Genomic DNA, 263,689 nt, shown 5'->3' on the forward strand with positions numbered 1-263,689 from the left:
ACGTACCTAGTCAACATGGAGTCCCCGAGGAACCCCCTCCGGGTCCTGCACGCCAACCGACTCAAGCCCCACTTTGCCCGAACTGAACTAAGCCTGCTGCTGGCTACCGACGATGGGGGCGAAAGTGACTCCGAGCCCCTACCAGACCTCCTGGGGTCCTCGGGCCAAGACGGCTCCTTGGAGGGAGTCCGCCTCTCCGCCACCCTGACACCAGAACAGCGCCATGACTGCCAGAAGCTGCTGCAACCCTTCGCTGCCCTCTTCTCTCTCACGCCCGGGGTGACCCCCTGGTGCGTCCACGACGTGGATACTGGGGACAGCCCCCCTGTGCGACACCGCGCTTACAGAGTACCTGACCGAGTCCGAGTCTGCATACAGACCGAGGTCACCAAGATGCTCGCCCTCGGAGTCATCGAGCCGTCCGACAGCCCGTGGGCCAGCCCGGTGGTCTTGGTGCCGAAGGCCGCCGCCCCCGGCACTGCCCCGGAACTCAGGTTTTGTGTCGACTACCGGGGCCTGAACGCAGTCACCAAGACCGATGCCCACCCCTTGCCACGAGCAGACGAGCTGATCGATCGCTTAGGGGCCGCCCGCTACCTAAGCACCTTTGATCTCACCGCTGGATACTGGCAGATCAAGCTCACTCCCGGCGCCCAGGAACGATCCGCCTTTTCCACCCCCGATGGGCACTACCACTTTCGGGTAATGCCCTTCGGTATGAAGAACGCCCCAGCGACCTTTCAGAGGCTAGTGAACAAGGTCCTGGCCGGACTAGAAGCCTTCAGTGTGGCCTACCTCGACGACATTGCCGTCTTCAGCGACCACTGGGCCGCGCACCTAGGACACCTCGGGGAAGTCCTGGCCGCTCTCCAAAGAGCCGGACTCACCATTAAGGCCAGTAAATGCCAGATCGGTCAAGGATCTGTGACCTATCTGGGCCACCGGGTGGGGAGTGGCCAGGTGGCGCCCCTCCAGTTAAAGGTCGACGCCATCCAGGCATGGGAGCCCCCCGCAACCCAAACCGCTGTCCGGGCCTTCCTAGGCCTCACAGGCTACTACCGACGATTCATCAAGGATTATGGCAGCATTGTGGGCCCCCTTACGGAGCTCACTTCTAAGAAACAGCCCAAGGCGGTGCACTGGACGCCCCTCTGTCAGACCGCTTTTGAGGCCCTCAAGGCGGCCATGTGCGCTGCCCCTGTGCTACAGGCCCCTGACTACAGCAAGGAATTCGTAGTCCAGACCGATGCCTCGGAGTACGGGGTCGGGCGGTCCTCTCCCAGCTGGACGCCAAGGGCCTCGACCGACCTGTGGCCTTTATCAGCCGCCGACTGCTGCCGCGAGAACAGAGGTGGAGCACCATCGAGCAGGAGGCCTTCGCCGTGGTATGGGCTCTCAAGAAGCTCCGGCCCTACCTTTTCGGCACCCACTTCAGGGTCCAAACTGACCACCGGCCCTTGCGGTGGCTCATGCAAATGCGGGGCGAGAACCCCAAGTTGTTGCGATGGTCCATCTCGCTGCAAGGGATGAACTTCACTGTGGAACACCGGCCCGGCAACGACCACGCCAACGCTGACGGCCTGTCCAGATTCTTCCGCCTCGGCGAGGAGAACCCCCAAGGAGATGGGTGACTCTCCCTGCCTTCAGCTGGGGGGGACGCGTGTGGGAGCCGGCCTCGTGACGTGGTCCTGTTCCCCCTCGCTAAGCCGCACGAGGTCCCATGCACCTCGGGGCTCCTCCATTTTGGATTATACGTCACTCCACGTGACCACCTGCGTGACCCCGCTTCACCCGGCCTCTGTCCCAGCGAGGCCCGACATCAAGGCGCCAACCCCTGGCTCGGGGCATACCACGTGAACCCTTCCCACTCCCGGCGGAGGGCAGTATCGATGGGACCCCCAACCGTCCTTCCACACCTAGGTACGATCGCCCCACAGCTCTCTTGGGCCTGGGGCCTCTCCTGCCCCCTCCAGCGTCTGGCCGCTCCCTACCCGGCCTCTCCGCCCCCTCCGGGCACAAGGGTCCGGACATCAAAGGGCTCCAGTCCTATATCTGGGGCGACCCGACAACAGGACAGCAGTTGTATCCTGGAGTCAAGAGCCCTGCTGATCGGATCGCGGCTGACCCTACGGAAGAAGACTCATCCTGAACCCACCCTCTGAGCCCTGCTGACGACGTCGCGGCCCCACCGTGTTAAAGACCTACACGAACCTTTGGGGCCCTGCTGACGCTGTCGCGGCCCGACCTTGTTGAACCTTACCACCAGAGCCCAGCTGACCTCGTCGCGGCTCGACCGAAGCGGACCTACCACCGGAGCCCTGCTGACTGTGTCGCGGCTCGACCCAAGCGGAACTACCACCCGAGCCCTGCAGACGCCGTCGCGGCTCCCCACGTCCGAGCCGCTCTGAGACCAGCACTCAAGGTCTGGCGCAGAGCCCTCCCGTACCTGGTTGGTACTAAGACTGTCCCGCTACCCTATCCCCCTGAAAGACATTGAGACTCTTACTGGATCCCTCGATCCCACTGTAAATATTGAACGTACTACTGCTGATAAAGAACCAAGTCAAGCAACTGATATTGAGTCCTGTGTGGTGGTATTACTGGGCCTAGTACGATCATAGGAGAAAGACCTCCCCGAGGGGGCTTCTCAGCGGCGCTCGGCTATAACTTTGCGGTAGGAAGGTCCCCGGAGTAGTCTCACCGACTCCCCGGTGGTCCTCCCTCTAACACTTCATAAAATATTAAGACATCATTGGCTTAATTGGAATTGGAGAAAAACAGAGACTCAGTGTTTCATTTAAGTATTTTTCTTCACTTAGAATTGTTCCCCTCCCATTTAAAAGTGACTGTATTTTTCAGTTATAAATATGACACAGAGTGTTTACTGGCCATTGGAAGCAAGAGGCCTGATGTTTGTAAATGTGAATCTTTGAAATGGGAGAAAACTAAAAGGAAGAGTTATCTTAATCATTAGGGTAACTTTTCACTTTAATGTTCTCCCATTTGAATTATTTGTTCTCACCCTCCAATATTGAGTTGAAAAGGATATTTATTTAAGATTTACACACCTCAGTGCTTCAGTTTTTCACCTCTGTGCCCTGGGTCATAAATCTGACTCCAACACTACTCCTTATCAGTACCTGCTATCTGCAGCCTGGAAAATAAGCACATCCTTACCTTAACTTTAAAATGAAAATGTGACCCAGTGTTTATTTAAATTATTAACTCAAGGCTGTGAGCTACTCTGAAGGAGTCAATGAGCTACAGGTAGCTTGGGAGCGACTGGTTGGAGACAGCTCCTAGAAGACAAAGCCAGTACCTTTATTAATAGCCAGGTCCATACCTCGAGCCAAAGATTGTGCCTTCAACCAACAATGAACCAATCATGGTGTACATCATGACATATATAGGGTATCAATTCTATCTTACTCTTGTCGCTCCTTTTTTAAAATTATGCATTCCCTTTAAAAGCCAGCACAAACATGTTCGGAAAGTTTCCAGACCAAGTGAAACTCTGACCAAGTGCTCATGAAGTGAGGAGAACAGTGTGTTGTGTTACCTAGCAACCACTATTCCATGCTGGCATCCTCTGACATTGACGTGCTAGGGCATCATCTCATCATGCTTTGGCCGGGCTGTGTGAATACCGACGGTGCTTTGCAAGGAAGTACGGCATGCACCACACTATATGGATAAAAAAAGTCTAGCTATTGCATTAAAAAGGTTCAATTCTGTTAAGGACACGGAGGTGATGATTATGCTTCTCTTCCTTTACTGCACAAACATATCAGCCAATGAATGTTCACAAAGCACACATTTTCATTTCCCTTCATTATGCGTCCAGCAATGACAGCAATCCAAGCCTTATAAATAGGGCAGACAGTTTCTTGCTGTCTCTTTCTTTGAGAAAACAGTCTTCCTTTAAGTCCAATTCTCCAAATATAAACACTGTAACTGCGAAGAAAGACATTTCCAACATAGTTCAACATCAACGAAATGTAATGTCTGTGATTCATCACCAACCAGCAGACTCCATAAGCATGATCTGTTGGTAGGTCACAAGTAAGCCAGGGCGGAGCTGGCGTAGTACCTCTACGCAGAGTTCAATGGAGTTGGAAAAAAACTCAGTGGAACTCCGCTCTGCTCCCTCCACACTCCCTAATTCATTATAATAAAAACAAATAGGCACTTACCTGCTGTGGCTGCCTCCTCCTCGCCATGGCCTCTCTCTTTCCTCGTCCTAGCCGTCCTTGTCTATTGGAATCCCCTACGTTGTACATCTTGCGCGTTCCCAATAGGAACAGACAGTGAGGACGAGGAAGGAGAGGGGCCATGGCGAGGAGGAGGCAGCCACCGTAGGTAAGTGCCTTTAAAAAAATATATAATTAATTAGGGAGGGTAGAGGGGCCGGCTAACTCCGCTCCGCCACGGAGTCGGAGTTTTGCCTAAACTCTGCGTTCGCAACAGAGCGCGGAGTAGGCAAAACTCCGTAAACTCCACTGGTGGAGCGGAGTTACGCGCTTGGGGTTAGTCACAAGGAGGAAAACTGTGCCAACAGCAATTGTCTCATCATTAGATGCAGAAGGATTGCTTCTCCACGTTTTTTTCTGGTTGCTTTCTGGAAGAGACATTTACAGAGGCTTCTATTTCATAAGTACAAGACAACAGGGAGAGCCGGTCATATCTGAATACCTGATTGTGTACAACAACAAAACAGTCATGGTGGGATAACCTTCGCCTCCGCTTCCTTAATAGAAAATTCTTGATAAAAAGCTAAAAGAGTTTTTATTCTATGGAAGACCCAATGGCCAAATGATGCTAGTTTAAAGCTGTCCCACAGCAAAGGAAACACAATTAGCAATTAGCTTATGCTAAACAGTCTTAAATGTAAATTCACTAGACCAATCTGCTGCTCTCATTATGTCCCTTAATTGGGAGCCTTGAAAATAAGCCTGTAAGGCAATGCACTCCTTGCACAATGCACTCCAAACTTGAAAGCATCAGTATCTGCTTCCTCTTATAGCCATCTATCCATCTGCCTAGCAGTGCAGATGTAACCGGTCTAAAAGGTTTCTGCAAAGCAATAGGCAATTGACCTATGGCATCCTGTCTAAACTCTCTGCTACTATTCTCATACACTCTTAAACAATGTACCACTCACAATTTAGGATTTTTAGGAAAAGAAGGATAAAAAATACATTTATAATGTGTTTTCGTAATTTAGTTACATGAAAAGATACTCCCTCAAGAAAAAAACCTCTACCTGTTAGGTCTAGAGCACGAACATCCAAGACTCGTCTGCTTGAGATCAAACACAAAAGCATTGCCAGTTTTTCAGATAACTGCTTTATTGGTAGATTAAAATTGTCTATCCAGTACTCAAGGAAACATTGCACACATTTACATCCCACAGTACTGAATACCTAGGTTTGGGTGGGTTAGAGAGATGTATACCCCCATAAAATTTGCTTGGATCAAGGACTCCACAATCCTGGCTAACAACCTCAGTGAAAGTCTGACTAGTGAATGCTGACTTCAATTCCTTCTTGATGGATTTTATTTTCTGCACTGGAAGTTGCAATTGTTCTTTCACTGAATTCACTTGAAACCCTGGGAAGCCTATGCATTGAGAAGGGACTAATACTGATTATGAGGTATTGATTAAGTGTGGGCAGCAAACTCCGCTCCGCCGGCGGAGTTTGCGGAGCTTTGTGCACTCCGCACTCCACTTTGAGCATTAAGTTTAGAATAAAAACTCCTTCATTCACTGTCGGAGTGGAGTTTTCCGGTTCACGCAGCTATCCTGACCTTGACACCTCTGCTTCATTCCTTCCCCGGCTTGGGCATGACATCCTGGTACAGGAACAACACCCTCCCCCCCCCCCCCCCCCCCCCGCCCCAGGACAAGGCTCCGCCTCTCACCCTACCTGCTTCTCGCCTACCAAGAGCACCACTACGTCTGCCGGTTAGGCCTGTGTGCTCGGCCTCGCCTCTCATTCAGCTCTCTGGCTACGTTGCAGATGCAGTATCAGGTAGCGGAGATTCTTGTTCTCGCCCCACAACAGCTCCAGTCCAGGGCTGCTGGCCGCTTCTTCCTGCCGTGTCAGTGGATCGCCTCCTCCTGAGCGGCCAGATGGGAGGCAATGTGGGCTGACATGGTGTCCAGGCCATGAAGGCCTCGAGAGCAGCAGCCTGGAGTCTGGCCAAACATGATGGAGGCGAGGATCTGGTGTGAGGGGGAACTGAGAGGCGTGGAGAGCAAAGGCTGTGGTACAGAGGCCGGACTGCAGCTCTCATGGGAACCAACAGTGCATGAGTGCTGAATGAACTCACTCTTCTGATTTGCTCTTAGCTCTTCACCTTCACAAGCAGTCAAATCATACAATTCCCAGAAATCCCAGGTGCACCACCCGGAAGTGCATACTGTGGAGACCCCGAGAGCAATGAGGTCTACCGTGTACCAGTCACGGTGGTCAAGGGAGGGAGGGAGATACTAAGGAGTGCAGTGGACTCGCCGGATTTTGTTTTACTTTGAGAGGCATGCTCTTGCACGGGCTGTGCGCAGTCACAGAGTGGATGTCACGTTGGCAAACTTCTGACAGGTAAGACCCACGATCGGGATCCTTCAGCTGTCTTTGGGAGGGTTCTGTACAGTTGTCCTGGAGAAACATGCTTGTTTACAATGTCTTTTTTCTCCCTTTACATGTTTGTCCTCATTAAACTGTCTATAGGAATGGTAGAGCAGTCTAATAATATACTCCGCGGAATTCCACTGAGTTTTTCTGTAACTCCGTGGAATTCTGCGGAGTGGAACTTCACGAACTACACCCAGCCTTAGTATTGATTACAAACCCCGGTTCTTGCAACAAATGGCTCTCCCATGTCAAGTGTAACCTTACTATTGTCTGGCTGGTAAGAGGCAGGAATTATGAGATTTTCTATGTAAACAATGATCCAAACCCCTAGCCCCCCCAAACACACCCCCGCCTTCAGGATCTCTAGTCTCTACCACAGGTTTCATCAACTTAGTGAAACACCAAGGCTCTGATGACAGGTTGAAAAGAAGAACGATGAATTCATAACATTAGGTTGTCCACTGAAACTTAAGTAAGCATCTCTAAGAAGCAAATATTGGGATCGCGAGGAAAGAATCTTTCGGGTCCAGTTGGACCTTCCAGTTTTGTTTCTTTCTCCAGATCACTTAGAAAATGGATACCCTACATCTTGAAGTGCCTTTACAAAAGTCAGCCATTTAATTCTTTCAGGTTCAATACCAAACTGCAACCTCGTACACTCTTTGCCAACAAAAACACAGTGCTGGGAAAACGCTGGGATGATGTTCCGAGATACATATGGCCAATTTTTCCTACAAGCTTTTCATTTATGCTTTTATAAACTTTGTTCTAGATGGGAAAAATTCAAGTGCCTGGGAATGGTGTGCTGCACTATGGTGTCGGAAAACTCTAGCTTCAATTGCTAAACCGTCTTGAGAACCCAAGAATCCTGGGTAATCAACTTCCAATTGTGAAGGAACAAACCCTGGCCTCCAAAATCACACTTGAAATTGGAACAACTCATACCTTGAAAACCAGTACTGAATCCGCCTGATCATGTTCCCCTGAAGCCACCCCCTTGAAATCAGTCGTGGCATCTATGGTTCTAGAGGGGAAAAATGCACCACATCTGCGACAGGAGAATCCTCTCTGGGAACTTTGCGTGAGGAAACAGGAAAAAAAAGCAGGCTCTTCCAAAAAGACCAGGATGAAATAATTTTAAAGGACAATTGAGCTTTTTTCAAAGCAGTAAACGTGGTGACAATTCTTCTGAGGTCTTTCGCAAATGGATCAACAAATAACATGCCTCCCACCATGGATCTTGCCTCTGAGGAAGCTTGATCCGACAACTTCAAATCACTCCCCATCAAAATGGACCAGCACCTCTCTGCTGAGATGGCGAAATTTGCATTTCCCAAATTGGCACACTGCGTGCTGACGCAGCCAGCCAATATGTCCGAATCAATGGGAGCGCCACTGTCCATAGTTTGACATGCCATCTCAATGATCTTGTTAAATGGATCAGACAAATCAAGTAATTTATCCTGGAATGCCCGCCAGTTCCTGCCAATACCTTTTTTTGGATCCTTTGAAGTATTTTCACAGAACCATATTGGGGCTCACCTCTGAGGTTTGTGCGACCTTACTCGGTAAGACAGGTTTCAAACATTCAGCTCATAAACAGCACACAGTTCTTTTTCAAAACCCTTGTGTAACCTAGTTTGAATATTTTCTGCAACTTCATGAGTCGGGACCCATACGCCGACCTTGGGTGGATGATGTCATCAGGATCAAACGTTAAGATGCCTGCCTGCCCTACTGAAGCAGCAAGCACAGGTTAGTTGTGTATTTTGAATTTACTCTTTCCAAAGGTAAAAAAAAAAGAAAAAAATCTTGGGAGGAAACAAAGTGATCTGAATCCAAATCTGCACCCACTGGGAGTTTGAAACAGAAGTGCCTTGTGGTGATACTGTAGCATTACAACCATGATCAGTCAGGTAAGTTTGAGATAATATGCCAATGCCTCAGAATGAGGCTATTTAGTTAATGTGTCACTAGCCCTGGCAGAGTTATCGTCCGCTGCAATCCAGAGGTCTAGGCTTTCATATCCCCTTCTTGGTGATGCGCATAGTACTTCAATGCCTTGTAAATGGTTTAAACTCCTCTGCCAATGCTCGATTTACAAACTGTTGGATGGAGTTGTCTAGAGCGTCCACCATTCTTCATCACAAATGTCTCAGAGGGATCTATCTATCTCTCTGTTAGTGTTCATGATACCCCTTGATAGGGCTGTGATTCATTCACGGAGTAATATGGCCAATAAAGGGAGTGCTAACCTTATGAGGTCACGGGGAGAGGGGTGAGGGTAGCCCCAACAAGAAGGCTTGTAAAGGAAAGTCTTTACAAATGACAGTGAGCTTTGGAGGGAGCGCACCTTCAACCCCTAAGGCCAAGCCTCACAATACTGTTCCACCCCAGAGATCCAGTCTTGTTGGCAATTCAGGACACATCTTTAATTATAAGCATTTCTGATTTCTTGAAAATATTAATGAGAGTAAGAGAAATACCAGTAAGCCTGCTTTTGTGGAGAAATACATAGTTTGCCCCAAGCACTGCATCTAGGTGCGAGCCTGTGAACGACTAACGAGGGTCTGTGAGGGTCTGTGATGCGTGCATGTGCATTACGGACTTGGGCATAAAAAAAGGACTGCGGTCACCGGTCACAGAGAACTTCAGGCACAGACCTTATCCCGGCTCCTGCTCCACTGAAGACCACGCTTACGGCCACAAGGCGACAGGAAACAAAAGCATGCAAAATAAAATGAACATGAAACTTGCCACCAGAGGGAAAAGAAACAGTACATGTTTGCCCGCTTTAGAGCATTCTGAAGTAAAAATGGGTGAAGCCGACAAGGTATATGTCAAGAAATAAATCACACTAAATAAGAAAATACAACTAAACCCTTGTAACTATAAGGATATAATTTGAAATACAAAGAAATGCCCCATAAACATATTAGCAATGTAGGATGACACTTATCTTGACTGCCAAGCAGCAAAGAAAGAGGCATCATAATAGTGTCTGTTCTAGTTAGAGGGCTTGGGTTGGTGTAATTGGCGGACACATAAAGTTGGGAAATGTAGTTTTGTGTTTTGTGAGCCTTCATGGGCTGCTGTGTGTGTACAATAAAGTAGGAGAAGCATAATCTAAGTCTTTGGTCCTGACATAGAATTCCTTTGAAGTGCGGTGTGCGCAGCATGGAAGCAGGGCCGGCTCCTCCATTAGGGCGGAGGAGCGTCACCCGACTGCTTTCTCGCAGAAAGCAAAAGGGTTTGGTTGGGGGGGCGGGTGGGTGGATCTGCTGGAGGGCAGGGGAGGAGTTGCTTGCCCAATGCTGCAGGCCCTGACTGTTTGATTGGCCCTCTGGGGCCGAGCAAACCAGTCATGCGCACTCTACCTTTTCTCCATGTAGGCTGCATGTAGCCTTCATGGAGAAAATGGCCTCCTCATAGGCGCCTGGCTAGTCGCCGTCCCCACCAATCACAACGCTGCCATTGCAGCGTTGTGATTGGTTTAGGGGAAGGGAGGTAGGCTGCCTGTTTCCTGTTCCACAGGTCCCGGCCTGGAGCTGAGATGGCGGTGGGACCCAGGGAGGTACGTTTTCTTTTAAATTAAATCCCCCCGCAATAACCCAAGTGCGACCACCCCACCCGTGAGTCATGCTGGCCGCGACTGCATGGAAGTAGCTGCTGCAGTGAGGCATGAGCACATGGCAGCAGGAGCCAGCTTCGTGGTGAATTTCAAGGTTCGGTTTATGCATCTTACATGCTATTTCATAATTCAGCATGTGATTTGTACAGATTATTGATTAATGGATCCTTTTAGGCGTTTTTCACTTTTATTATTCATGCCAACAGAAGAAAACCAAGCCAGATTGCCCACAGGTTTCCACATGACATTAGGGAGCAACGGATATGTAGGCAGTGGTCCACTGACCCACAGGGCCCAGTGATCAGGCTCCAAATGGTACAGCTCTATCCGGCAACTCCTTCTGTGTAGGTGAGACCATAGACTACTGGAAGGAACCGAGGAGTACAGTATGCAAAGAGGGCCCCAGGGAAGGGGCACCCATTCTACAGATCTCTAAACCAGGTCAGGGATCCAGAAAAGTATCTCCCTCATTGTTCCCAGAAAGGCCAGAAATAGGCACAATGGGGAGTCCTGCTGAATATTATTTTACCCAATGCATAAAACATAGAGGGAGGTAAGAGACACCTCACTGGACATGGGTGGTGTAAAGGTAATAGGGGAACAGTGCTGTGGTTCTATCCAGTAAGCACTGCAAGGTCCTTCACTAGCAGAGATACCTGACACATGGTTGTGGGAGGGGAGGCGTTTGGTGTGCTGGTCTGCTCCCTGCCTTTACTGTCTTGCAGATGTGTGCCCGTTGTGCCTGTTTTAGTATATGCTTCTAGTAAGGTAGAATTCTAACTGAGAGGTGTTGTCCAGATTTAAGCTGAGCCTTGGTAGGAGTTATAATACAATAGGGAATGCGCTGTTATGATTAACAAGGCACTGGTCGTAGGTTCTGTTTGGTCAAGGACACCATGACAATGTTGCAGCGTCAGCTAATACAGAGAGCAGAACATCCTAACTCACCTCTGCCATTCACTGATTTACTGGCTTTGTTTATTTGGCCAGAAGGATAGATAAGAGCCCCCTGAGTGACTCAATGCCTGATTGAAATGTCACCCCTCGGGCCCTGGCCTTAAACAAGGTGCACTTTAGCAAAAGGAGTGAATATGAGAGATTCTGCTGGCTATTTGCTCCTCTTCAAAAGTTAAAAGCCATAGCAAGATAATGTCAACTCCTAATCTGTGTTCACATCACCTGGCTGCATCATTGATTTCGCCCACCCTGCTGCTGCAGTTGACCAGACACTGTATTTCTATTTTGATTGTAATGAGTAAATGAAAATGTTTACTCAAAATCTGACCATCCACTCTGGTCCTTGACATTGAACTGGTAAGAAAGAGTAAGCATCACTTTGTAACCACAGGTTTCAAGTTATCCTGGCTGATGAGGGGTGATACCCCCAAAACGGTCCCATTATGCTTGTTTTCTGGCCCAGGTAGGACCTTGCATGGAAGTTCGGGTTGGACTGTTCCCAATGGGAGCAGGGTCAAGACGAGCTGATTTGCATATGGCTGGGTCCAAACTGAAATGAAATGGCAAGCAAAATGATGATGGATTAAACCCAGATCTGTAACTGGAGGTGAATGTTTGATAATGTTCAGCATTCCGTGCATCATCGTTTTGGGTTGCACTTTTAGAAAGCTGGCATTTTCTTGTCCTAACCATTTGCACCTATAGCCTGTTCCAGGGTCACATGAGTAGGTGTAGTTGGCAATTGGCCTTTGTATAGTCCTCAGACATAGCATCACAATACAGGATCTGGGTGTTGGAAATATGTGCCAGCGCTGACTAAATGGGGGGGCAAAACTGTCAACTACCACACTTGCACCTCAAAGGGTCTACTCCAGTACGCTCACAAAGGATTTCACACTAGTCTATTGTGACCCCATACAATCTGGGACCAGGGCAGGGAGGGAGGAAGGAAATTCCAGACACCCCTTTAGGGGGAAAACTCTAGAGGTTTCTCCCATTTTTAAAGCTGGCACCAGATATAAATATTGGATTCTCAGACCCAACTCTTCAGATCACTTTTGCTACCCTGCAGTTGTGCTGCAAAAAGAACTGCTCGGCTGCTCTGCTGTCCTGCTGCTCTGCCTGCAAAAAGGACTGTTCTGCTGCCTGGGGAAGAAGAGCTGGACCTGCATCTTGAAACAAGGACCACCAGAGTAAATCTAAAGGCTCCAACCATCTTGACACATACCTGGACTCAGCCTGCTGCCAGTACTGAACCCTTGGAAGAGGGGATAAAGGTACTCTGCCAACCCAGCTGTGGTCTCCAGCAGAACTGATGCAGAGAGATGCAACCCAATGCAACCTGACAGCTCTTACAGCTCCTCATCAGAACCATTGAATTTAACGCAACTTGATGTGTATGCAGCCTTCGCTGCTCCTGTATAACAGCTTTTGCAGCTCCCCATCAGACCTTAGGCAGCACGATACATCTCAATGCATGGCCGCTTATCGCAGTAGACCCTCATCAGAACCGACATAGTGCAATGCAGTTCGAAGCAGACCTCACATCTCAGCCATCGCAACTCCTCATCGGAATAGACACAGCATGACACATCTCAATGCAGGATCCTGCATCGCTCCTTGGATCTCCAGCTGTGTGGCACAATGCCCCACAATAAGGACATAATGTAGAATTCTTGGAGGGCGTAACATGGTCCCTGTATCCAGTCCATGCTCTATCATGGTCAGACTGAACTAGTGACTTTGTCATAGTGACTTTGCCTGGGTCCGGCTAGACCAGATTACCACAGTTGGCACTTTGTGCTTTTAAGCACTATTTTTACTTAAACCTTTTAAATTGCATATCTGCAGTTCTACTAGTTAGATGTTAGTTTTAGTGTTAAATAATGTTTTTTAATTTTACTCTATTTTTCTAAATTGCTGTGGGATTTTTCTTGTGTTGTACTTTCCTTTTTTATTGTTGTAGTGCTGCATAAATACTTTACACATTGCCTCTAAGTTAAGCCTGACTGCTTTTGTGCCAAGCTGCTAGAGGATTAAGCACAGGTTGGTTTAGTGACTTGTTGTGGTTGACCCTGCCAAGGATTGTGGCTGTCGCTTGAAAAGGGCTCACACCCCCCTCAACCAACAACTCAATTTCTCACGTTCCCCATTTCTCATGGTTTCATTTGTAACAATGTGGTAATACTGCACCAATGCACCCTGCGGTATTGAGATTTCTGGGTGCAGTATTCCTGCATATGGACAACTGCGGATTGTGCAGTCCCTGTCACTACTAGGATGTGCTATGAACCACTGTACTATGGCATGCTTTTGGTAAACTTTAATACACAATGCTATAGTGTGTAGTTTGGTGGTTTGTAGTGATGTTATTTTTGTTAAGTTGGATAATAAAACCACCACACTGAGAAAGGTTCTGTATTGCCTTTATTAGGAAGATGACGGTAGAATAGCAGGTGCAAATCTCCCGGCTTCCATCCCCTCAGTAAACATTCTGAACCCTTAACAGTGTTCTTCTGTCAGTCATATCAAACTATCAAAACACTTTATCTGCTATCACTTTAATATTCTTCCATTACAGCAGATGCCCTACAATGCATATTCCTCTCTCTGAAGAAAAGAAAAATAACTTTTTAACAAACATAATACCATAAAGGACCAACGCAAATACAAATAGAGAAGCGAATATAAGAAGTATGGATCAACAGTAATTCAAAAGTATTGCAAAATGTAGTCATACACTTTAATAGGAGGCTGCTTTGTGTTGCTTTCTACATAAAGTGTCTGGAATTTCCAATGCTGGGATGTGACGAGGAGCAAGACCCTCCTCATCAGAGCCTTCTACTTCTGATTCCTACTCATCTAAGAATATCTTACCATTTACCTACTCAAATGTCTTTTCCTTGTGTTTCAATCCTGTCACAGCAGGAGGAATACATTCTTTATTGTTGATTAATATAAATCATTACAAATAGAAATAAAGAAAAAATCATTTGGTTTACGACAAAAGCTTAAATATGCCAATTTGATCTAGCTAAAAGCATGTCTTTACATATCGCAGCCTATATAATGCATTAAATTAAGATAATAACAAGGTACATTATATTTTGGTTCCATATTTCATGCTAATTACATAAGACATCACGTAATTTACCCCCTAATTTAAAATCCAGATTTAAAATACCATGATTAAAATGAAAATTGTTACAATGAACATGTGTATAACACACGAAACACAGGGGTCTAACAGCCAAATTTGAGAGGCTACACTGTCGATACTGAGTCAACAAGATCTCAAAATATCTTTATCGCACACACATAACGTATTAATAAAGATAAAGAAGGAAAAAAGGCTAACACTACATGCATAGAGGAGACCGATACATCATCGATTATTCGTAAAATGGCTGATTAATCCACAACAGATTGTAAAGGGTTTCCATCAAATTAGACTCAATGATCAGTCCTATCATTTGGCCAGATGTCTTGCGTGTCCTTCCAGAAATTGATTATGATATTGAAAGAGACCTCCTGGTCTCTTTTGATGTAGAATCACTGTATACTTCTATCCCTCAGGATGAGACTTTGGAAGTCGTAACATCCATCCTGAGGGACAGTATATGTGAAACTATCACCCCTGTACCATTTATAATGGCTTTGGCAACTATAGCCATGAAAATGAATTTCTTCAAGTATGAGGACAAGCTGTTTCTCCAGATCTCGGGTACGAGTATGGGCAGCATTTTCGCGCCGAGTCTGGCGAATTTATACGTGCACCAGTTCGAACAACAACACGTACTGACACCCACCAACCCCTTCCACACCTCTATTAGGTGGTGGAAGCGTTATATTGACAACGTGTTGGTGGTGTGGAGAGGCACGGTGGATTCCGTTAATGAATTCCACCAATGGCTAAACAGTAGAAACCAGTTTCTTAAATTCACCATGGAAACAAATAAGGAACGAATTGCATTCCTAGATCTGTCGATCTATGTCACTACTGCAGGATTGCAGAGTGAACTGTACAAGAAACCTATGGCGCGGAACTCACTTCTCCTTTACGAGAGCTACCACCCGAAGTCCCTGCGCCAGAATCTACCATATGGCCAGTTCCTACGGGTTCGCAGGAACTGCTCCAATAGAGAGGACTTTGAGGTGCATGCTAGGAGTCTTTGTGGACAATTACGGGACAGACACTATCCTAATTCACTCATAAAAAGATAAAAAAAGAGAGCGGTTAACAACAATAGGGAGGCCCTCCTGGAAGCTCCAATCCCTAAACCACCTCTGACTAGACTCACTTTCGTGAGCACCTTCAATACTAGAAGCAATGCCATCCAGAAGATTGTCAAAAGACACTGGCGCCTTCTGAACCATGGGAGAGAGAAAATTGCGCAACCCTTGTTTGCGTTCAAAAGGGCAAGCAGCATTCGGGATCGACTTGTTCACACACACCAAGAGTGTCTCTTTTTAACAAACTCATTTTATCCAAAAGAATCAATTAGAAATTAGCTGAGATATTTATTGTCTGTTTAAACACCACTTTACTCCTGGTTTCATCTTCAAAGGGCGGAGACTTAAAATTATTTTACCTCTCAGTTAAATAAGCTCTCCAACACGTAGCATACTCGTACCTCATTATCTCCTGCAAGCATTGGTTTGCCAAAGAGCCCTTGTCTGAACAGGAAAAATAATGTAATGACTTTAAAAAGGCAGATTGTCTTGTCAGAGTTTGTCTTTTAAGACCAAATTCCGATCTGACATTAGCATGTACAATATACTTTGGGACCCTAAAAACAGATTTAAAAACTTTTATTTGTAGGTTCTCAAGCATTTTTGAGTCTTTACCTCGAAAATTCACTGAGCCATAAGTCAAAGAAGGAATTAACTTTGCTTTCATAATCTTAAGTAAATGCTCATGATTTGGACATGCCAAAGTATCTCGCAGCTTTCTAAAAGCATAGGACAAGGCACTAGCTTTTGCTTTTTGATTGATAAAATGTTGTTTAAAAGACAATCAAATGTAATCCCCAAATATTTGAAAATTTCACAGTTTCAATATGTAACCCATTGATCTTCCATGCACTCTTGTCTAGTTTTGTACCACTAATAGTCATTATTTTAGTCTTCTTAGTATTCATTTGTAAACCGTTAACAGATATTTAGGTATTAAATGAATCAACTAATCTTCTAAGACCTATAGCAGTGTGACTTAACAGTATAGTATCATCTGCATACTGTAGGTATTTAATTTCTTGACCTGAGAACATAGGTGAATGGGCATTGACATCTTTAAGATGTGACAGTAAGTCGGCCATAAAAAGATTAAAAAGACATGGTGCCAAAACGCAACTCTGTTTGGGACCACTACTAGTTTCAAGTCGGCGGGTTGTACATCTACCGTCTTCTACTTTAACCTGGGCCCATGTATCAGTATACAGCAATTTAATCATGTCAAGCAGCTGATTCGGAATACCCCATGCAGATAACTTAGCCTACAGTAAATTACAGGGGACAGAATCAAAAGCAGCCTTATGGTCAATGTAACAAATATATAACTTTTGATTTTTATACTTTCCTCTTTCAGCAAGTAAGGTTAATACAGTCAGATTCGTGGTCATTGACTCGCCCCTTTGAAACCCAGTTTGAAATGTTGGGATAAGATCTTCTTTTGTGGCCCATTCTTCCATGTCGTTCAACAGACAGCTAGAGAAGACTTTTGCCTCCACATCTGTTAAGGTGATCGGCCTATAGTTCTCTGGATTTTCCTGAGGACCACTTTTGTAAATAGACTGTATTATGCTTCTCTGCCATGACTCAGGGACCTTTTTAGTTTTAATGACATCATTGAACAAGTGTGTTAAAATCTCTGTCACAGCATTCTTATACAGTTTAATCACCTACACTGCAACTGACCAAAGAAAAGTCCCTTTCCCCAGATCTGGTGACTGTTTAGTTCTAACCAGATCTACAATTCTTATGTTTATTATGCTGTACCTCCCGCTTTTATTATATGTGTATTTTTTATTCTGTTTTTGTATGCTTCACATACCTTCCTTATTTCTTAACAGTTAATCACTGACCCCTTCCAAAACTTACTTTTCAGCTACCATTGAACTAACAGGGTCAAGGTAATCCACGTTTACAACTAAACTTTTTTACCCGGACTTTGACCCCCCCATACCATTACTCCGTGAGGACTTTGACCCCACATACCATCACTCTGCAGTTTTTTACAACGCGTGTGCATTTACCACGCATGCCTTTACAACAAATTACGTTGTAAAGGCATGTATGGTAAATGCACACGCGTTGTGAAAAAAACACTATGACGTGCAGCGCCCCTCAGAGACAGACGACAGACTTCGTGAAGAAGGAACCAGGAGGAGAGTGGAACCACGAGGAGAGAGAGGTAAGGGGGATTGGGTTAATTTTTTAGGGGTGGGGGGTCGTGCTGGGGTAGTGTTTTAGGGTTTAGGGTAGTGTTTGTGTAGTGTAGGGTAGTGTTTTAGGGTTTAGGGTAGTGTTGTGATGTTTGTGTAGTGTAGGGTCGTGCTGGGGGTAGTGTTTTAGGGTTTAGGGTAGTGTTGTTGTGTTTGTGTAGTGTAGGGTTGTGTTTTAGAGTTTAGGGTAGTGTTGGGGGGTCATGCAGGGTAGTGTTTTAGGGTTTAGGGTAGTGTTGTGGTGTTTGTGTAGTGTAGGGTCGTGCTGGGGGTAGTGTTTTAGGGTTTAGGGTAGTGTTGTGGTGATTGTGTAGTGTAGGGTAGTGTTTTAGGGTTTAAGGTAGTGTCGGGGGGTCGTGCAGGGTAGGGTTTTAGGGTTTAGGGTAGTGTTGTGGTGTTTGTGTAGTGTAGGGTCGTGCTGGGGGTAGTGTTTTAGGGTTTAGGGTAGTGTTGTGGTGTTTGTGTAGTGTAGGGTACTGTTTTAGGGTTTAGGGTAGTGTTGTGGTGTTTGTGTAGTGTAGGGTCGTGCTGGGGGTAGTGTTTTAGGGTTTAGGGTAGTATTGTGGTGTTTGTGTAGTCTAGGGTACTGTTTTAGGGTTTAGGGTAGTGTCGGGGTCGTGCAGGGTAGTGTTTGAGTATAGGGACCGGACTGGGGGTCAGGGGGGTCGTGCTGGGGGTAGTGTTTTAGGGTTTAGGGTACTGTTTGTGTAGTGTAGGGTAGTGTTGTGGTGTTTGTGTAGTGTAGGGTCGTGCTGGGGGTAGTGTTTTAGGGTTTAGGGTAGTGTTGTGGTGATTGTGTAGTGTAGGGTAGTGTTTTAGGGTTTAAGGTAGTGTCGGGGGGTCGTGCAGGGTAGGGTTTTAGGGTTTAGGGTAGTGTTGTGGTGTTTGTGTAGTGTAGGGTCGTGCCGGGGGTAGTGTTTTAGGGTTTAGGGTAGTGTTGTGGTGTTTGTGTAGTGTAGGGTACTGTTTTAGGGTTTAGGGTAGTGTTGTGGTGTTTGTGTAGTGTAGGGTCGTGCTGGGGGTTGTGTTTTAGGGTTTAGGGTAGTGTTGTGGTGATTGTGTAGTGTAGGGTAGTGTTTTAGGGTTTAAGGTAGTGTCGGGGGGTCGTGCAGGGTAGGGTTTTAGGGTTTAGGGTAGTGTTGTGGTGTTTGTGTAGTGTAGGGTCGTGCTGGGGGTAGTGTTTTAGGGTTTAGGGTAGTGTTGTGGTGTTTGTGTAGTGTAGGGTACTGTTTTAGGGTTTAGGGTAGTGTTGTGGTGTTTGTGTAGTGTAGGGTCGTGCTGGGGGTAGTGTTTTAGGGTTTAGGGTAGTATTGTGGTGTTTGTGTAGTCTAGGGTACTGTTTTAGGGTTTAGGGTAGTGTCGGGGTCGTGCAGGGTAGTGTTTGAGTATAGGGACCGGACTGGGGGTCAGGGGGGTCGTGCTGGGGGTAGTGTTTTAGGGTTTAGGGTACTGTTTGTGTAGTGTAGGGTAGTGTTGTGGTGTTTGTGTAGAGTAGGATCATGCTGGGGTAGTGTTCTAGGATACTGTTGTAGTGTTTGTGTAGTGCAGAGTAGTGGTTTATGGTAGTGTTGGGGGGTCGTGCTGGGTAGTGTAAATGAAGGAAAAGGACTGGGTGTCGAGTGAGGGTTGTGCAGGGGTACTACATTAGGGTGTAGGGTAGGGTACTCGCACTTACCTTTAAAACTTTTACAATGAGTATACCTTTACCATGCATGCCTTTGCATTGTAATGGCATGTGTGGTACAGGTATAGTCAATGTAAAAGTTTGCGTTGTGATAATTTACGGGGTCATTGTAATTGAGTTATAAAAAATGCGGGGTGATGTATGCGGGGTAATTGATTGCGGGATAACATCACATATTTCCTCTTAAAGGTTCAAAAAGAGGTACACTTAATACCACTTTGGGAGATGTTCTGTAAGTATAACAGCTTGCAGCAATTTTATCTTTTCAATGCCTCACTTTGTCACTAATTGTCTTTAATCCAACATTTAGAAGAAACCCTTCTGTCTTTCAATTCACAAACTGTGGGCCATTATCAGTTATTATTTTCTCTTGACTTGAAGTCTTTCTGTGCAAAACACCTAATGCAAGAATTCTACCTCAGTGTACATCATTTTGATCTCTGCCCATTTTGAAAAGTAATCTACCAGAACAATTACCAATGCCTACTCTCTAGCTGGGAATTGTTCGGACCTGTACAGCTTCAAAGAGGAGGGGGAGAAACTCGCTATGAAACTCAGGAAATACATACCCAGAAAGAATCATAGAACAGGCACAGAAACGAGCCCGGAACACTCCCTGGTCGATGTTACTTGAAACCAATGTGAAGGAGGAACCCAACTCACTCATATGTGTCACCACGTACAACTCGTCTTCAAATATCATAAAGAACATCATAAATAGAAAATGGCACATCCTCACCTCCAACCAACTGCCCTACAATAAACCTTTGTTCTCTTTTAAACTAAATAGGAGCATTCGGGACATGCTAGTACACAGCAACAGCTGGAAAGGCTAACATGAGACACACATGACCCTATGGGACCAACCACAAGCAAAAGGACACTACCCTTGTGGCTCCAGCTCAGTAGGTCCTTTTACAGCACAAACAAACTTTATTGACTTAGGCCTCCCCTCTCCATGGGAGCAAAGACATCACACTAACTGTAACACTAATAACGCCATCTACATAATCATGTCCATATAACTAACGATATATTGGGATGGCCACCAGGAAGGTAAAAATACGTATAAGTGAGCATAGAAGCACTATACGACATGCAAGAACATCGACCAGACTTACAGCGCACTATGTAGAAATGGGACACACAGATCGGTATCTTAAATGGACAGTGATAAAAAAAATCAAATGTGGCATGGGACTGTCCCAGAGATTACTGGAAAATGAACAATGTTGGGACTATGAGCTCAACACGTGATCCCCTGGGGCCAGCTGATCCGCATTTAAAGATTATTCTGAGTTTCCTTTACATTACATCATATGAACCGCCACTCACAGAATATAAATACAGACATGTGAGCAGTATATAAAAATGATGTATAGGCACCCAAGATAAACCACTACTCAATGATAACTATCACACCTATGGGCCAGTTACACTTCATCCACCTCACTGGCACAAAGATGGTATATGACCAAACAGCCACACCTCAGTTCCCTTATAAACAAGAACGTTGAAACATTAAGTGGAACTTGTATGCTGATAATATATCATTAGTAAAAAGTGTCAATGACCCACCAATAGGTAATTTTTACTGACCTAAATAGTGAATATACCATCCTGAAAATCATACAAATCACCGGATATCTAAATTTTAGATCCAGTATAAACATAGGTGTCTCCATACATTTTTCTCAGAGTATTCAAATGTCAGAAACAAACTACATAAAAAACAACTAGCCCCATGATTCCCTGGACTTTCAGTAGTTCCATACAATCAAACCAAATAGATGGGCTCTACGTTATCTGACGTTCTCACAGCCGAGAGTTGCGGTACCAAATAGGTGAACCGGAGGGGTAGGACCCTTGAGGAAGAAAGTAAAATACGAACATGCGGTTGTATGACCGAAGACAGATGGGTACGGCCAGTACACTGACCGGCCATTAATTAACGAGTGCAATGTGATTCCTTCCCCTGAACCTCTCTCCCATTTGTTAACGTAAGAGTGTGACTACGGGGTGACCCCCCCTGCCGCGAACACTTGAGGAACAAGAGTCCCAAAACCAACGGGTGAGTGCCTTCACACTACGATAATGAGTGAGTTGCAGTATTCTTATGACATGCACGGCTGTACAATTGAAACAGGATACAGTTTTTAATGGGTTACATATCTCATGTGAGTGATGTAAATATGTTAAATATACAACATGGACTACCTATAATACATGTGATAGGTCCGCTAAGTTGATAGAAAAACCCTATGGGGGGGGGGGGGCAGCCGTGCACTTTGTCAGGGCCGGTTTTGGTTCCCAGTCCGGCCCTGGATACCTTGGAGTAGTTTGGAGGACTTTTAATCTTTATGCCCCTGGTCAACTGCTCTTAAGTGCTCCCTGAAATACGGTCGAGCCCACCCTGGCCTTTAGGAGTCAGGGTGAACCCTATAATGAAGCATAACACTATTAGAGTGTGTGAGGGTTATATAAAGAAAAGGAATTCTTTCCTTTCCTGCCTTTGAACAGACGGTGTACCAGCTGAAGAGATTAGTGCCTCTCGTGTTAGACATATAGAGGGTGGGATACTCTTTGGTTATAGGTACTCTAGCTAATACAGCAAAGGACCGACAGTATCAATGGGTATCTCTCCTATAACTCCACTGGTTATGCTTCCATTATGCTTGCTTTTGTAGATTTCTCACTACTTATGCACCAGTTAAACCTCCTACCCCACTTGTCTACATGGCTACTTCACTCTCTTGTATTTGTTTCTCATTATTGTTCTCCCTCTCCACAAGTAATCTGGTCATGCAATTGGCAATCATGGCTTTCTTCATAGTAATGTATTCTATTTTATACTGATAGGTCAGTAATCTAGCTGCTAGCATAGACAACTTCATAGTTATTGTTCTTCTTCTACCTGGTGATAACTTATGAACTAGTGGTTATGTTTTGTCATTAGAAAACTTAGTAAACCTGCCACCCAAAGAAACATTCTATATTGTTCCATAATCCACACACACATGCAAGCAGTTCTGCTTCTACAACAAAATTGTTCCTATCCAATCATAAGATTCTATCCACTCTTCATTGCCATCATGTTGCATCAGGACGTATTCCATAGTTAATAGCACCCACTCATACAATTCATTCCTTGCCAGTACAAAGGACTGTAAGCATGATGCACTAATTATTTAACTGTTGAGAAATGTGAAGGCCTTATCTCAGTCATGATCCCAAATAAACTTAGCATTTTTCGTGAAAATAGACCTAAATGGTTCCATTTTTGTAACATAGCAACTGACAAATTGTGAATAAAAGGGTATAACAAAAGAGTATCCCTTCCTAAGTCTTTTGAACACGTGCTTTCAAAATGTCTGATTGACATGATTGGTCTCGGTCTTTATCTCTAAGTTGCTGATAAAGTGTTCAAGTTTTCTACTTAGTGGCATTGGAATTTGCATTTGTTTAATTTAATGCTAGACTCTTTCATGTATGTGGTCATGTTACCCCTGAGTTTTGCAAAACATTGGAATATCATCATGAAAAGCTACAGCTCTAGAATTACCCTCTTTCATCGAACACTAGAACTCTCTGATACTGGAACATGCCCTCTAGAATGAACAAGCACATTAGATGAGTCATCATCTAATACACTCTGATGGTATTGCTCAGATGTTAAAAAGACAGTGGTGCTCTGTAATGTGAACACCATCTCATGTAGATTTGGCCAAGGACGACAGCCAATCCAAATGGCCTCATTCAAACTGAGAGGGTCGATGAAAAATCTTAGGTTTCCTGGATTTTTTAAGATAGTACTACTGGTGATACCCTCGGTGGTGATTCAGTTGCCTGTATAAGTTTTCTTTTTTATAGATTTTCCAACCACAACTTCAATTGAGCCCAATGAGGACGAGAAACATTCCTTATCCTTTGTTTTGTGGGTGCAGTATTTACTTTTAGAATTATGCAGTGTTTGAAACCTAACATTTGAGGTCTTCATTAAACAGAGCTTTATGCTTGTTCTGTAATTTCAACAAATACTATTCAACACAGCATTATTTACTCTTTTCTGCCCTAACTCTTTGTTCACTACATAATCTGGTGGATTAGCTCTGGGTTTAGCTAAATTCACATCTCTTCTTGATGTGGTCATCCAAGCAATGATTGCCCCTTTTCCACTACATAAACCTTTCCCTTAGTACACCTTCACTGGAAATGTAAATCTGCATAAAATAACCTAGTAGAATAACCTTGTGTCGTGTATAGTCTCCTAGAGGTACTTCTGTGAGTTGTAATTTCCTACGATTCCACAATTTCTCTTCTATATCTTTCCCTAAAACCATGTACCAAGCACAGTAATAAAAAAATACTGTGATTGATTCTGCCATCAGTGTCAAGTCTGCATGAGGAAATCCATTCTGTTTGCTACTCATATCTCCTATACCAAGAAGTACCTTAGGGTTGTGTGCTTGCGTACCCTTCTCCACTTTTGTGGTGAGTAAATGTACTTCATACACTGCACAAACCCTGTTAAAATGTCCCTTCTTTCTATATTTATTGCAAGCTCTGTCCATTTTAGGACAGCCTTTTAAATTACCCAAATGGGGTTCACTGCCACATCTATAACACAGAAAGGTATTTTTCCTATCACTTCATTTCCATACCTTTTTCCTGCTCTTTCACCACAGTTTATCTTAGTTGTGGTATGACCCTCATTACTGGAGTCGTCCCTTATTTCCTGTGCAAATCATTCTGATTGTTCTACTCCTTTTAACTATGTAGTTAGTACCACTATGTGAAAAACTCCAAATCAATTGACATATGTTACTAAGGTTTCATGCTGAATGTTTTCATGAGGATTTAGTCACATAATACAAGTAATTTACAGTTTATAGCTAGTGACCTCAAAGCTGCAACTTAGTTTCATGTTCACCTTGCTTTCTTGAGTAAAGCAGACACCTTTACTTATGAGCGTTTGCTTTTTTGTCCTATCATAATTCATCTTCTTTAGTGGCATACTGAAATACATCCAAAGAACCTGGTCTCTACACCGGTGGTAGAATTCTGAACTTAACGTTTTAAGAGAGAAAGTTTCCTCTGTGGTGTACAGAAAGAGAAAAGTAGTCTCTGCTGTCCATGTAAAATGAAAAATGAATAAACAAAACAAAGTAGTCACAGTTGTCCCTTCTTCTTTAAATAACTGTATTTTCAGGTTGTGTCCAGTGTGTGTGTATATATCACAGTCCCTAAGATTCACACTTTGGTGTTGGATGAGAACTTCTCCCTTAAGGAAATAATCAGAAAGACTATAAGGCAATGCAGTGCTGAAACTGAGAAAAACAAATCCCCTTAAATGCAAGAGCAGGCGCGTAAGCCACGTTTACAATGTGCTAATAAAAGATAATTTTTCTGTTTCTTGAGCTAATTGTAATGTTCTAGTGATCAAGCTCTGACTGGCATTGATAAATTAACAGATACCAGGCAAGAATATACAGTTTAAGGTGACAACATACAAGTTTGATTAGCATGGGTGGGTGATGATGTTCCCTGTAGAGGCCAAGAGCTTACTGATGGCCAAGCCTCACTCAATATGATGGTGTGTACATTGCTTCCAGTGCACCATCGGCTTGTAATCAAGGGATACGGGTTGGTTTACAGACCATGCAGCAATACATCTAGGCAGTGAGGTTGTGGTGAGTTTGCCATGTCTGTTGGGTTTCCTTTGTTTCCTGCCTTGCTGCTTGCCCTCGTGACTTCTACCCTTTTGCTGCCTGCTGCCCTTCCCGTGGTGGTTGGAGGCGCCCTGGTGGGACGCGGTCCCAGGGCTGACATATCCTTGCTGGAAGCATCTGCTGACATCGGCACCACTCTGGGAGAGGACTCTGTCTCCCAGAAAGCAACCTTCCTGATTCAGCTGCCGCGAGTGAGGGGGAGGTGTGGCCACCGCGCTTAAAGCGCTGCCTCTCCCCCCGCGGCTAGGGTTCCTTTGTTTCCTGCCTTGCTGCCAGCCCTCGTGACTTCTGCCCTTTTGTTGCCTGCTGCCCTTCCCGTGGTGGTTGGAGGCGTCCTGGTGGGACGCGGTCCCAGGGCTGACATATCCTTGCTGGAAGCATCTGCTGACATCGGCACCACTCTGTGAGAGGACTCTGTCTCCCAGAGTGCAACCTTCCTGATTCAGTTGCCGCGAGTGAGGGGGAGGCATGCCCACCACGCTTAAAGCACTGCCTCTCCACCCGCGGCATGGGACGCGCGCGGGACGAAGCCCGGAACAAGGGCGGGCCCGTCTGAGCCCGTCAGGGGCCATTAGAGGCCGGGCAGGGACACCCCGCTGACATTTGACTTCCAATATATTTCACCGGTGAGACACTGTTGTGCTTATCTACGTTTTGTTTTTCCCAAGCGTATTATTAAGTGGCTGGGACATTAAAGCTGTTAGTTTCAGCAGACTGGTATTATCTTACTTGTGTATAATTGGGAGTTGCACATCATGGCCAAAAGAAAGTCACTCACAGGGAATGGGGTGGTGGGCACTTTGGATGCCTTTCTGAATCGGGCAGAGTCAGCTTTAATGCATGAAATAGCATTAACAGAACATAGGCTGTCTCTTGATCCCACAGGAGTAGGGCCACATCCGCACATACACGCTCAGGAAGTTAATATGTCCGTCACAACTTCCCTTACGATATCTTCCGCACCTGCATCTCCGCCACCGGTGGCAATTCCCCCGCATGATTCTCAGGCAATAAATAAGGAGGGTGCGAGACCTAAAGTTGTCACAAGGGCCCAGAAAGCCAAAATCATCCAACCTTCCCGACTGAAACCTCCCGGGAAGAAAAGGAAAACAATGGCTAATACCAGGCAATCCAACAATAGCAGATCTAGCACCATGGAAACCTTAACTAATGCTGTGCCACAAATGCCGCTTCCGGAGTTTACTTCCCCTGCAGAGACGGTCAGTGCCGTTCCTGCAGGTGTAGGTATGAGAGAGTTCTGGCAAAAATTAGGGGCAACATTAATGGCGGTTGTATCCCCCTTAAAAGCCGCACTCACTCAAATTGCGAACAGACTAGTCACTCTGGAAAGTCTTGTTAACCTTAACACTGTATCAACCCAAGGCCCTAGTCAATATGCTCCTAGGGTTCCATTCAGTGTCTCAGAGGCCTTTGTATGTACATCTTCCCAGACCAGAGCACCCAATCAGTTTCTTCCTCCCACAGGGGGTCCTACTAGCGCCAGCCTGCAACTTAATACAGTTTTCACTGTTACTGAAGGTGTTCCCCCTAATCCCCTGGCAGGTCACCTGGTTTCTATTCATCCTAACTGGCAAAAGGGCCAGTTGAGTCCTGTAAATTCAACATCTAATTCCTATCAGCAGCCGGTACACAAGGTGACCACGGAATAGGGGTCTCGCATGGACCCAGGACCCCAGAGGGCAGCAAGGGGGGGAGCCATGGGTTGAAAGGTACTTCATCTCCCATCCGAAGCTACTCCACTCACAGTGGTCCTGGTGAATGTTCCCATGCTCCCTCAGGGGGAGTCTGAACACGGGTCTACTCTGCGTAATAGAACCTTACATCACTTAACTGGGAAAACAGGTTTGACAAGTGAGCTTTTTCGAGATTTTAAAATGGCCCGCAGGAAAGGGTGGGTGGGTCACTCCGAAAAGTCCCTTGAGGGAGACTGTGTGGTCCTTTCCATTGCATCTCCTGCACTTGTCCGCACAATTTTGAGCAGGGTGGGTCTTTGGCCAGTTAGAAGTCAGGGGGTCAATATTGTGCCATTGGGTTTCTTTTACCATCCTGCAAAACCCTCCCAACGTCGTCCAGAGGGCTTTGGTGGCGGCCTACCTTATCTCAGCTACCCGATTCCTGTCAGTAATTCTTAACTCCACTTTATAATCTAGACGAGGTTGACTGACTGGCAACTCCTATGCAGTGTGACAAAATAGCTGAGGGGGGTCCTGGCAACCCTGCGGCCTCTCCTGAGGTTCAGCGTAGTAGAATAGCGAGCCCCAGTATTGGTACTAATTTACTTCCTACTACCACTGTGTGCAATTCCACGGGGACTATTTGTGGTAATTCCCATACACATGATTTGCGTAATGACGTTAGCGCTCCACTTACCACAGAAGGGTTGCCCTCCAGTGCAAGTCAACACCTATCTATTTACCCAGCGAACCACACCTCCAAGAAACTATTGTCTGAAACTAGTATCACCTCTTGGAATATTGCTGGGCTGCGTGCAAAGATTTCAAATCCCGTATGGGCTGAGTTTATAGATAGTATCGACATCTTATGCCTACAAGAAACGTGGGAGCTGGAGCCAGTCCATATTTCTGGTTATATGGTCTTTAATACCCTGGCGGTGAAGGGCCTGGGAGGAAGGCCTAAGGGAGGCTTATGTATGTATATATCTAACATGTTAATGGTGGATAAAATTGTTTTTTCCTCATGGAATTGCTACTACCAGATCATTCAATTGTATGTAAAACCTTCTAAGAGAGTGATTGTGGTAAATTTTTACAACAATCTACCTGCAGGAGAGTTGGGGATGGAGCTTTTTAGGATTGGCGAGGCCTTGGATGTTATTTGTAATTCGAGCTCCATGGATACTGTGATTATTCTGCTGGGGGATTTAAACTGTGCACTGTGTAATTCAGCTAACCCGAAAATTTGTGGCACTGATACGGAAGAGGGGGTACTCAATAACCATTTCTCACACTAAGGCTGGGGATCATCTCAACGACTTAATGTCTCGTTATGATTTGGGATTTGCAAATGAACTTGTTCCCACCCCTGTGACTATGTTCCCGACTTTTATTGGTAGAGGCTTCGTCTCCACCATCGATTTTATGCTGGTTTCACACACCCTTGCCCCGAGTTTGTTGTCCTTTATGATAGGGACTATCGTGTTGAGTGACCATTATCCACTTTGTCTTAAATTACAACTACAAGCTCAAAACATTGTGAGGAAGTATCATGTGAACCAGGTGATGGGATCCTTTGAGCTGAATAAAACGAATAGGTATGCTCTTCGTTGGTCCAAAGTAGACCCCGAGGTATTAACTAAGCAGCTTATCGTATCCTGTAAAACTGCGTTCGACATCTGCTTTAATGTGCTTTCTACTGCAGATGACTTAACTCGTTCTTTCCTTGAGATAACTAAAGAGGTTAGGAAGTTACTGACTGCTCAATGCCGTACTGGTCCGAAAACCACTGGCTGGTTCAATAGCGCATGCACTTAGGCATATTCCAGCCTGAAGGTAGAGCTCCATAGGCAGCCTAGAGGGATAAGGAGGGCTAGAGCTTCTTATAGGAGGACAATTGCTGCTAGAAAGTGGTCACTGAGGGAAAAAGCCTGGGAGTCGCTACATGCCGCAGCCCAAAAAATGGACTCTGCGGCCTTCTGGAAGATCTTAAGGACCCCGCCTCTGTGTGGGGGTGGAAGACCTTCCATTGAGATTGCAATCCCAGAAAAGGATTGCATAACCCACTTTTCTGCATTATATAATGGCCCAGACACCGATGAGCTCCCATCTCAGGGTCCTCTCTGCGTATACAATGGCAACCTCCATGTAACGCTGGATGAAATGGTACTGGCTCTTGCCCGTAGCAAGGGGGTCAAGGCTCCGGGCCCTGACGGCGTGCCACTTGACTTGTTCAAGTCAAGTGTCCCGCTCTGGGCCCCACTACTAACCCAGATGGTCAACGCCAGTGATTGTACCACCTTCCCGAAGACTTGGACGGAGTCCATCATTGTCCCAATATTCAAGAAGGGAAATCGCCAAGATCCTGGTTGTTATAGACCAATTTCCCTTCTTGACTCCATGGTGAAGGTGGCAGGCCGAGTTGTCCTGCACCGACTACAGGACTGGGCAATAGAAAATAATGTTTTGTCCGATCTCCAGTATGGGTTTCGGGAGGGCTTGGGAACCCTGGAACAGAGTCTAAACCTGGCAATGATCGTCAGGAAATACACAAGAGCCAAAAAAGGGAGACTATACTTAGTCTTCGTCGATTTGACTGCAGCATTTGACTCTGTAATCCATGCAAGGTTATGGGGGATTCTTGCCGACCTTGTTGTGAATTCTAATATTATTGCCTTCCTACACCGTTTTTACGAGGGAGCTTCAGCCAGTGTAAGATACGGGGTGGACGGCCAGTGCACAGCGGGATTCTCTGTTAGAAGAGGGGTCAGGCAGGGCTGCGTCCTGGCCCCTTTTCTTTTTAATTTATACATCAATGGCCTGGCTGAGGCACTCCTTAAGAGTGGGCATGATTTTCCCCAAGTAGGTGGGAGACCTATACTGGCCTTCCTCTACGCAGATGATGCCGTTTTAATGGCGCGTACAGGTAATGGGTTACAAAGGGTCCTGGCCAGTTTTAACACCTTTATGCTTGATTCGGCCTTAAAGATTAATCTTTCCAAAACTTTTATAATGAATGGTCGGGATTGTAGGAAGCTAGCAACTACAACTAGTTTTTCGTATCTATGGGTCCTCTTCAGACATAATGACACATGGACCCGAGCAATTGAGCAGAAAAATGGGTTTTAGTAGATCAACCTGGCTACTTTTGCAAAGAGACTGGGAAGGAAGCCGGCCGGTGAACTCTTGCAAATTTACATGGCCCAGTGTACTTCAGCAGCTATATACGGGGCAGGGGTATGGGGTGTTGCCAATTCCCTCCCCTTACAAACTGTGGAATACGCTTTCCTCCGGTATATCCTCTCTGTCCCTCCTGGCACGTCCTCTTTTGTGTGCCATGAGGAGTTGGGCCTTCCGTATTTAGCAGATCTTATCAAACTTGAGCCAATTCTCCTATGGCATAGGATCTGGATCAGTGAGCAGACCCACTTAAATAGAGACATCCTGCTTGACTGTATTAAGTTGGATGGGGCGCTGAAGATACCCTGGCTTAGGTTTATTTATAGGTTTATGAACGATCTTGGACACCCAGAGTTTTACTCAAATCCCAGCTCTATGGCTCGAGTATCGAAGAAAACCCTGAAGAAAGAGTGCCTCGAAATGTTGGGTTCTGTTAGAATAGCAGTTGAGGCATTTAAACCTACAGTTATCTAACACCAGCTAAGGCTTAGTTCTCTGGGTATGGAACCTTACTTAAATTTTGTCCCAAGTGGACATGATAGGATGCTGTTGATAAAATTCAGACTGGGTGTGGTACACAGATTAGTGACTACACCCAAAATGAATGATTGGTCAAGAGTGTTACTTCCGTGTCTGTGTGACACCTTCTCAGAGCAGTCCACCATCCAACTAGTCTTTTTTTGCAAGTTTTTAAAAGAATTAAGGAAAGTCTGGTTACTTCCCCTTTTAAGACAGCAGGGCCTTAGGCAATGCCGTCCAGCACTTGTTCGTTTACAACTTTTAGAGAATGAACACGTGGCCTGGAGGGTATCTACTTTTTTGAAAAAGGCCCTGCGGTTGAGGAAAAGCATGTCATTCGAACTTTGGGAGGCTGCCTTTTAGGTGAATTATTGGGACTTGAATTATGTTTGGATTTTATGTAAACTAAATTTTTAATGTAAGGTGATTTTGCTATTTAATCCTCTTTTTTTAAATTGGATATTTTAACTATGAACTTTTATTTTAAATATTTAATGATTGTGATATGTGCTTTTATGATTGTAATTTTCATGGTCGAATAAAGCATAATTGACTTGAAATGACTTGACTCACTGATTGAACACGGGTACAGGATCTCCAATGCAGTATAGCATCCTCTCTTCAGAAATGTATCTCTTTAATCCCTCCACACTGAAGAATTCCCTCTTGTCTGCTGCCTTTGTCATTGTTAGGTTGGGGAATGAAAGCACCACTGTGAAGTAGACTTTATGTTCTTTTAATTAGAAAGTTGTGGGTACAGTAACAGGCGACACAATCAGCACATTCTCATGCTTTCAACTCCTCTGCCAATTACCACACCCTTCACAGTGTTCTCCTTTTAATCAGATCAAAACACATTCCACAATCTACCACTTCAATCATAGCATTCTACCATCAAGCATACAACCACAGTTTAATTGTGCTGTGTTACAATAAATTGTGTTGCTATGTTGTTTCGCTGTGATGTGGTATAGTGTTGTGTTATTTATTTTTAAACTAAGATGATAAAATAAAATAACTCATTGCCTAAAAACATCTAATACACAACCACTAAATCCTGCAAATGGGAACTTAATACCTAATGAAGTCATCGAACTTTTCTGAATCGTCAAGTAGCCTCCTCTCTCATGCCAGGAAGACCTAAACCAGACCCATTAAAACCTGGAGCATTCATCCGTTCCACTTCTTCCAACCCTCTATCTGTCACAGTCTTACTCCCCTTAGACTGCAACCAATGTGCCCAATCCTGATCCTTCAAACCACACCTCTTCTGCTTTATAATATCAGCTTGTTCCGATATCACCTTCACCAGCTATCTCCTGTTCCATCAACCTCTACCGACAACAAATACTGCTCCTTTACTAACTTTACTGACTTGTACTGGGCCCGAAAACTTAGGCTCCCCTTTTCTTACCTTAGTTAAGAGGTTTCTTAATTAAAACCCAGTCACCCACTAACACGTCCTTGCCCACAAAGTAACACCCACTGACACGTCCTTGCCCACAAAGCAACACTTCTTGTCAAAATTTATTTTTATAGTGATTTGCTTCGCAACCACCTTAGAAGATGCATTTTCAGACCTTGACTTATTTACATTCCGCTTTTTCATTTCACTCAGCCATGATGGGAATAAAGATGTGTGTACATCCCTGCCCCTTAATAGAGCAAACAGAGTAACCCCTGTGATGCAGTGTGGCGACGTGTTATAATTCCACAACTTTTGTTCAATGTACTCTCCCACATCCAAACAAGACACGATGGCAGTTTGTAAACACCCTTTCATTACTTTATTGCCTTGATCTACCAAGCCATCTGAACTGCCACTTTGAGATGTTTTATATCTCGAATACTCATGAATTGACACATCTTTTCTGACACAAAATGTGTTCCGTTATCAGTGACTATAACCTTAGGCGCAACCACCGTTAAAAATATTTTTTTCAGGAGCTCAATAGTATTATTCGTACCTGGTGACTGGACAAACCTATAATACATCCATTTTGAGAAATAATATTCAGCTAATATTAAGTATTTTATCTCTGGTGGTAAAACTGTATATGGCCCAGAGAAATCCTAACCAATTTCCTCCCATGCTGCACTCGGAAATTGAGTTAGGTGCAAAGGCGTCTGTATTGTACTCCAGTGTTCCATAAGCTTATCAATCAACATTTTCATTTGACTATTGATGGAGGGGCTCCAATAGTGCTGCTTCACCTTCATACTAGTCTTTGCAGCCCCAGGTGGCCCTTGATGTGCTTCCCTTATGATTGCCTCACGTAAATCAGAAGAAGGAATGAACCTATCACCCACCATTACCAAATCACTTCTCACAGATAACTCCTCAACAATCTGTGCCAACATTTTTAAATCCCTGCTTAAACATCTCAACTCTGGCCACTTATGGGTAGTGTATTCAATCGCTTTCATCAGTGTAGGATCTTTTCTGTCAACCTCCCTCCAATCATTTCTCGATATAACAGACCCACATTCCGCTACTGCACCTACAATTGCCACACATTCCACGTCATCCTCTAGAGGATCTTCTTCATCATCCTTCTCCATTAGCATTCTGGACAAACAATCAGCTCGGAAATTCTTTCCTCCCACAATGTGCTTGTTCTCGAAATTATATTCTTGTAACCTAGACTCTAATCTGGTGAGCCTGGCTGACATGGTATTGTTCTTCCCTCTATTAAAAATATAAACTATTGGCTTGTGACTTGTGGTCATTTTATAGCTCGTACCTGCGACCCCCAAATATACATTTTAAACTTTTGCACTGCACTTCTCATTTCGGAAGCAACTAAAAAGATGGCTCTTTCAGAACTTGCCGTGAGAACTCTCTTCTTCACTTGCTGCCGCTAGCGCTGGGATGCCTAAGGGTATCCATGCGCTTTATCAAATATGAATTAAGAATAATTAATAATACCCACACACAAGCAAGTGCCTCCCGCTCTATTGTACTATACTGGCATTCAAACTGCTTCAGTGACCTTGACGCAAACTCCACGGTCTGTTCTCGACCTTCCACCCTCTGACTGTGCACTACCCCCACTCCTTGCACACTGACATTCACAGTTATAATTGACATGCAGTAGAGCTTGAGCTGATATGATTAACTTCTTCACCTTCTCAAACACAATCTCTAGCTCCTCAGACCACTTAAACTTTTGACCTTTCCTTAGTAATGTACGCAATGGCTCCATCGTTTGTGCATAGTTGGCAACAAATCTGGCATAGTACTCTGCAAACCCAGAAATGTGCGGAGAGTAACCATATCCTAGGGTGCCTTAGCATCACTGATTGTTCTAATCACTGAGAACTTCAGTTTTATACCAGCCTCCGATACAGTGTGCCCCAAATATCCCAGCTCTCTCACATAAAAGTTATATTTATCAGCCCTTACAGTCATTTCTCATTCTTTTAAATGGATAGCACTATCCTTAAAGTCATATTATGCTCTTCCAAGCTCTGTGCATAAATCAAAATATCATCCAAATATGCTTGTACCCCTTTGGTGCCTTGAGATAATGTATCCATAAGTTTCTGAAACACGCTAGCTGCTGAAGCGAGACAAATGGCAGTCTCAGAAACTTATAAGCACCAAAAGGGGTTACAAAAGTCGTCAACTCAAGTCCTTCTTCAAAGATACCTGGTGATAAACCTACAATAAGTCGATCAGAGAAAACCACTTATCCCACCCAAGGTTTGCCAATAACTTTTGCATTCTAGGCAGTGGTTGGCAGTCCACGACAATATTCCTGTTTAGGCCGCATAAATCTGCACAAAGCCTGATCTCTCCTGACTTTTTCTGTGCCACGACTATGGATGCCACCCACTGCGACTAATCTGTGGCCTGTATAATTCCCTGAGAACACAATCCTTCTAGTGTTTTCTTCAATTCTTCCCTGACACTCATAGTCACCGCACGCACTTTGTGAGTTACCGGTTGAGCATCAGGCAACAATCTAATATGATGTTCTACACCTTTAACCAACCCCACCTGATCTCTGAACACTGCCTTATAATCAGCTAACAATTCCTTAATAGAATCCTCCGCCCCATCCACACTGTAAACAGAAACATCCCAAACACTTATTGAGTTCCTATCCCCAGGAACCAGATACAGGCCCATGCGTGCCAGGTCTTTCCACCCAATTATATTTTTTCCTTTGATAGCTACATACACCTTTGTGTTAGGCTTTCTGCCCAGACATTGTACGTTGGCCAAAAAATACCCAATTATTTTGATATCCTTTCCCCCAAATGCTTTGGGGTTCACATCCCCTTGACACAAAGTAAAGTCTTTTCCCCAATTTTCATGTAAGGTAGTATCCCTGAGAATCGTTATAGTTGATCCCGAATCCACCATGACCTGTAACACAGTGTTATCAATAGTAGCAGAACATAATGGGCCTTTAACCACTGTGGACCCAACGTCACAATACAGTGTTAAAACCATGTTGTTGAGTGAATCTGAACATATGTCAACATCTACATCCACGCTGCCTACTCTTACTGTTTTCTTATTACTCCTGCAAACCTTTTGAAAATGACCCAATATCTTACAACCCAAACAACTTTTGTTTGTGCCCGGGTACCCTGTATAATTACCCGGATGACTCTTTGACCCACATCTGTAACAAAAGCTGGATCCTTTTATTTTTGTGTAAACGTTGACGGTTTATCTTTTGTGCCAACCATACATAGCCGTTCTTCCTGATCCACGTCATGCGAAGAAACCACATTGATACCTGAGACGGTATCCATTTGCATGGCTTTCGTCAAGATTGCCGACCTTTCAGTATTTAATGCCAAGTCAATGACTTCAGTTAGTGATGGATTTTTGCAGTTTAATAATCTTTCTTTGCACAGTTAAATACGAACTGGTTCCTAATGTAATAATCCAACAAAGGGCCAAAACCACATGTAGTTGCCAAAACCCTTAACGCTGAAATGTACTCCTCAACCTTTTCATACTCCATTTGTCTGTGTTTATAGAAGTTATGACGTTCCAGCACTATGTTAGGAGTGTCTGAAAACGGCTTCTTTAGCCTGGCAATCACCTCCATATACACATTCCACTGTCTATCACCAGACTGTCCCTGAGGAGGAGGTATCGGTGGAAGACTATCAAGAATGCGCTGAGCTGCTTGACCTAGACTCCCAAACAGCATGGCAAATTTACCAAATGGCTCTCAAACAGCCTGAGCCATTCTGGCCACGCCATAGCCGGTTTACCTGGTTTATTAAAGAATGGTGGTGGTTGAGTGATTTGGTGTGATGTTGCCAAAGCCTCTGTAAGTTATGGAAAAAATACAGGGCCACCAAAATACCAAACAAAAAATTTGATACCAGGAACCTTTTTAAATTCAACGTTATTGCAAGCTATGAGATAGAAAGAACACTTGAAGTAGACCCAAATTCGTGGTATAGACCAATCAATAAAGTTACTTTCTTCTAACCAGCTGACACTGTTGTCAACCTTGTTTAAACAATGTCTCCATAGCACTCACCGTTGATTAAACAATGCCTTTTGTTGTGTAGTTCCAATAAGCCTATATAGTATCTGTGCGTTTAGACAACATACACTGTAGGATTGGTGTCCGGACTGATTCTAGACACCCCCACCTGGTATGTTAGACTGATGTACCAGCTAGCTTACAGTGCCACTTGAAACCCCTCTTACTAAGGAGAGAATAGTTCTTGGCAACTATTGAACATGACAACCCTGATCCCTCAGGATCATGGAAACAGTGCAAAACCTTTCGCTCAGTCACTCGTGCTCACTTTGTCTCGGAGTTATACACAGAATGAACAGTGGGGACGTTTTTCAATAAGCATTTATTGAACCAGCATCATTCTAGTGTAAAATAGGTGTGCTGAAATAACCATTAGACAGAAACAGATATAAATGATTAGAAGCACTAACAGAGTAAAAGGATGGTAGATTTCTACCATCGTTCTAAAACAACGAATACAGGCAAGTATATAAAACACATGACAGTAATAAATGCGTACTCCTACGATGCGACCCTAACTAGATTTACCTAAGTGTACCTAGCATGTATGTAGGTGTAAAGCCAAGAATCCCTCTAGGATAAAGTCAGCCCCATTACCTGAAGTGAGAGACTGTGGGACCCTGTCTTGGTCTCGAGATGGACACCCCACAAGGGATGTCAGATCACTTCAAGCTGACGTGTCTGCGTGCAGGAATCTCAACGTCTCGCGTCAGTGTGTCGGCATGGAAGTCCTTTACTCCTCCGATTACCTCAGCAAGATATGGTGTTTATATACCCAAAGAGGTTCTACCTTTCTGTGTCATGTTGGATTTAGAATGACGGAATGATTGACCCTTATACATAGTTATGGTAGTCCGGCTGAGTCTCCAAGAATCCTCATGCACAATGTATGAGGCCAGTTTTCAGGGAAAACCCTACATCCTGTAAGCAGTAACGTAACTAGGTAAAAGGTCAGTCTCAAGAACCGTTATGTAGTGTAATGGTAGGGGAGAATATAGGTGAAAGGTTAGGTGACTACCTGAGCCTATATTGGGGGTACCTATATGAAACATAACACTATGTAGCACTCATCGCTCCCTTAGTGCTGTGCTTTTTTGCCCGTAACTAATGGCCGACACACCCTACGAGAGGATGTCACTAGGACTGGGCGTGTCTGCCTGACCGAGACAAACAGGACAGGTGAGCAGTAACGTGGTGTGCCTATGCCTACGCTTGCGCGTACCACGCAGCATCCCTTCGCTGACGTGCTGCACAAGCCGTGACACCGAATGATCCTTTCCAGTCCACTGAATGACCTGGTGTGTGCCACACAGCATCTTTGTGTTGACGCACTAGCACACAGCGTCTCCGTGCTCACCCTCGGGTTATCCGACACACGCAGATACTCGAGCGGAGCCGCGCTCCTTCGATGTCTTTCAGCCGACCACCAAAAGCAGTCCTCGAACAGTACTTCTCACCAAAAGTGTGAGGCTGAATGTGTCCAAATCCTTTCGCCCCCTGAAGTGCGATAGCACCTGCCCTCCTGTGCCTCTCCCCAGCTCACCAGCAATCACCACAGACACAGGGGCCCAATTGTGTGGGATCAGCTGGTGGGTGATGTTCCCGGTCATCGCCAAATGAAGTAAGTTGAGTTCACATAGAATACGTTTTCCAAATGTAATTTATTCTTCTTCAGAATTCACCCACGGCATGTAGCGACTCACTGGAATGAAGGTCGAACCGCAACTGACACTTGCTATTCGAACCTTCCTCCAGCGTTCGGCCCATGCGAGAGTCTGTAATCAAGTCATAACAATAGAATAAACAAACATCAGGATTTCCCAAATACATTCCCCATGTACATTCACATACTACATTGTTGTGGTTTTGTGTTGTCATATTATATTACATTTTGAGGGTTTTAATATGAATGTCACCAGACATGCCAACAAAACAAGTTGTTGTGACCTTCTCCACCAGCCTTGGATTCTGATTGGCTCAGGACCATGATGACATTATGTCGCACAACTGCTGGATCGAGGAGTTCATGACTTTTTGGAAGTTAAACCACATTTACACATTTTGTATATTGTCTTCAGCATGACAGTGTGTTGTTTCAGAGCTCAATGGCAAATGTACATCCAGACGATATTTCTAGTGCTGCCCTCTTTTGAAATACATAACATCAGCCCAACAGTGATAGACTGTTAATTGTGAATGTTTACAATTCTGTCTCGAATAGAGGTGATTATGATGTCATTGTGGATCTTAAAAAGTTTTTTGATGACTATTTTTCTGGATTGTCTAAATTTATGATGGTTTTGTTAGTGGGAGATGCTAATTGGCATCCTTGTATGTCTTGTAACAACATCGGTGTGTTTGTAACTAATTTCTTTCCTCAGATCATGTTAATATTTAACACACAAGACAGGGGGAAGTGTTAAATTATTGGATTTCTGATTACAATTGAGTCAACCTGTTGGCTAGGGAGGAATATAGATCCGCCAACCCGGTACCCACATTCAAGGGTAGGGACTATAGCTCAACCATAGATTATATCTTTGCCTCAGCTTGTCTTTTTTCCTCCCTTATACATTTCCAGGTGGTATGGGATGTTTGGAGTGATCATAACCCTCTCACAGCCACTTTCTACTGGGAAGAATTATGAGCGGTTAGGCCATGCACATATAATTAGCTGGTAGCAACTATAGACCAGGGCCCTAGGATTAGGTGGTCAAAGGTTGTACCCTCTAACTTTTTATTGAGTTTGGTAATTTTAAGGCATTCTGACTTTTTAATTTGTCTTAATGAGGATGTCCTGATACTTGCATCTTGGCATCTTTTTCCAATATCTGCGGTGCAGCTAAGCTGGCCTTCTCCAGGTTAGGTTTGATATGAGATGCTCGAGGGTTTGATATGAGATGCTCGAGGGCTCACAACAATTTGTTGGCTGCATTGCAAAAAAAAGCAGTTGATTCAAGAAGAGGTGAGGAAGGCCAGAGTCTCCTACAGTAAGGAGTGAAAAAATTAACTTATGAGTGAGGCCTGGGAAAACATACTTGCTGCTTGTACCTTGAAGGACAGTGGGGAGAACCTTTCTAATCTGGCATTGGCACCACAGAACATGCCTGGACTAGGCACTTCGAGGCCATCTATAACGTTGATGGGCCAACTACCCTCGTCCCTAGTACTCGGGGGAAGGATAGGCACATCTTTTGCTCGGAATAGGTGAAATCTGCCATTTTAGCCCTTTCCTCAGGGAAAGCCCCAGACCCTGATGGGATACCCATGTATTTATACAAATCTTGTATTGAGCTTTAGGCCCCTATGTTGAATTTGCATTTAAATTCTGCTGTGCATGGCCCTATCCCACCGCCCTGGCAAAAATCAGTGATAGTGGTAATTTTTTAAAAAGGGAATAGAGCTGACCCAACTTGTTATAGACCAATTTGCCTGGTGGATGCTGTGGTGAAAATTGATCGGGTTTTGTTGGATCGCTCACCGGCTTGGGCTAACGAGCATAATGTCATGTTGGACCTGCAATATGGGTTCACCTAGGTTGTGGAACCATAGAATAGACCCTGAACCTATATCTGCTCATCAGCAAGTACACTAGAGCAAAGAAGGGAGCCATCGATCTGCCCTTTATGGACCTCAGCACAGCGTTTGATACAGTTAACAGAAATAAGCTCTGGGCAGTGCTAGAGTCCATTATGGTCGAGCCTGCACTCATCACTTTTTGTGTAACTTGCGCGCAGGACTAATGGCTTCCGTAAGATGTGGTACCAACGAGAAACGCACGCACTTTAAGCTAAAGTGAGGGGTCCATCAAGGATGTATCTTGGCGCCCTTTCTTTTTATTCTATACATCAATCGTTTGGAATCCTTTTTAACTGAGGAGTGCCACGATGTCCCTAGGGATGGGGACAGTCCAGTGCCTGCCCTGCTATATGCTGATGACACAGTCCTGGCTGCACGCACTGCAAAAGGACTGCAGCAACTTTTAGACCTTTTTATTAACTTCATGGACTGTTTGGACCTTAATACCAGTTTTTCTAAATCTTACACTATGGTGGTTGGACCCAAGAACTCTAAATCCAAGAACTTTAGGGCTATAGTCATATCAGCAGGGTTGAAAATGTCCACTGCCTATGCATTTTGCAGGATTCCAAACGTAATTGGCAATCACTGCTTAAAAATTATTTAACGTCTTCTAATAGGGTCACACATAGCATCAGGGATTTCTCACGGAGTCTTGGGCGTACTCATATTAAGATGATCACTGATATCTTTAAGGCCAAATGCATTCCTACAGTTAGTTTTGGGTGTGAGATTTGAGGGTACACACTCATCTCTTTTAGTCAGAGTGCAGAAAAGAAGTTCCTGAGAAGCCTTATAAAGGTCTCACAATGTAATCCCTATGAGACTGTCCATGAACAAGTAGGTCTAGGACATGTCTCAGAATTTATTCGTTTCTGCCCCGTACTCCTGTGGCTTTTGGTCTGGCTGGAAGAAGAGCTCAAATTCAATAAAAAGATTCTGTGGGACTTTCTGGGCCTGAACCTCATGTTCCATGTCCCCTGGCTGCAATACATCATGAGTAATATGAGAGACCTTGGCAGATCTGATCTTTTCTTTGACCCAGATCGCATTATTTAAGCAGACATTGAATGGGTCATAGAGGCCTCTACTATTAAGGTGGGTGCAGAGAGGGAGGCTCTTGCGTTGACTTACCGTTCAATGACCCATTTTTATTTGGTCAGGTCGTTGAGTGGTTTGGAACCTTGATATGTCTTCTCATCACTGAAGACTGTCGACCTTTTGAAGACTGAATGTGATTCCCCAGTTTATGTTTTCTGATGGCGGTTGGCTTAAAGCCTCTGAGTTACCTGTGTGTAATAGTGATAATGTTTCCATCCCTGATACACTGCATATTGTTCTTTTGTGCCCTAGGTTCAATCCATTGTGCTACAAATACATCCGGTCTCTCTTGTTACCATTGAATTTTAGACAAGCTCATCCAGCATTATTGTTTTTACAACTTTTAACTCTACTTCCAATGTGTGTTTTCCTTTTTGATCGGAATGCTGAGCTGTAATAACCTTTTATGCATTGTATTACTATGTTGAATTTTCATGTGATTATGTGATGTATTTATGAATTTGCACTTTTATGATTTGCTTTGGTCAAATCGAATAAAGTTTATTGACTGATTGACATAACCCCAGACACACAGAAATACCTAGCTGTATACAAAATACGTTCGTGAAACATTTAAAAAAGAGATACTTGAGCCTTGAGTAATTGTATGCATATTTATATGTGTTTTTCATAATCTAGGGCACTTTACAAGACTTTTGACATCACATAGGAATTCCGGCTGTATAAGAGGTTTGCTCCCAAGAACTTCTGACATCTTCCCAGACTTAATTTTCATGGCTGCAAAATAAGCAATCATATGAAAAAAGGTATGATATGGTAACTTTTTAATGCGTAGATAATAAAACTGATTACAAATGAATACATTTAAAACGTTAGTTAATCATAACACCACTGCAGTCGTTCAGAACAGTACAATGACATTGTTAAAAAAAAAAGCAAAACTTACATTTAAATGGTGAAATAGAGCAGACCAAAATCGTATTACAATTTACCCACTAACAATAACATTTAAGTTGGGTTTAACTATTATTAAGGAGACAGCCTGGATGCAGTGCTCCACTACAATTAGTGATGACGATATTTGCAACAAATAGCTCCTCAAGGAGCTCTCCCCTTCACCTCTGCTGTACATCCTTCCTCAAATGTAAAACGCCTGAGGAAAGTTAGAGTTTAACTTGACTTCTAAAGCCTTCCAGTATTTAGTCAGAGCTCCTCCATCAAATAGTTTCCCTCAAAGGTTTTACCCACTGCTTGCATTATAGATCTTATTTCAAACTTAACAAAATGTAGAATATGTAATCTCCTCCTCTCAACTACCGTTCCTTCGATGATAAACCTCATATAAGAAATAGTTTTTGGGGAGTTGCCACAAAGCCAGCAGCAGTTGCAGCACTTTGCCCTGTCACATAAAAAAAAGATTTTTTTGTCAATGCTGAACTGCATCAGCAAAACAAAACGTGCCATGGTGTGCTTTCACATATGCATTATAATGCTACGGTGGCCCAGATGGATGAAGTATAAGCACACATGCATCACCGCACATGTATAAGGCATGATGCAGCTGTCATTTTTGTTTTACATTTACCATTACAGAATGGTAGACATCTGTTTTGGAGCAAATTGCAGTTACAGGGCGCTCCCAAAAGACAAAAGTGGCAAGAAAGGGGAGCAACACAGAGAGAGTGGCGGATTTAAGGAACTAAGCTGCACATAAGGGAGAAAGCACTTGCACTCCCATGGAGTGCTGGAAGAAAAAGAAAAACGTACTTCCCTGAATGCAAGCAGTGGAATGACACAAGTCATCCAATGAGAATACAGCAAAGATGAAACACCTTTCACCCCACTGGAAGTTTCTAACCGGTTTAATATCCTTAGTGGTTTGGATACCTGCGATTGAAGTTTACAGCCACCCGGGGAGGAGCCAGTGGGCATGGCTGAGACTTTGGATAGGACTTCATCCACTGATTTAGCCATATCCAATAGTGGTTTCATCCTGGCTGGTGTTACTATTAATGTACCAACTAATTTTGCTCGTAGTATACAACTAACTACTCAAGGAGACTGTATTGACGAAACATTTAATCATGGCTTAATTAATTATGAGATTCATGCTGGGGCTACAGGCTCTTCCATGCCAAGCAATCAGAATGATGATGGTTGTAAAATGAGTTTAGTTTCTTGGAACATTGCAGGCTTGGCAGACAAGATATGTGACCCTGCCTGGCTTGCTTTTGTTAAAAAATATACGATTATATGTCTCCAAGAAACATGGTTAGAAGAAAATACTGCCTTCATCGAAGGGTACCAAAGCTTCCTTAGGCCAGCATCCCCCTCTACTAGTGGCAGAGCAAAAGGGGGCTTGGCCATTTTTATAAACTTGGCCTTGTCCTGTGATATAACCATTCACCAACATGCAAATAGTAACCTTCAAGTGCTTATATTGAAGAGAGGCAAAAATGCTTTGACTTTAATCAATTTTTATAACGCCACATCTAGCCAAGGGGAGTGTAACATTCTATTATTGAAGGAAATGTTGAAAGAAGGAACAGACCTATTACCTTGTAAAATATTGATTGCAGGTGACTTTAACGCACATCCGTGCGGTAACCCAAGAGATACCCCAATGGGATCCCTTGGGTGTAACAACATGGATGGTTTTCACTTTGACCACACTAGACGCGGTTCCCTCCTTAATGATTTACTCAATGAATATAACTTGTTTGTAGCCATGTCTTTGGTGTCAGAATCCAAAGTTTTTGATGTTCCGACTTTTAAAGGGTCACGTTATGGGTCTTTTATTGACCATATATTATTATCTGCTGACCTTGCAAACCAGATCTCCTGCTTTACTATTCACATGAATATTTACAGTGATCATAACCCCATTTCTATCAATTTGAATGGTGGTATATTTGAATTACGTAAACAATGTAAAGACAGGGGAATTCTACAATGTATAAACGGTAAACGTCGTTTGAAATGGCATAGGGTAAATCAAGAAAACTTTTATAATGATATTAATAAGTTATGTGGTGAGGAATTAGCGACCTGTGCCTTAACTTCTATGTCTCCAAAGGAAACTTTAGTCACTTTTGAAGGTGTAGCGTTAATAGTAAGCTCTATGTTACTGGTTCCAGCAAATGGGCAAGTTGATAGTCACCCTAAATGGTTTGATCATGCATGCTCTGTCGCAAATAGAAATTTAAGGATGGCGTTAAAAAACGAACCTAGAGATCTAGGCGAAATTAGGATCCTCCGCTATACCTATAAAAAAGCATTAGATAAGCGGAAAAAGGAAATTAAGGTCAGTACTTGGGAGTCCCTACTTGACCCAGCTGTCCTGGGAAATAGCAGCAAATTCTGGGAGATTGTCAACAAACCTTTGTTTGACAACCCAAATGATACTGCAATAGGCACAAATATCCCAGAGGCAGATTGGGTGTCTCATTTCAGTGCAATTTTTAAAAGTCATGATCAACTCTCAGATCATGAACTCTTAATTTTAGAGGAGAAGCCACCCTGTTTCTCAATTAACGAAGTAGAAAAGGCAATCCAAGGTTTAACTAGCAATAAGGCACCTGGTCCGGATGGCCTCCCTCCGGATCTTTTTAAATCTAGTATTCAGTTATGGGCTCCTATCCTTACAAATGTAATAAATGCAGCTGTAATATCTGGGTGCCCAAAATCCTGGGGACAATCAACTATTGTCCCCGTGTTTAAAAAGGGTGATCGTGGCAGCCCGACATGCTACAGACCAATATCCTTAATCAACTCTGTAGCAAAAGTGGTAGGGGGTGTACTTTTGAACAGACTTACAACATGGGCAAAAGAGAAAAATATTCTATCTTCAATACAATATGGTTTCAGACCAGGCCACTCAACAGTGACCCAGTGTCTGAACCTGTATTTAATTGTAAGTAAATACACTTTGGCCCGCCAGGGAACCATACACATGGCCTTTATGGACCTATCGTCCGCATTTGACTGTGTGGACAGAGGTAAATTATGGGACATTATGTTGAAAATGGGCATTGATCAGAACTTAGTTTATGTTCTGATCGATTTGCACTCAGACACAAGAGCCAACGTCCGTTACTCACAAGACCTGAAGGTGCCAGGGGACATTAGAATTAATAGGGGCGTCCGTCAAGGATGTATTCTAGCACCATTTCTCTTCAATTTGTACATAAATGAGCTGGAGGACTGTCTGTTGAGAACAGGTGCAGATTACCCCTACGTAGGCAAAAAAGGTATCCCAGTCTTACTCTATGCGGATGATGCTGTCCTTATTTCAAGGACCGCAATTGGTCTCCAGAAACTTCTAAATTCTTTTTATGAATTTATGGAGTCCAGAGGCTTAAGTATCAATAATTCAAAGTCCTACACTATGAAAATGGGCCAGGGGTCAGGTAAACACAACTCTTTTCATACAAATGGGGAAAGAATTCCAAACTCCAAAACCTTCTCATACCTCGGGGTCCTTCTCGACGACCAACTAGAGTGGGGCCCAGCTATTGCTAAAAAAAAGGGCGAAGTAATACGTGTCAATGCAGCAATACTTGGCTTTGCTAGAAAAATGGGCAACAGTCCGGTGGCCGCTTTGCTCAAACTATATCAAGCCAAAAGTGTCGCCATCGCCTGCTATGGCAGTGAGATATGGGGTTACTGCCAGACACGAGCCCTGGAGGTTACAGAAAACAACTTCTTAAAGAAGGTATTGAGGCTGCCAAGGGGCACCGGAAATTTCTCGGTACACGAGGAATTAGGCGTACCATTCCTGAGTGACAGAATAGCAGCAAATCCCCTGTTATGTTGGCTGAACTCCTGGCTAAATGATGATATACCTCTCACTCATGCTATACTAGAAGAAGCTCTAATCTGGGACGGTAGGTTTAAGGTTCCATGGCTAAGGTATATTAACGACCGCCTCACTGAAATGGGGCGACCGGATTTGTTCTCATCCCCAAATTTTATAACTAAAGCTGATATAATTTTTGTGAAAAAGACATTCATGTCCACTAGGTATCTCGCCCGGGAGGAGGGCGAGTTGACGAAAGATAGTGTAAGGAAACACGCCCTACTTAAGACATGTTTTCAAATGGAACCATACCTATCCTGGCCTATGTCAGGGTATGAACGCTATCTCTTGATAAGGTTCCGTTTTGATTTATTTCATCTCCTGTTGGCAGTACCAAAAGGAGCCCATCGAGGCCAAGTGTTACCTGCTTGCGGCTGCGACGGGAAGTCTCCGCAAGATTTGGCACACTTTTTATTTGTTTGTCCTTATTACCTAGTACCTCGGAGATTGTATTTGAAGCCTTGCTTAAAGGATTTACAATTTACCCAAATTAAACCAGCACTTTATTACCTCCAACTCCTGAATTGTGATTATACTTTGTTTATATGCAGTTTTCTGAAACTTGCTATCACCTTCAGGAAGAGTATGGAAGGTTAATTATGCTGCTACTATTGCTGTATTTTTATCCCTTTTTAACTCTGTATAATTATTTATATTTTTAACTTATTGTATCATATGTGTTATCCTGGTTTTAGAATACTCTTGGATATTATCTTGCGTTTTATTGATGAAATGGATGGTTTCTCTTTATATGAAAGGAATATGTTATGTCTGTATGTTTTAAAATGTACTTTTATGGATGTATTGTATTACATTCGAATAAAGATATAAACAACAACACTCCAGAAGTGAAACAAACAAAGACTAGGGAAGAAGGCCATCAAATAAGAAGGCTGGAAATGAGATTGAAAAGGAAACCATCCAATCAACAGCAAGGGGCTGGCCAAAGCCCACTCTATGTATATAGTGTTCTGTAATAGAGACAATATGTATTCAACTATTTTCAATCATGAGAAAATCATTGTTTACTTAAGTCTCTCTCTCTTTCTCCCTCTCTCTCCCTTTCCCTCTCTCTCTCTTGTGCACCCCCCATAGTAATTCAAACTATTTAGGTGCCAGTGCAGTCACAGAGAATCATTTGTCCAAAGCTAAATATCTATTTTCAGGAAAATATCCGCCGAAACTGAAGTTCGGGTCTGCTCATCTTTCGTGATACATTTAAAGACAGAAGCCATAAGCTGGTAACAATGGAGATCTCATCACTGGGTACATTCCCCTTCCAGATATCTTGGAGAGAGAGATTCCTCTAGATCTAACAACGAACCACAGAGACGAGGAGTGCGATGGACTGAACTCCACACGACTACCCCAGGTGACAGAGGTAAGGGAGAAGTCTCTCCAGGGAGACTAGGGTAGAGCACCTCAAAGCCCTGGACCTGGTGAATTGGCCAAACAGGGTGAGCACACTGAACCAAAATTAGGGAAAGTCTAACTGCAGTTACAGTATTACGCTTGATTGCGTGGCTAATATTTTGTGTGTTGGTAAACAGTTTGTTTCAAAGGTACAAACAAGTGTCCTCTGATTAGGAGACAATGGGAAAATAAGCTGGTTGGGTAGGAAGGAATGGGAGGAGTCCAGAGAACTGAAAGTGTGTGTGTGACTCCCTGGTTTAGAGTAAACAGGCTCTAGAAGAAGTGTGGAAATGGGGAGCATAGACAGGAGCTTGAAAAACAGATCCGTAAAGAATGAAAGTGTGAGAGAAAGCAGCCCTTTGGTCCAGCTGCCCCCAGCACATTTGTGATCCCCTCTGGGTGTCTGACCAAAGGAAAAGCCAAACGCAAAGGGATCTTTGGGTGCAAGAGTACAATATGTTCTCTCTCCCATGAGATCAGTTAGAAAAATAACTGTGGGCAGCCTTATGCTGCTTTCCATTTCCTTTCCATCCTCCCTCCACAAGATGAGCTTGTGTGCACTAGGCCGGTAGACCCTCTTCCTTGTTACTCCAGAGAACAGTGATGGGGTCTGAAAAGTCCCTCCAAAACGGACTCCTGCCCACTCTATCTGGCTCCAGTATAGTAAAGGCATGTGCAACTATCTAAAAGAGTGGGTGGGACTCACTAACGTGGATGGGAAGAAGTTTTTTTCTTGAACATGGTACCTTTGATATGGAAGGATTAGGGAATTTGCACATGAAACCAAAGCATCCTAAGAACAAGATACATGACGAAAAGTAGCCTATTTGCTTGCAGTGTCATGAAGAGGCACATACACCTAAACACGAATACCAAATCCATGGTATGAAAACACCCAGGAGAAGATTGAGTACTAAATCAGTCACCTTGGGGACAGACTCAGGGATTGTACTCTGACTGCTCCTCCTCCGTCCCTATCTATTCCCAGAGATCACTGAACTGCGGGGTGCAGCTGCAGTTGCACGTGGAAACACAGCAGGGCCTGCGAGTCTGCAGGCAACCATCGTACATGGAGGTAACGCACAAGTGAGTGCTGCCATGTGACTGATAGTAAAGTACCTGGTAGAGGGATGCAAGGGACCAAACAAGAAGCCAATTCCACTACTGTGTTTTGTGAGAGTGTTGTGTTCCCACGGAATGCAGACGCCGCTAAGAGCGAGCCCCATTATCACCAGAGCAAGCTTAAGATTGACAGAAGATTGAGTAGCTAGGAGGTGTTTTACTTCTCCCCATTCTAGCAATGCTGATGATGAGATTCCCTCTCCGCCAACACCAGGCACCCTCTATCCTTTGAGGCACTGCCCTGCAGCCAAGGGTACAATTATGGACCATGTTCCTTGGACCCCCTCTAGTTTAGCACCAGCAAATAACTTAGGCAGAGTTCAGGATGTGGTAGAATTGTACTCGGGCATAGCCCGTCCAACAGAAATGGCTCAAGAGGCTGCTGGTGCTGCTTTTGTACAGGGATTGCTACCAAATGTAAGATGCTCGTTAATGACCATACTCATAAGGTGACAGACTGAGAAGTTAACTGAATTAATAACAGATGATACCCACTGTGTGGCTTCAGAAGCAATAGAATGTTGCTAAAACTCGAGAGCATGCAGCAAACAGTGAACGGGAGAGGCAGTGGCGCTTCTCAAAGAGGAGAGCAGAGAAGGGAGGGAAGGGGAGGACAAGGTGGTGGGAGAGCAGATGAGGAAACAGAAGGGACAGAGGAGAAGCACTGGAAAATGGCGGGTCTTCTTTTGGCTGAGGTCAGCAAGGACATTCGAAGCAAGATTGTCCCAACAAAGTTTCTAATGCGCCTGGTCGTTATGACCAGCCTAAGTTTCATCAGATGACACACAACTCCTATCCTGAATTTTAGGACAGACTGAGAGGCTTAGACTGTGCCATGAATACACTAGTTCCTGTAGACAAGAAGGGTCCCTATGAATATTGCCTTATTAATGGTAAACATACCATGTGCCTCATTAACACTGGTCTCTCTGCTTTAAACACGTGTAAATATACCTCATTACCTCTCTCAGGAATGTTCATTGATGCAGATGACATTTCTAACCAACGAGCCCCTCACCATATTTCTAACCCATAGCCATCTCCCTCGTACCTTTTAGCTCAGTCCAACTTCTCTTGCATATTTGGTAGGTAAGGACATTATGTGCAAGTTTAATTACACTGTGGTTTGTACCCCAGATGGTGTTGGCTTAAACACACCCCAACAGTACGAGAATCAGGTACTCACTCTCCTATGTAAAAATACTAATTGCCGACCAAGGCAAAATACGACTGTTATGTCTCCAGATTTAACTGATTTGCTTTGTCAAGGCTATCCACATTCACATCCACACTCACATTACACTTGGAGTAGGGAACAGTGGGCCAGAGCCAAAAAGCCTAGGGCAAACAATGTAAAAAGAAAAAATAATTTGAAGTGGTAGCTCAAGAAGAGAACAGATGCGCCCTTAGATGGCAATTCAGAGAGGCACCTTCCTACCCCCTAAGGAGACTACTGCACCCCACTACACCAGAGCTGAGAGTTCAAAGTGCCCCCCAGTGGTAGGGAAGCAGATAATAGTGATACCAAGGAAGTTAAAAAGAGACACAGACAATGCTCAATATATTGACTGTCTACTTGGTCATGATTTAACTATTTCTGGCAATCTATTTACCCAGCAGCAGCTTCAGATAATGGTGTTTGGATTTGAGATGTTGAGACTTGCATCAATCTGAACACAGGGTGTTGGTCTTCAGGAGTAACAATGGCAGGCCGTATTCAGGAATCAACTTATATGTGAGCAGAGGACAGGGTAAACAGTGGGGCCCAGTGAATGTTTTCCGATTCATGTGGAAGATGGGTAGCCAGGAAGCCAGGAAAGTGACAAGATAGTGACTAATTATCTAACAGGTGAGTAGTCAGAGAGCACAGCAAGATTTACAGACTCCCACTGCAGCAGAGGTCTTAACTGCTTCCCTTTAGAGGTAGTTTGAGAATATTTTGGATGTCAGGAAGTCAAGAGTATTTGATTTGCCACAGTAGCAAAAGATGATGAACCATTTGGTGACCCAACAGTGGTTGGCAGCCCTGGAGCCTTGTCCTGGGTCCTTGTCTGGAACAGAGAGACCCAGTGGTTACACTGCAAACCAAGAGAGACCGCCATGAAAGAACAAAGACTATCACAAAGCAGACTGTTGAGCTGGTTGGGGTGAATTTGAATTTAGGATCAGGGATATCCTTGCTGGTGTTTTGCAGTAGGATGGAAGAGCTCAGTTTTCTCTCTGTGAGATGTAGATTGTTACTACTTGCATACAGGCTTATAACATGAGAGGATATAGGAGTCATTTCCTTTCACCAGCTTCTATTCTCTCCTAAACCCCGGCAGCTCTGCTTCAGCTCTGTGACAGAGAGGACAGGAGATTGAGGAAATACTTTCAAGGATGCACAGATGGGGTACAATTATAAAAGGGCCTGAGTGAGAGGTGGCTGGCAATACTCCACCAGAATTACCACTGCAACAAGGATAGAAAGGCCATGATAATTCTGCTGGAGGATTCTCCACCGATGGATCCTCCAACTGAGGGTTAACCAAGTCCTCCACAAATCAGAGGGTTGTCCCTTGCCTCTAAAGGAGGCTGGTTCACTGGGTGTTTCAGGATACCGCCCCAAGACATCAGTGTTTTACTTCTATGAGATTGTTGAGGTCATAGCTGAGCAGTCATATGTCCCTTTGCCATGCTCCAAAGACTGAAGGAAAAACAAGAGGGACAGTGTTAGGCCGTGGCACGTTCATGCCTCGATAGTTACACTGTGGCTAGCGGACTATGAGAGTTCCTTCATCCTCATTTAGCAATAGACCATTGACGGTCGTTTCTTATGCTCCATTTTATGTTCCAGATGCTCACCAAATAAACAATTACAAATATAGTCATTGTGGTGTTCACTTTTGCTTTTGCCTGAGTTGCAGATTGCTTGAGACTAACAAAAAAGTAACTTTCTGCCAGAAAACTCTGCAAACATAGATCCCTGCCCTTCCTGAAATCCGGCAGTGTATGCTCAACGGGTGCACGTCGCCTAGGATTACTAAAGCAGTTTTCAGAGCTATTCTGCCGGCTCAATGAAATTGCGCTTCAATTCCTCCCGGAGCCTGCACATACAATGCTCACACTGTCCATTCGGGCGTAAGCTTCTTTTCATAAAAGGCTTTACGTATTCACGGGATGCTGTCCAGCCTCTAACATCATCAAAAGCACTTGTATTGTCATAATCCGTGGCCAAATCTCTGGTAGATTATAACATCGCAGGGCTCTCGGGAGAGGCAGACCTGGGAAAAAGCCAGTGAGGCGGTCCGAGAGGCAGGTGGTCCTGCAAGGGTGGGGGCCAGGCAGAGTCTGTCGCAGGTCAGGCAAAGTACGCAACAGGCTGACTCTGAACAGCCAGTCCTGCGTTCCAGTGGCAGTGATTAGCAGGAAATAAGGAAGTTTCCCAAATCCAACTCTGATTCACAGTGTTGCTTGCGGAAGTTGGTCGTCCGATTTCTAATCCCGATTTACCCACATTATGCGATCCTACGGAAATAAATGTTCTTTCTATGCCTCTGTTCCGCTGCCAGTCAAAATGGAGCCACGTAATAGGTCCAAGTTCACGGCAGTATTAATTCCTGTGCAAAAGAGTGTTATTTACATTGAGCTGTGGCGAAAAACGGAAATCATAACAGCCATAAATATGCCCGATTGATACACCTTTCTAAAGATCCATACAGCTGCATTTTTATCCTGCTTCGCCTTCCTTCCTTCTTCCTCCATCGGTAACTAGGGAATTTCCAGGTCTGTGGTGATCTCAAATAACTTAAAAATATTTTTGACATTTTAAAGTACTTTTGTAAAAGTGCTAGTTCTTCACCACCTTTTTTGCTGATGGCAGACTAAACTGGCAGTCAGGTTTTCATTCAAGTGACCATTAGTTTTGATTAAAATACACTTTGGACAAAGACCTTTGACGCATCTTAAATTATGTATAACACACACATCGATATTAAGCACACAGCTACAAGAAAAATGTTAAAAGGCATGGAAGTGGGTTTCAGCACCTATGGGAAGAAATTACAATTGGGTAAGTGAATTTTAAAACTTGTGAAAAATTTCTAGTGAAGGCAGACAAGCCCTGGGAAGAAGAAGGGGAACTGGGTGCCATCTTTGTTTCTGAGGTTTGAACATTAACAAATAGCAATAAGATAAAAATACAAGGGCTTATTTATGAGCCCTTGCGTCACTTTTGCGCTGCTGGTGCATCACTTTTTGTGACGCACCAGCAGCGTAAAAAATGTGCCATGTTGCGTCATAATTACAAAGTGACGCATCTAGGTAAATGCGTCACTTTGTAAACCCCTGTGCCACATTATACCTGCCCCAGGTATAATGTATGCAGGGTGGGCGTTCTGACGCAAGTAAGCCTCGTAAAAGTGACGCATTGAAATCTGTGAGATTTCACTGTGCCACTTCTAGGATGCAAATGCGTCAATATCTTACACCTGCCTCACAGCAGGCGTAAGACTGACGCAGGCACATTTGAAATGGGACTTGCCCATGTGAAATGACCCATTGCTGGAGTTGCGTCACTTTTGTGACACACTCCAGCAATGCGTCATTTTTGCACCTACAGATACGTCAGAAATACTGACGTATCTGTAACTCCTTGCGACATGATGGGTCATACTGTAAATATGACGCATCCAGCATGTCGCAAGGAGGGTGCGATGAAAAGTGACGCATCGCTGTTTTCACGTAGCGAAGTGTCACTTTTCATAAATGAGGCCCACAATATTTAGTATAGCTCGGCAAACGCCCATTTAGGATTAGGGGAGAAAAAAAGTTAAGGATGCAGTTAGAGGGAGAGATAGCGTTAGGCAGTGCAAGAGTTTTAACCACTAAGGTCCCTATTACAGAGAGCGCAAGGGCATTTGTGTCTGCTTCTTGCGTCCCTGCGGCTCTTTGGTATTATAAAAGGGGCTGCAAATGCATCTATGCTAATAGGGATAGTAGGGATTATGCAAGTGCACATTTTGCGACTGCGTGATCACAATGGGGCATTCACTAATTTGCATGGGGCTACTGCCACGTCATATTGGACATGGATGTCGCAGAGTTAAAGAAGATGTTGGGAAGTGCACTGACTGTGCTTCACCAAAAGAGGTGATGTGGAGTCCGTGCACCAGACGAAAGCAGAGCACCCTGCAACGCCAGCACTGGGGGCGTCGGAGGAAGGTAGGACACCCTAGATGGCAACCACCTGAAACAACTTTTCAAAACAAAGCTTGATTGGCAGATTTAAAGGATTATCAAGCCTCAAAACGTAGGGAATTGGCATACCTGACTTGTCTTGGAAATAAAAGCAACAGTACCCAAAGAAGATCTCACCCAAATCATAGATACCCACAGAGATCGAAACACCCTGGCACACCCTAAGGAGGGCTAAATGCAGTGCTTAATTTGTAAACAAATAAGTGCCTGGCCCTCCCGAAGAGGCCACTGCAGCTAGCACTGGACATTGCTCCTGCCTGTCAGCGCTGCCCATGACAGTGCCAAAACAACCATTACCATCACACTTCTAAAAGTGTGACTATTCAGACTATTCCAGTCCCTCACCGTTATAAAAATAGCTTGAGCGCTGGTAACAGTAATTTTTTATGTATTTGTATTTGTATCTGGGTTTTGTATCGCGCCAACTCACCGACAGGTCTCAAAGCGCTACTGACCAAGTACAGAACAAAAATGGTAGAGATAGAGGGTGGCGGGTCTAGCAGTTCAGTTATTGAAGTGGGAACGCGATCTTGAAGAGTAGAGTCTTCAAAGACTTCCGAAAGCGGAGGAGATTGGGCTCTCTACGAAGTGCCTCTGGCAGCTTATTCCAGTTGATAGGGGCCTGCACTGAGAACGATCTGCCTCCTTTGGTTGTTAGCTTAAAGCGTGGTTGAGACAGTAAGAAGGAACCTGACGATCGCAAGATACGTTTAGGTTCGTGGAGCTCGAGCCTTTCCTTTATATAGGCTGGCGCCTGTCCGTGTAATGCTTTGTGGCAAATACACATGCTTTTGAACTCCACTCTCTGCAGCATGGGTAGCCAATGTAATCGATGGAGCAGGGGGGAGGCATGAGTCCTCCTCGGCACTCCAAAGATCAGGCGTGCTGCGTCGTTTAGAATGACCTGGAGACGGCTGATGGAGTACTTCGGAAGGCCGAGGTACAGCACATTTCCATAGTCAATTCTAGACACTATTGTGGCTGACACAATAGTTTGCAGCATATTTCTCGAGAGCAGGGGGGCGAGTTTGCGTAGTTGCCTGATTAAGTTAGTGCAGCAGCCAACTACAGCAGAAACTTGATTAGCCATTGAGAGATCTTGATCGATTTTCATCCCAAGACTCTTGACATTGGGGCATGATTTTGGGGCAGGGCCTAGCTCTTGGGGCCAGTATAGATCGCTCCAAGGGGACGCAGCAGTTGAAACAACCAGGACTTCCGTTTTATCCGGATTGATTTTCAACAGATTAGATGACATCCAGTTCACTGTGAAACGTAGGATGTCTCTTGAATTAATAAGCATCTGTTGTTGTGCTCATCTCTAAATTAGACAGTCAGGGCCACCATGTTGCAGACTTTCATAAGTACCGGTTTTGACAATTCAGTGCCAGTGCTGAGTACCGGAAACCACCGGCTCAAATTGAGCACTGACTAAATGCCTTGTAACCAAGAAACTGAAGCCCCATAATATACCTGAGGACACAGGAGAGCACCTAGGCAGGGGACCGCCCCTAAAAAAGAGGGACTTTCTTCCCCAAGACAACGACTTTGCTTGAACAATTGTGGGAATTAGTCAGGAATTGAGAATGGAAGATATGTGTCCAAGTCTAAAACTTTAATTTCACTTAACATGTGCAATCACTGTTTGTGTATGCACCTTGCACTGTCATTTAATGAGATGTTTTGTTGTCTTGTTTAATTATGAATGTCAAATGCTAATTATTGTGCTGAATACCATGTATAAATCCTGCCACTGTCTAACTGACATTATTTCACTGTGGAAACCTGGTGCGTAGTTCGCATTTCCGAATTAAGCTTAAAAAATACTAACAGGGACATGTTGAAAAAAGTCCGGATGTCGCGTATATTTAAAGGAAACTATGATAATCCATGGTTAATGAGGGAAACCTTGTTCCTTTATTGATGTTTAAACCTTTAGCACTTTTTCCCGCGATGACAGACCTCCAAAGTGGTTTGAGGAGCATCTCTTTACCTGACCTAGAAGGACAGGACCTCAATTTCAGTGGAAAGGTCCTCGAGAGGATGGAAAGCGTATGATGCTGTTCATGTCAAGTGACAAGGCTCAGACATCTCTAAGGCATGTTTTCAGTCTAGAGTTTTCAATCGGCCGGCCGGGTAAATAATGGGGACTGCGGTGCTGGGCTCTTCTACAAAGAGCAGTCACAGGTCCCAGTTTTGAGGCAGAGGAAATTCTTAACTTCATACCAAATTCAAAGCTGTGTTATTCAGACTGAGGTGTCCCAGACATAGAAACAGTAGCAAAAGAGACAAAGCAACTGGAACCTCAGGTGGGCATCCCCCTTCATTACCCACTTTGAGGGGCACAATAAACATCACACTAGTACGTAATATTAAAAATATTAAATCTATGGGTGCTACAGAACTCTTCAGGGCCTTTCAGATTTGTGAAAGCATCTCTCACGACACAAGAGAGACTCCTCAGTTTTTAGGTCTCGCGAGCCAAAGGCTCAAAGAGACATTTTATATGTGGGATTTTCAAAGTGCTACCCACACTCTTTTGGCTGGCCTAAACCTTGAGTGCACGATCATCACATGCACGTGCACAGCTGCTCCTCTGCTCATTGCATTCCCCCCTCCCTTCTCACCCAGCCCTTTGATGCTCTGCTTGATTACTTTCACTTTAGCCTCTTTGACCCTTGCATTTCCCCCTCCCTTCTCACCCAGCCCTTTGATGCTCTGCTCTATTACTTTCACTTTCGCTGCTTTGATGTTTGATCGCAAACGCAATGTTTTTAATTACTTTAGTTTACTTCAATTGCAGGAAATGTTCTCATTTTGTGTTATGTAAAAGCGGGTAACAGGTCTGTCAGCACCAGGCCCTCTACCAGCCGAGTTCTTTGATATGCGTTAAACATACCGACATTAATGTGTGGAATACTTCCTGTTTACACAACTGCATTCCCCCCCCCCCTATGTCCTCTAGCCATTCTCTCCTCCCTTTCCTGCTCGTTCTCCCTCTTGTATGTCCTTTGGTCCTTCTCTCCTCCCTTTCCTGCTGTTCTTCCTTCCCCGCTGTCCTACTGTCTACGCTTTCATACTCTCCTGTGTAGTGTCTTCTGTACAGTTTCCTGAGGATTGCCTAGTCCCTTCTAGTCTCTATTCTTTTACCTTTCCCCTATGATCTGTCACCCCCTATGTTCGTCGCTTGCTGCTCTGTTCCTCTCCCGTCACTCCTTTCTCTTTCAGTTGCAGCAACACCCTAGTGCCCGAAGTTACATATTACATAGCATAGCCTAATCCTTACACATGGCACTTTTGCACAGCGTTGGATACACAACTTGCCGTCAGCCAGCTTTGCCTTTGACATAATAAAACATAGCCTAGCGTTGCATACCATTGCATAGCATACCATAACTTAACAAAACATAACATAACATAACAAAACATAGCCTAGCCTAACATAACATAACAAATCATAACATAGCATAACAAAACATAACATAGTATAGCATAATATAACATAGTATAGCATAACAAAACAAAGCATAGCATAACAAAACAAAGCATAGCATAACAAAACACAACAAAACATAGCATAGCATCACAAAACATAGCATAGCATAACAAAACACAGCATAGCAAAACACAACCAAACATAGCAGAGCATAACAAAACATAGCATAGCATAACAAAACACAACAAAACATAGCATAGCATAACAAAACAAAGCATAGCATAACAAAACATAGCATAGCATAACAAAAAATAGCATAACATAGCATAGCATAACAAAATAAAACATAGCATAGCATAAGAAAACACAAAACATAGCATAACAAAACATAGCATAGCATAACAAAGCATAACAAAACAAAACATAGCATAACATAACAAAACATAGCATAACAAAAAATAGCATAGCATAGCATAACAAAATAAAACATAGCATAGCATAAGAAAACACAAAACATAGCATAACAAAACATAGTATAGCATAACAAAACACAACAAAACATACCATAGCATAACAAAGCATAGCATAGCAAAACAAAACATAGCATAACAAAACATAGCATACCAAAACACAACAAAACATAGCATAGCATAACAAAACAAAACATAGCATAGCATAACAAAACACAACAAAACATAGCATAACAAAACAAAGCACAGCATTGCAAAACACAACAAAACAGCATAGCATAAGAAAACATAGCATAACAAAATACAACAAAACAAAACATCATAGCATAACATAACAAACCACAGCATAGCAAAACACAACAAAACTTAGCATAGCATAGCATAACAAAACATAGCATAGCATAACAAAACAAAGCATAGCGAAACATAGCATAACATAACAAAATGTAGCATAACATGACAAAACACAAAACATAGCATAGCATAACAAAACAAAACATAGCATAACAAAACATAGCATAGCATAACAAAACACAACAAACAATAGCATAGCAACAAAAAATATCAAAACAAAACATAGCATAGCATAACAAAGCATAGCATAGCATAACAAAACATAGCATAGCATAGCAAAAAATAGCATAACATAGCATAGCATAACAAAATAAAACATAGCATAGCATAAGAAAACACAAAATATAGCATAACAAAACATAGTATAGCATAACAAAACACAACAAAACATACCATAGCATAACAAAGCATAGCATAGCAAAACAAAACATAGCAAAACAAAATATAGCATACCAAAACACAACAAAACATAGCATAGCATAACAAAACAAAACATAGCATAGCATAACAAAACACAACAAAACATAGCATAACAAAACAAAGCACAGCATAGCAAAACACAACAAAACAGCATAGCATAAGAAAACATAGCATAGCATAACAAAACACAACATAGCATAGCATAACAAAACATAGCATAGCATAACAAAACACAACAAAACATAGCATAGCATAACAAAGCATAGCATAACAAAACACAACAAAACAAAACATCATAGCATAACATAACAAAACATAGCATAGCATAACAAAACACAACAAAACATAGCATAGCATAACAAAACATAGCATAGCATAACAAAACAAAGCATAGCATAGCATAACAAAACGTAGCATAACATGACAAAACACAAAACATAGCATAGCATAACAAAACAAAACATAGCATAACAAAACATAGTATAGCATAACAAAACACAACAAAACATAGCAAAACAAAACATAGCATAGCATAACAAAACACAACCTAGCATAGCATAACAAAACATAGCATAACATAACAAAACATAGTATAGCATAACAAAACACAACAAAAAATAGCATAGCAACAAAAAATATCAAAACAAAACATAGCATAGCATAACAAAGCATAACAAAACAAAACATAGCATAGCATAACAAAAAATAGCATAACATAGCATAGCATAAGAAAATAAAACATAGCATAGCATAAGAAAACACAAAACATAGCATAACAAAACATAGTATAGCATAACAAAACACAACAAAACATACCATAGCATAACAAAGCATAGCATAGCAAAACAAAACATAGCATAACAAAACATAGCATACCAAAACACAACAAACATAGCATAGCATAACAAAACAAAACATAGCATAGCATAACAAAACACAACAAAACATAGCATAACAAAACAAAGCACAGCATTGCAAAACACAACAAAACATAGCATAGCATAACAAAGCATAACAAAACACAACAAAACAAAACATCATAGCATAACATAACAAAACACAGCATAGCAAAACACAACAAAACATAGCAGAGCATAACAAAACATAGCATAGCATAACAAAACACAACAAAACATAGCATAGCATAACAAAACATAGCATAGCATAACAAAACAAAGCATAGCATAGCAAAACATAGCATAGCATAACAAAACGTAGCATAACATGACAAAACACAAAACAGCATAGCATAACAAAACAAAACATAGCATAACAAAACATAGTATAGCATAACAAAACACAACAAAACATAGCATAACAAAACAAAACATAGCATAACTAAACATAACATAGTATAGCATAACAAAACAAAGCATAGCATAACAAAACAAAGCATAGCATAACAAAACACAACAAAACATAGCATAGCATCACAAAACATAGCATAGCATAACAAAACACAACAAAACATAGCATAACAAAACAAAGCACAGCATTGCAAAACACAACAAAACAGCATAGCATAAGAAAACATAGCATAACAAAACACAACAAAACAAAACATCATAGCATAACATAACAAACCACAGCATAGCAAAACACAACAAAACATAGCATAGCATAACAAAACATAGCATAGCATAACAAAACAAAGCATAGCAAAACATAGCATAGCATAACAAAACGTAGCATAACATGACAAAACACAAAACATAGCATAGCATAACAAAACAAAACATAGCATAACAAAACATAGCATAGCATAACAAAACACAACAAACAATAGCATAGCAACAAAAAATATCAAAACAAAACATAACATAGCCTAACAAAGCATAGCATAGCATAACAAAACATAGCATAGCATCACAAAAAATAGCATAACATAGCATAGCATAACAAAATAAAACATAGCATAGCATAAGAAAACACAAAACATAGCATAACAAAACATAGTATAGCATAACAAAACACAACAAAACATACCATAGCATAACAAAGCATAGCATAGCAAAACAAAACATATCAAAACAAAACATAGCATACCAAAACACAACAAAACATAGCATAGCATAACAAAACAAAACTTAGCATAACAAAACATAGTATAGCATAACAAAACACAACAAAACATAGCAAAACAAAACATAGCATAGCATAACAAAACAAAACTTAGCATAACAAAACATAGTATAGCATAACAAAACACAACAAAACATAGCAAAACAAAACATAGCATAGCATAACAAAACACAACGTAGCATAGCATAACAAAACATAGCATAACATAACAAAACATAGTATAGCATAACAAAACACAACAAAAAATAGCATAGCAACAAAAAATATCAAAACAAAACATAGCATAACATAACAAAGCATAACAAAACAAAGCATAGCATAACAAAAAATAGCATAACATAGCATAGCATAACAAAATAAAACATAGCATAACAAAACATAGTATAGCATAACAAAACACAACAAAGCATACCATAGCATAACAAAGCATAGCATAGCATAACAAAACACAACAAAACATACCATAGCATAACAAAGCATAGCATAGCAAAACAAAACATCGCATAACAAAACATAGTATACCAAAACACAACAAAACATAGCATAGCATAACAAAACAAAACATAGCATAGCATAACAAAACACAACAGAACATAGCATAACAAAACAAAACATAGCATAGCATAACAAAACAAAACATAGCATAGCATAACAAAACACAACGTAGCATAGCATAACAAAACATAGCATAACATAACAAAACACAACAAAACATAGCATAGCATAACTAAACAAAATATAGCATAGCATAACAAAACAAACATAGCCTAGCCTAACATAACATAACAAATCATAACATAGCATAACAAAACAAAACATAGTATAGCATATATAACATAGTATAGCATAACAAAACAAAGCATAGCATAACAAAACACAACAAAACATAGCATAGCATCACAAAACATAGCATAGCATAACAAAACAAAGCATAGCATAGCAAAACACAACAAAGCATAGCATAACAAAACATAGTGTAGCATAACAAAACACAACAAAAAATAGCATAGCAACAAAAAATATCAAAACAAAACATAGCATAGCATAACAAAGCATAACAAAACAAAACATAGCATAGCATAACAAAACATAGCATAACAAAAAGCACAGCATAGCAAAACACAACAAAACAGCATAGCATAAGAAAACATAGCATAGCATAACAAAACACAACATAGCATAGCATAACAAAACATAGCATAGCATAACAAAACACAACAAAACATAGCATAGCATAACAAAGCATAGCATAACAAAACACAACAAAACATAGCATAGCATAACAAAGCATAGCATAACAAAACACAACAAAACAAAACATCATAGCATAACATAACAAAACACAGCATAGCAAAACACAACCAAACATAGCAGAGCATAACAAAACATAGCATAGCATAACAAAACACAACAAAACATAGCATAGCATAACAAAACATAGCATAGCATAACAAAACAAAGCATAGCATAGCAAAACATAGCATAGCATAACAAAACGTAGCATAACATGACAAAACACAAAACATAGCATAGCATAACAAAACAAAACATAGCATAACAAAACATAGTATAGCATAACAAAACACAACAAAACATAGCATAACAAAACAAAACATAGCATAGTATAACAAAACGTAGCATAGCATAACAAAACATAGCATAACATAACAAAACATAGTATAGCATAACAAAACACAACAAAAAATAGCATAGCATCAAAAAATATCAAAACAAAACATAGCATAGCATAACAAAGCATAACAAAACATAGCATAGCATAACAAAACATAGCATAGCATAACAAAAAATAGCATAACATAGCATAACAAAATAAAACATAGCATAGCATAAGAAAACACAAAACATAGCATAACAAAACATAGTATAGCATAACAAAACACAACAAAACATACCATAGCATAACAAAGCATAGCATAGCAAAACAAAACATAGCATAACAAAACATAGCATACCAAAACACAACAAAACATAGCATAGCATAACAAAACAAAACATAGCATATCAAAACACAACAAAACATAGCATAACAAAACAAAGCACAGCATAGCAAAACACAACAAAACAGCATAGCATAAGAAAACATAGCATAGCATAACAAAACACAACATAGCATAGCATAACAAAACATAGCATAGCATAACAAAACACAACAAAACATAGCATAGCATAACAAAGCATAGCATAACAAAACACAACAAAACAAAACATCATAGCATAACATAACAAAACACAGCATAGCAAAACACAACAAAACATAGCAGAGCATAATAAAACATAGCATAGCATAACAAAACACAATAAAACATAGCATAGCATAACAAAGCATAGCATAGCATAACAAAACAAAGCATAGCATAGCAAAACATAGCATAGCATAACAAAACGTAGCATAACATGACAAAACACAAAACATAGCATAGCATAACAAAACAAAACATAGCATAACAAAACATAGTATAGCATAACAAAACACAACGTAGCATAGCAGAACAAAACATAACATAACATAACAAAACACAAGAAAACATAGCATAGCATAACTAAACAAAATATAGCATAGCATAACAAAACAAACATAGCATAACAAAACACAAGAAAACATAGCATAACAAAACATATCATAGCATAACATAACAAAACATAGCATAGCAACACACAACAAAACATAGCATAGCATAACAAAACACAACAAAACAAAGCATAGCATAGCATAACAAAACATAGCATAGCATAACAAAACAAAACAGCATAGCAAAACACAACAAAACATAGCATAGCATAACAAAACAAAACATAGCATAGCATAACAAAACATAGCATAGCATAACAAAACAAAACATAGCATAACAAAACATAGCATAACATACACAAAACATAGCATAGCATAACAAAACATAGCATTGCATAGCATAACATAACATAAGAAAACATAGCATTAAGTTTGATAAACTCATAGTAGCGGGCTAGCTAGCTTTAACGGTCAGTGAGTGTAAGCAACTCCATCAACCCAGAAGCAGTCACTCGGTCACCTTTGCTCTTGTATTGCAGTGGCTTTGTTTATTAAACAGTGCCCATATTTATACTGTTAGCACTTTACTTGTGCAAATTTTAGGGCTCACAAAACTTTAATGAATCGAAATTCACAACTGAGGCTGTTAAGTTCGTGCTATATTAAACCCTAAGGATAAATTAAAAACATTGCCATTTACAATGTGAATAGCTCCAACAAACACAAGACCTTTTTCAAAGTACAAAACATTGCCATTTACAATACCAATAGCTCCAGCTCCAACAAATGCGAGACCTATTGCATTTCCAATGCTTGTTTATCAAGAGTACAGTACAGTTTCAGTCCAGAGATTCAAGATATGTGCCTTCTGCAAGCGATATGAAGGGTGAAGTTGGAATTTTTGTGATCTTTAAGAAATATTTTTCTAGGTCAGAATAAAACCAACAAACTTTGTCCGGGCATACACCTAGGCCACTTTGCTATCACCCTTTTAAGATGAAACGATCTGTTCATTTGTGGATAACTTGAGCAGGGAGACTGTATGGTTCATCTAGGAGAGAATACACCCAACTCGCTGTTCCAAATTTCCCTCCACACAGTAATCTTTCAACATCAGTGTGAAGAGCAGGTGGGGCAGTTTGCAAGCCTTTCCTTTGACATTTCTTCTACCCCCTGTTGATTTAAAATACACCTCAAGCCTTTTCCCATGCCATAAAATGTTAGGAGTATATTGATCTGGAGTAGCGACAAGCTCTCCGTGACCAGGATCCTACACCTACTTGTGTTGCCATTTGCAATTTCTGCTAAGCTTGAATTTGTCAATAGCTTTCAAAAATCTGGAATGATTTCTAAGCAGCAAATGCAATAGTGTTCGGTTGATATGTATCAGTGAAATTCCGATTCAGAGGGAGAAGGTGTTCAACTTGAAAAGGGAATTGGCTTTCTCATCTTCCCACATTTCCCGTCAGTTAATTATAATGGCGGCCCTTTTGGCCTTTTCCTGTCAGGATTTTTTATTTGGCGCCTTCAAAGCTTGATTATTCTTTGTCTATGAAAGAACCTTTCTTTATGCAAATTTGGTTGCGTTGACTCAACATGCCTAGAGGCAGTATTGGAGATTGGCTGAGAACTTGATCGCTTTGACAGGGAGACGACCAGTGCCACTTTAAATCATTCCAGATCAAGTGTAACAGTACAATGTTAGATGTCCAACTTGGAAGTGCACTGCAGCCATCACTTGACTGGCCTTGTGAAGAGTCACTATCGTGCTTGTAGTGTTTAGATCTTTTTGCACATTCCTTCACTACCTACCACTATACCAAAAGATAGAGCCCCACTGTTGGTTCTTTTTCAACTGGGCACATTCTTTGGGGACCAAAACGTCAGTCATCTTGTGGAAGACACAACTGGAGCCTCAGGCAGAGTTGGCTAAGAGGGGTTGGAACTTTTACTTTCAGAACTGTAGAGGCATACAATCAAGAATACTAAGTAACACATTTGTGCTGAAATAGCGAATCAGAAATATTCTTTTGAAATACAAAACTCTACAACATTTTTCACAAGGAAACTTTAAAGTGACGTAGTTTCCAAGATGTACAGATAAATGTACAGCCAATCTTTGGAGAAAGGTGTAGAATATAACAAGAAACCAAATGTTTGCAAACAGTGCACAGGAAAGCCCATCCTTAGATGCAGGCATCAAGAAATGATACTGAAGGTTTATGGAGGCTTCACAGAAGCACTAGAAAACATGTTTAAGTGTAAGAGACAGGGTAGGCAGGCAACAGCCTCCCAGGAGAAGCGGTGTAAACAAAAACAGAAAGATCCATAATGGACTCAGTGGCACAGTAGTACTGAGAAACATTTGTGGCCAGCATTAATCGCGAGCGGGGGGGTCAACTGTGGGGGTAAATGTAATAATGAATTTTTTAAAAACGTACCTGTCCGCGGGCCGGGCTGGGTACCCCGTTTTCAGAGCTCCTGCTCTCCTCTCCTGCCTCTGGCAGGAACAGGAAGCAGGCACCCTCCGTCACCCTTCCCTAAGCCAATTCCAACATTGCAATGGCAGCGTTATGATTCGTGGGGACGCTGCCCAGGCAGGCTCCTATGGGGAGGCCATTTTCTCCATGTAGGCTGCATTGCAGCCTGTATGGAGAAAGGGCAGAGTGCGCATGACTGGTTTGGGCGGCTCCAGAGGGCCGACCAAACCAGTCATACTCAGTCAGGAGTGGGTACACCACTCCTCCCCTTCCCAGCCTTGCTCGTAGAGCAGCATCAAACCAAACACTTCTGCTTTCTCGCAGTTTGAGAAGCAGAAACATAAAATGGTAGTTTTACCATTTTATGTTTCTGCATTTCGCACTGCGAGAAAGCAGTGGGGCGGAGCTCTTCCGCCCTAGAGGAGGAGCCGCCCCTGCTGAGAAAACAAAAGTTAAATCAGTGAACATGCAGAATGAATCAGGGGTGCTAAGTTGTTAGAGGGACATGGATAAACTAAGTAGGACCAACAGGTTCTTATCAGCTGTCACACTACCTGTTTTGATGTGGGGGTGTTCAATTTACCTTGGAGTCCCAGATGACCAATGCTCCATCTATTCCCACGCTGCTGAATTTGGAAACACCAGAATCTCCTCCCTCGAAGATGCGCAGCTGACTGTAGAAATGAAAGAGTGAAAAAAGTGTTGGAAATGCTTCTTTCAGAGATGAATAAACCCCATCTAATGTTGTTAGTTAGTTACTTAATAAATTAGTATTCCTTCAAAAGCTAGCATAACTTCAATGTCGCTCACTTTTCTTCTCTGCATGAGTCTTACAAGATGAGGCAGTCCGCAGCAAAGTAAACAAGATACTTGTTCTTCCAACTTTTATGGATGACACTCAGTTGGTCATGTTAAATCAACCACAAAATATGGATCTCACTTTGGAAAAAATTGGAGTTTCAACAACTGGAGATTAGCGCATATTAAAGATTTCACTGACACTACTAATTGGGTATACCGATTGATTATACTTTTATAAATGTTGGAATTAATCAAGAAATTCCCTCGACAATATCTGGACTTTCAAAAGAGATACTGAATTATTTTATTAATACCCTAAGTGGTAAACCAAATCATGAATCAAATGTATCTGCTAACCCAGAACTTCATTTAGTCAGCTTCTTTAAACTCCCTTGTTACTATGTCAAACTTTAAGAAGCTTTTCTAGCTTTAAATAGAGCATTGAGTTCTATTCTTTCTTTGTTAAAAAAAACTTTCTTCCAACTCTGATCATGTGCTCAAAATGCTGTTTCATCTTTCATTGTCTTTATCCGGGGGCAGACACATTGAGTTAAAAATTACAAATAAAATCAAAAACTCACAAGCTGGTTCTGCTTGTGGAATGCCTAAGCCAGTTCAGAGTAAATTTATAAAAAAGGAGCTCAAATAAGCCCATTACTACATATAGGGAAAATATTTGTGCCATTTAACAAATCATTGTTACTCATACGTTTTAATTGTTAAAAAATTGTTTCAGAAAGATTCCATAACTGCGCCACTGGTAGAACACTTTAGTAAAATAGCTTGTTATTCAGTTTTTACAAAATAAGCAAAGGTAGTTTGATTTGACTTTAATAGATCATCTTTCCTTTTTATTTGAATTTAATTCAACTTTTGTTTCCTGTATTATTTTGGATTCTAGTATTTTTTACGTTTACCCCATACAACATTCATCATCTAACAAATTCACAGATACTCCCCTACGTGCATGCTAAGATCCATGTACAAGAATCTACTGGTGGTACCGGGTTTCAGACGTAAACGCATGGTTGGATCGTACTTTTCCTTTCAATGACCCAAGTTCTGGAACGCCCTGCCCATATCATTGAGATAAGAAACTGACCATCTGCGTTTCAGGAGAAAGCTGAAGACCTGGCTTTTTTCGCAAGCTCACTGTTAGACCTGGCTTTCTCGTGCATTGTCTCCAAGGATGGAATAAGGCATCATTCAGCGCCACGAAACCTGTTGGTGAACGTGCGCTCTACAAATTCTCATTAACATAACATAACAGAACATAACCATTTTAAAACCGCAGTGTCAAACAAGAAATCCACTTGTCTATTTCTAAATGTTTACTTTCAACAGATAATAAGAATAATGAAAGTCTCTGAAACTTCTTTGACTCCATTTCTGCACTTATTCATTTAAGTCCTGGAGACTGGGTCATAATTATAGGGTACATTAATGAAAAATTTCAAATGTTTTTGGAAGTATCTGCTAATAAGGACCTCAAAGAAATTCTTGCCCCAATTGGGGGACCTCTAGCTGCTCGCTTATAAATTATATTGTAACTACGCCCTTTTTGATTTACTTACTGAAGGGCAGATAATCAGGAAATCTTAAAGTGATCATTTGATTCTTTCCGTCAAAATGGCACTTTCATCAAACAAGATCTATTCCTGGAATCTAAGGGGTGGGACAACAGAGATCATCAATACAAGCTGCTGGGTGATCTAGAACTCTAAAGCTGTACTTAAAGTAAATGACTGCTTAACCACTTTTAAAGATCAATTACAGCAAGCCACTGAGGATAATATTATTTTTGGCATTTAAACATTGCCTTTTGGTTACTGCTTCCCAAGTATGGAGACAGAGAGTCAAAGTAAAAATAATTAAACCTTAGTCTAGAGATATAATAGATCTTGCCTTTTGTATGGAGTTGAACAAAGACAATATAAAGATCCTTCAGCTTGTAGAGCAAGTAAATTAACCCCTTGTGTGCCCATGACGAGCTGGATTCGTCATGGGCCGCGGTTGCGCTGTGCCCATGACGAGTCCAGCTCGTCATAAACCCCGCCCGCTAATGTAACGGCCGGCACAGTGCGGGGAAAGGGCGTGGCACACAAGGGGTTAAAACAATTAGGAAGGACCTGAAAGAAACATAGACTTAAAATGCAGCAAAAGCAATCTCATCACCTTTGGTGTGATTTAACAGTTGCATCCAAGAATAAAAACTCTAGATCCATCTGGCAAATTACTGCTAGAGATTGTTCTGCAGTGAAAAATATCCCAGCGACTACCATCTCACAGCAGGTTTGGCTATTCTTCATTTCAACACTACACAGAGAGCTGTTTTTTTAGAGACGTGTTTTGCATCACTGAGTTCACTAAATTTAAATTTGGACATTTTCCTTACCTCATGACATTCCAATGTAATGCCATAGATCAGATACAGGTCACAGTGTTAAAGGCTCAGGGCCTTATTTTGAGTTTCGGCGGTCCTGGAGCGGGCAGCACACTAATCCTCCACTCCTGGGCCACCAAAACTCACCACCGCCTGCCAGATTACAAGTAATTTTGTGGTCTGGCGAGCGGGCAGTGGGGCGGTCCCGCGGAGGTGCTGTTTAAAGGCTTATTGTTAACCTTAAACAGCACTGCCGCTGAACTGCCAGTGCACATTCCTGCAAGGGAAGGAATGCACCATGTTGTGCATTCCTTCAAGTGCAGGAACTGGGGGTGCATAACTACAGTGGGGCAAAACAGGTGCCCCCGCGTGCACTCAAGTGCACAGAGGCCCTGTAGGGCCCCCTTTGTTGCCTCACCGCCACCCTTTTCATGGCGGTACGACCGCCAAGAAAAAGGTGGCGGTGAGGCAACTCAAAATATGCTCGGCAGTGCCGCTGGGCACTGCCAGCATATTTTGGCCTCAAACAGGGGCCAGACCGCCACAGGATCCTTGATCCGTGCTGGTAGGTGCTGTTCAGTGGCAGTACAACCAGCACACATATATAACTGCGAGTGGTCCTGCAGTGTGGCGGTGGTCGGACCACCACCATGATTACGGCGGTCCCATGGACCGCCGTACTCGTTATAAGTCCCTAAGTAGAATTCTTGGGAAAACTATTGTCCCTGTGCTTCAACTTTTGCTATACAAACGGCTCAATTTCAAGATCTTGAATTGGTAGTGTAATTCCTCCACTTTACAAAAAAGGCATAAGGAGCAACCCTACTCTACTCGGTACAGTGGGGAAAATATTTGCAAAGAACATTTCTAGAAAAGCTGGAAGATTGGGTCTGAGAAAAGAATATAATATTTATGAAGAATCTGGTGTTAAACCTTAGCTTTCCACTGCTGACAAAACAGCCTTTCTTCAATCTAATTAAGATGAATATGTGCAATTCAATAAGCAATCTGGCTACTCTGCTTTTATTGACTTCTCAATGGCTTTTGGTCATGTCCACTGCACACTCTTGTGGAAGAAGCGTATGAATTTTGGTATTCCTCCAATGTCATTAAGATTGCTGATAGCTTTCCACTCTTCCACCTGGTGTAGCATGTTGTTAGGAGGTGATAGAGGGCTTTCCATTAAGACAAATAAACAAAATGATTTAAAGCAGGATGTCTTTTCGCTCCTTTGCTTTCGTCATTATATTTATCTGATATTGACATTCTTTCTGATGCATTAATTGTTTTCCTTCACATGTAGTTTCTTTCCATAGTCACTATATTTTATACGCTCACGGTCTAATTTTATTTGCTCTTACACCCATTGATTTACAGTGCATCCTAAATACATTACTGTCCTATAAGATCTCCTCTAATTGAACAGGTATGTTACTGAATGTTATACATCTTTTTAGAAGTTTGTTAATTTGTTATATTGTTAATATTTATTGAAGATTGTATTTATCTTGTGTGGGCTTTTTTCCTCTTCTTTAGTTTGTCCTCCCCAAAGCTCTCTGGATTATAGCTTTATTACTTATGTACTTCAGCTGCTTACTTATCAAAAACTATTTTTTCTTTTTGATTAATTAAGCCAATGGAGGCTAATTTTGTCAATATTTTGTCAGTGTTTGTGTACATATGCATCTCCTGTTCCCTGTCTACATCTGGAACCCTTGTGAATATCTCCTTTCTGTATGTGTCATCCTTCAGTATATCTTGATTCTAATGAAGAATAAGTGGTCGCAAAGGCCTTTGATTCACTTTCAATAATAATGCTTTCTTTGGGCCTCTTACAAGGTATTGGATTTTTGTATGAAGCTTATTCAAGCATTTGGTTTTCTTTATCAACGATGAAATGTCAGCATTGAGTACTATGTTTTCCTTTCAACTTCAACTGCTTTTGAAGGGGCTTCAGTCTCGCTCACTTGTGAAGCTTTAAGCTTAACTTTGGTGTCCATAATTCCTCTGCACGCCATACTTCACAGTTGAGTTAATTGCTTTAGGCTATTCCTTGCTGGTATTTTTGGACTTTGACCCTGAAGAATGAGCTTGACCTGAGTTCCTCTACAGGCTTCTGCAACCAGTTGCTCCAGAGCTACTGGTAGCTCTCCAGCTACCTTTAAGTAGCTCTCCTGTGTGCAGTCCAACCTAGTGAATCAGAAACTTTTGCTTAGTCCAATTAAAATATGTCTACCAAATTTGAAAAGAGTGTATTTGAGGCAAAAATGGGTGTATTGTTAATACTTATAGGCTATTGATTAATATATAATTTGGCATTAGGGAGACTTATTACTAACATTATTACCTTGGTGCCAGGAACACTGCAGCTATGGCTATTATGTATTTCAGGCTTCCCAAATTGGCAATGCCTTTTTTTACACTACTGCTGGCAACCTTTCCTGATGCATAAACATGTTTACTGCTTGTAAACGTGCATAGTGTGGTCACTAATGTAATGTGGTTTGATGTGTTCACTGTACTAAATATTAGTAGCTCAGGATGATTTCCATTGAACATAAGTAGTTCTTTTTGGCAATAAGGTTGGAGTCTTGCCTGACCTTTTTAACATCAATGGTTTCTCCTTATCCAACTTTTCTTTGACTGTCGAGTCTTTCAAATTTGAGGATTGTACAGTATATTTGAATGTATTTATTTTTGGCTCCAACAAACAACAAGGTGATGGATGGAATGCTTGAATTAGTTTCAGCCAATGCCAATGATGATCACTCAGTGCGCATCCCAGTCTATTATTTGTTATCCACCATACCACAATAGGCATAAGTCCGCCTTATGCAAAATAATAGTGACACTGTTCACCATGGGAACAGGCAATTCCAAACTGCAACAAACAAAAAGGTGATGGATGGAATTCTTTAATTAATATCAGCCACTCACTGTCACGGGCCCAACTCAGTCCATAATTTTTGACCCACTATGCCATCCTATACAGAGGCCCACCTTATGCAAATCGGTAGTGTCTCTGATTCTCATGGGAATAATCCATTTCAAACTGTTCCAAACTGTTATTAGCATCCTCCTAAGAATGTTTACTGGGTCCAGCTATGAAATCTGAACATGAAAAGAGAAAATCTCCTTATCTTCGAAGTGAGTGTCTTTTCCCACATGATCCTTCTATCACCCTTCTTGATAAGACCCATCTCTCATATTTGTGGTTCTTTTAAAGGACTGAATCTTCGAATAAAATGTATCAAAGCATATAACATTCCTTGCCTACCACCGCTTGTCAGTGAGGCAGGGCAAATGCCATGCTAAGTAGTAATCAAATACAAGGTTTCAGATCAACATACAGAAAAACTCCCTCCCACCCTACTTCCTCCTTTCCATTGGTGTTATAAAACCTGGATAATGATGTAGTAGTATCCCAGGAACAGGCGCCTGCTCTGACTAGAGAGTCTCCCGTGTCTCTCCCCAAGTTACTACTTTGTTGCAGTACAGATACAGTCGGTCTAAAGATGTACTCTTCATAACGCTCAGATATCTAGGGCACGTTAACCCCCCAAACTTAGATGAGTCCTAGGACCAAAAGGGCACACAATCCATGTCAGATGCTTCAGATTTCTGTTCTATTGCCGCAGATAGTTTTTACATCTCCAGATCGACAAACAAGCTGTGTTGATTTTGCTCCTGATCTGGGTGCCATGCCACTTGCAGTAATTCCTGGTTCAGACACTGTCCCACCCGCCATTCGACTGAAAGTGTGCCTCAGGTGGACGAGACACCTTTCTTTTCCCACACAGCAGGTCGCCTCATTTTCATTTATGATGTACCTGCCAGCAGCAGAGACACCCGTGCACTTAATCTTTGCGTCATTCTTCTCTAATTGGGCCGTCTTGCAGACAACAGATAATATGCCATGGGCCTGCTTGGTTTTCTCCTCCCCAGGGTTCCTTGGTGAAGTTGCCAGAGAACGTAATATCTGTCAAAGTCTAAGATAGCCATTGCCCTGCAAGTTACGGAAAGTCTTTCCCAAATCAAAATGAAGACAACATGCTGTCCTATCTTTTGACTTATACAAGAAAGTGACTTTGTCTACTCTTTGCCTCGTGATACTTCAAGTAGTTGTTCGTCTGGTTCTTTGCTTCTGGATTTCTTACTGAACCTTTGCCTGCTTTCCTTGCCCGCATTCCTCTGCACTTCAGTCGTTTTCTATCAGCCTTGCCATTTCTGTATCATTGTTCAAGGTGGTCACTCCAGCTTCCATTGGCCAAGCTTATCTCCAGCTCACCGCTTGGCTTTTTCTGGAGTTCAAGTCATCCCAGCCTTCCGGAGCCTTTGTGGATTCTTTTTCGAGGTTTTTGCCCCTTTGGCTGTTTTTCTCCTTGGGGATCCTTTTGGTATGCACTATGTGCTAGGCACCTTTCTGTATTCACTGAATCGTGGTTACTGGAAGAAGTCTACCTTATAACTGGAACACTAATTCTGTAACGTCTACTCGGTTGAGACTGAGAAATAAATAGGAAACCTAACCAGGCATCAAGACCAAGACACTGGGGTCCTCAATATTCCCTACAATGCAGTTGTATCTTGTCTAGCAGTGCATAATGTAGGTGATATCTGTATGCATAAGACAATAATGGACAAGTGTGTCTGTTGGGCATATTTACTAGTGTCTATTTTGGTAGTCTGAGAATGGATGTGTTAGATTTGCAACCAGTGGGCTCTAGCCCACTTTCCATGGAGTTTGGTGCTTCTGTGCCCACATCCCTGACAACAATATTCTGATCGGTTTCTGCTCCATTTGTTTAGTCTGTCTGGAGCATAGTACCAACATATTATTACATTTGAGAATATTTCTCTACCAGTAGGTCTTTTGGCAGTTATGTGTATCTTCCCACTGCTTGTCTGTGAGCGTGTTCTCTAATTCAGCCTCCCATATGCTCTGCTCAGGGGGTTTCACTTGCTTGCTGCTATTTACTATGAGTTTGTACATTTCTGATGTAATTTCCTTGTCTCATTCATTCATTCATGAGTATGCACTTAACAAATGTAATCATGTGTCTGGCTGCAAAGTGTCTAATAGAGCACGCAAGATCCAATGTCATATTTGACAGTACTTTTATTGTTCAGTCTCTGGTGAGCTATATTCCTTTACGCACATCTCAAAAGGCTTGGTGTCGTTTTCTTTAAAGAGATCTCATACTCTGAAGCATCATCTTCACTTCCATTCGTTAAAGAGTTCCTCAGTCATGCCCGGTTTAAGTCTAGGTTATCCACAGTGAACCAAAAAGCTGATCGAAATGCAGTTGAGCCCAGTTTGCTGGCTAACATACCCAAAGTGATATGTCGGTGCTGGCAACAAGGAAGAAATATCTCCCCCAATTGTGGTACTTCATTTCAGGCCCTGGTATTTTTCAGGTATGTTTAAGCACTCTGATTTTGTCAACAATCACACATGTTTCTTCTCCATTTCCAGTCTTTGCCACTCCACCATGTATCGTCGTTGGGATGTCTATTAGGATTAAACCCATTAGAGGTGCCCAACCTGCTGTTCCTCTGCAAGATTTACAGATCACCTATCTATCCACTGCTTTTACTCCCTCATGCAAAATTGTCAATTGCCTTTTGAAGCCTCATAAGCAGAGTCACAGGGATAGAAAATGGAAATGCTTGGAATAGGAATAAGCCCCTCAGTGTGTAGATCCTTCAACTCCTGAAAAAGGGGGAGATAGGTAAGAGAATGTGTAGCCAACTGAAACAAGCCTGAAGGTGTGTAGTTTGTTACCATCAGACGGAGATGTTAAATATTTGTGATTTTAGCAGATCGACTTAAATGCCAGAAACCTTGACATATTCTTGAAGTTCGTTCATGAAAGGAGGGATAGAGCAAGTAGTGTTCCTCAGTGAGAGCCATCATCAGTGCACATCGTCCACTTGTATGTGTTTTTCCCAATTCTCATCCCAGTAATATTATTGTTTCTTACTATTCATTCTGCAGTGATTCTATGGGCAGAGCAAAGAGCAAGGGAGTGAGTGGATAGCCCTGCCTTGTTCCCCTGCGTATGGCAAATGTAAGGAAGGAATGCCTATTCCCCCTTACCATTGCCTTTGGGTCTCCGTATCCTGCTGGCATTCAGCTTCGGACTTTTGGCCCAAAGTCAAATGTTTCCACGGTCTGACCAAGGGATTGACAGTTCACCTGTTCAAATTGTTTCATAGAATCAAGTGATGGGGTTCTTAAGCATTAAATCTATCTATCTATCTATCTATCTATCTATCTATCTATCTATCTATCTATCTATCTATCTATAGATATATATGTACATAGATGCACATATATGTACATATATATAATATGTAATACCTTTTAAGTATTATCCATGCTGGTTCTCCTTTGTTGAACCTCAATTGATCTGAATTTATTGGACCAAGCAAGAGGGGACCCTGGTTAGCTGCTAATGTCCGTGCACATTTTTTCACCACATTTAGTAGTAATACTAACTGCTCATGATAATATCCTTACCCATTTTTGCATATCTGAGACTGTGACTGAGTGGTCCATAGTTCGGTCTCAGCAAAATAATTGAATACTCCTGCTAGACTAGGCGCAGGTGCCCTAATTATTTTGTTTTATAAAATAGGGATGAGTAGCCATCTGGGTCAGGATATTTACAGTTCTTCAACCTTGCTCTCGCCCCAATTGCTGTTTCCACCATAATAGTCAGTCAGTCAAAATAACTTTATTCGGTTTCAGAAGAAAACCATGAAAGTGCAAAAGATCAACAGTAACATTTGTGATTGTGATGACCTATTTACAAAACAGCATGAAAGACAATTTAATTATTAAAAAAGGGAATACAAGTAAGTTTAAAAGAATACATGCCTTAAAATTCAGTCTTACGATTTAGAACACTTTTAGAAGATAAAACACTTAAGATGTGCGGTGATAAATCTAACCAATCCAGTACAACTACATCTACTAGTACTGTTTCCTAATAGCCATGGCATTTTTAATAAAGTTAGAGACCCCAATGCATATATCAAGAGTGGCCAGAGAATGCAGAAAGTTAAAACTATCGATATAAGAACAAGGCCTAAAATTTTTTTTTAATTGGGACTACATTTTTCTCCGAGGCTCTTTATATTAAGTGCAAAATAGCATAAAGTGCCTTTTGCTTTGGGCTACCAAATTATCACAAGGGTAGGGCACTAAATTGTCTGCCCAGCCAGTGTGCTTTGGAAATGCCACTAGGAAATGCAAAGTAAGAAGACTAAATCTTGTTAGAAAAAAACGTGTCTGGGTATTTGTGGAGAACGTTCAATAAAATTGCTGCTGAGCCATATTAGTCAATTTCGGACATTCTCTTCGATTTGGTAGCAGGTTTGGTAACCTTGATTGCTGCAAGATGTCACTTGGTCTGAGGAGGTGTCATCTGCTTCATAATAGTAATTATAGATTACATGCAATGTTATATGTAATTCTACATTGTTGCTTTTTAAGGGATCATGGCTTCTTTCACTCTCTTAATTCCTTCTCTTGTTATCTTGGCCATCAGGTTACAGGGCAGTAGTCTCACTACTTTCATGTCCCAACTGCAGTAACTTTGTTTGATTCAAAGAAGCATGCATTCTGCCCTGTCTGTATCATGTGTTCTTACTTGGGCCCTGAGTGTCCTGAAACAAGGACACACATTTGTGGTTCTCCTATGAATCTCTTCCAGTTCTCTTAAATGGGATTCTAGACAGTTACATAAATCTGCTCTACTCGTATTCAGCCAGGAAGAGCCTGAGATGAGACACCCCCAGGGTACTGCTTTCATTGGATCCGAAGAATGCCTACGTCTACTCCTCCTAGGGCGTTAGTCACTGGGCATGTCTAAAAACATTTGTAATTTTCTTCTCTTTTAGTCCTGTCCTGCATGGAACCTTTGTTTATTCTCCACCTCTTGTCCAAAGGAGGAGGCTGAGCATGCTGCAGCAGTCAAGTAAATTACAGCATTGTCCAAAAGAGTGATAATGCCCACGCCTGCATTTTGTGTTATAGGAACTGAGAAAGAACTCACAATAACGGGGTCTAGCCTGGCATAAGTCTAAGTGCATCTGGATAAAAAGAGACTTCTATTTAATTTGGGCGTTGAAGCTACAATACATCTACCAGGCCCAAGCGTTCCAACCAATCATGCCCCCTTCTGGTATACAGCTTGCCTGTACTGATTTAAGTGTGGGTGTATCATTGAGCTTCTCCATAACAAGGTTAAGTTCACCCCTAAGAATGATGCAGCCTTCAGCTTTATATGTCTGCTTTAATACATTTCAGAAAATTCTGTAGCTGGGAGTTAGCTGAGAGGTAGCAGGGTACATATGAGCGATAGAGTACATTACTGATCCTGTTGAAATCTTTAGTGTCGGAACTCATCCCCCCTCATCTAGGGTGACCGAAAGAACCTCACAGGCTAGCTTCTACTGTAACAGCAGGATCACAATCCCTGCCATACTGTTAGGGCCTGTAGCAAAATATTGTCAGAGGAACCATTTATGCATGAGCCTTCACCAGTCTTTGTTGAGCAAGCGTGTTCCAAAACAAAATAGATGTCACACTGCGTAATGTATTCAGAACTGCCAGGCCTTTTGTTTGTGGTGTTACACCCTTTGTGTTGAAGCTAAGGAAATTCACCACTGAAAGAGAGAAGTAGAGAGGTATGGGCCCCTTATCTTGTGTGTGATATCTTGTCTTGAAGGTGATTGCTATATTACCTTGTTCTCTGTGTATGTTACTTATCTCTACAATCTAATGTGCCTCAACTCCTTAACAAATAGTACAAATACATATTATTAAACATAACAGTAAATAAAGACATACACCTTGTACCTAGATCACAATAGTCCCCTCAGCCTTCTGTGGAATTCCCAATCCTAAAGTGTTGAGGTCATGTGTCCCAACATCTCAGACTCTTCTCACTTGTTCAGTTAGTCCAGAAACTTAGAGAAAACAAGCACTATAATGTTTTATGAGTCTTTTCCTTTGTCACATGTTTATGAGTACAGGGCTAAGTCACTGGTGATTATCAGATCATCTGGCAGGCAACCAACTTGGGTGATGGTCTTTCTTATCTTTTGCATGGTTTCACCATTCTCAAACTCTTCCTCTCTGGTTTCTATTTTTGTGGTCCTCATCTGGGTGAAGGTTTATATCGTTTTTGAGGCCCAGATTTCTTTTAGCTTCCATGAGATATTCAATAATCCTGTTTTTCTCATGGCATGAAAAGATGATGCAGAAGTGATGCCCCCATTGAGATTGGATTTTCCGTTGAAGGAGACGGTTTAGTACTGCTCTGAAATCGCGTCTCTTTTTAAGTGTAGATGAGCCCAAATGCTGGAAAAGCTGGAATCCCTGACATTAAAACAGCAGATGTATCTGGCCCCCTCCAGAGCCATCATTTCTTCCCTTTCTTCAAAGAAGTGGCCATGCAAGCGGATATGATTTGTTTTGGGCCTCCTATTTCCATGCAGCGAGTTCTGTCCATCAACAAATGAAGTTTACTAGTCTACTCCTGATGGCATGTAGCAACCCATGTATGTCACCTAAGATATTGTGTCTCTCCACCCCCATACAAGACTTCCAATTCAGATGTGGTCTTTTCATTACCTGTTTTTCAGATCTTTATACTTGAGTTGTGGCTCCCCATTCTGTTCCCAGACGTGGTGTTGCCCCACTTCTGATGCTGCTCCTCTGATCACTTTTTCATGAAGTCACCCACTCTGGCTCCCAATGAAACCAGATTTCCTTTTAGTTCCTTGGAGCAGACCTTGAAGTAATTTTTAAAGTGTGGCCACTTTGTTTTGTATTTCCTTGTGAATGTACAGGAGGAAGCTGTGCATGATTCCAACTCTGTCTGAGTCTGCTTGTGGTCAAAAAACAAGGGAGTTACCCCAATGTGACACTCACAGAGGGACGGGGTACTAGAATACAGCAAAACACAGATGTCCCTAAAACAAGAAGGCCTAAGGGATTGTCCTAAGCCAAGTGTCTAATATTCATCGATACTTCTCTCAAAAATAAAATACCCTTCGATCTGTAAGCAATAGATAGTATATGCACTAATAAAAGTCTATTAACAACACTTATTCATAAAAATCAGATTTCTTTATTATTAATAAACATAAAAAATTGAATCATTTTGGAATATCTTTCCCTCCCGTATTGGGTTACAATCTTAAATGAATTTCATTAATCGCAATTTAAAATTTGATCAATATGAGCAAAAATCATAACAATATAAAATTTGATCAATACAAGTAAAAGTCGACGCAGCGTTTCGGTGATTTCACCTTCTTCAGGACTAAAAGCGATTTAAAGCGATTTCATCAAATCTAAAAAGAGGGAAAAGGTTTTATCTTAAAACCAAAATTGACTATACAGTGCATATACAGTCCTACAGATCATTATATCAACATCCATAGTAATTTTTTCGATTATGTTTCATTACTGACCAAACCTTAAGTTTCCACAGTATTAAAGACACTTGACGTTACAAAGAAATAATCATTATTAACTCGTTTTTTAGTGCAAGAAACAAGGACTACATTTATCATAGTTTTCTAATTCACTAAACATTCTTCAATATCCCAGAGTAAACATACCTCATATGTTTGAGAAATTAATGATGGATATTTTCATGGGCTATCCAGATAGAATCACCCTTCTAAACAGAGGTATTTTCCTGCTGATAAATGAATCTATAATGAAAAGGAGGTATAAACATTTAACATTTCTTCTATTTCTATTCTTATATGTTAAACATTATTTGAACTAAATTGCCATACCTTCTTAGTGGTAAAACTCAGTTAATTGTGTCCACAAGAGCCACCGTAAATGTGTCCATATGTCGAGGTAAATGCCTTTAAAACTTTGGCGATTGTTTTCTCTAAAAAGACAAAGATTAGAGAAATTGCTCATTCGAACACTAAATTTTTCTCTCGCTATATTGGACTCTTGGGTTTAATGGATTCTAGCGTTATAAGGCTTGTGCTCACCGTATTAATCAGATGCATATGAATCCTTTCTTCAATTATTTCCATATGATAAGGAAATTATATCAGACAGATCTGAAGTAGTGATTGTTTTCAATTTTCCACTTATTCACTTTCTTCTAGTCAGTCTTCTATGTGGAAAGATCGGAATTCATTATTACTATATTTATTCCACTATATTAGACAACCATTCAAATAGCACGACAATATTTCAGTAATTAGGCATCATTTTGTTACTATTCAGTATTCATGATGCAATTTCCTAGACCGGAATATTTTATATTGCTTCATTTGCTCTCATCATAGTTATTAATACATCCTTCTCGTTTTCTCTTCCTTTTTATATTAAGTTTGTGCCGTATTTACATGCCTATTTAGTTCTGTATTGCTTAGAAAAACAACAGTGGCGGTTTTCGCTAGTAATTAGGCATCAATTTATCATTATTCAGTATTCTCACTTCACTTCCCTGGGTCGCAATATACTAGATTACTTAGTTTGGGTACACCATTTTTAATACTACAATCTTTTCGTTTTCTTTTCTTTTTTTCTATTAAGTTTATGCCGTATTTATATGCTTATTTAGTTCTGTATTGCTTAGGAGAACTACAAGGGCGATTTGCGCTGATAATGGAGACGGGGGTTACTCTCTATTGAACTATAAAGGTACTGCTCCCGGAGTAGTCAGAATCTTTTAGCAAATCTGTACTATCGTTACTTAAATGGAGCTTTAAGCTGGAGCTGATATCGGGCTAAGAAGTAAATAGACTTTACATTCCCGCTTACCTTAGTAGATCAGATCGGCCTCCCTGCTCTTGTGGACCCTTCGATATTGGCATATCAAAGGTTTGTCCCTTTGGTCTCGTTATAAATCTTACACGACCGGAAATTGCCGATTACGCAATTGCGTCATTTCCTATTTGGGCTCGTATGTGAATCGAGCTGTCCACTAGTATAACCGTGGTAGCCATCTTGGAAAGGTGTAAAGATTAAAGATTAAAGTTTTTCATCATATATTCTTACCGTATCTACATATCTTTATAACTAACAAATAGTTTTTGTTTTTTATTATTCTTATTAGAGGTTGTTCAAAGCTATAAATGTTATCAGAGGTGGTATTCTCGATAAACATATACATTATTCTTTTGGACAAAAACATTTATAGCTTTGAACAACCTCTAATAAGAATAATAAAAAACAAAAACTATTTGTTAGTTATAAAGATATGTAGATACGGTAAGAATATATGATGAAAAACTTTAATCTTTACACCTTTCCAAGATGGCTACCACGGTTATACTAGTGGACAGCTCGATTCACATACGAGCCCAAATAGGAAATGACGCAATTGCGTAATCGGCAATTTCCGGTCGTGTAAGATTTATAACGAGACCAAAGGGACAAACCTTTGATATGCCGATATCGAAGGGTCCACAAGAGCAGGGAGGCCGATCTGATCTACTAAGGTAAGCGGGAATGTAAAGTCTATTTACTTCTTAGCCCGATATCAGCTCCAGCTTAAAGCTCCATTTAAGTAACGATAGTACAGATTTGCTAAAAGATTCTGACTACTCCGGGAGCAGTACCTTTATAGTTCAATAGAGAGTAACCCCCGTCTCCATTATCAGCGCAAATCGCCCTTGTAGTTCTTCTAAGCAATACAGAACTAAATAAGCATATAAATACGGCATAAACTTAATAGAAAAAAAGAAAAGAAAACGAAAAGATTGTAGTATTAAAAATGGTGTACCCAAACTAAGTAATCTAGTATATTGCGACCCAGGGAAGTGAAGTGAGAATACTGAATAATGATAAATTGATGCCTAATTACTAGCGAAAACCGCCACTGTTGTTTTTCTAAGCAATACAGAACTAAATAGGCATGTAAATACGGCACAAACTTAATATAAAAAGGAAGAGAAAACGAGAAGGATGTATTAATAACTATGATGAGAGCAAATGAAGCAATATAAAATATTCCGGTCTAGGAAATTGCATCATGAATACTGAATAGTAACAAAATGATGCCTAATTACTGAAATATTGTCGTGCTATTTGAATGGTTGTCTAATATAGTGGAATAAATATAGTAATAATGAATTCCGATCTTTCCACATAGAAGACTGACTAGAAGAAAGTGAATAAGTGGAAAATTGAAAACAATCACTACTTCAGATCTGTCTGATATAATTTCCTTATCATATGGAAATAATTGAAGAAAGGATTCATATGCATCTGATTAATACGGTGAGCACAAGCCTTATAACGCTAGAATCCATTAAACCCAAGAGTCCAATATAGCGAGAGAAAAATTTAGTGTTCGAATGAGCAATTTCTCTAATCTTTGTCTTTTTAGAGAAAACAATCGCCAAAGTTTTAAAGGCATTTACCTCGACATATGGACACATTTACGGTGGCTCTTGTGGACACAATTAACTGAGTTTTACCACTAAGAAGGTATGGCAATTTAGTTCAAATAATGTTTAACATATAAGAATAGAAATAGAAGAAATGTTAAATGTTTATACCTCCTTTTCATTATAGATTCATTTATCAGCAGGAAAATACCTCTGTTTAGAAGGGTGATTCTATCTGGATAGCCCATGAAAATATCCATCATTAATTTCTCAAACATATGAGGTATGTTTACTCTGGGATATTGAAGAATGTTTAGTGAATTAGAAAACTATGATAAATGTAGTCCTTGTTTCTTGCACTAAAAAACGAGTTAATAATGATTATTTCTTTGTAACGTCAAGTGTCTTTAATACTGTGGAAACTTAAGGTTTGGTCAGTAATGAAACATAATCGAAAAAATTACTATGGATGTTGATATAATGATCTGTAGGACTGTATATGCACTGTATAGTCAATTTTGGTTTTAAGATAAAACCTTTTCCCTCTTTTTAGATTTGATGAAATCGCTTTAAATCGCTTTTAGTCCTGAAGAAGGTGAAATCACCGAAACGCTGCGTCGACTTTTACTTGTATTGATCAAATTTTATATTGTTATGATTTTTGCTCATATTGATCAAATTTTAAATTGCGATTAATGAAATTCATTTAAGATTGTAACCCAATACGGGAGGGAAAGATATTCCAAAATGATTCAATTTTTTATGTTTATTAATAATAAAGAAATCTGATTTTTATGAATAAGTGTTGTTAATAGACTTTTATTAGTGCATATACTATCTATTGCTTACAGATCGAAGGGTATTTTATTTTTGAGAGAAGTATCGATGAATATTAGACACTTGGCTTAGGACAATCCCTTAGGCCTTCTTGTTTTAGGGACATCTGTGTTTTGCTGAGTCTGCTTGTGGTCAGCCTGGCAAGACGTTTGTTGGGGATTTTTTCTGTATTCCTTTACCTTTATTTGCTTGTTTATGTTGCAGGCGCTGTCTAAGTGATGGTTCACTTTTGCTCCAATTGCCAACAATTCCATTCCAATAGGGTGTGCAGCTGCTTTCTCTGAACAGCTCTGTAGGAGGGCCCATAGACTTTAGCTTGTTCCAAGTCTGATGCAGGGGCTCCAATCTCCATGTCCCATTGTCATCATGGCATTCTCTTCCATCTAATCAGGCTCTAATTTTATGCACCCTTACTTCACAGTCCCAGGCCGTGAGTGGATCAAAGGTATAGTAGTCCGGTCAGTTAATTGCCTGATTTGGGCAATTGGGAGAAACCCTGAAGATGACGAGGATGATGAGGTCTTCACAGTGTCCTTGACAGGCAGGCAGAACCACTGCAGAAGTCCACTACCCATGTGCTAAATACACATTGGAGGAACAAAAATTACTGCTCTCATAGACACGGGTTCATCTATGTTTGTCATGGACGATACCCAATTCCGCAAGCTGTCGCCACGCCTGAAACTGCCACCTACCCAAGCCAGGTTCTATACGTATGGAGGAATTAAACCCCTGCCCTTGAGGGGAGTAGTGGATATGAAGATAGAAAGTGAAGGTCAGACAACGAAGCCAGGTGCCACGTAACTAACCCTGGGCGAGACACTACGCTTCGCCCACGTAGTGTACGTAGCGCTGCCTGCTTCGCAGTTTTCGAAGTAGGCGAAGCAGGCAGCGCTACGCACACGCCAAGGCGAAGCGTAGCTGCCTGCCACCCACCACCCACCTCCCGCCCGCCCTCCTTTTTAAAACATACCCTAATTGTAAATTAAATAAAAGTAAAGACTATTACCTGAAGCGTGGAGTCTCCGGGGCTCCCTCTTCCTGGTTTCCAACTTCTTCTGACAAATGCGCATGCGCGGGTGTCCGCGCATGCGCATTTGTCAGAAGAAGTTGGAAACCAGGAAGAGGGAGCCCCGGAGACGCCGCGCTTCAGGTAAGTGTCTTTACTATTATTTAATTTACAATTAGGGTATGTTTTAAAAGGAGGGCGGGTGGGAGGTGGGTGGCGCGTAGTGGGGCTACGCGGAGCATGCAGTGTGCGTAGATTTGGGCACACTACGCGCTGCTTCACGTAGCCCCACTACGCCCGCTACGCCCACCCTTACACGTAACCAGAGGTGACTTTGGCACTACCCTCAGATGCCACACGGCGGAAGACCTTGTGCTGGTGTTCTTCCCCTAGTACATGGCTTGCACGCAGAGGGCATCCTTGAGGAATTCTCACAACAATTCAGAGGGCTGGGGTGCCTCAAAGGCCTGAAGATAAAGTTCCACATAGACAAAATCATCTTCTCCACGACACTGGCATAGAACAGTGCCGGCTAATCTATAGCCGCCAGTGGAAAAGGAGCTAGACCAGCTCAAACAGCTAGGGGTGATTGAGAAGGTAACAGGACCCACCCCAAGGGTATCGCCCTTGGTCATAGCTCCTAAGCCCAAGCAAACAGGAGCTATCAGACTGTGCATGGACATGGGGCTACTGAATAAGCAATACGCCACGCGAGGCACATCACCCCCACCATTGATGAGATAGTAGCAGACTTCAATGGAGTCAGACCTGAACACTGGCTACCAGCAGTTTGGACTTGACGAGACAAGCAGGTATATCACCAACTTCTTGACGCACATTGGACTTTGCAGGTACAGACGCCTCAATTTCTGGATCTCTTCCGCTGCAGAAGTCCTTTAGGACATCATCTGAGAAACCATGTCAGGAATGATTGGCATACTCAACGTGATTGATGACATTCTGATATATTCGGGCACACTGGAGGACCACCACGTGAGGTTGAGAGCCATGCTGCAGAGACTTGCACATTATGGACTAAACCTTCATCAACAGAAATGCTCCTTTTATATCAACTCAGTTGTGTTCTTTGGCTGTGGGTTCTCCAACGATGGGCTACAAGTCGACCCCAAAAAAGTAGACATCATCAGGTCATTGGCTGTCCCACGGAACAGATCAGAAGTGAGAAGCTTCCTGGGTATAGAAAATTATTGTGGGAGCTTCATTTCCAAACCTAGCCACCTGGTCAGAACCTCTCTGTGCCCTGACCAAGCACGACCATCCCTGGGAGTGGGACAGTAAAACCAAACAGGCCTTCAAGAAGGGAAACAGGCACTTCTAGATGAGGCAACAATGGGCTACTTTAACCCCCTGTAATCCTGTGTGCTGTCCTACTACAAGAAAAAGCGTAAGGGTCATGGCTCCCCATTGCATATGCAATGGGGTGAACATAAACCTGCTACGCCCAAAATGACCAAGAGGCACTGGTAATCCTCTGAGCATGTTAGCACTTTCATCTATACCTCTGCGGACAGAAGTTTTGAGTGGTTACCGAACACAAGCCTTTGGTTCCCCTCTTCGTCGGCACTGCCAGGAACAGACTGCCATGCATTGAACACTGGGCTGTGAAATTCAGCCACACTCCTTTGAAGTCATATACAGACGAGACATCAACAATCTAGCTGATAACCTGTCCAGGAACCCAGCGACAACTCATGGGAACACCAACACTTCAGAAGAAGACGAAGGCGCTGAAGAGTTTGTGAGAATGGTAGTCCATGATTTTTGTCCAAAAGCACTGTCCCTGGAAGAAATTCAAGAGGCCACTGAAAATGTCTCCAGCATATCCAAAGCCAAGGAGGCACTATGCAAATGATAGTGGCAAAATTTCCTAGATGGAACAAGTGCCCTCTCTACCGAAGAACAAACAACAATGAGTCAACTGTGGAGAGTGTGTGATGAACTCAGTACAAGCAGTACAGGACTCCTATTATGAGGATGCCAAATACTGATGCCGCTGAATTTATGAGCGAAAGTTGTTGAATTAGCGCACCAGCTGCATCAAGGAATTGCGAAGATGAAGACTCACCTCAGAGACAAGGTGTGGTTCCCAGGAATGGACAAATGGGTCAATGAACGGGTCCACGAATGTAACTCCTGCACCATCACAAGTGAGGACCCACCAAGCTCACCAGTAATCACTGAAGAAGCCTGCACAACCCCTTGGTCATGTTTTAGCATGAACTTTGACAGTTTCTCCGACGGCAGGCTCACTGTTGTAATGATAGACAATAACACCAAATACCCCATGGTAGAACTGGTACATTCCACAGCATTCAGGAACGTCAAGTTTGTGCTAGAAACGATATTTGCAATACTAGGGATCCCGGAAGAAATGAAAACAGCCAATAGGCCCCATTTGAAGGACAAGACTTGCAAACTTACCTGCTGAGTTTGCACATAGAGTATCGAACGATAAATCCACAGTGGCCTCAGGCTAACAGCGAGGTAGAGAGCTTAATGCGCAACCTGATTAGAACACTCAGAATTGGGGTACAGCGTGGCGAAGATGCCAAGTGCAGCCTGCACTGGTTCTTGAGAGCCTAGCGTCAAACACCACACAGTACCATAGAGTGTGGCCCAAGTGACCTGCTCATGAGAAGATGTGCTTGAGACATTATCCCAGCAGGGACTAACTGGAGTCCAGCAGTAATAGACATCCAAGCCACGCAGGAGACATGTCAAGCCACAAATGAAAAAGCCAGTAGAGATCAACGGGCTGTGATCTCAGACCTCACCGTTGGCGACAAGGCGATCCTGAAGGATCGACACCCAGGATGGAATTACTGCTCTCCTTTCGAAAAGGAGGTGTGGTGAATCACCAACATCCAAGGGTCAATGGTAAAAGCTTGATGTGGCCAGACAACTGTATCACAAAACATCTTCTGGTTCAAGAGAGTCAGATCCATGGTGAACTGGCAAGAAGACAACCGACACACACAGCAGTCGAGACCCATGCACCAGAAACTGACACTCAGGGTCACCACATGGACACTTCAATAGCCAGATCTGAACCAGTGGTAGAAGCTGCATCGATTCCAGACAGGTGCGCACCCGCTAGCCAAGCGAGCATGAACGATGGACCAGCCAGGAGCCAGGGGGAGAGTGGTCACAGCTAGAGGCATGGATTCCAGCCCAATCCAGTGCTTAGCCAGAGAATGAAAGATCACAATTGCTTTGTTTAATCAGAGAACTCACCCATTATTGGTTTATGTTTTTAAAACTTGGGAGTGAAATAGAGTGGTACCTGGCTTCTACTATATAATGTTACCCCAGCACAACCGGTGGGAAGGGCGAGGCCCGAAGGTATAAATAATGGCAAAGTGAACGCTTGTGGTTCACTCGGCTATCCGTGCTAATTGCTTGTGTATGTATATGCTTTGCGTCTTGCCACAGCCTGCATCTCACAGCCTGGGAATTCCACACTACCCGTCTCTTTAGTCATTGTCTTCTACTCCTTTCTGGATTACCTGGGTCTGATGTCTAATGCATCTACTGTGATTTCTGTGTTTGAACTCAAGGTCACAAGTTTGAATCTTCGCAACCTTACTCAGACTTTTATCCTTACAATTTTGATACAATGAATGCTTTGGGAGAATGAGCACTTCTGTTAATATATATCACTTTGGTTTTGTGCTTCTGTGGGTCTGCACTTAGCTGGTAGCATTTCCTTGTGGCCTGCTTTGGTGATCTCTGGCTTCCGCCTGTGGTTTTGTGTTCTGCTCTGCTGTAGGACGTTCTGTGCCCTGTGTTTAGTTTCTGCTCTTTTCTCTTTGACCTATATTTCAGTTTGAGTACTGATCCAGGGGCGCAGTGGTCTACTGTTTTGGAAACAGTGTTTCCACCATAAGGCATGTGTTTATCTGCCAGGTCACAGGTTTCCATCTCAGTGGTCCCTATGAGGGACCACTCTTCCAAGGTCAGTAAAGTAAGCCTAATTACTCTGGGTCTTCTGACAGTTCAAAATACTTGCTTACGTGATAAGCTGGTGCTTTTCCAATAGGGACTCCCTCTTTTGCACTGTTGCCTCATGTCCTGTGAATCCTCGACTGGTGTTCTTCACCCACCCCAAGTGGGCTACTTGGTCCACCGTGGCCTCTGCAGTTACCCACCTCCCTTCCCCGGACCCTAGCCTGCCTTTCAATGAGCGGCTGAGCCCTATGATGCTATGATGGGGATAAAAGGCTGCAGTGTTATTACATGCCAAAGTCATAAATCACAGGATGAATCATAAATCATATTGGTAGTTCGTTAATCAAATAAACTAGTCTGCCAATCATAATTTACTCGTCATAATCGTCGTAGCCGGGTTGGCAGCCCCATACATCATGGCTAGCGCCATACCTCTCCGCTTCTCGCCTGTGCGCTGGGTGCGAGGCTCTTCAGGTTGAGCGCAGCAGCCTCTGGGCTTCCCTTGCTACCAAAGTGTGACATATGAGACCCTTCTGACCATGCACAGGCTGCCAGTGCCGTGTCTGCTTCGCGATTATCCCCATGTGGCTCTCTGTTGCCCCCTGGTGTTCCTGCCATCAAACAGCCCACGGACTACAAGTATGGCAACTCTTTCTTTTCCTTTCAGCCATCAGACTTCCCATAGGTGTTTGTGTTAAGTGGTGCGGTCTTCTTTGCTGTTTCCAGTCCTTTGCACATTCTCATCTGCGAAACCCACTGTTTTTCAGGTGTGGGGGGTCTGGTCAGCGGCTGTAGGCCAACAAGAGTATACAGCCTCAGCCCTTTAGGCTGGTGAGGGTTGCACCCTTGTAAGGCTATTGGCTCTTTTGAAGGATGCCCTCCAGTCACCTCTCTGGAATTGTGCATGTTCACAGCCAGCCTCGGGCAAGTAGGGGGTGGGCGAGGCCCTCCCCTTTCATCCTGGCTGCTCTTGTTGGCTCGCGCCCTTGCGCACGTTAGCTGTGACCCCTAAAGCCCGGCTCTGCCTCCCCAGCCCAATCTTCTTGCAGCCTGCTTCAGGTCTGTTGGCACAGGTGGGTTTGGCACTAGTGCAGCTTTTGACTGATGCAAGCATCTGTCTCCCAGGAGATTCGCCACATCTACAGAGATATGACTCTCTCCTCCCCTCTCCGTAGCGCTGGCGCTGATTTCAGCTTCCGAGCGCCTCGCACACACCTTAGGGCCACAGCGCTAGGGTGTGTGCGTGAGTCTAGCATCGGCTTTGTAAAGGAAGGGTACCCTTCCTGTACAAGATACCATGCCTAGACAAGCTTTAAAGCTTTTCCCACTCCACTTTGTATGTGTGCAGCAAAGAAAGGAGAAATAAAAACATTTCTCCTGTTAGTGCCTGGTTTGAAGTGATGTTAACTTTTGGCTCTAAACCCTTTCTGCAATTGTTTGCAGATATGGTTTAGCATCAAAAATCATGGGTGGTGGCATGGGAACTCCCATGTACCACCCATGTAACGCCCCCTTGGCGCTCAGTAACGAAAGCAGTGCTTTGCGCTTCTTTTAGGGTACTTTCCAGCGCAACACAAGTTTTGCGCTGGAAAGTAAATTCCCCCCAAAACATTTTGTGCTGGTTAGCATGACTTTTGTGACGCTAACCCAGCGAAAAATGTTTGGAAATCTACCCCATAGAGTGTGCTTTGGGTCCACTAGAAGCATATTTCACTTTCACTTCCTGTTTGACACTGGTTGTTTAGTGAATTATTCTGTCTGGTGGAGTGCTTGCTTTGCATAAGTTAGGGACTATTTGTACATCGCAAAAGTACACAGAATCATGACATGTAATTATTTATCTCATATAGGCATCATATGCAGAAGGCAATCCTCCTTTGCTTTTTTTTTCTTTACTGCTGCATAATTTTTATTGTCATAGTCATAACTTGTGACTGTTTACTCATTGCTCTTTCTCCTCTGTGTTTTTCCTGCTGGCTTTGTATTTGTGCTTATTTAAAGTTTGTTTGCATTTATGAATTCTCCTGTTGTGTTCTCCAGCTGTCTCTTTTTTGTTGTTCTTTCTCCTCTATTTTCGTGTAAAACAAAAGAAAAAATTGCCAAAGCCAATAGGTCTGCTTTAATAAGCAAACACATGGAAATACAAGCACACTCAAAAGCTGGTCCTTGTGCTAGAACATAAAAACTTGACCCATTGACCCACTGATTTTTTTGAATGGGGTAAATTTGCGCCAGGGATCACTTAGTCTTTGTCCTTGTCTGAGTGTGAGGGCCGGCGTGGTGGTTAGTACATTTCTGATGACCTCTGGTTTTTGCACTGTTCTGTAGGCCAGGATTTTGGATTGGCTGCTTTTCAGCACATAGGGCCTCATTTATATGTTGGTGGGCATGTATACTCCGTTGCAATGGCAATGTTCTGAAGCAATGTTCAGATTCAAATGTAGGAGGACCTTCGGTTTGTCTATGGCAGTGACTACCCCATCACCGCCACAGCCAAACCTCTCTGAAGGCCTTATGGAATAATGGCTCAATCAGGATTGGCAGACAGGTAGTCATTTTTTTACTGTCCGTCATCGCCAGGGGAAAGTAAAAACCAAATAACGCTCCCCAGCCACTGGAGATGACTCCAGCATTGAGGGAAAATTAATTTTTTTTATTTTCAAAAAAGAAAATCCAGTTTCTGGATTTTCTTTTATTTGTGAAAATAAAAAAGAATACTGTTTGGTGCAGCTTTGCATCATGCTGATGCAGCCCTGAACCAAACAGCGAATTGTATAAACGCCTTGATGGCGGTTCCTGTCAATGCTTTATAAATAAGCACCAGCTTAGTGGTCATTTATAAATTTGGCTGTTGTGTCCACCACCAGAGCGATGGTTGCATTTACTCCGCCACTCTGGCGGAACAACGGCCTGACCACCAAAATATAAATGAGGCCCTTAGTGTGGACGCTGTAGCTCATGTTGTTGGTGGACAGCCTCCCTCTGTCCCAGGTAGTTGTGGCAAGATCATCGTTTCCCCTTTCCTTCCATGCTGTCTTTTCTTGCGGAACTCTGGCTCCTCCAACTTTAGGGTCAAGGTGGGACATTGTTGCCAGGCCCTGATATCCTGAGTGCCCCCAGTATGTTTTTCTTGGTTTCCACTCCTTTCCAGATATTCTGTGGGGTGAGGGCATAAGTCCTTCAAGTGATCCACTTCCAGTCCTGCCAGTCTTGGTTTCTGCTATGGCTTTTCCAGCCCATCCAGCACCTCACCTCTTCATTATAGCTGTTCTGGGTTCACTTGTGTGCCTTTCCTTGGTAGACCTTTGTGGTCTGGTGTGCCTAGGCGAGTGTGCTGGCTGCCTGAAGCACACATGGAAGTCCAAACGAGTCTCTTGGTGCCATAGGAGAGGAAATCACAGGGAGAAGGTACTGGACAACCAAAGGAAAAAATCTGAATGGTTGATTGAACAACTATGTCTTTAGGGGGTCGATCATTTTATCAGGGATGTAAGGAGATGAACTTCCAAGGAGATTTAGTTCTAGAGTGTTGCTCGTGTGCCCGAAAAGCCCAGGCACCCCCCCTACTGCATTTTGTGTGATGGACAAAAAAAGTGGCTTTAGTTGATGATGGACGAGTATGAGAGCGTTTGTATTTTTTTTATTCTTTTGTAAAACACAAACAATGGGTACGCACTGTTATATTCTGCCTTGAAAATAATCAGTTTTTTCATTGCAAGCCAGTGGAATTGACTAAATTGTTCAGAGATGAAATCACATCTGTTAAGGTTAAAGGTCGCTCTGCCTCCGACCTATAAGTGTTGGACTTTTTGAAGGTGAGAAATGTTTTTTATCCAGGAGCCATATATAAGCAGAGCTGCTGTAGTCAATACATGATTGAACTACGACATTGGTCACTACCATTCTACCTCTAAAATAAAGAAAAGAAAATATTCTTCTAAGAGCATGGATATGGAAGGAGCAGGGTTGAGCTACTGCTGCAACTTATTTTTGCAGGCTAAAGTCAGCATCTAGATTTAGGACAAGGTCTCAACCCGACCAGACAGAGGGAGTGAAGCCGCTCAAGGACAAGGGTGAGTACCATAATGAAGGATATCAGAGATTATGCTTGTTAGACAGTGGCAACATGTCAGTCTTCACTGGATTAAGGGGCACATCTGTATCAAATACTGTTACTGCGATTCTCAAATAGCGATGTTTAGGGAATCGCTATTTGAGAATCGCAAAACGGGATATAATAAAAAATTCGCAAATATTTTGCGATTCCTTAGCATTCCTTAATTGCGATTAGCAAATTGCAAATCGCTATTAAGGAATACCTTCCCATTCATTCCTATGGGCTAGGAGGCCTCTAGGAATGAATTGGAAGCCATTCTCAATTTGCGATTCGCAATTAGAGAATCGCAAAATGAGAATGCAATTTCAAGTGTGCCAGGGTGTCTAAAGGACACCCTGTTCCATCCCTGAAATATGTATGTGTGTACATGTGGCGCACATACATGCCCTAAGGGCATGTATGTGTGCAACATGGCACTTTGAAAAATGCAAAAAAGTGCATTTTTCATAGAAATCGCAAATTACCAACTTGAAGTTGGTGGTAATTTGCGATTCCTTAAGGCCAAATCACACTTTTTCTGTGCTTCACACATTGCATTTAAGGAATCGCAATTTCCGATTCCTTAATTGCAATCGCAAAATAGAGAATCGCAAATTTTGCGATTCTCTAATTTACGATAACCTTTTGGGACGATACATCCCAAAAGGCCTTTTCCCGTTCGCAAATGGGCCGATTCTGAGAATCGGCCCGTTTGCGAATGGGAAAAGGGCTTGATACCCCAATATATCCATATGCCCCTAAGTTTGAGAAAATAGCGGTTCTGGGAGGAGCGCCGATTAAGTAAAATAAAGGGTTGCTAACAGAACAGAGACTAACTGAGTGGGAAGGCGCGTGGTAGCCCCAGGGACCCTTGCTGAGTATTTCTTGGAGCCAGGAGGAGGGCGCTGGGCCCTCCGAGGTTGGCAGGCCCCCTTCCCTCAATGGGACTGAGGAGAGAGGAGCAGGGGCAGTATCTGGAACGAGTTGCACCTTGAGGCCAACTGGAGGGGAAGGGGACTGCACCTTTCCTGACAGACAGCCCCTGGGGGCCAGGAGAATGAGTGGAGGTGGCTACCTTCCCAGTCCCTGTGGACCAGCGTGTACTGGACGAGATCCTGAAACCGCATGGACTGACTGCGGTGCCTGGTGTGGGGTACAACGAGGGCCTTGGACTGGGCCTGGGGGAGAGAGGCCAGCATAGACACCAGGAGACACTTGGGCCTGTGGTGCCTCCTGCAGAGGGCATGTTTGGCACCATGGGCCCCAGCAGGGAGACAAGGACGGCACATCTGTGGGCCCAGCACAGAGTTCTTGAAGAGGGAGCCCTCCCCCCTATGCCACGGGCATCCTGGTGTGGAATCTCTCCTGATTCCTGGGAGCAATAATGAGCAAACTTAAAGCCAAAGCCCAAGCGTCACCGCAAAACCTACACGACCCCCAGCTGGGTTCCCTGATGGGAGAGATCCGGATCCTCTGCCTCAGCCACTGCAATTCACCCTGGACAAAATCTGCATACCAGTGGTAACGCTGCCTGGTGGGCTGCCGGCTCCTGCTTCTCATGTGTAGGGAGCCACCCCTCCGAATTCCCTAGTTGACAACAAATAGCCCCACCGACAACAGTACACACAAAGAAGATGTTACTACTCGTTCAAAGGAGCAGGTGTCTTGTCAATGCTGGGAAATCTCACCGAGTCCCGAGGTTGGCTGGACTACAGGAGTGAGCCCCTACAAGTAATGCTGGGCCCCCGCAGTATAACACCTCCACCAATGTGCTGAACATCGCCAACTGCACTGAGCGCTAATTGTGGTATCGACATTGCCCTGTGCTGCACAAACTACTGGTTGTCTTCCCTGCCCGCGAGCTTGATTGCTTCGTCTCGTGTCTGCGTACTGCCGGCCGCCTCGGCCCCATGCGCCTTCCTGGCTCGGGGCTCCCTGTATGGCCACATAATTAGAAGGTCTGGCCAGCTGCTTGGGATGCGGAAACTCCTGCTGACACGTGAACTTTTACGCCCTAACTAGCCCCCGCTGCACGTTGCTGGGTGCGCGGCAAGGGGTACGGCCTGCGGTGCCAGTCCTGCCCTGCGCTACTCGTCTCGGCTCTACGTCCTTTCTTCCTCCTACCCCTTTACCCTATCCCGTTACCCTTCCTTGCTCCATTAAGCTTGTCCCCTATGTTCTTTAAATGCTTTTCGTGATACTTATGTAACTTGTCACTGCTGTAAAATTGTAACATTAGTGTTCCTCATGTAAAACGCCCCGAATCTCTCCCCTTACCTGCTACACCGCCTAGCCCCCTGTCCTTTGTGCCCTTTGACTAAGCACTCCTTCTCCCCTTGTTAGGAAAAGATCCAATATTTATACTCTGGAGTCTCAGCAAACCCGCTGAGAGAGTCCACAGCGCCATGGGAGCCACTCACAACTGAAGTATGGTATGGCCCCCCTTGCCAAAGCACTCCCTCTCCCCTTTTTGGGGAAGGATCCAGTATGTAGGCCTTGGAGTCTCAGAGACCCCTCTGAGAGAGTCCACTGCGTAAAGGGAGCCTCTCGCAACAGAGATGGGGAAATGATACTACTTCCCCTATGATCACAGCTTACTGGACTTTGGACGCAGCTTTGACTCGTCTTCCGGTATGTGTCCCCATCGCCCTCCCTCCCTCTTTCCACGCTGTGTCTCTCCCCCCCCCTCCTCTTTCCCTCCTTCATTCTCTGTCTACTTCCCCTGCTCCTTACCCCCTCCCCTGAATCTCTCCCCTTGCCTGCTTTTTCCCTTACATATATGTGCTTATTGTTTATCTCGACCTTACAAGTAACTATGTTGCCATGCTCTAATAACTGTGTAACCTTTGTAACGATGTAACCTGCAACTATGATCTTATACTCATGTAAAGCGCTCTGATACCTCCGGGTCTAGCCAGCGCTACATAAAACCTTTAAAATAAAAATAAATAAATATACCTTGCCCCCGGTCACACTCAGGTACATATAGATGTAAGGGGGCCGATGCAACACCGAGACTATAAATTTGTGCTCATTCTGAGCTTACCCTACACCGCTCTTAACTAGGGATTTGAATATTGAATCAGCATGCTACTTGCACTTTCGAATGTTAACGTTTGGGTGGTGAGCCATTGCTGGGCTCTCCTGTGGTTGGGGTGTTGAGGCTTTTGTGGTTTGGTTTGCTGGAGATAGTGGGGGGACACAGGAGTTGCGAAGGGGGCAATACAAGATTTTCGAAATTACTACATAACCTCTTTCTAATGACGTGGAAAGTCCATGGGTTGGGGACAGTCTCAAAGCACCCCACAATCCATATATACCTTAAACAGTGAGATGTGCATATCACCATGCTCCAGGAGATACACCTTACAAAGGTGGACGTTGAGCACTTACAGTGCCGCTGGCAAAGGTACGACCATGCCACGGCATACTCCACCTATGCCCGAAGGGCACAGGTTTGAGTGAGGTTGTGTGTTCCCTTTAAGGCCACGACAGTCAGGATAGATAAAGATGCGTGTTATGTCTTAGTGGTGGGGAGGGCAGTTGAGCGGCAGGCAGGTGGTGCTGGGAAGTGTGTAAACACCCAATGAAGACCATGTCTCCTGCCTTAGGCTACTCCTAGGGCAACTGGGCCACATGGCCAAGGGGACACTGCTCCTTGGGGGGACTTCAGTTGTGTTATGGACACCACTATAGACCTTACCACCCCTCCAGTTCCCAGGGCGCCTTCCCACAGGACGGCTGAGGGCATGAGGGATTGAATGGCACATTGGGAGCTAGAGGATGTCTGGCAAGCTCAACATGGCTTAGAAAGGGACTCCTCATTCTAATCTAACAGGTACATGGTGCACACAATTGTACATTGTGCATAGATGGGTATCCCATCTAATGTCACAACACGTGACGAGATGACATCTAATGTCACAACACGTGACGAGATGAGGGAGTACTCGCCCCAAACAGACTCCGCGTCTATGAGTGCAGGAAAGGAAAAACATACTTTTCTTTAAATAACTCTCACACTCTAGTAGTGTCGTGCTTCAACATTGGGTTCACCCTGACTCCTAAAGGTCAGGGTGGGCTCGACTATGTTCAAGGGAGCTCTTATGAAAAAGGAACTAGGGGGCGTAACTACAGATTAAAAATCCCCCCACCGATCCAAGGTATCGCTTTTTTTTCACTGAGTGTTTGGGGACAGTAAAACTAAATAATACGGTGTATTTATGATTAAATGGTCCTGTTGGACTTGGCCCTTTTTGCAGGGTCATCCCTGAACTTTTTGCCTTCCTTCTGGCCTTTTTTGTGACATGGTGTTGGTGGTTCTAGGACTCTGGGCACTTTAGCACATCTGTCCAGTGTGAAGTGCGTGTGCTCTTTGTGGTAAACATGGTAAGATTGGTCTACACCTGTTTGACATATTTAATTTACCTGTCAGTCCCTTGTAAAGTGGTATCTCATATCCCCAGGGCCAGTAAATTAGATGCTACTGGTGGGCTTGCAGCACTGATTGCGCCACCCAACAAAGTAGCCTTTCAAACCTGTCTCAGGCCTCTTCCATTGCAGGGCCTGTGTGCGCAGTGTTACTGCCGCTGAGACGTGGCACCTAAAGTGTGCGCCACGTCTGTGACCCCCCTTTTAACTACATGTCAGTCACCCCTAAGGTAGGCCCTAGCTAGCCCTATGGCCAGGGTGCATTGTAGGTAAAAGGTAGGACATGTACCTTAAGTGTGTGACATGTCCTGGTAGTGGCAAACAACCATTTGGTTTCTCACTGCTGTGAGCCTGCCCTCCCATAGGAATGCATTGGGGATGCTCTGATAAGTGTTTCAGTGGTAATTCCTGATATGAGAGGAGCAGCGTGGTCAAGTTTGGTAAGGTTGGAATAGTAATAATAAATGTTGCGCAACGGTGTGCGCAGATTTATTATCACCATTTTAGAAATGCCTCTTTTAGAAGTTGGCGTTTTTGTGTGCTATGTACCTGCCTGCCTGATGTGTATTGCATGGCTGGCTCTAGAGTGACAGGGGCTGGTGAGGTGTGTGGCTCCAGGGAGGGCAGGGTGAGTCAGCGTTAGGCTGAATAGGAGATCTGCATTTGGAGTAGTGGGAGGAGCAGTCCCCTGACCTTGAATAGGTCTGTGCCTGCCTAGGTGAATGCTAGCTCTGCCCCCCTGTGGTGTGTCTGATGACCGAGCCCTCACCTGACAAAGGGGAAGAGGAGCCCTGTAAAAAAAATGCTCTAATACCCCCCAGAACCAGTTGGGACTGGTTCCCCCCAGCCCTGTGCCAGGGCAGAACAGAGGAAAATGTGGTATAAGTACTGGGACTGTGACCCCATGTTTTTAGTGCTTCCTTGTGACTTTGGGACTTGCTGCTGCTGGGTCCCAGGAGGAACTGCCTAGAGGGACTGCCTCCCTGCTGGAGGGCTCTGTGCGCTTGCCTGCCTGGGCCCAGCTTTGCTCCTCTGGACTCTGGGGTTCTAGTGCCTCGTGAGCGCAGCATTTTTTTTTACCCCTGCTGCGCTGCTCCAGGATGAGAGGAGCATTTCTGCTTTGCAGCGCTGAGCTGCACATCATTCAGACGGAACCCTGGCGTGGGGATTCCCCCGTGCACTAAGGAGGAGCAGGAGCCCACCCCGCATTAGCCCGGAAAAGAGAAGTGTGGCCAAAAGAGGAAGCCAGGCATTCCTGCCTGGTTGTGGGCGGGGCCACAGGAGGGAGACGCCGGCGCCGTTGACCTTCCGGCGGGAGCCCACCTCGCCTTCTGGTAGCCAGCGGAAGTCGATCTACAGGCGGGAGCTTTCCGCGCATTCTTGGGCATCCAGGGCCCCACAAGGAAGAGTCTGGTGGTCGCGGCCTGGTTAGAGGGCCGCCCGGAGGAGCGGAAGTCAGGCAGTCTTGTGCCTGACCCCAGGCGGGGCTCCCTTAGTGATCGGGAGAGCCCCGTGCATGGCAAGAAGAGCCGGAGCCTTGCGAGATCAATTCCCACCTTCCCCAATCTCTGAGAGACAGGTGGGTCCCGAGAGGCCCCAAGAGAGGGGCCGACTGAGGCACATTGTCGGTGCCTGCCCTGCCTTCATCCTGAGACAGGAGGAGTCACGAAGAGCCCCGGTGAGTGGGGCTCACAGTGAGCAGTGTTGGTGCTCCCTGAGGCACCGTGGTGCCGATTACCTTGTGGGGCAAATTGGTTGTAGGAGTTCCAGAGGGGGGCTCCAGAGGCACGGTAGTGCCAGTGCCTGTTTCTGCTTTACAGCTGCACCGCGAGAGCGCGGCCAGCTGCAACGTGGGGCCATTTCTTTTGCTCTATAAAGAGGAAGGGGTAAGTTGCACCCCATGACCCCCCCAGGGCGCGACGCACAGTGCTTTTGCTGATTTGGCAGCCAGAGGGCCTGTTGAAAGGCCCTATAATTCAGAGCCCTGACATTTTGGACAGAGGGCATTTGAGCCCCAAAGAAGGCCAGTTGGCAAGGGGGTCAGTGTTGGTAGGGCACAAGGGCCTAATTTGATGCCCGCAGAAGTTGCATAATGTGTTTATGCTCATGAGGTTGGTGCCTAATGTGGTTATGCCTAAAATGTTTGTTGCATAATGTGTTATGCAGATGATGATGCCAAATGTTATGCATAATGTGTTTTATGCCAAAGTGATTCAGAAATAATGCGTTCATGTTGCAGGTGATAATGCTAAGTACTGTATGGTACCAGTAGTTACTGGTGGTGTTTATATGTGCTACTAGTTCTTTCTAAAGGTTCTGACAGTGGCCTGATTGGCCCTGTCATGTATATAATCCCCTGTGAATTTCTACCTGGTGCCACTTGGCACAGTGTATATTGTGTGATTATGATTCTAATGTGTTTTGGATAATACAAAGGCTATTTTTATATATAAGCTTGTGGGGAGTTTCTTTTGTAGTGTGCCTAGCGTGTTGCTGCAGTGTGTGTGTGTTGCACAAAGGCTTTACACATTGCCTCTGGGATAAGCCTGACTGCTCGTGCCAAGCTACCAAGGGGATGAGCAGGGGTTATCTTCAGCGTGTAAGTCCCTTGCCCTGACTAGAGTGGTGGTTTCTGCCTGGCTTAGGTGCAAGCCCTAGCCAACCAGAAATCCCATTTCTCACAGGTCCTATAGCCCTTCTTTAACCAACATGTTTCAGCCCTACTCTCGCAGGCCTAAGTAGGTCTGGGGCTTTCACCAGGGTGATTTGTCAATATGTTTCACCTCCTCAGTTTCACAGCTATTTGCGTTGGTCAATTTATGTAATCATGCAATCAGAAGCATACATAGGCAGTAAAAATACTTGCCACTTTTTGAATCGTCTCAATTTGTACGAGTTTCTTACACCTCGGGGGCGGGAGTTAAAGGGGTAGGCCCTGTAGTCAAACCTTCGTCAAGGGTCCCTCCCCAACAAAGCACCTACTCGGCTCCACTCTCCAGGGCTTGTGGCACACGAGAATTGACTATTATGTATGCTCCTGGGGACTGTGCCGATATATGACTCATATAGAATATCTTGGCAGCACTGCTGTCTCGGACCACAGCCAACTTTTACTGTCATTCCAGGCTATGAATGAGCACCTAGCTGTCCCAACTTGGCAGCTGCAGCCCGAGGCCCTAGAAAACACATCATGTTGCAGGTTTCAGTCCGGACTGAAGGCGGTGGCTAGCTGGCTAGCTGGCTGACAGGCAATTGCCTTCAGCTAAACGCCACTAAAACAGAGGCGATGGTCGTCGGGAAGGGAGTGGAGCTGTGGGGTGACCACTGGTGGCCCTCAGAGTTGGGACCTACTCCGACCCCGGTATCGGAAGTGAAAAATCTGGGGGTATGGCTGGATGCGGGCCTCTCCTTTGTAGGCCATACTAAAAGAACCGCGACCTGTTGTTTCGGTCTCCTGAGGGGCTTGAGACCTGTTCTCAAGTTCTTTGACGCCCCGACCAGGCAGCTGGTGATCCAGGCTACTATCATCTCCCGCCTGGATTACGCCAGCTCTCTCCTGGCTGGGGCTAACCAGGCTGAACTAACACGCTTACAACGGGTTCAGAATGCTGCGGCGAGGGCGATTGTTGGCTTGCCCAGATTCTGCTCAGTGACAGGTGTCCTTCGCTCCCTACACTGGCTTCCGGTCAGGAAGCGCATCCTCTTCAAGGTTTTGTGCCTTGCTTTTAAAATCTTGAGAGGTACAGGCCCGGAAATCCTGTCGAGTTGTCTGTCTTTGTATGTCCCTGCCCGTAGCCTTCGCTCTCAGGGTCTGGCCCTTGCGGTGGTTCCCAGATTCAGGCTTAGCCGCATGGGAGGCCGCTCATTTAGGGTAATGGCTGCGTCAGCATGGAACTCCTTGCCTGTTGAAATTCGCTTGCTGGAGGACCTTCTGACCTTTCGGAGGGCTATAAAAACCTTCTTGTTTTAGCTGTTTCTTAGTTTCTGTTTTTAGCCCGTGGTTGTGTTACGTGCTACCTTGTCTCTGCGCCAGGACGCTCCTTGGCTGGAGTATCTGTGCGCACAATAAATAGTCGTAACATAACAATAAATAGTCGTAACCTGCTGCGAGACGTGGAAGTGCGACCATGAGGTACTAGCTACGCAGTGCAGGGATGAACACAAACTCCCTTTTCTTTATGGGAGCTTGTGCTGCGGCCAGTTTCCAATTTGTACGAGTTTCTTACACCTCAGGGGCGGGAGTTAAAGGAGAAGGCCCTGTAGTCAAACCTTCGTCAAGGATCCCTCCCCAACAAAGCACCTACTCGGCTCCACTCTCCAGGGCCTGTGGCACACGAGAATTGACTATTATGTATGCTCCTGGGGGCTGTGCCGATATATGACTCATATAGAATATCTCGGCAGCATTGCTGTCTCGGACCACAGCCAACTTGTACTGTCATTCCAGGCTATGAATGAGCACCTAGCTGTCCCAACTTGGCAGCTGCAGCCAGAGACCCTAGAAAACACATCATGATGCAACCTGCTGCGAGACGTGGAAGTGCGACCATGAGGTACCAGCCATGCGGTGCAGGGATGAACACAAACTCCCTTTTCTTTATGGGAGCTTGTGCTGCGGCCGGTTTCCAACCACAGCAGAAGCTCCCATACGGAAAAGGGAGCTTGCGACCGCATCATGTGTGGTCGCAGCATAATTAAGTGGTTGAGACCGCCGACCGGATGTCTGTCGGACCTGTATACGCGATGGTTGCGTCCGCCCGACATTGTAATAAGCCCCTTTATGTGAAAATCACCCGTAAAAGCCCAAATATTAAACAATTTATGTGTAATATTTTTTACACAAATATGCTACCTAATATTAACAACATATGATTATACTTCATTATATATATTCTATTATAACGATATTTGATATCGTTATTATAGACTTTTTCACGTTCTTCTCATGCTCTTTGTGTTTCTGTCTCCGTTTTTTCTTAGTAATCACTTAGCTAAGAGAGTGTTCAGCCATGCAATGATTCCCAACAGCCCACATGGGCGTTACTATCTATAATGTTGACGATATATTGACTTTTAACATTGAGGCCAATTGATCTATACTATTGTATCCTATTCAGGAATATATTTCTTTGTCAATGTACAGTCACCCATCAAGTTGAGCTGTTCGTCCTTTTCTTCTTTTTTCCCTTTCTTTTTTGACATTACCTATGTATTCACATGGTGTTTCTTGTTTGAAAAATCTAATAAGTTGAAAAAAGGATTTATAAAAGGATTTACTAAGTTTGTAATGATACACTCTAATCAATGTGTAATTTAAGATTGTAAATGGAGATTTACTGAAAATGTGAGAAACGTGAATTTAGTCTGTTCTTTGAGCAGTTTATTTTGGGTTAAAAGATACATTTCTATGTCTATGCACTTACCGTTGTCATAACAATTTTGCAAGTAACTCGGCATTTAATGGCCGTTGAAGGTGAAGCCCGTCGTAGTGACACAGGCGGCTTGCCGTCGAAACGCGTCGTGGCCTCTTGCTTTATTCTCACGGAGTCTACGTCTGTCATCATTTCCCTTGGCAGAGTTGGTTGCATATATATATATATATATATATATATATATATATATATATATATATATATCAGGTAATTCGGCATCACGCAGCATAGCGTACTTCCATTACCTAACGTTTCAACCATACATTGGCCTTGTTCACAGGTGGACCCTTCAGGGCGCCGAATTTTGAGAGCATTAATGAGGACTTCCACAAGGTACTTTCTAATGCGGTGCAGTGCACTATGGGATTTGTATTTTTTCACTAAGTCACGTGACCCAAGAACTTTTAAGCATGCACGAGCGCACTGGGCAATTAGATCGTCAAACTTCCACCTGTGAACAAGGCCAATGTATGGTTGAAACGTTAGGTAATGGAAGTACGCTATGCTGCGTGATGCCGAATTAAAAGCCTCTTCGCCAGTAATGGACCTCAAGTCTTTGTGTTACCTGATGGTGCTTGATGGGCTGCTCCAGGCCCATTGTGTTGAGGTCGCCCTGAAGGGTCGGGGGCTCCGTATATGAAGTAAACTGTGTGTATATATATATATATTCACAGAAAAAACCATAGGTTTCAGGCACGTTATAGTTAGGAATTAGCATTTAAAAAACCTCAGAAATTCACTGAAAAAAACATAGGTTTCAGGGGTGTTATAGTTAGCTGGACTTTTCACTTGTACAAAACCATTGAAATTCCCCCGTTATAGTTAGTTCAGCTAACTATAACTCGCGCGCCCGCAATGCACTGCTGATGACGTCACATATTACATCACTCATGACATGGTCAGTGACATCACTCATGACATCACTGATGACATCTCAAATGACATCACTGATGACATCACTGATGACATCATCCAGTGAATGTGTGTTTTTCTGAAAATTAAATATGTTTTATATATGTATATCTCAAGGTCGATGGAATAATAAATGGGTATATAAGTGTCTAAATGGATGATTTGTTTTTGAAAAATTGATTGTGTAACTGACTGATTAAGTGTATCATAGTGAATACATGGCTTAGTGAGTAATGTTTAAATATGTAAATATCTGTATCAGTCTCTCACTTTGTGTATAAGTGGCTGCATGGGTTGGTGAGTAGCTACATGGGTGTCTATATAGGTTATTAGTTGGTTTTTTGAGTATCAGTCTGAGTGTCTGCATGGTTCGGTGGGGGGTATTACGTAGTGCATAGGTGCATGAATGAGTGACTCACTGTTTGTATGTGTTGAACACAGCATGTGTGCAGGACTGTATGGGTGGATGAGTGTGTGTATGGGTGTGTTAGTGAGTGAATGACTGTCTCAATAGTGTCTTTATGAGTAACTACATATGTTTTAAACTAGTATATGTGACTATTGTTGTATATAAGTGAGTATATGTGAGAGTGAGAGCTTGAAAGAGTTCCTGTATGAATAAGTATGTGTTTCTATAAGTGATTGTTTAAAAGACTAAGTATGTGTAAGTTTCTGTAGAAGTAAGTGTGGTGGTGTGTGTATAACTGTATATGCAAGTAAATGGATGTTTGATTCTTTATTAGCATGAGTGACTATGTGTGTGAGTAACTCTATGGATGAGTGGCATTGTGTAACAGGATGTATAGGTGTATGAGTACATATGATGAGTGAGTACATGTATGAGTGACTGTATAGGACTGTTGGTGAATGAGTGGATGTGTATGTGGATCTTAGAATTACTGAAGAGGTTGTTGTAACTGGTATTGGTATGTCCATTGTTTTGAAAATTTTAGTCTCTATTTTTGAATGTGTGTATCAAAGGTTATATTAGGGTGAGAGGAGGTCTGCCACTCTATCACAAGGATGATGTCATCAGTGATGTCATCAGTGATGTCATTTGAGATGTCATCAGTGATGTCATGAGTGATGTCACTGACCATGTCATGAGTGATGTAATATGTGACGTCATCAGCAGTGCATTGCGGGCGCGCGAGTTATAGTTAGCTGAACTAACTATAACGGGGGAATTTCAATGGTTTTGTACAAGTGAAAAGTCCAGCTAACTATAACACCCCTGAAACCTATGTTTTTTTCAGTGAATTTCTGAGGTTTTTTAAATGCTAATTCCTAACTATAACGTGCCTGAAACCTATGGTTTTTTCTGTGAATTTCAAAGGTTTTTTAAATGCTAATTTCTAACTATGCCTACAGAGATAGGACATGTGAAGAAAGAAGAAAAAATGCACAGAAAGAAACAAAAGAAGTGCAGAAAGAAGCAACAGAAGTCCTCAAATACGAAGATAAGTGCAGGAAGAAGGATAACGTGCAGAAAGAACAAAAAGAAGAGCAGAAAGAAGCCTTGTTGCAAAATCATCCTGTACCCTCAACTTTTTCAGACGGATACTGGTGGTAACTGAGTCTGACTAACCAGTCCTAGAGCCAGTGCTATGTTAAAAGACACTTAGAATACAGTGAAAACACCTACATACACTAGGGAACATTATGCGTTGGGGTCCCCCTGTGATTAGCATGACCTCCTCTGTAAGCCCCTAGTATATAATAGGGCATGGGGATTAAAACTACCTCTTAAAACAGGCCACAGGGCGTTTTTGCACACGTTAACTCAGGCCCCGTCCCCTCCATTCACCACTGTGTAAACACGCCCTGTGTCCATTTTTAGTTGGGAGATTAAGTTCATTTGAATCCTGAGGGTCCCTAGGGTCCAACTAGCCCACTAGGTACCTCCAGTAAGTGCCACAGAGCTGCGTTGCAGAGAGGTGTAAAAAGTGGCACGGCCTGGACCACCTCTCTGCAATGCAGCTCAGTGGCGCTTACTGGAAGCACTTGGTGGGCTAGTTAGCCCCCAGGGGCCCTCAGTATTGAAGGGAAATTATATCCCCAATTTAAAACGTGCCATAGTGCGTGTTTGCACACGTCACCTCAGGCCCCGTCCCCTCCCTTCACCACTGTGTAAACGCGCCCTGTGGCTGTTCTAAGTTGAGAGATTAAGTCCCCTTGAATCCTAAGGGTCCCTAGAGTCAAACTAGACCACTAGGTACCTCCAGTAAGGGCCACAGAGCTGCGTTGCAGAGAGGTGTAAAAAGGGGCTTGGCCTCAGAACACCTGGCTGCAGCGCAGCTCCCTGGCGCATACTGGAGATGCCTGTTGGGGGCGCGTTTGCAGAGTGCTGCACGGAGGGGGCATGGCCTCCGGCACGATGCCAGTCTTTTATTTATTTTAGTTTTTTAAGAAGGGGGGCTGTTTGGTTCCCCTTCTTATTCTAATTTATTGGCCCTGATGACCCCATCCCCCAGGGCCAGTCTCCTAATTATATTTTTTTGACCCCAATCCCCAGGGCCGGCCACTGTTTTTTATTATTTTTAAAAAATATATATTTATAGACACACCTAGGACATGCTGGACAAACCGTACGCACCTATCACCATGACGATTTGCGTGATATTCATTAAAAGGCGACTATGCATGCAATGAATCCACGTGGAATGTATTTACACCACTAGTGAAGCTCTGACATGTCTGATGCCCTACCGTGCCTAATCCTGGTAGACACCCTTGTCGTTTATTTATACAAACATGGGTAGCTATTGACGGGCACATTTAATACACATGCACACCAAGCCATTCAAAGGGGATTCGACAAAAATTCGACCAAAACTATGCAAGAAACCCCCCTCACGGTTAATAAAACACACATCCACTGCCGGATGTGTAATACTTTTTATTTTACTCTCTGGAAAGGGGACGAACATCACTTGAGATTCACGGCGTGCTCCTGACAGAGCCCAATGCTGTGTTACACCCACCATTGCCTGCCGAGTGCCACACACCTCTGTGTTGTATTCCACTAGCTAGTGCATATGCTATGACACTCTCTAGCCCATGTGCACTGTAACACCACCCCGTGAATATGTCATGCCACACTTGTCTTCGCACGGGTTATATTGCCCCATCTAACGTGCCTTTCTCGACGCCTATGTTATAACGCACAGTGCTATGCCATACATATTACAATCTGGGATCCATATCTTTGTCACAGTGCATATGCAACGTTACACTCCCCAGCACATATTTTATATTACAACTTTAGAGACTAGTTAGGTTACACAACACTGCCCTGTGCATATTACACTCCAAGGCGCATATCGCATAGCACGCGCTAGTGCCTGTGCTATCTCGCGCTCTCCAATGAATCTGTCATTGCGCACAATGTATTGCATATTATATTTCACGCCCGGTTCATCTTATATCACACTTTTTGGTGCATAGTTTATACCATACACTATATCTAGTTTTCATTTTCAATCGTGCTCTCAGGACTATGTTCTATATAACACTGTGTTCACCTACCCTTTTCACGGGCATTATATTTTGCGATAGGGGGTGGAGGGTCAGGGGGTGTTTCTGCCAAGTGAGCCCGGAGTCACAGTCACAAACGTCCTCTTCTTCCTGAATAAAAGTGAGATTATGCTGCATACTTGTTCATATTTTAAGTAGTTCGCACAGACACAATGTTTTAAAAACAATAAAGTTCCTATTACCCGCCTTCTCTGAACAGTTAGCTTGCTGCCCCATCCCCTTCCTCCCTATCCTCTGTTGTGTGAATCCATGGACTAGCCTCCTCCCTCCTGCCATGCATGGTCTGATGTGCTGCCACTGCCCTCAATTTAGTATGATGTACCAGTCCACTCCTCCTGCCCTCCATTGCCCAATTCTATGCCCCATCATTGACCTCCTGCTTAAACTCTGTGCTTAGCTTGCTGCCCCTATTCTCCTTCCCCCTGCCCTCCGATGTCTTTGTGCATGCCCCTGCTCCATCCTTTTTGCCCACCATGTCCCATGGACCTGCCACTCCTATCTACTCTGAGTGTTCTGTTGAGCTGCCACTCCCCTCCCACCTGCCTAGCATTGTCAGATGACTGTAACCTGTCCCTGCCACCTCCACCCTGCCTGTCCACATGCCATGCCCCTATCCTCTTCCTCCTGTCCTACATGGTCCATTGTACTGCCACACCCTTCTGCCCTCCCTGGTCTGTTGTGCTGCAACTGCTCCTCCTGCCTGCCCCGTGTGGTCTGTTGTGAGGTCCCTTCCCCTGAACTTTCTTGTCTGTGCACAGGTCCTGACCCTCCCTTCTATCCTCCATCGTCCTTTGTGCATGCCCCTCCACCCTCCTTCTTGCCCATCATAGCCATTGTGCTGCCACTAACCCTCCCACTTGCCATGCATGGTCTTCTGTGCTGCCATGGCCCCTCCCACCTTCCCTGTGTGGTCAGTTAGCTGCCCCTGACCCCCTCCCACCTTCCCTCCATGGTCTGTGTGTATGCCATCACAGTCTCACTGTTGCTCTTCATGGTGTGTCTTGCTTCTAGTTCCCATCCTGCCTGACCTCCATGGCTATCTTGCTGCTCCTGCCCTGCCCCCTTGCCCCCAGCCCTACTCCCTCCCTCCTGGCTTGTCTGTTCCATTGTAATGCCCCTGATCCGTCCCTCCTGCCCTTTATGGTCTGTTATGCTGCAGCTTTCTCTCCTGTCTGTCCATTATGGTCAGCTAGCTACCATTGCCTCTTGCCCCTCTGTTCTCTGTTGTCCATGTGCATGGTCCTGTCCCCTCCCTCTTGCTTTCTATGGATTGTTGTGCTGCACTCCCGTCCTGCATGCCCTGTGTGGTGTATTGTGCTGCTGCAAACCCTGATGCCTGCCCTGCAGGGTCAGTTTGGTGCACCTCTCCATGTCCCTCCTGTCCTCTGTTATCCAAGTCCATGTCCCTATCCCATTTCCTTCCATGATCCAATGTACCATACTTGCGAACATTTTGAACTTGGTAAGAGGGAGATTTTGAAAAAAACTGGGGTATTGATTTTCCCCTTTGAGTTACATTGAACAAGAGGATATTGTAGACAGGAGACAGATCAAATAAAGCCCATTTGAGCTTAAAAATATTGGACGTTTCCTAGCTGAATCGGGTCTGTTGGCATGTATGGTTGTACTACCATTGCCTCTTCCTTCTGCCCACAATGGTCTATTACATTGCCACAGCCTTGAAGGAGGGTAGATTTTGTATCACAGGGGGCCCCTGGCCCGTTCTGTCCACACCTGAAGTATGAGACCCTTGTCCTTGCCCTGCCAGCTGCATTTGTAGGCCGTATTAAATTGACCAGCGGGTCCTGTGTTGCTATATAATTATCCTGAGACATCCTTACCACTCAGCCAGCATAAAACCCCTGTGTAGGCCCTTCTGTTCAATATGTAGGCCTCTTTGTTAAATTGACCATAGCTCTGCAATTTTAGTGTATAGCAGTCTGAAGGCAGGTCTGCGAGGCCTTCTTATCCAAACTAGTAGCCCCCACCCTACCCGAGTGCTCCGTGCTCGGTATCAAAGTTCAACATCCCCCTGAAGCTGTCGACATACAGTAGGCTGCATCCTGGACTGGTACTTGCTTCCTGGGCAGGTTTCCCGCTTTTAAGGAAGAGGCAACCGCAGAGCGTCAAGTTAGGAGAACTGAGGAGATTTTATACATGAATATATTGAATTCCCGTACAATACCCATTATTTTCTGCTTGCTCTATGGAACTTACGATAAGCGATTGGCCTGAGAGACTGACCTTTTCACCCAGTTCATTGTCAGCATTAAGTGGGTAAATGACGAAATGTCTGGTAAAATCTGCAGACGAAGCTTTTGGGTAGCATACGTAGGTAGATGTAGCGTGCAAAGGAGCCCACAAAATGATATAAAAAGGGAGCACCCACAGATACCTCGCCGTCTGTATGTAGGTTAACAGGCAGTGCAGGTTTTCCCCAAGAGCTGGGAGCTCTTGTCTTCCTTTGCTTAAAATGTCTTGCTCTGCTTTGCTTGAAGTATCTTATTCTATTTTACCTATATGAAATGTCATGTTATGTTTAACCATTGTTCTCTTTACTTTTGCATTTAAAAGATTTTGTATTGTAATTGCAGGAATGCTTGCTCTAAGAGTAAACGTGAGTGTTCCTAGGTAACATTTTCCTTGGTGTAACTTGTTTCTCATGATGCATTTATAGATGTGTTTTCTCTCTCTCTCTGTCAGTACATTAATTGAGATACAGAGAATATTATGACAGCTGTATGATTATCTGGATTCTGTATTTTGTACTTTATGTCTCTATTCTGCGGTTTCTTTGAAGTTGCATCTTCTCATTAAACTGCCATTGTATTCTGCCTCCAATTCCATGTCTCATATGTCTGTTTTCTTCATTTTTGGAGCAAGCGTTCCTAGGCACCCCGGCTCAAATTAAGGTGCCCCTTTTGTCCCTGACTCACTCTCCTGCTCAGTTCTGTGGTGGCTCCCGGGGATCTGGGGACCGCCCCTAGCTTCCTTGACCCGTAATAGATCTTCCCTCCAACAGCCTCTCTTGCAAGTCCTGTATTGTTGGTTTGTTGCCCCTGCCCCCCTTTCCACTGCCCTCCATAGTCTGTTGTGCTTCCACGGCCCTTCCTGCCTGCTCAGTGTGGTTAAATTGTTGCCTTTGCACCCTCCTACCTGCCTTCAATTTTCAGAGTCCGTGCCCCTGGCCTCTGCCTCTCAACAGTATCCTAATGAACAACTAGATTGCTAACATTCTATATTTATTACAAAAGTGTGGAACGCCTGACATCATCTTGATGTAAACAAAACTGTAATACCTAGAGCATTTCCTTTAGAAATTACATATATGAGAGGGTCTTATTGGCATCAAAATTATGGTTAGTGCTCTAAAAGACTAAAATAAGGACATATTTTCTGAGTTTTCAAATAGCGACAAAGCACTTTTAAATTATTTGTTATCTTTATGTTTTTTTATCCAGTTGACCACTTGATTAAATGTTGCACTTAGGGGAGAGGATGTGGTGTTACTTCCAGAACTGCAGACTTTGCAACTGGGGAACCAGGTTGAAGTTTCTGCTTCAGCTCGACATTCTGTGATTCTGGTCAAATCACTTAGTCTCCCCATGTCTACAACCAAAATGAATTTGTTCTTGTGTGATGTAACCAATGCTCATGTAAAGCACTCCAATACCTGACAAGTCTGCACTATATAACACTGCAAAAACACAAAATAATAAGTGTTTTGCACACTTCTGTCATTGGGCTATATTTGGGCTACATCTGGGTGATTTTGGGCTACATTTGGGCTCTTTTGTCTCCGGTGGCCATCTTGGGAGATTTATTTGTTATGAAGTTTCCTAATTTCCTCATGTACTGCAGTCTCCTCAGTAGGAAATGCTTTCAGTTTTTTACTTTGATTCCATCATGAAGGTATTCAGATATGTCACACATTTGCCATAAATTCTGAATGTTAGCACTCTAGTTGCTCATTAGATCACTGTAGTAAAACTACTGCACCATGGAAGTCTGCTCCTGGTATTAAAAGTGCATGTTTCAGTCTGCATGTCAGAATTTTTTAATGAAATAGAAGAGGATTTGAGAAGTCACTCAAAATGTGCCCTCATTTTCTTTCTTCAGCATTAATCATAATTTCTATGGCAAAATGAACCTCCTCATTGTGTTCCTTTTTAAATTAAATGTTTTAAGTGTTACCAGTTTATTCCAATCAAGATGGCTTCAGGTGTGCCATACTTTTGTCATAATGAAGACAGTAAGCGCTCTAGTTGTTTTTAAGAACATTCTGGGACATTCTGTCATTGGGCTATACTTGGGCTACATCTGGGTGATATTTGGGCTACATTTGGGCTCTTTTGTCTCTGGTGGCCATCTTGGGAGACTTATTTGTTATGAAGTTTCCTAATTTCCTCATTTACTGCAGTCTCCTCAGTAGGAAATACTTTCAGTTTTTTACTTTGATTCCATCAAGAAGGCATTCAGATGTGTCACACATTTGCCATAAATTCAGAATGTTAGCACTCTTTTTGCTCATTAGATCACTGTAGTAAAGCTACTGCTCACCAGGGAAAACTGCTGCTGGTATTGAAAGTGCATGTTTCAGTCTGCATGTCAGAATTTTTTAATGAAATAGAAGAGGATTTGAGAAGTCACTCAAAATGTGCCCTAATTTTTCTTTCTGCAGCACTATTCATACTTTTTATGGAAAAATGAACCCCCTCATTTTGTTCCTTTTTAAATTAAATGTTTTAAGAGTTACCACTTTAATCCAAGCAAGATGGCTTCAGGTGTGCCATACGTTTATCATAAGTAGGACTGTTAGCGCTCTAGTAGTTCTTTGGAACACTCTGGGAAGCTGCAGTAGAACACAAAGGAATCAACTGACAGTCTCTGCCCTTGTTGGATGTACATGTTTTACTGAGAATGTCAGACTTCATTCTCACATGACTGAGAAAGATAATGTGAATTTACAGAAAATAAGCTCTCAGTTTAGCCTATAGATCACCTTCCAAACCTCTGTGGTAAAAGCATGAGAAAATATTTTTCTCTCAATCATGATATCCCAGCAGAAGGCTTTTTCACATGGTGAAATCACCTTAGAACATACCACAATTCCTAAAATGAGTATGGTACCATCAACAAATGATTTATAATGTAACTAAAGTCTTAAAACCTTCTATTAACTGCAATGCTTTTTAATGAGGTGCTATCATGTATATTGGTCCCAAGATGGCTGCCAACACTTCTTGGATGAAGTGCTGACAGCCAATCAGATCTCAGGATGAGATGTGTGGTTAGGCTCCGCCCACATATATATATGCTTTTAAATGCTATTTTCTCAGGAAATACTGAACAGATTTACACCAGACCTGCAAAAGGCACTTCCTTGACCTTATGGCTACCTCTCTGCCAAATTTCAAGTAATTCTGTTCAGCCGTTCGGGCTGTAGCTGTGTCTAAAGGTCCTATGGAAAAATGCATGGGGAAAACGCGTTTTGGGACCCCCCTTTTTTCTCGGCCCCTGCTTGACGAATCCCCCCGAGACTTTCAGGGTAGGAGCGGAGCATAGCGCCCCACCTATTTTGAAAAGTTCGCGAGGATTCGTCGACCGGCGCCAAAGTTATTCCAAATAGAATGTTGCGGATTTCCTATGGAAACAGGGTCCTAACTATAACTACCTACTGGCGACCGCCAGTAGGTAATATATATATATATATAAATCTATTTTATTTTAATCATTAAAATAATTTAATAAGAACACATGTATGTATTAATCAATTAAACCATCAACTTAAATTTGAAAACGTAACTCAGCAAACTTTGAACCATTTAAGCAAATGAATAACAATTAAAAAAATATAACATTAACACATCAATCAACATTCATTAATATATAATTAAAAAAATAACTATACACCAAGTACCACAATAAACCTCACAACCTAAATGTGAGAAATTGGATTATTGGTTGAGGGGAGGTGAAACCCTTCTCAAGCTACAACCACAATCCTTGTCAAAGTGAACCACAAAAGTCACTTAATTAACTTGTGCTTAAAACTCTGATAGCTTGGCACAAAAGAAGGCTTAACTTAGAGGCAGCCTGTAGATTACTTATGCAGCACTCAAGTAGATATAAAGTGAAAACACAACACAAGTAAAATCTCACACCAATCTTGAAAAATAGAGCACAATTTTATAAATAAAATGATATCAGAACGACAATAAAAGAATCTATAGAACTGGAGATATGCAATTTCCAAATTTTAGGTAAAAGTAGCATAAAAAACCAGAAAGCGCCAACTGTGGTTTCTGGTCGTACCAGACTGGAACAAAGTCACAAGTTCAAGCAGACTGAAATGGAGTGCAGGCCATATACAGGACTGCATTTCACCCGCTGGACAGTGTACTTGATTGCATTTGGACTGAGATACGAAGTCACACTTTGAGATGCATTGGCTGCATCAGTTCTAAGGAAGCTGCCGATCAAGAGCTGCAAGGTGCTACGATGCAACGTCCTGTGTCGAGATGCATTACATTGCATCGGTACTGATGAGGCTGCCAATCAGCAGCAGCGAGGTCCTATGATGCGAGGTTGTGAGTCGAGATATGCCGTGCTTCGTCAGTTTAGATGAGGCCGCTGATCAGGAGCTTTGAAGTGCTGTGATGCGGGGTCCTGTTTTGAGCGGTGTCATGCTGAGTCGATTTTGATTATGCCACCGATCATGAGCTGCCAGGTGCTGCGATCCAATGTCCAGCGTCGTGCAGCATACAGTTGTGTTGCGCTATGTCAGTTCTGAGTAAACCCACATTTGGGCCAGGAGAAGTCAGTAGAGTCTGATGCCCAACAAGGGTCCAGGATCTGGAGGGCACATCTTGGGGGGTTCGAGACTCACTCAAGCAGAGGCCAGCAGCAGGGCACAGGCAGGTCCAGTTGAGTCTGTGCAGCTGGTCAGATACAGGACAAGGATCTGGAGTTTGTTATGTCCCGGTAGCTCAGACAAGGAGGCCAGTCAGCTGGCCCTTGGAGTCACTCTTGTGGTTCTGGATTCATGGAGTAGGTACAATCTTCCTTCCTCGGGCAGCAGGGCAGTTTTGTCTTGCAGCAGGACAGCCTTCCACCAGCAGGGCAGCAGAGCAGTTGTCTTCTGAGTCTTTCGCAGGTCCAGAAGTGATCAGAAGAGTGGGTCTGAAGGTCTTAGTTTTATACCTGATGTTGGATTTGAAGTGGAGGAAATGTCTGGTGTTTTCCCCCCACAGACGTGTCTTTAATTTCCTGCCTCCCTACCCTGGTCCCAGTCTGTCGGGAGACACAATCGACTATTGTGAACTTCTTTGTCTGTGAGCTGAGGCAGAGTCTTAGAAGTGCAAGTGAGGCTGTGCACAGCAATACGCCCTCCTCTCCATCATGCCAACACCCAGTCTCTCTATTGTGTAGCTGGGAGGAGTACACAAAGGCCAACTGCAACTACACCTAGTCATGTGACTTAGGAAATAGGCTGCAGGCACCAAATGGTTAGTACAAGAAAATGAGGAATTCTAAAAGTGCAATTTTCAGAACTGTGACTTAAAACAAGCTTTACCATTAAAGTGAATTTTAAATTACAATTCCATAGACACCAAACATGATATTTCTACCTGCTCCCAAAGAAAGGTTATCACTTATTGAAATGTAATAAGATAACCCAATGTTATCCATTGGGAGAGATAGGCCTCACAGTCTTGAAAAACTATTTGTGATTCGTCAAAGTTAAAAGGACATGACTAACTTTTAAATACAATGTACCCTGCCCAATGGGCTGTTTAGGGCCTACGTAAGGGGTGACTTATATGTACAAAAAAAGGAGTTTTAGGTCTTGAAAGGGGTTTATTTTGCCAAGTAGAATTCTCAGTTTAAAACTGCTCACAGGCTGCAATGGCAGGCCTATAACATGTTTTAGGGGGCTACGTAGGTGGGTGTCAACTAGTGCTGCAAGCCCATTAGTAGAATTTAATTTGCCAGCCCTGGGTATATGGTATGCCACTTTACTAGGGGTTTATAAGTAAATTTAGTATGCCACTCAGGTGTAAGTAAATTTCACCATGTTTTAGGGAGTGAGAGAAAGCACTTTTACACTGGTTAGCAGAGTCCTGCGGCTAACAAAAACAAATGAAACTAAACAGGAGGGGAGAAGGCAAAAGGTTTTGGACCATCTATTATGTGTGAAAACTGTGTATATACATCATGTAACGGTGTCTTCGGGGATGCCCCGTTGATGCGTGGTGGAGGACAATCTCCTGGTGGCATTTGGGTTGTTGGGAATGAGTTTACTGATGCCCGATCCCTTCTTGGCAACAGCAAACTCTGGACTGAGATGGCCCGGTGCTTACTTCTGGGGCCACCTCATTAATATGCATGTGATGTCACATACACATTTGAAAGGCCTGAAAGGAATTCCTTAGTTTTATGCAGATGTTCCCATGTTCAAGTCAGTGGGTAGACTATGGGAGGACATAAGAGCCCTCATTACTACCTCTAGCTCCTCCCTAACCATGCCCATTGGCCTGATTTAATGTCTCTGGAAATAGTAAGGAATTTTTGAAGGGTAAAGGTGGGGCAGAGCTGCGCAGGTTCTTCCGCCACCCCTCCTGTTCAAGCAACAGAAGAAATGAACCACTAGGTGGGGACTAGGATTGTCCCTAGTCCCTCCCTTTATAGTCCCAACCTACTGCTCACACAGCTCTTTCATCTCACAATGCTTCACTGTCCATGAGCGTCCATAAGAAACATTGCGAGAGGAAGGAGCTGTGTACCTGTGCTCTAGGAAGGAGCCTGGTGTTGACTAGATTATTTCTTAGTCTGAGACATGAAACTAATACTTTTCACAATGCGTTTCATGGGGAACTGCTGCTTGGATTTTTTGTTAGCTTAATAAAATAGACTTTTCATCTTAGTGTAACTTGTGCCTACTTCGAATTGTGGGGTAAACAGGTATGAAATTCATGGAAGTTACTTACTAAGAAGCAGAAAAAATCTGAATTGAGAATGTGACCATATAAGCAGATTGCTCCAGATTTTCCCAACGAAATCAATAATTGAAATAAAATGGTGAATTATGTAACTTGTAACATGCAACTTTTTGCACAATAGGTAGATCCGCTATAATAGCATACCATTCCACCCGTTAATCTCTTCCTCTCAGAGATATATAGTGTTTGTGATGCCCAAAGCCAATAATCAATCCATGATTTACAATCTATAACTGTCTAAAGACCACGCATTCCTTCATAATGAAAAATCTAATCATTAGAAATTGAGGGCAAATAAAGGTTATATATTTTTCCAATGTACCCAAGACTGAATGATTAGGGGTTTAGGCCATGCACCACTATGAAATTTCGTATTACCAATAATGATGATTGAATCTGAGGAAGTGTTTTTTAAAAGTGCTTCTGTGGACACTGGCTTAAAATAGGAAGCTAAAACTGTAGGAAAATACAAGAGATGATAAGAAATGTTCTACCATTGTGAATGCCCTATTTCTACAAAGTAAAATTGTTTAACACAGGTGTAAGTGGCCCTGTGGCTTGTGACATGAATGACCTATGGATGCCACCATGGAAATCACAAGAAAAAAGTCTGGGATTAGTTTGATTTTTGAGATTTAGATAGCTGCTGTTTTTTAGGTCAGTGTCAGCTGACACAGAGGGAAGCCTGCCAATCATTTCTGAAAATTAGACACCGAGGGATTTCTTAGATGTGTTTTCTCACACAGAATACTCTACAAATGTCAACATTCGGTTCAAACACCACCTAGCATTCCCAAACTTTTACCAATAAAAAGAGTACATCATATGTGTTGATGAGCCTATCATAATAGTCAAGAACAGGAGGAGACTGTGACTGTGTCACGTCAATATAACGCCAATGAGATCTTCACATGGTTAAAGTGCTGGTCTATTGAAAGGAGCATAGCTTCAGGGGCATGTTTAGAGTTTGACGCCCCAAATAAATGCATCCGTGGCTTCTTAGTTGGGTCAGGGGGCCTAAATTGGGACTGTTATGCCTGTGTCAGATTTGTGTCCTAGGTCAAGAATAAAAGACAAAACAGTGACCTTTACAGTTAAACAGGAAAGAGACACAGAAATATACATCTTGTTGCTGAATTTCAAAATGTGAAACTAGATAACCTGAAATCAATATGGCTTCCCTACTCCTCCAAATTGTATGATTTTAGGAAAACATTTTATTTCAGAGCTTTTTTTTACTTGATCATCACACATGAGAACACTTTTGAATACTTGAGTTCAGGATTTGCTCTGTACAAGCATCTCTTATAATTGATTCAATAGACTAGAATGTTCCTCCACCTACAATGAGAATCTAGCCCACGTCTATGGGACTACTTTACGGTTTATATAAAGGGCCTGGTACTGTTTTTTTTAAAGCAGTAAATAGTAGAAGTGAAGTTTGTGAATAGCATTTATTAATATGTTTCTAGTACTCTTGTATTACTATAAAACGTACTACAAAATGCAGTTTTCGAATAGCCTCCAGGGCCCTAAATTTGTTGAAAACATGTAACTTACACCTTTGGAGTAAATTTACATTTGGGGACTTTGAAAAGCCAAAAAGTAGAAACTTACTTGCCAGCAGGCATACAATCGCGCCGTTAGGGAAACGGCAGAACACCATCTCCCAGCAGCCCCAGCGCCAGGGACACTACACTTGCGCCCAGGGGCAGGAAAAATAGGCTCGGCCACCTCCCGAAGCACGGGATGCTTAAGGGCTAAACCAGCCTTACCTTCGTGCCATGAGGGGAACGGCTTGCTAGCACCAGCACACGCCGTGAGGGAAACGGCCAGCACGCATACAATCGTGCCGTGAGGGAAACGGCAGAACACCATCTCCCAGCAGCCCCAGCGCCAGTGACGCTACACTCACGCCCAGGGGCAGGACAAAAGGCTCGGCCACCTCCCGCAGTGCGGGACGCTTAAGGGCTACACCGGCCTTACCTTCGTGCCGTGAGGGGAACGGCTTGCTAGCACCAGCACACACCGTGAGGGAAACAGCCAGCACACATACAATCGCGCTGTGGGGGAAATGGCAGAACACCATCTCTCAGCAGGCCCAGCGCCAGTGACGCCACACTCGCGCCCAGGGGCAGGACAAAAGTCTCGGCCACCTCCCGCAGCGTGGGGTGCACATGGGGGTGCCCGGGCCTCGGGCAGGCATGTCTGCGCCCGTCCACGGTTGATCAAGTCTGGGCTGGGCCCCCTCTCTTGGCACTACCCCTTCCCACCTTAATCTCTAAGAAGCCTGGACGGTACATCTCGACTTGGCTGTAACTACCCGAGCCAAGGAAAACCAGGAAGGGGGCAGCCACGATTACAACGAGGCGAATTCTGGGACCAAACATTGTAAGTGACTCCTGTCTTTGTTTATTTAGCCACACCTGTTATTAACTTTGACTGTTTGACTCCCCCTGCATAGTTCCTTGGCACACTAGCGTGATGGAACACCTATCTGCTTAATCAAGTGATAACTATAGTGCTCCTCTCACTGCATATACCTAAAATTGCCGGTATGGGGAAGCAGACAACACTTGCCATATGTCACGCACCCCGCGGCTTATACTGCCCTCCCTACCGCAGACATCCATCGATAGAATGCTCCAAAGGGCCATTGGCGTTGTGGCTAATGAAACTGAAATCACCGAACGCAGACTATCACTGACCCCCGACCTTCCACAGTTTACCACCAGTACGGATTTTATTAATACACAATCTGTCCTTGACCAAACCTCTAAAACAACAAATCCGACCCTGACCTCAGGGTTGGACACAGTTTTGACCCCGAAAGTTGCCACTAGAAGGAGGGGAGCCACTAAAGGTTCTGGCAAGCCAGTACTCAAGGAAACCCATCAAGACGACTAGGACTGGGTCCAAGCATAAAAAACTCAATGATGGCTCACCAGTGTGCACAGGTGATAGGCCTTTCTCGATCATGCCGGAAGGGGAACCCCAGCCCATAGATGTGCAACCACCAGCATGGGTAGCTACCATGCTGGAATCCTTGAGAGGCCAAATCTGGGAAATCATGAGAGAAGAACTGGCCAAGTTATCCCCCCGATTGGACCAAATGTTTACCACTTGCACTTGTACTGCAGGACAGGCGCATACGCCCTCAATAATGCCAAGAGAGCCCAGAAAAGCGACTAAAGTCTCCACCGAATCTGGAATAATGGAGATTAGAGAGAAGTCTATCACCTCTATTGGGGCCCCAACTGTTACTCTGGAAACCCAAAGTGATCAGTCCAAGAAGGGCTGTCTAGTAAGGGGCAGTGTACTTGACAATGAGGGCACTTCTGAAGCATCCTCTGACAGAGGGGGGATGAAGAGACTGAGAAGCAGGGATGGAACGGACCTCCCAACAATAAATATACCACCAGCCTCAACACCTTATGTCATTGTTCTCACTGGAGTTCCACCTCTTAACGAAGGACAGAAAGAAACCCACCTTGAGCTAAAGAATAAATGCCTACACCTGTTTGCTAAACAGTGCAAATTCAACCTTGGTAATGCAGGTGAAATACTATTGACACGCAGAGTGAGTTGGGTGGGCAACAGACCCAAAGATGCCAGGGGGGGACTGTGTTATAGTGAATTTCAGAAACCCATCTATTGTGCAAAATCTATTGTCTTATAGTAACTGTTTTCCACTAACTGGTTCTGCTATTTGTCTCCTTCCACTCACCCATTTTTATGCCTCAGGACCCACCTTAATAGCAGGGATGATTTTATAATTATACACAATACACAGCGCCAGATTCGGCCACTGATAGGGCAAGGTGCCCTGCATCCCAAGTCCTTTTTTCACGCTGACAGGGTTGACCCTAGAGCCGATTTAAATACTTGGCACCAGACTAGGCCACTGACAGGTCAGGGTCCTTTCCTAATGCAATCTCACGTTTTCAACTTACCTCTGGCGAATAGAAATGGGGCCCTGGAAGAGTGACAGGTGGCCTTCTTGGCTTCCTTGTACTAGGGAGCACCCAGTGGTAAGGACCATGGACCTTAAGGATAAGTCATTTAGCCACTGTGAAATTGACCCCCCCCCCCAAGACCACCGATAATATCTATACTGGGGTGATAGCTTACCCTAAATCTCCCATAAATACTACCATTACTGGTAAATTCAAAGCTCCCATTATTACTAAGGGTTTACTATCTGGCACTGATATACACCTGCATGGCCCAACCTACTCACATGGAAACAGGGAAGAAATTGGCAATGCAGCGTGGGGGTCAGACATTATACTCACTTTAGACTCCCCGAATGAGCTTCAGGTAAAAATCATAGATCAACCAGAGTCCTCAGAAACTTTAGACCACTCAATCACCAATGCACAGGGGCACACTATAAACACTAATAGTACAACAAACGATCTCAAGATTGTATCTTGGAACGTTGCTGGTATCAAAAACAAGCTCGATTGCCCTGATTCGGGGGGAGGGGGGTTTATAGAAATGTGCGATATCTGCCTGTTCCAGGAAATCTGGTTAGTGGAGAACCCAACTCGCAAGGGTTTTACACATTTTATATACCGGCTGTAACTAAGGGACAAGGTAGGCCATCGGGTGGGCTATGCACGTGAATTGGGAGTCATCTTGGATGTAGGATTGCCTTGATGCCGCATATCTCCCCAGACATACTGTGCCTTATACTAACGTTCAAATCAGAACTGACAATCGCCCTAATCAACGTATACTCAAGGCCGGTTAGGACTGGTCAGGAGTCAGCAACCTTAGAACATCTTGATAACCTATTAGATAGTCTTCTCATCAAAGCACTGGTAGTGCTGGGTGGCGATGTAAACTGTCAATTTGAACCACTGAAAGACCTATCGGGCTCACCGGTAACTGAGGAGGACGAGCTGTGGGCTATCCTTGAGACCAACATTCCTCCCATCAGGGCCTGGACACCATTGGCACTTCAAATCAAGGCGCTTACTATAAAGTATTCTCTGTGAGCCTGCAATGGCCGCTTTGGCTCAGACTCCCTTGGGAACCAAACCTTCAATAGAGCTGGTTATTCTTCCATCTTAGACTACATCTTCCTTGAAACTAAGTTATTGCCCCTGGCAAAAGACTTTATTGTTTGCCCGAGGCAAGATAGCGACCACAACGTCTTAAAGCTCACACTTAATTTTCCCCCTACTGGGAATTATTCGGTCAAATCTTCTGGTGTTGATCATAGATTGATCCTCTCAAACAATAGGCAGAAGGTTAGGTGGGCCTGGGTGGAAAAATCACAGGATAAATTGACTCTCCTATTCAATTCCATTACCCCTAACATAGAGGCTTTATCGGAGATTTTGAAATCTGGAGACCTTGCCACGACCCTTGATGAGGTTGATAAGATCAACGAATCCTTAACATAAAGGCTGGAGGAGACGGTCTGGGTAACGCGCACCAGGGGTTGTGGCAGGAAACCTAGGAAATCTTGGTTCAATGGCGACTGCAGGGCAGCTAAAAGGGCATTAGTAGAGGTCATCAAAACAAAGAGCAACACCGCAGGAAAAGCAGCCAGACATCACTACAAAACCACCATTGCAGCTGCCAAATCCCAGTGGGAAACAGATCAGTGGAAAAGCCTTAAATCTGCCCTGGAAACTAAAGATATGAAAGTATTCTGGAACATCGTTACCACTGGTAGTAGTAACACCCAAGCTGCATTTGAGCCAAACATTGCGGCTGAATGCTGGAGAGAGCATTTTCTAGCCCTTTATGCCCCGCCAGAAGGCAAAGAGAGTAGTCAGACCCCAGCAACCCCGGTCCATTTGGGGCCGGTGACAGCCACCCCCGAGATTTCCCTGTCTGAAGTCTTTAAATCCTTAAATAAATGTGTCCCTGGCAAGGCTGCAGGTCTGGACAAGATTCCAGGGGACCCCTATCGGGCTGAACCCAAGATCTGGGGCCCGTACTTCTGGACAATTTTTAATGCAATTTTACTGGGAATGGCTCTTCCCGCAACTTGGTTAGGTGCCGAGATTATCCCGGTATTTAAGAAGGTATCTCCTTTGTCACCAGCAAACTATAGACCGATCAGTTTGATCGATGTCTCACAGAAAATCTTCGCTAGGGTTCTTTTAGAACATCTGCAGTCTTGGTTGGAAAAACAAAAGATTTTGACGACCTTGCAGGCAGGCTTCAGGGAAAAAACTTCAACAATAGACCAGATCTTCAGGCTCCAGCTTCTTTATTGGAAAACAGTCCAGCTGGAAGGGGGTAGCCTGTATCTGGTCTTTGTTGACCTGAAGAGTGTGTTTGCCTTGGTACCTAGAGACCCTCTATGGAAGGTACTAAGCGATTTGGGACTACCTATTTACCTCTTAAATGTATTGAGAAGATTACATGATGAAAACTATGCCCAAATTAGATATGGGAAAAATGGGGAACTAACGCAGCCCATCCCTGTAAACAGGGGAGTCACATAGGGATGTGTGCTTGCCCCCACTTTGTTCTGCATATACAATAACGGTCTGATTGATGCGCTCAGAGCCTGCAAGGACATCGAAGCTGTGAAAATTGAGCTTAAGCAAATCCCTGCCATGATGTTCGCAGACGATACCCTTTTCCTTTCTAAGTCACCAATGGGTATCTATAGAATACTAGATGGATTCTGCGAATTTTGCAGGATTAGGGGTCTCGAGATTAACATCAACAAAACCAAATTCATGGTTTTTAACCCCAGTAAATCTACACGTCCAAACCTGCACATGAATGGCAGCTCTTTGGAGCAGGTCTCTGTATTTGACTATTTGGGACTAACTCTCACACAGAATATAACTTGGGGGGCTCAAATCAGCAAATCTAACCTTAAAATTACACAAACCACAGGTGGCCTGGCCAAGTTCTTTAGGGAAACATCCCCGAAACCAGTGTGCCCGGTAATGGAGATATACAAAACCCAGGCCAGGAGTGCAGCCCTATATGGGGCTGAACTCTGGGGGCACTCCAACCTTAGGCCCCTGGTTATCACCGAGAACAAATTCCTCAGACAACTATTCAGTCTACCGATCAGCTCCCCCCTGGTTTGACTGCGTATGGATCTAGGGGTGAGATCCATTTCTGAGGAAATTGGTTGCAGGCCATTAATATTCTGGCCTCGCCTCTGGGCTACATCGGAGCTTCAAGAATACAGATTAGAGTTATTAGAAATTCTGAGACTTTCCGGCTCTGTGAAGTTGCCATGGTTTAGATAGGTCAGGGAGGGCCTCCATGAAATAGGCCTAAAAGAACTATGGGATAACCTTGATACAGCATGCCTGAGTACACCACGCAAGTCACAAATCTCCAGCTACCGGCGCAGTCTATCCGCAAAACTTCAAACAGAATCTCCTCATGGCTCCCTCACATCACTCTTCCTGGAAGTTAGACACTTGCAGGCTGGAGGCTTGCCTGGATGCAGTCCGCCCGGCACTAGCCAGGAAATTATATGTACAGTTTCGACACAGTTGCCTCCCCCTGCGTGCGTTCACATGTAAATGGACAGGGGGTAATTTAAGTAGATGTCCAGCCTGTAATATGTGTGATGAGTCTGAACTCCATGTGTTTTTTTCTTGTCCAGGATACAGTACAGCAAGACAGAGATGGTTAGTCCAGCTATGTAAAAACTTAGACACCACCCATTGTATTGAAGCCTTTAGAATCCTAAAATACAACACAGATTCACATATAGTCGTTTCGGTGTCACGCTTTTTAAATTTCATGTGGTATGTCAGGAGAAATTTCCTTAACTTGCAAAACTAAGGTCTTGCCTGTTGCTGATTTTTATTGCCTTTTAACTTAAAACACATTATATCAGATGAATTGTTATATCTTCTCTTTTTAAACTATTTTAATTATTTTAACTTGTCTGTACATGTTGGAGCTTGCTCTTATATGGTGAACAACGGAAATAAAGAAATATTGGAGGTGGAGTTGGGAACTTACTCAAGAGTGCAAATGACTGTTGTAATCTTGCTTTCGTATTTCCTTTTCCCCTTTTCCCCTTTTTCCTTCTTGTCTTTCCCTGTTTTCCCTCAGCCTCTGAACACCCCTCATGCTTGTCCCCTTGGTAGATTCTAAATGGAATGCTGGACAGGGTGTCAGTGGCGGCTGGTGACATTTGAAAGTGGTAGGGCGCAAGTGTTTGGGATCCGGTGGCCAGCAAGCCTGATTGTCTCTCTCTCTCTCTCTCACACACACACACACACACACACACACAATTTGCAAGTGAATGCAGGGAGAGGGTACATAGGGGAGGGCACTGTTAGGGGGTTCTCTGAAATTGAGAGAAACTGGGCATTTAAAGTATTAGATAATCAGAAAATTCAACTCACTTTCAGTGACCATGGCTAAGACTAAAACTGCACACTGGAGCGGTAGACAACTTGCATATCATCACATCAGGAGGGGGCTCTAACGTGTTTTACTAGTGAGTGAGCTGCAATTCCAGTGGCAGGTCACTCTCATTTCATGTTTTTTTTAGTTTGGGGCGTTCAATCATGGGAACTGTAGTGAATAGGTAGAATGATTTCCTGTTTAGAGTCTTCTTCAGATAACTTTTTTTTACGAACAGGCTCTGTATCTTTTAAAAACCATGTGACCACTGACGATTTTCCTGAAACACACAAATGCTTCCACGCACGTAGTAGTGTAGCAAGGATGCTATGGGTACATGGGGGAAGCAAGGAGATGGTCCCCTTTACTGCTGTTGGGGTGGTAAAAACAGCATTGTATAGGTTCAGTGGACCCCTCGGCAGACTCCACTTGCTGCACCAACAGTAGCTAAGCTCACACGTATACACCAAACGTCTGCACGCACATACAGTTAACAAATTGTTTATTTTTAATCTTTCTGGATAAAGGTGCAAGAAAGCAAGCTTTGAGAAAAGCAGATCTGTAGCCATTACACAAGTGAATTTTCCTAACCATACCCCAGTACTTTAGACCGTGATTTTTAAACAAAACTTTTTCCAACGTAAAGACAGTACTGAATGCAGAACATAACTGCATTTCAGAAAACTGTGTACGGTGCTTTTACCACTTTTCCTCTCTTCAAAGGCTCGCCGTGCGGTATAGATTGCTTCCCATTAAATGAATAGAGGACATTGCGAGGCTGACCTACACTGTCTGTAGTTTTGTACATCACTTTAAGGCATATTGCGCAATGCGTCCCTGACAGAAAACCAGAGAGCTTTCGAGTGAACAAAATATTAAATACAGTACGCAGGGGTCAGCTGCTCTCAGGAGGTGGTAGTGGGACGGGGAGGGAGGAAGGAGGGGGTTAAAAAAAAGTTCACTTACCTGTCGGCTGCCTCCGTCCTCTCCCTGGTTCTCGGCCATCATTCATTCCCTATGAGGGCTCCTTAAACACACTCCGCTCGTGCAGCCAATTCTTACATTACTCTCTTTTCTTCATGTCCAGGCCCGCGTTGGCGCCTCTCTGCGACTGCCCCTTCAAACGGTCCAGAACACCACGTCCACGTGACGCAACCCGGCCCTCAGCCAATCCTGGCGCTGCAGCAGCGCCACTGATTGGCTGACGGCACAGCCTACTCCTCGCCCGCCGCCTGCCCATTTAGGAGACCGAGGGGCTCCTAATGGGCATGCGCAAGGCAGCAAAAATACAAGTACGCATGACTGGGCACGGAGTAAAAAATTAAGCTCCATGCCCACTCATGCGCACTTGTGCTGCCTTTCCCAAAGGCGTCTGACAATGATGTCAGTCAACATGACACCGGACCGCCCACGGTCCGACGTCATGCTGACTGACATTCACAGAGGGAGGACTCGGGAGCTGCGGTTGCGGACATTCACAGTCACAGAGGAGGGAGCTGCAGCTGCGGGCGCGGCGCGGGCGGGGGGGCTACGCCCCCACGCCCCAATGGACGCACCGCGCCTGCAGGGTGTTGGTGTTAGAATGTTATGTGAGGAATAACTGTCAGTGCCAGGAGGAGCGTTGGAGAGGCAACCTGGAGATGTTGTTCTGCATTACTAATAACGACTATTTAACTTAGAGATTCCTTGTCTTATCTTCAATAATTACTCACAAGTATAAGTTACCTTTGTGAATCAGGCCCATATAGTGCCTGGTTTATGAAACAAAATACTACATTTGCAACCACAAAAGATCTCCTTGAATTGGTGCAATTGTACTACTTTTTGAAATACACAGTCATTGACAGTAGTAGGACAGGAAAGCTTTGTCAGTCTCAAATTTCTAGGCATGCTATTAGTAAACAAACACCCAAAAAGGGATGGGATTAACGCTTGCAAAAGTCAAACCAGTGGCAATGACTTGGGGTAGCATTCCTATCCATCGTTTTCCACTCACAGTGCCACTCTAGACAGAGGCCCACCCACTGCTGATCAGTACTGACCCTGTTCATCATGGAAACAGTCCATCCCGAAACTTGGTCATCTCACTAATCTACCCAGACAATATATTGTTCAGCACATTCTCCGGGCCAGCTAGTCAAGGCAAGAGAGTTCCAGTTTGCGCCGCTAAGATTTCTTAGTTAGTACAGAATTAGAAAATATGTCATTTTTATACTTTCCATATAGTCTTTAGTTTGTTATTAGTCATCAAATAACAGTCATACTAACACAATGCAGTGGTCTGCAGTGATATTATATAATTAATTCTATACACTACATTCTTTACAAAAGGCCACATACATTTAGTATTTCCAGACTCCAGACATTCTGAACATTATTTTCGTGGTTAGCGTTTCACAATTTGTGTTTTTTTCATTTAAGAAAAACAATATATTCAGCAATTTTGGTAAAAAAAACATTAAAACATCTCCACATATTTATTAATATATGTTCAGGCTGCCTGAGATACATCTAAAATGTTTGCACCAATACATAGCCCTGAATGAGCTGCAAAAATATACTTGTATGAGTGCACATAGAGGTACCTGTGTTTGAACACACTGATGCTGATTTTTGTTTTTTTTAAAAGCTCTAGGGCCGAAGTGTATGCAGTCACCCCTTCAGTGAAGGGGTTAAAGTGAACTCCAAAGAAGAACAGTGAACATGTATTTCAGATGGTGCCTGTGAAGGCATTTATAGTGAAGAATAGCTATATCACTTCTCACTTTTATAAATATATAGGAAAACAATTTTACAAATAAACCAAGAAACATTAGGTTACTTTCAAAAGTTTCCAAAAGAGCATCCCAATGAAAACTCGCCTGATGCTGTTTTGGTGGAGTGTGGCCACTGCAGGATCCTCGCTCTCGACTGTGGCTTTCTTGTCCAGATTCCGGAAGTGCTGCATGGCGGACATGTTCCCCCTCGAGCTCTGCTTCTGGCCCCCGATTTTCCCAATGACCTCGATGTTGTCTGGGCTGCTGTATGTGAAGAGGTAGGGGCAGCAATCGTGGCCCTGCGAGGGGGATGCAAGGTCAACATGCTACTACTGTACATAAAAGAGACTGTCCTGATGGGCTGAAGACTCTAATGACGATTGATGCCATTTACTTTTAAGAATGTACTACAGATTATGGGGCATATATACAAGCCCCTATCGCCCCTTTGAGTGACATTCCTGTGGCGATAGGGGCTTTGCCTTATTTACAAGGCCGCATTAAGCCACTTAACGAGGCTTAACGCCGCCCTGTAAATAATGCACCCTTTCACACTATACTTAGCGTGAGAAGGGTGGGCAACGGGTGTTGCCCGTGGGCATTCTGTTGAAACTCCCATTGATTCTGACGCTGCGCCCTATTTACAAGGGTGGCGTAAATAGGACGCAGCACCAAAATTTAGACCAGGGAAAACCTGGTCTTAACATGGCGAAACGAAGAGAAATGCTTTATTGCTCCTAGTTGTTGCTGTTTCTATGTGTGCTGCATTGTGCAGCACACATAGAAACTGCAAAACACCATGAAGGATTGTTTAAGTGCAGGAAGGTGTCCCTTCCTGCACATAATCAATCATTTAAAAAATTACGATTTGTAACTTCTTTGTGTGCTGTAAATAGAAGTTACAAATCGCCATTTTGGATTGTTTATGTGCAGGAAGGGACACCTTTCTGAACAATAAACAATCATTCCTTCAACGCAGGCACCCTTGCACTATATGGTGCAAGGGTGCCTGTGTTGGCACTAGGCAGCTTAATTTAGCGTCAATGCAGGGAGAAACACAGGGGTGCAATATATTTTTGTAAATATGGTGCATCCCTGCATTTCAAAAGTGACGGAGCCCGGGGTTCGCTATTTTGGAGCTAACCCACGCTCCACCACTTTATTGTAAATATGCCCCTAAGTGTCATGACACAAACCATGTCACGTTCCTCAAGTTATCCAAAGCTACATCGACACCATCACGTTCATAGACAGCGAAGCCTCTCACATCACAGAACCAAGCAATATAGGCCCCAACATAACCCCAGAACCCTAACCTATAGAGTCAGCCACACACTTTCACAAGATGTTACTTCCTCGTTGGGCTTCTTCTGAACTGGAGGTCATTCATCACACACTTTACGAAAGAGTTGACAGACAATGCAGGCACCAGTGGCTAATTTAACAGATGTCCACTTATGGCTTCCTAAATGAAATATCGACTTTACCATTAAAGAATGGAAGCGTCTTCTGTAAGGGTGCTATTCTGAAAAGGCACCCTGCTTCTTTGGGTGCAAAAGGAATCGATCATGCTTGGTCACTATTATAGAATTGATACGAGTAGCTTCACGTTTGCTCACATAGTTATATTACAAAGAACCAATTAGTCACAGAAAACAGAACACACAACAAAGTCATATATTTCATAACTTCCAATAGTTCTTGTTCTTCATATAATTATATATCAAACATCTAACGTGTTTCATCATCTTATTAGGACTTTTGAAGTCTCTAAATAACAACTAAATTTCAGTTAACATTATTTTGGCGTTCTATAGTAGAGAATCAAATGTATATGAATTTATATACAGTTGAATTAACGTGCCACACTTTCGGGGATGCATCATTACCAGCAGAGAAATAGTGATATGTTCTTTAGTGCTTGTTCTCTTGAACAGTGAACCCGTTGAGACGGCTGTCAAAAGCCTGAATCAATATATTGAGTCTACTAAGAGCGGGTGAGGAATGGGGTTGAAAAGGGGGAGGGGGGAGAGCAGATCCGGGGAATACAAAAAAAAAAAAAAAACAGACTTACCTGGGTGCCGCCGGGTGCTGCCGCCTCTGCTCTGTCTCCTCCGCACCGCAACAGGCATCTCCCAGGCTCCCGGAATCCCATGTCCAATCACAAAGCTGCCTTAAGCAGTATTGTGGTTGATCTGAGCACCATGGCTCGGCACTCAGACAGGAGCTTGGAGGCTTTGCATGTTCTTCACTAGTTTGTGTAATGCAGCCTGGTGGGGGAGATGCAAAGTGCGCATGACGGTTTGACCGGTTCTCTTGGGCCGGCCAAACCGTCATGCCCACTTTAGAGTGTGCTTTACACTCCTCCCCTTGCCCCCTGCACTAGCCACCCGGCCCACCCGCCCCACCCTGCACCCGAGCAGGAAGGAAAACTAAAACGATAATAGCGTTAGTTATTATCGATTTCGTTTTCCTTTTTACACTGCTCGCAGAGCAGTCGGGCGACGCTCCTCCTCTTTAGCGAAGGAGCCGCCGCTGCCTGGTAACCTGTAGTGCCGGCATCAAGTGAAAAAGGGTAAATAGACGGAGTGGGCAAGATAGAAAATATTTACCCTTTGTGAAGGTTTAGCACTTATTTCTCGATCTACAGAGATCCAAGTAGTTGGATTAGTCTATCATTATGCTGCACTGTTTATGCTATTCTTGAGTGCAACGTCCTGGTTTTATCTTATGTCTGCTATTTCTTAGCCCAATGTCACACATTTGTAAGAGTACCTCTGACTATTCTCACCTTTAACTGTGCCACCCTGTGCCTTGTTTTCCCCGTCCCACCAGAGTCACCTCTGGGGTTCTGGGAGACCTCATCTTTCTGCACTGAGGAAGATATCAGCCAGCAGAACAAGGGATAATTCGGTCAAAGCATCCAAGATGTGCCACTCAGCATCAAATACACCTTACACCAACCAGCACTGCATCCCCTCTGCCACCCTCCTTACTTTAGAATTCAATCACGTCAAACTTAAATTCCAGGATCCCCTTCGATCTCTTCCCGGCTGGATTCAGACTGGTAGGATAACTGAGGCCATATTTGTTTCTCTTTCTGGCTGGACTGCCAAGGGGAGGTGATGGACTCACCATAGCTGTTCTGACTGGCTCATTTATATCTTTGGGCTGCATTCAGTGCCTTGCAGCAGCTACTGCTACTCCAAGGTCTCTCAGTGATGGAGAAGCCAGGGACTGCATTAGAGCTGTACTGCCTCAGTCCTAGTCCGATATGCTAAATGGATGCTTTGCAGGGCTGGACACTATTGCCTTTACTGTTTCATTCTTAAATTCAGCCTTTGAAACTTCGTATCCCTTCATTAATAGATGCTTTATACAATCCTGTATTAATGACTGATATTACAAAGTGGAAAAGGAGAGCAGTATTTTGATATTCTGCATATGTATCCGAGGATACAGGACCGAAGCCTTAAAAACACACGTAAAGCATGCACGGAAATAAGGGATCGCACTCACAGCAGCAATGAACTGGGTCTCGGATACAAAAATCACGCTCAGGAAAGGGAGGAACTCGGTCTTCAGCTGGGTCACCCTACAGAAAAAGAAGTCAGAGTCATTCACTCCCACGCAAGAGCTGTGAATATCTAGAGAATATCGAGCCCGGGGTCGGACTGGAACACAGAATAGGCCTTAGGCCCAGAAACCAGAGAAAAAGTCGCCTCCATTGGTGAATTGGGTTGCTAAAAAGCGGTCAGTGTTTACAAAGTGAGACAGTTTTGAACACCAATTGTGCGCCAGGGTTGGTTAAATTATATAGCAAAAAAAGACAAATCATTAAGCGCAACACATTATGTGACAGTGTTATTTTGACATTTTGGCACTCATTAATATAGTCTAAGCAAAATCATCATCTCCTTAACAGCAGGTTAACAACTAAAATCAGCGATCAACAGCCGAAAGGTGAACAATTAACCATAGCAAAGAGTCTGCAACCATGCAGTACTACGTGCAGTGGGTTCTTCAAGTAATTGTCTATATGTCTGGCCTACAACAAATTTATTATTTTGGAATTTGCTGACTATGCAGTAGATAATGAATTATATGGCAAAAAAAGTAAATCCATAATTACGTGGTAAACACCACATAATTAAATTATCCCTGCTGCCCTGCCCACGGGTCATGCACGTGCTTAAACATTTTTTTATGTATAACTGCGTGAATTTTGAATGTAAACATTATTTGGGGGAGACTGCCTCTACCTTCCTCAGCTCCATCTCGCCGACCCCTTTGTGACCCCAAAACATACATGCAGACAAACCTCCTGAAGGGCATATACTTACACCTTATCTCTTGCAGCATCGGCCACGGTGACAGTGCTGTCATGACTGACCCAGGCCAGGCACTGCCCACTGGGGGAAAAGCAGGCACTGTGCACCCACCCGCCGCTCTCGCCCTTCTCGAACAGGAGCTCGCCAAAAGGCATCTTGGTGCCCCAGGGCGTCGCGCTGGGTCTGTCTTCAATCTCTTTCACATAGGCGGAAAAGACTCTGCCAGGCAATAAAATGGGAAGAAACTCGAGTCAAAAATGATATTGAAACATTTTATGAAACAATCATTGTGTAATGTTATTCAGTCCACTGAAATATAGACTCTGCTCCTCCCTTAGGCTCTTGCCTGGCCAGATTTTGGCACTATCACCTTCCTTTTATTAATAATCAACTGTTAGGAATCATCAATGTATAACTTCTCGAAAGGATTGTCCCTCTGGCATTTAAACATGCCACGATGCCCGTACTTTGAAAAAGATCCATAGTGGAGTGTTAGAAATGGGGGTCTATAGTAGGCAATGGTTTGCACCTTTGTCCTAGAAGGGACCCTTCTTCCTAGTCAGAGTAAGGGGGATACACTTCTAAAATAACCCCTGCTTATAGCCTTGGTAGCTTGGAACGAGCAGATAGGCATATCTCAGAGGCATTGTGTAAAGCATTTGTCAATACACACAGTAATACAGTGAAAACACTACACCTAGACACCACACCAGTTTCCAAAAATAAGTTTTCTTTATCTAAACCAAACAAGACCAAAAAGACAAGAATCCACAATACAGTAATAAAACTATGACTTTCAAATGGTAGAAATAGTTCAGTTCAAAGCAAATTGCAGATGCAACACTTTTCACACAAAGTACCTTGGATGCGTCGCACACACAAACAAAAAGTGTTGCTGGGAAGGTGATGCGTCGGTTCATTGCTTCGGGCGAGGTGATGCATCGGTTCCTTACTGCTGCGCAGGGGAGGTGATGTGTCCGTTCTTTACCGGAGAGAAGGTGATGTGTCCGTTCCTTACTGTGTGGGAAGGTGATGCGTCGGTTCCTTACTGTGTGGGGAGGTGATGCGTCGGTTTCTTACTGCGTCCGCCCATCGATGCGACAGACTTGGCGCCTCGATGCGATGGGACGATCCGTGATGATGCGTGGGTTCTTGCAACCGCACAGCAGCCCTTGCGTCAGAATCGGTGCGGTGATCCTGCACATCGGAGATCGAGGCACCTGATGCAGCGTGCAGAGATTTCTAGAGCCGTGGGCAGATGCTGCGATGATTTCTTCGGCAATGCATCTGAAACAGGTGTGGATGCGTCACGCTTCTCGAAGTTACGTTACTTTTCCCAGCTCCCAGCAGTAAACAGCCTCCAGAGGTCCAAAACTACAGCAGGCACCTCTTAGAAGATCAGAGCTCCCAGCAGGGAAGTTCAGGGGAGCTGGTGGTGAAGTCTTTGTGTCCCTGAGACTTCAGAACAGGAGGCACGCTCAGTTTCAAGCCCTTGGAGATCTTCCTCAAGCAGGGGACACAGCAAACAGCAAAGTCCGTTCCCCTTTCCTTGGCAACCAGTAGCCACAGCAGGCCAACCCCAGACAAAAAACAGAACAGGGGCAGTATTTCTCCTCAGATTGTCTGGCTCTTCTCCTTGGCAAAGGTTCCTCTTGATTTCCAGAAGTGATCTAAAAGTCTGGGGTGTGGGTCCCTCTTTTTATACAGCAAATCTCTTTGTTCTCTCCTGGCCCAGGGCTTTAAGCCCAGTCAAAACCAGTTCTGGGGGACACTTTGCAAGTGCACAACAACCTCCATTGTCAGTGTGAGCACTGGCTCCAGACAAACCACAGGGGGGCAGAGGCATCATTGTGCAAGGCAGGCACAGCCCTATTTAGGTGCAGGTGCTACTCCTCCCACCACTCTAAATGCAGACCAGCCTATTCAGCCTAGTGCTGAGTCATCCAGACTCACTGGAGCCACTGCACATCACCAGCCCCTGTCACTCCAAACCCAGACAGTCAATGCACATCCTAGCAGAGGCACACTGGATGGCTAAGCAAGAAAATACCTACTTTCTAAAAGTTGTATTTTCAAAAACAGAATGTAAAAATTACCCTCACTAAAAGATGCATTTTAACATTCTGAGTTCAGGCATACTAAACTTTATTTTCCTACCTTGTTCCCAGGGGTAGTTAGGCTTATAGGATGTTATAAGCAAACTCCCCATTCTATCCTATGGGAACAGATAGCCTTGCAATAGTGAAAAACGAAATTGGCATCATTTCACTATCAGGACATGGCGCACACACCAGGGCATGCCCTACCTTTCATGCACACTGCACCCTGCCCACAGGGGTACCTTGGGCCTACCTTAGGGGTGACTAACATGTAAGAAAAGGGAAGGTTAGGGCCTGGCAAGTGGATGAACTTGCCAAGTCGACATGGCAGTATTATACTGCACACAGGCACTGCAATGGCAGGCCTGAGTTACAGTTACAGGCTGCTTATGTGGGTGGCACAACCAGTGCTGAAGGCCCACTAGCAGCATTTGATTTACAGGCCCTGGGCACACACAGTGCACTGTACTAGGGACTGACTAGTAAATCAAATAAGCCAATTATGAAAACACCAATCCATACATACAATTTACAGGGAGAGCATATGCACTTTAGCACTGATCAGCAGTGGTAAAGTGCCCAGAGTCATAAAACCAACCAAAACAGGTCAGAAACAGAAGGCCACAAAGGGAAGATTCTGGGGATAAACCCGCTGTAAAAGCGAGGTCTAACATGGAGCATAAGGACCCTGTCAGCTTCAGGGCCATAAATCTGCGACCTGTAAGGGTTAGCCAACATTCACCTGAGAACCTTCTTGATAGTATCACACAAGATTTTTGACAGGGTAGGACAGGGACTGAAAAGAAAAGTGGCTCCCATTAACCAATAAAATAGCAAAACAATGGCCCACATATACAAATCAGAGCAATTTTGAATTTGTAAAGACATGCTGTACACATGTTTTCCAAGATGTGGGACATTGCTTACATTTGTGCTTGCTGCAGGCAAGGTTTGTGGTAATATCAGGGAAATCAAGAGTGCAAAAATGTCCCACCAGACCATAATATTTGCCCTCAAACAGTAAAACAAAAACATCCCACCCACTGACCTATCAGACCAGCCCTTCGGGGATTGCCAGATTGCCCCAAAGGCCAGTCCGACCCTGATTCTGGATTAATTCCCAGGTGAGGTTGAGACTCCCCTTTGGTACAGAATCATTGCTACTTGTGGCTGTCAAGGACCTTAGGTGGCAAGTGATACAGGCAGTGTCAGTGCCCTGATTTTCTTAGAGATGTTGGTCCTAATCAACGCCATCGCTCATGCCATCCTACTGAGTCTTTAAATTTCAGCAGAAAATACTACTTTGTTTAACAACTTCCGGAAATAAATTGACAGTGGCATCCTTGTCGGGTTCATGACTTGATTACATAGAAGCCCTATATCTTAGCTTTTGAAGTACCAGGTACGCAAACTGCAAATGATTTTGAATGTGGATGCTAAGTTACATTTAAATACCTGTAGGTTTGCCTCAGTCATTCTTTTACTGCATGTTCTGCACTGCAACTTCCAGGTCCACCACTCCTCAAAATGGCTGCCAAGGCGTTCATTGATTCTATCAAGAACTCTCAGCAGGACTGCCTTGACTACCAGTGCAATTGCCTGGATTGTAATACTTTTCATAGACTGCGCCAACACTTCTCAGCACAGCTCCCATAATTGCATCTGATCATGAATACACTTCCTAAAGCGTATATCTGCTTTTAATGGAACAGCACAGACACTTCTTTGTGGGAAGCAGACTTTCTATGATCAACTAATTGTGCCTCTCCTCTTTCTATGAAAAATGAGTGTGGAAACAATGAGAAACCTCTTTCCCTCTAATCCATCCACCTTTGGCGATGGTGCAACAGTCTCATTTCATTCTCACACTTTGACTAGACAAACAACGTCAGCACATTCCTGCATTTGGCATTGTGAAAGATGTGGAGAGATATTGAATGGAGAACAATAAATATTTGACCATGACAAATGGTTTGAATGCTTGATAGTGACTTACATTAATCCATTAGCATTTTATTCACTTTGTCACTCAATTCCCCTTTCCTCAGTCTACACAAAACACAGCTCTTATAGGTAGTAAAGTTTCACATCTCTCACCATGCATGAAAACCTGAGCTTCCTTGATAGCCTTATCAATCTGGCCTCAGATCTAATGGCGAATGAGACAGCTATCTCTTCGTTGCCTTTGGCTAATCCTTTTACTCACCCGATGTCGCCCCCACCATCGGCCCTTGTGGTGCAGGCAGAAATACACTCAGTCCCCACTAAAAGGAAAAGATTGTCTACCCCACGGAAAGGTAGAATGGTTAAAGACCATAAGAGACCTGGGTGGGTTGGCGTCAGGACGGGTGGCTTACGTAAGGCAGTAGGGCGGGATTCCAGCCCGCTACAGGGAGAGAAGGGGGAGGGTACATCTGGAGGGCCAGTGGTTAGTGCCTGTGAAGAACAGACTGGTGGCCTTGCAGCGTCCTCACCCCCAGAGTCTCTCCTAATTGAAAACATGGAGAAAATGATGAAATCCATACTCCTCCCGGTGTTAGATAAAATCAGGGGGCTATCAGAGCGGGTGGATAAAATGGAGCAGGCAACCCTAGACAATTTTTTCTCCCTAAAATCATTCATTAAATTGCATTTAAGAATTAGGGAGTATGGGCCGGGGGGGCGAACTGGCAGCAGGGAGACCCCTATAGTTAAACAAGGCACAGCTACTACAGCAGGCATTAAGCCAGTTGTACCTGAGGTGACTGATGGTAATTCGCATCCTACCGTTATGGCTGTAGGGATAGCGAGGAAACCTGGGCCATCAGTACTCAAGCCTGTAGAGAAATTAAAGCCCCCTAAGGTCGCTAATAACATCTTAGGTAAAAGGTCGGCATGTGCCACAGCTTCTGGCACCCCTGGCAAAGCAAACTCTATCACCTCAGACGCCATTCCAGTAGCCCCTTGTACACCTGAGACTTTAACACTTAAATCAGCTAATCCTGCAAAGACCCATGCACAGCAGACAGGTGAGGGTCTTAAGGGTGGGAGGGCCTACAATGTTAATCTCCCCCCTGACTGTCAGCCCTATGTAGCCGTGTTGACTGGGGTGCCTGTGCTCAGCCCGGGTAAGCGTGAGACATTTGCTGAACTGTATAACAAGACCCTATTTTGGCTTAAAGAAAACAGACCCTTGCCCAAATTTTGGGAGGGACGGATCATCCACGTAAGGAGAGTTGGCTGGATTGGTACTAAGCAAAAAACTATAAGTGGGGATTGCATCATAGTAAATTTTGAGGATCCAAGGGTTGCTAGCTTTGTATGCAGTGGACCTGTGAGGGAGCATAGCCCAACAGGTAGCGGGGGACCAATTGGCATCCACGACCTTAGTTATTTTAATCCCCCTAATTTGCCAGTGAGGCCAGCCGGAACCCCTATGTGGGAGGATTGGGATGGCAGACAGATTCGTGGAAGCCTCTCCCAATTTAGCCTATTTGGTAATACCCCTTGTCAGCCGCATGGTCGTTTTTGGCAAGGCTACTGACATGCAATCTGCCCAATACAGGAGATGCATAACGTGGCACCCGGGGAGAGATTAGCTAGTAGTCTAATATTTGGAGAGGAGTTGGTGGGGTCACCTACTAGTACCCTTTTTTCACCAACTATCTCTAGGGGGCATTCACCGGTGGCTTCACCCGAAGCACTCGCGTCATCACTGCTCAGTAGGGAGTCAGTTGAGGGGGACATTTTAATCCTGGATGCTGTGGCGTTGCCTATTATTGAGGTGGCTACTGCCACTGCTAATGCCCCTCCTGTAAGTGAATCAGCAATGGGGCAGGGAGGGGCTGGCAGTGTGTCCCTGAAGGTAGCCAGCTGGAATATAGCGGGCCTTGCTCGGAACACAAGCATACCAGACTGGAATGTATTTATAGAACCGTTTGGGATCTGCTTGTTCCAGGAAACCTGGTGCTTGGAACCTCTACATAAGATGGGTTATACCACCTATTTTGTTCCTGCCATACGACCGAGTGGAGGGAAGGGGCGCCCCTCAGGAGGGCTATTAATTTGGGTAAGCATCTCCCTGCGGTACTCCATTAAATGTATAGCTACTAAGTCTCCTGACCTTCAGAGGCTAACAGTGAGAGGGCCATGTGGAGGGAGAGTGCTTGAAATCTTTAATATTTACGTCAGAGGCCCACGGGGTGGCTCGTCCATCCTGCCCTCAACTGGCATTGACGAGGAACTCAAAAATTGTAGCGCTGATTCCCTCGTCATGCTAGCGGGCGACTTTAACTGTACATTTGAACCCCTTGCTGTGGACGATGTGCTAGGCACCAGAGACGATGATGCAAGGAGAGGTATTCCACCGTTACAAATTACGCCAATTAGAAGATGGACCCAAAGTGCCATTGACCTTAATGCCCTTTGCTTGGAGCATGGCCTTAGAGCAACTAATGGCAGATCTAATTCAGATCAATTGGGGGCCCATACGTTCAACAGAGTAGGGCATTCCTCACGGATTGACTATATTCTGCTGAACTATCGTTTGTGGGCTCACCTGGTGTATATGGTGGTCTTGCCGTCCATCCACAGTGACCACAACCTTTTGTCTCTGTCTCTGTCCCCTCTGTGGATGGGATGCTCCCTACCCCCAATCCCCCACGTGTGGAGAACAACACATGAAGTGTGTCCCTCTAACGATGGTAGGCGCCTGAATTGGAAGAACATTGCTGGTAATGAGGGAAAGATCTTGGAGGTAAAATCCATAATGGCTAATATTGTACCTCGTTTAGATTCCCCCCCAATTAGTGCGCAGGAGGTACCCACACTGTTTGCCCAAACTACGAACGCACTAGGCGAACTGTTTTTAGTCCATAATGCGGGAAGAAGGGCTTATAAAAGAGGCGCTACGAAGGGCATTGCTGGGTGGTTTTCACCTGCTTGTCGCGACGCCAAAGGGGAATTAATAAAGGCAGTGAAATCCAAGAATGGAGCCCTGATAAGCGTTGCTAGGGGCAATTAAAGGAGGGCTATATTTAAGGCAAAGGTAGAATGGGAGAACCAGTTTTGGTATGACTTGAAGGCCGCAAGCTCAAGGAAAGACCCGAAGGGTTTCTGGGACCTACTAAGAGCTAGGGATAAACCCGTGGACACAATGATATCATGCAACATACCGGAGGATGCGTGGTTTGACCACTTTTCCCAGCTCTACACAATGCTCCCGGGTAAGGGGGTAAGTTTGCCAGAACAGTATCCCTTAGTACCCTGCGAGTTTAATGATGAGCTCCTGTTTACAGCCAAGGAAGTGGTAGGGGCGATCAAATGTCTTGTCCCCAATAAAGCAGCGGGTCCGGACGGCATACCAGGGGACTTGCTACGCATTAACCCGGAGGAGTGGGGAAAACTTATTGCTGCCCTACTGAATGCTAGTTTTGATGGGGCAACTTTCCCGGTCTCATGGAAGGGTGCTGAGGTCGTTCCAATCTTTAAAAAAGGGAGTCGGAACGACCCTGCCAATTATCGCCCCATAAGCCTCTTAGACTCTTCACAGAAGGTGGCGGGAAAAGTGGTTTTGGGCAGAGTACTGCAGTGGGTTGAGGAAAAGGGCATTCTTTCTGACTTCCAGGCCGGTTTTAGATCGGGTATGGGGACGATAGAGCAATCCTTCCGGCTTATGATGCTGTATTGGAAGGTGGTTGTACTGGGCAAAGGCAGTCTGTATCTCGCTTTTATAGACCTGCGGACTGCCTTTGACCTGGTCCCACGCAGCCAACTCTGGAGTGTGCTCGAGGAACAGGGCATTCCACCATACTTATTAAACATGCTAATTAAACTACATGCTGACAATTTTGCACAGATCAGGTGGGGTAATCAGGGACAAAAAACAGCACGAATACCTGTAAATAGAGGGGTACGCCAGGGATGTGTTCTAGCCCCCACTCTGTTCTCATTGTATGTTAATGGAGTGGTGGAGCACCTGCTGCAACATCCTGCAGATGCACCATCCCTGGCTGGCAGAAGAATACCTACCCTCCTGTTTGCAGATGATACCCTCCTGATCTCTAAAACCCTGGTAGGCATGCAGAGTCTGTTAACTAGCTTTAAATCATTTTGTGATGCAAGAGGGTTAGTTATTAACACAGGGAAAACTAAGTACCTGGTCCTTAACCCCCCGAAAAAGATAGCTAAACCACCGACCTTAGATTCTGTTCCCCTCGAGAGGGTTACGGAGTTCGATTACCTCGGTATTCGCCTCTGCGACTCTATGAGTTGGAAATGTCACCACCAAAAGATGCTGCTGACCCACAAGAGGGTGGTGGGTGCCCTTCTTAAGGAACAACGTGCCTCAACCCTCAAACCCATTGCCCCTATATTAGACATCTACAGGGCAAGGGGTGTCAGTGCAGCACTTTATGGAGCTGAACTCTGGGGGTACACAATGTGGATCAGTTATCCCGCTCAGAAAGTAAATTCCATAAAGATCTAATGGGGCTCCCCCATAGTACTCCAACCCTTCCACTGCTTCTAGATATGGGTACTCGGGCAATTAGTGATCAGGCTAGGCTCCGTCCTCTCCTTTTATGGGCACGAATCTGGAGAGTCCCAGAAATGTCTAGCTACGCGGATGGCTTAACTGATGTATTGGGCCTGCCAGGCTGGCCAAAGATTTGTTGGTTGAGGGAAGTCAAGCGCCTTCTCGGCAATCTTGGCCTAGGCGACGCTTGGAACAACTGCCCCCCCAAAATCTGTCCTAAAGAAGATATATTGGAGATGGGTAGCCGATGGCAGAAGTAGTAATGCCAATTTGTGCAGGACCACCTTGGATTTCCTTTTGGTAAAGGATGTGTCTTTTTGTGAACCATATTTGGATATTATTACAAACCGCAGGGACAGGGCTCTATATTTCCAATTCAGGGTAGGTCTACTTCCCGTCGGGGAACTGACCTCTAGGTGGAAGGTTCCGGCCCAAACAATCTCTTCCTGCCCATTCTGTGAAAATAGGACAGAGTCTGTTCCTCATTTGTTGTTTGAATGCCCGGCTTATGTAGACCCCCGCAGTAGATGGTTAAAGCCACTCTGTAGAGAACTTGGAACTAGACATTACAAGGAGGCCCTACGTATATTGAAAAATGACCCACGGGCCCTTTTTGCTTGTGGCTTAGCAAAGTTCCTAGGATGGGCTTGGCGTATTAGATCAATTAGGCTTTTGTATCTTGTTTAATCTGTATTTTTAACTGTTTTTATCTAATTTATTGGCGCCACTTGTAGTATGAAATGTATGTTTATTTTTCTATGTATTGGCTCCTTTTATTCTTTTATTGTTCATTAGTCTATGTACTGCTTTTTAAGATATTCATTATATCGAAATAAAGCTGATTGATTGATAGCCTTATAGTTGCTGAAATGTTTAGTGAATCACATGAGATCAGTAGCCCCCTGCTAATAAATATTCAGCATCAACATATAGAAGGTACGGATCCTGACACATTCAGCTAAACCTTTCACTCTAGAGCTAATAAGGTAGGTTACAATTAAGACTACAAAAATACAAATTGCATATTGCTATGTTATTTTAGGTAGCATAAATCACATTGTACCCTTTTGCTTTGGTTTCTCAGTGCTGAGAGCTTTCTGGATTCGTTGATGTCTCTTTGTGTAATGTTTGTGTCTCTTTTCCAGTGTTTGCTTCAGCATCAATGTTTGTTTCATCTTTGGTGTTATTGCACAGGCCTTCTTGCTTCAATCAATCAATCAATCAGAATTTGTAAAGCACAGTAAATCACCCGTGAGGGTCTCAAGGCGCTAGAGTTACTAGCTGCTTTGTGGAGAAAGCAGTGAAAAACAAGGCAAAGGCAGAAGAAAGCACTCCGAAAACGAGGGAGAGGAAGGAGAAAGCAGTAAAAAGTGAGGCAAAAGCAGGAGAAAGTGCTCAGAATAATGGGGGAAAGTAAGGAGAAAGTCGCAAAAAATGAGATAAGAGCAGGTGAAGCACTGAGAATAATGGGGGAGAGGAAGAAAAAAGCAGTGAAAAACGAGTCAAGAGCAGGAGAAAATACTCAGAAAAACGAGGAAGAGGAAGGAGAAAGCAGTTAAAAATTAGACAAGAGCAGAAAAACAGGGGGAAAGGACAGAGAAAGCCAAAAGCAGGAGAAAGCACTAAACAAACAGGGGGAAGGATGGAGAATGCAATAAAATAATGGGGGGAAAGAAGGAGAAAGCACTAAGAAAAAAAGGAAAAGAAGGAGAAAGCACCCAGAAAACGGGGGGGGGGGCAGCTTATATGTTTTGGTACCCTCAATGTCTCCCTCAACTGGTGTGCATGACTGCAAGCACATGCATCCATTTCTCTGTGCTCTGTTAATAATGTCTTCATGTCTAAGAGACAAAGAGTCAATTTTCTCTTTTCCACAAAATGAAGGCTGAAAATGACATTGCAATCATGGTATGGCTGTATGCCAGAATATTGAGGAAAGAAATATCATCCCACAAAGGTGTCATAGCTTAAACATCCAAAACCAAAAAATCATGAAAGTAGGAATAGGTATCGACTTACTATTCTTAACTCCACATCTGCATCCCTTGAAAACATATATGGCATCAATGTACAGGCGTGCAACGCCCATTGGGCTCAAAGGGCTTCAACCCCCCCCCATCCCGGTCGTGTGTTTCAGCCCAGGATGAGATAGCTTCCCAGGCACACACACAGCCGCACCCGAGTACTTCCCAGGTCTTTAAAAGACCATTTGCGTGTTAATGAGGCTTTGTTATTTTTCACCCCTTCTTAGAGCCCCTGAAGCTCTACTCTGCCTATTGCTTGAAAAATTAGCCCCCCCCCCGAATTTTTTTTTAGCCCCTCACGAAATTTGGCTCTGTTGCGCTTCTGTCAATGTACATATATTTGCAACTAAGTATTGTAAACCTATTCTTTCCTATGTATACATATGTTCCTGATATTTTAATAGTCAATATTATAGCCACAATAATTTTATAACATGAGATTTAATCCACGATATTCTGGAAGTACATCCCACGCTTATGTCCAGGGCAGACAAAGATACCTACTGAGGTAGTTCATCAGTGTGGTAAACCTAGTGCAATGATGCTTCGAAGTAAAAGGGTCTCTCAAGTTATGCTATGTTATATTAAAGTGACCTTTAAAGCACATGATTACCTGGAACTGTCCTGGCACTAGCTCTGCCAAAAAGGTTTGGAGTAATGTTAGTTACAGAAAAGCCAAGTTTTTAATTCTTTCCTAAAGGATTACAGATTGAACATGGTTCTAATGTGAGAGGATAGGAGGTTCCATGCTTTGCTGTACATATTACAAAGCTTCTTCCACCACAGTTGGCACGTTTGAACCTAGGGACTATCAGTTTCTTACCCCCAGGAGAGCACAAATTCCGGTTTGACTCATACCACTGTACATTCTGTTTCAAGTAATCAGGGCCAGCATCGTGCAATGCCTTCCAGGCAGGACACAAGGCCTTAAAGCGGATTTGTGGCCTAACTGGGAGCCAGTGTAATTTATGAATGGCGTGAGAAGCAGATTTAAATTTAGGGGACCTTCAAAGCAGCCAAGCGGCAGCTTTTTGTAAGGTTTGAAGTGTGTTCAAGTGTTGTTGTTGCATATTCAAATACAGACCATTACAATAATCTAGCTGTTACGATCGTTCTGTGTGTGCCCGGGGCAATGAAGGGGAGAATTTGTTTTATCATCCTCAAGGTGTAGAAAGAGGACGAGGTAACTGCATTTACCTGGCCTCTAAAAGTGAGTTTGTTCTCCATCAGGGCTCCTGAAGTTTATTGCCTTCCTTACAGGTATTGGGAGGGTTCCTAATTCCTCTGGCCATTCAGATGGGGACCAAGAAGTTTGGTTGCCAAAAAGAATGACCCCTCAAGTGATGAAACAGGATGACTCACTTATGAAAGATATTCTGCTGCGTCTTCCCAACTTTCCATGTTATCTGAAATGTGCAGCTATTGATTGTGGAAGTGTTGTCAGCTGAATGAAGGAATATTCTGAATAAGAGTGAGCTGCAGACCAGGGAGTGTTGGTGGCCGGCAGAAGAGAATTGGCCGCATATTGAAGTCTAAGAGAGTCAATAGAAACCGAGTGAATATTTTGCACCTTGCAATGGCGGCAGGATCACAGAGAATGCACCTTTCACTTTTATTAGGGAGACAGGTGGGTGGCATACAGGGCCCAATGTCTGATTACCAAGGGGTTTCTTGTGCCCAATCTCACTCTAAACTGCACTCCCAGGGCAGCTTGTGAAGTGTTACAGCTCTAACACGGATTTTCTGGTCCCTTGCACGTTCTTTAACAGATGATGATGTGACTGTTCTTGATACTCTGAATTTCAAGAGAGTACCTGGACATGACTTTAGTACCTTAGGACATCCAACCTAGTGCAAATAAAGTACTGGGTCACAACACAGCACTGTGCAAAAACAGTAATTGCTTTGCGCCTCGATCCTTCATGCATTTAATATCGTTTTCAAGTGTGCTATTTATGTTTGCATTACCACAATAGCATCTTCTACAATGGTTGGCAAATTTAAATCCAAAAAAACATTCTTTAACTGCTGTTTTAGTTTGGTAATATGATTACACAGCAAGGAGTACGGCTCAAATTCTAAGCGCATTCTAAGGAAATGGAAATTTGTGATGACACTTCAGGAAGGGCTCCAAAATGTGTGAATCGTTTTCAGCTTCGTCAGTGACTGCAACTGACTGGAAACCGACTTCAGCATGGCGTGTTATTTTGCGGCTACATGCATATGGTTCAAATGAGAAGAAAGAGGGGTACAAGGACTTCCAAAAACAGGCCACCATTTAGAAGCTGAAATTAGGCCGATTCTAAAAACAAAAGGGTGCACTGAAACATGAATCAAGAAAGAAGAAAGCCCTTTCTTGCACCAATGCTACCTTAATAAGATGTTTAGAGAAGTAGCGTTATTTGGCAAAAACAAAATCCCCATTTTTGGAAACCACACAAATGTAAGTCTGGAATGTATGAGTCACTGTTGTCTGGAGTACACCCAATTTGCAAAAGCAAGTATTTTGAACTTGGACTTCTTTGAAAATGCCCCTCACACAAAGAATTTGCGTTTCCTTGCACAGGATAGTTTACATTTTCAGCATGCTTTTTAAATACATGCTTTAGGGTGAATTTTCTTTTTTCTAAATATTTAGCCAGATTCAATTTCATTTCAAAGGGCGATGATCCGTAGGTAAATGCCTCATCTATATGTTTTTTTACATTTGTTATGCTAAAAAACGGGTCTATTTTTTTATTTTCTTCTTTTTTAGGTTTTCCCTTACAAATGAGGCTTTCAGCATTCACATGCCAAAGCGTAATGGAGGGCATGCCGCCTATGAAGCAAGTAGTGAAAATGCTGGTTTTGCGATGGGTTCAGTTGCCAAGGTCCTGTTTAAGGAGAATGTTTCATAAAGAATACAATGTTTCATCAGTGCACGATCACAAATTAGATAAGTCTTCTCAAAACCCTTTTAAGTATAGGGCGAGAACTTTCTGAAGATGTTACTCAAGATATAGGGCCTGTTATCGCTGCAAGGGTGTGTATGTGTGCCCTCATGTTAGCTTTGTGAGTCTGTTAAGCCTCTCTGTTATCTGTGCACAAGGTGTCAATTGTTTAGCGAACATTTTGCCCCTGGTCACTGCCAACTTCCAAAATTTAGGAGTAAAATTCCCCGGCTTAAAATTCTTATCTGCTACCCTTTCCAGGTGTCAGAGGGAGAATGGGATATGTTGCATTAGGCAATTGTCCTTCTAGAACTATTCCAGTGTCTCTGGTGCCAGCTTTGGTTATTGTATTGTAACTCAGCTTGAATAACACCTCAGGAATTTGACTTTATAATGATGAGAGGCGGTACCTGCAGTTGAAATCACTGGATCCTGCAGCCAGCAAGACATTGTTGGGATGCCAGGCCAGGTTAAGTATGGTGGATCGGATGGACTTCTTGATGTGTTTGCTCAGCCACCTATCAAAGAAGTCAAGGAATGGTGGATTAGCGCACACGCCATTTTGTACATACACACACAATGTTTCTTCTCTCAACACCCTTTGCAGTCAATAGGCAGAGTGACCAAACAGAAAATTGGGAGACTTTCAAACAGCATCGCCCCTCTATATTCTTTGACATACAGATATAAAGTATGCAGCATCATGTTTTCTAGGTTTTGTGTGCCAATGGCATCATCAGCCACAAGAACACACATAACGCTTTGATTGTGTGATACTAAACGTGATTCAACAATCCACCATGCAGAAAAGTCTATTGAAAAGGATCTGTTATAATTTTTAGAGGCATACCCTCAAGCGCTATGCTCTCCATACTCAATCAATCAATCAATCAATCAGGGGGATTATAAGCGCACTACTCGAGAGGGTCTCAAGGCGCTGGGGGGGTCAGCAGTTCCGTCCAGTCGAAGCGACAGGTTTTCAGAGCCTTCCTGAAGCTGTTCAGGTAAGGGGCGCGTCTGATGTTGGTCGGGAGCTCGTTCCAGGTCTTGGCCGCAATGTAGGCGAGGGATATTCCCCCTGCCCTGGCTCTGTGGATGCGTGGGGTTTCAACGAGGAAGAGGTTGGTGGAGCGGAGGTTTCTTTTGAGTACGTGGAGGGCGATTCTGTTGCTGAATTAATGGGGTCCGGTGCTGTGTAGGCATTTATAGGCGTGGGTGAGTATCTTGAAGGCCAGTGGAGCTTGTGTAGGTGTCAACTGATGTGTTCGTGTCGAGGGATACCGAAGACGAGTCTGGCGTCTGGGTCTGTATCATCTGGAGTTTGCGGAGTAGAAACTTGTTGAACCCGGCGTAGAGGGCGTTTCCATAGTCCAACCTGCCGGTAATGAGTGCGTGAGTGGCTGTCTTCCTTGCCTCAGGGGGGATCCATTTGAAAGTTTTACGGAGGATGCGGAGGGTGTTAAAACAACTGGAGGCGACGGCGTTAACCTGTCGGTTCATGGAGAAGGAGGAGTCAAGTACGATGCCGAGGTTTTTGGCGTGGTCGGTGGGGGTCGGGGGACTGACCTGGGTGGTGAGCCACCAGGTGTTGTTCCATTCCGATGGGGTGTTTCAGAGGACGAGGACTTTTGTCTTCTCCGAGTTGAGATTTAAGCCGCTGTTGCTCATCCAGGCTGCGGCCTTCTGCATTCCTTCCTGGAAGTTGAGTCTGGTGGTGGCGGGGTCCTTGGTGAAGGAGAGGATGAGTTGGGTGTCATCGGCTTAGGAGACTATGCTGAGCCCGTGCTGTCGGACAATGGTGGCGAGGAGAGCCATGAAGATGTTGAAGAGGGTTGGGCTTAGTTATGATCCCTGTCGGACTCCGCAATTGATTTCCGTTGGTTTGGAGAGAAAGGGTGGTAGTCTGATCCTTTGGCTTCTGCCAGTGAGGAACGATCGGATCCAGTTGAGGGCGGTGCCTTGTATGCCAGCGTTGTGTAGTCTGGCTGCGGGTGCGCAGTGGGAGACGAAAGCTGCTGATAAGTCGAGTAGAATCAGCGCTGCAGTGTGGCCTTGGTTGAGGAGGGTGCGGATGTTGTCGGTAGCTGCGAGTAGGGCGGTCTCGGTGCTGTGGTTGCTCCGGAATCCGATTGAGAAGGGTCGAGGATGGCGTTGTCTTCAATGAACTTTGTCAGTTTTGCGTTGACGGTCTTCTCGGCGACTTTCGACGCAAAGGGGAGGAGCGAGATGGGCCGGTAGTTTTTGAGGTCCGTCGGGTCTTCTTAGGGCTTCTTGAGCGGGGGCCTGACTTCTGCGCATTTCCAGTCGTCGGGGAAGGAGCTAGTCCTGAGGGTGGTGTTAATGGTGCTTTGTAGTATGGGTGCAATGGCGGTGGTGGCTCTGTGGTATATGTGTGGAGGGCAGGGGTCTGTGGGGGCCCCGGAGTGGATGCTTTTCATGGTCGTGGTGGTCTTTTCTGTCGTGATCGGTGTTCAGACGGAGAGAGTGGGCTGGTTGGCGTTGTCAAAGGGGGAGGGCTGGCTGCGGGGTCAGGGGTATGGTTGTTGAAGTTGCTGTGGAAGTTCTTTATCTTCAGGTGGAAGTAGGATCTGAGTTTGTCGCAGAGGCCCTGGGAGGGGGTGATGTGGGGCTTGGTGAATTCCTGAATGACGTTGAAGAGTTCCTTGGGGTTGCTGGAGTTGGTGAGGATTCTGTTGTGGATGAAAGTCCTTTTGGTGGTTCTGATGCGCTGTTGGTATTCCGTCATGGCGTCCTTGTAGGTGGTGTAGTTTTCAGGTGTCTTGCTGTTTTTCCAGTTCTTCTCCAGGCGCCTGCAGGTGCATCTGGCTTCTTGGGGGTCAGTGGTGAATCAGGCGGCTTTTCTGGGGCACTGCTTGTCGGGATTGGGGGGCAAGCTTGTCTGCGCAGTTGGCGATCAAAGTGTGGAATTCTGGTGCTGCGTGGTTAGCGCCGGTTGCAGTGGTGGGGGTGTTGCCATTTAGGGTGGAGTTCAGTTGTTCCTTGGTGACTTTGCTCCAGTTCCTTCTCGTGGGCACGGAGCAGGTTCGGTGGCTTGGGTTTGTTGACGAGGAGGTGTACACAGTGGTGGTCAGTCCAAGGGGGTTGTGTGGTGTGACTGAAGTGGATGCTGCTTCCTCCAGCGAAAATGGGGTCGAGAGTGTGTCCTGCCTTGTGGGTCGGTGTGCTGATGAGTTCTTTCAGCCTGATGTTGGTGAGTTTGTCATGTAGGGTGGCGGAGTTGGGGTCGCTGGGGTTGTCGTGGTGAAAGTTCAGGTATCAGATGAGTAAGAAGTCTGTGGCGGCAATTGCTTGGGGTGTGATGAGTTCGGTGATGGTGTCGGCGAAGAGGGCCCAGGGGCCGGGGCGTCTGTAGGCGAGGGGGCCTCGGAGTGTGGAGTTGGGGCTGGTCTGGACCTGGAAGTGCAGGTGTTCGGCGGCAGGCAAGTTTTCGCTGGAGGCGGTGAGGCGGAGGGAGTTTTTGTGCGCGATGGCGATGCCTCCTCCCGGGTTGTTGGGGCGGTCCTTCCTCTGGATCTTGTACCCGTCTGGGATAGTGATGGCGATGTCAGGGGCTGAGGAGTCGTTGATCCAGGTTTCAGTGAAGAAGGTGACGTCGGGTGAGAGTGAGTCCAGGAGGCTGCAGATTTTCACAGTGTGTCTGTGCATGGAGCGCACGTTGAGGAGGATGCACCATAGGGCGTCGGTGTCGGCGGTGCTTGCGGTCGGGGCGGTTTGGGTGAAGGACTGGCGGCAGTTGTGCAGGAGAGCTGTCTGTGGGTCGTGTTCGGCGTGGACTGCTGGCAGCTGTTGTTCCATCAGGGGTTGAGTGCGCATAAATAGGGAAGGGGGAGGGACTTGCAGCTGGGAAGCGGGGACCGACTGGGTGGAGAGGCTGCAGGGGAAGCAGCGGCAGGAGTGACAAGGGGCAACGCTACAATACAAAAACAATAGTCAACAAGGGGCAACGCTACAATGCAACAATACAAAAACAATAGTCAATAAAAGAAGACTCAGAAAAAGGTACGAGTTGGAATACAGTGGATAAAGAAAAGGTTAAACACACCAGGAGCAGGAGCAAGGGATACGGGCCAAGGGGAGCAAAGCGAGCAGGAGGTGGACCTGAGGAGCCTCGAACACTTACCAGGAGGAGGTGGATGAGGTGCGTGCAGACAGTGGAGCTGCTGGGGAGAGTGCAGTTCTAAGACCAAGAGGTCAGAGGACTTGCACACGTCCCCCGCAGCGGCCACCATAAATAGGGAAGGGGAGAGGGAATTGCAGCTGGGAGAGGGAACCGGCAGGGGAGAGGGGCCGCAGGGGGCGCAGCGGCAGGAGTGACAAGGGGCAACGCTACAATACAAAAACAATAGTCAACAAGGGGCAACGCTACAATGCAACAATACAAAAACAATAGTCGATAACAGAAGACCCAGAAAAAGGCAAGAGTTGGTATACAGTGGAAAAAGAAAAGGTTAAACACACCAGGAGCAGGGAAAACGGGCCGAGTGGAGCGAAGTGAGCATGAGGTAGACCTGGGCACCATCAAACACCTACCAAGGGGAGGTGTATGAGGTGCGCGCAGACAGCGGAGCTGCTTGGGAGAATGCAGTTCTAAGACCAAGAGGTCAGAGGATTTGCCTACTGACGATCTCCCAATGGTAAATCATACGACGTGTACTTTACGCATTGCAGTCATTTTTCATAAAATGATAGGTCACGCTACCTTGTGAGCCTTTAGTAGATGTGGGTTTGCATTGATTCCAATGGACGTTTAAACATTTCTCTCAATGTAATGCCCAATTTGCATCCATAACCAGGGGTTTTGTACTATGTGATGCAATTCTGTTTAGCGGTGTGCTCGCTCAGACTTTCAGCCAAAGTACACTCTTGTACATGAAAATTGAATGACTCTTTACTTTCATGTCACTTTGCTGCACCTGAATGTCCAGCAAATCTTTAGTACATCGGGTGCATATGTCTTCAGACCTACATCAGTTTTGATTTTGTGTCAACTGCCCCAAAAAGAAGAGGATCTGCCTCCCTCTGTTCAGTTGCGGAACTGGCATTCAGTTTCCTTCCACTGATGCCTCTGTTACCAGCCACATACTGCAAACAGCCACCTGGGACTCAATCTCTGCCTTCACAAACCTGGAGCATGCCATTTCCTCAAAATGAACTGACTTTGCAGGACTGGTTACAAAGATCTCAGCATGGCATTAAGTGCCAGTGTTGGACAAAAAATGTAAAATGTGCTCACCCTCAGCTTTCATGATCACGTTTTTCACAGGAGCAAAATGAACAAATACATTTTGCATCAAATTTGCTCCATGCATAATACCAGTGGGAAAACATGTATGCTCCCGATTACAGCCTCATTACACATCGGGGATATGGTTGCTGGTTTGTTGGACTGCGACTTCAACCCGCCCTTTTGGATTGAGATATATGCCTCTTTGGGAGTAGTGCCTGTGCACACGGACGGAGAGATATGTGCTTGCAGCACAGACTGTTACTTGTGCAGATACTGAAGCATTATGCTCTATCAGTGGTACACTGCTGACATCCAAGCACTGCTACACCCATGAAGAGCACTGACTGAGCTGCATATAAGGAGCAGCATTGAAACAAAAGTGAAGAATAACTAAGATGATGATAGAGCCCAGGTTTGCTCTGTCATTTGTATGGGTGCATTATAACCATGAGTAGGTCACGTCCGCATATAATCCTTTATTGTGTTATTTATGCTATTAGATCGTGCACTACAATAATGTGAAAATTGAAGTGTGACTAGATGTAAACCTTAATGTGTAGAATTGTGCATGTAGCTATTGAAGATTTTTATAATGTGTGTGCTTATGTAATACATCGATTTAAATGTGCTCAGTAATAATTTTCATTTATACATGTGCTTTATGAATTTACGTGCTATTTCTTATGTTGGGCGAATTCTGTAGGCCTAACGTGTATTTCTCCCCGAAGCTCTCATATTAGACTTGCTAGTAAAGTTTGTGTGCATGTGAAACTTGTTCTTCCTCACATTTCTGTTGCAGGTGGAGAAATGTATCTTTGTTCATTAGAATAATGTCTTTGTTTTAGGAGTAAGGCTCAGGGAAGAGAAGATACATTGAACGGCGATGCTGATAATGTAGGATGTGTTCTTTCTCACTAGAGTGAGCCTGGGAATCAAGGTCATCGAGCCAAGGCCTGGGAGCATTGCTGCCGCATGGAAAGTTACCTACAAGGAAGTGGCTTGCGTGGATAGGGTGATGCTGCATAGCATTGTGGGACGTTTTTCTACAAGTTCATGTATTTGAGTTAGGGACAGAGTCCGGAACTATTGCCTTGCATTGAGAGAAGAGATCATCTTAGAACGAGCTCTGTAGCGTTATGCTACTTGACCCATTCAACGCGAATGGGCTTCTTAGGAAGCCTTCACATGCTTACACCTTCTTCATAACTTGCCTGGGGAAAACGCTGAGCAGGGATGTCATGTTAGTGATAGTGTAGGGACAGACTAATGCTCTTTACCTACGAACCTCCAATGAAGAGGACACTCAATATTGGAGCTATCATCTTTTGTGTCCTGCTTCTGGAATTGGTTATTCTATGTATGCTGCATCGTCTTAATTTCACCCGTAGGTTTGGCTTTGTATTAGTTCCAATGTATTTCCATACCCTCATCTTGAGGTGCTTGCTCGTCCAATTATTCTTGGCTTTATAGTAAATCAAATTCACTTTGGATTAAGAGTCTGTGATTCATCAAAGTCAAGGTTCATTGGAACAGTGATGAGTAAATTGGCACGTTTTCAGGTTTCTCCCAATATGGGGCATGATTGGATGTGGGTAGTAACTGAAAGTTTTCAAATTCCACAGACATTCTAATTCTGGGGCAGAGGGAGGGTTGGGGTCTGACGGTGGAGTGTCCTACTCTACAAATCTAAAAATAACTGATTGCACCATTTTTTCAACGTATGTATTGAGGCACAAGGCAAACAGAGTTTCTACGACTTTTCAAATGTGAAAAACGAAACGGACCTATGTCTGAAACAAACACAGTGCACTATTCATGTTACATCTCTTTTTCCTTGTTGAAATCTCTTCATCTAATACAGCTGCCAGCTAAAGTTTGTTTCCTCAAGTCCTCATCAAACGAGTACCACACTGGTGAATATTGGATTCGATCCATTTTTTCCTTAGGGCACGCTTTTTTGTGAAATGGTTTTCTGGTTGGTATGTAGCAAAGATGGCGCTAAACTTGGAAAACACTAGAACAACGCTAGGATGCATTCTGGCCACGGGGCAACCTATTTAATTGTTGATGTCCATGTCATTGGCGTTGGAAGGAAATTCCACACACTACATGCGGTATCTCTTCGGTTTCACATTAGAAAGAAGTGAGAAGAGTTCATTAAGTGGACTAATGCATCTACTCCACAAGCCTCTCTTTGATCTCATGGTCACAGGTTCGAAGCCTGACAGTTCCACTCCGCCTTTCATCCTTCTGAGGGTAATAAAATGCCATTGAGCTGGATAACAAAAAACAACTGGTATTCCAGCACATAGAGACGCAAGAATAAACATGCCCTTTAAAAATTATGTTATGTTATCTTGAATATATGGTTCTGTAAAAGGAATAGATCAGAATTTGGGTTTGTAAAAACCAGATTACAGAAAGCAAGTGATGAACATGTAATTGGATCAGTACGCTGTACAGCTGCTTTTATATTTTACATTTCACATTTAACTACTTGAGTCACAGAGAGATAAAGTGATTTACCCGGCATGAAATAATATTGGTGTCAAGGGCCAAAGTCAGTGAACAATGGCAAGCTTTACTGATACACAGAGGATCTAACATAGTCTCAGGGTTTATATTGAAGTTACTTTGACACTAGCTTGTGAACACTACTTTTCTAGTCTATTCACTAACTATCTATTATGCCATTTTGACAATTTTCAGAGCCATTTCTCTCTGCATTTGAGTGTTAGGGCAACATGCCAATGGGCTCGATCCTTGGTTACCACATAATTATGAGAGCCTGGACAGGATTCTTCTACGTACCAGTCGTTTTCCTTCTCAAAATAGCAGATGGAGATGGTTTGGGAGCCACTTCCCACAGCAAACTTATTCTCCTGTGGGGACCACTTAACGCATGTGGCAGCCCGGTTGATGCGCAGCAGCACCAGTGTTGGCTTCCACACACCATCTTTCAGGTTCCAGACGTAGGCATTTCTGTCCACTGCACATGTCACAATGAGGTTGGATTCCGGTGCCCAGTCAATACCTGTAGGGGTTATATGCCAATGAATATGCATCTCTTTACCAGACTCAATTAGATTCTGAATTAGTTAAAGAGATATTTAATAAAAGCTATTTGACTACTGAAACACTAGTGCCCCGAGGGCATACCAGACCCTTTATTTTCTGTGGCCCTGGAGAGGACATGACAATCTCTGGAACACTCAGGGTGTCATTTACGAGTCCCTAGCGTCACTTTTGCGCCACCAGAGCGTCACTTTTTTGACGCCCCAGTGGCGCAATGTGCCGCAGCATATTTACAGGGCCACACAAAGCCACTTTGCATGGCTTTTCATGGCCTTGTAAATATGTGCCTCTTTCATGCAGAAAACTGCATGAAAGGGGCATTCGTTCCATGGGTGTTGCTGTGGGTGTTCCCACGGAATCTGAAGCAGTCCCAGATTTACAAGGAATCACAAACCTGTGAATGTGTCAGATTCTAAAGGCACCCCAGGGGTGGTGTTAGGGAGGCGCAAAGAGGAAAAATATCCTTATTTCTCCTAGTTATTTCCTCCTTCTATGAGTTCTGCATTCTGCAGCACACATAGAAGGAGGAAATTGCCTCCATTGATTGATTTTGTGCAGAAAGGTGTCACTTCCTGCACAAAATCAATCTTCACCCCAACGCAGGCACCGATGCAACCTGGCACAAGGGTGCCTGAATTGGTGCTAGCCTGCTTTTTTAGCGCCAGCGCAGGGGTCAGTACAGAAATGCACTGTGTTCTTGTAAATACGCCACATTACTGCAATTTTAAATGTCGCAGCGTGGTGCTGCAAAATTGCTTGGAGCACCGCGCGACGCCATTCTATTGTAAATGAGGCCCTCAGTCTTTCTCATTCGATGCTCCATACTGAGGAGGCAAGATTTCATCTTGCTGAGGTAGGACTTCCTGCTAAGGCGTTTCCCAGAGACCTTATCTTCCATGTATTATATGGAACAAGTGGGCAGATAGTCCAACTAAGCCTCTCTGAAATGTCTAAAAAGACGTCCTATCACAGTGAAAAGAAGTCCTGCATAATCAAAATATTGGGAAACATCAAATCATCTTCTAAGGCCATTTCCCCTCCGGAGCCTCAGAAAGAAAGAAGGGTGCATGAAAAGGGATGTTATTGATGTTGAAATAAATTAAAGTGGTGTACAGTTTTGTGCTCAAACCAGAAGTTAATATTCTAGAAAAATCACTCAAATCTTTTCAGGTCGGCTTTGGGAGAGCTTCACAACCCACACACAGCCCAGCTTTACAACCCACACACAGCCCCCCTTATCAACCGGCTGTTGGAAATGCCATTCAGCTATTGGTCAGTTTACACTGATCTGTCAATTCCGCCGTGGGATGATTGCCACTATTGTTTGTAATATAGAGAGCTTGCCTGGGCACCAAAAAAGGCCCCTTCGTTGTAGTAGTTGTATGAATCTGTATACGGAGGGGCATCTTTGACTTCCCATCATGCTAGTGGGGCCCTGAAATGGGAGTATGGAAAGCCCCAGCACCGAGGCAGAGGCCAGATGGCAGCAAGCTTCAGTGTGCATAGGTTATATGTACCTGCCCTGGGATGGAGAGGATCTGAAATACTCCTGAGGAGACCTTGACATGAACGATTGCCATCATTCTGCTTCTGGACCTCACCAGTATGACTGAGTTCTAGCCATCCTAGGTTTCAAACGCGCAGCACAACACCTAAGTGGCAAAGGAACTTGCTGATTTTTTCAGAGGCAATCCACCCAGCAACCCAGCAGTGTGGATGGGCACTAGCCACACCCCGCAGATGGAGGCTTTTCAAAACCAAAACTGAGACAGATGGCCACAGACCTCGACAGAGGAGAACAAACTGGCAGCAACCATGGACATAGAAGAATTGCAATGACATCACCAGCCGACATAGAAAAGGGACTACAGTGGCACGATACTCAACCACAAGCAGGCTAACTCTAAACATGAGAGATGCCACAATGATTATGTTCTTTCTTAATTTCAGTACGGTTTTACTACCATAGAATTCGCACGTTGCCGTCTTACAAACCTGCACCCTTATGCATCAAGCCAAAATCCAGTCGGTAAAATACCGATTCGGTAATAGCTCCCGGTAATGTGTGAAAAATACCCAATCCCAATGCATCAACCCAAAACCCGAGCAAATAACGAATCGCTAAATAAATAACCTCGAACATACCGAATCGCTAATACCCAAAATGCTAATTTACCGATTCGCTAAATACCGAATTCGCAATTACCGAAATCACTATTAGCTCCCGGAAATTGCCAATAGCAAATAACGAATCGCACCCCAATGCAACAAAACTCGCTAATAACGAAAATTCCAAAAATCGCTATTTTGCCAGAGCTAAATAAGGGGAATCAAAACCTGGAGGTAAAGTCACAAAAAAAAAAAAAAAAAAAATTAAAAAAAAAATCCTACATGTGCAAATGATTGAGGCAATCACTAAACCCTTAAATTTGGCCCAGGAGACCCTGTTGGCTCCCACAAAATGGCTGCCCTCTACGTGCTTGCAAGGAGGATGCGGATAAATGCAGCAGGACAGCGCAGGAGAAGGGTCCAGGAGCGAGTGTTCAGACTGCGCATAACCCTGCTCGGCCAGAATGAGGACGAGGTGTACCAGAAATATCGCCTCAATCGCGCTATGATCATGCGCCTGATTGCAGACCTGGAACCATTACTGCAGCACCAGACACACCGGACCAATGCAATCCCTGCGCACGTTCAGGTCCTATGCAGCCTGCACCTACTGGCCTCAGGGAGTTTCCAGGGGGTAATTGCGGTTGCCGGAGGTGTGTCGCAAAGCGCACTGTCACGCTTCTTCAAAAAATTTCTAGATGCCATGCTGACAATGCTACACACACACATCAGCTTCCCAACAACCCCACAGCAGTTGGACCGCACCAAACAGGCTTTCTACCAGGTGGCACAATTCCCACATGTGATTGGATGCATCGACTGCACGCATATCGCCATATGCCCTCCGTCAGCAAATGAGTACCTTTTCAGGAACCGCAAGTCATACCACTCGATCAACGTGCAGGTTGTGTGCGATGCCAACAACATCATAACGGACCTAGTGGCACAATTCCCAGGGAGCACACACGACTCATACATCTTCCGCAACAGTGGAATGCACAGGCGACTACTCAATGGTGAATTTGGAGAGGGACTCCTGTTAGGTAAGTAGAACTACGCTTCCCCACACCAACACCACACATGTATGTACATCACCAATGCTAAGTCTATGCTTCTATCTTCTAGGTGACAGTGCTTACGCCCTGCGGGAATACATACTAACCCCATACCTAAATCCAGCAACCCCGCAGGAACATCGCTACAACGCTGCACACATCAGCACGAGGAATGTGATAGAGCGGATTTTTGGGATTCTCAAGAGCCGCTTCCGTATCCTCCACAAGACTGGCGGCGCAATGCTATACCAACCAGACACATGCTGTCGAATAATTGCTGTATGTGCAATGCTGCACAACATTGCCACCAGAAGGGGGATACCCATGGAGGTGGACAGGGATGACGACCCCCAGGCTGACCAACCACCCGCCCAACGACGACCGGCACACATCCCAAACACAGCAGAGGGCCATAGGAGGCGGACAGACATAACGCAAAATCATTTTTGACCCTGGGTAAAATGAGACATTACAAGTTGGTGTTGGGTGCAACTGTTTAATGCACAGTAGCACTGAGGATTGTGCAACAGAACTAGCATTGTGAATCATGCTCCGATTGCATAAATGTAAATAAAAGGTTCCTTAAAGTCAGGCCTGTGCAAACAGAATAATTGGATGGCCATGGTTGCTCCACCATGGACCTGCAGCATGTCCAAATTTCTAGTGGCGCTTGCCACGTACACCAAGCCTCCGCTCAGGTGCATCCAAACCCTCACCACGGCCTGTCCCCGTGGAGGCACGCGAACTTCAGCGCCTGGTGCTGGCCTCTGCCAGTGACACGCTGCTGACACTGGAGGCAGCCTCACTGGTGTCATCCCCTCCCAATGCTGCAGCACTGCATGTGCTGCTCTGAAGTTGTTCCACAGCAGTGGTGATGTGTCCCAGTGACTTGGCAACATCACCGCAGAAGTGCCCAAGGTCCACCTGCAGGGAGACTGTGCGGCGTGCCAACACAGCGGTGCAGTTGCTGTGCCGTTGTATGGCCTTGGTAGCGGCGGCAGAACGCAACATTAGCTGCCGGTTACTCCTCCTCTGGGACTCATGGCCCTCCCTGATGGCACGGGTGAGCTCACGTACCTCCTCCCTGAGCTGAGCATTGCCATCAGCAACCGCAGTGGTCTGGTCCCTGACCGCCGTGCCCATGTCCCTGACCGCGGAGCCCATGTCGGTGACTGCTGCAGTCATGGCGCGCATCTCCCTTGCTAGGCGCACAATGTTGCAGCTGATGCTAGCCACATGTCTTCCCTGCAGGTTCTGTGTGCGCAGCATCCTCTCCTCAATTGCAGAGGTTGTTGGGACATCCTGGTCAGCTGAGGAGACGGAACTGCGACGGGCCCTGTGACGCCGTGCGTGTCTTGAGCCTCCATGTGGTGCAGCAGGTGGTGTGGATGTGCGCTGCGTGGGTGCCAATTGCGGGGGGGGGGGTTGCCATCTCCTGCAAGGGCGCAACTTGGTGCCTGTGCCTCTGCGGTATTGTGGCTGTACTGGCTGCAGGCTGGCTTGCTGGTGCCGTTGCTTGTGGCGCAGGTGGTGGTGCCTTGGCTTGTGGCGCAGGTGCCTTGGCTTGTGGCACAGGTGCTGGTGCCGTTGATTGTGGCGCTGGTGGAGGTGGTGCTGGTGGGGTGGCAGGTGTTGGCGGTGCGTGCGCATCCTGCGCAGTCTCCTGGTCTGACTCCACGGGTGTCTCAGATATGATCAGCTGGTCGCTGTCGTCAGAGTCCCCAGGTGATGCATCTGTGTGTGAAACAGTGCATGATTAGTGGGATGATTACACCTACATAGTGTTGTACCCATCAATGTCCCTCTGTGGTCCAACAAATGAACAGTCTACAGCCATGTACAAAATATGTGTTGTGTGAGGATTTACGCCTGTACCTGCACTCTGGGCTGACTAGACTACAACTCCCAAGATGCAGTTGTATCATGTGTGGAACTGTCTGTGCCAGAGCTGCAGACACAGTGAGATTGGGCTGGGGGCATGGGTATGGATTTACGCTATGCTGGGTGTGGCACAGGCATGCATCTTACCTTGGGCACTTGTGGCTGCGCCGGACGTGTCCATCTGGATCACCCCCACGACGGCTTCCCGCTCTATCGTCCCTTCCACAAGGTCCTCCAGGGCTGTGTTGGATGGTGCAGTGCTTGTTCCGCCTCCAGTCCTTCTTGCCTCCCGGAGCCTCTCAGCAATCCTCTCTTTTGCGCGCTTCCGGAGGTCATACCACCTTTTTTTAAGGTCGTCGATGCTGCGGCTAGTGACGCCAACCGCATTGACCCTCTCACGGATGCGCTGCCAGATGCGCCGCTTCTCGGTCTCAGGCACCTTGAGGGACAGCTTGCCAAAGAGGCGGTCGTGTTTGCTGGACACTCCCTCGATGAGGTACTCCAGCTCCCTGTCTGAGAACTTCTTCTTGCGCTTGCGTGCAGATTCAGCGCTGGATGGCACTTCCTGCGACATGATGGATGTGTGCTGTGAATGGCAGAATCTGTGTGGCCTCACTCTGCACAGCCTGTCCTTCTTTCCAGCTCCTGTCTGCTCCTCTGTCGAGGCTATGTGGGTGGGGCAGCAGTATTTCCTGGTTGGTGATGTCATCAGCCTGTTCCCGGAGCGACGCGGCAATTTGCGATTTCGCTATTACCGATTCGGTAATTGCTATTTCGGTATTACCGAACTCGCTATTTGCCAAATCGGTATTACCGAACTCGCTATTTGCTAGTGGGGCCGTTTGCGTGCCCCGCTATTAAGGAATCGGTAAATTTAGCGATTTTTAAGGAATCGCTAAATTTCACCGAATCTGTTGATGCATGCCAATTACCGATTCCTTAATGGCGATTCCTTATTTTTCGCTATTAAGGAATCGGTATTAGTTTGGTTGATGCATATGCCCCCTGGTCTTTTCTTTCTGTTGTTTTGTTAGTTGTATTGTTCACATAATAAATTAATGATTGTACGTAGGTACCAGAATGCAAAATGAAAGCAGAGACTCGACGAACTACTTATGCCAAGAGCAGTGCAAGACAAGTGAAAGATTTAATTGAGATTGATTGGGATGAAGGGCAGACACTCACTTTACAGCAAAGTGGAAGAGACGTGTTTATTAGTGTTATAAGATGCTGGCTTGTGACTCATACCAACGTAGAAATGCTGCCAGTGCTGCCTCTGTGGGTCTTGACAATACATCGGGCCTTTGTGAGCATGCTGGCAATGCTGGCTCCGAAGCTGCTGCCGAGCTGATCAGGAACTATAGGTATTCCAGGCCTTAACTCGCTTCAGCTTTGAAGATTGCAGAGAAGTTTGAACTTTTTGTCTGGGCTGCCTGAAGCCGATGCAGTTCTTTGAAAAACAGTTCGATATGCAATCTTTGAAGCAGATTCTAGCCACTTACCTCTGCAGTCTCCGGAGTTTCAGAAACTCTTGCTGCTCAGACAAGGGCAATGTTGCAATATTCAAGTCTAAATAGCACCGGAATTCTGGATGTCTGATGCATTTAGAAACTGAAGCAAGAGTAGTGTCGTTATCAGTACTATGAGATTGAAATTGGTGTTTTTAACTGTTGTTCTCATTTGATAACCAAATAATGGATCTGTGTGAAGCCATACACCTAGGAATTGGAACGGCTACTTCAAGGGAAGATTGTCATATAATGGATCCGGTCTAAGGATTTTCATTACTGAACTATCCATACCCAGATAGTACTTCTTCATTCAATGGTGCACGTGTTCAGGTGAGGAAGTAGTGTTTTCACCGTACTCATTCTGACTATCCACCCGGGTCTGGAGTTGGGTGTCGTCTGCATGCATGTGCAATTGTAGGTGGTACCGGATGATAACCCAGGACAACAGGCATATGTAGATCATGAGCCACAGTGGAGATAAGGAGGAGCCATGCAAGACCCTGCATGAGAGATATTTAACAGTCACTGATGATGATCCAATTCTGGGTTACTGACATGATAGACTGGAGCCATTGGAAGACCACGCCAAAGATCACAAAAGAGTTTTCCAGCCACGCCAGTAAAGGGTTATCCTCTTAAGCTATAGACCAGTTCAGAAGGATTTGGTTCCAAGAGTGTAACAAGTCTGGAGAAGATATCATCCCTCATATCTGCTGCTGAGGGTCCTATCCCTCTCCTTGGTCTAAAACTAGATTATCTGTTGTGAAAGATTGAGTTAGCTCCTACAAACACTTGTAGTTGACAAGTAATCTCCAAGATCCTATTGATAGAGGGAAGGTTAGCGATGAGTAGTTTAATGGTTCCCGTGGTTTGCAACAGCTTCTTTGAGGGCATATTTAAGGGAACTATACCTTGTTGGAGAGATGCATCAATGAATGTTGTTATTGTTGCTGGGACCATAAACAATCGATCTTTAATAGTAGTAGGCAGATGAGACTTAACTAGGATATTCAGCGCTTTCAGCTTAGCAGCTGCTTTACACTCTTGTTTCTCGACTCAAAGCTGCAAAAGAACACTAACTGGGGATTGGAAGGAAATGATCACTCCACTCCGCTTGCTTTGAGTGGAAAAGACTTCTTTATTTACAACTGGCGAGCAGAGCAACACAAGCTACCCTGCCAACTGGGCTAATAAAAGGTTCGAAACTGACCCACCTCCCCAAGTAACTGCCATCCCCAAAATACCATCCCAAACACATCTGAACTGCACACAACCTTGAAAATGCTGTGGGGCTTTGTAGTCCTCGCACCAGAGCCTTGTCGAGCCTGTCCGGTCTTGGATCAGGCCCGTTCCTTGTCCTAAATCTTGGCTTCATTATTCGTTGCTGTTTCTCTCATCCCCTCCCCATTGTTTGCCCAATCAGCTCAACAGTTTTCCATCCTCTGTATGCTGTCCGGTAACAAGAAAAACACAACAATAACAGCATCAGAACCGCAAAATGCTCGCTCCCTACCTCCAACAACATGTACCAAGGTGGGCGTTGGCTTCAGCTCTGCAGTGGGCGCAAGGAAAAGTGTGCTTGCCGCTATCCGCGCTGGCGCAGCTTGGGCGACCCCACTGCTGCCATGTCCCCTTGTTGTTTCCTTCTCTTCCCAACCTCCCTGAGCATGGAACGTGCTTCGCTGCTCACGTTGGGGCCTGGTTGAGAGGATTTAACCACACCACTCTGCTTGCTCTGAGTGCAAAAGGCTGCTTTATTTACAACTGGCCACCAGAGTACCTAGCCCTTCAGCTGAGCCGCACAAGCTATTCTGTCAACTTGGCTAAAAAGCAATTGAAACAAACTTGCCTCCCCTAAGTAACTCCCACCCCTCACATCCCACCTCATAAACACTAGAACCCACGTTAACCATCTTATCGAGTCTGCTTGTCTTGGACCAAAATCGTGGCTCCATTGTTCCCCTTGAACGCAGAGCATCATACAGTCTTTCAGCCACTCTTGCAGTGACCTTATCAACCATTCCAAATACAGGTTTTTGCCCTGCTCTGACAAGAGCACCCGATCTTGTCTGAACAAATAGAGGGCTCAAAAAGAATGCTCTGATGACCTATCACCTGCAATCTTTTCATCTTGTAAAAAACAGTCATCTCTCTATTCAGCTCCGTCTGGCTCTATTTATTGGAGCCGACTGCTGCATTCCCCTACACCCCCCAGGCAACAGTCTAGTCCATAAAACATCTGTGGAAAGCCAGCTGATCTTCAGCATTTCCAAGTCCCGCTTCATGGACATCAAGAATACAAACAGGTTGACTGCACTATATTATTCACCCCTAGATTAATGACCAAAACATTGGGCATGCCCCACTTTGTCTTATACTCCCACAAGGCCGTCACCCATTGGCCCCAATGCATCCCACCAAGGCCACATTAATGCACCATCTTTTTCCAAACCCAAATGGTTGCCTCCAAATTTCTTCTCGGCCTGCACCCTGGCCTACTTCAACAAAGAGTGCCCGCAGATCCATATATCCCGCCGGTAGGACTCTGCACAACGAGTGCCTGCCAATAAAGCAATCAACCTGTTAGTTAATTTCCTGCTGACAATATCCCGACACACAGCTGATCCACCACCTACCCAAACCCTTTTGTCTGCCTGCCCCCATTGGTAGCCAGAAACCCTACATCGCTGCCCCTATCCGAAACGAATGAGTGCCAGAGTTCAGTGCTGTCAATCCCAAACCCTGTAAGTATCTTCTCAATACTCCCAGAGCACTTGCCCGAGCTTACTACAGAGCTGTTCTTGTGCCAGAATGTAGGGCCATCACCCCATCCCGTTAGCTTCAAAAAGGACCCCAACTGCAACCAAGAGCAAATCCATGCCTGAACCGAAAGGTGTAAGTGCACCACCGTCCCTTACCCCTCTGGTCAGTCTTAGACCTTCTCAAATGCACTTTGAAACCCTCTGTATGCTAGCGGTTGGCCAACAACAATCCCGAACTTCCTTTTCCCCCTACCAACTCTGAAAATCTAAAGGCGTTGAAGAACATGCCAGGGGAGAAGATGTAGCCTTACGGCTTGATCGGTCAACGTCGAAGCTGGGGAACCGGGTTCGAGTCTCGGCAACAACGCTCAACATCATGTGATTCTGGGCAAATCACTTAATCTCCCCGTGCCTAACAAAAATGAATGTGTCTTCATGTAACGAAACTGGTGCTATGTAAAGTGCTCTGATACCCGATATCTTCGGGTCCAGTTCATGTTATATAAAACTTAAAAAAAAAAAAAACATGCCTGAATAGATCTCTGCAGAGCTGCACCTTGCATGCAGAGGTGCACGTTACTCTCGCCTGCTCTACTATTGGCCTCAGGAAACCGATCGAACTCAAACACTATACCCCGGGTACTTCGCCATGCAGTCAGGACCAGCCACCTATCAGCCTCCTTCCAGATCTCCTCCACATGGGGCATAATCTCATCGCATCTTCCCAGTGAATGCAATAGCAGCCAGTTTGCCACCAATGGTAATCACACATAAACCCTTCTTTATTTGACCATAAACGAATTCCACCATGTCCTTGAATTCCTACCTTAACCCCACCTATCACATCCACGCTGTCTGGCACCTGATGCTATGAACTCCCTCCAACTCTGTTGGTACGTCTTCCTCGTGGAATCCACCAGAAAATATTCCACTAGTTTATATGCTTTCACAGCTCGATGCCCCACAAGTCTTCTGGAAAACAGAGAATTTCCTTCACTGCACCAGGGGCCAAACCTTGTAACCTTCCCCATTGTGAATGAGAAAGTGCTTCAGCCACTCCATTATCCAGACCTGCAATGTGCTTAGTTTGACAGAAAAGGTTCTTTTCCAAGCACAGCAAGACCTTTTCTCTCAGAATATTCAACACCCAAGCATTGGAAGCAGTTATTCTGTTCAGTACCTGCACTACAGTTGCATTGCTAGACACAAACATCACCCTCCTGTTCCTTCATCATCTCATCACTACACAAACCCACTGCAAAGAGCAGTGGAAAACACTTTAAAAAAAGTCAATTATGTGGTCTTTGACTTTCCAAATTTGGGGCCAAGTCTCCGCAAGCCAGCACCCTCCCAGATGACCCCAAAACCCGAGGCATCAAATAAATCTCCACCATCCATGTCATTAGGTCATTTTGCAGCCACATTATCGCTCCATTATAACCCACCAAATAATGCTTCCAAACCAACAAGTCATCCTTCACTCGTCTGGGCAAACAATTCCAGGGCTGTGGCTTTACAGTGCCTGCAGTACTAGTCGCAGTTCATATTTCCCTCTACAGAGGCTCATCTAACAAATCATTTAGCACCTCCAACTTGTTGCTTGGAGGCCATGACACCATTGCTACAGAGTCCAACTCAATCCCTAAAAATGTCAGTACCTCTGTCTTTTTGGTTGCTAGTGGCATGCCAAAGCGGTCTGTGGCCACTGCCAATGTCTTCATCAATCTCACGCACTCACCTTTTACCTCTGCTCTCCCTCCAGGCAAGAAATCGTCCACATAACGAAAAGCCTGGTCAGATGCTGCCACTTTACGAACAACCCCTTCCAGTAAGGTGCTACATTTTTTAAACACTGAGCACGCATCTGAATATCCCATAGGCATGCACTTCTCAACAAAACAACTGCTCTGTAATTGTATTTTCAACAATGGAAATCATACAGGTGCACTGACAGAAGGCGAAAAGCCAATTTAATATCTGCCTTGCCCATTCTACGCGGAGCTCTCACCCCCTCAACAGAATGGTTGTGTCTACACTGGCATATGACACTGAAAAATCCAATTGGTCAATTAAATCATCCTGGTTTGGATAGCTGCCTGGTTTATTGGGTCGCACAGTTGGCTCCCTTTGCTCTCTAGACTGCTGTTTGGCACTCCGTCATTCCCTTGTGTGCTTTAACAAGATCTCTGTTAGTGGCAATACCTGAAAATGTAGAAAAATTATCACCGTTCATTTACTTTATCTTGAGCAACAGATAGGATAGGCTAAAACTCAAGGTTAAAATGCACATTGGATTACAGACAGATGTTTAAAAAGACACTTGAGCGCTGCTGGAAACGCAACTGGGAATTCTGGACCCAGAATACCAGATCCTGCAGAGAACAGTAACTCTGGGACATAAAATTACAGCTGTATTTCCACATAGAAATGAGGAGTTACCTCATGTGATGATTACACACAATTCCGCAGATTTTTGTCTCATTCTGGGCCATTTTCCTGAAAGACTTTTCTTCAGGTTATTCCTAGCAAAAGCAACACTCTTAGTTCCCGAAATGATTTTTTAAAACAAATACATTTAGAAGAATTTGTCACAAAGAGATAAAGGTGGTGGCAAGTTAAATAAGCACCATGAATTTTTAATCTTGTGAACCCCTCCCTCTTTCCTGGCTGTTAATGTATTCAGTTTCTTTCAATGTTTGCTTTTTGGGGTGCCACTGCCTCCTACATTATATCTTAATTTCTGATTATTGATATAGAATCATCTGTTTTCCCTTTATAGGCAGTAGTCACTACGTGACATTATAACATAGTATGATAAAAAACAGATATTGGAGCAATCGTGTAGTACTGCCCTGAGGATTGAATACAGGCAGTGACAGCACAAAAACATTTTCTGGAGTTTTTAAAAACATGACTGCCAGTGAGTTGCAAAAATAGAACGTATATTATCTACCTGTATTTTGCGACTTTGGTGAGTTTGCACTGTATAAAATACATTATATTATATTATCAATAAAGATCTAAATGGAAATAAGTAAGGAATAGAGCACGATCAAACCTGTGATAAGTCCATTATGCTCGCTGAGGTCATGGATTTTTTTCCACTGGTTGTCAAATTTCTGAAAGATTTGCACAACATGACTATTTGGGCTGATGGCAATTTCTGTAATGAGAAACACAGTTACTGCAGTATCTGATCACATGTCTCTGTAATAAGGCCTACGGTTCAAAAGTCGTGCACACTCAGTGCAGTCCGATGCAAATGGATACACACTAAACAAAGACATCCAGGCTTTAATCACACAGGCTCACACAATAGCAATGAACATGGAGTGCTTAATTAGAGCAGGGGGTTTTGATGCTCGGCACCGGCACTTAATTGTCCACACTGGTGCTTGTGACAGTCTGCCACAAGGTGGTGCTGTCTGGCTAATTTAGAGGTGATCACAGCAACAGTTAATTATTAATTAAATACACATTAAAAATGAAAGTTACCTGCCGCCCAAGCCATTCTTAAAGCTTTGGGTGCCTGAAATTGTCCGAATTGTCACACTTGTAGGAGGAGTGAGATGGTTAGTAGTTGTTACTAGCATTAGCAGTCTGGCAGGGGCAATGTGTGGCGCAAGCTGCAGTGGCCTCCTGATGAGAGCCTCTGCACTAATTTGTTTACATCTACTACATCTATCTACTTCCAGAAGCAAGGTCCTCAGGAGACAAACCATCCGCTTTACAGTTATGAAATATTGCTACACATAGGGCCATATTAACAAGGAGCTATTACCGAATTAACGGCACTTTATCGCAGCCAAAGTCGTGATAAATTTACCTCCCCATTCACAAGCTGGTGCTAACAGCCCACAGCACCAGTTTACCCGCGATTGCAGCCGCAAAAAACATCGTCACGGAGGACCCCCGCAACTATCGCAAATGAGATGCAGAGTGGGCGGTCCCGTGCCAAAAGCTGTGACCACACCACACCTCAACATTCTCAACGACCAGACAGATCGGCGATAAAAACACAAAACAGGCGATAAGGTGCGTTAGCACCAGGAAATCTACACCTGCTCTGACCTGGTGTTAAGTCGGACGGCAGGCTGCACCACAAAAGGGAGCACAGCCCAGGGCCACATCGGAAGTGCAACAGATGTCAAGGAGCCACTCATCATAAGGCCCGGACACCCAAGAGGGCCAAAACACCCACCAACACCACCCCAGGACCCCACCCCACACCCAGAACCCACCCCGGACAACCACAGAGGAAGCGCAGACAAAGACAGCGTACCCCCAGGAAACGCACCAGCCTCACAGACCCAACATCTGATAATGTCACCGTCCACTACAGGCTGAAAGGGACAACCATCCTACGCATCCTGACCATCATCACCTAACAGGCCTATGTCACCAACATAGCAGACAACCAACAACCCACCCCACACCAAACTGCTGGATTGGCTGCACCTGTTGGCCCCTGGCACCCTCAAACAACACCCGCCAGAGTCAGAGGAGTCTAACAGCCAGCCACATCCATGTCCCCCACACCTGTCCTGGACACCATCATCACCCTGGTACCCCAGTCCCCATATGTCCAACACAATGCGCAGGATCCGTTGGAGACCAAGCAAGGACCATATGCCATAGCAGGATGCACGCACATGTTGGGGGCAATCCACAGCACACATGTCTCACCTGTGCCCCCTGGTGACACAGCACACAATCACTGCAACAGGAAACACACGTCTCACATCAATGTGCAGACAACATCAGAACGCCGTGGAACCTCCAACAATGTCGCCTCCAAAAACACAGCCAGTGTGCATGATTCCTTCACCCTTCGACAGTCCATCATCAACCAGCCTACCCAGGATGGCAATAATGGAAATGCACAGCCCCTTGGCAAGTTTCAAATGGACATCCTACTCACCTCAACTCCACAACCATGCAACTCACAACTCTGGCAATGCACACGTCACAAAATCACTACCAACATGCACAACAACATGCCCACCCACCAGACATGACAGAACAACTAGCAATGCTAACCTGGGCAAGCCCTGTACATGTCCCATCAATGGCATGGCACCTCAGCCACACAACATCCAAATGTGGGGAGAGGTGGCAACCAGGCATGTGTGAAGGATGCAGTAGAACCATGATTGGGAAAGTACACAATGCCAAGAGTGGCGGAGATGTGCTGGACAGATCGCAGTATGCAGAACACACCCATATCCATGGTGACACACACCTCTGGTGTATGGAGTCCAGTGGACAGTGGACGCAACCATTTCACCCTAACCAGTGGGGGACCTTGTGGAAATGTTGCCTGTTACGCTCCCGCCCCCCAAGCGTGACCGGAGTGGGATGGCCCGGCGTACGCCACGCCAGCGTTGGGGTGTGAATAAAAAGCCCGTAGCTCTGGGCATGGTCCTCTTCCGGAAAGCACAACGTCTCTGCCAGGGTGGTGCCTCCCACCCCACCACAAGGCCAACGCCGTCCTCATGAGCTGAGTTGCCTGCGATGCTGTGCACCTGCTGGACCCTGGCACGCTGGACCACGAACCCGACAGGCCCGCCTCTGTGCAGCCAGGCCACACTGATCACCTGCAGACACCGGCGTGTGTCAAGGAGGGCCCCCCACGTGCCGGTGCAAGCTCCAAGCCCGAGGGCTGCGACCTTGGCAGCCTCCTCAGGCCATCACGGCCTCCACGACACAGGCCCGCTTTACTCCTTTCTCATTGACGTACTCTACTGCCGCCTTAGGACTACTCTTCGGCCCAGTTGGTCACATGTGCGAAAATGTGTCCAGTTTCATGAATGGCAGTGACCCCAATTCAGGGCCAGCAGCCACAGCACCAGACCCACACCGATCAGTGATGCATAGTGCCATATGAGCATCTAGCGACACGTGGTGCCACTAACCCTGTACAACGCCAGCCGGCGACACGTGGATGGGGGACCAGGACTACCCTGCGGACCAGTATGTCCCACATCCAGCACCTAGTTGCAAATCACGAATGACAGAGTCCACACCAGTGGCCGCACGGAGAGGAGTAAGAGGAAGATGCGGCTCAGTCCAGAGGAAAGCCGGGTCACAGTCACGGAGGTGACCGAACACGTGGTGCCACTGAACCTGAACTACGTAGGCCGGTGGGGCCATCCAACCTATGTCGGCGACACTCTGTGAATGGCCAATGCTGACCGCTGCCTCAGGCCAATGCCACGGCCAACTAGGTCACACATTTGGTACTGAACATCGGTCATTCCAAGGCAGAATGCATTTTATCGCACGCACAGAGATGCGTAAGAGGATGCCACGTTGCAGTCCGGAGGGAACAGGATCATCGTCACGGAGGTAAGCGAACACTACCGACAACTGCCCTTGTGTCACTAACTCTGTGCCTCGAGAGCCCATGACACGTGGCTGTGGGTCACTGCTGAGTGCTGGCTCCGGCCTACACTGCGGGCCAGTAGGTCACAGAGTCTTGATTTAGCAATGATGGAGTTCATATCAGTGTACCACCAGCATCGCAGTCTGCACACCCTCTCAGCACCTGTGCCGCTAAGTCTGTTCCTCGACATTCATGGCACTCACTGGTTGTATATTTGTGGCGTTTGAGTCTATGGACTAGGGGCTAGTTTTCATCTGCCTGTAGCTGATACCGAGTTGTTGGTGTGAACGGGGTTCGCGCTTTCCACTCTTCCATTTGCTGCTTCCAGATGACATCAGACCTTCCGCATCATGCCCTGGAGGACAGCTTTCACTGTCCACTGAAACGCTCTGCAACATACTCCTCGGACATTGATGAGGACCCGCTCATGTCGCATGGCCCATCTGACTGCACCGCAAGTCAACGTCCCGTGGCTGGGTGTATGTGCCAGCCGCAGTGCATCCGAGGCCACTAATTCTGTGCTGGACCGGTCCGGGACCCCTTCCGAGAAATAGGATGACCACTGAAGCGTTGGCCTTGGGGTCATCAACGCCATGTCTCTGTGGCCCAGCGCTGTACGCAGCCTCTGGCCCCAACTGCGTCCCACCAGGGCTCACACACCAAATCAAGTCCTGATCGGCCTGGACGTGGCATCACCGCAGTAGTCACACGCCACCACCGCAAGGACCACCTCCAACAGCCATCTGCCACAGTCGACACAGTGGTCCTGACAGACTTACGGAGTTGCTCAGACCTGTCGTGGATGCCATCATCAGCCTGATACCCTGCTCAGCACTCCAGGTGCGAGTGACTCAGTGCACCGCAAGCCGTTGTCCGTTACTGATTGACTTTTGTGCTGTGGAGATGTTGCGCAGCAATGTCACCTCATGCAGTGAGGAAGAGCTGGACTATGAAGAGGAAGATGTGTCAAGTGTGCGGACGGGAGATGGCACAGACAATGGGAGGGCAGGAGGCAACATCCCCAAGGCAGGAATGCAGACTGGAGGTGGTAGTCAAGCTACACACCCGGAACCATTACTGGGTATTGCGCTGTGGACTGCTCACGCAACTGTCCCCTCAGACATTGTTGGAGGCCTGGGACGTTGATGAGGAAGTTGATGCAGGTGTAACACACCCCACTGCATCTGCATCAGGACTAACACGAAGGGACACAAACCTAGCATTTCCTTCACATGAGCGCGCTCATCTCTAGTGCCCCTACCTCAGTGCACTGCAACTCACGGAACCTCCTGACTGAATTTTGGGTGACCTCTGTTCTTACTCCGGCTTCCTCTATGTTGCTGTGCAGTTGACTCTGTTATGCATGTGTTTGCTGTTTCTGTTGCACTGGTGTCCAAAGTTCAAGTTGTTGCCAGCACCAAGCATTTTGTGCTAGCTGGCTTACACTCACCCCACACACATCCAGCACAGGCGTCACTGTACATGTGGCCCTGCCAATAAAGGGGTCGGGCGCATGTGCCCGTAGCCTGTTCAACATGATATCGGCGTGTGTCCCTGTGGTCTTGTGGTATGCATAAGGGCCCTGGGCCCTATGACATTACATTGTGCTGTGTACATCGGATGCAGACGTGTCACCGCAGGCAGTGGGTTGTAGCTTGAACATGTAGGTTTGTCGTCCCCCACTCAATTCATAAGGGGAGTGTCCAGGGCCGTCGTACGCAGAGCCAACAGGGTTGTGTGACTGTTATTTGAGCGTTCCTGCCCGTGGTTCTGTACTGTGAATGTGCACCTGCATGTGTCTCTATGGCAGTGTGGGTCTCCTTAGTGGGGTGTTGGTAGGCCCTGAAGGGTGATAGACACCTACGTATGTGTTCAGGTTCGCAGTCCATGGTTTCGGACCCCACCCACACCTGTTGGGCCACCTCCCTTTGGCGTGCAGGAACATGGCATTGGGGTGCGATGTGTGGGTGGGTGAAGTGTCGTGAGCCAGCTGTGCTTGCGGGTGCTTCCTGCTGTGTGGTCTGTTGCAGGCTCGTTGTTCTCCTCTGAGTAGCTTGGGTGTCCGGGTCCTGGTGGGAGGTTGCGTGGAATATCCATGTGCTGTTGTAGGGCGTCGGTGTCGACGGTGTGGTGGTCCTCTCAGGCATCACTGATTTGGTGTATTCTGTGCTCTGCTGAATGTGGTGTGTGCCTCTCTGCGATATGAAGGGGAGGTGCGTATTGACTTTGTGTTGACATATATGTTGGCGCATTGTGCAGGTTTGCATGCAGACTGTATGGCAATGTACATTGTGACTGTTTGGGGGGGTGCAGGATTCTTCTGCGGGACAGTGTACATTTGGTCTACGTGACGGATGTGAGGTAGTACACGTACATTTCCATTTCACAGTTTCCGGCTCCGTCAGATGTAGTAGGCATGTTTCTGTGCATGTGCGGAGCTAGTTGTGTCCTCTGTTCTGCAGTGTTGGCTATGCGCGTTGTTCCTCATTGTCGTCAATGTGGGTGTGCTGTTCGTGCAATGTGTGGGTGCGCAGTGTGGTACACCTCGTTGTGCATGTATGCCATTGTGCCCACTCCCCCCGTACCCCCAGTCCCTGTTCGTTGCACTCCCTGTTGATGTTGTGTCAGGTCCTCCCGAGCGGTCTCCGTACTCCCTACTCCTTGCACCGTCTCCACACTGATGACTGTAGCCTGGGTTTCCTTCAGCTCCTCCGGTGGGGCTGGACTGCCACCTCCTGTCGCCGTTGCTGCCTTCCTGTTGGCAGCGGGTTTGTGCCTGGTTTAGGTAGTCACATAATGCCGGTGCCTATTGGCCTCCTGGATTGGCCTCCTCGGCACTCTGCCTGCAATCCAGGTGGTCTGCTTGTGGGTCAATTGCTGGTAGTGTTCTGTCACCTCCGTGACGCTGGTCATGTTTTCCCGCTTTCTGCACCCCGTCTTCCACTCCCTCTTCTCCTTGGCCTTCACCAAAGGTTAAAACAAAACTCTGGTTCCAAATGGTTCCAGCACTCAGAAATAACCCTCCCAGCTGGGGATCATTTCTGCCACACTTCCGCCCAGCTGAAAACCCTCATCTGGCCCTCACCATTTTTGTGTGACGCCTCCATCACAGCCATCAGGCTTCAGTTCCCAATAAAGACAAAGGTGTTTATAAACTATACCAAGGTGACAGACCTCTCAGACTCTCCCCAATGGACACCTTTCTCCCCCACTCTAGTACCCGCCCTCCTCTATGCCCGCCTAGGTAGCACCTTTGTCCAAAGCTCTGTCGCTCCTGGCATCATCGCAGCAAAACTCAGCCTTCCTTCTGCATTCTGTTTTATCAAGGCCAAACCCATGATCTGCAGCATATCCTTCTCTACCAAGAGAATCCACAACGCAGGGTAATGTCTCTTCTCACCCAATCCACAAAACACGGGCACCAGAAGAAGCACCCTCTCCACTGGTCCACCGCGCGTGGCTGAACCCCAAACCCTTTGCAGGATGACCCCACTCTCCAACATTCCATCTGAGGGTGAGTCGAAGGTATGAGGGAAACTTCCAAATAATGCTACTTTCTCATCACCAGCCTTGCCTTTAGAAATAGTAAACCAGCTGCCATGGTGCCTCTAGAGATCAGGGAACGGTCTCATAAACTCTCGCAGACTCTACCCAGAAACAACAGTGAGCGGCAGCCATGAAGCGCACATTGTTAGGCAAGATGTTTCCTGCTCTTTGCAGTTGTGCAGCATAAAACCAGCAGGGAGAGGTAATTCCTTATTTTCATTTCCATTTAGCCGGATTCTACAGAGGAACGGCCACCGCGCTGCAGACTGTGTTTTAACTTTTGAGGCTTTTTATGCTAAAGCCCGCTGCATGGCTCATCCGCCTCTGCCACTTCTTTGAGCTCATTAATTTTAGGGTTCATGTGGAACACCACCAGCTCCCTCCCCCCCATGGGGGTCTGTTCATGCACTGAGCCCCATGCTAGCCTGGTCATAGCAAGACCAGTACAGCATAGCTGTTTACTTCCATACTTATGCTGGAGGTTCTATGAAATATAGAAACTGGCAAGATTTGTATACCAGGGAATCGATATGGAGAGGAAGGAGTGGACTTTGTGCAAAGATCGATTTTCACACCTTGTGAAGGTTATGTGGGACAGTGGAGGGGGTGAGATCTCTACTTTAAGGGTACAATATGTTAGCATTTTTTTTAATTTCATTTCAGCTATTTTAGTCTGCCAAATAATGGTAATTATTACCATTAAGAATTAAGCATTAGTTATAAATAATGTTGCGTTTAAGAATAAATAATTCGGGGCTGTCAGAAGGTTTTGTGTGACCTAAAGCATAAAAATGGGTGGGGTCCTTATAATCATTTGTACAGCAAACTTGACATGGATTATTTTTTATGTAATAAACTTTATTGCTTTTTGTATGATTAAAGATCTGCAAACATGAACATTTCACATACTGGCATTGAACCATCTCCACATCCAAGATATACATGCCCTTTTATACTCACCCTCTTCCATATGTTGTGATTGCACCTTTGATCCATCTTCACCACTTACAATTCATCCCCTCCAGATATGTACCGCTGCAATACAAATGGTCCGGGAACTCTGTTTCGAGGGTCCATCAACCTAACCAGCGTTTCTGCCCATTCAGCAAGTCATCAGTTAATTTCTCATCCCGCCATAAATTGTTCAAATGTTGCTCATCTGTTATGGCCTGCTCAAGTGAATCGTTCTTCCAAACATCATGTCTTGGGACCCTTAGAAGCCACGCAATGAATTGCTGTTCTACGCCTAGGTAACACCGTGCCCTGTGCCGCCATTCTTACCTTCATTTTCCGTGTGTGTGTTGTTGGAAAAATGCCAAGCAAGCCCTGTTGTATTGATTGCTCTGGCAAACCGTTAGTTATTAATTCCATAGTCTTGACTACTGCATCTCTGACAAGGATTCTTAAGCATTTTACTGAATTAACAATTCATTCATCTTTGACCCTCCCCACACACAGTCACTCTTCTCTGCCTCTCTTGCACATCTTCCACTCAATAACTGTCTAGTGGCCCAATGTACAGTGTGACCACTTTAACTTGCCCTTTCGCTTGCCCCAGCTACTAAGGGAACCTCTCTTTTTTTGTTTTTTTTGTTTATTGAGAATTCATGTAACATTATAACAAAGCAGTATGAATAAATTTGACTGAAAAAGACTTGATACGATATAGGCAAACCACAAAAATTAACAATAAAGAATAAATGAAACAAAAACATGGTATGTAGAGGTCGGCTAACGAATTACATTGCTAGTATCTGATTGAAGTTGAGGGTTGTAAATCATGAAATGTTGTTGATATAGATATTGATATTGATATTGATATGCGTATAGTAAATAGTGCCGGCTACCACAAACAGAAAAAGAAAAAGAGAATATAGCGAATAAGAGTATTAAGAGCATTGCCGTAGCCATAATCCTGAAAATCAATAAGTTTGCTACAATCTACTAGTGCGCCAAGCAGCCACTGGTGCCCATATCTTCATCCCCAATTCTCTTAATTTTTACCCTTGAGTTGATACAGAGCCGTCTCCACATTATGTATACCCAATAATCTGGATAGCCACATTTGAAAGGTTGGGGCCTCAGTATCTTTGCAAGCTGCTGAAATAAAAATTCTGAGTACAGCTGTGGAGATAAAAATTAGAGCTTCAGTCTCAGTATTTAATTTCAATTGACTTTGGCATCCTATAATCATGAGTGTCGGAGACAAGGTTATCTGAGCATCCAACAGTCCAGACCAGAATGATTCGATCTCTATTTCGATTGATTCTAGTTTCTCGCACTGATAAAACATATGGATAATGTCAGCTGGACCTTTGCAGCATCTGGGACAATTACTATTCTCCCTCTTGCCCCAATCATAAAGTTTAGAGGGGGTGTAATAGAGATTGAATAATGTTTTGAAATGCTGAGCTCTTAAATTGGAGGAGCGTAGGAATCTTCTACCCGTTTCAAGGGCTCTGTCCATGTCAATATCCGGATCCTCCAACTTTGCAGCCCAGGCTGCCTCGGTTTTGCCCATGTCGCCCTGGGATTCCTCCAAAAACAGCCTGTACACACAATTAATTCTAGGTTCACCGACCTTCAAATAGTCCAATATCTTACACCTCTCCCTTAAGATAATTCGGGGCCTTATTGATCTGATTGTACTGACCACCTGAGCGTATTTATAATCTTGTATACCCTGGAGGGAGTGCCTTTGTCTTAATTCTTCCAGAGTTCTGCACTCATCCCTGACAATAACTTGCCCCAGTGTCAGGACACCTTTTCCCGCCCAGTGTCTCCAGGACCCATCATTACTTAAATTGGGAAAAAAGCTAGAGTTCCAGGGGTGTGGTGATTGTATTTGGAGATTGCCAGTGCTTTCTGAGCTGCTGCCCAGACCCCCCATATTCCTTCGAGTGTCTTAAGTCTCGACTTGCTATAATATCTCCTTTCTGTTCTCCTTAGTAATACCCCGGTAGCCTCGCTCCCAAGTAGTAATTCAAAGATAGATGGAATCGCGTCTTGTCTTCTCGGGGAGTTTGAGCTGCTTCCCACTGGTTCAAATAAAATAGCCCTCTGCGTAAGTAGACAGGACCAATGATAGTATCTGACGTTTGGCATTCCCAAACCACCCCTTTCCTGAGGCAGAGACATATATTTCATGGATCTTCTAACCTTACCATATTGCCACAAGAAGTTCATAAAGATGGATTCTATTTCTTTAATAATTTTCCCCTCTATTTTAAAGGGGATCGACCGAAATTTATATAACACCGTGGGGAACATAGTCATTTTGATAACATTGGCGCGACCAATTATTGAGAGTTGTAGCGTGTCCATTCTTTTCAGATTCTCCCTCATGGATTTCATGAGAGGAATGAAATTATCTCTAATTATCAACTCCGGTTGTGCGTTGATCGTTATCCCCAGGTAAACCACAGAATCGACGAATCTAGAGTTTGGCTTGTTTATGTTCTTGGAGCAGAGCACCTGTGTCTTACCCACATTTAGACGGTAGCCTGATTGTCCGCCAAATTTGCTCGTAGTACCCACTACTTCTCGCATAGCTGCTTCAGGATCAGTAGTAATGACAGCTAGATCATCGGCATATGCCAAAATTTTTGTTTGAAATCCATTCGTAACTACCGGTTTAATTGCTGTGTTGTTGATTATTTGGCGTATTAGAGGATCAATATATAGTGCGAATAGAATGGGTGAGCATGGGCATCCCTGCCTTGTCCCCTTTGTAATAAAAATCTTATCTGAACTCTCACCCATCATTTGAATTTTCGCCACTGGGGTGGCATACATGGCCTGAATAGCCTTCATAAACCTTGGTCCAAACCCCCTTCCGGCGAGCACACTCCACAGGAATTCCCATCTGACGCGGTCAAAAGCTTTCTCCGCATCTAGGAGGATCATTGCGACCCCTCCCTCCCCGGCAGCATGGATATCAAACAACGCGATAGCTCGTCTGATATGATCTGTGGTTCCCCTACCAGGAATAAAACCATGCTGCCAGGGAGAGACCAGGGACCCAATGATCCGTCCCAAGCGGGTTGCCAAGATCTTAGCGTATAATTTATTGTCCGCATTTATTAGAGATATGGGTCTATATGAACCCGGATTTTCCGTGGGCTTGCCTTTTTTATGGAACACCACTATATTGGTGTTCATCCATGACTCAGGGATTAAACCTGTATTTATAACCCCGTTGAAAAGGTCTAACAAAAGTATAGATGTTTCTTCAAAAAAACTTTTGTAGAGCTCAATTGGTAAGCCATCGGGGCCAGCAGCCTTCCCTGCTGCTAATTCTTGTATGGCCTCCGAGAGTTCATCCATAGTAATGGATTGTTCTAGAATTTCTCTATCATTCTGAGCCACTTTGATCCCCAATCCTGTCCACTCAGCCATTGGCTCCTCTGTCACCACAGTCTTCCTGATACAATGTTTGATAGTATCTTTTGAAGACATCTATAATGTCCTTTGGCTCCTCGTAGATCCTGCCCTGCTCTACTATGTGTGAAATAATATTTTTCAAGGTCGCTTGTCTAATACGTAATGCCAATGCTTTCCCAGCTTGTTCCCCCGTCTCATACATATTCCTTCTTTGTGTTTGATATTCAGCAGCAGCTTTTTCGGCTAATTGCTTTTGTATCGCAGCTTTGAGAGTACTCACTCTTTCTAGGCTTATGGTGTCCGGCCTTCTATCAGATAAATCTTTCCTATGCTGTTCCTCCGCTGCTGTTAATTTATTCATTAATTGCTCTCTTTCTAAATTGAGTCGTTTCCAATTACGAGAGGTGTAGCTGCTGGTTTCTCCCCTTAAGGCAGCTTTATAGCTGTCCCAAACAGAGTTTCGCGATGCGCTGTATCTATTAGCATCAAAAAAGGCCTGTGACCAATTCTTCATATATGCTATATATGTGCTATCTGTTAAGAGCTTCTTATCAAAAGTCCATGGTCTCAATGGTTTAGCTGGTCTATTCAAAGCTATTGTTAATAACAATGGATTATGGTCTGATATTATCATAGGTAATTTGCTGATTTCTACTGTGCTAATCTCAGTGGTGGTAATCATAAAATAATCCAGCTTGGAATATTTCTTAAATGGATGCGAAAAATATGTAAAGCCTGAATTCCCTGATTCAATACTACCCCAGACATCCCTCAAACCATGTGAATCCATCATTGAGCATACTGCCCGATATACCCGGGGTTTTCGCCCGGTATATCCTATTCCCCCTTCGAAATCTGCAGAGATATTAAAATCCCCGCAAACCACTATGGGTGCTGGCCAGCTTGCTAGCTCCTTCTCAATATGATTGAAGATGTCAGGGTCGTCGCTATTAGCCCCGTTTATACTACAAATAGTAATACCAGAATTCATTTCGCATAATGCCCACCGCCCCATGGTGTCAGCCTTGAATCGTTTAGCTCCCCCCAGACCAACCTTGCCAATGATAGCGACCCCCCTAATAGTAGACGTTTGGGAGGAGCAGGATAGAGTCTCGAATCCCTTTATGTTTAACCAATGCCTTTTCCCCCATGGCAAATGGGTCTCCTGTATACACATAATATCTGTACGTGTAAATTTAACAAATTCCTCTAATCTTCCCCTTTTTTTCCAATCGTTTAGACCCCCTATATTCATAGAGCAGATCCTAAGGGAACCTCTCTCTGCATTTTGGTATTTGTACCTCTTACCTGTCCATTGCCTATCTCCACAGCTACTATGTCACATTACACCTGGGTGGGATGCCTCCGTCTTACCCAGGTCCAACCATAACAATGCATGAACTCCCTCTACTCCTGCGCTTCATGGCCAACAACTGGTCCTACATAATATATCCTTCTTCATCTAAGGCCTGGCCTACTGGCCAGCAACATTTTAGTTTCTTAGATATTGCATTTTAAAGGCATGATTGATCAACGAATGCAATGCAAGCTCCAAACCCGTGGCCAACTGAAAGTTTGACCTCGGCCACAGTGGCAGCTTCTGCTTTCGCCCGTTGGGGCTCCTATCTCCTGTCTGCAAAAATGACACAGGAGAAACAGATTAACTTTGAGACATGATGGGCTGGCTGGTCTTCCCTCTGGGTCAGGATCTGGAAGCCAGGCAGTCTGATCGGCTTCCCGAACATGTTACGTCATGACGCAGGGCTTCTCTTTCTACAGCCCGTCAGTGGCCTGGGACTGTTTGTTAAGATTCAGCATAGGCCCATGACGCGGCAGGCCCCACTACCTCGGTTGTTCCCAATGCTTATCTTGTAAATAATACTGTCAGGGCCCTGCTCCGAAGGCCACTGCAGCCTGCAGCCTGCACCATGCATTGCCCCTACCAGCGCTGCCAATGGCAAGACGTCCATAACACCTATCCTTCGCACCCCTACAAGTGTGACAATTCAGACTATTTCAGGCCACACACCGCTATAATAATGGCATGAGAAGCTAGTATTAGTCATTTTCAACGTACATTGACTTAATAAACACAGTTGTTGTGCAATCTCAATTTTTTTTAAAAGACAGCGCCGCCATGTAGTGGACTGTCAGTAGAGCCGGTGCTGACAATTAAGTGCCAGTACCAGCACCGGAAACCACAGGCACAAATTAAGAACTGCGCAACTGACTCATCCCATCCCTGTAAACTTTTGAAAAACAATGGATTGCTGAGGAGATTTCCCAGTTTCTACAGGAGTCATCTCTCCTCTGGGTAAGATGTTTGTAGAGGCACAGGCACTTCTGTTGTCTCACATTGTACTCACGTGAGCGATCTTTGTTCCAAGCGTGGCAAGTGATGGGCTCGATCCCAAAGCTGTACAGGGACATGTCCAGGCAGCCACGGGGAAGGGGCTGAGAGAGAGAGAGAGAGAGAGAGAGAGAGAGAGGGAGAGAGGGAGAGAGAGAGAGAGAGAGGGAGAGGGAGAGGGAGAGAGAGAGAGAGGGAGAGAGGGAGAGAGAGAGAGAGAGAGGGAGAGGGACAGAGAGAGAGGGAGAGAGGGAGAGAGAGAGAGAGAGAGAGAGAGGGAGAAAGAACAAAATATTGTCTTTATAACCTTTTCACACCACAGAGTTAGACACTTTCACCTCATGTTACAGTCATTCCCACGTGGACAGACAACCCCGCTGCTTTCTCACGCCTTCTAAAACGGAAAGTATACATCGTTTTCTGTCAGCTTTTAAGTTGGGATCTCACGAAAAAAATGGATTTTCATAACCGTGGATCTTCTTCACCCTAAGGTTCTTCCCTCCTGAAGCCGAAGCTGTGTTTTGTGTGCACCAGTGGCCCTCTGTTGTTGCTTACGTTGAACTCTTCGATCATAATGCATCTTGCTCTTTGTACTCACCTGCATAACATTTTATTTATTTTACTGCATCTGTTAACGCGATTCCTCCAACTGCGCAGCACTGTTTAAATACTCCTTATGTCCTATACCCATATGTTGTATTGGTGATGCTAGAGATCTTGATATGCAATTTTGGGCTCTCTAATGTACTCTCTCCGTATGTTATGCTCTAAAGCAAGGTAGGCTTTGTGCTTTAGAAAACAAGTTTAAATTTAAAAAATGCAATACAGAGGCCCAAAGTTTGTGAGAAAGATACTTCATCACAAAAGTGACGGATATCCCGTCTGCCTTATCACAATATATAATGCACTTGTAATAAGACGCACAGGATATATGTCACGTTTGTGACAGAGTACCCATCTGCGACATCATGAAGGAATGGGTTGCACACCTCATATTCGACCAATGTTCTAAATTAGATGTCCAAATCCACTTTATGCGTGCTTAACACTGGTGACGTGCTAAGCCCAAAAGCACGTATGAACTAAACAACATCGACTTGGGGCTATCTTTTAGCCCCAACCAGTGGCACTGCCAATATTGCGTTTGCAAATGTTTCTCTTATCTTTATCAATTGTGCTTCGTTTAATTCCATGTTTTTTTCTCTTTTACGCTGTAAGCCGTTACCGATCCACATGCAAGGAAATGCAAATTTTCTAGGTTTCTCATGTTTAGGTGGGCCATCCGAACCTCTTCTCCAAAAACACGTACAAAAGCGAAGTTCATCAAAAGCAGTTTATTAAACCCAATGCATTTCGGGCCTCTGGGGGCCCTTCGTCAGGGGAAACTGAAAATAACAATAGGACATATATTAAAAATCTACAACATGTATGCTTATAAGTTCATTATGTTATGCTAATTGTACGAATTAGATTCGTCTAAATAAGACTCCTTAAACCCTCCGTTATGTTATCAACTCTAATCTGAACCAACCGACTCTTAACATCAATCAGCATTCCTTCATTATTCCCATGAGAGTGTTTCTCCTAGCCGCTAGATCAATGTTACCCCTCCGATTACTTCATTATCATAATCAACCCCCGTCACGTACTTCTAATGTTTCCAGTTTTTCGGTGCAGGACCCTTCCGATCTGTATTTCGCTTGTCTCGTACTACCCCTTCCTTGGCAACCTTCGTTCACATCTCTTCAACCCCTTTCTTGCTCTGTTTCTTCTAACGGTCGACCTTCCTAATCAGGTAATCAGTTACTACCCTACGCGAAAAATACCTTGCTGTCTGTGTTTCCTCTCTGTTAAGGGAGAGGAAACACAGACAGCAAGAAAGGGGTTGAAGGGTCCTGCACCGAAAAACTGGAAACATTGGAAGTACGTGACGGGGGTTGATTATGATAATGAAGTCATCGGAGGGGTAACATTGATCTAGCGGCTAGGAGAAACACTCTCATGGGAATAATGAAGGAATGCTGATTGATGTTAAGAGTCGGTTGGTTCAGATTAGAGTTGATAACATAACGGAGGGTTTAAGGAGTCTTATTTAGACGAATCTAATTCGTACAATTAGCATAACATAATGAACTTATAAGCATACATGTTGTAGATTTTTAATATATGTCCTATTGTTATTTTCAGTTTCCCCTGACGAAGGGCCCCTAGAGGCCCGAAATGCATTGGGTTTAATAAACTGCTTTTGATGAACTTCGCTTTTGTACGTGTTTTTGGAGAAGAGGTTCGGATGGCCCACCTAAACATGAGAAACCTAGAAAATTTGCATTTCCTTGCATGTGGATCGGTAACGGCTTACAGCGTAAAAGAGAAAAAAACATGGAATTAAACGAAGCACAATTGATAAAGATAAGAGAAACATTTGCAAACGCAATATTGGCAGTGCCACTGGTTGGGGCTAAAAGATAGCCCCAAGTCGATGTTGTTTAGTTCATACGTGCTTTTGGGCTTAGCACGTCACCAGTGTTAAGCACGCATAAAGTGGATTTGGACATCTAATTTAGAACATTGGTTGAATATGAGGTGTGCAACCCATTCCTTCATGATGTCGTCAATAGTTTTTGCCCTACCGGGTTAGCACCCATACAAAAAAACGAGTGAAAAATAAGAATACTGTGAAAAACGTTATCTCTTGTCCCATGCAGGGCGGAACAACATCGTTCATCAAGCATGCTTATTATTTGTTTTTGGAAGTCAAACGAATTCTGAAAAACATTTTTGGACAAATGTACAAAATTAATTTATATTGTCTACATTTAAATGATTGTGGTACGAAGTTACAACAATGTTGAAATGATTACATGTATTAGCATGCTTAGCGTAATGTTTTGAGCACACAGTTCGAGTACACTATGGGAGTTGGAGTGTTCTAGGCAAGTTTGATGATGACGATAGTCAGGTGTAAAATGTCACGTGGTAGAAGGGGGAGGGGAGGTTGTTTGAGTTTAAATTTGGGTGGTGAGACAAGGAGAGTTGAAGCTTTTGGGCGCAGGAATGACGAGGACGAATATGTAACAGCAGGTGAGCGAGAACGAATAATAAGATAGATTGTTTGGTAACGGGAGAGGGGTAACTTCGGAAAATTCCTGTTAAGGGAGAGGAAACACAGACAGCAAGGTATTTTTCGCGTAGGGTAGTAACTGATTACCTGATTAGGAAGGTCGACCGTTAGAAGAAACAGAGCAAGAAAGGGGTTGAAGAGATGTGAACGAAGGTTGCCAAGGAAGGGGTAGTACGAGACAAGCGAAATACAGATCGGAAGGGTCCTGCACCGAAAAACTGGAAATCTTGGAAGTACGTGACGGGGGTTGATTATGATAATGAAGTCATCGGAGGGGTAACATTGATCTAGCGTCTAGGAGAAACACTCTCATGGGAATAATGAAGGAATGCTGATTGATGTTAAGAGTCGGTTGGTTCAGATTAGAGTTGATAACATAACAGAGGGTTTAAGGAGTCTTATTTAGACGAATCTAATTCGTACAATTAGCATAACATAATGAACTTATAAGCATACATGTTGTAGATTTTTAATATATGTCCTATTGTTATTTTCAGTTTCCCCTGACGAAGGGCCCCCAGAGGCCCGAAATGCATTGGGTTTAATAAACTGCTTTTGATGAACTTCGCTTTTGTACGTGTTTTTGGAGAAGAGGTTCGGATGGCCCACCTAAACATGAGAAACCTAGAAAATTTGCATTTCCTTGCATGTGGATCGGTAACGGCTTACAGCGTAAAAGAGAAAAAAACATGGAATTAAACGAAGCACAATTGATAAAGATAAGAGAAACATTTGCAAACGCAATATTGGCAGTGCCACTGGTTGGGGCTAAAAGATAGCCCCAAGTCGATGTTGTAGAGTACCCATCTGCCACACTCTAAATCAGGCCAGGTGCAGTGCTTAATTTGTACAAGAATGTGTGCCATAATTAAATGGCACACTAAATACCAAGGGGCAGATTTATGTTTCCTGGCGCATCCCTGCAAATCAGCAGGGATGCGCCAGGAAAGATGCGTCACGGAAGTTTACCCTTGCGCCACGATAGATGTGCCGCATTTACAATGCAGCGCATCATGGCGCAAGGATAAACATATGCGTGACGCATCTGATGGCGGAAGGTTGGCGCATTGCTGGAGTTGCGTCGCAAGCGTGACGCAGCTCCAGCAAGGCTCGGGGTGCCCTATCGGCACAATGCTGCGTCAATCCTTACGCCTTCTTCAAGCAGGCGCAGGGTTTTGACGCAGCATGGCCGGAAAAGTGACTGAGTGAAATCTTGTAGATTTCACTCAGCCACTTTTCGGAGGCGTTCCTACGTCGGAATGCCCCCCCTGTGCAGGTACGCCCACATGTGGCGCAAGCTTTACAACGTGACGCATCTCCCTAGATGCGTCACGTTGTAAATGGGGTGCATCATGGCGCAGGGTTTACGCCGCCGCTGTGTCACAAAAGTGATGCAACGGCGGCGTAAAAGTGGCGCAAGTCCGATATAAATCTGCCCCCAAGTGTGCATAGTCTTATATCCATCTCAGGCCTCTATAAGCATTATCCGACCCTTCCTGCCCCCTTATCTCACTTTTGCAGGTACCTGCTTTCTCACTTGGTGACGTTTTCCCATCTTCATCTTCCTTTGTTGTTCCAATTTGTGTGCTTTTCCACCTCTCTTTGCTCTCCTAAATATCTGATGCAGAAAAATCAGTGCCAGTCCCCAAAAATACGTGCCTGGTGGCCCCATCAGGGCTGGACTGCGAACCCAAACCATCCATGGCAAATTTTGTCCAACCAGCCCCCATACGGTACATAGTGAGCAAGAGCAGGAAGCGAGTCTTACAACTACAAGGTTTGAGGGGGTACTCTCCCAAGAAAACTGGAAAAAAATGGTGCATTCTACAACACATTTTTCATTATATATTCATTTGTATTCGTTTTTTTGAGCAGTAAATGACGACCTTACAATGCACCAGTATATGGCAATCTTTATTGGGGATCTTCAATGATTCCCTCACTATCACCCTCCAACAGTGCCTCTCAACTCTCCATAGCCCCTCTCTCACATTTATTTGATTTGTTTTTCAGCGCCTCTCATACCAGTATAGGGTGTCGGAGCATTTTACATCACACACATTACATAGACAATAAATCATACATGTTTACATCAGTGTATAGAAAATGTTACATAAGACAAAGGGTACTACAAGGTATAGGATTCATGTCATCCATACTAGTAGGTATTTTTTAGGAGTTCTTGGTCTGGGGAAACTATTAAAAAATATTTCTACCCAAACAAACCCTTTTTAGCTAAATTAGGATAATGAAAGACTGGGGAAAAAACATAACTTTCTAACCTAGAATACGATTGTAATTTATGAACTGCACAGTGAGAAAAGAATCTCTGTGACAAAAGCAGTGACGCACTGAGCTGTGCGCATAAAATACTGTTCTATGATTTTCATAGTACATGCTCTTTGCAGCAGGCGTATTAACCCTCTGCGCTACCTTATATGAGTCAAAACTGCCACTAGAAAAAATTCTGATCTCTATCCAGCAGGTACATTAATCACCAGAGTTATCTTGGCACTTTTATTGTTGTGTTAAAACTGTTGCATATACAAGAAATTCTGCAGTGCTTTTAAAACTGCTGAACTGCCACAAAACCAGTGCGATACCTGAAGCAGCCCAACACCCTTCCAGCCTCCCAGAGTAATGCCAGGTGCCTGGTCCCCACCAGCAACCACCGGCTCAAATTAGGCACTGGCCTGCTGTATGAACAACTGTTCACAATGGATTTGCAATATGCAAAGTTCTAATATGTTGTATCACAAATTGTCCATTCCCCTGTTATCCTCAACCTTTACATGGAGCTGCTTGGAGCTCTGCTCACAGATAACAGTATCAAGATTCTGCAATATGCTGATGATGCGATACTCTGTTTGAAAGTTTCCTCTGCTTCAGACATCAAACACTGCTTGTACAGTATCCATTCCTGGATGTCCACCATCTACCTGAAGCTCAACCCAACCAAAACAGAATGACCATTATTTACCTAGAAGAATAAACAAGATACAGTACAAACCTGGCTCAATGACATGAACCTTGACAACTTCAAACCTCCGTTCATACTTTGCATTGGCCCCCGTAGGGAAACTCATTTTGTTTAAGAATCTGGTGTTGATTTACTGAGCTTTACACCAGACTGGCCCAAGTTATCTGTCCACGGAATCCATTTCTATTGCCCTGCCAGGAATTTCTGGTCCTCAAATAGGGTCTTAGCTAATGTCCCTAAAATATTCTGGGCTAGAGCCGGGGGGGGGAGTGTTCTTTCTCCTTTCTTGGTCCATCTGAATGGAATAAACTTCCCCTGTACATTTGGCTGCTGAGCTCGGAGCAAAATTTCAAAAAGAAGCTGAAAACATGGCTTTTTACACAGACTTAACTGAATTACACGAAGACTAGCAATGGGACACTCCTAGGAGCAGCTGTGCTACAAATCCCACTGATCATGGTCATCAACTCTCACTGAATGCCAAACCGATTAGATTCACCCTGGAACCCAACCTCTCCCTTAATGACCACATTGCCACAAAAACAAAGTCAGCCTGGTACCAGCTCTCTCTTCTAAAAAAAGAGAAATCATTTATTCTAGAAAGAAACTTCAAAACTGCTGTTCCAGCCCTTGTACTCTCGCATGTGGATGGTAGTAATGCCCCACTGCATGGCCTCCCAGACTCAACACTGACACCCCATAGGTGCATCCTACACACCGCAGCACGTCTCATCCAGGGTCATAAGAAATATGATCACATAAACCCCACCCTGAAGGAACTCCATTGGTTCTCTGTTGTGGATAAGAAGGACACAGCACAGAGGTATCGATGAAATACGAGGATTTATTGGAAGAACACAGGTAGGAGAAGACTCCTCTCTGGGCCGGCACAACACATCAAAACCAATATTAAAGCCAACTGCCTACCCACATATGAAAAACCTCTCGCATTCTAATGCTTTATTGTCCACGAGCCCTCGAGGCACGGAGAAATCCTCAAGCCCTCGTGGTACACAGGTCATATGTCCACCACACCGAGGGTGTGAAGGGTGCTAGCCCTACTTAACACATCCCCTTTTGTTAAAAAAAAACCTCTAAGCAAAAAGGGGAACAGAGGGGTGATGGAGAAGGCAAGTGAGGAGCACCAGGGATGCCAAAGAGGGAGAGAGGGAGAGAGAAAAGAAAGGGAGGGATGATCACAACGGGGTAGCCATTAAAAAATTCAATGAGCAAATTTCAAGGGGCATCACAAATAAAATAAGACAGCCCCGTAGAGGGTAGATGCATGGTTAAGAAACAGAGTTCCTTAAATATACAGGTGGTCTGCGAACTCCAACAACCCAAGAGGTTGCACCACTATCAGATTCCCCGACAGTGGGGCCCTTCTCAACATGGCCCATGGGAAGCACGGCTTCTTCTCGCACAGCAGGAGCCTGGCCTCTTTGACCACAGGCGTCAAAATCCGCATCCTCCATGAACAAGTAACCACCACACTTCCTCTCTTCTTTTCCCACACATTCACCTCCTCTTTGATATATAGAGCAACTCTGCGCCGATTACATTGCTCATCATTCTCCAGAATGACATAGAATTCAAACTTTGTAATGACCTTTAAATTTGGAAAGCTCCTTAACAGTGCGACCGGACCTGATTTTGACCCAGTCACCTTCAACAACTCTTCCCTTCGAAACCACATCATTATTCAGCTCAGGGATCTGCGATCCATCTCTAGATACCCACTCTCGCAACCAAGAAGATACTAACTTGCTTCCCGGAGGTCTTCCCCTCATGATTTCAAAGGGAGACTTGGACGTGGTTTCCTGAGTGGTAGTGCGATAGGCCCAAGTCCTGTACCACCTATTTAGCATGTAATCCAGCAGACACCGCTATTTGTATCACTCCTTTCACCATTCTGTAGGCACCCTCCACTATACCTTTACCTTGGGGGTTGTACAGTGCAGTGCAATGATGAGTTTCTCCATTGGTTTTGAGAAAATAATCCATGTCCTGGGAGACTAGCTGACTCCCATTGTCAGTTATAAGTATAGAGGGTGTACATTCTTTCAAGAAGATTTTGCTAAGACTCACAATAGTGGATATCATAGTAATTTCCCTCAGAAGGACACAGAGAGCCACCTAGAAAAAACATCCACCACAACCAAAGCAAATCTGCACTCTTCTTTCAACTCCGACAGGGGATCAATGAAATCAATACAGACACTGTGCCAAACTTTGCCAGGATTGGAGATGTGTCCCGTGACCACTTGCTTGCCCACTTTGAGCCTCTTCTCACCCTCCTTGCATATTTTACAACCAACAACCCACTCCAAATTCTGATTATCCATGCCAGGCCACCAAAATTGAGCCTTGACATGGCGTTGTGTCAAACCCTGGCCAAGGTGACCTTCATGAGCCATTTTGATGATTCTCCCCCTTATACCAGAAGGAGGAACAAACCTGTCACCTCTCATAAGCACCTTGCTTCCACAAGTGGACAGTTCGTCTAGAATTTTAAGGAAGGGACGTACAGGCACAGCTACACAACTCTCACTTCTTCTACCAGAGGTCACTATACGTATCACCTCCAAGAGGGTGTTGTTTTTTGCCATCTCCTCACTCCACTCCTCCAATAAAATTGCACCAGCCCCCTCACACACCACATCCTCCACAGAAGCAACTGGGTTGTCTTGTTTATCAGAGATGACAGTGTCATCAGAGTGCATACCATCTAATGCCAAACTGGATAAGCAGTCTGCTTGTTTGTTCTGCCAACCAGGAATGTATTCAAGGACAAAAAGAAATTCTTGCAGCCTGGCTGCCAATCTGGCTAATCGAGCAGATCCATTGCCTGCCCCTCCAGGTGATAGAATTTTGAGTAGGGGTTTATGGTCTGAACATAATATAAATTCTGTGCTTCACACATACGTGCGGTAGTACTCCACACCCCAAGTGGCAGCCAAGGCTTCTCTTTCGATTACAGAGTAGTTTCTTTCAGAACTAGATAGGGTCCTGTAAGCAAAGGCCACCGCATTCTTGCACCACAATGTTTTTGAGAAAGAACAGCACCCAAGCCCGTTGCACTTGCGTCAACAGTTATTATGGACTTTAACTTGATGTCAAATGGAGCCAAAAGCCCTGCATAACAAATTTCATTCTTGATGGAATCGAAGCATTCCAGTTGTTCCAAGCTCCAGACAAAACTCTGAACTTTCCTCAACAAAGCTTTGAGTTTCTCAGTTTTGTCTGCAAAATGCTGTACAAACTTCGCATAATATTCAACGAGACTCATGAAAGATCACAACTGATCTTTAGCAATAGGTCTTGGAGTTTGTTCAAGGGCTTTGAGAGGCTTCACTTAGGATTGACACCCTCATACGACAAGGTATAACCCAAGTATTCAACACTTTCAGTGAGGAAAGAACCCTTTTCCCTGCGCAAAGTAATTCCCACATCAGGAATTCTTTGTAGAGTCTGTTTCAACAAAGCATTGTGTTCCTGGACTGTATCACCAAAGACTAAGATGTCGTCCTGGAAGTATAAAATATGATCCATACCTTTAAACATTTCTGACATCATGCATTGGAACATGCTTGCCGCGAAAGAAAGGACAAACGGCATGCGAGTAAATTGAAAACTTCCCTCTTTGGTGATAAAGGCAGTGAGGGGCATTGAGTCAGTGTGGAGCTCGATCTGGTGGTATGCATTCTTGAGGTCTAACTTTGAAAATATTTTTCTGCCTTTCAGAAACATAAATAGTTCAATAATGTTTGGTAGTGGATAGGTATCAGCTATGATGTTCTGCTTGAGTGACCTCAAGTCCACACAGAATCTCAGGCAGCCATCCGATTTGCGTGTTATGACCACTGGCGAAACCCAATTGGAGGTGTCCACTGGTTCAATTATCTCCTCCTTTAGCATATCCTCAAGCAATTCTTTTACTCCTTCCCTAACAATGAAAGGGACTCTTCTGAGCTTGTGTTGCACTAGAATTGCGCCTTTTTTTAACAAACTTTTGTGTACATAACCTTTGAGCATGCCCAACTTATCATCAAAGACATGCCTAAGTGAGTTCAAAATATTATCAATGAATTCATCCTCTACCACCATGATTTGCATAGGTGCCCTTGGATCAGTTTTAATGTGTAGATCATATTGATGAATCCAACCTAAAATAGCAGGTCCATCTTCTGACACATAAACTTTTCTGAGTTAGGACCTCCCTCCAAACTCTACCATGGATTCCATTAACCCTATGATGTCAATTGTTTCCCCTTGATAACCTGTGGGTGTAATGTCCCTGGGTTCTAAAACGTGTAAAAATAGATTTGAGAACAATGGTATACTTGGATCCAGTGTCAACCATAAGTGACACCTTACTGCCATTGACTCTAAACATCGCTTTGGGTCTATTAAGTCTACGTAACTCATTTTCTACACCCCCAGGCTCACTGCTGTCAACACATAAAATTCTATGTGGAGTTTCAATTTGTTGTGTACAGGCAGCTTTCCCTCTCCGAGCTAATTTACACATCTTTGCAAAATGTCCAAATCGACCACATCTCATGCATTCCTTGTTTTGTGCAAAACAAAACATAGAGTCAGAACCGTGATTGAGGCAGCCACAATGATTGCAACACCTGCTAGGAGCAGAAGAGACAAATATCCTTTCTTTTTGGACAGAGTGTTTGGAAGAAGAGAGGGCAGGCTGGGCTAATTTGTCTACAGCACCCACCTCCGAAATATCCACCTTTTGTTCTTTCTTTTCTAGTTCCTTCATGCACAAGATCATTGTTCTAGTACCTTAGCTATCCCTGTATCATCACTCAAGGTTGGATTTTTGGCTACCCATAATCTCTCCTGAGTTTTCTTGTTGGCACATTGTAAAAAAAATAGGTCTCTTAAGAGTTCATCTGTCACTGCCCCAAAACTACATTTAGTGGATAACTCACGAAGTCTAGAAACAAATTCATCAATACTCTCCTCCACTTTCTGATGTTGAGAATAAAAGTTATAACTGGACATATCCAGGTTTTCCTCCTTGGCATAACGTATCGTTAATCTGCGTCTGGTCTCCATATACACATCCTGAATAACTTCACAATGTACACCAACAGCTTGCGGCAAATACCTGAACACTCTCTGGCCTTCCTTACTCACAATACTCAACAACAAGGCTTTTCTGCATGTTAGCTTAAACTCTCCTCCATATAATGCTTCTAAGTAGTTGTCAAACATTAAAACCCAATCATCCCAAGGCATGGGTGGTTTGCTAGGCTGTATAAAAAAAGAAAGTGAGGAATAACTGAAACTAGTGGTATGGCAGGCACAGGTACAGTGCTATCTCCTGTTGCTTCCATGGTTGAAGAAGGTTAGAAATAGTAAGAAACCAGGAGAAATGATAAATAAGAGATAGCCAAGTTGCAAGAAGAACGTAAGCAAAGTTACATCAGAGGTTAAAACAAATTAGGCAAAAATCCCCAGACGAAACCACAGTATGTTCAACAACAAGAAATCAAGGTGTGCGCATCACTGCTGTAACAGTGAATGCACAAAGAGTTAATTACTAGGTGTGCACATCACCAAAGGATTAAGGGGCATATTATCAAGCACGGCGTTAAAATTATCACCGATTTAGCGGCAGAAAACTGCCTCTAAAACGGCGATAATGGGCTTGATAATATGCCGCAGAGAATTCCAATAGAAGCCCATGTTGACACCAGAACATGGGCTTCTATGGGAATTCTCAAGGGCATATTATCAAGCCCATTATCGCCGCTTTAGCTGCAGTTTTCTGCCGCTAAAGCAGCGATAATTTTAACGCAGAGTCTTGATAATATGCCCCAAAGTATTTAATAGGCAGATTTCCCTAGTGCAATTACCGATGTATAATTAAGGTGTGCACATCACTGCAGAAACTTGTGTGTGCACCAAGGAATAATCTTACCATCTGTGCACATCACCATAGAATTCCCAGTTATATTGGGTTGGTCCTCCACTATATTTTCACAGCAAACAGCAGCAGAGGATGAGAAATCGGTGAAGCCTCCAGAACAGAGCAGGGTGTATTGAAGCACGGCCTCAAATGGAGCGTACACCACCGCTTCATGAATGAAATGAGGTCGCAGAGTGGAAAACACAAAGACTCTTCTTCCAGTAGTCTTGATCGGTGAGTGTGAGCTGCTCAATGGGCAGGGCAGACTCCTCCAGCCACTGGGTGCTCTGCTGAATGGGCGGGGCAGACTTCTTCAGCCGCAGGGTGTCGCAGACTTCCTCACACGCTGGGCGGAACCACAGAGACACAGGTCCCTCACTGCCCTACACCCACCACACAGCTGCTGCAGACCACCTTAGCTGCTGGGCGGGTTAGCGATGATGTGGTGTGATACCGCTGTACACCCTTCACACAGCCACAACGTCTCGCTAGGGTGCTGCTTAATTTCTGGGACTTTTGCCACCCAGGGGTTCGTCACTCTCCTCTGCTCCGAACCAAACAGCCGCTGTGTCCTGTTGAGGTGCCGCAAAGCTCTAAGCACCTTTGACGCTCGTACCCACGCCATCCGAACATGTCCTAGCACCGGCCAAGATCATCGCCAAAATTGTTGTGGATAAGTAGGATACCACATAGAGGTATCGATGAAGGATGAGGATTTATTGGAAGAACACAGGTAGGAGCGGACCCCTCTTTTGGCCGGCATGACACATCAGAACCAAGGTTACAGCCAACCGCCTCCCCACATATGAAAACCCTCCCGCATTCTAATGCTTTAATGTCCATGAGCCCTCGAGGCGTGGAGGCGTCCTCGAGCGCTCGTGGTACACAGGTTGAGTGTCCACCACACCAAGGGTGTGTAGGGCACGAGCCCTCTATAATACTCTCATTGTCAGTTCACACCATCTTCAACCAGCTGCATCATATAAAAAGCTAACCTAACCAGAACCCCTGCTTTTCTTGCAGACAAGCTCACCACCTCTGGTGGTTCTCGGCACACCTGCAGCCTGGACACCATCAGACTCCAGACTAAGTAGTGTAAAAAGAAAAAACAAGACAACAGGCCTTTTCCATCTATGTACCAAGGCTAAGTAACAGCACATGACTGGGAGGAGAGTAATAATTAGTGGTGTCTTCAGGATCCAAGTTATTTTTCTTTAGCGAGTGGATACCACACCTCTTTTCTAGGTGTGTGGTACTAAGCCTGTGGGCATGTAGATTTTGAAAAGACTGTGACTGGGGTTGCCTCATGTAAGGATGATGGAGTTCCAAATACGAACCAGGTATGGAACAAAAGGAGGGCCACATTCAACTCCCATGGAGAGGCGTCCAATGTTATGGTATCTGGAAGAATGCAGGAGGACCAACAGCTGTAAATGCAACTTCTGTCCATGAGTGAACCCTGTTCCACAGGTAGATATTGCTGTTAAACAAAACCTAGATCATTTCGAGGCAATTTTAAACCTACTCCAACAAAAACCTTCCCTGAGACACCCGTTATCCTGTTATATGAAAATATCATGTGATGTTGGATACCTACACAGCCACCACAACCTCGTAAGGCATCTGAACTACAAATTAACTCCTTTTGCATCTTTTCAGGTGAAAAATATATATACATGTGCATGTGTTGATATACAGTGGCACTAGCAGCAGAATAGCTGAGAACTGAAATGTGGGCAATTTCAGTTTTGCCCTCAACTTCTAAGCAAGATCCAACAGAAGCAATGTACTTTTCTATCTCTCAATGTTTCCACAAGTGAACACATATAATAGAACATGAGGACCAGTGATAGAAGTTGGGCAAAGAGGAATAGAATAAGAGAGAAAAGGAGACACAGAACTCCACGCACTGCTTCCTCACTTCTGGGGTAAGGAAGGCTGCAAGCTGTATTGGCTCTCTACAGCATGAAAAGATACCTTAAGAAAATTGTCATAGGAACACTCAACATAACTGTAAGGGGGAAATGATACACCTAAGTAAAATCTCTGCACATCTACTATCTATGCTTTGACAGAGTATTGAGAATTCCTGAAAGCTAAAGATAAACAGACATGATTATCTTGTTGATACATCTGTGTGTACATCTCCCTATGTTAAAATAACTACCTTAGGCTCTCTCACTGTACACTGTGTTGTGAAAGATTAATATAGTTTCTAATTGATTGTGGAAAACTGAATACATAAGAAACATTATAAGCATCTTGGGATTCCCTACACTTATCTGTTTGTATCCTCGAATTCTAATACTTATGCAGTGAGGACATCAACATTTGTATACATATGAAATGTGCTTTGATTGCAGTCCCATTCCATTACAATAACATTTAATTGAAGATATAGCCCAAGTCTTTAGCACTCAAAAAGAGTGCGGGTAGGCAAAGGTTTGTTTGCAAACTACCCACGACTTTAGTATATGTCTCTGAGAATCAAAAGATTCATAGTCCAGTCATTAGGGGAACTAGATGCCTTGATGCTTGAAAACCAACATCCATGTAGCACAAATGGCTCAGTAAGGATGTCAACACCACTAGGTTATACTGCCAAATCCAAAATAGCCATCATCTCCCTAGACGTGTGAGTCTGTGGCCTACAGGGAAACGTAGCTCACTGTCCATACTCTACCATGCAAAAAGAACAATTGATGGACAGAATGCAGAACAATGTCATACATTCACCCCAGTACAGAGATCTCGGCCTAAATCCATTGTGTTTTTTGCTCACCATGCCTTTCCAGTTTGGACCCAGCCATATGCAAATCAATCTTGACCCTGCGCCCAATGGGACCAGTCCAGCCTGAACAGCCAGGCTAGGTCCTCCCTGGACTGGAAACAAGCATCCGAGGACCAGTTTGGGGGTTTCACCCTCATCAGCCAGGATAGCTTGACTTCAGTGGCATGGAGAGCACGTGGCCCACGTCTGGGAATACCCGTCCCACTCGGGGTGACAAATGCAAAAAGAACAATTGATGGACAGAATGCAGAACAATGTCATACATTCACCCCAGTACAGACATATGGGCCTAAATCGATCGTTTTTTTACTCACCATGCCTTTCCAGTTTGGACCCAGCCATATGCAAATCAGTCTTGACCCTGCGCCCAATGGGAACAGTCCAGCCCGAACTGCCATCAATTGTCTGTCTTTTGCATACTCTCCATTGCAGCACGTTTCAAATGCCCTCTCAGCCTGAATATATTTAGCACTCTGCAATACCTGAGGCCCTCAGCATAGCTGTTTCAAGGTACTGCTTCCTCACACAAGGTCATGATGTGTAAGTGGCCCACGAGGTGAGTGACAAGGACACAAAGGATTCTATTCTCAGGGAATATAGTTTTGTTTAAAGAGATGGGTCTTTAATTCCTTTTTACATGTAGGATAGTAGGAGTCAATCTGATGTTGCTGGAAATGTAATTCCACATCATGAGTGCATCAATGGAGAAGGTCAGCCTGCTGAACCTTTCTTTCATGCATTTATTCATCTCTAGTCTGACACTGCCTTCGCTCCTGGTTCAGTGCAGTCTGTCTGCAGTGTTTCTTTCTCAGTCAGGAATGCAGGGGTGCCCTTTTTAAGTGTCTTGTAGGACAGACAGTCTTGAAGAAAATGTGGGTATGGAGGGGGAACCAATGTAGGGGCATACGTACAATGAACTGGCTGAGCGCGGGTTAGCTCCAAAATTGCTGACGCTGCACTCCGTCAGTTAAAAAAAGGCAGGGATGCACCTTATTTACAATGATACGCCGCATCCCTGCGTTTCCCCTAAGGCTGACACTAAATGTAGCTGCCTAACGCTAATGCAGGGTGCCTACTTTGGGGGGAATGATTGTTTATGTGCAGGAAGGTGTCCCTTCCTGCACATAAACAATGCAGAATGGCAATTTGTAACTCCTATGTGTGCTGCTTTGCACAGCACACATGGAAATTTCAAATCATCATTTTTGTTAATGATTGTTTATGTGCAGGAAGGCACACCATCCTGCACATAAACAATCATTCATGGCGATATGCTGGTTCTAGTTACGCCACCCTCATAAATAGGGTGCAGGGTCAAATTCAATGGGTATTGCGGCTGAACACCCACCACAGCACCCATTGCCTTCCCCTTTCACGCTAAGTGTAGCGTGAAAGGGGGTCTTATTTACAAGGTGGCGTTAAGCCACATTAAGTAGCTTAACACCACCTTGAATATAAGGCAATGGACTTAACGCCACCAGAACGTCTTAAAAAATGACGTTCTGGTGGCATTAAGTCCTTGTACATATGCCCTGTAGTTTCCAACTTTACATTTACTTACCATGACGACACGGAGCAAGTTGCAATCCCATGACTGATATTGTTGCAGGTTGATATTTGAGAGTGGATATTGCTGAAGTAGACCAATTTAGGTTATCTTACTCTCATAAACCAGATCCAAATATCTCCCCCAATCAATCTACTACACCCAAAATTAACTCATATGTCAATCTGAATTGAATAGTATCCATATTTTCGTTGGTGGCAACCCAGGGATGACTGGCATCTTACACTTCAATAGATTCAGTGCTTTTTAACCACTAGAGAACAAGCTATCTGCATGTTAGACCTGGGCAAAATTAGTAATTGGAGTAATTGGAGTATTTTTTGTAATTCTGTGAAACTACCGAACATGAAGCATTTATGCCCCCGTGCATAATTCAGATAATTTGGGGCAAAAATAACTGGGGAGAGTGGTGGGCACGGAGCTTACTCCGGACCCGGCCTTGGCCCTTCTGGGGTACTCTAAGAGGCTGCCTAAAGTGGTCCGCAGACTGGTGGATATAGGCCTGCTTGCTGCAAAGCGACGGGTTGCAATGTGCTGGTTGAAGGGTCCTGTACCTACTTTGGCGCAATGGTCGCATGACATGCTTTACTGTAGCACCCAATCTGAGACCTTTAGCAAATTACTACCCCCCCAGCAACAGACCTAAGAATTTCTGGGGACTATATACTTCATATTTGCTTACCAAAGAAGCCGCCCCGAGTGAGACGACCCCTGCCACTCCTGACACTAACACTCACGTTCCTGGTATTTGATTCCTGCACATGGGACACACCATGAGACACACCTCTGGCCGTTTTGCGGATGGTAAAGGATCCGCATCTGGCGCGTCCGGCGGAAACAGAAGGGAGTGAGGCTGTGTTTGGCCTCTCTTGAGAGGAATGGTATTCCAACTACGCGGTAACGTGGCTTGTCTCTGGCCTGGGTGTGCTGTTCGCTAGTATTGCTTTATGATGTTTACTGTACACTGTGAATGCTGTTTGTCGACTAGTGGGTTAAATGCATCTTGACCACCATGAGCGTTTCCCCTTAAAGACCTGTGGTTGTTGTACGCTGCCTGCCCCTCGGGTTATTGGCTAAATAGCTGTGTGCACTGTTGGGAATTACCAAGCTGCCGGCCCTCAGGGTTGTAGGCGTGAGGCTGTGTTGAACTGAGACTTCTTTTCAATAAAATGTTGATAAAAAAAAAAATATTGGGGGCAAAAATGTCTACCACAAGAGCACAGGAAGGGAGCGTGGATGACTGCTGGCTGCTGTTGTTCATATTCTGTCACATTCAGTAGTTTTTGCTTAGCGCCAAATGAATCCTCAGGTCGGTTTAAAAAAAAATAATTATATAGAGTGAACTAGACCCGAGACATCGGGTATCAGAGCGCTTTACATGAGCACTATTTTAGTTGCAGAAGGACACATTCATTTTTGTTAGGCACGGGGAGATTAAGTGATTTGCCCAGAATCACAGGATGTTGAGCGTCATTGCCGAGACTTGAACCTGGTTCCCTTGCTTCGAGGTTGACTGCTCTAGCTGTAAGGCTACATCCTCTCCTCCATCCTCTCCCCATTTTGGACACAAGGGTGTATTTTGTGCTAAGAAAATAACGTTAGATGCTGGGTTAGGCTCTTCACATAATTCCATTTAATCTAGCATAATTTTGCTGTAATTTCAAGTAACTATGTTACAGTAAATTACACAAACTACACACATCCTAGTCTATATATATCGAAAGCATAAAAAAAGATATATTTTTTCTAAAACTCCTCAGGAGGATTTTTCACCTGATGATATTCCTGAAAAACACAGGCCACCTTGCCTCTATTGCTCTTACCCATTAATTAAACTAGCAGAATTTGCTAGGTCTCTATGGCTACATAAACTATCATGTTTGCTGATTGCAGAATATGACTGCTCATGTTGTTCTCCATTTGAGCCGCTGGAGGACACAATTCAGCTTTGGAAGCACTTTCACATCACATTCGATTGATTAAAAAGTAGTAACCCTGCACCTCTACATTTACTCTGACAAGCAGGTGCAGATTTAGCACAGTTTGAAATTTCAAAACACCAGCAATAGAACACCTGAAAAGTAGCAACAGTCACACTTTTCCAGTCATAGATCTGGCAATATCAAGTGGCCTTTTTAGCTCTGGCGCCAGCCAAGACCTTTCAATTTTACTAAAATATGTATAATATACACATATATAGGGGCTTTCAGCCACTCCTCTTCCTCCTTTGGTCTGTTATTGTGTCATTCACATTTTACTTCTGCCCACTACCGTATATAGCATGGAGCAATGGGTCAGCCTACTAAGCCACTGGTTTACTTCACTTTGAGTGACTGCATTTGCTCTCCCACAAGGTGCACATCCACAAAGAAGCTAGTTCCCTTCAGTGCCAGTGTTTTTGTTTTTACTTTATAATTTTTTTAGTGTTGCTTTTGTGTTTAGAGCCTGATGTGATAGCAGGACACTTCTGATGCACATTTCATCTTTATCAGATCCTATCTCCTGCCAATGCTGTTATAAATTCCTATTGGAGTGTTTTGCTTTTCTGACAGCTGCTGTTTCATAGCATACCAGATCACATTGTATCCATTTGAAAATGTTCTGTATTGAGTTACCCACTTTTTAACTTTCTTTCGTTCTTTCTTTCTTTCTCTATCTTCCTTCCTTTCTTTCCGTTTTTTGCATTCCTTCTTTCTTTTTCTAGTTCTTTCTTTCTCTCTCTCTCTCTCGCTCTTTCTTTCGTTCTCTTTCTTTCTTTCTTCCTTCATTTCTTTTCTTTTGTCTGTCCTTATTTGTTTGTTTGTTTGTTTCTTCTTTTTTCTTTCTTTCTTTCATTCTTTCTTTCATTCTTTCATTCTTTCTTTCTTTCTTTCTTTCTTTCTTTCTTTCTTTCTTTCTTTCTTTCTTTCTTTCTTTCTTTCTTTCTCTTCCCTATTTCTCTTTTGTCTTCTTACTTTCTTGCATGCATGGGTTATTTTTCTTTCTCTCTTTCATTCACTCTATTTCCCTTTTTGCTTTCTTTCTTTCAGTCTTTTGTCTTTCTTTCTCTTTTCGGGTCGACTCAGCCTTTCATCCATCTGAGGTCGATAAAATGAGTACCATTGAGTTGGGTAACAATAAGCATCTGTTATTCAGCGCCAGGACACCTATGGGTAATCGTGCGCTTTACATATACGCCTGTTATGTTATGTTATGTTATGTTATGTTTCTTTTGTTCTTTTTTTCTTAAAGGCAAGAGGCTTTCAGCCAATGCCAGAGGGATTTACTTTTTTCGGTCTGAATTAGCCAAGACCTTTTGATTTCACTACACTTATGTGCAATACATACTTACTTATAGGGGTTTCAGCCATCCATTAGTCTGTGGTTTTGTTCCACCCACTCCAGCTTGCATTAAGGGGCGGTTTATCAGTCCACTTCAGCCATTGGCTGACTATTCTATGAGTTATGGCATGTTGCCCTTTCAGAAGTCACACATCCACACACAAAGTAGTTCCCTTCAGTGCCGGGGAGTATAATGGTAATGTGCGGTTTTCTGGACCATAAAATGTTGTTTGCCTATAGCAATTCTTTTTTTTAGATCGATGAGGGGCCCAGCATATTCCCAAACAATTATATCCTGCAAAAACATGACAAAACAAAATAAGAATTCCAGAAAGCTGGCGACCAAGGCCAGACCTATAGGCTTTACCAATGCATGTAAGACATTGTTATTTCCCTACGTTGGAATTGTATACAAACTACAGTTGAAATTATGGAAAGGTCTATGCAATTGCAAATGTTTTCCTTTTCTTTTTTTCCTCCACAAGAATTTTTTTCACCCATTATGCAACTCCTCCTAAACCCCTGGGACGTTTGTGGGTGTTTCATTCACTTTTCAGCCCTGGAAGGTGACAAGAGCCATTCCTTTTCTGAGGAAATCTCTATCTAATGTGAGGGTGGGAATGGATAAAAGAGGAGTTTGAGGGTATTCTCAGACTCACAGTGTAAACCACATATTAAACTTCCTACTCCTCATTTTTTATATGGGTTTACTACTGTGTAGTTGTACATAGTTATAGCATGCATATGCAGTTGTAAATGCATCAATTCTCGTTAGGCATTTTTGTGAAGACCTGACAAGTAAGTGAAGCCGGTTTAGTTTAGAACTAAAAGACAAAACTGATTGAAAATAGACACCACTGTTATGACGTGATACATTGAAATTGCATACATTCGTCTTTGATGCTCAGAATAAAATCACAATAAATCTTGAATATTAATATTAGGAAAGCATAGGTTGGCCCTCAAAGTAAAGAGTTTGTTGCTGCTGTGGTGCCACCATATTAAATGATGGGACTTGTGATTATCAGAGACTTCTCGGTTCTACAACAATAAGCACTGTTTTTGTTTGCTTTGCCATTTCTCACTGAACATATTATTCGCTTGGCCCTGTGCTCGTCCCATCTGCTTACAGCTATTTAATAATACACCTGTAACATTTCATCATTTCACTATGAACTGTATTGAATTGCTGTAGAAGGATCATTGGGTCAGATGTACAAAACTTTTTGGAGGTCCCCAATGGCCCCATTCACAGAATGGGGATGTTTGTGACCGCAAAAAAGCATTTTCTAATGTACAAAGACACAATTGCACTTCAGTAACCTATTACCGAATCGCAAATTGGGTATGCGATTCGGTATTAGGAAGGGGGCGTGCTTAGGGCATCCCTTCCTAATACTGAATCACAATGGTATATATGAATGTATTAAGACTGAAATGCGGTTGCAAAACATTCACCTTTAACCCATTCGCAAATGGGAGGGGGTCCTCCCTTCCCCTTTGTGAATGTTTGTAAAAACATTTTTTAAGAGCAGGCAGTTGTCCCACGGACCCCTGCCTACTCTTAAAAATGAAAACAAAACTTTTCATTTTTCTTTATGAAGCACATCCCATTTACTTTAAGGAAAACGGGCTGCATTTAAAAAAAACATAGCTTTTTTTTAAAGTAATCACAGATATTGTTGTCTGCTGACCCCACCAGGCCACCATCCCTGTGATTTTTGTGAACCCCAATGGGTCACAAACTGAGATCTACCTCATGAATATTAATGAGGTCATTCTATTTGAAACCCACTGGGAATCTCAAACTGTGTTAAACGCACATTTGTACATGGATGTTTGCGATTACCAAATAGCGAATCGCAAAAATTTCCTATTTGGTATTTGCAAGCACTTTCCTACATGCATATGGCCTTTAGTACTCAATCTCCTTGTGAAAAGAATCCAAGAGCTCATTCCAGCCTTCAGAAAGTGATCTTAAAAGCAACCTCGTGATTTACCCAGGCACATTAATTTGAGATTGGTTTTGGAATTCATTCGGAAATTAGTTTTAGCCTGACTTTGGGGTCATTGTTAGTATTACTTTGAGTTCGACTTTGGGATCCCAGTAGCGGTGTCTGAAATTGCTAAATTATTGCCCTCTCCCTTAGCAAAGATACATGAAGTTTGATGGAAAAGTCAGGAAATTACCTGAAATTATGCTTTTAGCATGAAACGAGAGTCATACTTTGAATAAAAATACATACAACGAGGCATACTTTCAATTAAAATATAATCACAAAATAATGCAAGAAATGATCAGGACACTGGTTCAAGAAGAAAACATCTTTTAGATACACATTTATGTGCAAATCAGGCCCCTACAGTAAAAATTAGGCAAAACTGGAAATTTCAAGAATTGTTATGAATTTCATGTAATAAAAACTTTGAGAATGTTTCAAATTTCCCTAGCGTAATTTAAATTTCTTATTGGCCTAGGTCCGAGTTCTCCATGGGATCCCACATCTGATCCTGACTTTAAAGATGCTTAAAGGTTTCTCATCCTTTGAGGGGCAGAATATCTCACAGAATTCAAGGAGTGCACAGCACATAGAGAAGATGACTAGTGCACATTTCACCACGGTGTAAACACAGACACATTATTGACACCGGTGTTTGCTCTGTGATGAGTGCCATTTGGTTTTTTAAAGGGAGTGCCCCCCATCACCTGCTCCCCTCCCCAAACTGCATTCACCAACTTGCAGTGCTGTTTGGGCATTTCACCAATTTACAGTGCAGTTTGGTTAGGCGCTGCAGTGCTGGCAGTGAAAAGTCAATCAATCAATCAATCAGAGATTTGTGAAGCACGCTACTCACCCGCGAAGATCTCAAGGCACTGGGGGGGGGGGGGGGGGGGATGTGCAGCTACGTCTTACCCGAAAAGAGCCAGGTCTTGAGGCTCTTCCTGAAGGCCAGCAGAGTGGGGGGAACGTCTGATGCTGAGCAGGAGTTCGTTCCAGGTCTTTGCTGTGATGTAGACGTAGGCACTTCCACCCGTTCTGGCTCTGCGGGTGCGAGGGGTTTCGGCAAGGGGCAAGGTCTGCGGAGCGGAGGCTTCTCTTGGGTGCGTAGAAGGAGACTCTTTCATTGAGGTACTGGGGTCCGGTGTTGTAGAGAGATTTGTAGGTGTGAGTGAGTAGCTTGAAGGTCACTCTCTTCTTGACGGGGAGCCAGTGGAGGTCTCGTAGGTGCTGAGTGACGTGGTCTTGTCGCGGGATGTGGAGGACAAGTTTGGCGGTGGTGTTCTGGATGGTCTGGAGTTTTCGGAGCAGGGTTTTGTTCATTCCGGCATAGAGGGTGTTTCCTTAGTCCATTCTGCTTTTTATGAGTGCGTGGGTGACGGTCTTCCTGGATTCGGGGGGGGGATCCATTTGATGGTCTTGCGGAGGGTGTTGAAGCATGTGGAGGAGACAGAGTTGACCTGTCAGGTCATGGTGAGGGATGAGTCGAGTATGAGGTTGCGGTGTGATCTGTAGGTGTGGGGGGGTTGCCGAGGGCAGTGGGCCACCAGGTGTTGTCCCATGCGGAGAGGGTGGATCCGAGGAAGAGGATTTCTGTCTTCTCTGAGTTGAGCTTCAGGCAGCTGCTGCTCATCTGGCAAGAGACGTCTGGCGGTGTCTGGTTCCTTTGTGAGGGAGAGGATGAGCTGGGTGTTGTCGGCGTAGGTTACTATGCTGAACTCGTGCTGTCTGACGATGGCAGCGAGAAGGGCCATGTAGATGTTGAAGAGTGTGGTGCTGAGCGATAATCCTTAGTGTACCCTGTAGCTGATCTCTTTGGGTTCGGAGAAGAAGGGCAGGAGTCTGATTCTTTGGGTTCGGCCGATGAGCAAAGAGCGGATCCAGTCGAGGGCAGTTTACTGTATGCCGGTGTCGTGGAGTCTGGCGATGAGTGTGTGATGGGAGACGGTGTCAAAGGCTGTGGAGAGATCTAGTAGGATGAGGGCCTCTATATAGCCCTGGTCGAGGTGAGTGCGGATGTCATTTGTGGCGGCTAGGAGGGCAGTCTCGGAGCTGTGGTTGCTCGAAATCGGGACTGAGAGGAGCTGTGGATGGAGTTAGCTTCGATGAAGTTTGTGAGCTGGCTGTTGACTATCTTCTCAGTTACTTTAGCTGTGAAGGGGAGGAGAGAAATGGGTCTGTAGTTTTTGAGATTCGTCTGGTCAGCGAAGGGCTTCTTGATTAGTGGCTTGACTTCTGCGCATTTCCAGTCATCGGGGAATGTGCTGTTTTCAAAGGTGGAGTTGATGGTGCGTCGTAGTTCGGGTGCTATGGCGGCAGCGGCTCTGTGGAAGATGTACAACAGGCAAGGGTACATTGGGGAGTGAATGCTCTTCATGGTGGTGGCGGTGTCTTCTGTAGTGACCGGGGTCCAGGCAGAGATGGTAGGCTGGCTGGCATTGCTGGAGGTAGGTGAGGTTTCGGAGTCTGGTATCTGTTCGTTGAAGTTGTCGTAGAGGGACTTGATCTTGAGATGGAAGTAGGAGCCGAGTTTGTTGCAGAGGTCCCGGGAGGGCATGATGTCTGAGGCTTCATTGGGGGGTTTGGTGAATTCCTGTATGATGCTGAAGAGCTCCTTTGAGTTGCTGGAGTCGGCAAGGATTTTGTCCTGGATGAAGTTCCTTTTGGTGGATCTGATGCGTTGGTGGTATTCTGTCATGGCCTTCTTGTAGGTGGTCTGTGCTTCCGGGGTTTTGCTGTTTCTCCAGACTTTCTCGAGACGTCTGCAGGTGCGTCTGGATTTTCGACGGTCAGTGGTGAAGCAAGTGGCTTTCGTGGGGCGCTGTTTGTCAGAGTTCCGGAGGGGGGGCGAGCTTATCTGCGCAGTCCGTGATCCATCTGTGGAGTTCGTGGGCTGCAGAGTTGATGTCGGTCGTGCGGGTGGAGTTGAGGTGCTCTTCAGTGACCTTGCTCCAATTCCTGCGCAGGGGGCGTGGTGTAGGTTTGTGTGCGATGGGTTTAGAGAAGGAGAGGGGTTGTGTAGCGGGGTTGAAGTGGATGTTGTTCCCTCCTGCGAAGATGGAGGTCGAGAGTGTGTCCTGCCTTGTGGGTGGGGGTGGTGATGAGCTGCTTTAGTCCGATGTTGGGGAGATTGTCCAGGTGGGCGGTGGAGTTGGGGTCCCTGAGGTTGTCGGGTGGAAATTCAGGTCTCTGAGCAGTATGTAGTACATGGAGGCGATGGCGTGGGGCGCAATGAGGTCAGGGATGGATGCGGCAAACGCGGTTTGTGGTCCGGTAGGTCTGTAGGTGAGGGTACCGCATATGGTCATTCTGGGGTTGGTCTGGATCTGGATCTGGAAATGGAGATGTTCTGTGGGGGCCAAGAAGTCGCTTGTGCTGGATGTGGTGAGCCGGAGGGATTTCTTGTGTGCGATGGCAAGTCCTCCTCCTGGGTGGTTCACGCGGTCCTTCCTCTGGATCATGTATCGATCGGGAATGGCGGTAGCGATGTCAGGGGCAGAGGTGCGCGGCTAGAGGAGGGCCTCGAACACCTACCTGTGACCAGAGTGGTGCAGGGGGCAGTGGCGCAACAACTGAGCTGCGCGAAAGGAGAGCAGTGTTCCCTGACCTGGAGGTCAATGGTCTTGCTCGTCCACATACTGGAAGGGAATTGCGGACATTTCACCACAGAGCACACACCGACACACTCTTGACGCAAGATGGGCAATGGGCACAGAGGTGCTGCAGTTCAGCCCATTCAAAATGAGTCTGCAATGCATGGTATACTAAAAGAATAATATGAAGGCTGGTTCTTCCTTGTTATTATGTGAGTGGTGCTGCACCTAGATCTGGATTATAAGGCAAGAAGGGGCATATTTATCAAGCAGTTGTGTCACCCATTCCCCAACGCAACAGGGCATAAGAGTGACGCAACTACTAAGTAAGATTTAACAAGCCACGCAAGGCCATCTTGCGTGGCCGTGAGTGGCTTGATAAATCTGGAGTGACGCAATGCAGCACCAATCTCTGCTTTGTGTAATCCTGCCCAAGGGAGGCATTCCTTGGGTGGAGGGAATATGATTTTGGCAAATTCCCAGATTTACCAACACTGGTAGACCTGGGAATGCGTCAAAATGCTACGCCTGCCTGGGTTTTATTTCTCCTTGTTTTTTCCTATTTATATGTGTGCTGCATTGTGCACCACACATAGAAAGAGGAAAATGCAACATGGGATTGTTTCGTGCAGGAAGTGTCACTCTCTGCACAAAACCAATACTGCTTACAAAGCAGACACCCTTGCGTTGGCGCTATGCAGCACATTGTGCGCCAGTGCAGGGAAAAGACAGGAATGTGCCATATAATGTTAAATACAGCGCCTTCCTTACCTTTCCCTATCACTCAGTGCGCAGAAAGAGCGGCGCGAAGGCCATATCGCAGCACTGCAGATTCCTCAGCAGTGGTCTTGCCTGAAACAGAATTACCCAGCTGCGCTATTAGTCGCACCCGTGTCTCTCCATTATCGGAGCGGGCTTGTGGAGACTTGTAGGAGCCTAGGCGCAGGTGAAAGCAAGAAACCCCGAGCAGCCAGTCACTGAAGCATGAATAGCGGGCTGAGAAGCGCCAGCCACGAACCCAGAGGTCGCATTAACAATCTTAACACGCTCCTGCCTTATGAGTTTCACACAGAAGTTAAGGGCCGGTGTCCGTGTGGTGTGTAGCCCTCACGGACACGCAGCAGTGACGTGTTGTGCACCCTTGACGTGGCTTGCACAGCCTCCGCACCACCTGACACCACGGCGTTCACGTCTTGTGGCGTTTGATCGGACACCAGTCGCTGTTTGCGTGTAAAGAGGAAAGGGTCTTTTGAGATGTGGTGGACGGTATGGAAGTTGGTCAATTTCTGTATTTTTATTTATGTTTGCCTGTGGGGGCGCATGATGGTGGGGCTGACAGAGGGGCCACACATTGGCTGCTCGTTTTACACAGTTAATGTAATGAAAAGGATCCACACGATCTGCTTCGCACACTGGCATATGCATAAGGAACCTTTTCGTTTATGTAGTGCAGAGTAAAAAGGCCCCGTCGACTGCAAAGTCACCGATCTCACTGGACATACAAACATGCTCTCCCTACGGTGAGTGTTAGAACAGTAATTGGGTCGAGAAGTTTTTTTGTATCTCATGTTGAACTGCCGATGTATTTTTCTACTTGACTACTTTTTATAATAACACGAACCGAGCAGCGGAAATATATATCCTAAACATTTATCACTATTTACAACTGAGGATGCCTCATTCTGTGCTTTAAACACTACACATTGGGTACGTTTGAAAGTGCTGAGAAAATGACAATATACACATTTTCTTTTCGTTTACGCATGTAAAGCCACACAAGAAAGCTGGGAAGGCGTCTATAGGTCAGGCTGATGCCTACAGATCAAGACACCATGATTAGAACCTCATGTTCTCCTCTGCGCTTTGTGTGGACATGGGCAACTCGCTTCATCTAGGGGAGCAGCGGTTCCTTATCCGCCACTGCTTTGTAGCGCTTAGAAACGGGCTAAACACAAGCATTTGATGACTAGACGGCAAGCATGATTTCTGCACCCCTTGACTACACGTCTGTCGCCCTACAAATGATAAAATAATGAAATAAACATACCGAATATGGAGGAGCTGGGATCCCGGGAAGGGCTCAGTGAGCTGCTTGGGAGGGAGACAGTCCGGTGAAAATGCCTCAGAAACAAGGAGTGACTCGCCTCGAGCATCCAGCAATGGGTGTTGGTTTTGAAAGGCTTGAAACTATTCGCCTGGGGCCCCAGGTGGAATGCCTGTCATGCAGTGAGCAGAGGAAGGATTTCAAGGCAAAAAGAAAAAAATAAACAAGACATCATGAAACGGTCTGCTACTGTTTCATACATTAAAGTTATGAATCTGAAAGTGGGTGCCAGTTCCTGCGTTCGTGCCCTGGGCCCCATCTGATTCTTTTTTCGTATAACTGGAAGCTAAGTATCATGATACACAAAAACAAACATTTAGGTTCTGATGTGCGAGCCTATTCGCAGTTTTTTAAATGTGTGTTATTTTCCTTGTTGACACAGAAGTTAAGAATGCATGAAGTAGTTGACACAGAGGTTAAAAAGTCTTTGCAAAATGTAATTTGATAAAAATAAAAAAATATATGCTTACACGTTATTATCGAGAGTTTCCATACAATTCATCCTGTTCTTAATGTAGAACTTCCTGGTCGCATTACATTGCTAGTAAGTTGCTGCTGCCATGGGAATATCCCCTGCATGGTAAAAGGACTGTGTGTGCAGATGCAGAGGCCCAGGCCTGTCCAGCGAGTTCCAGGACCCGTTCTGAGACCACTAGGCATGCCCTCATGGTAAAGCAGTGGACTATCGTCCATGCCCAGGGTGTGTCACATAAAGTGGTGGTAGCACTGCACCCTGTTCTCGAATCTACAGTGTAACCAGACCATCATCTTGTGTCCGTGAGAGTGCATTCTATTTTTATTATTATTATTATTATTATTAACAGTTATAGAGCGCACAGCTACCTCCAACGGACGTGTCCTGGCGCTGGCATCCTATCTGAGAAAAGGCGAGACCAGGGAGGATCACTGTATCTAGGGCAAACCAAAAAGCCAAGTCTTAAGAGCTTTCCTAAAAGGGATTTCCGCTTCTATATTTCTCAAATCATTGGGCATAGTATTCCATAATGTAGCAGTTTTGACAGAGAATGCACGGCCGCCAGTCATTGCCTTCCTAAAGTGAGGAGTGACCAAAAGGTTACAGCTGTTGGATCTGAGTGCCCTCACTTGATGGTATTTCTGAAGCCTCCGCTTCAGATAATGAGGACCTACCCCTCTTATTGCTCTATGTGCCAATACTAGAGCTTTAAACTGTACTCTTCTACTCACTGGTAGCCAATGTAGGCTGCGTAGGTGGGGGGTAATATGATGTCGCAGTGGCACATTCCTGATCAGCCTGGCTGCTGCATTTTGAATGAGCTGTAGTCTCCTCATCAGATACGCCGGGAGACCAATATAAAGGCTATTGGCATAGTCGAGTTGGGAGGTGATTAGGGCATACACCACTGACTTCCTGCAATCCATCTGCAGGAAGTAAAGAAATCTACGCAGAGCCTTAAGTTTCCAAAAGCACTGAGAGGAGACATGTGTAATTTGCGCCTTGCCTGTGAGTTGGGAATCAAACCTGAAACCCAGATTCCTTGCAGAGGACACAGGTAGCGGGTGCGGATTTAACTCGGCTGGCCACCATAGCTTAGTACACGCAAGAATTGGTTGATTAAAAAATAAGACCTCCGTCTTATCAGTGTTCAGCTTTAGGCAGCTGTCTGTCATCCATGATGAAATATTTAAGAGACACTGTCTAGAATTGTCGAAGGCTGTCTCGCTTTGTTCTTTAAAAGAGAACACAAGTTGAGTGTCATCTGCGTACAAGACAACCTTCACCCCCCATTTTTCTACAATTGCCGCAAGGGGAGTCAAATAGACATTAAAAAGTGTGGGGCTTAAAGCAGAACCCTGTGGAACCCCATAAGGCATAGGACTAGAGCTAGAGACATAGGGGTGCAGAAATACTTGTAGCGACCGTCCTTCAAGAAATGAGCAAAACCATCTCAAGACAGTCCCTGTTACTCCTAAATGATGTAATCTATTCAGGAGGATCCTATGGGAAACCGTGTCAAAGGCTGCGGACAAATCCAGCAGCACCAACATTGCACAGCTTCCCTGGTCTAAGGTTTCACGAATCGATTCTGCCACCTCCAGAAGGGCTGTCTCTGTACTGTATCCTGTCCTAAACCCAGACTGAGAATCGTAAAGATGGTTATTAGATTCTAGGAAGTCCGAAAGTTGTCTCTGGACTTCTTTTTCTAAGATTTTGGCAGGAGCCGGCAGGAGAGAGATAGGCCTAAAATTTTTGGGCTCTGGTGGATCAGCATCCACTTTCTTGAGGATAGGCCGAACAAAGGCCTTTTTCCAACTAGTTGGAAAGATCCCAGTCTCCAAGGAGGTATTCCAGAATGAGTTCAGGATACCATTAAGCCCAGGTGCTAATAGCTTAAAGAATCTGGCAGGACAGGGGTCAAGAGGTGAACCTGATTTTATTTTCATAAGTTTCTTCAGTGACGCCTCCATCTCAAATGGACAAAAAGCTGACCATTTATCTGATGTGTCAAAAGTTGCAACATCAGACGTTCCTGATACAGGAAAGGCAGAGTAAATGGTTGAAATTTTATTTTGAAAAAAGACAGCTAGTTCCTCACAGAGAGCCACCGATGGGGGAATCGTGCTCTTCAAGGCCTGAGGTTTCATAAAGCCTTCTACTATCTTGTAAGTCTCTCTGGGAGAGTTGTCAGAGTCCATAATCTGTTTTGCCACATATTCCCTAATAGTCCAACGCTTCAAACTGCGAAATTTCCTTCTGTGCTGCCTTATATTCACACTTGGCTGAGGGTTCATAATTTCTTCCCCAAACACGCTCGAGCCTCATACACAGGCTTTTCTCCATACGGAGCTCCATGTTAAACCAGGGAGCCGAAGGTTTGTTCCTGGATAGTTTAACCGACGTAGTGGGGGCCAGTTTGTCAATGGCTGAATTGACCCAAGCGTTAAAAAGAGGAGCATCGAGATTAGGATCGCCGGAGAGTTCGGGGGAGGTGTTATATAATTCACCACCCATAGATTCAGGTGTGACCTTCCTCCAGTTCCTCCTGTTCTCCGTGATAGACCTCCTATGGCTGTCACAGACCCTCCAAGTCAGCCTGAACGTGACCAACATATGGTCCGACCAGGTCACCGGTAGGGACTCCTCCACCTGAACGACCGGGTCATTAGTAAAGAGGAGATCTAAAATATGGCCAGCTGCATGAGTCGGAAACGATACCTTTTGAGTCAAATTAAGACCTTTAAGGTTATCTCCTAATTGAATGGCTAAAGGGCAGTTCACATTGTCCATATGGACATTAAAATCACCAAGAACGGTGAAATTAGAGTACCTCAAAGAAAGGTTAGCGATACAGTCATACAGTTTCGGCCAATAAGTAGCCACGGTGTTAGGGGGTCTGTAGACCAAGAGCCCTGCCATAGAGGAGGTTATGGAAAATTTGATATAAAAAGACATGGCCTCTATTGGCCCAATGTCATCAATTTTCTTATGTGAAATTTCCCAACCTTCCCTTATAATTATGGCCAGGCCACCCCCTATCCTATTGCCTGCCCTATCGATCTTAACTATTCTATAGCCTATGGGGATGGATATAAAAATATCTGGATTTGAGCTCTCTCTCAGCCAAGTTTCCGTAATAAACATCATATCCCAATCATAGGTCTTTAGCGAGAGCCTAATATCCGCAGCATGTTTAGGGAGAGACCTGCAATTAATCAGGCAGGCCTTGATCTGTTGCCCGAAGCTGGAACTGCACAAGGATCCAGAAGGGAGTATATCTCCAGGAATACAAATGTTTACCTCCTCTTTCCAGGGAGCCATGTTCATGTTAAACGCGCAGGACCCGCAATGAAACTCATTGTGTCCCCATTCTTCCGCCTCCACTTGACCTGGTTCAAAATATGTAGGCTCTAAATAATCTGACTGTGAAAGTGCATAAAGCTGTTCTCTCGTCCAAACAATTCTGACTGGGAGGGGGCTGCAAGCAGTATGTCTGGCGCTGGACGCGATCCGGACGTGAACGGGCTCAGACGAGCGCAGACTGGCTTGCCTTAGGCGCGCCTTTGGCGCGCCAGCGGCGCACCCTCTGCGCGCGTCCGCTGCGCGCTCGCGCCAGCTTCTGCCTTTTATAATGCCCCTGCTCTTCCGTGATTGACCTGCTGCCCGCCTTCCTAAGATGGCGACCAAGAGTGTCAGCGCGCATGTGCAGACGCGCAGACACCGAGCAGCACAGGTACAATTACAAAAAGGACCTCCCGCCTAGTATAGCAGCAATAATAACAATTGTATGTCTTTCAATTAAAATTACCCCAATGAAATTAGCAGCAGCCCCTAAATAAAAACGATAAATGTGCAAATTAGCAAATTGGAAAAGTCACCAATACCGCGTCTCTCCCGGCTCACACCTCAGGAGGATGCAGTTAAGCGCGCTCGCGCCAGCTTCTGCCTTTTATAATGCCCCTGCTCTTCCATTTTTTTTTTTTTAATAATTTTTTATTGAAGTTCTTGTATCAGAACTTCAATATGACAATAACATGAATTGGCAACCAAAAATAAAGATACAGAGTAAGGAAAATTATTTACGGAATACAAAAGTCCAACATTACTCAAAATAAGACCTCCAAATTTTGTCAAACATCCTCGTCCCAACAATTTGCTGTGCATATCGCAGTTCACTCTTTCTAACATTCCTCATTTTTTGAAGCCAGACATTAAACAAAGGAACTTGAATTGACTTCCAGTTCTGGAGCACCAGAGACCTTGCCACTGCCATTGCAATAAATAATAGTTAAACCATCTGTTCTATCAACCCGAGATCAGAGTCATATCCATACAGTACTAATTTAACGTTATAAGTAATCTGAATCCCACAGTACTTTTGCAAATATTCGAAAATCTCATTCCAAAAAGGCACAATTTTAAAACAGTGAGCTATAATGTGAGACCAGTTAGCAGGAGTATATTGCTGACATCTAAAACAGGTGGCACTAGTATTGACGTACATTTTAGCGATGGCGGCAGGAGTACGATACAGGAGCCATTTACTGAAAAATAGCATTCTTCTCCAGTTAGATCCTCGAAGAACACTAAAATTCAGCTTATTTAAGGTTTTCCAGGTATTAATAGTGAGTACATGATTCTCCTGTTCTTGCCATTTTTTAATGGCTTTCTGACTCAGATCTACCTCAATATGTTGGGCTAAGCAACGTTTCCATGCCCCTGGCTTCCTCATCCGAAGAGTCAAAAACAAATCGTCCCATAACTGACTAGAGGAACCAATAAGTCTTGACTCCACTTGTTCCAGCATTTTAAAGATCGAAACATAGGAACCTAGTAGCATAAAATTCCCCGAGATTAATAGCTGCATCTCTCCTGGTAACAACCATGCCCCCTCCCTTAAAAAATCTGAAAGAGTATAAAACCCAACTTGTTCCCATTGCAGTACAGTATCCACTCCAATTTTCATTCCCATAAAAATGAGAGCATTCCTTAAGGGAGTTCTGATATTAAACTGGGGGAGAGAATATCTTTTAAGAAAGACGTCACGGCGCTTAAAAAACCAGAGCATCATCTTGTATCGACTAAGTTTCGGTGATTTAGGAATAAGCAACGGAAATGGGGTCTGAGCTTCATGACAAATTCGGTCAAAAAAGAAATTGATAAAGACATTTGGACTCTGCATTCCAGATTTAAACCGTTCTAAATATTGGGCAAAATATACGCTATAATAATCTCTGACATTAGGTACGGATAAACCTCCCAATTCAGTTTCCAAATAAAGAGTCCCCATTGCTATCCTGGGACTTTTTTTTGCCCATATAAACCCTGAGAATAACGATTCTACTTTTGAAAAAAAGCCACTGGGCAAAAAACAAGGAATGGCAGAAAATAAAAAATTGAAGAGTGGGAGAATAGACATTTTTATAAGTGCCACCCGCCCCACAATGGAGAATGGCAACGAATCCCATCTAATAAACAAAGATTGAACCTTACGTAAAAGAGGATCAAAATTCAGCATAGCTAAATCGGAAACCAAAGTGGAAAACATAACTCCCAAATTCCTCTTCGGTCTTAAATTAATGCAGCCAAATAAATCAACATGTAAATCCACCTCACCCCCACCACAGACTAATATTTCCGTTTTTTTTAAATTAATTTGGTAACCTCCCAAAGCTTTGAATTCTTCAAAAAGCTGTAGAGCAGCAGTTTGAGATTGAATATCAGTCTTAATCAACAACATGATATCATCAGCATACAATTAAATTTTTGCCATAGAAGGGATCGGAGGAGGAATATTCACAGATTCATGAATTGCTGTAGCTAACGGTTCAATAAAAAAAGCGAAAAGAATAGGGGACAAGGGGCAACCCTGCCTGGTGCCCCGTTGGACCGATACTGTACCCACCATAACAGAATTAATAATTATATTGGCTTTAGCACCCGTGTACAAATTCTGAATTAAACTAATAATTTGTGGAGGAATTCCAAAGTGCTTTAAAATAACAAATCAAGTTATCCATACCACCAGATCAAAGGCTTTCTCCGCATCTAATAATAAGATTAAAGCAGAGATTTTTTTTGTCTGAAAATAATCTAAAGCCTCAGTAAGAAAATGTGCGTTGGTAGCTAATTGCCGGCCTGCCACAAAACCATTCTGATCCAGATGAATAAGATCCTTTGCAATGAAATTAAAACGTATTGATAGTAATTTAGTAAGGATCTTATAATCAGTGTTCAGTAATGTGATAGGCCTATATGAGTTAGGGTCTTTAGGATCTTTACCTCTTTTCGGAAAGCTAACAACTGTCCCCTCCCAAAAAGAGTCTGGAACTTGCCCGCCCACTAGCATATAATTAACTAATTGTAATAGTAAATCAGAAAAGGCACTAAAGAAAACCTTGAAAAATTCAGCTGGGAGGCCATCCGGCCCACAAACCTTGCCAATTGGTAAGTTCTTAACCACTAATTCTAATTCTGATTTAGCAAATAAACGCATCATTGCACCACTATCTGCCTGAGATAGAGAGGGCATATCATATCTAGCTAAAAAATTTGCGAGCCTAGAATGATCTATCTCTTGATGTTGGCTGTATATCTGTTTATAATGGGACAACATTATAGCGCCAATAACATCAGACTGTGATGTTTCTATCTGAGTAGCAGGACACTTCAGAGTACGGATCCGATTTGCGGCGGCTTGCTCTTTTACCTGCCACGCGAGGAGTTTACCAGAGAAATTACTCTCCTCATAAATCCTCTGAGATTGTGTCAGAAATTGCTGTTCACTCTGTGTAGAAAAAAGCGTACTGAGTTCACGTTTGGCCTCATTTAATTTGTTTTGCGCGACACTAGAAAAGTTGGATTGTCGAAGCAGAGTAAGCGTATGAATTTTTTGATAGAGTAAAGTCCTAGCTTGTTTAATAGCGCGCCATTCGTCTGCGTCTTTACCGATTATGATGCCACGAATAAAAGCTTTTAATGAGTCCCAAATAATGTGAAGCGGAGCCGTATCCGAATTACGAGCAATAAACTCAGCAATCTCCAATTTTAAAAAAGAGACCCAGTTACTATCTTGTAGATATACCTTATTAAATATCCATCTCTTAGGGGGCCTAATTTCTTCCCCTACTTCGAATTCGATTACCAACATTGCGTGGTCTGAGAAGCCATTATGCAAACATTTTTGATAAGAAAATTTAAATAACCTAGAGGCCAAGAAAAAATCTATACGAGAAGAGGATCTATGTCTTCCCGACCAACAAGTAAATTCTTTTTTTGGTGGGAATTTTAATCGCCATGGGTCACAAAGATCCAATAAGGCTATATTCTTCATAATAGACCTTCTTGACTTTGGTTTAGATTGTTTCTTCAGGGCACCAGTGGAGTCTAATTTTATATCCATAAGAATATTGAAATCCCCGCCTATAACTATATCCCCCCTAACCATCAGCAACGATTGGAATAACTCCTCATAGTTGGGGGCACGATCTTCCACTGGGGCATAAAAACTAACAAAAGTAATTGGCCTATTGCTGTCTTTTATTACACACGTGGCCCAACACCACCGCCCTGCCCCCCCATCTTCAAACTGGATAATTTCTGCGTCTAAGTTTCGATCTAAAAAAAGCGCAACCCCCCTTTGAGATTCTTGAGCGCAAGAAAACCCACGATATGAGGACCAAGTTTAAACATGGAAAAATAATTAATTTTATCCGCAGGAATATGAGTTTCTTGCAACATCACAACTGCTGGCCGCTCTGTTTTAATCCATAGCTCGATGGCTCGCATTTTTTTCTTATTATTCAGCCCATTAACATTAAAGGAAATCACTCAAAGCCCCCCAATAGACATATATTTAAATCATTGAAAAACAACTTCTTGCCAACAGATTTTTCCATCACAGCCACCAAGAACTCCAAATTGTCCCTGCTCTTCCATGATTGACCTGCTGCCCGCATTCCTAAGATGGTGACCAAGAGTGTCAGCGCGCATGTGCCGACGCGCAGACACTGAGCAGCACAGGTACAATTTAAAAAAGGACCTTCCCACCTAGTATAGCAGCAATAATAACAACTGTTCTACTGACTCCTCTCATGTAAACTTAAATAGTTTGTCTAAGTCTGAGTACTGGGGCCAGTGGGTCCATTTTGGAAGTCCTTGGTTTAGCATTGCCCAAGATGGAGGATGAGGACAGCTCCAGTGGAAGTGTATTGCCTTCATTACTGTGGCTGGAGGGTGGAGACCTAGACACTGAAGTGAGGAGGAAGAGAGCAGAGCTTCTTTCAGAAATCCCATGAGGTCCTTGTTAGCAAAGGACTGTTGATTAGGTCTTCCTGAGCACTGCCATTCGGTAGATGGTAGGAGTGAGAGGTGGGACTGCAGTTTCTGTTGTTTAAGGTGAGGATGTTTCTAGGAAGGCATGCCCTTTTATCTGTCCCAGATTACTACTTCTAGAAGGCTGATGACAGCCAGGTGCAGAGAATTCACACATCATGGTGGCCATGTTTTGGGTTCTCATGCTTGAAGGGAGGCCTGTTGCTACCTGCTGTACACGCCATAACTTGCTGCCTGGAAATTATATTTGAAAGAGAACCACCTAAACCGGTTATGAAACCTCAGACAATAGGTCTGTATCCCCTTTCTGGACATGAGTATAGGAGAAAGATGCAAACCACCCCACTTTTTCCAGTCCCAAGTCATACTTGACTAAGGAAAGGAGTGCTCCACAGAGCACTCGAAGAACTTCCAGTGTCCCAGAGGTAAGGGGACACCATCTAATGTCAACACTTACTGCTGGAGGTGCTGAGGTTCTGCTTAAAGAGCCTAGAAGTTTGCCTTTCTGCTGAGAGGAGGAAGGAGTGTACCTAGCCATGCCCAGCTTGTTCCCAACATAAGGAGAATCCAGAGGAAGCTGGCAACCCAAGAGTGCGAGCTAGGGTTGACCCGAGTTGTTGGCAGGCCCCAGATCTAACTGCACAGTTCATGAGTGAGCTGAATCTTGATTGTATAAGAGATTGTAGTCCTGTGTCGTCAAGAAGCCTGCTCAGGCTCATAAGACCGGTGCTGCCACTACAGACAAGGAGAGGAGAGTCCTGATAGGCCCAGAGTCCACAACTGCCCCAATGACACCAATGTGAGACTTCTGGCCTGGAGGCTTCACTGCCACTGTTGAGAACCTGTCTTCAGCCATTCCTGCCAAAGCTGAGTACTGACCCATAGGCCTGACTACCTGAGTCTGACCCAAGAATCTTGCCCCAAAAGAGGCTACCGCTGTAGTCCCCATGAAAGAAAATCATTGCCGTGAGGGTGGTAGAGTAACGCACAGCCATTGAACAGCCCCGCCTGCCACAAATGACCAGCAAGTAAACTGTCGGACATAGACTGCACCTGAGGGGGAGCGACTGGGTTGCAAGGGTGATTCCACCACGCCTACTTGAGACTCTGAACTTTAAAGATTGAAAACGACATTGAACTGAGTTAATCCTAAATCAGTGATAACATTTGAGCCATCTGCACCTGCGCCTATTCCTTGCCCTGGACCATGGAGTATTGAGGATGCTAATAATATTCTCATTACCAGAACGTGAGGGGGAATGGTTACCGGAATGGACAAAGTTTAAATGGTAACACTTTTAGGGAAGAAATACAGATTCAACTGTGATAAAATCAAATGTATTAATCAGGGCCAGCCTTAGTGCTTGTGTCCGAGCATGAAAATGCCCCGTCGCTTTCTTGTGCGCGTGCATGTGTCCTCTCACAGACACACACACTGCACACACAAGAAAAGCAAAAAGTGAATTATTAACAATGCAGATTGCACCCTAAAAGGGCATTATTAATGATACTTTTGGCAAGATCTGTGCAAACGTAAGAGATCTTTACAAGCAAACACAGCTGACAAGACAGGCGCCACCTCCATGCCAGTGTGCCAGCCATCGCCCCAGCTTCTCAGGAGTCCGAGTCTGCGTTCCTGGTCACCCCTCTAGTGCCTGCCTGGCGCGCAGCTCAGGGTCTCGTGGCTTTACTGAAGTTGAAGACATTGATTCTTCCCGAACATTCTATTGAAATGCACTGGATTGAAGGAATCATTTGGAAGGTCAAAGAAAGTCTCAAAGAGGACTTCTTTTTTAATTTTACATTTCAACAGCGCATCTTTACCAGATAGGTGTCATTGTGCTTTACAATCAATTTACACTCAATTTATCCTTAGGATGCACTAAACGTAATTTATAAAACAATGAAAATGTACAAGTGTCCTGAGGTCAGTGAAACCCATTGTAGGCAGACTTTCCGATGATGTGATAGCCTGCTCGTGTGGTTTCTCTCTCCCACCTCAACAGACGATGAGGGCGCTCCAATCTCTCCTAAGCTTTCAGTTTTTAAAATCAGAAAACCACTCTGGTTTGACTGAAGCGCGTTGCGGCCTCATTAATGTTAGGTCCTTGGCAAAACATAAGTACGAAATAGCAGATTTGATAGAAACACATAATCTAGATGTTTTGTTCATTACGGAAGCATGGGCCGAGGCATCCTCGGACCCGGACTTTATAACAGCGGCCCGAAGGGATTTCTGTCGTTTCGAGTAGACAGGCCTATTAAAAGAGGGGGCGGAGTGGCCGTCATCTACAGGGAGCAGTTTGAGGCCAGCTTCTCCCCAGCTCTCACTCCTTTCTATGAAGCCCTCCACTTTGCAATTGAACTTAATGCCAGAAAAACCTTTGGGGGCATATTACTTTATCGCTCACCAGGGGCCAGAAGTACCTTTACTCATAGTCTAGATGTACTTATGGAACCCATTCTGGCTAGTAATGAATTTACAATCCTGGGAGATTTTAATGTCTACCTGGAGGATCCTGAGGACAAGGAGACTGCCTCCTTGCTAGATATATTAGGGGCTCTGGGCCTATCTCAAACACTGCAAACATCCACCCATGAGGCAGGACGCACCCTTGATAGGATTTTTACCTCTGCACAGGGACTTATAGCAAAAGAGACTCTCCCGTTAACGTGGACAGACCACTCACTAGTCAGGTTTGATATCTGTGTCCCAAAAACTCAGTTGGGAGGGATGACCAAAACCCATTCATCAACATATACTGCCTGGAAGAAGGTGGATAAAGTCACTCTTCAAATTTAGCTGGAGAGAACACGCCCACGGCTAAACGTCCCACCAGAATTAGCAGTCACCAAATACATGGACTGGCTAAAGGAGGCCTTCATGGTCACAGTACCCATTGGTAAAACCTCTGGGAATCGTAACATTCCTTCGGCCCCCTGGTTTACTGACGTCTTGCGTCAAGAAAAACCAAAAGTGCAGTAGACTCGAAAGACGCTGGAGAGTTAATTACGATATAGAGGAGAAAGATATGTATAAATCGCACTAATTCAATAGAAAAAACTGCTGATGTCAGAACAAAAGGACTTTTTTACCAAACAGATAGAGAAAGCTAACACTACACCAAAAGAACTGTTTAGGGTGGTTGATAAATTGTCCTCTCTACCTAAAAATAAACGAATCAAGAGTAACCAAACTTTTTGTGATAGGATTGCAGCAGCTTCTAAAAACAAAGTCAAAGATATCTATGACGCTTTTGAAGCCACCTCCCCTCGCAGGCCCACCGAATCATCTCTACACCATGAATCTAAGGGAAATAGTTTCCACTGCTTTTCACAGATTTCTCCTGAGGTAGTGGAAAAATCCCTTAGAGAAATTAAATCAGAGTCTCCTCTTGACCCCTACCCACCCGCATTATTGAAAGACATAGCGGAGGTAGTGAGCCCCGAGCTCACAGAAATTTTTAACAAAATATGTTTATCACTATCCAAGCCCCATGGAAAGACTCCTCCGTACTCCCTCGGTTGAAAAAACCCAATCAGGATGTGTCGAATCCAAACAATTACCACCCAATAGCGCGGCTGCCGCTTCCGGCCAAAATAGTAGAAAAAATCATGAACAAACAGCTAGCCCATTTTATCCAGAAAAATTATTTGCTCACCAAGGAGGTGATTGTGGTTGCTATGGCGAAGTTCTGGTCCACGTGCTGGGTTATAAGGAGGAATCATCTGCAAACTTAAAAGCTATTATTGGGTTTTATGAGAGTATACTGTTATTATTGATCTACTGTTATTACATTAGTCTTGGTGTATTTAATCAATGTGGTACATCAATCAATCGAGCCACAAGCCTCAGATTCCCTGTGAACCGTTATGTTCATTTGGAATATGCTTGGCAACAACAGAATAATACCCAGTGGGTATGAAAAGCCCTCACTCACCAACCTGGTCGGTGACATGCTTCATCATCGGGCTTCCACTGGGACGACCGAATGTCATCCCAGTGTGCTGCGACGCCAGGTTACTGCGGAGCTGGGTTGGTTGTGTGGGGAAAGTGAATTTAAAATAACCAATTAAGTCCTTTTTGACTTAATTGGTTATTTTAAATTCACTATCCTTTTTGACTTAATTGGTTATTTTAAATTCACTTCCTTTTTGACTTAATTGGTTATTTTAAATTCACTCTCCTTTTTGACTTAATTGGTTATTTTAAATTCACTTTCCTTTTTGACTTAATTGGTTATTTTAAATTCACTTTCCCCACACAACCAACCCAGCTCCGCAGTAACCTGGCGTCGCAGCACACTGGGATGACATTCGGTCGTCCCAGTGGAAGCCCGATGATGAAGCATGTCACCGACCAGGTTGGTGAGTGAGGGCTTTTCATACCCACTGGGTATTATTCTGTTGTTGCCAAGCATATTCCAAATGAACATAACGGTTCACAGGGAATCTGAGGCTTGTGGCTCGATTGATTGATGTACCACATTGATTTGAGTGCCCCCTTATTATACACTGGCTTCGTTGTTTATTGATATTTAACCGAGGGGACTAGCCGTGTTGATCCCTTCCTCTCCTGTTGTTTTTGATTGGTGTATTTAATACCTTTTTATCTAATTTATTGATGTGGCTTATATATTTGTGATGCTGTGTCTTTTATGATTTTTAATCGAATAAAGACTAAATGAATTGATTTGCTCAATCACTCTCAGTTTGGTTTTAGACAAGAGCACAGTACTAAGAAGGCACTAATTAAGGCCTCTGAGGAGATCAGGTCAGTGATGGACAGAGGGGGTTCGGCCGCCCTTGTTCTCTTAGATTTGTCAGCCGCGTTCAACACCGTGGATCACGATCTTCTGCAGCAGCGGCTGGAAATGTTGGGGGTTAAGGGAGCAGCTCTGGCCTTTCTCTCCTCTTTTTTGAAGGAAAGACAAACAGTGACTTTGGACAAGTATAAATCGGATCCCTACATCCTCCCCTGTGGAGTTCCACAGGGCTCATTTCTTAGCCCTTCACTTTTTAATGTGAATGTATCAGAACTCGCCCCTCTGATTCGAGACTTTGTTTTTAGCCTTACGTCCTATGCTGATGACACCCAGATAGTGGTAGCAGCGTATAAAGATCAAGACTGCATGAGGGAAATAAACAGATGGATGGGAAAACATTGTCTCAAGCTCAATTCTGAGAAGATCGAGGTTGTTATCTTTGGAAACCTGCAAACCAGATGGGATCATCTCTGGTGGCCGGCAGAGATGGGCGAACCACCAATACCAGTTCAGAATATAAAAAATGTGGAAGTTATGTTTGATAATAAATGATCTCTATCACATCAGACCAATGCCATTGTGTCGGCCTCCCACTTTCTGATAAAGAAACTTGAGAAGATTCTTCGGTACATCCCCACTGATTCTAGAAGGACGGTTGTAACCACGCTGATACTATCAAAGCTGGATTACTGCAATGGGCTCTAGTTGAATATGCAGAAGCAACATCAAAAAAGCTCCTAACAGTACAAAAGGCAGCCGCAAGACTCATTCTGAGCATTCCTAAGCATGCATCAGTAGCCAAAGAAATTCAAAGACTCCACTGGCTTCCAGTGGAAAAATGAATTAAATTCAAATCACTAAGCCTAGCCTATAAGGCGCTGAGTAACTCAGGTCCAAGATTTCTTAGAGATATTTTTGCCTGGTATGAACCGGCTAGACAACTACGCTCCACAGTTGCCAGACTCATGAAAGTTCCAAGGATATGGTCCTTAAACTGGAGAGGACGTAACCTCTGGTATGGTACTGCTAAACTATGGAACATGCTCCCTAGGGAGCTCAGAACAGCAAGCTCACTTACCATCTTCAGAAAGGGGCTAAAAATGTGGCTATTTCAGAACTAAACGCCACGTCTGGGCTCATTCACAGTCTTAGCACCGAGGCACCTCCGGGTATTTGTGCGCTCAATAAATAAACATTTTTTTAAAAATCGAATTGCTTTAAAGCTGGTCGGATGGAGGAAGGTACGTTTTGGGAGGGGGGAAGGTGATGAACGAGAAAAGGCATGGCACAGTGAAAGTCGAAAATGGACAATGGAATTTAGATTGAAATTGAGATTGCAAGCAGGGTGGAATTACCAGAGAGAAGGCACTATAAAGGTAGGTGAAGTAGAAGAAGGAAACAAATGAGGGCGGGAATGGAAGGGAATGCGCTTGAGAAGGACTGAGTGTTTGGAGCATTCTAGACGCCAGTCTAAATACGTCATTGCTTTTTGGGTGCTATCTTCCCAATGACATTTTCACGGTGGAATGTGAGTAGTCAGGCTGTGCACAATGCATGGCTTCGAAAGTTATGATGTCAAGTTTAAATTTATTTCTGGATACTGGCAGAGGTGGTGGGGGTGTTCTTTCGGAACTGAGGGGTCAAACTTTCAACAGCTTGACACTAATATTGCTAGTGAACGAAGGATAGCAGACATATATAAAGTCATGGTCCTCATAAAGAAACATCAGCATCTATACTATGAAACGAAAAACAAAGAAAGGTGCACAGAATCTTATCTTGTTCAAGGTGTATCACTGAACCAGTGCCATTGAAGAAAAGGGTAGGTAACCTGGTCTGCTGTCACCGATTTTCCAGAGCGGGCCCCTTCTTTTCCTCCTGAAACATAAGAAAACAAATACTTCACATTAAAATCATGATACCTTAAAATCAGTTTGCTACTGTCTCAAAGAGACTGAAGGATGAAGTGTGGACAAGGTATACAAACACACAGACAGTAAAGTTACTATAACTAGAGATAAGACGCGCTACACAAAAGATAACTGGAGAAGTTATTCCTCATTCAGATAGACTCCCAGTTCCTCATCCAGGTTGTGTCCTCCTGGACTCTTGGTTTTAATATCCAGAATGTACTTAGACTCCGTCTCTCTGAGTCTCAATAACCTGCCACTTCCCCTGGGGTTCGAAGGGATCTGTTCAACAGAAAAATACGAGAGGAGGGAGCTATTACAGAACTGATGGTCCTGAAAATGCCTTGCTGCCGGGTAGGGGGGTCCCTGTTGTTAATGGCCTGCATGTGTTTTCCAGAATCCTTTTCTTAACCGTCTGGGTGATACTGCTCACATATATGAGGTTGCAAGGACATTCCAGGATACAGACAACAAGCGGGAGTCGCATGCAAGAAATTGAGAGATCTTTCGGGTGATATTGCGATATTGCGAGTGTGATGCATTCTTTTATCAAGTAGCTACTCCTACATGTTGTATAGTGTTCACAGGGAAAGAACCCTTGGAGATTGTGCTCCCTGACCTGTTTGGCCATAGTGATGTCACTGTGCACCAAGGTATCCCTCAAGCTCCGTTCCTTTCTATATGTGATCTGGTATTTAGACAAAATATCGGAAAAAAATATATCCATGGGGGCGTGGCTTGGACGGCAGAGCTAATGGCTGCCTGATCCTGCCGATGCACCGTAACGGGGACTAGCGAGTCGAAATACTCAACTTCAAACTGCCCAGATCACCGGGAGGAAGACAGTTCTAAACATCGGAAGCCCTGCTCCCTCCAAGGATCTCTGACGCGGGAGACGAGGCACAGGCGAAAAAGCAGGAAAAGCAGAAAAACAAATTGGGAGGTGAGCCGCCCTGAAACGAGGCGGTACAAGATGGCGCCCAGAGGAGAGCAGTAAACAAGATCGCGGAGAAGAACGCAGCAAAATAAACTACCAATGCCTGCACCGAGCGACACAGCTCATCGGCCCCAGCAGCACTAAGGCCTGAAATCTCTGTTCACAGAAGCGGTGAGTGGCATACCTGAGACGCACTCATAGGGAAACAATCCGCACAGCCACGGACTTTACCAAGATGGCAGCCACAATGCAGCGATAAGGACCGTAACCCCAATTATAGCAGCGCGCACCGATAAAGCGCGGCCGCCTCAGCTGTGAGCAGGGATATCGGACGCATAGCATAGCGCGCAAGTAGCGAGGTGAATCTACACGTTGGGAACAATTCCTACACACAGCTCTAGATCACTCGATATGGCGGGAGCGAAAGTGAAACAATCTAGGGACTAAGGCTGGCAAAAACAGGAAACAGACAAAGGACTAACCATCTGCCCCACAAATGCCCGGGAACAACGACATAAGAGAGGAAGCAAAAGAGAGGAGGAGGAGGAGGAGGAGGAGATAGCCGTACTATAATGCGGCACACAGACGATGGATCAGAACCGCCCGTCCCAAGAGCGGCACCTAACCGGCAGCGTGAGAAGCGCACTGCAACAGAACAGAGTTAAGGTGATGTGTCACTAAACGAAGGGCAAACCCCACCAGACTCCCCATAGACCGCCGCTGCAACTCGGGACTTGTGAGAATAGGAAGCGGGTCTGATCACTGTCACACAGGTGGAAAACCTGTAACGTGTGAACTACACGGCTAAAAAGGAGCTTCTCCACCCAGGTACGCTCAAGCCCTGATCTCTTGCCCAGCAGTACTAAAAGGGATCGAAAGGGATCTTAACAACACAAGAAGGCCCCAACCTAAAACTCAAGCCGCACGACGAACTGCGGGTGACAGGCTGTTGAATGCTAACCTCACCAGGCTCCCATTACGCCGCCGTAGCGACGCTGTTGTTAAAGGCAAAGAAGGAAACAGGCTCGACCGCGCAGTCCAACCAGGAGGGTCACCGCCGCAGCACATCCATAAGAGGTTAGACGACATAGCCCGACAGAGGTCGGCATAGACCGACGTGGGCCGCTTCCAGCGATCCCTGGGGGAGGGAGCAAAAGCAATAGCATAAAACAAAAGCTAAAACCTGATAGCGATTGAAATAGAGTTCACAACGCATTCAGTCATCAACACAAAGCAGAACAGAGCGGTACAGCGGTTCAGAACTTGTAACCCAACTCACACAAAAACTCACCAACATGTCTGAAAGGGAAATGCGGCTGCAACAGCAGCAATTGAAGTAGAGCAAGAACGAACCAGGACCAGCTGACTCACCGATCAAACAAAAGCATGACATAAGTAGACTAGAAATGGTCCTAAAGAAATTAGCGGAGGTGCATGAGCTGGCTAGAACTACGAAACTCACCACGGACACAATCCAACTGGAAATCGCCGCGGTCAGAGCCGACCTAAACGCTATAAACATCAGACTGACAACGGCAGAGCAGAGGATCAGCGACGTGGAGAACTACACCAACAACGCGAGTAGAGAAGTGAAGATAATAAAAGAGGCCACAGGGAGCCTATTAAGACAGACAGAGGAGATGGAAGACAGGAGCCACAGAGGGAATATCCGCATCTTGGGGATCCCGGAAGGCGCTGAGGAAACAGCAGAATTGTGTGCAGCTTTCCTCGAAGACCTGATCCCCAAGATCACCAATATAAAATTCCACCGTCAATTCGAAGGCTTTCAGGTCCCAACTTTCAAGAACTCAGCGACCAAATACGCTTGACCTATAATATGCAAACACCTAAGATCGCAGCTTACGGAAGGCATTTTTAGCTATGCTCGGAAAAACCATCAGATCAACTGGAAGGGTCACAAAATCATCCTCACACAGGACTATTCAAAACCCACGTGGACACCAGAAAAGGCTTCCTGGCCATCCATCAAAAACTCAAGGACAACAACATTCAATTCTCCTTTGTAGGTCCCGCAAAATTCAAAATAACAGACAGGGGCAAAAATCACTTCTTCACAGATCCGAAAGAACTGGCCCGCCACTTGAACGGACCCGCGGCCCAGAACATGGACACCTCACAACAGGCCTCTGCCAAGAGAGGCCCATCTCCAGACCCAATCAACGGGGACTGCAATGGGATCAGTGGCCAATGAAAAGCATGCCAGTCACTACGATACTACCTCAAGAATTATCTACCTCACAGTTGCAACAACCTACCTCAAAATAGTCCAGCAAGGTATGAAGACCATCCCCAAACCGACGAGCGAAGAGAGACTACAAGCACCATTGCCAATCGAAGACCCGGGGACAGAGGCAAAAATGGCACAGTATTACAACGGAACGATCTTACGCGATACGGACTATTGGAGTTTTAAAACTGGACCAAAAAGAGAACATGTCTCCGGGAGGCGGAACGGCGATCCTGCCGTCGCACCTCCTACAAACAAGTGAGGGGGGAGGGAGGGAAGGAGGAGGGCAAGGGGGAGGGGGCGCTCCAGTATGTTTCTCTATTTTGTTCTTTCTCTTTCTTCACTATCTTCCAAACTTTTCTTCTTCCCTTTGTACACACAACTAGACACACACCAGCGTACATCACCCACAGCACTCCAAGCTTCATCAGAAAGACACACCGAGACTCCAGAACACACCCGAACCCGAAGGCAGAGAAAAAGCACAACCATGAGGCTAACACAAATCATACTACCAGATGACGGGTAACAAAACACTCACCCTAGCCACCCTAAATGTCAAAGGCCTGAATCACCCCATCAAACGTAGAAAGATAGTAAGATACCTGGAAAAGACTAAAGGCGATATAATCCTTCTACAGGAAACTAAACTTGACGAAGATGACTTAAAACTTATCAGAGCCAACTGGATAGCAGACACAGTCTGCTCACCAGCTGACAAAAAGAAGCGCGGGGTGGTAACTCTAGTGTCCAAGAAGTCAAGGATCAGGATTGACTCTCACTCCTGAGACAAGGAGGGTAGACTTCTAATTACAAATCTGTCAAGAGGGGAAGAAAGGTTCCACGTGGTGAATATATATGACCCCAACACGGATGACCCTGCCTTTAGGAGTTTGTGGCAGAGGCACTGGATAAGCTCCCCCAGGACGAACTCACAATCATGGCAGGAGACCTCAACATCCCATTCAGCCACACACTAGACAGACAGTCCACATGCCCATACCATCCCACGCGGTCCCACGCAACACTTAAAACCATTTGCAGCAGATTTAACCTCAAAGGCACATGGAGACGAGAGACTATACCTTCTACTCCAACCCGCACAACTCCTACACCAGAATAGATTACATTTTAATATCAGGGACACACACGCACCTGATAGATCAGTCAGAAATAGCACCTAGACTACTTTCAGACCACTCAGCCACTCAGCCATTAGCCTAAAATTAAGCGGACACCACAACGAAGTTCCCCCTAGAAGATGGCGCTTTAATAAAGAAACCATCTCTGACCCAGAGAACAAGAAGGAAATTGAGGAGGCCATAGCGGATTACCAGCATCACAATAACACCACAGGCACAGACACTCTATGGGAGGCCATGAAGGCGACAATCAGGGGCAAATTAATAGGAATCAAGGCGAGAATAAACAAAAAGACGAACATGAGAACAGACCAACTAGAAGAGGAGATAAAAAAGCTAGAACTAGATCACTCCAAAAACCCTAGGAACTGAGCTCTCCTAAACACACTAACACAGCATAAATACGAGTACAATAAAATTCTGAGCAAGAGGGCAGGGCTTTGGTTCAACAAATGCAAAGCACACAGCCTGTTCGAAGCTAACAGAGTAGGGTAGCTACTCGCAACATACCTGAAACACAAACGTAATCAGGGAGCAATCGCATCAATAACAGATGCTAAGAACATCACCTACATGTGACACAAAGACATTCTCAACACCTTCCAAGAGTTCTATGCAGAGCTATACAATTTAGAGCAGACTTTTAACCAAGAGGAATGTACCAAGTACTTAGAGGAATTAGGCCTACCCAAGCTGGACCCCTCGGAGTCGACAACACTGGGTCAGGAAATCACCGCCCATGAAATAGAAAGAGCCATCAAATCTCTTAAAAAGAATAAGGCACCAGGCCCAGATTGTTTCTCGGCCGATTTCTATAAGGCCTATCTAAACCAACTAACCCCTACCATGATAAGAGTGTTCAACCAAACAGTAAAGACAAGGCTAGTTCCCCACTCTATGACAGAGGCAAACATTATAGTAATTCCTAAAGCAGGCAAGGACCAAGCACTTGCAAAAAATTACAGACCCATATCCCTCATCAATGTGGACTGTAAAATCTATGCCAAAATACTGGCGGTTAGACTTAACTCAATCCTCCCTAAATTAATCAGCAACGCCCAAGTTGGCTCCATGCGTAACCGCATGTCAAGCGACAACACTCGCTTATTCTGCCACATTCTAGAGCAATCCTCCACAAAAACGGAGCCAGCAGTGGCAATTACCTTAGACGCAGAGAAAGTCTTTGACAAAGGTTGTGGGCCTTTTTAGAGGAGTACATGCGAACTTTCAACCTGGGAGAGTCATTCATAAAGATGGCAATGGCCCTCTATCAACCACCCTCAGCCTGCATCTCGATTAACGGTTCACTGTCGAAACCCTTCAAACTGAAACAGGGAACCAGACAGGGGTGCCCACTATCACCATCACTGTTCCTATTGGCCTTAGAACCCCTCATTCAAGTGATAAAACTAACCGAGGACATAAAGGGGTATGATTCAAGGACACCGTTGTAAAGCTAGCCATGTATGCGGACGACATCCTAATAGTAACTGAACAACCGAAAACCTCAATTAAGGCACTTATGAACACAATCACACAGTACTCCAACTTATCAGGTTACAAGCTAAACAACCATAAATCAGAATGCAAACCACTAAACATACACTGTACGAGGGACTCGCTGGGGGATTCCGGCTTGATTTGGCAGACCAGAAACATTAAATACTTAGACATACTTTTCGGATCAGACCTATACAGCTCCTTACGCCACAATGAAAAGGCCCTGCTAGGGAAAGTAAAAAAGCTACTAGAGGCATGGAGTCTGAAATTCATTCACATGGTGGGGGTGAATAGAAACAATAAAAATGATGATCACTCCGATGATCAATTATCTGTCAAATATGCTCCCCCTTCTCCTTACAGACGATTTCCATCGGAAAATCTACAACATAATCACCAAATTCCTATGGCAGGACAAGAAAGCAAGGATCAGCATTAGGAAATTGAGACTTGCTAAAGCGCAGGGGGGGCTGAACCTTGCAGATTTCCAAACCTACCAACTCGCTCTCCTGGCAAAACAGGGTACTCAGTGGGTGTCCCCATCGCCAGACTACTCCCCAGCATGGCTACAGGTAGAAAAGGCCATACTAAACAACAGGCACCCCCTCACACTGCTCACGACAAACACATACCCAGACACGTCCAAGCAGATTTTTAAAAACACCAAGATAACAATACAAAAGCTGGACAGTAAAAAATGGAGGTCACCATCAGGGGTACCAAATCAGAATCATTATGGGCAAACAGCAAAATCAAATATAAGGGGAAGAGCCTTAACTTTGAGTCATGGCTAGAGAAGGGCATTTGCTTCCCACACCAACTAGATAAGGGGCCAGGCCCCATCACGTTCATGGACCTGAAAACCAGCTACCAATTAGAAGACCTAGACCTCTACAGATTTCTAAAAGTTAGGGCAGCCCTATCAAAGGTCAAACTAGTCAGCACCCAACCCTCGATCTTCCGATATGTTGTGAACATCAACAAACTAGGACACCAAGTATCACACATATATAAGCTACTGCGCCCAAATAACACTAAACTCAACGCTAAAATAAACGAATTCTGGGACAAACAATTAAACACCCTGTTAAGCGAGCATGAGTCGGTAAAGATCTGGACCTCTGCCACGCAAAATAAGATCACCCCAGTCCTAGCACAAACAAAACTCTGGCTTCTCCACAAAGCATACTGGACCCCAGACCGCCTACACACACTTGGCCTTAGGGAGGACTACCTCTGCTGGAATTGCAACACATAGAAAGGGGACTTCGCACACCTAATCTTCCACTGCCCAACACTCAGGGTTTTCTGGGGTAGGGTGTTTGACGTTATAGATGAGGTTTTCAATCGCAAAACAAACAGAGACTTCGCCTCCCTTGTCACTGCGTTCATAAAGACAGATCTTACATCGGAAAAGGAAGAGGAGCTAATGGACCTTTTGCTGACAGCAGCGATCAAAACAGTTTTAAACAACTGTAAATACACAAGCAAAGCTACCTTCCAAAGCTGGCTAAACTGGATTACGTACCTAAGGGGAGCGGACAGTTTGGCGATGCAGTACTCCCCATGGAAGGCGTCTACCCGGGGGCTGTGGGAGGCCCTAGACAGATCTCTTGCCCGCAAAAACCCCCATGAGAAGTCGGAACCAAAGTCGCCAAAGATCGCTGGTCCAACGCTTAGATCAATAAAATCTGAAGCAGGGAAATGTCATGGGTTTGTTATGATGCTTAGCCTGTGTACAGTACTCCTCCCCACTGGGCTTTCCTATCCTCTCTTCTTTTCCCTCTTCTCCCTCTGGCTGCTCTATCCTTTCCTTCTTTATTACTCTCCTAGAGATAGCCTCACCGTAACAAGAAATGAATATGACTGTTGTACAACTCATAAAATCCTAATAAAAATAAAAAAATATATATATATCCATACCAAAATATCAAGGCTTAAATACCATGATATGGAAATATCGTCAGCAAGAATATCGATAACAAGAATATATGTAAGTAATATCGATTTTTAAAATATCGAAGTCATTAATATACTTTGCAAAAATATAGTTAATTAAAATATCGTTTTCAAATTATAGTTATGTATTTTTGTATATATTTTACATGTATATTATGTAACATTTTTGTATCATTATTGTTTATGTTTTTTAATACATGGTTTACATTTTTAGTAGTCATTACGTTGTATTTAATTATATTTTGTGTTTTTTAGTTCAGTAGCCGGTTGTGGGTTTATAGAGGTATGGGTGGGAAGCAATTCATTTTTAATTAATTAAATTAGTTTAGTAATTAGTAATTTAGTAATTAATTAGTTGTTAATGAATACTAATTATTGAATTGCTAATTAATTATGTTAAATGTGTGTTTTTTTATTTTTAGGTGTGGTTTGTATGGTTATAGGGGTCAAGGGTGGGAGGTAATTTAGTACACAAACTAGACAGGAAACATATCCCTGCACTACGTGGCAGCCACCCTATCAGACAACGGAACCGTCTGACTTGCTGTCGGCGGTCCCATCAGTGTCATTACAATGCGACCACCTCCAAGGTGGTCCCACTGTCTGCCTTATGTATTGTGGCGGGTGCTATGTGCTGCAGCACACGCTGCAATACACAAAATAGACAGGAAACATATCCCTGCACTATGTGGCAGGCACCATGCGGTATCTGCCACATGGTGCAGGGATATGTAGGGGGGCACCAGAGGTGGTCCCCCACACACCCACATCCAAGGGCCAGGAAGGAAGGATCCCTTTCCGCCAGCCTTTTCATGGCGGGTAAACCGCCATGAAACAGCTGGCTGGGAGGGACATCATAATCCCTACCGCGGTGCCTGGCAGGCGCCGCCACCATTGTAGGGATTACCGCTGCCTCCGATGCGTCAGATGAGTGGTGTTCGGGCTTTCTGACCGCCATCCTTCTGCCCACTATTATTATATCGTTACAACAAACAAATGATGGATGGAATGCTGACAATGCAGACATTCTCCCCCAGTCAAGAGATCTGGGTTAAATCCATCGTTCTTTTGCCCACTACACCACCCCAGTTTAGACATGGCCATATGCAAATCAGTCTTGACCCTGTGCCTCATGGGAACAGTCCAGCCCGAACTGCCAAGCCATGTCTTCCCTGGACCGGAATCAAGCATCCTAGGACCGGTTTCTGGCTATCAGCCGTCATCAGCCAGGATAGCTTGACTCCAGTGGCGTAGTGAGCACGGGTCCCACATCTGGGAATACCCATCCCACTTAGGGCGAAAAGCGTTCCAACAAACAAATGATGGACGGAATGCTGACAATGCAGACATTCTCCCCTAGTCAAGAGATCTGGGTTAAATCCATCGTTCTTTTGCCCACTACACCACCCCAGTTTAGACATGGCCATATGCAAATCAGTCTTGACCCTGTGCCTCATGGGAACAGTCCAGCCCGAACTGCCAAGCCATGTCTTCCCTGGACCGGAATCAAGCATCCTAGGACCGGTTTCTGGCTATCAGCCGTCATCAGCCAGGATAGCTTGACTCCAGTGGCGTAGTGAGCACGGGTCCCACGTCTGGGAATACCCATCCCACTTAGGGCGAAAAGCGTTACAACAAACAAATGATGGACGGAATGCTGACAATGCAGACATTCTCCCCCAGTCAAGAGATCTGGGTTAAATCCATCGTTCTTTTGCCCACTACACCACCCCAGTTTAGACATGGCCATATGCAAATCAGTCTTGACCCTGTGCCTCATGGGAACAGTCCAGCCCGAACTGCCAAGCCATGTCTTCCCTGGACCGGAATCAAGCATCCTAGAACCGGTTTCTGGCTATCAGCCGTCATCAGCCAGGATAGCTTGACTCCAGTGGCGTAGTGAGCACGGGTCCCACGTCTGGGAATACCCATCCCACTTAGGGCGAAAAGCGTTACAACAAACAAATGATGGACGGAATGCTGACAATGCAGACATTCTCCCCCAGTCAAGAGATCTGGGTTAAATCCATCGTTCTTTTGCCCACTACACCACCCCAGTTTAGACATGGCCATATGCAAATCAGTCTTGACCCTGTGCCTCATGGGAACAGTCCAGCCCGAACTGCCAAGCCATGTCTTCCCTGGACCGGAATCAAGCATCCTAGGACCGGTTTCTGGCTATCAGCCGTCATCAGCCAGGATAGCTTGACTCCAGTGGCGTAGTGAGCACGAGTCCCACGTCTGGGAATACCCATCCCACTTAGGGCAAAAAGCGTTACAACAAACAAATGATGGACGGAATGCTGACAATGCAGACATTCTCCCCCAGTCAAGAGATCTGGGTTAAATCCATCGTTCTTTTGCCCACTACACCACCCCAGTTTAGACATGGCCATATGCAAATCAGTCTTGACCCTGTGCCTCATGGGAACAGTCCAGCCCGAACTGCCAAGCCATGTCTTCCCTGGACCGGAATCAAGCATCCTAGGACCGGTTCTGGCTATCAGCCGTCATCAGCCAGGATAGCTTGACTCCAGTGGCGTAGTGAGCACGGGTCCCACGTCTGGGAATACCCATCCCACTTAGGGCGAAAAGCGTTACAACAAACAAATGATGGACGGAATGCTGACAATGCAGACATTCTCCCCCAGTCAAGAGATCTGGGTTAAATCCATCGTTCTTTTGCCCACTACACCACCCCAGTTTAGACATGGCCATATGCAAATCAGTCTTGACCCTGTGCCTCATGGGAACAGTCCAGCCCGAACTGCCAAGCCATGTCTTCCCTGGACCGGAATCAAGCATCCTAGGACCGGTTTCTGTCTATCAGCCGTCATCAGCCAGGATAGCTTGACTCCAGTGGCGTAGTGAGCACGGGTCCCACGTCTGGGAATACCCATCCCACTTAGGGCGAAAAGCGTTACAACAAACAAATGATGGACGGAATGCTGACAATGCAGACATTCTCCCCCAGTCAAGAGATCTGGGTTAAATCCATCGTTCTTTTGCCCACTACACCACCCCAGTTTAGACATGGCCATATGCAAATCAGTCTTGACCCTGTGCCTCATGGGAACAGTCCAGCCCGAACTGCCAAGCCATGTCTTCCCTGGACCGGAATCAAGCATCCTAGGACCGGTTTCTGGCTATCAGCCGTCATCAGCCAGGATAGCTTGACTCCAGTGGCGTAGTGAGCACGGGTCCCACGTCTGGGAATACCCATCCCACTTAGGGCGAAAAGCATTACAACAAACAAATGATGGACGGAATGCTGACAATGCAGACATTCTCCCCCAGTCAAGAGATCTGGGTTAAATCCATCGTTCTTTTGCCCACTACACCACCCCAGTTTAGACATGGCCATATGCAAATCAGTCTTGACCCTGTGCCTCATGGGAACAGTCCAGCCCGAACTGCCAAGCCATGTCTTCCCTGGACCGGAATCAAGCATCCTAGGACCGGTTTCTGGCTATCAGCCGTCATCAGCCAGGATAGCTTGACTCCAGTGGCGTAGTGAGCACGGGTCCCACGTCTGGGAATACCCATCCCACTTAGGGCGAAAAGCGTTACAACAAACAAATGATGGACGGAATGCTGACAATGCAGACATTCTCCCCCAGTCAAGAGATCTGGGTTAAATCCATCGTTCTTTTGCCCACTACACCACCCCAGTTTAGACATGGCCATATGCAAATCAGTCTTGACCCTGTGCCTCATGGGAACAGTCCAGCCTGAACTGCCAAGCCATGTCTTCCCTGGACCGGAATCAAGCATCCTAGGACCGGTTTCTGGCTATCAGCCGTCATCAGCCAGGATAGCTTGACTCCAGTGGCGTAGTGAGCACGGGTCCCACGTCTGGGAATACCCATCCCACTTAGGGCGAAAAGCGTTACAACAAACAAATGATGGACGGAATGCTGACAATGCAGACATTCTCCCCCAGTCAAGAGATCTGGGTTAAATCCATCGTTCTTTTGCCCACTACACCACCCCAGTTTAGACATGGCCATATGCAAATCAGTCTTGACCCTGTGCCTCATGGGAACAGTCCAGCCCGAACTGCCAAGCCATGTCTTCCCTGGACCGGAATCAAGCATCCTAGGACCGGTTTCTGGCTATCAGCCGTCATCAGCCAGGATAGCTTGACTCCAGTGGCGTAGTGAGCACGGGTCCCACGTCTGGGAATACCCATCCCACTTAGGGCGAAATGCGTTACAACAAACAAATGATGGACGGAATGCTGACAATGCAGACATTCTCCCCCAGTCAAGAGATCTGGGTTAAATCCATCGTTCTTTTGCCCACTACAACACCCCAGTTTAGACATGGCCATATGCAAATCAGTCTTGACCCTGTGCCTCATGGGAACAGTCCAGCCCGAACTGCCAAGCCATGTCTTCCCTGGACCGGAATCAAGCATCCTAGGACCGGTTTCTGGCTATCAGCCGTCATCAGCCAGGATAGCTTGACTCCAGTGGCGTAGTGAGCACGGGTCCCACGTCTGGGAATACCCATCCCACTTAGGGCGAAAAGCGTTACAACAAACAAATGATGGATGGAATGCTGACAATGCAGACATTCTCCCCCAGTCAAGAGATCTGGGTGGTTAAATCCATCGTTCTTTTGCCCACTACACCACCCCAGTTTAGACATGGCCATATGCAAATCAGTCTTGACCCTGTGCCTCATGGGAACAGTCCAGCCCGAACTGCCAAGCCATGTCTTCCCTGGACCGGAATCAAGCATCCTAGGACCGGTTTCTGGCTATCAGCCGTCATCAGCCAGGATAGCTTGACTCCAGTGGTGTAGTGAGCACGGGTCCCACGTCTGGGAATACCCATCCCACTTAGGGCGAAAAGCGTTACAACAAACAAATGATGGACGGAATGCTGACAATGCAGACATTCTCCCCCAGTCAAGAGATCTGGGTTAAATCCATCGTTCTTTTGCCCACTACACCACCCCAGTTTAGACATGGCCATATGCAAATCAGTCTTGACCCTGTGCCTCATGGGAACAGTCCAGCCCGAACTGCCAAGCCATGTCTTCCCTGGACCGGAATCAAGCATCCTAGGACCGGTTTCTGGCTATCAGCCGTCATCAGCCAGGATAGCTTGACTCCAGTGGCGTAGTGAGCACGGGTCCCACGTCTGGGAATGCCCATCCCACTTAGGGCGAAAAGCGTTACAACAAACAAATGATGGACGGAATGCTGACAATGCAGACATTCTCCCCCTGTCAAGAGATCTGGGTTAAATCCATCGTTCTTTTGCCCACTACACCACCCCAGTTTAGACATGGCCATATGCAAATCAGTCTTGACCCTGTGCCTCATGGGAACAGTCCAGCCCGAACTGCCAAGCCATGTCTTCCCTGGACCGGAATCAAGCATCCTAGGACCGGTTTCTGGCTATCAGCCGTCATCAGCCAGGATAGCTTGACTCCAGTGGCGTAGTGAGCACGGGTCCCACGTCTGGGAATACCCATCCCACTTAGGGCGAAAAGCGTTACAACAAACAAATGATGGACGGAATGCTGACAATGCAGACATTCTCCCCCAGTCAAGAGATCTGGGTTAAATCCATCGTTCTTTTGCCCACTACACCACCCCAGTTTAGACATGGCCATATGCAAATCAGTCTTGACCCTGTGCCTCATGGGAACAGTCCAGCCCGAACTGCCAAGCCATGTCTTCCCTGGACCGGAATCAAGCATCCTAGGACCGGTTTCTGGCTATCAGCCGTCATCAGCCAGGATAGCTTGACTCCAGTGGCGTAGTGAGCACGGGTCCCACGTCTGGGAATTCCCATCCCACTTAGGGCGAAAAGCGTTACAACAAACAAATGATGGACGGAATGCTGACAATGCAGACATTCTCCCCCAGTCAAGAGATCTGGGTTAAATCCATCGTTCTTTTGCCCACTACACCACCCCAGTTTAGACATGGCCATATGCAAATCAGTCTTGACCCTGTGCCTCATGGGAACAGTCCAGCCCGAACTGCCAAGCCATGTCTTCCCTGGACCGGAATCAAGCATCCTAGGACCGGTTTCTGGCTATCAGCCGTCATCAGCCAGGATAGCTTGACTCCAGTGGCGTAGTGAGCACGGGTCCCACGTCTGGGAATACCCATCCCACTTAGGGCGAAAAGCGTTACAACAAACAAATGATGGACGGAATGCTGACAATGCAGACATTCTCCCCCAGTCAAGAGATCTGGGTTAAATCCATCGTTCTTTTGCCCACTACACCACCCCAGTTTAGACATGGCCATATGCAAATCAGTCTTGACCCTGTGCCTCATGGGAACAGTCCAGCCCGAACTGCCAAGCCATGTCTTCCCTGGACCGGCATCAAGCATCCTAGGACCGGTTTCTGGCTATCAGCCGTCATCAGCCAGGATAGCTTGACTCCAGTGGCGTAGTGAGCACGGGTCCCACGTCTGGGAATACCCATCCCACTTAGGGCGAAAAGCGTTACAACAAACAAATGATAGACGGAATGCTGACAATGCAGACATTCTCCCCCAGTCAAGAGATCTGGGTTAAATCCATCGTTCTTTTGCCCACTACACCACCCCAGTTTAGACATGGCCATATGCAAATCAGTCTTGACCCTGTGCCTCATGGGAACAGTCCAGCCCGAACTGCCAAGCCATGTCTTCCCTGGACCGGAATCAAGCATCCTAGGACCGGTTTCTGGCTATCAGCCGTCATCAGCCAGGATAGCTTGACTCCAGTGGTGTAGTGAGCACGGGTCCCACGTCTGGGAATACACATCCCACTTAGGGCGAAAAGCGTTACAACAAACAAATGATGGACGGAATGCTGACAATGCAGACATTCTCCCCCAGTCAAGAGATCTGGGTTAAATCCATCGTTCTTTTGCCCACTACACCACCCCAGTTTAGACATGGCCATATGCAAATCAGTCTTGACCCTGTGCCTCATGGGAACAGTCCAGCCCGAACTGCCAAGCCATGTCTTCCCTGGACTGGAATCAAGCATCCTAGGACCGGTTTCTGGCTATCAGCCGTCATCAGCCAGGATAGCTTGACTCCAGTGGCGTAGTGAGCACCGGTCCCACGTCTGGGAATTCCCATCCCAGTTAGGGCGAAAAGCGTTACAACAAACAAATGATGGACGGAATGCTGACAATGCAGACATTCTCCCCCATTCAAGAGATCTGGGTTAAATCCATTGTTCTTTTGCCCACTACACCACCCCAGTTTAGACATGGCCATATGCAAATCAGTCTTGACCCTGTGCCTCATGGGAACAGTCCAGCCCGAACTGCCAAGCCATGTCTTCCCTGGACCGGAAAAAAGCATCCTAGGACCGGTTTCTGGCTATCAGCCGTCATCAGCCAGGATAGCTTGACTCCAGTGGCGTAGTGAGCACGGGTCCCACGTCTGGGAATACCCATCCCACTTAGGGCGAAAAGCGTTACAGCAAACAAATGATGGACGGAATGCTGACAATGCAGACATTCTCCCCCAGTCAAGAGATCTGGGTTAAATCCATCGTTCTTTTGCCCACTACACCACCCCAGTTTAGACATGGCCATATGCAAATCAGTCTTGACCCTGTGCCTCATGGGAACAGTCCAGCCCGAACTGCCAAGCCATGTCTTCCCTGGACCGGAATCAAGCATCCTAGGACCGGTTTCTGGCTATCAGCCGTCTTCAGCCAGGATAGCTTGACTCCAGTGGCGTAGTGAGCACGGGTCCCACGTCTGGGAATACCCATCCCACTTAGGGCGAAAAGCGTTACAACAAACAAATGATGGACGGAATGCTGACAATGCAGACATTCTCCCCCAGTCAAGAGATCTGGGTTAAATCCATCGTTCTTTTGCCCACTACACCACCCCAGTTTAGACATGGCCATATGCAAATCAGTCTTGACCCTGTGCCTCATGGGAACAGTCCAGCCCGAACTGCCAAGCCATGTCTTCCCTGGACCGGAATCAAGCATCCTAGGACCGGTTTCTGGGTATCAGCCATCATCAGCCAGGATAGCTTGACTCCAGTGGCGTAGTGAGCACGGGTCCTACGTCTGGGAATATCCATCCCACTTAGGGCGAAAAGCGTTACAACAAACAAATGATGGACGGAATGCTGACAATGCAGAGATTCTCCCCCAGTCAAGAGATCTGGGTTAAATCCATCGTTCTTTTGCCCACTACACCACCCCAGTTTAGACATGGCCATATGCAAATCAGTCTTGACCCTGTGCCTCATGGGAACAGTCCAGCCCGAACTGCCAAGCCATGTCTTCCCTGGACCGGAATCAAGCATCCTAGGACCGGTTTCTGGCTATCAGCCGTCATCAGCCAGGATAGCTTGACTCCAGTGGCGTAGTGAGCACGGGTCCCACGTCTGGGAATACCCATCCCACTTAGGGCGAAAAGCGTTACAACAAACAAATGATGGACGTAATGCTGACAATGCAGACATTCTCCCCCAGTCAAGAGATCTGGGTTAAATCCATCGTTCTTTTGCCCACTACACCACCCCAGTTTAGACATGGCCATATGCAAATCAGTCTTGACCCTGTGCCTCATGGGAACAGTCCAGCCCGAACTGCCAAGCCATGTCTTCCCTGGACCGGAATCAAGCATCCTAGGACCGGTTTCTGGCTATCAGCCGTCATCAGCCAGGATAGCTTGACTCCAGTGGCGTAGTGAGCACGGGTCCCACGTCTGGGAATACCCATCCCACTTAGGGCGAAAAGCGTTACAACAAACAAATGATGGACGGAATGCTGACAATGCAGACATTCTCCCCCAGTCAAGAGATCTGGGTTAAATCCATCGTTCTTTTGCCCACTACACCACCCCAGTTTAGACATGGCCATATGCAAATCAGTCTTGACCCTGTGCCTCATGGGAACAGTCCAGCCCGAACTGCCAAGCCATGTCTTCCCTGGACCGGCATCAAGCATCCTAGGACCGGTTTCTGGCTATCAGCCGTCATCAGCCAGGATAGCTTGACTCCAGTGGCGTAGTGAGCACGGGTCCCACGTCTGGGAATACCCATCCCACTTAGGGCGAAAAGCGTTACAACAAACAAATGATAGACGGAATGCTGACAATGCAGACATTCTCCCCCAGTCAAGAGATCTGGGTTAAATCCATCGTTCTTTTGCCCACTACACCACCCCAGTTTAGACATGGCCATATGCAAATCAGTCTTGACCCTGTGCCTCATGGGAACAGTCCAGCCCGAACTGCCAAGCCATGTCTTCCCTGGACCGGAATCAAGCATCCTAGGACCGGTTTCTGGCTATCAGCCGTCATCAGCCAGGATAGCTTGACTCCAGTGGTGTAGTGAGCACGGGTCCCACGTCTGGGAATACACATCCCACTTAGGGCGAAAAGCGTTACAACAAACAAATGATGGACGGAATGCTGACAATGCAGACATTCTCCCCCAGTCAAGAGATCTGGGTTAAATCCATCGTTCCTTTGCCCACTACACCACCCCAGTTTAGACATGGCCATATGCAAATCAGTCTTGACCCTGTGCCTCATGGGAACAGTCCAGCCCGAACTGCCAAGCCATGTCTTCCCTGGACTGGAATCAAGCATCCTAGGACCGGTTTCTGGCTATCAGCCGTCATCAGCCAGGATAGATTGACTCCAGTGGCGTAGTGAGCACCGGTCCCACGTCTGGGAATTCCCATCCCAGTTAGGGCGAAAAGCGTTACAACAAACAAATGATGGACGGAATGCTGACAATGCAGACATTCTCCCCCAGTCAAGAGATCTGGGTTAAATCCATTGTTCTTTTGCCCACTACACCACCCCAGTTTAGACATGGCCATATGCAAATCAGTCTTGACCCTGTGCCTCATGGGAACAGTCCAGCCCGAACTGCCAAGCCATGTCTTCCCTGGACCGGAAAAAAGCATCCTAGGACCGGTTTCTGGCTATCAGCCGTCATCAGCCAGGATAGCTTGACTCCAGTGGCGTAGTGAGCACGGGTCCCACGTCTGGGAATACCTATCCCACTTAGGGCGAAAAGCGTTACAGCAAACAAATGATGGACGGAATGCTGACAATGCAGACATTCTCCCCCAGTCAAGAGATCTGGGTTAAATCCATCGTTCTTTTGCCCACTACACCACCCCAGTTTAGACATGGCCATATGCAAATCAGTCTTGACCCTGTGCCTCATGGGAACAGTCCAGCCCGAACTGCCAAGCCATGTCTTCCCTGGACCGGAATCAAGCATCCTAGGACCGGTTTCTGGCTATCAGCCGTCTTCAGCCAGGATAGCTTGACTCCAGTGGCGTAGTGAGCACGGGTCCCACGTCTGGGAATACCCATCCCACTTAGGGCGAAAAGCGTTACAACAAACAAATGATGGACGGAATGCTGACAATGCAGACATTCTCCCCCAGTCAAGAGATCTGGGTTAAATCCATCGTTCTTTTGCCCACTACACCACCCCAGTTTAGACATGGCCATATGCAAATCAGTCTTGACCCTGTGCCTCATGGGAACAGTCCAGCCCGAACTGCCAAGCCATGTCTTCCCTGGACCGGAATCAAGCATCCTAGGACCGGTTTCTGGGTATCAGCCATCATCAGCCAGGATAGCTTGACTCCAGTGGCGTAGTGAGCACGGGTCCTACGTCTGGGAATATCCATCCCACTTAGGGCGAAAAGCGTTACAACAAACAAATGATGGACGGAATGCTGACAATGCAGACATTCTCCCCCAGTCAAGAGATCTGGGTTAAATCCATCGTTCTTTTGCCCACTACACCACCCCAGTTTAGACATGGCCATATGCAAATCAGTCTTGACCCTGTGCCTCATGCGAACAGTCCAGCCCGAACTTTTCGCCCTAAGTGGGATGGGTATTCCCAGACGTGGGACCCGTGCTCGCTACGCCACTGGAGTCAAGCTATCCTGGCTGATGACGGCTGATAGCCAGAAACCGGTCCCAGGATGCTTGATTCCGGTCCAGGGAAGACATGGCTTGGCAGTTCGGGCTGGACTGTTCCCATGAGGCACAGGGTCAAGACTGATTTGCATATGGCCATGTCTAAACTGGGGTGGTGTAGTGGGCAAAAGAACGATGGATTTAACCTAGATCTCTTGACTGGGGGAGAATGTCTGCATTGTCAGCATTCCGTCCATCATTTGTTTGTTGTAACACTATTATTATATGGCGGGCAGTAAACCTGCTCACGATGGCAGTAAGACCGCCACCGACAGGTTGTTGGTGGCAGCCTCACCGTTATTGTAATCGGCCCCTTATGGACTGATATCGAGTCTTGTCAGTCTTGTGACCGCCAGACTCACGGTGGCAGTGGTCCGTCCACCGCATTACAACTTGAAAAGTCATTGCGGTGAAGGACCACCAGCTGTGCCAGGGAATAGTCATGCCCTGCTGGTGGCAGAGGTGCTCCACAAAGTAACATGCTCAGCGGTAATGGCGCAATCCTGCTGATAAAATTACAAGTTCCTGCACCGCCAGCCATTTCAAAGAAGGACAGCTGCCATGAAAAGGCTGGCAGTGCATGAACAAAGGGGGCCCTACAGGGCCACCATGCCCACCCGCCATGGGGATACATTCAGGGGGACACAACATGTTCCCCCTTGTCTGTATTTCCCCAAAGTTCTAGCACAGCATGGACATCACCGTCCATGCTGTGCCAGAATGTTTTTTGCAGCTCCCATTGCAGTGCCTGGTTTTGAGGCACTGCGATGAGATAGGCAAAGGACTGCCCGCCATACATAAGTTCAGCTCATAATACAGTGGGCGGTCATTGTGGTGGTTTGGTGCAGCTGTGCCGGCTGAGAGCAGCGCAACTGTGCCAATCTCGTAATCAGGCCCTAAATAAAAATATTGTAATAAATAATGTTTTTGTGAATAAATAATTGCTAAATAAAAATATTTATTTGCATGAAAATTATTTTGTGATTTTATTTAAAATAAAATGTGTAGGTAGTTGTGATATGTATTTCACATTGTATTATGTTTTGAATTAAAACATTTTTTAATATGAAATATATTTTATTTTTCAACATATTTATGTATGTTTTTATCTACTTTGTTTTTGAAATAATTAACTTTTTTTGAAGCTATTTTGTTTGTTTTTAATGTTGAACTGACTGGGGTGGGAATAATACATTTTACCCCTGCGCTATCCAACACTTTCCCTTTTGTTGCACTCATTGGAGTGGGAATAGCAAATTTTACCCCTCCGCACTCCAACAATTTTCCTACTGTTGTACTGACTAAAGCGGAAATAGCACATTTTACCCCTCTGCTATCCAACACTTTCATTACTGTTGTACTGACTGGAGTGGGAATAGTAAATTTGACCTCGCCGCAATCCAACATTTTCCTTACTGTTAAAGTAAATAGAGGGGGAATAGCAAAATGTACCCTTCCACAGCCAACAATTTCCTTAGTTTTGTCATGAGTGGAGTGGCAATAGTAAATTTTACCCCTCGGCAATCCAACATTTTTCCTACTGTTGCGCGATTGGAGTGGGAATAGTAAATTTTGCCCCTCCAGAATCCAACACTTTCCCTACTTTCGTACTGATTGGAGTGGGAATAGTATATTTTACCCTTCCGCTATCCAACACTTAACGTACTTATGTACTGACTGGAGAGGGAATAGTAAATTTTACCCCTCTGCAATCCAACACTTTCCCTACTGTTACACTCATTGGGGTGGGAATAGTAAATGTTACCCCTCACAATCCAACACTGTTCTAGTGATTGGTGTGTACATATTTTATATATTTATAGTTTGCGTAGTTTTGTATAAATTGTAGTGGCAATAGTATATGTATTACTTTTTATTTAATTATTTATTTCATCTTGTTATAATATATATATATTTTTTTGTTTATTTAAAATTATGATATTTTTAATTATTAATATTTTGAAAGTGTAAAATAATTTGTACTAAATCTAAAGAATTTTTAGTTGGTTAATTTTTATATTTAATTTGAACGGTTTGTGTTTTTTAAAGATGTTAATGGTATATATATGTATGTATGTCCCGCTGCTTAAAGAGCGGATTCTTGGTGCAGGCAAACGCTGGCACCGTGTGGACGGAAGGGGGCCTCGCTGCCGGGGTACAAATAAGGAGCACAACAGTTTCTTTTTTCTCACGCATCTCCACCCACTTGGGAGACGTTAACTGTATTGTGCCACTGGGATTGATCATTTTGAAACATGCGGCACCCACTGGGGTTTCACTGAATCCTGAGTCCAGGCAACCATTTGTGGGACTACCTTAACCAGGATGTCTTGCGCCTATTGGGGCGGGACTTTATGAACAAATAAATATCGTGGATTCAAACACTACTGCATCTGTATCTCATTCCAGCCACTGATGAAGAGAGAACCAGTGCTCGAAACGCGTATGACTGTGAGTATGATGGAAGCGTGATGGGATTCTGCTAAGTGCTACTGCCGGCGTTGGTGTGCTGCAAACTCCTTCTGGTGAGATATCCTCATTGAGGCACCCCTCTTGTTCTTGATGTGTATATATATATATATTCACTGAAAAAACCATAGGTTTCACACATGTTATAGTTAGCTGGACATTTTACTGATAAAAAACCAATGAAATTCCCCCGTTATAGTTACTGTAGGCAACTATAACTCACGCGACCGTAATCCTCTGCTGATGCTAATACTGTATTTATACACTTATTTGCCCATGTCTTCTTCCATTAAATTTTAGCTATACATATATTACAAATATTTTTTTTTCATAAAGACACATATGTCATCAGCAGAGGATTACGGTCGCGTGAGTTATAGTTGCCTACAGTAACTATAACGGGGGAATTTCATTGGTTTTTTATCAGTAAAATGTCCAGCTAACTATAACATGTGTGAAACCTATGGTTTTTTCAGTGAATTTGCAAGGTTTTTTAAATGCTAATTCCTAACTATAACGTGTGTGAAACCTATGGTTTTTTCAGTGAATTTGTACGGTTTTTTAAATGCTAAGTTACTTTACGCCATTTGTGGCGTGCGCGCCCACTTAACGCAGTTCGTTCCGTGCGCGCACGGTGCGCTTCGCGCACCGTGCGCGCACAGTGAGCACGCGGTGCGCTTCGCGCACGTTACGCTAGATGGGCCATGAACGCACGATGCGCTTCACGCACCGTGCGCACATGGAGGTCATTTGATGAGCATCGTTGTGACAGGTAAAATATAGGTTTTGTTTAAAACCTGATGAGCCATGCCTAGGTGCTTGGGAGCTGTGTAAACAGCCCCTTTACATGATTTGCACTTTGTTTTTCAACCCCCTGTCAGAGTGCGAGAGAGAAAATGGCGGCCGCCGCTTCCTGGTTTCGACCGATTCGAATGTTTACTAAGATCTAAGGGCCAATCAGAATCGCGCTCGCGCACGCCACCGTACGCGTACGGTAAGCGCACCGTAAGCGCACCGTAAGCGCACCGTAAGCTGGCTCAGATATATATATTGATTTAAAGGCTATTTTCTCAGAATCTACTGAACAGATTTACACCAAACCTACAAAAGGCACTTCCTTGACCTGAGGACTACCTCTCTGCCAAATTTCAAGTAATTCTGTTCAGCCTGCTTTCGGGTGACCTGGATCGTCACCCGCCCAGGGCCCTCCCCGCTGCCCAGACATGGCTCGGCGGACTATTGGAGACCTTCGGTCTGGTAGATAGTTGGAGATTGATGCATCCGACACAATGTCAGTACACCTTTCAATCTGGGGCGCATGGGAGTCTTTCCAGATTAGACTATTTCCTTATGCCCGCGGCCCAGACTGCTCGGATTCGAGAGGTTAGGCACCTGGCGCGGGGTATCTCTGATCATTCCCCGCTGTGGCTGCTCTTTGACACCGGGTCGCGGTCTGCAGGGCGGATCGCTCCCATTAACCCTTGGTACCTGCGAGACCCTACAACTCGCGACAGCTTGGTCAAGTCGATTGACCAATACTTCCTTGAAAACGAGGGGCCGGTGTCGTCCGCAATGTCCCTGTGGGAAGCCTTTAAAACCGTGCTCCGCGGACACGCCCTCTCCCAGATAGTGGTGGCTAAGAAGATCAAGAGTGAGGCAGTGGTGAAGCTGGAGACTGACATCTCGGGGCTGGAGTCGGCCTTGGAGGCGGGTGTCACTCCGGACGGGCTCCATGCCCTCAGCTTGAAGCAGTTTGAATACAGGTCTCTTGTTACTGATGCTGCCAAGACTATGTATAGGGAGCAGCAGGGTAGATTGTATGACGCCGGGGACAAGGCGGGTAAATTGATTGCTTGGCTGGACAAGAAGGAGAGAGTGAATCGTGTGGTCCCGGAGCTTCGGGCCTCGGATGGAGCGTGTGTGACTGAGCCTGGTGAGATTGTGGAGTGTTTCGCTGACCACCTCCGGGCCGTGTACTCCCCGGTGACGGATAGGGATGAGGAAGACTCTCGCCTTCTGCTGCGGGATATTGCTTTGCCCGGCCTGTCCGTCGAGGACCGTGAACAGCTGGACACCCCCTTGTCCGTTGACGAGATTGCCACCGCGATTCGGTCCCTTCGCTCTGGCAAGGCTATGGGTCCCAACGGCCTGCCTATTGAGTTGTATAAGTTGCGCCCTGATAAAATCGCGCCTTTCCTCCGTCGTATGTTCCAGGAGTCCCTCGAGACGGGTTCCCTTCCCGCCGACCAGCGTCTGGCTACTATAGTCGTGATCCCCAAGGAAGGTAAGCCACGAGACCGCTGTGCCTCCTACAGGCCTATCTCTCTATTAAACGCCGAGCCTAAGATACTGGCTAAAGTCCTCGCCAATCGTTTGCTGAGCGTTATCTGTGATCTGATCCATCCGGATCAATGCGGCTTCATCCCTCATCGTAACACCGCTCTTAACCTGCGGCGTCTCCACGGCGCCCTAGCTAAGGCGGAGTACCTCTCCGAACCAGCCGTACTGGTTTCTTTGGATGCCACGATGGCCTTTGATACCATCGAGTGGCCATTCCTCTGGGCTGTCTTGACCAGATTCGGCTTTGGGGAGGGATTTCTTGGCTGGGTGAAGCTTCTTTACACTGGACCAATGGCTCAGGTGGTTGTCAATGGGCGGGTCTCCCGGCCTTTCGCTCTTGGTAGGGGTACGAGGCAGGGGTGCCCGTTGTCCCCTCTACTCTTCGCTCTCGCCTTGGAACCGCTCGCTGCCTGGCTCCGCTGGGAGCCCTCGATCAGAGGGATCCGGTGGGCCCCGGGCTTCGAGGATCGGGTCTCGTTGTACGCGGATGATATTCTTTTGTATCTCACCTCGCCGCGGCAGTCGCTTAATGTTCTCTTTGATGTTCTTACTTCCTTTGGGAGAAATTCGGGTCTGACGATTAACTGGTCTAAATCCTGTGTCTATCCTATTTCTGGTGGCCCTCCTCTCTTGCCGCCTCGGCTTCCGATCCAACTATCTCTGTCCGGCTTTAAGTACCTGGGGGTGTACGTCTCGTTGGACCCGGCGGTTCGCTACGAGCAGAACCTCCTGCTTCCACTTCGGCGTTTGAGGGAGGATACGGCTCGGTGGTGTAAGCTGCCCTTGTCCCCGCTTGGTCGCGCAGCACTGTTTAAAATGATGTCCCTTCCCAGATTCCTTTATGCACTTCAGAACTCCTTCGACGTCATTCCGGTGGCCTACTTTCGGGAGGTGGAGAGCCTGCAGAGGAGACTGGTATGGGACGGGCGGGCGCGTATCGCTCTGGCAAAGCTTACTCTCCCCTGGTACGACGGGGGCATCGCGCTTCCCGACATTAGAAGGTACTATTGGGCCTCACAGCTATCGGCCATTAACCATGCCACGTATGCGCCTGGCTTGAACCCGGCGTATGAGATGGATAAATTCCTGCTTCCCGGCGGTGACTATAATAGGGCGCTTTACTCCCGCTCGGCTGGAAGGACCCTTACGGGCCCTACTAAGATGGCGGTAAGGATCTGGAAGGCGGCTAATGTAGCCATGGGCTGGAGTGAGCGCTTAACATGTGCCACTCCTTTATTTGCCTCCGACCGACTGGGAAGCCTCTGGAAAACGAAAGGCTTTGAGCGTTGGGACACGATCGGTATTAGCAGAGTGGGAGACCTATGGATCAAGGGCGCGGTTAAAACCTTCGCGGCGCTCCAGAGTGAATACGAGCTTACTGAAAGGGAGTTCTTCCGTTACGCCCAGGTTCGGCATGCCCTGCTCTCGGTCTTTGGGGTAGGGACCAAGGTCCCGGCTTCTTCGCCCCTCGAGGACCGCATACTCGATGGTCACGTGCCTGACAGCACTATCTCTCTAATTTATAAAAAACTTATTAATAATCGGGCTGACCTCTTAGTGCGTCTTCGGGAGGCATGGACGGGAGATGGGGTGGAGCTGGACGACGAGGACTGGCAGTCCGCACTGTCGTCCCCTAAGGAGGTGGCCATCCCGGCCCGTCTCCGTCTGGTCCAGCTGAAGATTCTCCACCGGGTTTACGTGACGGGTCCCCGTTTGGTTTCGATGGGATTCTCTGACGACGGGCTCTGTAAGCGGGGCTGTGGACTTAGTGCCACCTTTCTCCACATCCTTTGGGAGTGCCGCGAGGTGGCGGAATACTGGCGCCGGGTGCATGTGGTAATGGGACAAGTCACCGGGGTCGCCCTGTTGCCGGAGGTGCGTCGCTGTGTTCTGAATGTGTGGGAGCCCAATGATTATAACGCGGCCCAGACTCGGTGGGCGGCCCTGGGGAACATGATTGCCAAGAGAGATATAGCGCAGCTTTGGGGTTCCCAGCGGCCGCCCACCGTGTCCGTATGGAAGGAGAACATGGACTGGTGCATGTTCAGGGAGAAGACTGTGTATGTGGCTCGTGGTAAACCGGGGGCATGGGGTAGAATCTGGGGGCAATGGAATCAGTATCGGGGAAATATCTGTGCCCCCCCCCTGGTGGACACTTCCGAGGTTGCCTTGTCCCCCTGACCCTTGATGGTTCCTTGCGTATTTGGACTATCCGAGTGTAGACCTGGCTCTCCCGTGACCCCCCCTGACCTCTTAGTCCTCCTTTCCCTTGACCGCCATCTGGTGGTCGGATGTAGGGTCGCCCTGCTGTAGTCTGACGCCCACTTTATGTCACTACGCCTCGCCTTTTGTTTTTAGTTGTTATTTATGGTAAATGTATGTATCCTGATTCCCTTAGGAGTATCCGGAGCTTCTGTAATGGGCTGGGGACCATGGGTCGGTTGATGACTTTAACACTGTGTGATCCGTTTTGATTCTAGCGGCCGGCCCTGGTGGTTGTAGGCCCATGCTTGTATCCTTTTTTCTGTTCAATAAAAACCTTTTAAAAAAAAAAAAAAAAAAAAAAAAAAATTCTGTTCAGCCGTTCTGGCTGTAGCTGTGTCTAAAGGTCCTATGGAAAAATGCATGGGAAAAACACGTTTTGGGACCCCCCTTTTATCTCAGCCCCCGCTTGACGAATCCCCCCGAGACTTTCAGGGTAGGAGCGGAGCGTAGCGCCCCACCTATTTTGAAAAATTCGCGAGGATTCGTCAACCGGCGCCAAAGTTATTCAAAATAGAATGTTGCGGATTTCCTATGGAAACGTGGTCCTAACTATAACTACCTACTGGCGACCGCCAGTAGGTAATATATCTATATATATATATAGATATATATATATATGTAAATATATATATTAATTATTGTATATGTATGTTTAACTTTTTTAAATTACATGTATCTGTTACAATTGTTAAGATATATAGTAAATCTTTTAAATTTGTTTAAATTATTGTTACTATTTAATATATTTAATATTTATCATTTTATGTATGTATTTAAAAAACAATATTTAATACAACTATATTAATGACATCGATATTTCCCCCCCAATATTTTTTTACTTACCAGTATAAGTATAGGATGACAATATTTTTTAAATTGATATTTTGGTCATGATATTTTGGTATGGGGATATTTTGGGGGTCGATATTTTGTTAGTGAACCATGTTTTTTGGGGCGATATCTCTGGAGTTCTTGTTATAGGTAAGAATAATTCTGGTCTCATTCTATCTCTCTTCTTTACTCTTGAGCAGTGTGTGCCCCCATATTTGGGTCATTTAAATTGTTTGCTACTTTGTGAGGGCCATACAGTGTGCGCTGTCCTTCTGCACACTGTGAAATTTGGCTCGCAATAGGAGGAATTACCCACCGCTGTTCCCTTGCCCACGTGTACGTGATTTTCTTTCACGGGCAATCTGGAGAGTACACACTGGGGATATATTTGAGGACTCTTTCCCCTGTGTAAACTTATCCTTTTCTCTCCTCTACTCCTGATTAGCCCCTTTCGGCAATAGGGGAGGATCCACATTTTGCGGTGGCCTTCCTTATACTCAGATAGTTGGCCCACTGTGGGAGGAGTCACCCACCGTTGGTTTCAGTTGGGCCACTGGGGCTCTAAGCTTCCTTCTGTTCCTCTTCTCTCCACCCCTTCCCTCTTCTCTAGAGACAGGAATACAAGAATTTCTCTTTCCATCTACTCACCAAACAGACGTAGTGAGTCCATCATTTGAGTGTTTTTTTGTCATTGTTTGGTGCATGCTTATATTCTGCTTGTGTTCACATACCTGTCGGGCCGCATCAATCATTTCAATATACATTGATTGAGTATATGTCAATGTATCGGATAGTTTTTTATTGTGATGCCTTCCAACACCCTGCATTTTGCTCAGCACTTGCTGTATATTACATCTGCTCAATGACTATGTGTTTCTCACCCCATTCCAATATGGCTGCCAGTAATGTGTGAATACTCAACACTGCAAATCCCGTTGTCCGTCATTGATGCTTGTACACATAGACTTTTGCATCAAACATAGCGCCAGAATGGCTGTATGGATTTTGAGAAAAATTAGCAGGAATATAGATTATGGTGTGAAAAGGGTTATTTTTGTTATGAGAGGGAAATTGGTTCAGTAGTTTTAAAGTTATAAGGCATAAAATCTTTGTGATGCATTGAGCCGTGGTATACCACAGTAATTTAATGCTATGCCGTGGTACATAGCGGTGGCAAAAACAACAAAATCCCATATCATTGGCTAATGACTGCATTTACAACACGTTGACTGTATTCTGGGTTTGGAACTGAGACATAGCTTAATGCTATATATTAAGCTATAGGAAGACAACAGGCAGTTTACCATAATGTGTACAGGTAGGTAAAATTATTTATATTACTTTATATATTTTTTTAAACTTTTTGTAAGTACCGTAGTACTCCTTCAAAAGTACAGCGGTACATTAAAATGTTAACAAACAATTAAGGCATGCAAGTAATATGTTATATAACATACTACACCACTCTACTGTATGCCACATCACTATAAACCACTGCATTCTATGCCACTGCTCTCTACGCTACTTCACTCTAAGTCACTACACTCTATCTCACTGCACTCCACGCTAGTGCAGTCTATGTAACTGCACTTTATGCTGCTGCACTCTATGACACTGAATTGTATGCCATTTCACTCTGCGCCACTGTACTCTGATGTACTCAATGGCACTCTACACTACACCACTCTACTCTACACCACTCTAGTCAATGCAACTTGACCCTACCTTGCTTCATTCTGCGCCACTGCACTCTACGTCATTGCACTCTATGCCACTTCACTCTAAGCCACTAAACTTCACGCCACTGCACTCTACTGCACTGCACTCTTCACCACTGCATTCCATGACACTGCATTGTATGCCACAGCACTCTTTGACACTGCACTGTCTGCCACTGCACACTGCGCCTCTGCACTCTATGCCATTGCACTCTACTGTACTCGATGCCACTCTACTCCACTCTACATGACTCTACTCAATGCCACTCTACTCGACGCCACTCTATGCTGCACCACTCTACTCTACACCACTCTAGTCAATGTATCTCTACTCTACCCTGCTTCCCTCTACTCCACTTCAGACCGCGCCACTTTACTCTACATCATTCTACTCTAAGTCACTCTACACTACACCAGTCTAGACTATGCCACACTGCTCAACAACAACGCCACTTTACTCAATGGCACTCTACTCTACACCACAATACTCTACGCTACTCTACTTGAAGCAGCTCTTCTCTTCCCCACTTCACTCTACCTTACTTCACTCTACACCACTCTACTGTACACCACTGTACTCTGTGACACTCTACACCACTCTACTCAATGCCACTCTACTCTACACCACTCTACCTACGCCACTCTTCTGTACACCACTCTACCCTATGCCACTCTACTGTATGCAACTCTACGCCACTCTATTCTACCCCACTTCACTCTACGCAAATCTACAGCACCCCACTTGACTATACCCCACCTCAGCTCACTCTATGTCTCTGTACTCCACTCCACACCACTCTATGACACTCTACTCTATGCCACTGCACTCTATGCCACTGCACTGTAGTCTGCACTACTGCACTGTACACCACTCTACTCATCCCACTTCACTGTACCCCATTTCTTTGTACCCCACTGCACTGCACACCACTCTACTCTATGCCACTCTACTCTCCCCTAATTCAATTTACCCCACATCCACTGTACCCCACTTCACTCTACGTCACTCTACTCTATGCCACTCTACTCTACCCCACTTCACTCTATGCCACTCTACTGTATGCCACTCCACTCTACCCCGCTTCACTCTACCCCACTTCACTCTATGCCTCTCTGTTCTATGCTACTGCACTGTATGGCCCTGTACTCTACTCTGCAACATTCTAATCTATGCCACTGCACTCTACTCTACTCGACCACCCTTAATTCTTTGCCACGCTACTCTGTGCCACTCTACTCTACCCTACTTCAGAGGACCCCACTTCACTCTACCCCACCCTACTCTACGCATCTCTACTCTACACCACTATACTGTATGTCACTCTACTCTACCCCACTTCACTTTAGCCCACTTTACTATACACAAGTCTTCTGTACGCCACTCTACCGTATGCAACTGTACTGGATGCCACTTTACTCTAAAGCGCCTCTACTACATGCTGCTGTAGTCTACACCACTACAAGCCACTGTAATCACCTCCACACTACGCCACTCTACTCCACTCTACTCTACGTCACTATGCTCCACTGTACTTTTCACCACTGCATTCTACTCCACATCACTCAACCCCACTTCACTCTACTCTGCTGTACTTTATACCACTCCAAACCACTATACCACACTACACTCTACACCACTCTACCTAACTTCACTTCACCCCACTTCACCCTACCCCACTTCACTCTAGGCCACTCTGCTCTATGCCACTCTACCCTGTGATACTCTAATCTATGCCACTTTACTCTACGCCACCGTACTTTATGCTACTTCACTCTATGCCACTCTACTATATACCAAACAATGAATCCCAAAACAAACATTATATAATTAGAAACAAATGTTTACAAATAAAACCATAGAAATTATATGAAAAAAACATAGGTTAATGAATAGATATGGTTAGGGAAAAAAATGATTATTTCTATACAAAACTCTCTATAACACGTACACCTTTATACACTTGTGCACTCAATTTGCTAGGCACACTAAATCAGCTATAACTGGACTCTCTTCCATGCTCAAGGTTGTCACAAATGTTGTCATTTGAGATGGCATAATTGTTGTTATAAATGCAATAGCATAAGCAGCTCATGGCGAAGGCACGAGTTATAGTTGATAACATTGGGCTGAGATACATTATTAAATGTAATAATGATAATTTCAGTTAGGAAACAGCTATTAAAATAATTGATAATTTAATAGTTATTAAAAATCCAGTTCAACTGTGAAGTTGGATTTTTGATCAAAATAAAGGAAAGGTACTTTTAGAAAGTTACCTGTCCCTGCCTAAAGGTTCTGGATGTGCATTTGCATTTTCCCTCCTACTTTTGCCAACCAGTAATCAGCATTTGAATAGGTGTGAAATGCCTCCCTGAGCAAACCATAAGCTGACCGGAATGGACAGGTGAGCATCCTTTTTGATATTACAGCGTCAAATCCTGCTTGACAGGTCTGCTAGGAATTTATAAATAACACTTGGGGCACACAAGATACCTATGAAAGTATATCATTTGTTTGGCATGGACTATCTGCCAGTCCGCTTTCAGGCATTGACCATGGATGGCTCCCACGCCCTCTTGTGGGTGTCCATGATCACCATCTCCTGCACCACCACACATCTAACTGTACCATTCTTACTTCTACACTGTCTCTCATCAACACCCTTTCGCTGTCTCACTAAATTTTCCAGCTCAGTATTGCCTACCTTTGTTATTGCTCAATGATTGCGCTCTCATTATTTTTCTTTTCTACTGATTTTGCTTATTGAAGCAATAATTCAATAATATCGCCCAATGTCTTGAATATTGTTGCTTTTCTACTGCCTGTAGGCCAGACTTTAAACGCACTAATGTATACTGTCGGTACAATGCTACTATGTTGTTTCACCACTGTATCCACAGCAAAAATAAAAAACGAATTTTAGAAAAGTGAGTATTGGCGCCAAGTTATTGTAGCATATTTACAAAATGACAGCTTAGTGATCTCCTTAGAACAAAGTACAATAATCCAAACAGTGAAGCAAATAATTATTGACCTACTTTAAATTCTCCTACTCACCTTTAGCAACAACAATAACCTTGCCCTATAATCATTCCACCTTAATGGCCCACCACCACTCAGAAAAGCCCTCTGGATTTTCTGACCCCCCCCAAACATGCTCCCTCCTTTCATCTGCGTATGTTCAATGTTTTATCTAGGGCTTCCCAAAACTGCATAGGGTACAATTCCAACCCAAAGCAAGATAATTGGTGGTGGGGCAGTGGATAAGGTCGACAGGGTCAACAGGGGGGCCTGATGGAATTAGTACAAAGGCAATTTTCACTCATCACACAATCCACAAGGGCAGTTTCGGGGAGGTAGGGGCTGCAAAGGGGCAATGGGAAAGGACTCATACGTCAATTGACTTAGGACGCCTGGATTTTTGGCAGGCCAAATACCCAGACAAGGAAGATGCAAAGTTGTGAAGTGAAGGGTTTCGCTGGGGGTTCAGGCTGGGTTATAAGGGCAAGAGGGTATGCAGGAAGAATTTGAAATCTGCTAAGTCCTGTAGACAGGTGGCGGCCATTAAACTGCACAAAGAAATTCAGGAGGGGGGATGGCTGGGCCTTTTGACAAATGGCCAATGCATGCCTTCATTGTGTCGCCAATTGGGATGGTGCCCAAGAAAGAAAAGGGGCAGTTAGGCTAATCCTACACCTGTCATGGTCAGAAGGACACTGAGTGAATGCCTTCATTGCAGAGGAGTATTCTTGGGTGGATGTAGCCATAGCACTAGTCGAACAGATGGGGAAAAGGGTGCACATGGCCATATGCAACATAAAGTCTGCCTTTAGGCTATTGCTCGTACGCCCAGAGGATTTCGGATTGCTGGGAATACAGTTTGAGGGGCAGCAGTACGTGGGCAAGGTGCTGCCCATGGGATGCTCCATTTCATTCACCCTGTTTGAACGCTCCAGTTCTTTCCTACAAAAGGTCAGTGCGCAGTGACACACTACATGGGTGGCTTCTTTTTCATGGGGCAACCCGGTTCAATGGCCTTCCAACACCAGTTGGTACAGTTCCAGGAGCAAATGGGTGACCTGGATGTACCCCTTGGGCTGGAAAATACAGATGGGCCCAGAACAGCTCTCTAGTATCTGTGTATATAATTGGATTTAATGGCAATGGAGACACGGTTACCTGTGAATAAGAAGGTCCAGAATCTGGCCAGGGAAAAATAAATGGTTTAAGAAGTGCAGATTTTGCTTGGATACCTGAACTTTGCTTGCAGAGTGGTCAGGGCAGGCAGGACATTTTGCAGCTGACTAAGCCTGTGTCTCGTGGGCCTGTCTCAACCTCATCACCAGCTTTCAGCAGGAGCAAAAGAGGATTTGCAAATGTGGTGCAGGTTCCTGGATGATTTCAATGGTATCCTCCATGTTACCTTGCCAAAGCCTCAGCCAGGCCACTATTATTTATTCTATTGTGATAGCTCTGTGCAGACTGGCCAAAACAAATAACATCTTGCATAATTAACTGAGCCCTTATACAGAATCTTCAAGGTGTTTTGAAAGAGTGCCTATGAAATGGTAGTGTAAGCAAAACCGAGTTCAAAGAATATTATCCTGCATGTGAATGCAAAAGAATGTGTGTCAAATGTCATTGTGTTTAGGGAGATAAGGCAACTTCAGAACATGAGCATGTAAAATGATGTTTCTTAACCCGGCTTTGTGTACCCACGTGACACCCACTCCTTGGACATGAGACAACTAAAAACAAAGCTCTCTAAATACAATGCTAAACCTACGTATAAAAGCATAAAACCATAAAAAAATATAAAAAGCACTTAGCTGGTTTGAAGGTAATAGCATACAGAAAGCCACATTAAAAACTATATAAAAGCAAATTTAAAAACAAGTTGAAAACTGTTTGATCTTAAAAACAATTTGGGATGTTAAAAATATGTCTGAATTAAAATAATCCCACAGCTCGAAACTGCCAGATTGTTTATGTGTTCCAAGGCGTAGACAAAACATTCCTGTTCCCAGCAACCGCAGACCCTGGGCCCGATTCACAGAATTAACTTAAGACAAAATCCTAAACTTACTACTTTTGGTATTCACAGAATGCACTTACTACTTTTGGGATTCACAGAATGCACTTACTACTTTTGGTATTCACAGAATGGATTTACGACTACTAACTTTATGTCCGCACTCCGCTTACGGGCCGGAGGCGGGGCTTCCGGGCCAGAGGCGGGGCTTCCGGGCCGGAGGCGGAGCTTCCGGGCCGGAGGTGGGGATTCCGGCCAGTGGCGGAGATTTAGCCATGGCCAAAATCTCCACCTCCGGGCCGGAAGCTCCGCCTCCGGGCCGGAAGCTCCGCATCCGGCCCAGAATTTCCGGCCCGAGTGCGGACGTAAAGTTAGTAGTCGTAAATCCATTCTGTGAATACCAAAAGTAGTAAGTGCATTCTGTGAATACCAAAAGTAGTAAGTGCATTCTGTGAATACCAAAAGTAGTAAGTTTAGGATTTTGTCTTAAGTTAATTCTGTGAGTCGGGCCCCATGTTCCCAGAGGCACCCAATGCTTCAGGTCTATAGAGCATCCGCCAAAGGAGGAACAGCCAGTGCAGATTCTGCAGAAGATGAGCCAGGATACAGATCACTAGGAGCCAAAGCATCCCAGGAGGGTTCATAATATGCATTTAGGAGCAATGGCAAGTGTGAAAGACAAAGGTACAAGTGAGCCACTAGAGGGGTCATCCGTAGGACAATATCCAGAGATTAAAATAGTTGCAATCCCAAGCATATGTCCAAGGTACACTCCAAAGTACACAGCAGACAGCGGAAAATGGGCTGCATGCAGTATTGTCAGACAGGCCAAAAGGACAGGAGCTAAGGTTTATTAAATTCCTGAAGTAAAGATGCAACAAAGCACTGTATCATGCGTTCACGACACAGGAGTACGTGTGGTCATGCTACCCCCATTTGGCCTTGTGCATCCAGTGTGGAGCAGAAAATTTTAAAGCACAGTCCTGACATCTAGGAACAGGACAAGCGATAAGCCTCCAAAAATGCTTCCAAGCATAGAGTGTATGAATAATGGAATAACTCCGAAGACTGTCTGGAAGGTGCTAATCAACCCAGAGCCAGTTGTCCTAAAAAGTGCACTACTTCCGCTGTACGATGGATTTAACCCAGATCTCTTGACTGAGGGTGAATGTTTGATTTACTCAGCATTCCATTCATCATTTTTTGCTTCTAGCACTTTTACCCCTAAGTGGGATGGGTATACCCAGATGTGGGTCTCTTGCTCGCTGTGCCACTGGATTCAAGCTAGCCTGGCTGATGAGGTGTGAAACCCCAAAACCGGTCCCAGGATGCTTTTTTTTTTTTTTTTTTAAATTTGTTTATTGGTTTCAATCACAGCCATACATACATGATTGGATGACATGTTCAAGATAGTCAACATAATAACCGAGCAGACATTAATTCTCATTGCATAATAAACATTTCCCACATGTCCCGCTTGTCTATGCATCTCCATTTCAACAGTAGGCGACACACACGGATCCCCTCGATATTTATTCCAATGAGACCACTTCCTATCCCTTTTCTAGGGGCACCCCGAGCCTTAAAAACCTTGGTCTCTGTCAACATGAATCTATCCCTTTCTTTAGCCCACAGGGTGATGAGTGGTGGGTACGGTCCCCCCCATCCTCTAGCCAGCTCCGGTTTCACCAACGTGTATCCCAGTGTTGTAAATTGCTGTTCAACTTCCGTGAGATCAGTCGCCTCCCATATGTTCAACAGTCCCAGTTGTGGTTTTAATACTATGTCTTTTCTCAAGGCTGTTTGCATATGGTCTGAGGCTCCCTCCCATAGGGCACGTATCTTTTGGCAACTCCACAGGGTATGGTAAAATGTGGCCTGCTGTCCACACCCCTTCATGCAAAGGTCATCAGGTCTAGCTTCTATTCTCTCCAAAACTTTCTCTGTGATGTATGATCGGTGGAATATCCTAAGCTGAATCAGCCTCTATCTCTGTGTGATGGCCGCTTCTCGAGGGGACATAAGAGCCGTTTGCCAGTCCTCATCATCTATAGGACCTAAGTCATCTTGCCACTGCTCCCTGAGCTTCGGAAAGGTGTCTGGTAGGTTATTACTCAACTTCTTATAAGTTAGAGAGGCCCGTCTAGCAAACAGTTTTCCAGTGGTGACGATTCTGGTATATCTTTGAGAGACGGGAACGCCGCCTGTATAGCATGTCTAACTGTAAATACCTGTATATTTCTCCTTGCGCCAGATGGTATTGCCTCTGGAGGTCACCGAATGTAAGTATTGCTCCCTTCTTAACCAGGTCTTTCACCGCTGAGACCCCAATGAGGTCCCATTTATCAAACCCGGGCTGATAGCACAGCATGCCCAGCTTCTGGGTGAACCACAACGGTGTAGCCTGCGAGAGGATGCCCGCCCACCCCAACCGGGAATTAACTATACGCCAAATTTCCAATGTATGTTGGGTAGGTCCGAAGAACACCCCCCTATTCTTCCTATGAGTAGTGTTCAGGGCCCCCAGATATCCGGAGCGATCAGTTTGCTACCGATCAAGAGCATATGCTGGGTTGTCCGGGGGTGATATATCCAGTGGTTAACAGTCACCAATTGCGCCGCCCAGTAGTAAAGCTGTAGGTCAGGGAGTGCTATGCCTCCGGCGTATACCTTTTGTCAATTTCTGCAGTGCGATCCTGAAGGCCCTCCCATCCCACAGCAGCATACGAATCTCACCTTCAACTGCTCTAAAATACGAGTCTGGGACTGTGTGTGGACCGTTATGTAGTATATAAAGAAAACAAGGAAGGGCCAGCATTTTAAAGAGTGCCACCCACCCCAACAAAAAGGCAGAGACCTCCAATGTTTCACATCCGCTTGTAACCTAGCCAAAGGGGGGGCCAGATTGGAGCTGTAAAAACAAGCTGGGTCTGGAGTGACAAAGATCCCCAAATAGCGAAACCCCTCCGTCGCCACCGCTATTGTAATGATTCGGGCATCGCGCCTACCCAGCCTACAATCCCCAGACTCCCCGTTCCCGTTCGAGGCCGTATCCTGGACCTGGGACCTGATTCTGTGGCATGTTCCATGGGTCTCCGGTCGATTCGAATTGAAGCACCGACGGCTGTGCTCATCTACATCCAAGACGCCAGCCCTGCTGACATGAGCTGAGGTCGACGTGCATTTTTCCCTTACTGAGGGGAACCCCATAGGCAAAGGCCACGCTCCGGGACCGAAGCACGGAACTACAGATATTGTTGGCCCAAGTCCCGCACTCGAACAAGGGGGGCCTTCCTCCCCCACACCCCGCCGCTGTCCTTGGGTGTGCCGGGTCGCTGTGGTCCTGGCGCTCGGCTGGAAACCCGCGAGTGTATTCCGCTTTTTCGCCTCACCCTACGGTGGAGGAGCCTGTTTAAGTACCCAATAGTATTTGGGTCCACGGTGGTGAGTAAACCACACTGAGCAAGCGGCTCAGAACTACTAACTGGTAATTTAGCATGGAAGCATGTTAGGAGAGTACAGCACCCTCTTCTAGCCTACATCATACCCGGGTGTCATTATTCACTTCTCATGAACAGTCTTTATTGCCGCAATAGTATCCTGTGAAAGCTTTCTACGTGGCCAAAGCGGAACTCTGGGAGTCGTAAGGAAAAGGCTCTGAGGGGTTTCTCGACTTGCACGCAGTTGTTCAAAGAGGGGGCAAGAAGTAATACCGCTGAGGGTGTTGGTGGCCAGAGTTCATAAGCTGCTGTTGTGAGGTGTTTGCTTCTGTTAAGTTGGTGGTATGTGTATGATGTAATAGTGCTACCAGCACCAGTATACCTTCCTATTTCAGACAACAGCCTGCAAGGATGTAGTAGCACTAGCGAGAATTGATGAGTGTAGCTACAATGTTTTGACCTGGCATATTTGTTTGTATGTTCATTTCCTTTACAGGTTCTACTCCCCGCTGTTCCCATCCTTTCCTTCCCTTCCCTCGCTTGATTGCTCCAACCTTCCGTTCCTTTAGTGCAGGAGTTGGGGACGTCGAGAGGTGGACCCCCTATAGCATCGCCTGAATCCTGAGGAGAGTCGAGTCTGAGACGGATTCGTCACAGAATTACGCACCCACATATTGAAACTCCTCCCGGTTCGGGGGGTGCTGTAGGGATGCAGTATGGAAGAGGTCATGCAAGCTCTCGCCGCAGTTCTGCAAGAATTAGCAGCCTCTAGGGCTGAAACCGCGGCGTTACAAGAAAAGGTAGAACGCATGTCGAGAAATCCTTTTGACGCTAGTACAGGGGCGCTTCCCATCCAGGTCACCGTGCCTCCACCCATTCCGCTAGCCAACCCCGAACGCTATTCCGGGGATCCCCAGAAAATACAGGTATTTCTAACACAAATATTGATGCATTTTTCCTGCAGGCCTTCCTCATTCCCGAATAATCACTCTAGGGTGGCCTTTGCCTCTTATACCAGTCTTGTTGGACCAGGTTTGGGAGGCCAAGGTTTATACGAAGCTAGACCTTAGGGGGGCGTACCACTTGGTACGTATACTCAAAGGAGACGAGTGGAAAACCGCGTTTAAGACCCGCTATGGTCTTTTTGAATATCTGGTCATGCCTTTCGGGTTGTGCAACGCCCCGGCGGCGTTTCAGTATTTCTTGAATGACGTGCTAAAAGAGTATATCGATAGAACAGTGGTCGTGTATATAGAAGATATTTTGGTCTATTCGGATTCAGTGAGCAGTCACACAGAACATGTGTTGCAGGTCTTGAGGGCATTGCGAAAGCATAGCTTGTATTGTAAATTGACGAAATGCGAGTTCGGGGTGTCTGAGGTGGAATTTCTGGGGGTGAACCTCCGTCCTGAGGGTTTGTGTATGGCAGAGCGAAAGATACAGGCTTTGCAGGAGTGGCCGATCCCCCACAACGTCAGGGAAGTACAATGCTTCCTGGGTTTTGCCAATTATTACAGGCGATTCATCCAAGGGTTCTCACAAAAGGCCCTACCGATCACTCGGATCCTCAGAAAGGGCGTGTCTTTTGAATGGACCCCAGAAGCGGACAGGGCTTTCGGATATCTAAAAAGGGCTTTTACCACGGCACCGGTGTTGCGACACCCACAGCTTGATACACCTTTCATCGTAGAGGCAGACGCCTCTAACGAGGCCGTCGGGGCTATATCACAGAGGGATAAAGACACCGGGCAGCTCCACCCAGTGGCATATCTTTCCAAGAAGCTTCTCCCGGCGGAACGGAACTATAACATCGCCGAAAAAGAGCTGCTGTCCATCAAAAATGCCTTTCAGGAGTGGCGTCCCTACTTGTGGGGGGCTAGGTTTCCAGTCACTGTTTACTTTGACCATCGTAACCTGCAGTATCTAAGAACGGCCCGACGTCTTTCCCCCAGACAAATGAGATGGATGCTCTTCTTCGAGGAGTACAACTTCGTCATCACCTTTAGGCCAGGCGCAGACAATCGCAAAGCGGATTCACTGTCCTGGGTGCTGACCACTGAGACGGACGCCGAAGTGGTCCATCATACCATCCTCCAAAGTAATCTGTGCGTTACAGGCCGAGGACTATCTGAATAGCATCCGGAAAAACAAGAGCATACAAGCCTGGATCCGGTGGGCAGAGAAAGAGCCGGAGAGACTAATAAGGCATGAACTGCCTTTTCGGAATCAGAGATTATTTCTGCCCACTCAAGCCCTTAGAAAAAAAGGCGTTTATTTGGAGTCATGAAGCACCATTAGCGGGACATCCTGGCATACAGAAAACAGCCCTATTGGTGCAAAGACATTTTTGGTGGGCCTCCTTAGTCACTGACTTAAGGAATTGGGTATCCAGATGCGAGGAGTGTGCAAGGGGAAAGTCCGATACCTCACCAAAGAGGGGCATGCTCCTTCCTTTGCCCACACCTTCGGCGCCGTGGCAGAACATCAGCCTGGATTTCATAACAGGCCTTCCGATGGATCAGGGATGTTCCGCCATCTTGGTGGTAATAGACAGCCTAACAAAGATGGGACACTTCATTCCATGTAAAACACTACCTAAGGCTGGACAGACAGCTCAGCTATTGCTACAACACGTGGTGAGGATACACGGCATCCCGCAAGTCATAGTGTCGGACAGGGGCCCCCAATTCATAGCTCGCTTCTGGAAAGGATGGTGTAGTTCCATGCACATCGAGTCTGCGGTGTCGTCAAGTTTCCAACCACAGACTGACGGACAACCAGAACGGTTAAATCAAACAGTAAAGAAATACCTGAGGTGCTATGCGGAAGAGGTTCAAGACTCCTGGGTGGCCATGCTCTGGATGGCTGAATTGGCATACAACAACGCAACTCACAGCTCCATAGGCGTCTCTCCCTTTTCAGCCAACTATGGGTACAATGCCCGGATTTTGCGCATCCTCATACCCAGACGAGTCACCACTCAGCCATCAGTACAAGCTCATATGCGAGCGTTACGTCAAGGGCACGCAAAGGTGAGGAGACTTCTGGTCAAGGCGAAACAGACCTACAAACGCTGCGCTGATAGACACCGCATAGAGGGTCCCCAGTACAAGGAAGGCTATAGAGTTTGGCTGTCCACAAAGAACATATGCTTCAAACTACGTAGCGCGTTCCACCCTCGTTATATACGCCCCTATCGAGTGGTGAAGAGGATCAATCCAGTGGCCTACAAATTAAGGCTTCCAGGCTCTCTTCGGATCCTCCCTGTCTTCCACTGTAGCCTTTTGAAACGTGCAAAAAGAGGGGTGAGGAAGCCGACACCCGCCGTGTTCACAGAAGAGGGACCAGAGTACGAGGTACGACGCGTGGTGGATGCCAAACATCGAGGGAGATTATGGTATTTAATATCCTGGACGGGGTACACCTCAGAAGAGGATTCATGGGTACCATGTGGCAACGTGCACGCCCAGGCCAAGGTTAGGGCGTTCTATCTCCGACACCCGAACAAGCCCGGTTCTAGGAGGCGCCGGGACGGGGACCTACTGTCATGATTCGGGCATCGCGCCTACCCAGCCTACAATCCCCAGACTCCCCGGGATTGGCGTGGGCGGAGCCACAATCATAAAAGGACGAAACGCACGCAGGACGCTGTGCGTAATTCCAAACTGGCATGTCCGTCATTTGTTTGTATCCCGTTCCCGTTCGAGGCCGTATCCTGGACCTGGGACCTGATTCTGTGGCATGTTCCATGGGTCTCCGGTCGATTCGAATTGAAGCACCGACGGCTGTGCTCATCTACGTCCAAGACGCCGGCCCTGCTGACACGAGCTGAGGTCGACGTGCATTTTTCCCTTACTGAGGGGAACCCCATAGGCAAAGGCCACGCTCCGGGACCGGAGCACGGAACTACAGGTATTGTTGGCTCAAGTCCCGCACTCGAACAAGGGGGGCCTTCCTCCCCCGCACCCCTCCGCTGTCCTTGGGTGTGCCGGGTCGCTGTGGTCCTGGCGCTTGGCGGGAAACCTGCGAGTGTATTCCGCTCTTCCACCTCACCCTACGGTGGAGGAGCCTGTTTAAGTACCCAATAGTATTTGAGTCCACGGTGGTGAGTAAACCACACTGAGCAAGTGGCTCAGAACTACTAATTGGTAATTTAGCATGGAAGCATGTTAGGAGAGTACAGCACCCTCTTCTAGCCTACATCATACCCGGGTGTTATTATTCACTTCTCATGAACGGTCTTTATTGCCGCAATAGTATCCTGTGAAAGCTTTCTACGTGGCCAAAGCGGAACTCTGGGAGTCGTAAGGAAAAGGCTCTGAGGGGTTTCTAGACTTGCACGCAGTTGTTCAAATAGGGGTCAAGAAGTAATACCGCTGAGGGTGTTGGTGGCCAGATTTCATAAGCTGCTGTTGTGAGGTGTTTGCTTCTGTTAAGTTGGTGGTATGTGTATGATGTAATAATGCTACCAGCACCAGTATACCTTCCTATTTCAGACAACAGCCTGCAAGGATGTAGTAGCACTAGCGAGAATTGATGAGTGTAGCTACAATGTTTTGACCTGGCATATTTGTTTGTATGTTTATTTCCTTTACAGGTTCTACTCCCCGCTGTTCCCATCCTTCCCTTCCCTCGCTTGATTGCTCCAGCCTTCCGTGCCTTTAGTGCAGGAGTTGGGGACGTCGAGAGGTGGACCCCCTATAGCATCGCCTGAATCCTGAGCAGAGTCGAGTCTGAGACGGAATCGTCACAGCTATAGTGCAGTCTGCCGGAAGGCAGGGAACTTGGCCCCTCAACATAAACAGTACGGACTTGTGCCAGTTGATCGCATATCCCGAATGTTTGCCAAAATTCGTGAATATGTCTAGCACTACTCTGATCGATTTGTACGGGGATACTAGATATAACAGTATGTCGTCTGCATACAGGGATATACGATCCTCCACTTCAGCCGCCCAGTGCATCCCTCGCACCATCACGTCCCTGCGCACCCAGGCTGCAAGAGGCTCCAGCATAAGAGAGAATATCAGCGGGGAGAGAGGGCATCCCTGCCTAGTACCTCTTCGTAACTCGAATGTCCGGAATGTATAGTTGTTAACCCTCACCTGTCCCAACACACCGGTATATAGAAGCTTTACACAGGCTATGAATTTAGGGCTTAATCCCACCTTTTCTAGGACCTCGAACAGGTACGGCCATTCAATGGAATCGAATGCCGTTGAGGCGTCGAGAGATAGCACCGCCGCGTCCTCTTCAATATATTTCCTACGAGCCATCACATTGTGTAGACGCCGTATGTTAAGGGCCGTATTCCTACCTGGCATAAATCCAGATTGGTCCAGATGGACCAGTGATGTAATAACTGTCACCAATCTATTCGCCAGGGCTTTTGCCAACACCTTTGCCTCCACGTTAATCAGCGAGATTGGCCTATAGGAGCCACAATTATCTGCTGGTTTAGCCCCGCTTGTGGATGACCACAATGGTGGCCAATCGCTGATCTACTGGTAGCCTACCCACTTCCAGGCTCTCTTCATACATGGCTCTCAAGTGTGGCACAGTCGATGAGGCAGTGGCCTTCAAAAACTCTACTGGAATGCCGTTAGGCCCCATCGCCTTTCCGGACTTAATCTGTCCCAAGGCCTTGCTTATTTCTTTGTTCGAGAGGTTTGCCTCCAGGGTCTCCCGTTCCACATCGGAGAGCCTCGAGGAGGAGCTGACGGGAGTCCTCAGTCGTGTAGTGTGTAGAGGGGGAGTACACCTTTTTGAAATGCTCAGCGAACTCCTCCGCTATTTCTTGTGGATGT

At 45.0% G+C, this 263,689-nt stretch overlaps 1 protein-coding gene across 1 annotated transcript; it reads right to left on the reverse strand.

Moving 5' to 3' along the window:
• Window positions 1–41,274: 41,274 nt before the first annotated feature.
• On the reverse strand, window positions 41,275–205,633 carry LOC146810305 (actin-related protein 2/3 complex subunit 1A-B-like). The gene is made up of 10 exons (XM_085617302.1): window positions 205,503–205,633; window positions 178,167–178,254; window positions 164,545–164,649; window positions 151,905–152,127; window positions 144,256–144,363; window positions 130,291–130,497; window positions 129,467–129,542; window positions 126,053–126,246; window positions 65,622–65,712; window positions 41,275–41,412 (listed from the first exon to the last, which is right to left on the reverse strand). Exons 2-10 carry the CDS (start codon window positions 178,228–178,230, stop codon window positions 41,407–41,409), a joined length of 1,074 nt encoding a protein of 357 aa, XP_085473428.1. The 5' UTR covers window positions 178,231–178,254; window positions 205,503–205,633; the 3' UTR covers window positions 41,275–41,406.
• Between the last annotated feature and the right edge of the window lie 58,056 nt (window positions 205,634–263,689).

Source organism: Triturus cristatus, chromosome 7, assembly GCF_964204655.1.
Source record: "Triturus cristatus chromosome 7, aTriCri1.1, whole genome shotgun sequence".
In the NCBI taxonomy this organism is placed as follows: domain Eukaryota; kingdom Metazoa; phylum Chordata; class Amphibia; order Caudata; family Salamandridae; genus Triturus; species Triturus cristatus.

What these genes read in the sequence shown, in the direction of transcription:
- LOC146810305 (XM_085617302.1), bottom strand. Translation starts at nt 178,230, where the DNA reads ATGTCCCTGTACAGCTTTGGGATCGAGCCCATCACTTGCCACGCTTGG. An exon ending in TTTGAGAAGGAAAACGACTG is followed by an intron (nt 144,364 to 151,904) that starts GTACGTAGAAGA and finishes CTTCTTTGATAG; the next exon opens with GTGGCTGAGCAAACACATCA. An exon ending in CTCCACCAAAACAGCATCAG is followed by an intron (nt 65,713 to 126,052) that starts GCGAGTTTTCAT and finishes TCATTTCTACAG; the next exon opens with TCAGCTGCGCATCTTCGAGG.